This window comes from Mesoplodon bidens (assembly GCF_964165515.1).
Source record: "Mesoplodon bidens genome assembly, chromosome: 12".
NCBI classification, from domain to species: domain Eukaryota; kingdom Metazoa; phylum Chordata; class Mammalia; order Artiodactyla; family Ziphiidae; genus Mesoplodon; species Mesoplodon bidens.
Window position 1 is genome coordinate 7,735,724 of NC_138168.1, and position 288,358 is coordinate 8,024,081.

Sequence of the window (288,358 nt, forward strand, 5' to 3'; positions counted from 1 at the left end):
GACTAGATCCTGTCTCTGCCCCTCCTACCCATCTCATTGTGGCTTCTTCTTTATATCTTTAGTTGTAGAAATCTTTTCTTCTAGTCTTCAAGTTGTTCGCAGAAATGATTGCCCTGTAAGTAGTTGTAATTTTGGCGTGTCTGTGGGAAGAAGAGAGCTCAGGGTCTCTGTAACTCTGCCATCTTTGGGGATTAATTTCTGATTCAACAAATACTAGTTGAGCATCTAATATGTGCAAAGCATGATGCTACATTATATAAAGAGCTAAGAAAAATCTGTAAGTCGTGATTCTTGCCTGTAATTGCTTATAATCTAGCAGAAGAGATATGTATTATAGACAGGATCCAAAGTCTTATACACCATGTGAAAAGTACAGAAGCAATGCTATAGTTCAGAGGGTGGAGAGTACACTTTGTGCTGGGACAATCAGGGAAAGCTTTTTAGAAAAGGTATCATTTCTAGGGACTATGAAGATTTGGTGAAATTTGGACATACAAAGCTAAGGGCAGCAGATATTTCTGTGGAGAAAAATACAACTATGAGAATACTTAAGGTATACTCAGAAGTGGTGAGAAGCTCAATTGGTTGGAGTTGTGGGCTTGGAAAAGGAGATCAGGCTCAGGAGGTGAAATGACACAGTTATCTGGGACTTTGACTGGCTTTAGCTTTTAGAATTCCACACGCATATTTTTGAAGGCTGGCATTACCTCCTGATACGACATGTCTTAGTCTGTTTGGGCTGCTATAGACTGGGTGGTTTATAAACAAAAATTTCTTTCTCACTATTCTGGAGGCTGGGAGTCCCAAAGCAGGTGCTGGTGAGGACTCTCTTCTGATCTGCAGACTGCTGACTTCTCATCGCATCCTCACATCAAGGAAAGAGGAGTGAGCTAACTCCCTGGGTTCTTCTTTTAAGGACAATAATCCCACTCATGAGGGCTCCACCCTAATGACCTAATTATATCCCAAAGACCCCACCTCCAAATACGTTGGGGATTAGATTTCAAGATATGAATCTGGGGGGGAACACAAACATTCAGTCCATAATGGGACACTTTGTTCTTTAAGATTTTGAGACTAAATAGCACAGCTACCAACAAGACAAATGGTAGATACAAATGAGTGTTATAAAGATCAATTAAATCATATGTTATATCAATGTCTCAATGGTTCAAATAGCTATTAGAAGTAAAAGTAGTGCTAAACAAGATGATAGAATGAAGAATTAGCCCAAAGTCCCTTTGGGGTCTCTGGCAGTCCCTAGCTGATGTGGAGATCAAAGAAGTAGATGCACAGCATTATAAGCCCCATAATGTCTCAGCATAAAAACCAGGATTCCCTATTCTGTTCTTTATTTGCACTTTGATACCATTAGCCATACAGATATATCTTTGTTTAAATGCTGGCTAATAGGTTCTGACTAAAGCTAGGGACTGTAAACCTCTAATTAGCAAGCTTAGTGAAAAAGCATTTTCTGGTATAATGCTTATTTGCTCAAATGCTTCATTTTTTTAAGATAAATTTATTTATTTTATTTAAATTTATTTTTGGCTATGTGGTGTCTTCATTGCTGTGTGCGGGCTTTCTCTAGTTAGGGTGAGCGGGGGCTACTCTTCGTCGCTGTGCGTGGGCTTCTCATTGCGGTGGCTTCTCTTATTGCGGAGCACGGGCTCTAGGCGTGTGGGCTTCAGTAGTTGTGGCACGCGGGCTTAGTAGTTGTGGCACACAGGCTTAGTTGCTCCGCGGCATGTGGGATCTTCCTGGACCGGGGCTTGAACCCGTGTCCCGTGCATTGGCAGGCGGATTCTTAACCACTGCTCCACCAGGGAAACACTCAAATGCTTCATTTTTAAGCAGTACAGCAATTAGAATCTCCTGTGATAAAACTGAAGTCTGAGCATATTCTTTAAAACGATTGAAAATAAATCCAGATCCAGTTTTAGGAAAGGAAACTGGTTGTCAGATTTAAATCTGTGCCGTATCTTGTGACTCTCCTGTTGTTTTTCCTGTAACCATAAAAAATGCCTTTCTATATATTATTCCCCAAAACCTCTTGTAACACTCAGACTCCCAAAATATAACACTATCATCTGGATAGGGCTTTTTATCAATATTTAAGCTCTACTCATTAATTTATGTGAAACTGTTCAACCTTGGGTTGGTATCCCAGCTGTAGCTTTTAAACATATATATTTTAAAATCTTTTTATTTGAACGAAGCATTGTCAGAATGCTGGCTTCTCAATCCCTTGGTTAAGAATTTATAAAATCACTGCTTCTAGCAAGATTTTTTTTTTGTCTTAAATTTAGTGTTGTGTTTTTGTTTCTGGATATTCCACGTGCCAACACTCCTTAAGAAGAAAACAGAAGGAGGGCAGTGAGTGTGAGCTGCGGACAGGGCAGCTGGCAGTGTGGGTCTGCCCCCAGCCCCATGCAGAAGCCAACAGGAGCTTTCTCCCTGGGTTATGAGTTCCTCAGTGTGAGTCAACTCTCCTGAGTGCCCTTAGGGACAGACTAGTTATATGCAAGGGGATTTCACACAGAAATCACCTTGTAGGCCAGTAAACAGAGAAACTTAGCGATGGAAGCATTATTTGCCTTTCTCAGCTAGCTATTCAGAAGATAACTTCACAGTTAGGAAGGAAACTTTATTATCAGTTTAAACAAAGTCATCCTTTCCTATTCTGTTCTCTTACACATTCTTCATTTCCCACTACCTCTGAAGAAAGAAAACGCCACAGAGTACAGGAGGAAATAATTTTTTATATTGATAATTTCATTCCAAATACGGAAAAAAAAATTGGACATGAAAACAACACTGCCCATCCTAAAGTACCTACAAGTCCCCTTTGGCAGGTTGCTAGGCCCCTAGGCCCCAGGCTGGGCATCAGGAGAACTGTGAATATTTCTCTTTTGTCAGGTGGTTTAATGTTGAGCTTTGTCTGTAGGGGTGCAGGAGGGGCGCAGGAGGAGAAAGCGTGTCCCTCTTGCCTGGCCTCTGTGGGGCAAAGGGGTTCTCCAGCACCTTGTTCCTGCAGTGTGGGTGGCTTCTCCTGGCCTGGTTCTGAAAGTATGGACGGCGTCTGCAGCATGCAGCTTCTCCAGTGGCTTCTGCAGTACCCGTTGCCAGGCTCCCGTAGTATGTGGCTTCTCTGGTGCCTGGCACTGACGGTGCACCGCTTCTTTGGCACTTGGCTTTTGTAATACCTGTGGATCAGCAGCACCCAGTGGCCAGCAACCTCCCCTGAGTACTCTTTGGGTGTCTTCTCAGTGTAACGCCACCAACAAGACACCTCCCCCATTGCATGACTTCTCCTGGCGCTCTCTTCGGAAGCTTTGCAGAGTTTGAAGGCGTAGCACCTCCCTGTAGATAGTCTTCCCAGGGGGTGGATTTTCAGCAGATTCTGCTTAGTGTTCCTTCTCAGTGACTTCAACATCCCATGAGCCATGCTCACGTTATGTCTTTTCCAACGAGGTCTGAATTTTAGTCCTGGTGCAGGGTAGGGAGGGTGCCTCTTCCTACCTCATCCCTCAGGGTAGGGCCTGCTCTTTATAACTGCTATTCCTGTTTTCTTTAGAGTTATCTTTGCTTCTTACTTGCCAACTCCTTATTACCTCAGTCTCCTGTTATATTCATAATTCCCTGTATGAAACTTTCTGTGATCAAATTGTTGCATGGATTCTGTCTCTTGATGGACTCTGATGCATTTACTAAGATAAATCTTGGAGGTGATCATTTTGTGTTATTTTTTCCAGAGACATGATGTACTTTTTCGGTTTGTAGATTCAAGTCTTATTTTATGTCTGCAGAGCTTTTTGAATGATACTTTAATATTTTCCTATTCCCTTTATTTCCATTCTCTCAGGAATATCAATTATATGTATGTTGAATTTCCTTTGCCTTTCATAGCTCTGATTTTTAATCATTTTCACTTAAGTTTTTTTAAAACGTGTTCTTTCAATCCTACTGTCTGTGTGCCTGCATTTTTTTCATGACTCCTGTGGTCTTAATTTTTGGAAGTGCTTTATTTTTTCTTTCACTTTTTTTTTTTGTTTTTGCAAACTTATCTTTCACTAATTTTGCTGTTTCACTGTATCTTCCTTGATCTTGCATCCTTCTGTTTTGAAGCTCTACTTTATACAGGCATTTGTTTACTAAGTGTTTTATATCTATGGCTTATATTTGGTTATGTTTTTCATCTATTCACTGGCAACATTAATGTGAATATTCTTCATCTGTCATATGTTTTTCATGCTTCCTTCCTCTATTTTTCCATTGTATACTTATATGAATCTCATGCTGATTCTCATTTAATTTTTACACACCTTTAGATGAATTGAATTTTCCCCAGACCAGGACGTTCTACTTAATTTCCTTATAAAACAAGTTTGAGTGTATATGCCTTCTATAAACCTTTATTTTACTTCAGCCAACAGAGCCAAGTAACTTCAGATATGCGCATGATATAGAGTATATGTCTTCTACCCTGCCTTCTCATGAGGCTGCTTTCTATGAGGATGTGGTTCCTCAGTCATCACTCTCTGTTGCTCTTCTCTGAGTGTGCCACTAACTTTGAACTACTAAGATTTTTCAACTGTCTGAAACTTACAGACATAAAAGTATTTTCTTGAAAGCTTTCCACATTCCAATTTACCTTGTGCTGAACTTAGCAGCCATTTCTCATATTGGAGATGGAGATGGAATTTGCATTCTTGGAATGACTTCCATTGGTAAACAGGTCTGTCTTTATGCTGATATGTTAATACTAAAGATTTAATGGGATTTATAAACTAAGAACTTTATGAAGACAATCAAAGTTTGTTGTCTTACATTTAGTCTCTGGAATAAGTAAAAATATTAATTTGAGCTAATTAACATGCATTAATGTAAAAATACAAATATTATTCAGTTGTGTTATCACCTTTCAGTTCATTCTAGATAGATGTGACCCAAGGAACAGTCTCTGTTCTGATCTGTTGTCCACATGTTACTGAACCAAACCTGGGTCCACTTGCCCTCAGGCAGTAAAGCCAATCTACTGAACTGGGTTGTGGTGAAGGAAAGTACAGCATTTATTGTAAGGCACCAGACAAGGAGTCCGGGACAGTTAGTGCTAAAAAAGCCCAAATTCCCCTATAGGTTTCAGCAAAACCTATAGGTTTTTTTAAATTAATTAATTAATTAATTAATTTATTTTATTTTATTTTTATTGGAGTATAGTTGCTTTACAATGATGCATTAGTTTCTGCTGTACAGCAAAGTGAATCAGCTATACATATACATATATCACCTCTATTTTGGGTTTCCTTCCCATTTGGGTCACCACAGAGCACTGAGTAGAGTTCCCTGTGCTATACAGCAGGTTCTCATTAGTTATCTGTTTTATACATAGTAGTGTATATATGTCAATCCCAATCTCCCAATTCATCCCAGCCCCCACCTTCTCCCTTGGTATCCATATGTTTGTTCTCTGCATCTGTGTCTCTATTTCTCCTTTGCAAATAAATTCATCTGTATCATTTTTCTAGATTCCACATATAAGCAACATTATATGATATTTGATTTTCTCTTTCTGATTTACTTCACTCTTGTGACAGTCTCTAGGTCCATCCATGTCTCTGCAAATGGCACAATTTCATTCCTTTTTATGGCTGAGTAATATTCCATTGTATATATGTACCACATCTTCTTTATCCATTCTTCTGTTGATGGACAATTTGGTTGCTTCCATGTCCTGGCTATTGTAAATAGTGCTGCAATGAATGCTGGAGAGGGTGTGGAGGAAAGGGAACCCTTTTACACTGTTGGTGGGAATATAAATTGATACAGCCACTGTGGAGAAGAGCATGGATGTTCCTTAAGAAACTAAAGGTAAAGCAAAGCATGTTTAAAGGCCAGGTGAAGTGCGGGAGTTGCAGGGTATGTGGTCAGCTCATGCACAATTCTCTGATTGGTTGATGGTGAGGTAACAGGGTGGTGTCACATTATCAGTCCTTAGGCTCCAGTAGGTCTGGGGGCTATGAGCTCATGGTCATCAAGTAGTTAACAGCTTCCATTTGGTGGGTGTTTTAGCACCTGTTAAAAAAAACTCAGGAAATGTGTATTGGATACTGTTATGTGGGTACTTCAGAGAGACGCTAAAGCAGAGTATATGGGCAAGGTGTTTTGTCCCAGGAAAGCCCTATAGGGTCCTGCTTGGTTACACACATCTTGTGTTGTCTCAGTTATTCTGATATCCTCTGTGTATTCCATAAAAGTTTGCTCTGTGATGCTTGCACTGGGTTTTTGTTTTCTCATTTTAGACTCCTTACTGTTTGCAGTCATCCCTTAGACTATGATTCTGTCAATGATCAAAATTCATGCTAAAAAAAGGCCTTGCTTCTTTTTGATATGGTCTGAGAATTTCAGGCAGTTAAATTCCCTGTTAGTGTAGAAATAGATTTTACGGCTTGCTTGGCCCTTCAGTTTTCTCTGTAGCCCAAGATTTACTGTAATAGAGAACCAACCTGACTCCATATTGGATCTGTTCCTTTAGCTCTAACCTTTGTGCTGTTGCCTCTGCTTCGTCATGCTGGCTCTGTACCTTTTGTAAAAGAACGTTGACTATAACCTGAAATATACATAATGGCACTTTCTCAAGGCTCTGCCTCCCAGGCTTGACCTTTAATGGTATAACACTTACAACAGAGAATAACATTCGTCTTGCTGGAGGTTTATAGGAGCATCATGATCAGACCTAGTGGACAGCTGCAAGAACAAAGAATTATCACATACCTTCTTGGCTGGCATGAAGAAGTTTGTAATAATCAGTCACACCCCCTCCCCTTTTAGTATAAAAGAAGCCTGAGTTCGAACTCGGGGAAGATGGTTCTTTGTGACACTAGTCCACCATCTTCTTGGTCTGCTGGCTTTCTGAATAAAGTTGCTATTCCATGCCCAGCACCTCTTCTTTTGATTTATTGGCCTGTTGTGTGGCGAGCAGTATAAGCTTGGACTCGGTAACATTATCTTTGTCTTGATCCTTCCTTCTCTCACTAGTGGCTGCATTTTCTGTGTTCTACCACAATCTGCATTGTCTGCTACAATTGGGCCCTGCAGGGGCTGCATCAATGGGAAGATTATTTAAACCCCTCTTGGTGGAAATAGTCACTTCCTGTTGTTATGTGAATTAAGTACGTGATCCCTCAACTTGCAGCAAGAAGATACACCCAGTAACATCATTGACCTCTTCTGATTATCTAAGAGAAACTCAGGGAAGAGTGGAGGAGATCTTACTACTTAACTGTTTCCTGCTCAATATTATATAGATTATGTTGCCTTTTCCAGGTATCAGTTTTGCTTTCACAGTCATTCTGATGATAATTCCTACTACAAAGGTATGACCCTAGAAGTTGGAATTTCAGACTCTTTAGCAGGTTAGTGGTAGAAATATTTTGAGAAGAATGGGAGTTTGTGTGTCATTTCATTATACAGGCAGGTAGTCAGCCACATCCGTTTGTAAGTAGGAGGAACCAAAGTCCAAGGGTTGGATTTTTCTCCCTTATATTGATGGGATGTGAATGGACTGTGGGGGAACGTTACATAAGAGAAGGAAATAAAACAAGTACAAGGAGAAGCTATGGAAAAAATCCCAGTGAGCATATTTGTTGTTGCCTACCAGCAATAATGACGCTTCTAGGAAATTCCCTTCCTTGAGCTTTATAGCCCCAGGAAGAGTGACAAAAATATTACACCAAGAGGTATAGGCATACCTCATTTTATTGTGCTTTGCTTTATTGCACTTCGCAGACACTGTGTTTCTTAAAATTGAAGGTATGCAGCAACCCTGCATTGAGCAACTCTCTGGGCACAATTTTTCCAACAGCACTTGCTCACTTCATGTCTCTGTGTCACATTTTGGTGATTATCGCAGTGTTTCAAACTTTTTCATTATTATTTTATTTGTTATGGCCCTCTGTGATCAGTGACCTTTGATGTTACTATTGTAATTGTTTTGGGGTTCTATGACCCATGCCCATATAAGTTGACGAACTTAATAGATAAATGTGTATGTTCTGACTGCTCCATTGACCAGCTGTTCCCCCATATCTGTCTCTCTTGTTGGGCCTCTCTGTTCCCTGAGACACACAATATTGAAGTTAGGCCAATTTATAAACCTATAATGGCCTCTAAGTGTTCACGTGAAAAGAGGGGTTGCACAACTCTCACTTTAAATCAAAAGCTAGAAGTGATTAAGCCTAGTGAGGAGAACATGTTGAAAGCCAGGGTAGGCTGAAATCTAGGCCTCTTGTCCCAAAGAGTTAGCCAAGCTGTGAATACAAAGGAGAAGTTCTTAAGGGAAATTAAAAGTGCTACTCCAGTGAACACATGAATGATAAGAAAGTGAAATAGCCTTCTTGCTGATATGGAGGAAGTTTTAATGGTCTAGATAGAAGATCAAAACAGCCACAACATTTCCTTAAGCCAAAACCTAATCCAGAGCAAGGCCATAACTCTCTTCAATTCTGTGAAGGCTGAGAGAGGTGAAGAAGCTGCAGAAGAAAAGTTTGAAGCTAACAGAGGTTGGTTCATGAGGTTTAAAGAAAGAAGCCATCTCCTTAACATAAAAGTGCAAGGTGACACAGCAAGTGCTAATGTAGAAGCTGCAGCAAGTTATCCAGAAGATCTAGCTAAGATAATTCATGAATGTGGCTACACTAAACAACATTTTCAATGCAGATGAAACAGGCTTCTACTGGAAGAAGATGTCATATAGAATTTTCGTAGCTATAGAGGAGTTAATGTCTGGCTTCAAAGCTTCAAAGGACAGGCTCTCTTGTTAGGGTCAAATGAAGCTGTTGACTAAGTTGAAGCCAATGCTCTTTTTTCTTTTTCTGTTTGCTTAAAAATTTTTTTAAATTGTTGAAGTATAGTTGATTTACAGTGTTTCAGGTGTACAACAAAGTGATTCATTTATACATATATACATCCATTCTTTTTCAGATTATTTTCCATTATAGGTTATTATAAGATATCAAATATAGTTCCTTGTGCTATATGGTGGAACCTTGTTGTTAATCTATTTTATATATAGTAGTCTGTATCTATTAATAACAAATTCTAAATTTATCCCTCCCCCCTCCCTTTCCCCTTTGGTATCCATAAATTTGTTTTCTATGTCTGTGGGTCTATTTCTGTTTTGTAAATAAGTTCATTTGTATCATCTTTTTTTTAGATTCCACATGTAAGTGATATCATATGATATTTGTCTTTCTCTGTTTGACTTACGTCACTTAGTATGATAATCTCTAGGTCCATCTATGTTGCTGCAAATGGCATTATTTCATTCTTTTTTATGGCTGAGTAATATTCCATTGTGTATATACATATACCACATCTTCTTTATCCATTTATCTGTCGATGGACATTTAGGTTGCTTCCATGTCTTGGCTATTGTAAATAGTGCTACTATGAACATTAGGGTGTATGTATCTTTTTGAGTTAGAGTTTTCTCTGGATATATGCCCAGGAGTGGGATTGCTGGATCATACGGTAACTCTATTTTTAGTTTTTTAAGGAACCTCCATACTCTTCTCCATAATGGCTGCACCAGTTGACATTCCCACCAGTAGAGTAGGAGGGTTCCCTTTTCTCCACACCCTCTCCAGCATTTATTTGTAGACTTTTTGATGATGGCCATTCTGATTGGCATGAAGTGATACACCTCATTGTAGTTTTGATTTGCATTTCTCTAATAATTAATGATGTCGAGCATCTTTTCATGTGCCTGTTGACCATATGGATGTCTCCTTTGGAGAAATGTCTGTTTAGGTCTTCTGCCCTTTTTTGATTGCATTGTTTGTTTTTTTGATATTGAGCTATGTGAGCTGTTTGTATATTTTGGAAATTAATCCCTTGTTGGTCACATCTTTTGCAAATATTTTCTCCAGTTCTGTACGCTGTCTTTTCGTTTTGTTTATGGTTTCCTTTGCTGTGCACATGCTATTAAGTTTAATTAGTTGTTAAGGGCTAATGAAGCTGGTGACTTTAAGTTGGAGTCAGTGCTCATCTACCATTCCACAAATCCTAGGGTCCTTAAGAATTATGCTAAATCTACTCTACCTGTGCTCTATAAGTGGAACAACAAAGCCTGGATGATAGTACACCTGCTTGCAACATAGTTTACTGAATACTTTAAGCCTGATGTTGAGACCTGCTGCTCAGAAAAAAAATATTCCTTTCAAAATATTACTGCTCTTTGACAATGCACCTGTTCACCCAAGAACGCTGAAGGAGATGTACAATGAGATTAATGTTGTTTTCCTGCCTGCTAATAGCCCATGCGTCAGGGTGTAATTCTGACTTTCAAGTCTTATCATTTAAGAAATACATTTTTTGATGCTATAGCTGTCATAGATAGTGATTCCTCTGATGGATCCAGGCAAAGTAAGTTGAAAACTTTCTGGAAAGTATTCACCATTCTACATGCCATTAAGAATATTCATGATTCATGGGAAGGGGTCAAAATACCAACTTTAAAAGGCATTTGAAAGAAGTTGATTTCAACCCTCATGGATGACTTTGAGAGTTTCAGCCTTCAGTGGAGGAAGTAACTGCAGATGTGGTGGAAACAGCAAGAGAACTAGTATTAAAAGTGGAGCCTGAGGATGTGACTGAATTTCTGCAGTCTCATGATAAAACTTGAATGGATGAGGAGCTGCTTCTTATGGGTGAGCAAAGAAAGTGGTCTCTTGAGACAGAATCTGTTCCTGGTGAAGATGCTGTGAAGATTGTTGAAATGACAAAAAAGGATTTAGAATATTATATAAACTTAGTTAATAAAGCAGTGTCAGGGTTTGAGAGAATTGACTCCAATTTTGAAAGAAGTTCTACTGTGGGTAAAATGCTGTCAAGCAGCATTGCATGCTACAGAGAAATTGTTCTCGAAAGAAAGAGTCCATCGATGTGGCAAATGCTGCAGCCATTCCACTTTGGTGACCACCACCGTGCTTAATCAGCAGCCATCAACATCAGGGCAAGACCGTCCACCACAAAAAAGATTTCCGCTCACCGAGGGCTCAGATGATGCTTCACATTTTTTAGCAATAAAGTATTTTTAAATTAAGGTATGTACATTGTTTTTTCAGACATAATGCTATTGCACACTCAATAGACTATCGTGTGGTGTAAACATAACTTTTACATGCACTGGGAAGCCAAAAAATTTATGTGACTCACTTTATTACAGTGGTCTGGAACCAAATGTGCAATATCTCTGAGGTGTGCCTGTAATTTTAAAAGGCTATTTTAGAATGAGGTCATTTTTATGTGTTCTTTTAGATACCTAACACACAATGTAGGTCTAATAAATAGTACATAATTACCTCTAGGGAAAAATTGCATTTTAGACCTCATTTTCTCTGCCACAGAACAGAATGTGAAACTAAAGCAAAAAAGACAAGGATTTATACAGCAGTCCCAGCTGTACACTTAACATGGTGCTGGAGTATTATGGTAAATGTCTTCTGTTTTGGGGGAGATCAAAACAGTCCTTCAGAGATCATTTTCAGACTTTTAGCAGTATTCTATTTCAGCTCTTTTTTTAAGAGTGTACATGCTGTTATATGGATGATTATGGAGAAGCAGAAAAAATGAGTTTTAAAATACCAGAGGATTAGACTTTGGTAGCTTATTAAATCAATAGCACCCAGAAGACTGTACGTAAAATGATTTCCATACATAAAACCTGTTGTTTTGTACAAGATGGAGCACGTCTGATGAGGGGCAGACCTACCTGTTACCTCTGGATGGATGTAGCTACCTAATGTGTGGGGCCTTGTGCAAAATAAAAATGCAGAGCCCTTTGGAAGAGTTACAGCAGAGCATGACACCAAGTCTGGTGTTCTTCTAAGTGCAGGGCTCTGTGTGACTGAGTAGGTCTCATGCCCATGAAGCCAGCCCTTCCTCTGGCTGTGCTTGCCCAGGATGCCAGGGAGGTGTTCTAATCCTCCAGATGTTACTCACCTTTCTCCCTGTTTCACTAATGATGCCCATCATTCTATCTTGTGCACTTATATCCTCTCCCTGGTAAGATACCGTTGCCCCTAAGGTATCAGTCACTATAATCTCCATGGGTATGAGTTTTGTAGATGCTTACAGCTGAGAGCAGGTTTTATATATGGTAAGATGGAGAGAAACTAGGAGTGGGAGAGAGAGAAAGGGTGGGAGGCCACAGGAGGCTGCCAGGGCATGGCCTGGGGATCTTGAGTACATGGGGAAGGAGGTCCCATGTTGAGGGGGATCCGTGAAATGGCCTAGTAGGAATGGAGTGAAGAAAAAATGTTTTCATATTCACTGTTTTACATGGGTTTTATGTTAGGTCCTTTTCAGATTGAGAAGGTGAGTTTGGGTGTCTGTATGCATATGCTAGGGGGTTGTAAACTGCAGGGATTAAAGATGAAAGGAAATCCTCCTTTAGCTACAGATTCTGGGTTCTTTTATGCCTCAACAGAGCCTGTAGCAGTTTGCTCACTCTCATGCTTAGCAACTCCAAAGATGGTTCCTGGGAAAAGCTTTCACCCTGCCTTACAATACACCTACTCAATACTTCAAAGCAGAGGTTGGATGTTTTTAATGTGGGAAAACAGGGAATGACCTCAAATTTTGTAGTGAAGCATCAATTATCCATACACCTGTGGGATGTACAAATCATGTTGATCTTTTCTGTTAACATATAGAAAGGCAGGATATCAGTTACCTGTTATCACTATAATGTTATATAACCAGCAACCAAAAACACCCCAGTATTTTGCAACAATAAGCATTTATTTAATGCACAAATCTGTGATTTCCCTGGCCTGGGCTGGGCTTCGCAGGGCTTGCTCATGTGTCTGTGGCAAGCTACACAGGGCCATTAGTCAACTCTGCCGTTCTTGGTTAGTCTTGCTCCCGTGACGGGGCATCGGCAGACTGCTGGTCGGTATGGATATTCTTATCCCAGCAGCTAACTTGGCTTGATTCCATGTGTCTACTGTCCTCTAGTAGACTAACCTGGATATTTTTTCACGACAATGGCAGTGGACAAGAGGCGGGCAGAGTCATAAAAGTACTTTTTCACGCTTCTGCTTGTGTCACGTCTGTTAACATCCCGTTGGCTCAAGCAAGTTGCAAGACCAGCCTAGATTCAAATGGTAAGGAAATTCATTCTTCCTTTTTAGGGAGCAAAACTGTAAAGGCACATGGCAAAAGATGTGGATAAAGAGAGAGTGAAGAATTGAAACCATTTATACAATCAGTTTACCACAGTTGCTAATTTGGGCACTTACCAGTTAAACTAATAGTCTATCAAAAGTCTTGCCAAGACTATTAATATTTAGAGTAAAAGGACATGCTAAGTTTTCTTTTTCCTTTGTATTTTTTAAGGTTTACCTTCGAATCAAGTTGGATCACTCAGAAATATTATAGCTATATACCAGTTTTAAATACATTGTCTCTTAGGCCCAATCCACCATTCTGTGCCCTGCTTTGTGGAACTGTGGTTGAACCCTATAAACATTTCTCCTTTGACAGCTGCCTTGATGCTAATATGTCAGTACAGGATGCTGGAAGGACCCTATTGAAGTGGTGGTGACAAAAAGACCCTCCCTTTCTAGGCTCCAGTACTCAATCCATTGTATTAATCATGGAACTCAGTGGGTCAGCCTGTAGATGGCCCGTGGGACTGACCTCAGGGGCCCTCGTGGACTGGCTCCTGCCTCCCACCTAATGGCTGTTTCTGTGGCAACTCTGGCCACATCCTCAGGTATCTACCTCCTTACCTGCCTGGGACATTTGTACAGACCAGATCCTCTGGCAGGTTTCCTCCCCTGTGATGTGGTAGGTCTACCCTCTTCAAAGTCCTTAGTTCTTCATTGCCTCCTTGCTTGCATCTCCTCAGCCTAGTAGTTTCTTTTCTGCAAGTGCTATATCTGAATCCCTTAAACCGGAGGTTGGCAAACTCTGATCAGTGAACAAAATAAGGGGATATATATATACTTATCAAATTAGTTAAAAATTCAGAGTTAGGATAATAGCTAATTATGGGAAAGCTGTGGGGAGGCAAGTACTCTAATGCAAGGCTGTCACGAGTGTGCTGACTTTGGGAGGTCAATATGGAATGTATTATATGTAATTATATACGCAATATGTAATGAAGCCCTTACAATGTGCACATACTCCTTAGCTCAGAAATTCATAAAATAATGAGGATGTTTTAAGACTTACATACAGGTCTGTTTATTGCGGTTCTGCAAAAACTGTGAAAGCTTTAAATATCCAACAGTTGGGACTGGCTGAATAAATTGTAGCATATCCATGGATTAGACTACTTATGCTCATGTTTGAGAATTATATTTATTAACATGGAAAAATAGTCATAATGTGTTTTAATTCTTGTGCTTGTAACAAAATATATTTTACAATGTTTAAAAGAAAGAATAATCAGCTGGGATTGGAGAGATTTTGCTGTCTTCCTCCATTTCTTCATGAGTTTTTCAGGTTTAAATATTTTTTAAGCTCCCTGTTATCCAGTATTAAGTGATGTCAATCCCTTTTATCACTAGATCACCCAGTGAAACCCTACCTTTTCTTATTGTTAAGAAAGCTTTTCATCTTCTCCAACTCAATATGTGGTCTTTATTTAATATTTGTTTATATCCATTGTACTGGTCCTGCTCATGGGGTAGAATCCCATATATCTCCTTGGCATTGAGTTATCATTAAAGCCTGGCTTTGGTGTTTTGGGGAAGATGCTAAACATCGCTGGATACCAAGAGCTCACAAGAAGATAGAGGTGATGGTCAAACACAGGCATCTTCAAATTGGGGATGAAGTTTCCTGAATTCTTTCATTTCTTCTGATAAAGATCCCACCCCTGTCATATAATATAAAATACAGAGTTATAGGGGTGGAGGTGGTATGGACAAGACTTGGGAAGATTGGGAAATATTATTCTGTGGGAGGTGGTTTCTTGAGATACATGTATGTCATGGTCAAAAGCCACATCCCTTGAGATTGGCTGGTGGTGTCACTGTCGGCCTTCTGAGGCCTCTTTAGCATCTCCTAGTCTTCATCACCTCAGCGACTACAGAAGCCACACCTACTAAGGGAGAGAGATCCAGTGTGGGTGATGGTGTATACTATCTAAAGAAGGCCGGAAGAGGCCTCTTTAAGTGATAGAATTATGGATTTTTTTCCTTTGTGTTTTAAAATTGTTCTACCATAAATGGGTAGTGTTTGTGTAAGTGTTAATAATAATAAAAGTAATAAAAAGGTATTTGGGGTTAAAAAAAAGCCTCAATTCAAAGGAATATATCTGAGGTAGAATTTCATGCCTTCTGAACTGCCTGTCTTCCTTCCAGAAGTCGCAGTGCTTAACTGACTACCTTTCCCATCTGTGGACAAGGATAGAGTTTATGAGTACGACAGGCAGACCAGTATACAGTCCTGAAAATCTCGTTTATCCTTGAACTGTCAGGGACACTGTAATGCTCAATTCCAGGGGTCACTACTCACATGTCTTTCATGTGAGCAGTGCCCCATTGGGAAATGTAGAGCTGCTATGCTCTCCCGTATATTAATGTACTTCTGAATTATTTATTTAATCTGTCGAGAATAAGAAGAAGACCTAGGGGACATCCTAGATTGCTTCATAGTTTAATGGGTTAAAACAGTTTCTCTAAGAGCTATATTAACTTTGACAATTGACTAACTGTCCAAATAGAGCAATTTAGTTCTCTAAACCATTTTTCAATTCTTGCAGAAGGTCAGAGTCGTCGTTTATTTGATTTCTTACAAACTGGGACTCCTGGTATTAAGTTAGGGGAGGCTCATTAAAATAAATTGATTTAGAATTGTTTAAAGTTTTTGATATGTGTGGTTGGCTCTAGTGTCTTCTAGGTATTAGGTTAAATATTTTAAATTGAAAATTTTGGTTTTAGTCTGTAGGGTATGTAGCTGACATATCTTTGGACAAAGCAAGATTAATTAAAATACTGTTGTTATATTTTTTCAATTCAAATCCTTGGAGTTTTGAGAGTGAAAATGTGTATGACTTCCTTATCAGAAAGCCACAACTTGTTACAAATCTGAGTCTCACTACTTCTAATTTCTTTGGGTCTCATGTTGACATTAATCTGCTCACACAGAGAGAAGGCTGGCTGGCACTGTGGAAGGAACCCTGGCATGGAGCCATAAGACACTAGGTCCAGTCTGGGCTCTGTCACCAGCTAGTGACAGCCTGAATGCTTGACTTCCTGTTTTATTATCTGTAAAATGAGAACAATGATATCTCTTTTTCTGACCCTCATTCTTTTGCTTCCCTCTTTCCCTTTTAAGGACCCTTGTGATTACGCTGGGTCCAATTGGATGGGTAATCCAGGATAATCTTTCTATTTTTACATCAGCTAATTAGTAACTTTACTTCACTCTGCAATCTTAATTCCCCTTTGCCATGTAAATGGACATATTCACAGGTTCTCGGGATTAAGGTGGATGCTTTGGGAGAGCATTATTCTGCCTACTGCATTGCTGTACTCTCTTTACTTGGTAGTTAAAGGAATAAGATATAAAAGTATATTAACATTATGAATTACTGCAATTATGTAATTTAAGATATTGGCTGGATAAAGCATTTTCATGTGTTTCAAGATGAAACAGACCTAAAAGCTCATCCCATCAACATTTGCTATTACCATGTGAACATGAAGGAAGAGATTAGACTAGTTTAGCAGAAGCCAAGGAACACCAAAGATTGCCAACAAACCAGCAGAAGCTAGGAAGCTAGGAAGCTAAAGGCATGGGACATTTTCTCTCTTAACCTTTGACTTTCTAGCCTCTAGAACTAAGACAATAAATTTCTTTAAGCCATCCAGTTTTTAGTACTTTGTTCTGGCAGCTCTAACAAACTGATATATCTCTCCAGTCACTGAAGTGGGAAGCTTGAAGGTGGTAAGAGACTGACAAGAGTTCCAGTCTATCCTTGGGGTTCTAAGCCAGCCTTGCGGGTTCATTTGTCCTTGCTTCTCTTATTTCACATCTGACTTTCAAACTGCTTTATCTACCGATCTCAGGTTCTAGAATCATGTGAAGAGGCAACAGCTTCATAGAGACAGTCTCCCATAATTTCGTGAGGTCAATCAAATTCATATAATAAAATCTTTCTCTCTTTCTCTCTCTCTATACACATAAACACATGCACACGCACATACACATACACATCTCCTAGGGGCTCTGTTTCTTAGATTAAGCCCTGATTGATGTAGAACCCTTTATATATTCTTAATACCAGTCCTTAGTCAGATATGTTTTGGAAACATTTTTTTCCCCCCAGTCTGATTGTCTTTCCATTTTCATAATGAAGTTTTTAGATAACAACAATTTTTTTTATCTTGGTGAAGTAAAGTTTATTGGCCAGTGATGTTTTTGGTCTGGTCTAAGAATCTTTGTTTCAAAGTCATGAAGATATTATCCTGCCTTTTTTCAGCATGGTATAAGCTAGTGGTCAGAGTTTTTTTTTTTTTAATGGATTTTCAGTTGTTCCAATCCCATTTGTTAAAATGACCTTTCTTTCTTCATTGGATTGCTTTAGTATCTTTGTTTGTTTGGGTTTTTTTGGTTTGTCTGTTTTAGCTGCGCCACGTGGCATGAGGAATCTTAGTTCCCCGACCAGGGATTGAACCCGTGCCTCTTGCAGTGCAAGCGTGGAGCCTTAACCACTGGGCCACCAGGGAAGTCCCGCTTTAGTATCTTTGTTGGAATTAATTGACTATATCCACATGGGTTTATGGCTGAACTCTATTCTGTTCCATTGATTTGCTTGTTTACCCTTAGGTCAAGATCACAGTGTAATGACTACTATAACTCTACAGTAAACCTTGAAATCTGGGAATGTAAATCTCATAACTTTGTTTTTTTAGAAACTGTTTAGGCTATTCTAGGTTCTTTGAATTTACATATGAATTTCAGAATGAGTTTGTTAATTTCTTAAAAAAGTCCCCCTGGGATTTTGATTGGGCCTGAATTTGATATGCATATCAATTTAGGGAAGTATTCATTTGTTAAGAATGTTGCTATGCTATAAACATATAAACATATATCTCCATTTATTTGGGGTTTTTCTTAAATATTCTCAGGAAATGGTTTTTAGTTTTCAGTGTAGAGGTTTCACACATCTGTTATTAAATTTATTCTTAAGTATTTTAAAGCTATTGTCAATAGTATTTTAAAATATTTTCTAATTGTTTGCTGCTAGTACATATAAATGCAATTTATTGTTGTATACTGACCTTGAATCCAACAATCTTGTTAAATTCATTTGTTCTAATTTTTAAAAATAGATTCCTGGATAAAATCCAAAACACTGACAACACCAAATACTGGCAAGGATATGGAGCAACAGAGAAACGCATTCATTGCTGGTGAGAATGCAAAATGTACAGCCTCTTTGGAAGACAGTTTGGCAGTTCTTTACAAAGCTAAATATAGGCCTACCATATGATCCAGCAATTGTGCTTCTAAGTATTTACCCTCAAGCCTGCACATGCATGTTTACAGTAGCTTTCTTTAGAGCTGCCAAAAACTGAAAGCAACCAAAATAGACTCCAACAGATTAATGGATGAATGAACTGTGGTACATCCATACAATGGAATATTATTTAGCAATACAAAGAAATGAGCTGTCACCCATGAAAAGACATAGAGGAAATGTAAATTCATATTGCTAAGTGAAAGAAGTCAATCTGAATAGGCTATGTATTCTGTGATTACGACTATGTGACATTCTGGAAAAAAACAAGCTATGGAGACAGTAGAAAGATCAGTGGTTGCCGGAGGTCTGTGAGAGGAAAGGGGCATGTGCCATGCAGACCTCAGCAATGTGATGGCAGTGGGTGGCCGGGGGAAGGGGTGAAGGTGGAATGGTGGCCATGAGGTGGAGGGAGGTGGCCCATTAACCTCTGACCGAAAGTAATAGAGTCTCAGGCCTCGTGGTGTATAGCTGTTGCGGCTTAATTTTGAACTATAGAGGCTGTGGTTTTAGCAGTGTGTTTGGGCCAAGTGGAGCCTTGTCAGATCACAGCAGGCCCCAGAAAGTTTAGGAAGTAGGTGCAGCTGATGCAAAGGAGGAGGTTAGATATTAAGGCCTAGATATTAAGGCCTAGAACAATTATGTGATGCTTCTTCTGTAAAAGTCTACAGGTCAGGACTTAAAACTACAACTAAGTTTCACGAGTGGCTTAGAGCACTGATATGTGTATTTCTAGCAGCCTGAGGTAGGTGGAGAAGAGAGGTGACTTCAAACCTGTTCCTCTTTATGTTGTTTTCAAGTCATTCTGGGCCAAAGGAGGATCATGCGGAGAGACTGACTGCTTGTGTTGTGTGTGCCTTGTTGACAGTCTTGTAGGGGATGTTCTTCCTATCACATGGCCTCAGTTGACTCTGGGTTTGTTAGTTACATAAGCCCTGATCATTACTTTAGAATTTAACACAAATTGTAGCTTCATCCATAAGTGTGGGATTAAGTAATAAAGAAATAAGTAACATAAACGTTTCTGGTTCTTAAGAAGCTGATGAATGAGCCAGGGTGGTTGGCTCCCTCCCCCAAATCAACCTTGGAGAAACTACAAAATCAAGAGGTAAAAATGAATTCAAGGAACTAAAAACAATAAAACCCCATGAAGAAATCCTTGTGAGACTGAAGTCTCTGTTCACTTACTATGTATATAGAAGGTAGATGGCTGAAGCCCAGGGAGGAGGGTGTTAGTAAAAGGATTTGTTGGAGGAACACAGTGGATAAGATAAACAGTAGAAATCTGTGGAGGGTGATTCTACAGCCTAAACAAGTGTGGGGAGATAGATTCCATAGGCCTACCTAGTTTCATACCCTGAGGCAGAGGCTATAGCACCGGACTCAAGGCTCCTGGTCACAAGAGTGTAGTAAACACAGGGCTCAAAGGGGAAATGGAAATGAAGAGGTTTTGAATGTGCAAGAAAGTTACCTCAGGTAAGACCTGGTGACTAAGGCTGACACCACTGTAAATTTCTAAATTTTGCAAGAACACAGTAATATCTCAAATGCCAGTTCTCTGAGAAACAGGTGGATTTTCTCTCCAGGTATAGTAAACATGATGTCATTATTATTATGAGAATTAAATGCAAAGATGCAACTAAAGTGCTTAGCCCAGCGCTAGGAAAACAGGGCTCAACAAATATTAGCTGTCACTTAAAATTATTTTCAAGTTTAATCTGGGGGGTAGCGTACTCTGTAAGTGGCCAACTGAACTCACTTGATAAAACCTCTATTTTGCCAGTCTTTTTCTTCAATATGACTCTCAAAAGAAAAAGTCTTATTATAAGGCAAGAAGAAATATGAAACCTTTGAAAATGATATATTCTTGTAGAAAAATCTATGAACCTACCAGCAGAAGTACCCAGGAAATCCTTTTGGGATTTGGACATAAATGATACTGTTGGAAAGTAGCAGAGACTGCTTGGACAAATGAACGTGTATGATGTATTCTTGAAATAGATCACAGAAATTGCACAGAGGCAAGAGGTAATGAAGGCAGATCTTTTCCTTATCTGGACATCTATTAGTTGGCTTATTTAGTTAAAATCAGACACTACTTAGACAATTCATTTTTAAAGGTATAAAAGTGATAAAGTGAATTGCTTTGCTGGGCCTAATTCTGGCCAAGAAGGAGCTATTGGCTGGTAAAATGGAAGTGATTGAAACCTTAGGATAAAGCAGCTTTTTATTATGACAATTTAAAAAACTACAGAAATGTGAGTGATTAAACAAACATCCATGTACTTATCACCTGGATTTAATAATTATTCATATATTGCCGAGGGATTGGTTCTTTCTCTGGGTTTCTAATACTGCCAAATGCCAATATGGAAAACATTAAGTTAGCAATAATAGTTTGATAAGTCAAACCAAACGTAAGGTAGATAGATAGTGGGAAGCAGCCGCATAGTACAGGGAGATCAGCTCGGTGCTTTGTGACCGCCTGGAGGGGTGGGATAGGGAGGGTGGGAGGGAGGGAGACGCAAGAGGGAAGGGATGTGGGAACAGATGTATATGTATGACCGATTCACTTTGTTATAAAGAAGAAACTAATAAAAAAAAAGGGTAAAAAAATAGTTTGATAAGTCAAAAATAAAGGAATGGAGCTATTTATCAGGATAGTACCTCTTCTTGATATTATGCTACACCTAGTATTCATTTTGCAATTCTTTTGCCCATTATGAGTGAATTCCTTTCTGAGTTTTTCTTTATTTTTTTTTTTTGTGGTACGCGGGCCTCTCACTGTTGTGGCTTCTCCCGCTGCTGAGCACAGGCTCCAGACGCACAGGCTCAGCGGCCATGGCTCACGAGCCTAGCCGCTCCGCGGCATGTGGGATCTTCCCGGACCGGGGCACAAACCCGTGTCCCCTGCATCGGCAGGCGGACTCTCAACCACTGCGCCACCAGGGAAGCCCCTGAGTGTTTCATGAGTAATCTTCATGTCTATAATTTCCCCCTTTGAAAAAAGTGGGTGATCATTCATTCTCAGTGGGATGCACTATTTTTCAATCTAGGGAAAAGATCATTTCAATGAAATACTTTGGATCTGAGAATTCCATACAGAGAAAAGTGAAGCAATTGGTGGTTTGACTTTTATTGATATGGACAGTAATGATTCTGAGAAATATCTGTCTATATACAGTGCAATGGTAGGGTAACTTCTACTTCAAAATAATCTTGAATTTGTAAATAAAATAGTATTTCACCTTTACATGATACTATTCCTTCCAAGAGCTCAAAATTTTTTCAAATTTATTTCTCCATTTATTTTCATCATAGCTCTGTGATGTAGATAAGAAGGGATAGATATGACTTAACGATTAATGTTCTAAAGGGAAAATGTATTTTGGGGATATTTTATTTGAAAGTCAAGAGAATATATCTTATTATTTCTTAGCAAGAATTGTAAAGACCATAAAATATATTGAAACATATAAATATATGTTTATAGTGTAGATATCCTTTTTTTCTTGAAAATTTATATATTGATGCTTGTAACCCATAGGGTAGAAAAATGAAACACATAAAAATACTATATGCTTTGTTTTATGACTGTAGATGATATATGTCACTATACCTCTGAAAGCCAAGCATTTGTTATCATAAACCTGGGAAGCATAAAATCAGCTTAAATATATGCCTTGGTAAGAGCAGTAGGAATGTTAGCAGGCTTGAGGAAGTCCTGTTAGATACTAACAAGAAAGATCATTAAAGCTGTTTCAGACAATACTCTTAATAGTTTCTGACAATTCGAACCCTGTGCATGTAATTCTCATTGAAATGTGTTTGAAATCATATCTTTCATTGAAGGATATACACTAAAGTATTATTAGGTGTAATCTATTCTTATAGGGATTATAGGTAATTTTATTTCCCTATTTATATTTTCTAGTTATTTATTCCTTATTTTTTTTTACAATAACATTAAGAAAGAGAAGAAATACGTGTTTGTTTTTAAAGTTTTTCAGTACAATTTATTCTTCCTACATTTTAATTTGCATTTATTAAGTATCTTCGGAATATTACACTCAAAGTAATAGAGCTCCAGAGAGAGGCCATTAACTAAGAGGGGAACAGTCTCAGTGTGTCAACTTCCTAGTTAGCCTGCTCGCCTCCCCGCTACACATATTTGCCTTCTGGTGGTTATTACTATGTAATTGTCTTCAAGATGCGGCTGAAACTTGAATCTACATCTGGCATCAGGCCAAGTCTGGGAATCCATGAATATAGGCCACCAAATGCATTTAGGGTACAGCCTGCTGAAGGTTCTTTCTTGACAGTGAATGATGATGAATGTGGAAAGACTGGCTATTCTCTTGGGAGAAGAAAGTATTCTCCACCTTAAGCGACAGCTACAGTTTTCTAACAGAAAAAATAATCAGCAAAGGGAGAGGATCAATGATAAGGATAGGGAAAATACTCTGAGAATAGAGTAAGTACAATATATACATAATGGAATAAATAGTGAGGCTGCTCCTGAGTCCAAACTCTTATTTTTAAAAGTCTGATAAAAATTTACTCAATTACATTTATATAGTAATATTTAGTGAGCTTTGTCCAAGAAGGCTGTGTTTTAAGTTTGTTTGTAAAAATAACAAAAGCTTTATCACTCAGTCTCTGGTCAATAAGAAAGGAAGAAAACCTGGCTGGAAATAACAATAAATAATTTCACACAAAAGGCCAGGTGACATAAGAATAGTATATTAATTAATATATTTTCTTTGTATTTACAATAAATCGATTTGCTAATACTGTGATAGAAAAAATAATCAGTCCACATCATGTAGTAGAAACAGGCTTTGAGGATGATCATACCTCTCACAATAAAAACATACAAGGATTCTTCCACAGCTAAAGTACTTTTCAACATGACAGTGTTGGGTGAAGGTAAAACTGACAGAGTACTTTATGTCCTAGAATCAAGGAATCGAGGATATTACCAACCATTAAGCAAGCAGCAAAAAGCTGTTTAGTTTTTCCAGGACTATTTAAATATAGTAGTTACCATATGAGAATTTAATTTTACTTTGAGATATAAAAAGTAAAAACCCTAAATAGGGAAACTGCACTAATCAAAAGCAGCCCCAAACAAAAAAGCCATCAACAGAAATGAAACAAGGTATTCTTACATATCATGCATAAAAAGGATAATTACATAATACATGCTTTAATGACCAGACTAATAAATAAATGAGGTAAATTTTACAGTCATTGGAACAAATAAACTATATTCAACCACTTAAATGTTGTACTGACACTCCTTTTGTTTCAAAATATAAAGGAATATAATTAATCTAACATCTAAAAACTGCATACTTTGAATGTTTGCTTTTTTATCCCCTTTTAAGATAGTAAAGGGGTACTGTGTAACAAAATATTATCTGAATATAAATTATCAACACCAATATGATACAATTATCCTGTAATTGCCATTCTGTATATGCACAGCGGAAATATTTTGAAAGCTAGGAAACAGATGAAAACAGACAGGTCAGAATTTTAAATTTCAGACTAATCCATGATAATCTAGAACAGAAGAAGACAAAAATAAAATTCACTAAATAGATATAACTTGATATCTTTTCCAAATTCAGTAGTCCACTAAGATGCAACTTCTACTAAACAAGTCTATTACCTCAAAGGTAAAAAGGAAGAAAATGTAAATCTCTTTTGAGCTTTAGTTTTTAAGTTTATGCTCTGAAAGAAGGCCAACATTAGTTAGAACAGCAATACTGTATCTTTGCTTTTGAATTTTGTATTTGCTTTTTCTATTATAGTTATAGTATGGAATAGAGAGAAAAATATTAAATTATCAAGTAAAGGGTAAGTATTTCTGGCCAGTTCATGAAATATATTGAGCTAATCAGTTGGGTCAAGAATTTCCTACTATGCTGCTACATTTATTATCTATAGCCTTGGAATAGTAATTTAGGAGATGTCTATCAAAACTACTGATGGCACTTTTCATGGTATACCAATTTCCATTTTTACTTTCTTTCCTTTGCCACTTAAATGCATTATTTTTTAACCACCTGATAGGAAATTTTATTTTACAAATTCCTGTTTCATTTACTGAAGAAGTGATTTTAACACATAAATCTGCCAATCCTGAGAGATGATAATGATGATGATGACAGGAAAACTAAAACCCAGAGGATTATTCACTCAAATTTCTGCTTTAGTTTTTTTTGGAAGATCGCTGGCAGAATAGAAAGAAGAGCCAAAATCATTAGAACAAATACTGAGTTCCAGGAAACAGCTTCCCCTGCTGTTGTAAGCTGGTACAGTGTTGTTCCTGCCTTAATTGCTACAAAAGAGGGGGGTGCAACACCTAGAAAAGTGCCAGTAAAAAGAACTTTCAGTGGCACGTTTATCACAGGAGACATGAATAAACCAATTAGGCAGAAATGGTGTTATTCTCAAAAATATAATGTAGTTAATGAGATGTTCTCTGTGATGTTCAACCTACTGTGACCATTTTACTGCTTTCTCAGTTAGGTATTTATATACAACCAGCCTCCCAACTAAATAGGAGAGCATATAGCAGAATGAGGCACCAAGTCCAGAACACAAACAAACAAGAAATAAGGCTAGTGGAAAGGGATAAAAGAAACCCTGAGAGTATATTGAGAAATACAGAGCCCGGAATAGCAAATGTTTGCAAGAAAATATATGTAGCAAAATAAGCTATAAGTACTTGTACATAAAAGGTGTCCTTATATTTGGATAAAATTTTTCCTAGAGCCTTGGCATCATCCATATCTCTGGGAACCTTCATATTCACTCCTTCTTCACTACGCTGAGGAAAATTTTTATATACCAAAAACATAACAAAAGCTGCAGATAAGAAAATGGACACCAATATAAAGAAGCAACATTTGGATGATAAATCATGGAACTTTCTTGTAATGAGCACAGGATCATTCTTTTTAGAGAAAACACACATACGAAAAAGTAGAGAACAATCAAATGCTAAACTGTCTCACTGAGAGTGCAGAGAATGGAGAGATCAGGTTGGAGCAACCTGAGATTTTATGAAAGAGATGAGATTTGAGCTTGGCTTTGAAGGAAGTGTGATTAAGGAGCCTTGAAAGTCAGGACATAGAGGAACTGACTTTATTCATCATCAGTCTTGACTGGGAAAATTATAGGGGAAATTCTGTCTTAGGAGAATTAGTTTGAATATTCTCCGTTGAATAGGGGGCAAGACTTGGGGAAGAGTAGTAGAGGAGACTGGTTGTCCCTGATTTCTAGTCTCTCTGTCTCTATAGCAGGAGAACCCTGGGATTTTTTTTAGCTGGACACATGGCCATCCATTTCCCAGCTTTCTTTCCACTGAACCATGGCCACGTCATTATGTTCCAGCCTGGAAGTTGTGAGGGAAAATGATATGTGATACTTCTAAAGACATGTCCTTAAGGGAAGGGGCTGTACTGTGTATCCCTCCTTCTATCCTGCTGCTGCTCTATGGGAGAGGGAAATTACCTTCTATCTTTTTAAAGGTATGTTAGCTCAGGTTTGTGTTTCATACAGCTGAACCTATACCCTAACTAATAAAATTTGGTATGTGAAAGTAGAGTACTATATGTAACAGAAACTTAAGTAGGTGCATTTAGTTGATAGTTTCAAGGATACAGACATTGCAGAATGTAAAAGGAGGTCACATTTTTTATGGTGTGGCAAAACAGTGGCAAATGTACCTCTGACACTTGGATGGGCAGATTATGGGCCAAGTGAGCCAATAACTCCAGGGGAAATGGTGGGGAAAAAAATAAATGTCTGTTGGCTGCTTCTGACCTCTTTTATTAAAAGGCCCTGCACCAAAGAGGAGAGCTCAGGCTAGAACTAGCTGGTTTGCAAGTAGAAATGGAGGGAAATACAACTTTGATGAAGGACTTGGTGCCTGAGGCAATCTCCGATGACTGGGGTTCTGGTAATCTGGGGCCTCACAGGGCTGAAGAAGTAAACTGATTCTGTAATACAAATTCAAGCAATTATAAAACTGTCAGTTTTAGCAGGAGATAGGAATAGGGCCACAAACCTTTTCAAGCACCTCTGTTAGACTATGGGAACCAGTCTGGCTGTGAAGATGAGATTAAGGGTGTTGTCTTGTCCCCAAGTCTCAGCTGGCTTCCAGTAGCTGCCACTGCTCTAGGCAGGGTACAGAGGTTGTAAGTAAAATGTCAGTCCTCAAGTCTTGAAGCAATTTTTTGATGAAATCTTTGGCTGAGTTCATCCCTTGAAAACTAAAAGACTAGAATTGTAGTGAGTTTTTGAGGGAATGTTATTACCAAATGATCCACATGTCAGGCCTGCAAAAGCCTGTGATTTTTTTTTTTTTAACCTCTAAAGCAACTTGCAAATCTGCAAACCTGCATTGGTGGGAAGTAGGTTGTGAAAGCTATGCAGCCTCACTTCAGAAGTGTCTAAGGAGGATAACGGACAAGAAAGAAACCCCTGGAGGGCCAAACCAGAGGCCTGCGAGAAAAATGGACAAGCAGACAGAACTGAGGCCTTCTAGATTGGCTAATGGAGACACTTATGAGCTCTGGGAATTTGCACAATATAGGCTCATTTTTTTTTTCAAATTTAAGATTTGTTTTTTAAAGTATACATATCATATAAAAGTTTTATCTCATGAAAATATGCCCCATATTAAATAATTTTTAAGGTACATAATTACTTATGGGTAATGTTTTCAATCTAGTTTATCCATTATCATAGTCCCTGAACCTGCCTTTGTTTCCTCTCCTAAGGCTCAGTGCAGAATATAACTTCCCCCATGAGGAGGGGCAAGAAATCAAGGATACTAGGAAGACCAGTCTCAGTTATCACTGATGATGCCAAGAGGCACTTAACACCATGACCGTGTTATTTAAACGTAAATTAGAAGATAAGCTATATGAGTGAACTTCATGAAGTTTGTCATGTAAAGTGTATTTTATGTCATCAAAGGTATTTGATAATTGGGTAGCTTTTATTGTGATTATCCTGTACCTCCCCTACCACTGAGTATATTGGGTAAGACCACTGCTTTTGTTTGTTTGTTTTTTGGTAAATAACTAGACCACATCTGGACTTGATATAAAGGAGGACATATCACTGAAAAACAAACAAACAAACAACAAAACCAGGATTTTGAGCTGATGCAGTAATTGGACACAGCCTTGAGGTGGTGTCCTTTGAGGTCTAGGTGAGTGTGTTGCATATATTGGAAGAAGTATACGAGGCCACTCAGGTCTCCTTTTAAGAGAGTTTCTCAAGCAAGAGGTGCAGTCAACAGCAGCACCTTTGAGATCCACCAAAGTCTTGGAGGAGAGGACACGCTCTCCCTCACTCTCTGGGTGACTCCAGCCAGTGACTGAGCACGGTGGGGTTCTAGGTGCCGGCCATTGCTGCCCAACAGGAAACTCATGCATAGGGCAATTTTTGCTTTGTAACTTCCTGTGGGGCTGGCTAAGAGTTTTTTGAGTGGTACCATAGTCTGCGCTCTTCCTATCCAAGCCTCCTTCTTTTTTTCTTTCCTTTCACAGGCATCAGACCTATACTGAGCACTGAAAGCTTTTCGTGCCTACTCCTACACCCTCTCCCCTTTGTCTTTCACAGGCTTCTCCACCCAAAACATCTCTTGCCCTTCTAACTCTGCCTTGACCACTGTTTCCCGGAGGGCCAGAGCCAACACAGGCGCACATGCATTTTCGTTCACTGTAGAGACGAGTAACAGCCAGTATTACATGTCCTTGTCTGTGGGATACAGGTTATTACTACTCTGCCACTCAATGGAGAATGTTCTTTGCATCACGTTAAATAGATTTTCCTTTTTACACTTCACCAAGTGCCTTTGTTTTATCCTCAAGTTTTTCCTAACTCCCATCCATGTTATTTATTCTATATATTCTCAAATTTTCCCTGAGTCTTTCCATCCCAACCCTCTGTCTCCTGGCTCCCATCTCTACGAGGACTCTCTAGGACAGGTAGAGTGTGGCCATCACTTCGCTTCACTGCTCTCTTGAGTTGGGAATGACTATTTTGGGGGAGGGGGCATGACCTTCTTTCTTTGTTTTGATGGTATACTTTCCTATTTTCTTAAAATACATTTTCATGCCTAAGAAAGATTGCATTTAAGGTAAACTTCCGAGTCCTCGCATGTTTGAAAACGTCTTTACTCTGACCTCATGAATGATTATTATGTTGGCTATAGAAGTCTGGGATAAAAATCATTTTCCATGGGAATTTTGAAGGCCTTCCTCTATTGCCTTTCCACATCCTGTGTTCTGATGAGATGGCTAATATCTTTGATTTTCACTCCCTTGTCTTTTCTCCTGGGTAGCTTTTTGGATCATTTCTTTATACTCAGAGGTATGGCATTTTACCAGGACATATCTAATCCTGGGTGCAGAATGAGTCCTTTTGGTCTAAAGACTGACTTAATCTTCAAGGAAATTATCAATTAGTGCTTCTGTGATAATTTCTCCCTCATTTTTTTTCTCTTTCTGGAATTCTTATTTGAATGTAAAATGTCTTGAAATAAATCTTTCGAATCTCTCACCTTTTCTCCCATGTTTCAGTCTCCTTGTATTGCAATCGGGGAGAGTTCTTTAGATTTATTGTCTAACTTTTCTATTGAATTTTTATTTGGCAATCAAATTTTAATTTTCAAAAGTTTTCTTGTTATCTGATACTGTCTTGTACATACTGTCTTATAGTTATTTATGAATGCAGTATCTTTTTAAAAAGTTAGTATTTTGGGGGGAAATACATTATACATTCAAGAGTATTATTATGTATTTTAAATATATAACAAAATGAATCCCCATGTACCTGTCACTCCAGGTAAGAAAGGAAACAGCGCACTATAGAAGCCCCTGTGTTCTCTTCTTTAATCATATTCCCCTCCTTCCAGAGGTAGTTCCTACACTGAAGGTTGTGTTAATCATTCCTTTTCTTGTGAAAATAATTTTATCATCTATGGATGTATTTCCTAAACACTGATTATTTAGCTTTGCCTGTTTTTTAACTTTATAAATGGATTTACACTGCATGTTTTTCTTTATGAATTGTTTCTCTTGATTTTGGGATTGCTTATTTAGCAACAGCTTCCATTCTCTGTTCTTTGAAGTTTATATCTATTAAAGAAAGCATTATTATCATTTTAATGAAACTTCAGCAGGGGAAGAAGGTAAATGTGTATGCTTAGTCTGTCATTTTAAACTAGAAGCCTAGATGAGATTTCTTTTTTAATAGCATGTGAATTGTGCTATTTTATTAATTCATACTTGTTCTTATTGGGATGTTAGCATATATACGTTTATTATATGTGATATATATGAAAGTAGCAATTTAAAAATATTTTATCATTAAAAGATGTGAAGTAAATGCTCTTAAGGAGGTAGTGGGATGTAACAGGCCTTGGGTTCAATCAAACCAGAGTTAAAATCCCTATTCCACCACCTTTTAGTTGAGAGATATTGGGCAAATCACTTAGCTTCTAAAACTCCCAATTTCTCCTTTTGCAAATGGGGATAAAAATACCTACTCGGAGATTGAGATTGACATGTATACACTACTATGTATAAAATAGATAACTAATGAGAACCTAGTGTATAGCACAGGAAACTCTACTCAGTCCTCTGTGGTGACCTAAATGGGAAGGAAATCTTAAAAAAGAGGGGCTGTATGTATACATATAACTGATGCACTTTGCTGTACAGCAGAAACTAACACAACATTGTAAAGCAACTATATTTCAATAAAATTTTTAAAAAAAACCTACCCCAAAGTGTTGTTTGATAATTAGATGAGTTAGCATATGTGAAGGATTTAACCTAGTGCTCAAAGTAAATACTCAATAAACAAAGTTCTTGTTGTTCCCTCTCATTAAAGAAAAGTGAAGCTTTTCTGTCCTAAGAAATCTCATAAGCAGGGCTAGTTTTATGTCCTGTGCAGTCACACCAGGCTCTGTGCTCAGAAGGACCCATGTTTGGTTTAATGCTCTACTGTCCCTGTCTTGAAATTATTAATAATTTTATCTTTGAGCTTATGTTATATAAGTGAAGTCTGGGGCAATGGAGCGTGTGTATGAGCAGAAGAGGTAAATTTAATATGTTGTCCACCTTTTCTTACCACTCCACTCACATAAACTGCTCACAATGCTCTCTGAGCACAGAATTCCAGCAAATGCATGATGCATGGTAGTTTAGTGAGACTCAAACAAACATAAAGTAAGTTTTATGTCTATGACTAAGTTGGGGTGACGACAGCCCTGAGAACACACTTTTTTAAAAAAAATTTTTTTGGCTGCGTTGGGTCTTCGTTGCGGCATGCGGGATCTTTTTGTTGTTGCACGTGGGCTCTTCGTTGTGGCGCGTGGGCTTCTCTCTAGTTGTGGCGTGTGGGTTTTCTCTCTCTAGTTGTGGCATGCGGGCTCCAGAGTGGGTGGGCTCTGTTGTTTGCCGCATGCAGGCTCTCTAGTTGAGGCACGCGGGCTCAGTAGTTGTGGTGCACGGGCTTAGTTGCCCCGTGGCATGTGGGATCTCAGTTCCCCCACCAGGAATTGAACCTCTGTCCCCTGCATTGGAAGGCAGATTCTTTACCACTGGACCACCAGGGAAGTCCTGATAACACACCTTTTTTGAACTAGAATTTGCTTTGAATGCCGAAGGAAGGTAATGGTTGGGAATTCCCTGGCGGTTCAGTGGCTAGGACTCTGTGCTTCCACTGCAGGGGGCTGGGTTTGATCCCTGGTTGGGGAAGCAAGATCCCACAAGCCACGTGGTGTGGCCAAAAAAAAAAAAAAGGCAATGGCATTCTAAGAAATACAAATGTCTATGGAAACCTCTATTGGCCCTCTGCTAGCTAAGTCCTTATGCTAGAAGTGATAATATAGAAATGGACAGTTATTTTTCTTTCAGTCCTCCTTTACTTACTAGTAAACCAAAGGTAGAGAGTGTTGGTAGAATGTTCTGGTACCAAGAAATGAAATAAAAACAGTTGAGTTAGTTTTGTTCAGTGTTTCTACTTCTCTGCTAGAATGAATTACATATGCATGTATGAGCTATGAAACATGAATTATGTAATTTCAATGATTCTGCAACCAGTTAAGTCCTCTTGTGTGTAAAAACTGTTATTTCATAATATAAATATGAAGAGTAAAACTCATAATTAAAAAAATAAAATTTAAATAATAATTCAATTTATTAATTTATAATAATAATTTAAAATTTTAATTTTTCTTAACTCAGATGACATTAAGTAGCAAATAAAAAACACTGTAACTAGTCAAAAGAAAGACCATGGAAGAAAGGAAAAAGCTTTACATTTTAGTAACTTCAACAGCAATTTTATCCCCAGTATTTTGAAAAAGGAACTTGTTCTTTCATTTTACACTAGGCCTTACAAATTTTGTCGTCAGCTCTGCTCACAAGAACATTTACTGACTTTCAAAGCCTGCTCTTTTTAAAAATTTTTATTTATTTTTAATTTTTTGGCTGCATCGGGTCTTAGGGGGATCGGGCATGGGGGATCTTTCGTTGCAGTGTGCGGGCTTCTCTCTAGTTGTGGGATGCGGATTTTTCTCTCTCTAGTTGTGGTGCACAGGCTTCAGGGTACGTGGGCTCTGTAGTTGTGGCACGTGGGTTCCAGAGCATGTGGGCTCTGTAATTTTCAGCGCGTGGGCTCTCTAGCTGAGGCACAAGGGCTCAGTATGGTGGTGCGTGGGCTTAGTTGCCCCGTGGCATGTGGGATCTTAGTTCCCCGACTAGGGATTGAACCCGCGTCCCCTGCATTGGAAGGAGGATTCTTTACCACTGGACCACCAGGGAAGTCCCTTAACGCCTGTTCTTTATCAGCACAATCTGGAAAATGATAGCTAGTAGGTTGGGTTTGCAATTTTCTTTTATGGCAGATGGAGACAATATCATAGGGCACAATCTAATCTTGCTTTAAGTAATTAACTGTTTTTGCTGAATTGGTGAGTCCAGAGCCAAATAAGCCTGCTTAAATGGGAAAAGTGGAAAGGGAAGAGACAGTAAATCTTTCATTGGGCTTCAGTGGTTTTAGAAGAAATTAAAAAACAAGATTGTGTGGAGGAGATGCCAAACGTGAATGCTTTTGGGGCTATTTGACTCCCTTATGGAAAGGTTGTGTGTGAATGTGCTTAGAAGGATCTAGAATCCAGCATCACTCCAGGCTTCTGCCACTGTCCTGCTAGGCTGATAGATACTTGGTGGCTGGAGACAAGAAGGGAGAAACAAAATTGAATTGAATGGCTGAGTTGTTTTTCTTTTTCCTTTAAATTCATGAGAAAGAATTCATATGAAGTTCATCATCTAATTAAAGACCAAGGAGTAACTGATGACCTTAGTGTGTCAAATTAAATCCATTTTTGTATTTTTAAAAATAGAGTTGGTTATATTTAAAATAATTTTTACAGATAAGATGCTGTAAAAGAGGAGAGCAGCCAAGATGAAAGCCACTGATAGGAGAAAGACAAGAAAGATTAAGGATCCTGTAAGCAAGGCTAAAGGGAAGTTTCAGGGAAGAGTTTCAGGGAAGTTTTTCTTGTGATTACTTATTTCTCAAGAGACCATAAGGGTGATGGATGGTTTTAGAACTTGAGCCATGATGCCTGATTGTGTGATATTTGTTTCCCTTTAGAAAGGCGTTCAAATGTCACAGCAGTCTGTGTTGTTTGACTACCTTAAAATGGGTAGCTGCCACTAGGTGGCAGTGTTTGCATGTTTGTGCAGTCGAGTTGTTTCCAAGAATGTTATGCTAAGCATCCAAAGAAAAGGATTAAGAAGTCAAAGAAAACCAGTTTTGTTTAAAATATACACATATACAAGCACCTACAAACACTGTTTTATTCAGACATCAGTGCTTTGGATATGGTTGGCATATGGATAAATCCAGAGTCTACAGCAAACATTAAAAGACAAGATCTACATATAAAGCAAGCAAGAAAGTAAAATACTGCCTTTTTTAGGTGCTGCCACTTCCTTTTAATTTTTTCTTCTTATTGACAATTGCCATTTATTACAGTGTAATATTGCTGGCCTGTTCTTAGTCTTCACTTAGAGTATTGAGTCCTTGTAGGGTCTTCGCTCTGTGAACCTCTGGAGGCACTTTCTTGCTAGTCTGATTGTTTTAATAACTTGTATGGTGTAAGTCAGCAAGAAACAAGGTGCTTCAGAGCTAAAGGCTTCAGGCTGCTTAATTGTTTTTTCCCTAATACCTTATTATTTTAAAATATTTATTTATTTATTTTTTGCTGCATTGGGTCTTTGTTGCTGCATGGCTTATTCTAGTTGCGGCGAGCGGGGGGCTACTCTTCGTTGCAGTGCGTGGGCTTTTCACTGTGGTGGCTTCTCTTGTTGCAGAGCATGGGCTCTAGGCATGCGGGCTTCAGTAGTTGTGGCACGCGGGCTCAGTAGTTGTGGCTCATGGGCTCTAGAGTGCAGGCTCAGTAGTTGTGGCACACGGGCTTAGTTGCTCCACAGCATGTGGGATCTTCCTGGACCAGGGCTTGAACCCGTGTCCCCTGAATTGGCGGGTGGATTCTTAACCACTGTGCCACCAGGGAAGCCCTAACTGTTGAATTAATACCTTATCTTCCTACATCTCTTTAAAAAAATCTCTTTAATTATGGAAGTAGTCTTTCTTTTTACTTATTTTCCACAGATAAAAACTGAAACTTCAAAAAAAGAAAGACAGGCAAGTTTGGTACATTTTTTGAATTGGCAGTTGTATAAGATAAAAGAAAGGTGACTCACTCTGAACACATTTTGGCTCCTGGTGATCATCACTTTCTTTTCCCCTGAATGCTCATGGGTAGTCTTTTTTATTATTTGACGGTAGTAGTAATAACAATAATAACAAACACAATTTATGGTGCTTACTATGTGTCAGGCTCTAGGGGCTTTACACGTAGGAATCCATATAATCCTTGCAACTACCCTATAAAGTATTTACTATTGTTCTCATTTTACACTCAAATAAAACGAAGCACAGAGATGTTAAGAAATATGCAGAGGCCACACATCTAGTACATGGTGGGTGCAGGGTTAGAACTCAAATTGTCTGGTACCACTATGCTGTGGTAGTTGCTTTCTCAACTTTTGGCTATAATTTTATAATTTATATATCAATTTATATTGATAAATTTTTAAAATAAAATGAAGTATTGTCATATGATGTTATAACATTTGATTTTAGTCTTTGTGTTCTGGTTATAGTGCATTTTTGAAGGTTAGAATAAGAGTAAAAATAATTTGTTTAAATATTTGTGAAGATATGGAGAATTTATTACATGCTACCTAGGTTCTGAGGAAATTAAGGTCTCTTTATTAGTTTCTATACTAGAAATGAATTGGTAAGTACTGCTGTGGTGGTGCTGAATTTGACTGCGTTAAAGTGCCAGGCAGGAAGATTTTGCCTGTTGCATCTCTATAGAGTAGGAGTTTACATAAGTTTGTGTAATTGATACCAGTCAGCAGTAGGAGAGTCTGAAGACAGCTCTTACAGACATACTAGAGCCCAACAATACTTTTGAGAGAAGATTGCCTGTCGGCAACCTGCCAAAAATGCAGAATAATACAGGAATCAAGGATGGAAAGATGGAGCGTCTTAATAAATATCTGTTGATTTGATGTTACTTGGTTATAAGTTATTTAAAGATTATCATTCTTGTGCCACTTTAGTTATCTCTTCCTGTGCCCTTCTTCTCATAATTAGCCAGTCTCCTCTGCTTCCTTCATGCATTTGTGCAATGTATTTATGCATGTTAGTGGTGCATTCTTAGGAAGAGAAGATAATGAGATGGTACTGAATAAATGGCCTTTTAGTTGCAGTTACATAGCATATGTAGTCAAACATAAATAATCAGAAATCTCCAAATCATGGCAGCGTTTTATTTATTATATTATCAGATCCATAGGAAATTTTCCAGTATGGTTAGCAAAAGAGTTTTGCAGCTAATTAACAATTAAATTATTAAGCAAATTTTCCCAGCAACCAAAAGTGCAAGTAAAAAAGATCCATTTTTATCTATCAAGTTGGCAATAAAAATGAATTTTATTCAGTGATAGACGGTGTAGGGAAATGGGCATTCTCATATTCTCTTGGAGGGAAGTCAACTGATAAGTTTTCTAGAAGGCAATTTAGCTATATATATGTATCAGAAACCTTTAGGTATTTGTACTCTTTGACACAGCAATCCCACTTACAGGAATTTATATTTAGACAATTCATAAATGTATATAAAGATAATTATCTAAATACTGTTTACAATGATCCCAAATTGAGAAACAACCTACTATCTAATAATGATAATTTATTAAATTTTGATAACTGTCCAAAACAAAAAAAATATGCAGGGGAAAAATATTCAATGACATAGAAAGATGTTTTATATCTTTTAATAATACATTTTGTATATTTTAACTATATGTCTATATATTATTAGATATAAATATAAAAGATAATATATCTTTTAACAATATATTTTAAGTTAGAAGGTTACAAAACGGTATATACTATAATCATATTGGGGGGAAAAATACTGTGGAGTAAAAACAACAGAAGAATATATATCAAATGTCTAGCAGGATTTATCTCTGGTGGTAAGCTTACAGGTGATTTTATTTTCTTCTTTATGCTTTTTTAACTTTCAAAGTTCTATATAAACCTATATTGTATTTGTATATGTGAAATATATTAACAGGTATATTTTTTCCCAGAAAAAAGTAAACTAACACTTCATTGTTACTCTAAAAACTAGATAATCAATTATTGTATCAATACACCTTGAAAGAGTCCTTTTACAAATAAATAGGCCAACTTCCTCTTCCAGATAAGAAAGTAGAATGTATCAGACCTACTTTCGCATTGAGACCAACTAGAAATGCTGGATAAATCCCAAACATTTTGGGGGAAAATGTTTGTTTGAAGATATTGGAGAGCTACAAAACAACAAGGCTTGATGCCAGTATCTCCAAAAGAAATATAAATGCATTGAGATTAGTCCAGTATTCTGCAATGCTTCTCCTTTGAGTGATTTACTAATTTGGAAGCAGCAGTTGAGAGGTTGAGAAACTGAGCAAAAATTATTATTGAAAGACTAAAAATCTAAGTAGCGCTTTCAGTTATTTCTATTCACGGGGGAGAAAAAAATTCAAATTTAATGCCCACTAAAGAGCAAGAGCCTTGATAAATCATGAAGGATTTTATTTGGGAATCCTGAAGGACTATATTCTAAGAATAATGGCAAACTGGAAAAGAAACCATCGTAATGACTGAAACTGCTTTGAAATATTGATAGATCAATCATGATTGAATTAAGGTAATCAGCCTCTATTCTTTCCGACAGAAGCATAAGTAAATACTCTGTGGAAGCAGATAACATCTAAAGCCTCAGTTTATTCCTGCAACTGTTCCTTCAAAATGCTTGTATTGAATAAAAACCTTACTAAGCATACCAAAGATCAGGCTCAAAAAATGAAAAACCAAGAGAAAAAATAGACAAAAACAAATAAACTGTTAGGCAATCCAGGTACTGGATGAATCAGACATGGACTTAAAAATGACTGTGATTAATATTTTCAAAATATAAATGATGAGATAGGGAATTTGAGCAAAAAAAATAGAAAAAATACTGAAAAATTTAAAAAAAACCCTAAAAACTCATGGTTGAATTTAACACCAAGTTAAAAACAGCTGAAAAATAAGTGAATTGGAGGATGAGTCAGCAGAAAATATTCAGACTGAAGCATGGAAAAGAAAAACACAGAAACAACACCAGAGATATATAAGACACTGTTAAAACATCTAATGTATGTGTAATTGGAGTCCCAGAAGGAGAAAGGTGAGAGAATAGAGCAGATACAGTAGTTGATGAGAAATTGAGTATTTTTCATGCAAACTAGAAGACGTCAATCTATAGATACAAGAAGCATCACAAACCCCAAGCAGTATGAATACAAAGAAAACCACACCTAGGTGCATTATAATAAAACTGCTGATAAACAAAGACTGAAAAAAAAAAAAAGGAATTAAAAAACACCTAAAAGCAGTCAGGGACAAAAAACTCAAATTTACTGTCAAAGGAGCAATGACAAGTCTGACAACTAACATCTCAAGAGAAATGATCAAAGCCAGAAAGCAGTGAAAAAGTAAAAAGTGTTCTAAAAGAAAATATCTTCCAACCTAGCTAGCATTCTTTACCCAGTAAAAATATCCTTCAAATATTTTGAAGGATAAAATAAAGGTGTTTGAAGTCAAACAATCAAACAAACAAACAAAAACAAAAAAAACAGGAAAAAAAACTTGTTTCTAGCAGATCTGTGCTAAAAGAAATACTAAATAGTAAAAAGAAAAAAATCCAATACAGAAACATGGTAATTCAGGTAGAAATGAAAAGCAATGGAAAGGGGCAGAAAACTTGTTTGAAGAAAAATGGCTGAAAGCTTCTCAGACCTGGGGAATGAAACAGACATCCAGGTCCAGGAAACACAGAGAGTTCCAAATAAGATGACCCCAGAGAGATTCATACCAAGACATATTATAATTAAAATGTCAAAAGTTAAAGATAAAGAGAATATCTTAAAGACACCGGGGGAAAAACAACTTGTTATGTACAAGGGAACTGCCATAAGACTATCCCCTGATTTTTTCAGCAGAAAATTTGCAGACCAGTAGGGAGTGGCACAATATATTCTAAGTATTGAAAGGAAAAAACTTCCAATTAAGAATATTCTACCCACAAGGTTATCATTCAGAAGTGAAAGAGGTAAAGAGCTTTCCAGACAAGCAAAAGCTAAAGAGGTTCATCACCACTAAACTGACCTTATGAGAAATGTGAAAGGGACTTCTTTAAGCTGAAAAAAAAGGCACTAACTAGCAACAAGGAAATGTATGAAAGTAAAAATATCACTGGTAAAGGCACATATACAATAAAGGTAGTGGATTAACCACTTATAAAGTTAATATGAAGGCTGCAAGTCAAAAGGACTAAAATTAACTATAACTACAATTTTTAGTTAAGGGTTACACAAAGTAAAAAGATGTAAAATATGATATCAAAAACATAAAACAAAGAGAGAGGGAGTAAAAATGTAGTTTTTAGAATGTGTTCAAACTTAATTGCTATCAACCTAAAATAGACTGTTATTTATATAGGTTGTTGTTATATGTGAACCTCATAGTAACAATAGGCCAAAAAACATAGTAGATATACAAAAGACAATGAGAATGGAATCCAAACATAACACTAAAGAAAGTCATCAAACCACAAGGCTAGGGACAAAGAGAAAAATAAAGAAACAGAGAACTACAAAGACAACCAGAAAACAACCAACAAAATGGCAATAAGTACATATCTATCAATAATTACTTTTAATGTAAGTGGACTAAATGCACTGATCAAATTACACAGAATGGCTGAATGGATAAAAAAGGGAGATTCATTCATATGTTGCCTACAAGAGACCTATTTCAAATATAAGGACACACACAGACTGAAAGTGAAGGGATGGAAAAAGAGTCCATGCAAACAGAAACAAAAAGAAAGATGGTGTGCCTATACTTATATAAGACAAAAATAGACTTTAAAACAAAGACTGTAATAAAAGAAAAGAAGGGCATTACATAGTGATAAAGGGGCCAATCCAAAAAGAGAATATAACATTTGTAAATATATATGCATCCAACATAGGAGCACCTAGAGGTGTAAAGCAAATATTAACATAACTAAAGGGAGAAATTGACAACAATAGGATAATAGTAGGGGACTTTACTACCCTACTTCCATTAATGGATACATTATCCAGACAGAAACTCAATAAGAAAAGCATCAATGTTAAATGACATATTAGACCAGATAGGCTTAATACATATGTATAGAACATTCCATCCAAAAGCAGCAGAATATATATTCTTCTCAAGTGCACATGGAACATTCTCCAGGATAGGGCACATATTAGGCCACAAAACAAGTCTCAATAAATTAAGCAGACAGAAATCATATCAAGCATGTTTCTAACCAAAATAGTATGAAATTAGAAACCAGTTACAGGAATAAAACTGGAAAAAGCACAAATATATGGATATTAAACAACTAATTGGTCAACAAAGAAAGGGGAAATCTATAAATACATTGAGACAAATGAAATTGGAAATACAACATTCCAAAATCTGTGGGATGCGTTAAAAGCAGTTCTAAGAAGGAAGTTCATAGCAATACAGGCCTACCTCAAGAAACAAGAAAAATCTCAAATCCTTTACACCCAAAGGAAAGAGAAAAAGAAGAACAAATGAAGCCCAAAGTTATTAGATGCAAGACAAGAATAAAGATCTGAGTGAAAATAAATGATAGAGACTAAAAAACAACAGAAAAATCAATGAAACTAAGAGATGGTTCTTTGAAAAGATAAACAAAGTGGACAAACCTTTAGCTAGACTCACCAAGATAAAAAGAGATAGTTTCTGAATAAACTCAGAAATGAAAGAAGTTACAACTAATGCCACAGAAACACAAAACATCATAAGAGACTACTAAAAACAGTTATACACCAACAATTGAATAAACCAGAAGAAATGGATAAATTAGTAGAAACATAGTCTTTCAAGATTGAGTCATGATAAAACAAAAAATCTGAATATAGCAATTACTAGTAAGGAGATTGAATCAGTAATAAAAAACCTCCCAACAAATAAAAGCCTATGACCAAATGGCGTCACTGGTGTATTGTACCAAAAATTCAAAGAAAATTTAATATCTGACCTTCTCAAACTCTTCCAAAAAATTGAAGAGGAAGGAACACTTCCAAACTCATTTTACAAAGCCAGCATTACCATGATACCAAAACTAGATAAAGATACCACAAAAAAGGAGATTATAGGCCAATATCCCTGATGAATATAGATTCAAAAATTCTCAACAAAATATTAGTAAAGTTAAGTCAATATTATACAAAAAGGATACGCCATAATCAAGATGGATCATACACCATAATCAAGTGGGATTTATTTCAGGGATGCAAGAATGATTCAACATCTGCAATTCAACCAATGTGATACACCACATTAATAAAATGAATAAACAGAATCATATAATCGTATCAATAGATGTCAAAACAGCATTTGACAATATTGAACATCCATTAATAATAAAAACTATTGACAAAGTGGGTATAGAGGGAATGCACCTCCACATAATAAAGGCCATATATGACAAACCCATGGCTAACATCATACTCAACCGTGAAAACCTTTTCCTCTAACAACTGGAACAAGACAAGGATGCCCACTTTCACCACTTTTATTCAACAAAGTATTGGACATCCCAGCCCCAGCAGTTAGGCAAGAAAAAGAAATCCAAGGTGGAAAGGAAAAAGTAAAATTGTCCCTATTTACAGATGACATGGCTATATATAGAAAACCCTTTAGGCTATACCAAAAACTGTTAGAACTAATAAATGAATTCAGTAAAGTTGCAGGGTACAAAATTAATATAGAGAAATCTATTCCATTTTTATACACTGATAATGAACTATCAGAGAAGTTAAGAAATCAATCCCATTTACAATTACATCAAAACAATAAAATACCAAGGAATAAATTTAACCAAAGAGGTGAAAGGCCTGTATACTGAAAACTATAAGACACTGATAAAAGAAATTGAAGAAGATACAAATAAATGGGAATATATTCTATGCTCATGGATTGGAAGAACTAATATTATTAAAATGTCTATACTACCCAAAGCAATCTACAGATTCAGTTTTAGCTCTGTCAAAATTCCAATGGCTTATTCCATAGAACTAGAACAAACAATTCTAAAATTTGTGTGTAACCACAAAAGACCCTGAATAGCCAAAGCAATCTTGAGAGAGAACAAAGCTGAAGGTATCATGCTCCCTGATTTTAAACTATACTATAAAAGCTATAGTAATCAAAACAGCATGGTATTGGCATAAAAATAGACACACAGATTAATGGAACAGAATAGAGAGACCAGAAGTGAACTCACACATACATGGTCAATCATTTAGGACAAAGAAACCAAGAATATACAATGGGAAAAGGACAGTCTCTTCAATAAATGGTGTATTTTTCTTGAATAAATGCTCTCTGGGTTACTGCAGCTTTTGGTTAAGTTCTGGAGTTCTAAAAAATTTGATACTGACAGTTTTTTCCATCACTTTTATGGAGGGGCAGAATTTTGGAGTTCCTTACTCCACGATTTTCACTAATATCCTCAAGCTTATAACTTATAGTCAAAGAATATATTGCAATAAAGTTATAAAATTACTGTAGTATATAAAAAATATTGTCTACATAAGAGTGATAATACAGTATATCAAATTTGTGAAGTGTAGGTAAATCTGAGCTTAGATAATCTTACTTTCATATATTAGAAAAAAAGAGGCAGAAAAACACTGAGCTATATATTTAACTTAAGAAGTTAGAAAATTAAACGCAAATAAGATTGAAGGAAGGAAAGGATAAAGGGAAGAAATTTATCAAATATAAAAAAATTGAATAATAAAGAAATAATAATAAAGAAAATTCAAATGTTTGTTCCTTGTAAAGATGAATGTAATTGATAAGCTATTTTCAAAGTTTATAAATAATATAAAAAGAATTTAAAAATAATCAATATCAGGGATGAAAATGACAATGTCTACTAAGGTTAAATGTAAGCATATCCAAAGACCCTGCAATTCTACTCTTAGGTATATACCCAGTGGACACACATAACATATGTACACCTAAAGACATGCACAATAATTTTTATGGTGGCACTATGAACAAATTCATAAGTGGAAAAAATCCGAGTGTCTATCAACAGTATAATGGATAATTATATTGTGGTAAATGTATACTATGGGATTCTACATGGCAATGCCAATGAATGAGTCATAATTATACCACAGCATGGAGGAATCTTAGAAACAGAAAGCAGAAAATTTATTGAAAGAGTTAAAAGAATATTTCTGTATAATTCCATTTGTTTGAAGTTCAAAGACTTATCTATGGTAATAGAAGTCAGGATAATGGCTAACTCGGGAAAGGAGGAGGTGTACTGATATCGAAGCCCTGGGGGAGAGGAACAGTGCTTCAGAGTGCTCATGATGTCCTGTTACTTGAACTGGGTGATGGTTACATGGGTGGGTATATTTTGCCAAAATTCATTATGCTGCCCATGTGATTCTCTATATGTATACTTCAACCAAATTGTTTATTAAAAAGTACATAAATTCCCTGAAAACAATGAAACATTTAGATTTATATATTGACAGTGGCAGTGGGAAGACAGGTTTTGGGCAGGAGACCCTTAGTTTTGCCTCTCAAATCATGTCATTCATGTCCCTCCTCTTAGAGCTATCTTCTCACGTTCCTGATATAGGCTCCATTATTCTCATACTTCCACTTTTAATTTTACTTCCCTTGCAGGATTGCTTTAGGGCATCTCATGGTTAACCTGTTGCCAATTACAAGGATGTTAAATACTACGTATTCTGTAATATATTAAAAACATGAAACATAATTGTTTGCAAAGAAGAACAACAAAATAATTTAAAACCATAAGAAGGATAGGAGTATATTAAAAACTTGTCTTACAGGCAGGTGGCAAAAGTTTTTAAGTATAGATTTTTGCTAGTATATGAACCTCACGTTGACAACTTATATGTCATTTCATGTTATTCAAGACCTGTGTTTAGACTTAGAGAATTCCTGTCTACAGCTTCATGTACTTACTTTTCTTTTATACAAGTGCACTTCTGTGAAAACCAAGAAGTTAATAGAGGAGGCAGAACTCATTTACATTTCATAGGTCTAGTGGAAAAAGTCTTTTATGTTATGGATCAGTGGTGAATGCCAAAGACTTGCTGTAGCTAGACTTAGGTGCATTATACTTCTCAGGAGAAAAGAGGGAGACTGGTAATAACATTTATTACATGTAAAGTATAGTACTTGTGTGTGTGTGTGTGTGTGTGTGTGTGTGTGTGATTAGCTTATTTAATCCTCCTAGACAGCCTACAAAGTAGATATTACTACTTCTAATTCACAGACAAAAACATTTTGAGGGTCAGATGATCTAAGTAACTTCCTACGATTACATAGCTAGTCAATGGATATGCGATTTCATCCCTGTATGCTTGGCTCCGAGCTCATGTTTTCACTGTGATGCCACATAGTTCCTTTGAAATTATATGCCATTGAATTGTTTCATTTTATTCTCACCATCTATCCATTCATCCATCCATCTGCCCATCTATCAAATAGTCATATGTTGAATAAAGAGTGAGTGACAGATACTAATTTAATACAAAAATCTGACAAGCCATTCAGATTATTTACACAAACTAGACTATTTACAAAGGCCTTAAGTCACGTATGAGGCATGTGGTTCTCTCTCATCACCAATGCACACATATTTCTTCCTTCATCACGTACCTCACGAATTACTGGAATTGTACTTATTTTCTTTGCTTTTTTTGTGTCTGTATGAATCTCCATTTAGATTGCTGTTGAATTTAGAGGTGATTCAGTGAAGATATAGGTGATTTCTACACCTAGGGATGTATTAAAAATTGTGTCACATTTTCCTGAAGCTATTTCAGAAAAATGTGTTTTTAATCATGAAATATCAATATAATGATCGTTTCGGGCTTTGTGGTAAATCCTTGCACTTGTGTGACTGGAGAAATAAAATGTGTATGTTTATGTTGTTGGGATTTTGATTTTAGATGGACTGTTTTTCTCATTTATCCTATTTTAAAACATCTACAAGCAGTCAGTATGTTCACAAAAGGCAGAATAATCACAAGAGTAATTATACTTACTTGAGTAAAAACCTTAAAAGTCCTTGCATCAGTGGGCACTAGATTAATTGTATGTTCTATTACTTTACTAGCATTTGATTTTAATGCTGTGGTCTTAACTGTCTCCTGGCATGGATGTCAGCATGTTAAACCTCTATTTTTTTACAGTTGAAAGAGATTACTCAGGTATCTCTTACCAGGAAAACAAGTTCTTCCTTAGTCATTGAGATAAAAAAGAAACAAAAATGGGCTTCCCTGGTGGCACAGTGGTTGAGAGTCCGCCTGCCGATGCAGGGGACACAGGTTCATGCCCCGGTCCGGGAAGATCCCACATGCCGCGGAGCGGCTGGGCCTGTGAGCCATGGCTGCTGAGCCTGTGAGTCTGGAGCCTGTGCCCCGCAACGGGAGAGGCCACAACAGTGAGAGGCCCACGTACTGCCGAAAAAAAAAAAGAAAAGAAAAAAACCCCCCAAAACCCACTAGTATAAAAATATAACTGTAAAAGAGAGTCAAATCATTATTCAAAATTTTACAGTAGCTTAAAAAATTTTTTGAGATGCCTTTTATTTCCCTGAAATTTCTCTCAAAGCCAGTTAATCAATTCACACAAGGATTAATTTCAATGTATCTTGTTTTCAACTTACTAAACTGTACTTCTGAAGAGTCTAAATTCAATAAATTCTAGAGGAGGGCTGAGAATTGGTATTAAAAATAAATCTTCCCAGGTCGTTTTGATGAACAGCCAAGTTTGGGATCCACTGGTATATTCAGTATGGTATTGAGGATGATGCTTAATTAGGAATGTTAATTTTGCCAGTGAGCCCTTGTTGTTTCTGTAATAGACCCTGCTTACCTGCTTCTGTCTCCTCTAAGCATCATGATAGTTGCAGTAGTTAGGCTGGGTACACTTGAGGCCAGGAAATGGGGACTCAGTGGGAGTTTTAATGGCCTTATTAGGTCTTTTTGACCTGGGAGCACTTTCTTGGGTCACAAGACTTTACACCCTAGCAAAGACCCCAGAAGCTGGGGCAAACTTGCTATTGAGGTGGCTAATGGAAACATGGAAAGATGACCACTTCTCAATAAAACAGAAGCGCCCAGGTTGCCCTGGCAGGCTGTATAGGTGGGAAGACAGAGGCTGAGGGAAGTGAACGCCCTGGAACGGATATATTATGTGAAGCACTGAGGCTGCTCTTCCCCAGGGCTACTTGGAGTCAGTGACTGAGTATGGCAGGAACACTTAGTTCTATGTAGGATAAAGAAGTCCTCTGACAGTCAGCTTTGGCTTGAGGACTCCCTGATGTCCTTGCTTAGATAGCACAGAGTTCCAGGATGCTTCCCTTCAAACTTCCCTCAGATTTGCATAGAGATTGACAGCTCTCTGAGCCTTCCTTGACTCCTCCCACCCCCATTTTCACTTCTACAAGCATTTCTTCTAATAATACACCAGTTTTTAGTAGTTACAAATCAATTGAAAATCTGTCCTTGGGAGTTTAGAGACAAGTACCCTACACTTGCTTAGCTATCTGATTAGTCAGCTCTTGGCACATTGAAGTTAATGTGGAGAACAAGGTCTCTGTCGATAAGGTGTCTCAGTTACTGCCATAGCTACCCTGCAGAGAGGTAACTGGGGTTTATGATGATTTCCTCATGCCCAAATTACAGTTACAATAAAAGTATTCAATTATGTCTCATGCGGTTTTATATTTAGTTATACTTTATTATGTTCTAGTTATTATCATAAATACAGTGATTCTCTCTTTAATAGACAGATTACCTAACCAAAGTACCTTGACCTATATCTAAATACCATACAGAACAAAACCAGTAACTATCACGTTTAAAGATTATGACGTGTGGGATAAAGAAAAGATGATTTGGAGAAAACACATCCATTGTTTTAGTTAAAATATGAATAAGTGACATTTAAAAAATCTCAAAGTATTTCCTATATGGGTGGATACATTGCATGTGTGATGTGTGTCACCACACATTTGCCCAAACCCATAGAAAGTACAACACCCAGTGAACTCTAATGTAAATTATGGCCTTTTGGTGATAATGAGGTATCAAAGTAGGTTCATCGTTTGTAACAAATGTACCACTCTGGTGAAGAAGTTGGTAATGAGTGGAGGTAAAAAGTATACGGGAAATCTTTGTCCCTTCCTCTCAATATTGCTGTGAACCTAAAGTTGTTCTAAAAAATGCAGTCTATTTAAAAAAGAAAGAAAAAAACTCAAAATATTTAACTTTCACTAGCTTTTAATTTGCTGGAGAAAAAAACCTGAGCTGGGATGGAATTTGTCTGTTAATTGTGTTTCCAAATGGGGTAGTTTTCTAGGCAGATTCTCATTTTCCTTAGTGTAACCCTAATCTGAGAAGTTATTTAAAGGACTAGTTGTATCCATGAAAACCAAGGTGTTAGCTTTCATTCCGTGTGACTGTATGGATTTCATACATATGATACCCTTTAAAGGAGGTGCTGCAGCCCAATCTTGAGATCTGTTACACTTCCAAATGCTTGGGACAGCAAATGCTCCACTCTATAACACCTATGTAAAATAAAACCTTCACTTTTTTCTCTCCAGAATGAAGAGGGAAATTCAGTCTTTCAAAAGTTATCTTCTTTTATGTGCCTATATTGGTGAAATATACAATTTCACTTATCATTTACTTCTACTTTCACTGATTTTTGAAAATTCTATTTTAAACATTAATTTCCCCCCTTCATCAGCTGCCGTTAAAATATTTTCTCTTAGCTCTCTTACAATATCACTATGTATTTGCAATGTACAAAAGAATATGTTCTGGAAAAATATATATATACACGTGTATATCTCACTTTCTGGAGATTATATCACTGAAAGTATTACTTCAATAAAGGAGAAAATAGGAGAAAATAGGCCTAAGTTATCTAAGATGTAAATGAGTCATTGTTTAATCCTGCCTCTATTTTCTAACAATGAAGAACACAATAATTTTGTGATTTCCAAATACTGTCTGACATTTTAACCCCCCAAACTCACCTCACAGAACTCTCCTTTCTGATCTATGTATTTATATGTGTACTGTCTGTCCAGTTTTCATATATGTAGCCCGCTTCTTATTTATATTGACAATTTTCACATGCCAGTCACACTTTGAATTTTCCCAGCTTGGAACCTGTATTTCATGAGAAACTGCTGGCAAAGCCCCTGTCAGGTGAAGGGACACCTCTCATTCAGTGCCCTCTTGACTCTAGCTCATAATCTCCAGTCATCTCATTTTACAGGAGGAAGTATGGATACCTACGATAGCATTTCAGTAGAAAGTTTGATGGAAAGCTGCAAAACAGCCTTGTTATTGAACTGCCATTTTCTGGGAAGTCCTTTCTCAATTGTCTTCAACGACTTTACACAAGATTGACCACAGACTAAATCACTTGCTTTGTTTTCTCTAACTACTAATTTAGTCACTTTCACAGGACTGTATGAATGGCTGTGACCTTGTACTGAAAAGTCCCTATGTTTTGGCGTTTATTTTCTGAGTTGCGTGAAAGATTCTTTACTGCCAGTGAGGGTGGGCAGTAGGGCACAGTGGTAGTGGGGGTCAGGGTTAGTAATTATTAGCTTGTGACCTTGAGAAGGTTATATAATCTCTGATGTTTAATTTCAGAACATGAGCATAATAATACCCACTCTCCAGGACTGTTGTGAGAGTTAAATGAAATCATGTCTGTGAAGTATTTAGCCAGTGCCAGTCTCCTCCTCTCTCTTTGCTCCCTGTCAGTAGACCTCCTCCGTTGCATGTGTGTTCTGTACAAGTGAATCTGCAGCATGATTTAGTACATTCAGTGCTCACGTGGCTCCTGCTCTGACTGAGTGATACATTCTAATGCATTTCACTTTGATTGTATTCCCTTCTCTACTTCACACCAACAACTGCCCCCTCCCCACTCACCACCTGCCTAGAATTGGCCAGGTTGTATGCTGACTTGTGATTATGGACTTCGTAATATCACTGCTTTCTCTATTCATTTGCCTCTCATCCTTCCAGCTCCTTTTCACTTGCCTGTCATGGGAAGAAACTAGAGATGGATTTACTGTTAATCTAATACAGCTTAAGTTTCACAACCCCTCACTGGCAAGGGCATCTTTGAAAGCTCTGGGAGGGAATCTAGTAATGCTTTTATATGGCTATATATTTTTGTAAAATTTGCAAAGTAAGACACTTTAAGCACAATCAGTTAAAACTTTTCTCTTTTTTCCATCACGTTTCCCCCCCATCCCATTTCTTGTCTTGTCAGGTGGATTCGGAATTATTGTAGATATTTTTGGGATCTGGCTAAGGGGAAAATGAGATGGATCATCATTTAGTCTGGATTTAGTAGGCTATAGATGACTCTCAGTCACTTCTATATATAGTTAAGCTATTGTTAGGCCATCTGGTGTAGGAATGGCTTCCAGGAAAGGTCCTTCTTCATCCAGATTCACGACCAAAGTGAATGTGAATGTGTTCTCTGGTGCTTATTGTTGTGAAGCTAGAAAAAATATTTGTAAATCTGTTAACAAAATAAATTTCCATCAACTTTTGTAGAAGAAAGACTGAATTATCATTTTACCCTCTCTAGAAAATAGTAGTACACAATTATCATAAAAGTGGATCAAAGAATATGAAGCAAAAATGTAGAAAATATATAGTATTGTACAGTTAATTAATAAGAATACTGTTATTTTTCTAGATTTTATAATTTTTATGTTGCATATCAATTTTTAAAATTTTAAAGGTGATTTATTTTCTCATTTTCAATAAAGATTAACTTGTGTATCTAATTTTATATTTTTAATATGATATTACTTTTCATGAAGTTTTATATATAAATTTATATATACTGTGAGGCCCACAGAACCTGAATCTGCTCCTGTAGTAACAAGTAACAAGGCAAGAAGTGACTGGGTGGGAAGGTGGGGTGGGGATGGATGTTACTGCTTGAATCTTGTACTGAGTGAGAAATTTTCTAGAATGTTGCCAATGATAACATCTCCTACAAAGAGTCAATGTTAATTAACTAGGATGGGAATGTGGACTGAAGATTGTGGCTTATTATTACAGTAAATAAGTATTTTTGCCTCACAGATATATAGCATTTTATATAATCTAACCTAGTAGTCTTTTTCTTTTTTTATTTTATATTTTTATTGCAGTATAATTGCATTACAATGTTGTGTTAGTTTCTGCTGTGCAACAAAGTGAATCAGCTATATGTATACATATATCCCCATATCCCCTCCCTCTTGAGCCTCCCTCCCACCCTCCCTATCCCACCCATCTATAACCTAGTAGTCTTTTTCTTTATGACTTCTCGGTTTGGGGTCTTACCTAGTCCACCAGAAGACTATAAAAAATATTCTATATTTTCTTCTAGCACTTTTATGTTTTTACCCCTACATTTAGCTCTTTAGTTTATCTGAAATTTATTGTATATTTGGTGTGAGATGCAGATATTTACTGTATTTTCCCCTCAAATATGGCAAGTCTCTTTACTGAATAGTATGTCTTTTTCCCCAGTAGTGAGGAACCTTTAAATGAATTTATTATTCCATCTAAATATTTGATAAATTGGTTTATAACAAATTCTGTTGAAGATTTGTTACCAAATCTTCACTTGACTATACATTTCTAGAATATTTTGAATTGAAAAAATCTATTGGAAATTTGGAGTAAGTGGTGATTTAAGAGAAGTTGATATGAATTTAATGAGAAGAAAATACTCCAGTTTTCTGTAAGCACCTCAAATATTGAAAGCTTACTCTTCTTATTGAAAAGCCATTGAGTTGCTTTTGGTCAAACTTTGCTCCCTTTTCCCTTTTCTTTTCTTCTTCTTCTTCTTCTTCTTTTTTTTTTTTTTTCCTTTAGATCATGGTAAATAGACAAAGGGGAATTTCTGTCCTTCCTTTTAGATTTTTTTTTTTCTTTTGATGACTTTCTTCTTCTTTTGGGTTCTCTTTCTAGTCCAGCTTTCTTTCTTTTTTTTTTCTTAAATGAACACTATGATACTGTATTCTTTGATAAAATACCTAATAAGCTTTTTTCTTTAAATATAAGAAATCATTGACTGAATTTCAGATCTTGTTAGCTTGTTTGTACATTTCTCATGTTTGTTTTGAATCTGTTGACCCATTAAGAAAGTTTCAAGAATTTTTTGGTCTTGTACGCATCTTTTGTTTTCAGTGTTTAAAAAATAGTTTTGATCATTAGGAAGTGTAGCCCATTCTGTTTTTAACAAATATTAACTTCCTTGAAGTTATTCAGAAAAGGGAAGCTTGGGTCACCTGCAGGGTTAGTGAGTTTCTTTTATCACAACATTGTCTGCTACACTTAGTGTGTTAGTCAAGGTTGTCTAGAGAAACAGAACCAATAGGATATATCTATATCTATATCCTATAAAATATATAATAAGGAATTGGCTCAGGTGATTATGGAGGCTGAGAAGTCCACAAATCTGTAATCAGCAAGCTAGAGACCCAGGAGAACCAATGTGTAGGTCCAGTGTAGAAGCCAGCAGACTTGAAACTCAAGAAGAGCTGATGTTTTAGTCTAAGAAAAAGGATAGAGACCAATGTTTGAGATCTGGCAGGCAGGAGAAATTCCCTCTTATTGGAGGGAGGATCAGTTTTTTTGTTCTATTGAGACCTTCAACTGACTGAACAAGGTCCACCCACATTAGGGAGGGTCATCTGCTTTACTCAGTCTACCAATTCAAATGTTAATCTCATCTAGAAATGCCTCACAGGCACACTGAGAATAATGTTTGAATCAAGCATCTGGGTACCTAGTGGTCCAGTTATGTTGACAAAAAAATTTCACTTGTTACAGGAAATGATGACTAGAACTATAACTTAGTAGATCACTGATTATTATCCTAGCTCTTGGCTCAATATACAATGTAAAATTTCTCACCTTTTGAGATTATTTAAAGATTTCTATTACTTAAAAATGAATATCTAAAATATGCTAGGTTGAGTTCTCTTTTGGTATTCATTTATCTTGTAATATTTCTTATATCATTCTGAGTTGGGCATTTTAAAGTTGTCTAAATTGTTCAATGAACATATTTATAGAGTTAAATAGTTATGATATAAAATTAATATTTATAAGCTTCTATTATTCTTAAAATTATCTTTCCAAGGGGAGATGGATGAAATATTGTACATACAAAGATGCAATATTATAGACTTTTAGTATATTTAGTATATTTAGTATTTTAATAGTAAAAATACTATTTTTAGTATTTTTTAAAAAAGAATCCTTGATATATGCATTTTTATTTGATCTTAGTTATTAAAACTTTAATTTTACATATTTTACAAAAATATGTGATTACATTAGACTAGAAACTTCCCTAAATTTTACATGGTGATAAAAAGGTATATTTAACCTCATTTATTTTTCAGCAAAGCTCAAAATCTTTTACAAATGTTGGTTCTTACTGTACTTCAGTGACAAAAATTTTATCAAAAATTTCCGTTTTGCAAATATTTATTAGCACCAGAGGGAATTCAGGGTGTAAATCCAATGTACTGATCACAGCTAGTGTTAGGCTTAGTCACATGTAGTCAGCTCTGAAGTATATTTTGAAGATTGCTGACAAAAAGTCCCTCTAGTCTGAAATGCCTGCTGTTAGGAGAGTGAAGGGAGAGTTGTCTATCCATTGGTGATTGATCTTGGTTAACAAGAGTGTTTATGGGGGAAAAATTTCCTTTGAGAAGTTTAAGCATATTACTTCCTGTTTAATACCAAATTAATCAAAATAATGTTACCTTAGTACCTGGGACATTGGTTTAATAATTAGGAGGAAGGAGGAAAAGCAGGGGAATAAGCAGACTTTAAATTCCTTTTACTAAGAACAAGTTGTCACTGAACAAGGAACACTGGGACATCCTATCTAAATCCTGGTTGTCTACTCTTAAATGAAACATGTCCTCTTATGTAACTGTGTAAGTTTCAATTAAGCTTTGATGAATCTCGTGTTGGAACAAGTATACGAAAGAACAGATATCTAGGTACAGCTGAACATTTCCTTTGTGCGTACAGCACTGATTTCCCCTGATGTTCTCACATCTTACTTACAATTCCCTTTGAAGCTACTTTGGAGATTCAGCCTTACAAACATCCTACCAGTGTTTTCTCTGACATCTCTTTAATGGGTCTGCAGAGAAGATGTTAAATAAATCTCTGGTGTTTAACATAATTAGCTGTGGGCGATCACACACAGAGCCAAGGAAACAAAGTTCCCTTTTGGTTGGCATTTTCATGCGACTCCCGTATCTTTTTGTTCCCCAAGAGCCCATGCTGTGTTCCCAGCCTTGTTGTTCGGGCACCTTGTCTCCCTTCCTTTAGTACTGGGCATCTCTGGTAGTGTAATACAGTCACATACACGCTTGCCTTCAGACTTCAAGGATCAGTCTTTGCTGTTACAAGCCAAGGGACAGCAGGCCTAAAGCTGTGTTTTCGCTAGGAGATTAGAAGCCCTGTATTCCCTCAGTTTGACGCTTGCTGCTCACTCCCTGAAATGCCCCCTCTCCTACTTGCCAATCTTCAGTTATGTACTTCTTTTGTCCCAACATGACTCCAAGAGATATGCTGCCTTTTTGATGCTTCCTTTTGTTCTTAAACAAACAAAAATGTTGCGGAGCAATGAGGCCAAAACAAGTGATCAAATGGGTGTAGTAAAAAAATGAGTCTAACCTCTTTTTCTCAAACATTGAGATTATTGCCTAGTTTTTCATTTTCAAAACTGTGGGCACAGCTGTGTCACTCCTATCTTGGAGATGTCAAAAGAAATCTGATGTCTCAGCTGAGCATCAAGTGTTTGTGTGTAGTCAAATCATCCCTCAGATCATTCAGATCTGGTTAGGGTTGAAATGAGACTAAGAATATTTTCTTAGGTTTTATGGTTTCCTGTTTCTAGTGTGAATAGGAACACTTTGAACAGCTTTTGCTTCTGTGTCTCTGGTTCTTTTGTTTTCTGTTTATTGTATTTCCGGGAATGAACCAAGGACAAAGTTAAGAAACTGACAAGGTGGGGGGAGCTTCAAGATGGCGGACGAGTAAGACATAGAGATCACCTTCCTCCCCACAAATACATCAGAAATACATCTAAGTGTGGAACAACTCCTACAGAACACACACTGAATGCTGGCAGAAGGCCTCAGACCTCCCAAAAGGCAAGAAACTCCCCACGTACGTGGGTAGGGCAAAAGAAATAAGAAACAATGGAGACAAAAGAATAGGGACGGGACCCGCACCAGTGGGAGGGAGCCATGAAGGAAGAAAGGTTTCCATACACTAGAAGCCTCTTCGCAGGCGCAGACTGCGGGTGGGGGAGGGGGAAAGCTTTGAAGCCACGGAGGAGAGCGCAGCCACAGGGGTGCGGAGGGCAAAGCGGAGAGATTCCCGCACAGAGGATCGGGGCCGACAGGGACTCACCAGCCCGAGAGGCTTGTCTGCTCACCCGCCGGGGCGGGCGGGGGCTGGGAGGTGAGGCTCGGGCTTCGGTTGGAGGGCAGGGAGAGAACTGGGGTTGGCGGCGTGAACACAGCCTGAAGGGGCTAGTGCGCCACGGCTGGCCGGGAGGGAGTCCAGGAAAAGGTCTGGAGCTTCCGAAGAGGCAAGAGACTTTTTCTTCCCTCTTTGTTTCCTGGTGCGCGAGGAGAGGGGATTAAGAGCGCTGCTTAAAGGAGTTCCAGAGACGGGCGTGAGCCACGGGTATCAGCGCGGACCCCAGAGACGGGCATGGGACGCTAAGGCTGCTGCTGCAACCACCAAGTAGCCTGTGTGCAAGCACAGGTCACTGTCCACACCTCCCCTCCCGGAGCCTGTGCAGCCTGCCACTGCCAGGGTCCCGGGATCCAGGGACAACTTCCCCGGGAGAACACACGGTGCGCCTCAGGCTGGTGCAACGTCACGCCGGCCTCTGCCTCTGCAGTCTCGACCCGCATCCGTACCCCTCCCTCCCCCCGGCCTGAGTGAGCCAGAGCCCCCGCATCAGCGGCTCCTTTAACCCTGTACTGTCTGAGCGAAGAACAGACGCCCTCCGGCGACTTACATGCAGAGGCTGGTCCCAAACCAAAGCTGAGCCCTGGAAGCTGTGCGAACAAAGAAGAGAAAGGGAAATCTCTCCCAGCAGTCTCAGAAGCAGCGTATTCAATCTCCACAATCAACTTGATGTACTCTGCATCTGTGGAATACCTGAATAGACAACGAATCATCCCAAATTGAGGAGGTGCACTTTGGGAACAACGATATATATATATATATATATATATATATGTGTATATATATATATATATATTTTCCCTTTTTCTCTTTTTGTGAGTGTGTATGTGTATGCTTCTGTGTGTGATTTTCTCTGTATAGATTTGCTTTTACCATTTGTCCTAGAGTTCTGTTTGCCTGTTTTTTTTTTTCTTTCTCTTTTTAGTATAGTTTTTAGCGCTTGTTATCATTGGTGGATTTGTTTTTTGGTTTGGTTGCTCTCTCTTTCCGTCTTTCTTTTTATATTACTTTTAAAATATTTTTAAAATAATTTTTTATTTTTTATTTTAATAAATTTATTTTATTTTATCCCTTTCCTTCCATCCTTCTTTCCTTCCTTCCATCCTTGCTTCCTTCCTTCCTTCTCCCTTTTTTTTCGGAGCCATGTGGATGACAGGCTCTTGGTGCTCCAGCCAGGCATCAGGGCTGTGCCTCTGAGGTGGGAGAGCCAAGTTCAGGACTTTGGTCCACCAGAGACCTCCCAGCTCCTTGTAATATCAGATGACGAAAATCTCCCAGAGATCTCCATCTCAGCACCAAGACCCAGCTCCCACTCAACGACCAGCAAGCTACAGTGTGTGACACCCTATGCCAAACAACTAGCAAGACAGGAATACAACACCACCCATTAGCAGAGAGGCTGCCTAAAATCATAATAAGGTCACAGACACCCCAAAACACACCACCAGACATGGACCTGGCCACCAGAAAGACAAGATCCAGCCTCATCCACCAGAACACAGGCACTAGTCCCCTCCACCAGGACACCTACACAACCCACTGAACCAACCTTAGCCACTGGGGGCAGACACCAAAAACAATGGGAACTACGAACCTGCAGCCTGCGAAAAGGAGACCCCACACACAGTAAGTTAAGCAAAATGAAAAGACAGAGAAACACACAGCAGATGAAGGAGCAAGGTAAAAATCCACCAGACCTAATAAATGAAGAGGAAATAGGCAGCTACCTGAAAAAGAATTCAGAATAATGATAGTAAAGATGATCCAAAATCTTGGAAATAGAATGGAGAAAATTCAAGAAACGTTTAACAAGGACCTAGGAGAACTAAAGAGCAAACAAACAATGATGAAAAACACAACAAACGAAATTAAAAAGTCTCTAGAAGGAATCAATAGCAGACTAACTGAGGCAGAAGGACGGATAAGTGACCTGGAAGATAAAAGAGTGGAAATAACTACTGCAGAGCAGAATAAAGAAAAAAGAATGAAAAGAATTGAGGACAGTCTCAGAGACCTCTGGGACAACATGAAATGCACCAACATTCGAATTATAGGGGTCCCAGAAGAAGAGAAAAAGACAGGGACTGAGAAAATATTTGATGAGATTATAGTTGAAAACGTCACTAGTATGGGAAAGGAAATAGTTAATCAAGTCCAGGGAGCACACAAAGTCCCATACAGGATAAATCCAAGGAGAAGCACGCCAAGGCACATATTAATCAAACTACCAAAAATTAAGTAAAAAGAAAACATTTTAAAGGCAACAAGGGAAAAACAACAAATAACATACAAGGGAATTCCCATAAGGTTAACAACTGATCTTTCAGCAGAAACCCTACAAGCCAGAAGGGAGTGACAGGACATATTTAAAGTGATGAAGGAGAAAAACATACAACCAAGGTTACTCTACACAGCAAGGATCTCATTCAGATTCAACGGAGAAATTAAAACCTTTACAGACAAGCAAAAGCTAAGAGAATTCAAAACCACCAAACCAGCTTTACAACAAATGCTAAAGGAACTTCTCTAGGCATGAAACACAAGGAAAAGACCTACAATAACAAACCCAAAACAATTAAGGAAGTGGTTATAGGAGCATACATATCGATAATTACCTTAAATGTAAATGGATTAAATGCTCCAACCAAAAGACATAGCCTGGCTGAATGGATACAAAAACAAGATCCATATATATGCTGTCTACAAGAGACCCACTTCAGACTTAGGGACACATACAGAGTGAAAGTGAGGGAATGGAAAAAGATATTCCATGCAAATGGAAATCAGAAGAAGACTGGAGAATTCTCATATCAGAGAAAATAGACTTTAAAATAAAGACTGTTACAAGACACAAAATAGGACACTGCATAATGATCACGGGATCAATTTAAGAAGATAAAACAATTGTAAATATTTATGCACCCAATACAGAAGCACCTCAATACATAAGGCAAATGCTAACAGCCATAAAAGGGGAAATCGACAGTAACACAATCATAGTAGGGGACTTCAACACCCCACTTTCATCAATGGACAGATCATCCAAAATGAAAATAAATCAGGAAGCACAAGCTTTAAATGATACATTAAACAAGATAGACTCAATTGATATTTTAGGACATTTCATCCAAAAAAAAAAAAACCAGAATACACTTTCTTCCCAAGTGCTCATGGAACATTCTCCAGGATAGATCATATCTTGGGTCACAAATCAAGCCTTGGTAAATTTAAGAAAATTGAAATCGTATCAAGTATCTTTTCTGACCGCAATGCTATGAGACTAGATATCAATTACAGGAAATAATCTGTAAAAAAATACAAACACATGGAGGCTAAACAATACACAACTTAATAACCAAGATAACACTGAAGAAATCAAAGAGGAAATCAAAAAATACCTAGAAACGTATGACAATGAAAACACGACGACCCAAAACCTATGGGATGCAGCAAAAGCAGTTCTAAGAGGGAAGTTTATAGCAATACAATCCTACCTTAAGAAGCAAGAAGCATCTCAGATAAACAAGCTAACCTTACACCTAAAGCAATAAGAAAAGAAGAACAAAAAACCCCCAAAGTTAGCAGAAGGAAAGAAATCATAAGGATCAGATGAGAAATAAATGAAAAAGAAATGAAGGACACGATAGCAAAGATCAATAAAACTTAAAGCTAGTTCTTTGAGAAGATAAACAAAATTGATAAACAGCGAGACTCATCAAGAAAAAAAGGGAGAAGACTCAAATCAATAGAATTAGAGATGAAAAAGGAGAAGTAACAACTGACACTGCAGAAATACAAAGGAGCATGAGAGATTACTACAAGCAACTATATGCCAATAAAATGGACAACATGGAAGAAATGGACAAATTCCTAGAAACGCACAACCTTCCAAGACTGAACCAGGAAGAAATAGAAAATATGAACAGACCAATCACAAGCACTGAAAGTGAAACTGTCATTAAAAATCTTCCAACAAACAAAAACCCAGGACCAGATGGCTTCACAGGCGAATTCTATCAAACATTTAGAGAAGAGCTAAAACCTATGATTCTCAAACTCTTCCAAAACATAGCAGAGGGAGGAACACTCCCAAACTGATTCTACAAGGCCACCGTCACCCTGATACCAAAACCAGACAAAGATGTCACAAAGAAAGAAAACTACAGGCCAAATATCACTGATGAACATAGATGCAATAATCCTGAACAAAACACTAGCAAACAGAATCCAACACCACATTAAAAGGATCATACAGCATGATCAAATGGGGTTTATTCCAGGAATGCAAGGATTCTTCAATATATGCAAATCAATCAGTGTGATACAGCATATTAACAAATTGAAGGAGAAAAACCATATGATCATCTCAATTGATGCAGAGAAAGCTTTCAGCAAAATTCACCACACATTTATGATAAAAACCCTCCAGAAAGTAGGCATAGAGGGAACTTATCTCAACATAATAAAGGCCATATATAACAATCCCACAGCCAGCATCATCCTCAGTGGTGAAAAACTGAAACCATTTCCTCTAAGATCAGGAAAAAGATAAGGTTGTCTACTCTCACCACTATTATTCAACATAATTTTGGAAGTTTTAGCCACAGCAATCAGAGAAGAAGAGGAAATAAAAGGAATCCAAATCGGAATAGAAGAAGTAAAGCTGTCACTGTTTGCAAATGACATGATACTATGCATAGATAATCCAAAAGATGTTACCAGAAAACTACTAGAGGTAATCAATGAATTTGGTCAAGTAGCAGGATACAAAATTAATGCACAGAAATCTCTTGCATTCCTGTACACTACTGATGAAAAATCTGAAAGTGAAATTAAGAAAACACTCCCATTTACCATTGCAACAAAAAGAATAAAATATCTCAGAATAAACCTACCTAAGGAGACAAAAGACCTGTATGCAGAAAATTGTAAGACACTGGTGAAAGAAATTAAAGATGATACAAATAGATGGAGAGATATACCATGTTCTTGGATTGGAAGAATCAACATTGTGAAAATGACTATACTACCCAAAGCAATCTATAGATTCAATGCAATCCCTATCAAACTACCACTGGCATTTTTCTCAGAACGAGAACAAAAAATTTCACAATTTGTATGGAAACACAAAGGACCCTGAATAGCCAAAGCAATCTTGAGGAGGAAAAACGGAGCTGGAGGAATCAGGCATCCTGACTTCAGACTATATTACAAAGCTACAGTAATGAAGATAGTATGGTCCTGGCACAAAAACAGTAATATAGATCAATGGAACAGGATAGAAAGCCCAGAGATAAACCCACACACATATGGTCACCTTATCTTTGATAAAGGAGGCAACAATATACAATGGAGAAAAGACAGGCTCTTTAATTAGTGGTGCTGGGAAAACTGGACAGCTACACATAAAAGTATGAAATTAGAACACTCCCTAACACCATACACAAAAATAAAGTGGATTAAAGACCTAACTGTAAGGCCATACACTATCAAACTCTTAGAGGAAAACATAGGCAGAACACTCTATGACATAAATCACAGCAAGATCCTTTTTGACCCACCTCCTAGAGAAATGGAAATAAAAACAAAAATGAATGGGACCTAATGAAACTTGAAAGGTTTTGCACAGCAAAGGAAACCATAAACAGGACGAAAAGTCAACCCTCAGAATGAGAGAAAATATTTGCAAGTGAACAATTGACAAAGGAGACAAAGGATTAATCTCCAAAATTTACAAGCAATTCATGCAGCTCAATATTAAAAAACAAACAACCCAGTCCAGAAATGCACAGAACACCTAAATAGACATTTCTCTAAAGAAGATATACAGATTGCCAACAAACACATGAAAGAATGCTCAACATCATTAATCATTAGAGAAATGGAAATCAAAACCAAAATGAGATATCATCTCACATCGGTCAGAATGGCCATCATCAAAAAATCTACAAACAATAAATGCTGGGGAAGGTGTGGAAAAAAGGGAACCCTCTTGCACTGTTGGTGGGAATGTAAATTGATACAGCCACTATGGAGAACAGTATGGATGTTCCTTCAAAAACTAAAAATAGAACTACCATACGACCCAGGAATCCCACTACTAGGCATATACCCTGAGAAAACCATAATTCAAAAAGAGTCATTTACCACAATGTTCATTGCAGCTCTATTTACAATAGCCAAGACATGGAAGCAACCTAAATGTCCATCGACAGATGAATGGATAAAGATGTGGTACATATATACAATGGAATATTACTCAGCCATAAAAAAGAAACGAAATTGAGTTATTTGTAGTGAGGTGGATGGACCTAGAGTCTGTCATATAGAGTGAAGTAAGTCAGAAAGAGAAGAACAAATTCCATATGCTAACACATATGTATGGAATGTTAAAAAAAAAAAAGTCCAGAAGAACCTAGGGGCAAGACAGGAATAGAGACGCAGACCTACTAGATAATGGAATTGAGGATACAGGGAGGGGGAAGGGTATGCTCGGACAAAGTGAGAGAGCGGCATGGACATATATACACTACCAAATGTAAAACTTTAGGTAGTGGAAGCAGCCGCATAGCACAGGGAGATCACCTCAGTGCTTTGTGACCACCTAGAGGGGTGGGATAGGGAGGGTGGGAGGCAGGGAGAGGCAAGAGGGAGGGGTTATGGGGATGTATGTATACATATAGCTGGTTGATTTTGTTATACAGCAGAAACTAACACACCATTGTAAAGCAATTATACTCCAATAAATGTGTTAAAAAAAGAAAAAAAGAAACTGACAAGGTAATATTTTGAAACCCCACCCCTACCCCATGCCTCTAACTTGGAACCCTCACAGCTGAAATTTTTGCTTCCTTGTTAAGAAGAGTTTCTGGCTACAAAAGTGAAAGCATAGTTTGTGTTCGGCGTAATCTCCAATACAAAGCAGCATGGGTATCATAATTATTCATTAAAAAATATCCAGTTGACATCTATTGAATGCACACTATGTGTTGCGACAGACTCTCTATTTTGCCACTGGAATAACAGCAACTACTTCTGTATCCTTAGTGCTGAAGCCACATTTAACAACTTTAATAGAGTTGGTATACAATAACAAAGAGAGTTATAGCTCTTGGGAGTAGAGGGCCTCTCATAGATAAATGGTGTTTGAACTTGTTTAGTGCTATCTAGATAGTCAGCTAACAAGCAAAAGTACCAAAATCAGGAATTGATGTCTAGAATCTATAACTATAATGACCCCTATGAGATTTATTGACTATATAATTTAGAGCCTGTTATTCCAAAGCGGAAGATAACAGGGCATCAGAATCGATCAAGAAATAATGACTTCATTCCTTACCCTTCATTATAGAATATGCCACTAGCATGAACTCATTTTGAAGAACAACTTGAAGATTAAAAGAATTCCACTCACAGTTAGCAGAGTGGCATTTTAAAATTATTCTTATTGAAAGAGGTCAAAGAGAGAATTCTTGTAGAAACCATGATCTAAGTTGTACTTGTAATTTGTAGATAATATTCAAAAGATAAGACCTAGCATACAGTATTTGCTTTTCTTTTTCAGAGTAGCATCGACATATATACACTACCAAATGTAAAATAGTTGGCTGGTGGGAAGGAGCCGCATAACACAGGGAGATTGGCTCAGTGCTTTGTGACCACCTAGAGGGGTGGGATAAGGAGGGAAGGAGGGAGACGCAAGAGGGAGGGGATATGGGGACATGTGTATGCATATGGCTGATTTGCTTTGTTGTGCAACAGAAACTAACACGGTATTGTGAAGCAATTATACTCCAATAAAGATCTATTAAAAAAAAAAGATAAGACTTATTGCTCTGATTGAAAATAGAGGAAAATGTAGTAGTACCATATGAAATCCTGGCTGCTTAGCTTCTGAGCTCTGTGACCTTGGGGAGTTCTTATCTATAAAATACATTTTTATTTATGAAGATGATGATGATCCAGTCAGGTTCTATTGTTGTTACTAGCCCTTTGAACTTCACAAATTGACATATTCCGTCTGCTTTAGTGTTTGTGTTTTTCTGGCTCATAGTTAAGTACTCACAAAATTTAACTATTAGGTTGTGCTCTTTAATATATTGGACTCGACACAGAATGATGGTTGGCATCTGTTGGGTGTGTACTTCCTGTCATATTCTAGAATTGTTGCTGCTTTAATCAGGGTTTCTTTGTTGCTAAAAAAAAAAAAAACCACTCCAGCTAGTCTTTCAAAAACGTTTATTAAGTTACATTGGTTTATGAAGTGATATGAGCTGCAGTCACATTGCTAGATTGTTCCAGGATAATCCTCTTGGCCATGTTGCAGGGTACAGGTTCCAATCCATACTGCCAACACTGGGCGTGCCCACTAGGAGGGGCAGGTGACTGGTAAGGAAGTCTAGGTCACATGTCTGCACTCTAGATGTAAGGACAGCTGAGGTTCTTGGCTTCTAGTTTCAGGAGAAGGGGCCATAAGGCTGGAAATATCCGAAACTTTAGAAAGGTGTTGAGAAAGTGCTGGATAATCAGAAAATATAATAATAAACACTATAAGCCCTTTACATAAATTATCTATTTTAATCTTCACAACTAGCTGGTAAAATGTCATCATTATTGCCCTTTTCTGGACAATGCAGGGTCTGAAATATAGTAGGAGCTTTTCAAAGCTCTCAGCTAGTAAATAGCAGATCTGGGATATACGCCAAGCTCTCTGTCTCCAAACCTCAGACTATTTCTTTGACATCGTTTTGCCTCTTCAGAGTGGATGAAGATGGTACATTCTACCCTGGCATCCTTAGCCAGTAACCAAACAAAGTAAATTAAAATACGAACTTTTAAACAGATAGGATCAATATGTAATATGAGTTTCCTTCAGAAAACCAGTGTCAGTATACTCCAACCCAAGTAAATTCTTATTTCTTAGTTATTGCTTGATCTGAAATGATCTCAGACCTTAATATTATTAATTGGACCAGTTGATCCTTCAGGCATAGTTGTAATGTATTTTGGATGATGGAATTTTTGATATAGTAAAACCACCTGCCCTACCTACAGGCTCTGGGTGAGGGTGTGAGAGTGATTACTGACTGCATGTGGTAGATTTAAAAGCTATATAGTCTTTCATATTTCTTTGTGCTCCTAGAAGCACTTTTTAAATACTTAAAGGACCTGCTCATTAATTCCCTTTTCTGAGAACTCAATAAACACAGAGAACAAGGAACTGACTCAAGGCTCCTTCAGTAAATGACCTAAGATGCTCCAAAAGCATCTGTTGATTTGGTCACTACTGTTTGTCTCAATGTTTCCAAAAAATTTACTTAGAGGATTAGTGAATCTGTTATTATCGTTGGTAATCATTGTATTTTGGAGGAAGCTTGGAATATTTCAAAGGGCATCAGTAAGGGAGGGTGGGAGGGAGATGCAAGAGGGAGGAGATATGGGGACATATGTTTATGTATAACTGATTCACTTTGTTATACAGCAGAAACTAACACACCATTGTAAAACAATTATACTCCAATAAAGATGTTTAAAAAACAAACCCAAAAAACAAAAGGCATCAGTAATAGAGACAGAAAGCCTCAGTTCTCCAACCACTAACAGTGTGAGCATGGATGAAAACTTGTCCTCCAGAGGCCTCAAGTTCCTTATCTAGGAAAAGATATGTGATAGTTTATTTTTCTTTTTCACAGGGATTGTTGTGGATATTTAAAAAAATGAGATCTTGCATAATTAAGTGCTTTTAAAATGCCAAACTACTGTGCAAATCAGAATTAATATGAGACCTGAATGTTGAATCACCATGAGTGGCATTTAGAAAAGAGGAAATATTCTCTTGTTTTAGTGTTTCCTTTCACCCAGTTTCTAACTTGCTGCTGCTATTGTAACCCAGAGGTGACCAAATCCAGGGTATTGTAATCCAAGATATACGGACTGAATGTTTCACTTTTTTGTTGACTTAAAGAAAAACTGTGCCCCGCCAAAAAAAGAGGTACATTCTTTGATAATTTGTCCTTTTATTAGTCTTTGTTGTTGAGGGAAGCCAAATTTGACTTTTAGCATTTCCTTCAAGGGCAAGTCCAAACTGGGACTGAGAGTGTAAAGACTAAGTTCTGAAAGGAAGGTGCCAAGAATGAAATCACTAAAATAATGGGAGAAAAGTATTTTCCTGCTAATAATAAGTAAACAACAGTTTGAAAACTTTACTATGTGCTGGGTATTCCCTTAAGACCTTATCTGATTTTTACAACATTCTTCTAAGGAAGGTATTATCCCCACCTACAGATGAGGAAACTGGGGCTAATAAACGTTAAGTAGTTTGCCCAAGGTCACATAGTTCGTAAGTGGTGGAGATGTGATACAAATTCAGGCAGCTTGAATCCAGAGCTTGCTCTTTCAACCACCTGCTAGCCTCCAGTAAACACATAACCACCACCTGCCAAGCTAGGAAAAGATGGTTATGCAATGTCTTGCCAAAAGCTTAAGATTTTGCTTGGCAGTTTTGGTAGCTGTTACTAGTTATTCCTGGATATCCTATTTGCAGATCTATATCAGAGTTTTGCTACCAAATAAGACTTAATAAAAATGATACAGACAGCAATAGGCTTTTTGGGTATCCAGTGAAACATGCTCTTAGAAGAAGAAGCCATCTTTGCAGATTTGTTCTTTGACAGTGCAGTTTTATTTTAGCAATTACTTATTACTTGAGCATTTGCTATGCCAGGGATTGCAAAAATGTATTTATTTTTCAGTAATATTTAGTGGCTTGGCTGTGTCTTCTAAGAAAGAAAGGCTGTGTCATATCTGCATGATTGCATGTAGTTTCTCCAGCCTTTTGGAGACCAAGGAAAAAGGGTTAGTCCAGAGAGCTGGAAAACAAAGAGTAATCTCACTTGGACACGCTACTTAAGACTTAAGTACCCGGCAGGTAACCCATGCAGCCTCGGCTCTCTGAACTCACTGCCTGAGCTGAAGATGAGCTTAACAGCAGGTGAAATACTACAGGCCCCTGCAGTAACCTGAGAGACTTTGGCTTTAAACCTGGGTAAGAAACACTGGATCATTTGAACTATGCCATGACAGACAGCAGAAGGGTCTTTATCTGAAAAAGCTCTACAACTCTGGAGAATCACCGCAATAAATGAGAAGCCCTTATGCTGTAAACGTTCCCTTAACATTCTCAAGGGATAGAGTACTACAGCTCAGAGGAAAGGAAAACCACACGAATGGAGTTTTCTTGTTCACCTCTGAGGTCAGCATCACTCCGATATAGTCATCTTACTTTTGAACCATTAATTTCCTCTAGGGAATCACTGTATGTTTGCTTCTCTTTACTTTTGCCTCACATACACATTTTTTTTTCCTTTAAGAAACTAAGAAGGAATATAAGCTTTTAGGAAAAGACCATTTCCATAGTGTTCAACTGTCTATGAAGTATTTTACCAGATGATTGTTATTAAGAATGAACATTTGATGGTAATTTATATGTTTAAAATATTTAGAAGAGAATCAGATGCCTGGCTGCTCTGTCTGTGATCTGGAGTCCAGGAAAATCTCCATTCCATATAACTTTTCTTGCCAGTGATGTCCACTTGAACTCCCACTCTATTTTCTCTGGTCTTGAGCAGAAGAGTTAGAAAAAGTAGCCTTCACAAGCTCTCTCGTTTCTTCATTTCCCATTCTATTCTTAGGTCCCGGTGTCAACTTCTACTACTATATAGAAATTTCCCTCTAGAAGTTTGAATTGTTAAACAACTTTTTCTTTGGCGTCTCCCTTTCCCATCACCCTGTACTATTTCACAGTGTTGACGACCTCTTCCACCTTGGGTTACCTCTTGCCTCTGTTGCCCTACATTCTCATTTCTCCTACCCCATTACTTCTTCTCCTTCTTTCTGGAGGAGCACCTCCAGATTACGGGAGAAGGGTTGGTTCCTTTTAAACCAGTGACTCTTCAAGGAAGGATGGGAGGATGGGAACCTAAAGATGTCCTGGTGCTTTCTGGGACCCTTCAGAGTCTTGGAGAAGTCCCATAGAGTTCAAGGAGACTGCCCAAAGACTGCTATCCTGTTCAGCCTTTGGGGCTACTGCCTAGATTAGCTTGTATCCCCCTGAGTGCTGCTGGGATTTCTAAGAACTTTCTCTAGTCTGGAGGCAGCAGGAACAACTCATCTTTAGTTCTGAAAAGCCTTAGGATCAGCTTAGCTTCTGATAGCACCATTGCTATGGTCTGCATGCCACACAGGTATGGTCTAATCTCCATCTTGGAGTTGTCCTTTCATATAAGGTTATTGAAGAGAGTGTTAGTAAAAGCAACCTCTCTTACTTTGCTAAGACCTGAAAGGGAGTTTTAGTTACTTGTTCGCCTGCATGTTTCTGAGGGAATTATCAATATCAGTAAAACTGAAATTATATAATCAGTCAGAATGCAGGAAATGCTATACATAGCCCAGACTGTATTGACAACGTAACCGTGAAGGCATTGATTATAGGGAAGGACAAAAATCTGTAAAATTATATTTTTAGCAGGCAGGGAATTTTGTAGAAATATCACATACAGCTTTCTGTTACTTCAATGTACGGCTGGCTGTATAATTACATATGTATGGCAGACACTAAGCAACAACAATTTCTTCCCTTCTTATATAATCCCGAATTTGTTGTGAAGCAGCATGCCATTGTCTAAGCCAATCATGACAGTAATGTTCTTTGCCACAGACTCAATCTCCCAGGCTCCTTTTTTGTTAGGAGGGTTATCTGACCGAGTTCTACCCAGTGCCACACAAAGGGAATTCACTGTGCTGTCAGAGAAAGTTAAAAAAGGAGAGAGTAGCCAGGCTACCAATTTCCTCCTGCTTCTGAGCGTGGTCATGATACCTGAAATCATGTAAAAATGCTAACATGCTGATGATGGTTGATAAGATGGATGGAAAATGTGTGTGTCTTGATGATATTGTTGAACTGTCAGACCAACCCTTGTCTCTATATATGAACTTATTAAGTAAAGATAATGCTCTACTTGTTTTTCCTACTGTCAGTTGTTTATTCATTTATTGTAAGATACATTTCTCAGTAATATGAGGTAGTCCTGTCTTAGTCATGATCACCAATACCTTCTTATAAAAAGCATTCATTTGGATTTCTTTGAATAGCTTGTTCTCTGCAATCATCTTTTAATATGCTCTCCTAAATTCTTAGTCAATTTTCTTTAATATTTTGTATCAATTTAGTTGTTGACAAACTTATATGAGAAAGATAATGATCTCACACGTACATAGCAAATGTTAGGGTTATGTCATGTGGAGAATATATTCACTTACTAATAAACTTAGTATTATAGCTTGAAAAATTTGTTCCAAATTACTCTGATATAGTAGTAGTATATCAATTTTTTTTTTTTTTGTCTAGCTATTAAGTAAAATTTTCCCTTTTGGAAGAAGAAAGTAAATGTGGGATATTTCAAATGGCTTATTTAATTAAAAAATCAAAGCAATGCATTTTCATGTCTTTCTACATTACTCCATTTCACCCTCCTTGACTTTTATTTATTTATTTAATAAATTTATTTACTTATTTTTGGCTGTGTTGGGTCTTCATTGCTGTGCGTGGGTTTTCCCTAGTTGTTGCGGTGAGCGGGGGCTACTCTTCATTGCGGTATGCAGGCTTCTCATTGTGGTGGCTTCTCTTGTTGTGGAGCACAGGCTCTGGGCATGTGGTCTTCAGAGTTATAGCACATGGACTCAGTGGTTGTGGCTCATGGGCTCTAGAGCACAGGCTCAGTAGTTGTGGTGCACGGGCTTAGGTGCTCCGCAGTATGTGGGATCTTCCCAGACCAAGGCCCAAACCCGTTTCCCCTGTATTGGCAGGCAGATTCCCAACCACTGTGCCACCAGGGAAGTCCCCTCCTTGACTTTTAAAACTACATATTAGTTGGAATAGATCCTTCAGAACTTGACTGTGAGAGAATATTCTTAAAGTTAAGTAACAATTATGCATATTTATTCACTTTACCAGTAGGAGTGAACTGGGGTTTTGATGGTCAATAGGTTCCTAGGATAAGGTATCGTGAGATCGTCTGAAAATATATGGAGTGAAGAGAAATAGATTACAACATGTAAAAATGTGTTCTAAAATATGAGAAGCACCATACAAGTGTAAAATGTTTTATTGCTGAAATGAGGATATGAAGCACTGTTGGGTGCTTTGTGATCCAAAAGGTCCATGGTGAGTAGAAAGCCTTAGAGAGGCTTGTTTATTGTTTCAATGTGAAATAAATGTAGTTATTGAATAACTTTTTAGAATTAAGTACCAAGCGAATGTTACTTGGGGATATTATTATGTTTTAAAAGGTGTAGAAACTAAGGTTGATTTTCTAATATACGTTTAAAAACTAAGATTTTAAAGTGTAACCATCCAAATTGAACCTTGTAAAACTTACAGGGCAAACCTTGTTTTCTTGTTTTATAATGGTGTATATAATATAACATATATAATATGCTATAATAGTCTGAAACCATGACACATTTTGAATATTCTTCCTGTTAGTATATACTTATTTTGATAATCACAGAAAAATATAAAGAAGAAAATATAAATAATGTATAATTTTGCCTCACATAGACAACCATCAGTATTTTGTTGTACTTTTACCCAGTTTTTATTCTTTGAATTATGTACATACACATATATATTTTTTAACTTTTATTTTATATTGGAGTATAGTTGATTAACAAAGTTGTGTTAGTTTCAGGTGTATAGCAAAGTGATTCAGTTATACATACACACATATCCTTTTTCAAATTCTCCCATTTAGGTTGTTGGGAACTTTGCTCAATGTAATATTTTTATAATTATAAAATTGGGCCCATGAAAGAGGTTTCTCAGGTTTGACTTTAAAACATTTTCTTCCACAGTATTAAAATTCTTTGAACCCATATTAAAAATATTTATATGTTCTTTAATTTACATACAGTAAAATGCACTTTTTTTTTTTACTGTGCTGTTCCATGAATTTTGACAAATGCATGGAGTCTGTCTTTTCCATTAAAGCCTTTAACATATTATAATTATTTCATAATCTTAATCTGGTAGTTACAACATCTGTGTCTAGTTATCTTAGTCTAGTTATATTGATTGCTTTGTCTCTTGATGGTGTGCTTTTTTTTGTTTGTTTGTTTTTCTCTTGGTTTTTGTGTGTTCTTAATTTACTGATGAAAGACATGCATCTTGTGTGGAATAGTAGAGATTGAATTGAGTAGTTTTTATGCCTGTATATGGGCACTCCTGTCCTTCCACCAGGACTTTAGTGTGGGGTTTTGAGTCAGTCTCGTCAGGGACTGAGCTGGGTTTGGGATTTGTTGTTCCTTCATTACTCTCAGTGATCTGTGGGTTTCAGTTTCCTTCAGTATTACCTTCTGTTTGCTGGGGGCTCTCTTTCCAGGGGATTGTTCTAAATGCCTGCTCCATGTTTATCTTTAGGTTTTCCCTTTGCATTGTGCCTCAGAGAGGGCCATTTTTCATGATCTTGCCCTTCTCCTAGCAATATATATCTGTTACTAGTTATTTTATGTTCATTAGCCTGGTCATGGGGTGTGACGCCATGATTTTTACTCATGTTATTCTATTGTTGGAAGTGTTGATTGTTTTTTATTCTGTTGTTACTTTAATATTTTAATACATTGATGTTATGAAGAACCTTTATCCTATTTTAAAATTGTGATTATTTGAGCCAATTTGTATTTGGAGGTGCTTCTATTTTGCCAGATTTGAGTTTGTCATTTCATTTTGAAAAAATATTCTTTGAGTTCTCCTTGTCAGAGCCTGGATATTATTTCTTTGTGTTTTTAAGTTGGTAACGTTGTGTGCTTTTTATTGATTCAGAATGCATTTATTAACTGGTGTGGTGGCTCTTGCCAGTATTCAATCTTTTAGTGCCCCTTAGTTTTAGAAGAGCTGCCACTTTTAGAGTAACTATGACCACACTCTACCCCAGATTTTGTGCTAATAATATTCTCTCCACCATCTGCAATACTAGTTTTTAGGTTTGTATCAACCATAAAATGCTGACTCAAGTGGAGTAATAAAAAAGACTCATCACATTAAAGAGTTAGGATAATTCACATTGTCTAAAGTTCTTATAAAGTGATGTAGATTGTTTTCATTGTTACTATATTGAGAAGACATTGATGAAGATAAACAGAAGCATGAGCAAACTTGTTGCCTGCGTATTGGAAAAAATGCTCTGTCACTGCAGTTCTCTTGAGAAGTTGCTACCACCCTGGGATCCCTTCACCTCAAACTCCCACACTGCAAAGTCCCCTGTCATTTCCTCTTTTAACTTTTCCCTTATACATCGTGGGTTTGATAGTGGAATTCAAAATAGGTCAGGCCATTTCTCATCCCATCTTCTATTTCTCTGCAAATTGTCCCTGAAACACAAATATGGAATTCTGAAGGGATATATTTTTTTCATTGTTTCAGTAACAGTATCAGGACAAGCATCGAGACTAAAGATTTGTCTTATCCACAATCCCTATTCCATAACATTTTTGCTGTGAAGAGTACATGATATGCATCTTAAGAGTGAGGCTCTGTAGTGAGGATGACTGTGCTGAGTTTTAAATGACTGCTGGAGAGGGGCATGAACACAGGTGAGGTTCCCTTAAAGGTCTGGGGGATAAGAGAAAGGGTGGCAGATGTTTGTCCTGGGTGGATTCTTATGTTATTATGTAAAAGTGAAAGCAGCTCTGATTATTGGTGGCCCATTCTTAAGACAGTGTTTCCTCTTGCATTGTGTATTTCCATAACATGCCTCCTAGTATCCAGCCTTACCTGTCGATTCTTGGTACTTACTTGAAGAGAAGTGTGCTCTCTGCCTGTTTGTTCTTCATTTTCATACAGATGAGAGGCTCCCCTTGCTAGAGTGATTTCACATTTCACATATATTTGAAAAGAGCTCAGTGTCTCTTCTCCCTCAGGCTCTTCTCAAAGATAGAATCTACATTACTTCTAGGTAACGATCTAGATTACTTATGTGCTAACTTGTTTGCTCCACACATGAAACAGAAGGGTGTATGTTAAATTTCAAAATTTTTTTGTTGTAACACAGCAATTGCATTGTGTTCAGCACATTATTTGGAGCTTCTTTTGAATTTTAAAAATAGTTTCTGATACCCTGATGTCCTCAAGTTGTAGCTCTATATTATTCACTGAAACAATGCTATATTTCTTATTGTATTGATAACATGCCTACTATTTAACAATAGGCATGGTTACCTTTGAGTTCGTATTCTTATTATGTTTAAGGTTTGAGAAGAAGGTTTGCATATTTCTTAAGCAGTTCATCACAGGTGAGTTCAAATTAGAGTGGGTTCTTGTTAGAGAAATTTGTATTGGAGGTAAGTAGTTGTATTGATCACTCTAGCTAAGCAGTGTATCGCAAACGTTTTGACCATAAAATATGGAAGAAATGCATTTAACCCTGTGATCTGGTGTACCTCTGAATTCACACACACACACACACACATGTACACAGCTGAAACAAAGATTTTATGTAATAATATTATTATATGTGATACCTCCCAATATGTTCTTATATTATTTTCTATAGACACAGATAGGATTTCTTTAAAATAAGCTGGTCAGACTGATTAGATTGCTTTTACCCACAGTGGATTGTGATGTACAGTTTGGAAAATACTGGTTTAGACTCTCGTAGTTCACATCCTGGAGTTCTTGGGGCCATAAAATTTGTGGATTTGTTTTTCTAGGGATAGGATCCTTAGGTTTTATCAGATTCTCAAAAGGTCTATGGCCTCTGATGTAAGGCTACATAAAAGACAAGTTCATAGGTCTGTCCTCTCTAATTTCTCTCCCAGCTTTTACTCTGATCACTTTCCCTCTTATTTTCCTTCTCCTACTCCCCAGCTTCACTAAGATCAGATCCACCCAAGAGTTCCTTATGCATAAGGAAGTCATATATACTATATTTTTTTATCAGAATATAATAGAAATAATAAAATACCCATGCATTTTAAATCTGTTCTTTGTTAAGGACCGTATTGGGAGCTTTAGGTATTTTACCTTGAATTCCCATGGTAAATGCTGTAGGGTGGCTCTTCTTATCCCCATCTTTTTGTACATAAAAGCTGAGACTGAGGTAGGGTGAGCAGTTTGCCCGAAGTCTCACAGGGTAGAGAAGGATCCTAAAACAGAGTCATGAAACTCTAAGCAAACATATGCTGACTGCCATGTGCCTGGCTTGCTGGGAGACTTATCTATATAGGTTGTAGTTTTTAGTTGAATCAGGGATTGAGGTTGTGGACGAGATAACTTAGACATGCCTGGGTTAGTATACTGGGTGGGTGCATGAGGCTTAGTCTAGGGAATGTGCCTGTCATTGCTGAGGTACCCGAGGGAATTGCTCACTTCTATAGGCTCAGGCTCCAGACTTCTGACTCTGGGAAATTTCTGAAACTGGCCCTTTTGAATCAAGAGCTCTTGAATCCATAGCCTCATAGAGCTGGTTTCTCAGTTCTCTGAAAAGAGCTGTTGTCAGACGAAGGGGAACAAGAGCCTTCCAGAGTGTCTCTGGAACCTGCTCTTACTCTATAACTGATTTTTTCCATCAAAACATTATAGAGGAGTGATTCTGTGCAGTAATTAATATCAGAAAGAGATTCATAAAAATGAAGTTGTAGGAACTGTGGTAAGACAGCTTAATTTATTGCCCTCTGAACATGTGATTTTCAGAGCAATCAGTGATGCTTTTGAGCGCTTTCTTTGTGCCAAGGACTCTCCTAAGGTGAATTAGGTGCTTTAATCAGCATCATTTCCATGTACAAATGGGGACACGAAGGCAATGGGACATTAAGAAACTTGTCCGGCTGATAAGGGGTAGAGCTAGGATCCCCAAGCCTGTACTCTAACCTCTAGCACACAGCCTCTTAGTAGTGTCTCCTGGGAGAGAAGATTGTAAGAAATCTTCAGCTGGCATGGATATAGGTTTGGTGCCAAGATGCATCAAATTCAAGCTGACTATTTAGTCATGAAAGATACAGCAGCTTATAATCAGTCCACTGGGGCACCTACTTCTTGAAATAGGCCAAGAATCAACGTCAGAAATATCTCCAGCAAAGAAAGTAGATTTGCTGTTGCCTTTTTGAGACCTCTTACACTGAGAAATGCCTGCTGACAGATTTTTTTGTTTGTTCAGTGAAAAAAAAAACTAGTTCAGTGTAAGTGAGCCTCCACAAGCAAAAAGCACCTAGAAAAAAAGGCTTTATTTTTATTAACTGATGGAGAGAAGGCTACACAAGGCTTTTTTACTTTTCAAATCTTCCATGTCTCATAGAATTTCCAACTCTACTTTCAAATCAGAAGGGAAAAAAACAAGCCGGGAGTGAGGGAGAAATAATTCAAAATAAAAAAGAGAACAGAGCAACATGTTTTTCAGAACTTAAGATAAAATTTTTGTTTGAGGGAAAATTTTCAGAGAGAAATAGGAGGAAAAAAGTCTTTTGAGAACAAAACAAGAAGTAGTTTAAAAATGCAATTTCAAAGGACTATCAAAAATTTAAAAGTAACACTGAAATGAATTTTCAATTCCATTTTGAAATTAGCCAGGTATCCACTTTTATATGAGGTTATATTTTTCGGAGACTAAGAAGGTCCTCAATGCTGTTTAAGCCAATCTCTTATTATTTTTCTTAAATTGTTCAGATACAAAGAGATTGCTAATGTGATGATGTGTTATCACAACCAGAGAGACTCCTCTCTAACTAGAGGATGGGAGGCTATGAGAGTTATGGGTTATAATTGTGGAAACTGGTGTTTTCTTCCTCAAGCAGAACTCATATTCCTCCCTTAGTGTGGGAAACCCATTTTTTTGCTCAGTATATCCCTTAATCCCAAACAGTGATGCTGGCATTTTGATTGCTCTGTAGAAAGATTATATATGCTGATTACCCAATATTACCAGCATGCATTCTTTTTTTCTTCTGTAGGGTTACTAGGTTGTGTCAGTTTTTTCTTGTTCTTTTACTTGTGTCACCTGCGGCTGACTGCAGTAAAAATAGCAACCTAGTGTCTGGAAGGGACCACAGCTACCTTGCACCAGGAGATGAAATGAATAAACTGCCTCTTCTGACATTCCTCTAACCATCTCTTTGTGGTGCCACGAGAAGTGCTTTGGAATCAGAGTGCACAGGGCAGTCGTTCAGAAAGGTATGGACTGGCTGCTTACCCAAGACAGGGTGAGGCAGGAGTGAAGAGGCTTAAACTAAGGTTTGGGTTGGTTCTAATCCCATTAATTACATGTCCTAGTGATAAAAAAAAATATTTTTTTGGAGGTGGAGAATAGAGTAGCAGTGTAGGTAGTATTAAATGCAAATAGTTTCACAGGCTTTGTAGTCCATCATGTTAAAATCTGGGTAAAATTTCCATAATAAGATATACTTTATAAAACCACTAGCTATTATGCAAACCATGTCACATAACCCTGCAGCATGCCTCTTAGGCTTATGGAGTCATGTTTATTGGTGGGAAACTCAGAGAGACAGGAGAAATGATTATGTTCTGAGTCAGTGCACAGAGATGTGGCAGGACTAAATGTCAGGTTCCAGGGTTGGGATTCTAACCCTTGAACAGGGGAGCCTATAAATTGTATGGATAAGGAAGCACTGGTTGCCTTCTGCTTGATCAAGATCAACAGTCTTTCACTGTGGCAAAATCTTGGCTCCCACCTTAATCTGCCAGATTAGAATTCATGGTTAGGGGAGCCCCCGATGTACCTCTGATGTAATATGGGATTTGGGGTCAAGCCTTGCAATTGTGCCTGTGACATATGAGCTAGTCGCAAAATTCATTACCTCAGTTTTTACTCTGGTGTGATCAGGACACTGTGCCCCTAGCCTTGAAGTTGACCAGCACTGATTTCCATAGCACGGTTCGTGGCTGAATTTCAAGGAGTTTTGTAGGAGGGTAGCACTTTTTTGGGGGGCCAACCTGCAGGGGATTCGTCTTCCATGGATTAATTCTTACTTCTCATAGAGCTTCAAAGATAGAGGAAGAAATGTAGGATGTTTGAGCAAAAAGATTGTTACCTAAAAGGGGTAAAATGTTGGGGTGGCTTCAGGTTTCTTTTGGAGACATTCAAGGTTGGGATCAATGAAGCCTCTTACTCCCCACAAGCCCCACCATTTGCACAAGTCCTGAGATGAGTTTTAACATTCACAGGCCATAGGATTGGGGGGAAGAAGGTACAAACCAAGATTTGTGTTATACCATGTCATCTTCTGCTCAGTGCATACTTCTTTCTTGCTCTCTTTCCCGTCTGTCTTCCTCTGCCAGTTTTTTTGCTGTCTCTCTTTCCCTTCTGTCTTCCTCTGCTAATTTTTTATTCTCCCTGGCTCTGTCTTTTTCTCATTTATGTTCTTTTTGTTTTCTCTCTGCTTCTTCCAGTTTCTGTATGCTTATTGCTCATTTTCATGCTGGTCACACAGAGTAATGAAATGAAATTACTTTTCTTTGTAAAGCTGAAAGGCTCTTCTACTTGCAGAGTGTGCTGTCATTGAGATTGTTTTGGTAACTTATCAGTATTGAAATTTTGGAGACTGATGTATACCTTCTCATCATTGTCCCCCCTTCTTTTTTAGTAAGTACTTTTATATTCTGTTAGGTAGTGCTAACTCATTCAGAATTTTAAAAAAATTTATCTCTTACCTTGCCTTATGCTTTTCTAACAACTGGAGTGGGCTACCTATTAGGTTAAGTTAATTTAGAGAGAAAACAAATGACTTGGATTTGTTGTTGGTAATTAATGAGACAACCAGTGAACATAAGCAATGGCTCTAGTTTCCCTTTGTAAATGGTGAGTAATGGTGAGCATTTCAAGTCCTGTCATGGTCATAGGTGCTTATATCAGCAAGAAGATGCTATACTTACAGGACTAGGAAACACTGAAACTGTCCAACTGAGTCTATCCAACCAGAAGGTGTCTAGTCATTGAAGCCATTGAATCCTATTAGAAGAAATTGCTGATTGCATCTGAGCTGTTCCACTTTGATGTTTACTGAGATGTGATGATGAAATAGTGACAGATTTTTTCTTTTTTATTAGTTATCTGTCACAATTCCTTGTGCCTGGAATCCAAGAAAAATGTAATAATATTGATTGTGTGAGAGCTTAGACTAAGCTCACTCTGAGGAAGTACATTTCCCTCTCTTCATCTGATGCCCTTCAGATAAATGACAGTGGGAATATCTCATGCATGTTAAAAGCTGATATCTGCCAGGAGAATTAGTCAGCAAGTTCTAGATTTATTTCCAGTCTCCTATGAATGTAAAATGAGAGAAGCCTTTGCACAATCACTCACTTTAGTGCTGGGGTGGCTGAGGTCTTTATTCTGCCCAAAGAAGGAATGAATGGACTGGAAGAAGGCCCATGTCACTGAGAGCAATCGTTCAGGGCTCTGATTTAGCTAAATTATCTTCCACCTCGTAGTTAACTTCAAATAAGGCATCATTATAACTCACTTAATTAAAATGTCTTCCCTGAGATTTCCCAGTGCTCTAAAAATTCTTCTTCAGAAAATGAATATGACAGATGGAGCACATGAAAGTAGCCATATTTGCCTCTGAACCTTACATAATGTATGATTTTTAACAGAATTATCAGCACAAAGAACGTTAAACTATTTTCTTTGATTTAAAAATGTAATGGATGGGCTTCCCTGGTGGCGCAGTGGTTGAGAGTCCGCCTGCCGATGCAGGGGACATGGGTTCGTGCCCCGGTCTGGGAAGATCCCACATGCCGCAGAGCGGCTAGGCCCGTGAGCCATGGCCGCTGAGCCTGTGCGTCCGGAGCCTGTGCTCCGCAAGGGGAGAGGCCACAACAGTGAGAGGCCCACGTAACAAAAAAAAAAAAAAAAAAAAAAAAATGTAATGGAGTTCTTTAATTCCTTTATTCACTCAGAAATCTTTGTTGCATGCCTACTAAACACTGGGCAACTGGGGTTCCATGATGGTGGATCTTTCTTGTGATAGGCCATCTGTAATATCATTTCATACTCCAAAGAGCACCCTGGGACACAAAATGAGTCAGGGATGTTTTATAATGGAGAGAGGGAGGATGGCTAAAGGTGGTTTCAGATTTTGTCTCCTGAGAGTAAGCAGTTTTCTAGCAGTAGCACACATAGTCACCAAAAGGTGAAGCTGAGGGTCTGAAGTGATTGTTAACTGAAGAGGATAATGGAACGTGATGGAACCAGTTAGACACAGAAAAATCTATGCTATCCAGGAGTTAGCCTGACTTGATAAGCAGCTGGACAATGGATTTCCCAGTCACTGAAGGTGAGACCCAAGACACAAGTGAGGGCGAGGTAAACAGAGGGGCATGGTATTGATTGAGCACCTTTCTTAGTGTGTCATCTTATTTAATCTGCCTAAGAAACCTGTGAGATATGGGATATCCTCAATTTCTTTATCTGTCAAATAATATCATACTATTACCTAATTCTTAAAAATGATAATTTCTGAGGGTTCATATGAGCATTAAATAATAGATAACATGAAAAACACTTAGAGCAATTCCTGGCACAAAGCAAGAACTCAGTGTAGGAAATAGATTATTATATAAAACTGCCTGTTTGGGGTAGGGCAATAGTAACAGGAAAGTGAAGAGAGAAAAGAAGAGAGAAGACAAAGTTGCTCTGTGGGGCTGGAGAGAGAGTTAGGGGCAGAACTCTGACTCTCACTACCCAGGACCATCCCTAGGAAAAAACGGTGAAAAGGGCAAAAATTGTCTAAGGCTTTCTTTTTCTCATTTGTCTGCCCCTCTTCAACTGCGTCTCAAGGTCTGACTTTCCACATGTCATGATCTATCCCCTTGTTCTCAGCTATCCTCAGTTCATGTTTTTAAGGCTACGGACCCTAACCCCTGAAATACTCTTGTTCCTGTTCCATTAGTCAACTCATGTCTTTGCTAGTCGGAGACAAGGACTTACAAGTTCTTCTATCAGTGGATTTTATTGTGTATTCTGTTTCAAGGAATTCATTTATATTTCATTAGGTGGTTTACGGAGACCAAACCTTAAATCAAAGAAATGCCACTGTGAATGAGTGTTTTAGCTTCTATGCCAGGATGGTTTTAGAGGCAAATTGGGTGAAGTTAGTCTTTCCTGCTGTCATCCAGATCACAATCCATTATATCTCCTGCTTTCTGGGACCCCTCCCCCTCAACACCTTTAAATACATTAAATTTCAAGTACATTTTTTTTTTTTTTTTTTTGCGGTATGTGGGCCTCTCACTGTTGTGGCCTCTCCCGTTGCGGAGCACAGGCTCCGGACGCACAGGCTCAGCGGCCATGGCTCACAGGCCCAGCCGCTCCGTGGCATGTGGGATCTTCCCGGACTGGGGCACGAACCCGTGTCCCCTGCATCGGCAGGCGGACTCTCAACCACTGCGCCACCAGGGAAGCCCTCAAGTACATCTTAAAGACAGTCTGGTTAAGTTTGGAGGTGGTCCAGCTTTGATGTTTGAGAGGGGAAAACCAGAGAAATGCTAGTCCTTAATATTCATTCTTTTATTTCTTCACATTTTGAAAGCTCTTCATTTTTCATAGATTGTGCTATGCCTCCAGTTGTTCAATAGCCTTCTTATGCAAGGAACAGAATTAGCAAACTGTCACAGCTTCAGGGGGGATGAATTTATAATATATTGTATTTTGGTGAACCTTAATAACTGGATGAATTATTTTTCATTCCCAAGAGGCTCTCTTTATTAAATGGCTATTAGACACATCCATAATGCTAATACACTTTTGAATTAGTCCTTTTGAGTGAGTGCTTTCCCTGTGGCTCAGGGCTTTGCCTCTGTCTCCCAGTGTTCAGCTAAAGGAGAAACTCTGGATTAAGTTTTTGTAGTGCTTTGGTTTTCCATTAGAGTATTCAAGTCATATTTCTAGCTGGGGTTTAGAGAGTTACACTAAAGAAATTGAAATTTTGTCCACAGTTAAACACCTTCTGATTTATATGGCCTCATGCTTTGAAGTTTCCCAACATTCTTATCAGCTTACTTTGTGAAGAAAAATATTGGTCTGGCCTAAAATATGCTTCTTTATTGTATCACTTGGAAAAACGGAAAGAAGTTTTACTCCTTTGCACATCTTTTGTTCCTGCCCACTGTACAGCTGTTTAAAAGTTACCCCCTCATCTACTCTCTCCAGAATTAAAACTGAGAATATCACTTGGTTTTATCCACAAAATATGTGACTAACTAAAATTATATCCTTGCAGTCATTAAAAGATTTTTGACTAACCCATTAGGAATTTATAAATAAGGTGTCAATTTTTATCAAATGTACTTTCTTGGAAGCAACAGCAGCTCCTTGTACTTGATAGGGAACTACCTAGTAAGAACACTCTTTAAGACAGAATTTAGGATTTCTAGAGGGTCTCTTCTAAACCTCATGGAGCAGCAAGCACTCCAGGAAATGTTGCTGGGGAATATTTTGGTTTATTTTGAGATTTTCTAAGAATTTGTATGCAAATCTGGCATAGGGAAACTCTTCCAAGATTTGGAATAGTTAATATCAGCTTCTAGAAACAAAATCATTTTGATAACGATGGACGACAGTGGAATTTTCCTGAGGGCTGAAATGATATATCTAAAATAAGGACAATACTTGTGAATTCTTCATACTGTTTTGCATAGTTAGATGAATTTTCTTCTCCTTACATTGACTGAGAAGGCTTTTCTTAGGCAGTTTTCAAATTAAGATTTTATTATGCCTCCCTTAAAAGAGAACTAGTTCAACTTTCCCATTCTCCTTCCAGCACCTCTATAATTGGGTAAAATTGCACTTCTAACCCCACAAGCACAGTATGAATAGGGCTTGAGGATAAAAGGCATGGAAGGAATGGTGCAAGCTACCTCCCAACTTTCTTAGGCCACTAATGCTGACCAGAGCTTAGAGAACTATCTTCAGAATCTATTAAAGGAAACCAATCAGAATTCTGTTTTTTGATATTAAAATCAGAAAAAGGGAAAGAGTTGAACCTCTGCAACAGAAGCAATGATTAGTACCCATACATGTTTTATTTAGATGACAGACACATTTTTCAACCTTTAATGAGGTTGTTGAACTGACCAGAATACAATTCAAACTGCCTTTTTACCTTTTGCATCCCTTCAGTTAACTCCTGGTGGATGGAACTTAGGTCCCCCCAAGGCCTGCTGGCAAGGATTTTAAGGTAGCCATCAGCAAGAGCATTTATGGGCTCCCTGCTTTGGTAGACATTCCAAATGTTAAGTAATATCAAGGAAAGGAATAGTTACATCCTGTCCCTCCCAGAAACAGCAGCTCTAAGAGCATGGCTGACATACACACTGTTCTTCACATCTGCACGGCATGGAAATCATTTTTCTCTGGAGTTTATTAGCCATGAAATCTTTGTTTTCTGTTCACAGCACCCTAGGTTATCTCTCGGTGCAATTTCCAGATCTGCCTTAGAATTTTACATGGTAAAAAGTCAACAAATGTATGAACACCTAGAATAGTCTTACATTTCACGGATGTATTATAGTAAATATAATAGTTTGAATTAGCCAATTATCCCTCCATAAGTACCTGTATGAGTCTGAAATTCTGCTAAGCCTTTTACATATTTAACTTCACAATACCTGTGACCCTAGACAAGCATTCTCTTTTTACATGCATGGAACTGGAACATTCAGAGATGGTAACTTGCCTACCTGAGATCACACAGCAGGTAAACTAGTAAAGCTGTATTTTCCTGATTGTAAAGTCCATGCTCTAACTCAGTGTATTCCAACATCCTTCACATCAGGGCTCCAGCTGCCCCAGCAACAATCCATACCCCCAATTGCTCTCCCTGAGGGTGAGACCTGAGGGCTTTAGTATTGGTAGCACATTGATTGGGAAGCTTAGCTGTAACCCAATATGTATATCTTCTTCCCTAGGCAGTGCCATTGTACTTGCTTCTTATACCCAATATATTCCTGCCTTAGCACTCTTGTAAGACTGATGCCATTGTCAAGATTGGAGAAAGAACCTAGGATTTCTGAATTTCTCATTGCCCTCTGGCTACTTCCCCTGTGACAATTCTTTCTGCTTTACCCTTCTCTCCAAAATTTTTATCCATTCTTCTCCATCTATCAGAACTACCACATTTATAGTATATTTATTCCAACACGGAGTTAGGAGGGAGCTGCTTTAACAAATTGATTCTAAGTTGTAAATGCCTGGTACCTCCTGTCTACCAGGGACAATTGCTTATTAAACAAAATTAATTTCTGCATGTTGTGATTTCAGCCAAAACGGGGGTGATAATTTGTGACTGAACACTCAGAAGTCTACGTGTATGGGCTCTAGGGACAGGCAAGGGGAAAAAAACCTGGGTAGCCCTGGATATTTCCTTCTAGCTGTCAGCTGGGCAGAGTGTGACACTCACAAGATGAAGAATTGATGAGATCAGATGCCTCAATCCAGGTAGGTCTTTAGAAGGGAGTCAGAGCAGCTTTATTCCTGTTTCATTTTCCTCTTTCCTTCCAATAATTAACCCCTTAGGTACTTGGTGAGAGTGTGTGAAAATATTAATAATTTCCAGTCATTAAAGTCACTTGCTCATAAATCATGCCCGATTATGTTGCAGCACAAAACCATCATACTCATTTTAAAGAATCGGTTTAATTTACCTACCTGGAAGACCTCTTTGATGGCAGCCCCACACCGTCTCCCAGGATGCTCAGGCCTTGTGTCCTGTAGTGTAATCAAATGGCTATCTGCTTGGAATCTTGAGTCAGAGAGGAAATAACATTCCAAGGTCAGAATTAAATCATGCTTAGCTACTGGGAAATCATAGAAGCATCATGGTAGAGTATACGAGCAGTCAGAACTGGGTTTAATCCCAATTTTGCCATTATTATGCGATCTTGAACACATTTCTTAATCTTGGTTTCCTCTCCTATAAGCAAGCGAAAATAATGTATTACTTTCAGGAATATGTGTGAGAGTTTAAATAGCACAATTAGTGTTAATTTCCTTATAGGCTATTAGTATTCAGGGCTGTGGAGCTGCTCAGAACTGGCTTTTGCATACACAGGAACAGCTTATACATACATTCATTCATTCTTTCGTTCATTTAAAAAATGTTTTGAGCACTGAGTTCCAGGTAGAGCCTTACTTAAGAGCCTTAATGGAATCTAGGGCTAATTGTATCTTAGTATTGCTTCTGATTTGCTGGCATTTTCTCTGTGCTTATCCTTATCTGGCAGATAACTAGCTGGCACTGAGCTTGAATGTTCTTTGTAAGAGAAAGTTTCTCTTTTCTGTGGATAACAAATCCCATCTTCAGGCCTATTGATGAGATAATAAACAAGAGAGGCCTTTCCTTAACTGAGAAAGAAATGTCTTGCATGTGTTCTCTTCCTGACCAGAATATTCAGAGCAGGATTTTCCTGTCTTACAAGCACTTGATAACTACTCTTTTAATTTAGTTTTATGAATGTATTTTGAGGTGAGGCAGGAGACTCTGGCAGTGAAGAGCCCAAGTTCTGATTCACTGCTCTGTTCTTCCACAATCCTGGGTTGATTTCCTAGTTGTAGAGAGCCATATTCTTTTTCTTTTTTTTTTTTTTGCGGTATGCGGGCCTCTCACTGTTGTGGCCTCTCCCGTTGCGGAGTACAGGCTCCAGACGCGCAGGCTCAGCGGCCATGGCTCACAGGCCCAGCCGCTCCGCGGCACGTGGGATCTTCCCGGACCGGGGCACGAACCCGTGTCCCCTGCATCGGCAGGCAGACTCTCAACCACTGCGCCACCAGGGAAGCCGAGAGCCATATTCTTAATGGAATAAACTGAGGCTCTGAGAAGTTATCTGGCTTTAAGTGTGAAACTGCAGGGTCAAGGCAGAATCAGATTAGCAGTGTCTATTCGACTCAAATTTGGGAAATGCTCCTTGTGTTTAAGCATAATTAGGTCAGAACTATTTTGGTAATTACTTCCAGGATGCATGCATATTTGTATGGAAGATCAGAAATGAATATCTATGAAACCCTAAAATATGCTTCACTAGGAAACATACTTCATTCCCCATCCTACACTATCCCTTGAAAAACATACAGCCCAGACCTGTGGATAAAGACATCATTTACATTAAAAAAGTAACTGCTGACAGTTTATCATCTAGGCTGATTACACAACTGGATAGCACAATCAGTAATTGAAAGGGCCAGGGGGATTAAGTAAAAAAAAAAAAAAAAAGGTATCCATAATTACTTAGGGAAAAAAGTAGCTCACTGTAATGTGGGCTGCCTACAGGTGGTGCAAGGTATCCACATGCCTGTGGCTAAAGTTACAACAATTAATCAAAGTTTATCTTTGAAAGAAGAGGCTACAACAAACCAAGGAAGATTTGAGATTCTGGAGGTTCGTTCACCTCAGCAGTTATTTGTTGGGCACATAATTTTCTGCAGTCAGTACTAAGTCCTGGCAGTACAAAAATAATTGGATACAAATCCTGTCCTAGAAGCATTCACAGTGGTAGGTTAGAAAGGAGGTCAACATAGATAAGCACTGAATTAGGACAAGTACTCTAAGTGAGTTACATGGAAGGTACTGGGGAAACAGAGCAGGCTCCATTGGCAGAGAAGATCTCAGTGAAGGTGTCATTTGAGTTAAATCAAAAAGCTGAGTTGGGGTTCTCCAAGGGTAAAAGTGAGGAAGGATATTCCAGTCAGAGGGAAGAGCATGCTTAGAGAGTTGTGGGAGACCATGCGCAGTAAACAGCAAGTAGTTGAGCCTGGGTGGAGCTCACGGGTACTTGGGGGTGTATAACTGAGAAGACCCTAGGGGTCCTTCCCAGGACAAACCCCTCCCCCCATATCCTATGCCTGACTCTTGTTTGTAGAAAACCTTTTGCCTCCCAGGCCTCCCCTGAGTCACAAAAGCCTGACGCAAGAATTAATGATTAAAAGGATGTGAACATGTAGTGACAAAAGTGGCATTTGGGCCAGGAAAACTGGTAAAAATTTAAACAGTAAATCAGCTGTATGGCAGTCACAGAATCTTTAGTTCCTTTCAGAAGTACCTAGATAACAGTATCTGATGCACATTTCCTGAGTTGTTTTACAGATGCTAAAATCACCACCAAATGGAAGAAGTTAACTACTTGATGACCATAAACCTATAGTCTCCAAACCTACTGGAGCCTGAGGATTGATAATTTTAACTCCTGTGACACCATCCTGTTACCTCACAGTCAACCAATCAGATAATTGTTCACAGGCTGATCACATACCCTGCAACTCCCCTCCCTTACCTTGCCTTTAAAAATACTTCCCTGAAACATATCAGAGAGTTCGTGTTTTTTGAGCATTAGCTGCCCTGGACTCCTTGTCAGGTGCCTTACAGTAAACATTGCACTTTCCTTCAGCACAACCCGGTCTCAGTAGATGGGCTTTACTGCAACTGCACACAGGTGAGAAGACCCAATTTTGGTTCGGTAACAGGTGAATGGAGGGTGAGGCTGGAGGATGAGGCTGCAGGAGAGAGTAGGGACCTTATCATTGTCCCTAAGTGAGCAAATACAGAATGTTCATTAACAAACAACTTGTGATTTCAGATTTGTTCCCTAAGCAAAATAATTTGAAAGTACAGATATTATACTAAATTGTGTTTAGTTAGAAGAGATCTTTTCCTGCCCATTTAAAATTCATTTTAGAGGAGGACCTTCAAGATGGCAGAGGAGTAAGATGTGGAGATCACCTTCCTCGCCACAAACACATCAAAAATACATCTACATGTGGAACAACTCCTACAGAACACCTACTGAACACTGGCAAAAGACCTCAGACTTCCCAAAAGGCAAGAAACTCCCCACATACTGGGTAGGGCAAAAAAAAAAAAGAAAAAAACAGAGACAAAAGAATAGGGACAGGACATGCACCTCTGGCAGGGAGGTGTGAAGGTGGAAAAGTTTCCATGCACTAGGAAGCTCCTTCACTAGCAGAGACAGGGGGATGGGGTGGGTGGAGGAGCTTCAGAGCCACGGAGGAGAGCGCAGCAACAGGGGTGCAGAGGGCAAAGCGGAGAGATTCCCACACAGTGGATTGGTTCTGACCAGCACTCACCAGCCTGAGACACTTGTAGGTCCACCCGCTGGGGTGGGTGGGTGCTGGGAGCTGAGGCTCGGGCTTCGGAGGTCAGATCCCAGGGAGAGGACTGGGGTTGGCTGCATGAACACAGCCTGAAGGGGGCTAGTGCACCACAGCTAGCCGGGAGGGAGTCTGGGAAAAAGTCTGGAACTGCTTAAAAGTCAGGAGACCATTGTTTCGGGGTGCTTGAGGAGAGGAGATTCAGAGCACTGCCTAAATGAGCTCCAGAGATGGGTGCGAACCATGGCTATCAGCACAGACGCCAGAGACGGGCATGAAATGCTAAGGCTGTTGCTACAGCCACCAAGAAGCCTGTGTGTAAGCACAGGTCACTATCCACACCTCCCTTCCCGGGAGCCTGTGCAACCCGCCACTGCCAGCTTCCCATGATCCAGGGACAACTTCCCCGGGAGAAAACACAGTGCACCCCAGGCTGCTGCAATGTCACGCTGGCCTCTGCCGCTGCAGGCCTGCCCCGCATTCCATCCCCCTCCGTCCCCTCGGCCTCAGTGAGCCAGAGCCCCCTAATCAGCTGCTCCTTTAATCCCCTCCTGTCTGGGTGAAGGACAGACCCCAGAGGGTGACCTACATACAGAGGCGGGGCCAAATCCAAAGCTGAACCCCAGGAGCTGTGCAAACAAAGAAGAGAAGGGAAATTTCTCCGTGTAGCCTAGGGAGCAGCAGATTAAATCTCTCAACAATCAACTTGATGTACCCTGAATCTGTAGAATACCTGAATAGACAATGAATCATTCCAAAACAGAGGCAGTGGACTTTGGGAGCAACTGTAGACTTGGGATTTGCTGTATGTAACAGACTAGTTACTGATTTTTATGTTTATCTTAGTATAGTTTTTAGCACTTGTTATCATTGGTGGATTTGTTTATTGGTTTGGACGCTCTCTTCTTTTATTACTTAAAAAATGTTTTTAACAATTTATTTTAATAACTTATTTTATTTTATTTTATTTTATTTTATTTCTCCCTTCTCTTCTGAACCGTGCGGCTGACAGAGTTTTGGTGCTGTGGCTAGGTGTCAGGCCTGAGCCTCTGCGGTGGGAGGGCCGAGTTCGGGACATTGCGCCACCAGAGAACTCCGAGTCACACGTAATAACAATCGGTGAGAGCTCTCCCAGAGATCTCCATCTCAAGGCTGAGACCTAGTTCCACTCAATGACCAGCAAGGTCCAGTGCTGGACACCCCATGCCAAACAACTAGCAAGACAGGAACACAGCCCCACGCATTAGCAGAGAGGCGGCCTACAATCATAAGAAGGTCACAGACATGCGAAAACACACCACCAGACGTGGTCCTGCCCACCAGAAACACAAGATCTAGCCTCATCCACCAGAACACAGTCAACAGTCCCCTCAACCAGGAAGCCTACACAACCCACTGAACCAACCTTAGCCACTGGGGGGAGACACCAAAAACAACAGGAACTACGAACTTGCAGCCTGCAAAAAGGAGACTGCAAACACCTTAAGTTAAACAAAATGAGAAGACAAAGAAATACACAGCAGATGAAGAAGCAAGGTAAAAACCCACCACACCTAACAAATGAAGAGGAAATAGGCAGTCTACATGAAAAAGACTTCCGAGAAATGATAGTAAAGATGATCCAAAATTTTGGAAACAGAATGGAGAAAATACAAGAAACGTTTAACAAGGACCTGGAAGCAGTAAACAGCAAACAAACAGTGATGAACAACACAATAAATGAAATTAAAAATTCTCTAGAAGGAATCAATACCAGAATAACTGAGGAAGAAGAACTGATAAGTGACCTGGAAGATAAAATTGTGGAAATAACTAATGCAGAGCAGAATAAAGATAAAAGAATTAAAAGAATTGAGGACAGTCTCAGAGACCTCTGGGACGACATTAAGTGCACCAACATTCGAATTATAGGGGTCCCAGAAGAAGAAGAGTAAAAGAAAGGGATGGAGAAAATATTTGAAGAGATTATAGTTGAAAACGTCCCTAATATGGGAAAGGAAATAGTAATGCAAGTCCAGGAAGCGCAGAGAGTCCCACACAGGATAAATCCAAGGAGAACCACTCCAAGACACTATAAATCAAACTATCAAAAATTAAATACAAGGAAAAAATATTGAAAGCAGCAAGGGAAAAACAACAAATAACACACAAGGGAATCCCCATAAGGTTAACAGCTGAACGTTCAGCAGAAACTCTGCAAGCCAGAAGGGAGTGGCAGGACATACTTAAAGTGAGGAAAGGGAAAAACCTACAAGCAAGATTACTCTACCCAGCAAGGATCTCATTCAGATTTGATGGAGAAATTAAAACCTTTAAAGACAAGTGAAAGCTAAGAGAATTCAGCACCACCAAAACAGCTTTACAACAAAAGATAAAGGAACATCTCTAGGCAGGAAACACAAGAGAAGGAAAATTCCTACAATAACAAACCCAAAATAATTAAGAAAATGGTAATAGGAACATACATATTGATAATTACCTTAAATATAAATGGATTAGATGCTCCAACCAAAAGACATAGACTGACTGACTGGATACAAAAACAAGACCCTTATATATATTGCTGTGTACAAGAGACCCACTTCAGACGTAGCGGCATAGACTGAAAACTGAGGGGTTTGAAAATGATATTCCATGCAAATGGAAATCAAAAGAAAGCTGGAGTAGCAATTCTCATATCAGACAAAATAGACTTTAAAATAAAAACTATTACAAGAGACAAAGAAGGGCACTACAGAATGAACAAGGGATCAATCCAAAAAGATATAACAGTTGTAAATATTTATGCACTCGACATAGGAGCACCTCAATACATAAGGCAAATGCTAACAGCCATAAAAGGGGAAATCAGCAGTAACACAATCATACTAGGGGACTTTAACACCCCACTTTCACCAATGGACAGATCATCCAAAATAAAATAAATAAGGAAACACAATCTTTATATAATACATTAAACAAGTTGGACTTAATTGATATTTATAGGACATTCTATCCAAAAACAGCAGAATACACTTTCTTCTCAAGTGCTCATGGAACATTCTCCAGGATAGATCATATCTTGGGTCACAAATCAAGCCTTGGTAAATTTAAGAAAATTGAAATTGTATCCACTATCTTTTCCAAGCACAATGCTATGAGACTAGATATCAATTACAGGAAAAAAATCTATAAAAATTACAAACACCTGGAGGCAAAACCACACACTACTAAATAACCAAGAGATCACTGAAGAAATCAAAAATGAAATCAAAAATTACCTAGAAACAAGTGACAATGAAAATAAAACAACACAAAACATATGGGATGCACCAAAAGCTGTTCTAAGAGGGAGGTTTATAGCAATACAGTCCTACATAGAGAAACAAGAAAAATCTAAAATAAACAACCTAACCTTACGCCTACAGCAATTAGAGAAAGAAGAACAAAAGACCCCAAACTTAGCAGAAGGAAAGAAATCATAAAGATCAGATCAGAATTAAAAGAAAAAGAAATGAAGGAAATGATAGCAAAGATCAATAAAACTAAAAGCTAATGCCGTGAGAAGATGAAAAAAATTGATAAACCATTTGCCAGACTCATCAAGAAAAAAAAGGGAAAAGACTCAAATCAAGAAAATTAGAAATGAAAAAAGAGAAGTAACAACTGACACTGCAGAAATACAAAGGATCCAGAGAGATTACTACAAGCAACTATATACCAATAAAATGGACAACCTGGAAGAAATGGACAAATTCTTAGAAAAGCACAACCTTCCAAGACTGAACCAGGAAGGAATAGAAAATATAAACAGACCAATCACAAGCACTAAAATTGAAACTGTGATTAAAAATCTTCCAACAAACAAAAGCCCAGGACCAGATGGCTTCACAAGTGAATTCTATCAAACATTTAGAGACGAACTAACACCTATCCTTCTCAAACTCTTCCATAATACAGCAGAGGGAGGAACACTCCCAAACTGATTCTATGAGGCCACCATCACCCTGATACTAAAACCAGACAAAGATGTCACAAAAAAAGAAAACTAGAGGTCACTATCACTGATGAACATAGATGCAAAACCCCTAAACAAAATGCCAGCAAACGGAATCCAACAGCACATTAAAAGGATCATACACCACGATCAAGTGGGGTTTATCCCAGGAATGAAAGGATTCTTCAATACATGCAAATCAATCAACGTGATACACCATATTAACAAATTGAAGGAGAAAACCTATATGACCATCTCAATAGATGAAGAAAAAGCTTTTAACAAAACTCAACACCCATTTATGATAAAAACCCTGCAGAAAGTAGGCATAAGGTAACTTACCTCATCATAACAAAGGCCATATATGACAAACCCACAGCCAACATCATCCTCAATGATGAAAAACTGAAACCATTTCCACTAAGATCAGGAACAAGACAAGGTTGCCCACTCTCACATTATTATTCAACACAGTTGTGGAAGATTTAGCCTCAGCAATCAGAGAAGAAAAAGAAATAAAAGGAATCCAATTTGGAAAAGAATAAGTAAAGTTGTCACTGTTTGCAGATGACATGATACTATATATAGAGAATGCTAAAGATGCTACCAGAAAACTACTAGAGCTAATCAATGAATTGGTAAAGTAGTAGGATATAAAATTAATGCACAGAAATATCTTGCATTCCTATACACTAATGATGAAAAATCTGAAAGTGAAATTAAGAAACACTCCCATTTACCATTGCAACAAAAAGAATAAAATACCTAGGAATAAAACGATCTAAGGAGACAAAAGACCTGTATGCAGAAAAGTATAAGACATTGATGAAAGAAACTAAAGATAATACAAACAGATGGAGAGATAAACCATGTTCTTGGATTGGAAGATTTAACATTGTGAAAATGACTATACTACCCAAAGCAATCTATAGATTCAATGAAATCCCTATCAAACTACCACTGGCATTTTTCTCAGAACGAGAACAAAAAATTTCACAATTTGTATGGAAACACAAAAGACCGCAAGTAGTCAAAGCAATCTTGGGAAAGAAAAATGGAGCTGGAGGAATCAGGCTCCCTGGCTTCAGACTATATTACAGAGGTACAGTAATCAAGACCGTATGGTACTGGCACAAAAACAGAAATATAGATCAATGGAACAGGATAGAAAGCCCAGAGATAAACCCGTGCACATATGGTCACCTTATCTTTAATAAAGGAGGCAAGAATATAAAATGGAGAAAAGACAGCCTCTTCAATAAGTGGTGCTGGGGAAACTCGACAGCTATATGTAAAAGAATGAAATTAGAACACTCCTTAATACCATATACAAAAATAAACTCAAAATGGATTAAAGACCAAAATACAAAGCCAGACACTATAAAACACTTAGAGTAAATCATAGGCAGAACACTGTATGACATAAATCACGGTAAGATCCTTTTTACCCACCTCTTAGAGAAATGGAAATAAAAACAAAAATAAGCAAATAGGACCTAATGAAACTTAACAGCTTTTGCACAATAAAGGAAACCATAAACAAGACGAAAAGACAACCCTCAGAATGGGAGAAAATATTTGCAAAGGAAGCAACTGACAAAGGGTTAATCTTCAGTATATACAAGCAGCTAATGCAGCTCAATATCAAAAAAACAAACAACCCAATCCAAAAATGGGCAGAAGACCTAAATAGATATTTCTCCAAAGAAGATATACAGCTTGCCAACAAACACATGAAAGGATGCTCAACATCACTAATCATTTGAGAAATGCAAATCAAAACTACAATGAGGTATCACCTCACACCAGTCAAAATGGCCATCATCAAAAAACCTACAAACAATAAATGCTGGAGAGGGTGTGGAGAAAAGGGAACCCTCTTGCACTGTTGGTGGGAATGTAACTTGATACAGCCACTGTGGAGGACAGTGTGGAGGTTCCTTAAAAAACTACAAATAGAACTACCAAACGACCCAGCAATCCCACTACTGGGCATATACCCTGAGAAAACCATAATTCAAAAAGAGTCATGAATCACAATATTCATTGTAGCACTATTTACAATAGCCAGGACATGGAAGCAACCTAAGTGTCCATCGACAGATGAATAGATAAAGAAGATGTGGCACACATATACAATGGAATATTACTCAGCCATAAAAAGCAATGAAATTGTGTTATTTGTAGTGAGGTGCTTGGACCTTGAGTCTGTCATACAGAGTGAAGTAATTCAGAAAGAGAAAAACAAATGCTGTATGCTAACATATATATATATATATTATATATTTATATATATTATATATATATAATATTTATTATATATATTTATATATATAATATACATATATATGGAATCTAAGAAAAAGAAAAGTTTCTGATGAACCTAGGGGCAGGACAGGAATAAAGATGCAGACGTAGAGAATGAACTTGAGGACACGGGGAGGGGGAAGGGTAAGCTGGGCCGAAGTGAGAGAGTGGCCTGGACATATATACACTACCAAATGTAAAATAGATAGCTAGTGGGAAGCAGCCCCATAGCACAGGGAGATCAGCTCCGTGTTTTGTGAACACCTAGATGGGTCTGATAAGGGAGGGTGGGAGGGAGACGCACGAGGGAGTGGATGTGGATATATGCATATGTATAGCCGATTCACTTTGTTATACAGCAGAAACTAACACAACATTTTAAAGGAATTATACTCTAATAAAGATGTTAAAAAAATTCATTGTAATTGAATCCAAATATAATTTTTGGGGCAAGTGCAATGAATTTTGAAAAAACCTCTAACTAAGAAAGCAAAACTAAAAGTCAGGGAACGTTTCTGCTGCCCTGTACTTGATAATCTAGAGGAGCTGGCAAATATAAACTCTACTCCAAGGAAGGCTTTGAGAGGCGCTAATTTTGATGCTAGTAGTTCCCAGAGCAGAAGGCAGAACTATATTGCCACACAAGTGGGGATGAATTGTGGTTACAGTGCTGTTGGAGGACATGGGGTAAGAGTTGAGTTTTGAAACATTTGGAGTATTTCATGAGGCATATGGGTGATTAAGTAGGAGAAAATCATCTGAGCTGAGTGATACTCATGAGCAAGGCATGCATGAATGTGGAGAAATGCAGGGTAGATTCAGGAATGTGGAGTAGTATGGTTGGGTGAACAGTAGGTGATGTGGTTTTGGGGATTATGTTAGACACCTTGAAGAGCCATATATTCTTCTGTACAGTTCATACATCCAAGTCATTCATTGCTTTACAAATACTTACTGAGCTCCCAGGTTGTTTGGCACATGCCAAGCTTAGATGCAAAGAAGACAAGATATGGTCCCTACCCTCAAGAAGCCATAACGGTGGGAGGACACAGAAGGTTTCTGAGCAGGAAGGGGACACCATATAATCCCTCCAGCTACTCCTCCTAGATAGAGTCATCCACAGTTTTCTCTCCAATGATCCTGGTCATCTTTCTTGTCTACTGCAATATCCATACAGATGTTCCTTCCAACAGGGAAGTCCCTTGGCTTCCTCATGGCACAAACTAGCCATTCAGAATAAAACGTAGGACTGATCCTTCAGTTCTTTATTTCATATGCCACATCCATATTGTCTGCAAATTCTGTAAGCTTTATATTATTATATCCTGAATTCAGTGTTTTCATACCCTCTGGCTCTACCATCCTAATCTCTTGCCTAGATCACTCTACCTGGGGTCCCTGCTTCAACTTATGTCTTCCAGCCTTTTCTCAATTCACAGGCAAAGGAATTCTTATAAAATATTAAGTCAAACGACCTCACTCCCTGCTAACGACCCTCTCAAGACTTCTGATCACATGTAGAACAAGATACAAAGTCCTTACCAAGGCCTTTCTGCACTAGCAACTTGAGATAACATCCTCAGGTCAGAACTACATCCTCACCTCCTCTGGGAGTCTTCTTTGAACCACCCAGGCTAGGTTCGGGTCCTTCTCATGCTTTCACCAGCTCATGCTGTGTCTGTGTCTTCTCTCCCATGTTGTGTTGAAATGATCAGTCGATGTACCTGTCTCCTTCATTTGTCCACAGCATCTCCCCGGCCCAGTGCTGTGTCACATTTGTCTTTATAGCCTGACCACCTGGCTTGGACCCTGGCATAGAGTAAGTGTTCATTAAATAGTTGTTGACTGGAAACAGTACCAAGGTGAATAAGACACAGACTTTACCATCCGGTTGCCCACTGGCTCTTTGATGAGACCGGAGTATGAATTAATAATTATGTGACAATGTGGCAAGAGCTAGAGCAGTTATATTAAAAAGTGCAGCTCCAGTTCAGTGGCCGGCATAGCCAGTGCTAATGAAGCAATGGAGTGGTCATTGTGCTTTTTCCCTGATGAATTTGAGCAGAATTTGTATTCATTTAGGAAAGGAAGAATACTGACTACAGAGATGTTAGATTGTTTGTAAAGTTATAAAGCTCTTAGAAACCCTCAGAAGGGAAAAGTTGCTATATAATAGTAAAATATTAACCTCAGAACAGCAGCTGGCAAGCAGGGTTTTCATGTACCTGAAGGCACGTCACTGAATCTGTTGACACCAATAAAGTTTTCTCCTTGTGAAAAAAAGCGTTTTACAAAGGTTGGCTTCTTTAATGTTCCTTTTGCATTATCCTGCAAAGGGTATTTTTCTAAGTAGTAAAGGTCAGAATGATAGCTGATGGGTCTAATAACAGTTAAAATGAATAAACTCTTTATCTTTACTCCATGGTGGTTAGGTATGTTAATTGTTGTGTATTCTCTTTGTTGAAATTACTGCAATTGTTATAAATGCTTCAAAATAACTTAAGCTGATTTGTTTTCACACTGGGCATATTGATTTATTGGAACTGACACAATTAGTGGTGGGAAGTGTTCACTGAATATATTGTGAAGGCATCGTGGTTTGATGAAAGCACGTGAATTTGGAGGGTGGATCTACCTGTGTTAGAAAGTCATCTTTGCCTCAAATAAGCTGGGTAGTCCTGTGAAAATGTCAGAAAGTCTCAAGTTTGTTTACTTTCCTGTGGAGTCATGATACTTGCAACCTATGCAGGGTTGATATGAGAATAAAAGGAGATAACATGTGAGTGGCTAACACAATGTCTGGAAAATAATATGTGTTTAATAAATGTATGTTTTGCTTTTCTTTTCTTATAGCTAAGACTTTTCTACTTAGAATTCTCCTTGGTAAATATTTCAAGCTTCTTTTAGATTTTACAGTCGAGAATCTATTGACTTTAAGCTCAACATCACATGTATCTATATGATAATACTATAAAGCTAATATTTAATGGGTACATGTCATTTCAGACATATTCCCAATACATGATTAACTTCAACAGTCTTATTTCTTTTTTATTTATTTCAGTCCATTTCACAGATAAAGAAAATGAGATATAGAGAGGTTAAGTAATTTTTTTTTCTCCTTTACATTCTTTTTTTCTTTAACATCGTTATTGGAGTATAATTGCATTACAATGTTGTGTTAGTTTCTGCTGTATAACAAAGTGAATAAGCTATACGTATACATATATCCCCATATCTTCTCCCTGTTGCATCTCCCTCCCACCCTCCCTATCCCACCGCTCTAGGTGGACACAAAGAACCGAGCTGATCTCCCTGTGCTATGTGGCTGCTTCCCACTAGCTATCTATTTTACATTTGATAGTGTATATATGTCCATGCCACTCTCTCACTTCGTCCCAGCTTACCTTTCCCATCCTTGTGTCCTCAAGTGCATTCTCTATATCTGCGTCTTTTTTTTTTTTCCTATATTTATTTTTTCTGTGTTGGGTCTTCGTTTCTGTGCGAGGGCTTTCTCTAGTTGTGGCAAGCGGGGGCCACTGTTCATCGCAGTGCGCAGGCCTCTCACTATCGTGGCCTCTCTTGTCGCGGAGCACAGGCTCCAGATGCGCAGGCTCAGCAGTTGTGGCTCACGGGCCTAGTTGCTCTGTGGCATGTGGGATCCTCCCAGACCAGGGCTCGAACCCGTGTCCCCTGCATTAGCAGGCAGATTCTCAACCACTGTGCCACCAGGGAAGCCCTATATCTGCATCTTTATTCCTGTCCTGCCCCTAGGTTCTTCAGAACCATTTTCTTTTTTTTGGATTCCATATATATGTGTTAGCATACAGTATTAGTTTTTCTCTTTCTGAGTTACTTCACTCTGTATGACAGACTCTAGGTCCATCCACCTCACTACAGATAACTCAATTTCATTTCTTTTTATGGCTGAGTAATATTCTATTGTATATATGTGCCACATCTTCTTTATCCATTCATCTGTCGATAGACACTTTGGTTGTTTCCATGCCCTGGCTATTGTAAATAGAACTGCAGTGAACGTTGTGGTACATGACTCTTTTTGAATTATGGTTTTCTCAGGGTATATGCCCAGTAGTGGGATTGCTGGGTCATATGGTAGTTCTATTTTTAGTTTTTTAAGGAACCTCCATACTGGTCTCCATAGTGGCTGTATAAATTTACATTCCCACTAACAGTGCAAGAGGGTTCCCTTTTCTCCACACCCTCTCCACCATTTATTTTTTGTAGATTTTTTTGATGATGACCATTCTGACTGGTGTGAGGTGATACCTCATTGTAGTTTTGATTTGCATTTCTCTACTGATTAGTGATGTTGAGCATCCTTTCATGTGTTTGTTGGCAAGCTGTATATCTTCTTTGGAGAAATATCTATTTAGGTCTTCTGCCCATTTTTGGATTGGGTTGTTTGCTTTTTTTGATATTGAACTACATGAGCTGCTTGTAAATTTTGGAGATTAACCCTTTGTCAGTTGCTTTATTTGCAAATATTTTCTCCTATTCTGAGGGTTGTCTCTTTGTCTTTTTTATGATATCCTTTCCTGTGCAAAAGCTTTTAATTTTCATTAGGTCCCATTTAATCCATATACATTTAAGGTAGTTATCGATATGTATATTCCTATTACCATTTTCTTAATTGTTTTCAGTTTGTTTTGTTAGATCTTTTCCTTCTCTTGTGTTTCTTGACTAGAGAAGTCCCTTTAGCATTTGTTGTAAAGCTGGTTTGGTGGTGCTGAATTCTGTTAGCTTTTGCTTGTCTCTAAAGGTTTTAATTTCTCTGTCAAATCTGAATGAGATCCTTGCTGGGTAGAGTAATCCTGTTTGTAGGTTTTTCCCTTTCATCACTTTAAATATGGCCTGCCACTTGCTTCTTGCTTACAGAGTTTCTGCTGAAAGATCAACTGTTAACCTTATGGGGAGTCCCTTGTATGTTATTTGCTGCTTTTCCCTTGCTGCTTTCAATATTTTTTCTTTGTATTTAATTTTTGATAGTTTGATTAGTATGTGTCTTGGAGTGGTTCTCCTTGGATTTATCCTGTATGGGACTCTCTGTGCTTCCTGGACTTGCATTACTATTTCCTTTCCCATATAAGGGACGTTTTCAGCTATGATCTCTTCAAATATTTTCTCAGTCCCTTTTTATATCTCTTCTTATACAGGGATCCCTATGATTCGAATGTTGGTGAATTTAATGTTGTCCCAGAGGTGTCTGAGACTGTCCTCAGTTCTTCTCATTCTTTTTTCTTTATTCTGCTCTGCGGTAGTTATTTCCACTATTTTATCTTCCAGGTCACTTATCCGTTCTTCTGCCTCAGTTATTCTGCTATTGATTCCTTCTAGAGAACTTTTAATTTCATTTATTTTGTTGTTCATCATTGTTTGTTTGCTCTTTAGTTCTTCTAGGTCCTTGTTAAACGTTTCTTGTATTTTCTCCATTCTGTTTCCAAGATTTTAGATCATCTTTACTGTAATTACTCTGAATTCTTTTTCAGGTAGACTGCGTATTTCCTCTTCATTTGTTTGGTCTGGTGGGTTTTTACCTTCCTCCTTCATCTGCTGTGTGTTTTTCTGTCTTCTCATTTTGCTTAACTTACTGTGTTTGCAGTCTCCTTTTCACAGCCTGCAGGTTCATAGTTCCCGTTGTTTTTGGTGTCTTCCCTCAGTGGCTAAGGTTGGTTCAGTAGGTTGTGTAGGCTTCCTGGTGGAGGGGACTGGTGCCTGTGTTCTGGTGGGTGAGGCTGGATCTTGTCTTTCTGGTGGGCAGGACTGTGTCCAGTGGTGTGTTTGGGGTGTCTGTGAACTTAGTATGATTTTTAACAGTCTCTCTGCTAATGGGTGGGACTGTGTTCCTGTCTTGCTAGTTTTTGGCATAGAGTGTCCAGCACTGTAGCTTGCTGGTTGTTGAGTGGAGCTGGATCTTAGCGTTGAAATGGAGATCTCTGGGAGAGCTTTTGTCATTTGATATTACATGGGGCCAGGAGTTCTCTTGTAGACCAATGTCCTGAACTCGGCTCTCCCACCTCAGAGGCACAGGCCTGACACCCGGCCAGAGCACCAAGCCCCTGTCAGGCTCAGAAGAGAAAGGAGAAAAAGAAAGAAAGAAAGAAAGAAAAATAAATAAATAAGTAATTACAGCTTTAAAGTCAAAAAATATTATTAAAAATAAAAAAGCAATATAAAAAAAAGAAAGAAAGAAGAGAGCAACCAAACCAAAAAACAAATCCACCAATGATAACAAGCACTAAAAACTATACAAAAAAATAAAAACAAAAACAAAAATGGACAGACACAATCCTAGGACAAATAGTAAAAGCAAAGCTATAGGGCTTCCCTGGTGGCGCAGTGGTTGAGAGTCCGCCTGCCGATGTAGGGGACACGGGTTCGTGTCCTGGTCTGGGAAGATCCCACATGCCGCGGAGCGGCTGGGCCCGTGAGCCATGGCTGCTGAGCCTGCGCGTCCGGAACCTGTGCTCTGCAATGGGAGAGGCCACAACAGTGAGAGGCCCGCGTACCGCAAAAAAAAAAAAAAAAAAAAAACAAAGCTATACAGGCAAAATCACACAAAGAAGCATACACATACACAGTCACAAAAAGAGAAAAAGGAAAAAATATGTATAAAAAAAAGGAAGAGAGCAACTAAATCAATAAACAAATCTACCAATGATAAGCTCTAAATACTAAACTAAGATAAACATAAAACCAGAAACAAATTAGATGCTGAAAGCAAACTCCAAGTCTACAGTTGCTCCCAAAGTCCACCACCTCAATTTTGGGATGACTCATTGTCTATTCACCTATTCCAGAGATGCAGGTATATCAAGTTGATTGTGGAGATTTAATGTGCTGCTCCTGAGGCTGCTGGGAGAGATTTCCCTTTCTCTTCTTTGTTTGCACAGTTCCCGGGGCTCAGCTTTGGATTTGGCCCCGCCTCTGCGTGTAGGTCGCCTGAGGGCGTCTGTTCCCGCTCAGACAGGACGGGGTTAAAGGAGCAGCTGATTCGGGGGCTCTGGCTCACTCAGGCCGGGGGGAGGGAGGGGCACGGAGGGCGGGGCGGGCCTGCAGCGGCAGAGGCCGGCGTGACGTTGCACCAGCCTGAGGCGTGCCGTGCGTTCTCCTGGGGAAGTTGTCCCTGGATCCCGGGAACCTGGCGGTGGCGGGCTGCACAGGCTCCCAGGAGGGGAGGTGTGGATAGTGACCTGCACTTGCACAATGGCTTCTTGGTGTCTGCAGGAGCAGACTTAGCGTTTCATGCCCATCTCTGGAGCTCATTTAGGTGGTGCTGTGAATCCCCTCTCCTCGTGCACCCTGCAACAATGGTCTCTTGCCTCTTTGGTGGGTCCAGATTTTTTTCTGGACTCCCTCCTGGCTGGCCGTGGCTCAGTAGCCTCCTTCTGGCTGTGTTTACACAGCCAACCCCAGTCCTCTCCCTGGGATATGACCTTCGAAGCCCAAGCCTCAGCTCGCAGCCCACACCCGCCCCGGCAGCCGAGCAGACAAGCCTCTCGGGCTGGTGAGTGCCGGTCGGCCCCGATCTTCTGTGCGGGAGTCTCTCCGCTTTGCCCTCCGCACCCCTGTGGCTGCGCTCTCCTCTGCGGCTCCGAAGCTTCCCCCCTCTGCCACCCGCAGTCTCCGCCCACAAAGGGGCTCCTAGTGTGTGGAAATCTTTCCTCCTTCACGGCTCCCTCCCACTGGTGCAGGTCCCGTCCCTATTCTTTTGTCTCTGTGTTGTTTTTTTTTTTCTTTTGCCCTACCCAGGTACGTGGGGAGTTTCTTGCCTTTGGGGAGGTCTGAGGTCTTCTGCCCGCGTTCAGTAGGTGTTCCGTAGGAGTTGTTCCACGTGTAGATGAATTTTTAATGTGTTTGTTGGGAGGAAGGTGATCTGCACCTTTTAGTCCTCTGCCATCCTGAAGGTTCCCCCTCATGATTTTTAAGAAAGAGTTTCATTGAAATGGTGTAGATAGAAACCAGACTAGAAGTTAAGGTGAAATTGAACAATAGAAGGAGGAGAAATTGAGGAAGAGTTACTTCTGTGGGTGTTCATAGGCATGAAAAGAAAAACGTGGAAAGGTAGAGGGGAGGAGCAACTTATTTAGAATCAGAAAACCTTTATCATGTTTGTAGATGAGGAAAGAAGCCAATGGGGAAGGTAAGGGTAATGGTGATGATGAAAGAGCAAAGTTATGAGGAAAGTTCTGGGAGTCAAATGGGATCAAACGTGATAGATTGAAAGGTCAGCCATGGAAAGGGCCAAGGACATTTTATCTCTTAAGGCAGAAGAGGAAGAAGACAAAATTGATAGAGATATAAAGACGTCTATAGGTAAAAAGAGATGAAGGTTGAGGTGTCGTAGCTGAGAGCCTTTGTCACCTCCGTGCAGTCACTGTTACAGATCCATAACACTGAGAAGAGGAAACGAACTTGGAAAAATCAAGGAGTGGATGTTGTAGAGCAGGGTCTTCAACCCCCGGGCCTGTTAGGAACCGGGCCGCACAGCAGGAGGTGAGTGGCAGGTGAGCGAGGGAAGCTTTATCTGCCGCTCCCCACTGCTCTCATTACCGCCTGAGCCATCCCCCTCCAACCCCCATTCTGAGGAAAAATTGTCTTCCACGAAACCAGTCCCTGGTGCCAGAAAGTTTGGGGACTGCTGCTTTAGAGTTAGTTAGAGATAGGTAGGAAAGTTACCAGGAGAAAAATCAGTGGAATAGGAGCGGAAACATATTTTGAAAATTAAGGCATAATCAGAAAATTATGAACATAAAGTATACTTTTAATGTTTCTAGATCTTTCCCGTAGCAGCCTTTACTAGAATCCTTTTCATCATCACGAAATATAAAACGCTTAGTGCACTAATAACCAGCTGTTTATCAGGAGTCAGCTGGCCTTTAGCTTATCTGTGATTTCCAAAGCATCTTTTTTATGTTATTTTTTGTCCATCTCTAGCTGTGTACCATGCCAGTCTCTGTGCCAGGCGTTTTGTTGGTTGAGCTTCCAAATGTATTCAGGCTTATGCTGTGGAAATTTGTAGTTTGTCAGGCAGATTGGGAATACCTCTCCTCCGTGAAATCTATGTTCTTTTTCTAAAGTCAAAATTCCTTCTCTTCCTGTCAAGTACCCATGTTTTCAACTCACTTCTCCATTCATTATCCAAAAGAGAAATTGAAAATTGCCACACGTAGGAAATTACATTCCTACAATGTAAATTATCTCTTAAAACTTTCTCAGTTCTCTTTGAATTTTATGTTACATTTTATTCTATGTTTCAGACTCTCACTCTTTTTGGGAAATGGAATCATTGCTGTTTTGCTTTCCTCATTTTGTATGATGCTAACAGAGATGGTATATAATCCCTGTCTAATTTGGCCGATTATCCTGTTTCTCATAGGTTTTTCAAATATGACTCAAGTTCAGGAATATGAATTTGCCTACTTCTTCAACCATATATCTCCTTGACAAATTCCTTGTAGTTTCCAAAAACAGAATTCTATTTTATAGAGATGTTGGTCTCTCTGCTTGAGATGATATTCTCTACAGTTTCTGCATGGAAAACTTCTATACATCTTTCAAAGCATGGTTCAAGTATTTTCTCCTCTGTACCTGTTTTTCTCATTTCCATACTCTACCCACCCTAATAAAAGTTGATTTTTCTTTCCCTGATCATTTTATATGCCCTGGTTTAGCACTTCCTGAACTGCACTGCAATTATTTGTTTTATATTTGAATCCCCAGTAGGCAGTGAGGTCTTTCAGGGCAAACATCTTTGAATCTCTAATGTTTAAAAGGTAGTGCACTGGTACTGTATTAGGGTGTTATTTATTTCTAATAAAAAATTATACTGAAGTGTAGTTGATGTAGTTAGTTTCAGGTGAACGATACAATGATTTGACATTTGCATATATTATGAAATGATCACCATGATAAGTTTAGTAACCATCTGTCCTCATTCAAAGTTATTACAGTATTATTGACCATATTCCTTATGCTGAATATTCCATCCCCATGACTTATTTATTATATAAATAATATTTATTAAGAGGTTTGTACCTCTTAATCCCGTACATCTGTTTGTCGCTCCTCCCAAATCCTGCCCTCTGGCAACTACGTGTTTGTTGTCTGCATCTGTGAATCAAATTTCATTTTGTTTTGTTCATTTGTTTTATTTTCTAGATTCCGTGTATAGGGGAGATCATTCAATATTTGTCTTTCTTTGTCTGACTTATTTCACTTAGCATAGTACCCTCTAGAACCATCTATTTGTCACAATTGGCAAGATTTCATTTTTTTAATAGCTGAGTAACATTCCGTGTGTGTGTGTATGTGTGTGTATGTGCATATAACATCTTCTTAATCCATTCATCTATCAATCAGCACTTAGGTTGCTTCCATATCTTGGCTATTGTAAATAATGCTGCAATGAAAATTGCATATATATTTCAAATTAGTGATTATTTCTTTGGATAAATGCCCTGAAGTGGAATTGCTGGGTCATATGGTAGTTCTACTTTTAATTATTTTTGGAAACTCCATACTGTTTTCCATAGTAGCTCCACCAACTTACAGTCCCAAAAACAATGCATGAAGCTTCACTTTTCTCTACATTCTCACCAACACTTGTTATTTGTTGTCTTTTTGGTGATAGTCATTCTGACATGTGTGAAGTGGTAGCTCACTGTGATTTTGATTTACATTTTAGTGATGTTGAGCATCTTTTCATATATGTTTTCCATCTGTATATCTTCTTTGGAAAAATGTCTGTTCAGGTTATCTGACCATTTTTTAATTGGGTTGTTCTTTTGATGTTGAATTGCATGAGTTATTTGCATATTTTGGATATTGACTTCTTATCAGATATATTGTTTGCAAATATCTTCTCCCACTCAGTAGGCCACCTGTTTGTTTTGTTGACAGTTTCCTTCACTGTGCAAAAGCTTTGTAGTTTGATGTAGTGCTATTTGTGTATTTTATGCTTTTGTTGCCCTTGCCTGAGGAGTCAGTTCCAAAAAAACAGTATTGTTAAGACAGATGTCAAAGAGCATACTGTCTGTGTTTTCTTCTAGGAGTTTTATGGTTCAGGTTGTACATTTAAGTCTTTGATAGATTTTGAGTTTATTTTTGTGTATGGTGTAAGAAAGAAAAAAAAATTATTTTGCATATAGCTGTCCAGTTTCTCCAATACCTTTTATTGAAGAGGCTGTCTTTTCCTCATTGTATATTCTTGCCTTTTTTGTCATAGATTAATTGACCATGTATGTGTGGATCTATTTCTGGACTCTCTATTCTGTTCCATTGATCAGTGTCTGTTTTTGTGCCAGTGCTATGTTGTTTTGAATATTTATAGTATAGTATAGTTTGGAACCAAGGAGCATAATACCTCTAGTTTTGTTCTTCTTTCTCAAGATTTCTTTGACTATTTGGGGTCTTTTGTGATTACATACAAATTTTAGAATTCATTCTTCTAGTTATGTGAAAAATGCCATTGTAATTTTGATAAGAATAGCACCTAGTCTGTAGATTTCCTTCGTTGGGTAGTATGGTCATTTTAACAATATTAATTCTTCTAATCCATGAGCATAGTAAAACTTTCCATTTGTTTGTGTCACGTTTAGTTTCTTTCATCAAGGTCCTATAGGTTTCTGAGTACAAGTGTTTTACCTCTTTGCTTAAATTTATTCCTAAATATTTTATTCTTTTTGATGCAGTTGTAAATGGGATTGCTTTCTTAAATTCTCTTTCTGATAGTTCATTATTAGTGTTAGAAATGCATCAGATTTCTGTATATTAATTTGGTAGCCTGCAACTTTACTGAATTTATTACTAGTTCTGGTAGATTTTTGGTGGTGTCTTTAGCACTTGGTATGTATAGTATCATGCCACCTGCAAACAGTTTGATTTCTTCCCTTTTAATTTGGATTACTTTTATTTCTTTTTCTTCTCTGATTGCTGTGGCTAGGATTTTCAGTACCATGTTGAATACAAGTGGTGAGAGTGAGCATCCTTTTCTTTTTCCTGAATGCTTTCAGCTTTTCACTGTTGAGTATGATATTGGGTATATTTATTATATACAGCCTTTATTATGTTGAGGTATATTCTGTCTGTATCCACTCTGTTGAGAGTTTTTATCATAAATGGATGTTGAATTTTGATAGATGCAGAAATCTCAATAGATGTAGAAAAAGATTGCATCCCTGAGCTACATCTCACTTGATCATGATGTATAATCCTTTTAATGTATTGTTGAATTTGTCAATATTTAGTTGGAGATTTTTGCATTTAAGTTCATCAATGATATTGGCCTGTAATTTTCTTTTTTTGTGTCGTCATTATGTGGTTTTGCCATCAGGGTTATGCTAGCCTCATATAACGGATTTGGAGTGTTCCTTCTTCTCTAAGTTTTTGGAACAGTTTGAGAAGGATAATCGATTTCTTCATATTTTCTATTCCTGATTTAGTCTTGGGTGATTGTACATTTCTAGAAATTTATCTATTTCTTCTAGGTCATACATTTCATTGGCATATAATTGTTTGTAGTAATTTCTTACGATCCTTTGTATGTCTGTGGTGTCAGGTTTAAATTCTCCTTTTCATTTTCATTTCTGATTTTATTTATTTGGGCTCTCTCTATTTTTTTCCCTGATCATCTAGATAAAGGTTTATCAATTTTGTTTATCTTTTCAAAGAACCAGCTCTTAGTTTCATTGATCTTTTCTATTTCTTTTTTTTAAGGCCCTACTTCATTTATTTCTGCTCTGATCTTTATGATTTTCTTCCTTCTATTAGCTTTGGGTTTTATTTCTTCTTCTTTTTCTAATCCCTTTAGGTGTATGGTTAGATTGTTTGAGATTTTTCTCATTTCCTGAGGTAGGCTTATAACAGTATAAACTTCCCTCTTAGAACTGCTTTTACTGCTTCCAATAGATTTTGTATGATTGTGTTTTAATTTTCATTTGTCTCAAGGTATTTTTGATTTTCTCTTTGCTTTCTTTATTGATTTATTGGTTGTTCAGTGGCATGTTGTTTAGTTTTCACACATTTGTATTTTCTCAGTTGTCTTCCTGTAATTGATTCCTAGTCTCAACTGTTGAGCATAGCCTTCAGTCTTGCCCCTCTGAGAAACCTGGGCAGGATGCCTGGCAGCTGTGGAGCACATCCCTGGGCAGGGAGCCAAGTCAGAAGCCCTGTCCAAATGATAAGCATAGCCTCTGGCTGCATGTAACCAGGGAAACTGAACAGTGACCCTGAGCAACCTTAGAGCCCAGCATATAGTCCTGCCATCATGGAACCCAGCCTACCACTCCACCCTGCAGCAGAGCGTAGCCTAAGGCCCTGCCTGATTGCTGAACACAGCCTATGGCCTGGCCCAGGAAGGGAGCCCAATGAGTGATCACACCCAATTGTGGAGCATAGCCTGCAGCCCCACCTGACCAGGGATCCCAGGTAGCATCCCAACCCAACCAAGACCACAGTCTTCAGCCCCACCCAACTGCATGGTATAGCAGGAAGTGCTGCTGACCAGAGATCCTGGCCAGTGACCTCTCCCAACAGTAGAGCCCAACCAACAGCCTACACAATTGCAAAGCCCAGCCTGTGGCCTTGCCCAACTTCAGAACACAGCATGCAGCTCCACCTGAACATGAAGTCCAGCAAATGGCACCATCTGGTCAGGAAGCATAAACCTGAGAGCTCACTTGACCAGGAATGATTGCAGAGTACAATCTGCAGCCCTGCCCACATACACATATGAATGTATAAAGTTCACCAATAAAGGTAAATTCATAGTCAAATTCAAATTCTCCAATACTGTAATGGTTGTGCATAATCGCTTACAATTCTAGTTTAAAAGTTAAAAACTAAATGTATGGAATAACTATAACTACAGTAATTTTTTATTGGAAGCACAATACAAAAATGTAAATTGTAACATCAGTAACCTAAAGTGGGTGGGGGGAGTAAAAGTATAAATGAAATTATAGACAAAGAAGACATTGCAGCTGATATCAAAGAAATACAAAAGAGCATAAGAAACTACAATGCACAGTTATATGCCAACAAATTGGACAAACTAGAAGAAAATGAATAAATTCCTAGAAATATAAGAATACCAATACTGAATCACAAAGAAATATAAAATCTGAACAGACCAATAATGACTAAGGAAATTGAATCAATAATCAAAAACCTTCCAACAAAGAAAAGTCCAGGTCCTTATAACTTTACTGGTGAATTCTACCAAACACTTATAGAAGAATTAATCCCAATCCAACTGAAAGTCTTCAAAAATAGGAGAGGATGGGACACTCCCAAGCTCATTTTATGAGGCCAGCTTTACACCGATACCAAGGCCAGACAAGGAAACTACAAGAAAATAAAACTACAGATCAGTATCCCTGAGGAGAAAAGGTACAAAATACTAGCAAACTGAATTCAACAGAATATTACAAGGATCATACACCATGATCAAGTGAGATTCATCCCTGGCATGCCAGGATGGTTCAACACATGCAAACAATAAATATGATACATCACATAAATAGAATGAAAGATAGAACTATATTATCTCAATAGATGCAGAAAAAGCTTTTGACAAAGCTCAACATCCATTTATAATTAAAAATATCAACAAAGTGGGTATAGAGGGAATATACCTCAACATAATGAAAAGACCATATATGACAGGGGCTTCCCTGGTGGTGCAGTGGTTGAGAGTCCGCCTGCCGATGCAGGGGACACGGGTTCATGTCCTGGTCCAGGAAGATCCCACATGCCACGGAGCAGCTGGGCCTGTGAGCCATGGCCACTGAGCCTGCGCGTCCAGAGCCTGTGCTCCGCAACAGGAGAGGCCACAACAGTGAGAGGCCTGCATACCACAAAAAAACAAAACAACAAAAAAAGACCATATATGACAAACCCACAGTCAACATTATACACAATGGTGAAAGTTTGAAAGCTCTTCCTTTAGGAATAGGAACAAGACAAGTATACCCACTCTCACCACTTTTATTCAACATAGTATTGGAAGTCCTAGCCAATCAGACAAGAAAAAAAAAAAGGCGTCCAAATTGGAAAGGAAGAAGTGAAACTGTCACTGTAGATGACATGATACTATTCATAGAAAACTCTAAAGACACCACCAAAAAACTATTAGAACTATTAAACAAATTCAGTAAATTTGCAGGATACAAAATCAACATACAAAATTCAATTGCATTTCTATACACTAACAACAAACTATATATAAGAAAAATAAAGAAGAACAATCTATTGACAATATTATCAAGAAAAATACAATACTTAGGAATAAATTTAACCAAGGAAATGAGAGATCTGTGTGCTGAAAACTAGAAGACACTGATGAAAGACACTGAAGAAGACACAAAGAAATGGAAAGATATATCATGTTCACATATCAGAGGAATTAATATTGTTAAAATGTCCATACTACCCAAAGCCATCTATAGAATCAGTACAATCCCTATCAAAATTCCAATGGCAATTTTACAGAGAAAAAATCCTAAAATTTGTAGGGAATCACAAATGTCACTGAGTAGCCAAAGCAATCTTGAGAAAGAAGAATACAACTGGAAGCGTTATACTTTCTGATCTCAAACTATAATACAAAGCTATAATAAACAAAAGAGTATGGTGCTAGAATAAAAACAGACACACAGACTAATGGAACAGAATTGAGAGCTCTGAAATAAACCCCTGCATTAAATGGTCAACCAGTATTTTACAAGGGAGCCAGAACTCTATGGGGAAAGGATATCTATTATTCAATAAATGGTTTTGGGAAAATTGGATAACAATGTATAGAAAAATGAATTTGGACCCCTGTCTTACAGTATGCACAAAAATGAACTTGAACTGTATAAAGACTTAAACATAAGTCCTGAAACTAAAACTCCTAGGAGAAAACATAGGTAAAAAACTCCTTGACATCAGTCTTGAGATAGACTTTTTGGATATGAAACAAAAAGCACAAACAAAGTAAAAAAAACCATTAGGTGGGGCTATATCAAATTAAAAGGCTTATGCACAGCAAAAAGAAAAAAAATCAACAAAATGAAAAGGTAACCTATGGAATGGGAGAAAATATTTGCAAATCATATATCTGATAAAGGGTTAATATAAAAATATATAAGGAACTCATATAACTCAATAACAAAAACACAAATAATCTGATTGAAAAATGGGCAAAGGACCTGAATAGACATTTTTTCCAAAGAAGATATACAAATGATCCATAGGTATATGAAAAAATACTCAAAATCACTAGTCATCAGGGAAATGTGAATCAAAACTACAATGAGATATCATTTCACACCTGTTAGAATGACTATTATAAAAACAGACAAAAGATAACAAGGATGTGAAGAAAAGGGAAACTTTTTACACTGTTGGTGTTGTAAATTGGTGCAGCACTATGGAAAACAGTATGGAGATTCTCCAAAAAAATTAAAAATAAAACTACCATATGATCCAGCAATCCCACATCTGGGGATGTTTCTGAAGGAAATGAAATCACTATCTCAAAGAAATGTCTCATTGCCATGTTTATTGTAGCATTATTTACAGTAGTCAAGACATGGAAACATCCTAAGTGTCCATTGATGGATGACTGGATAAAGAAAATATGAAATACATATGTATATAAAAATATTATTCAGTCATACAAAAGCCGTTTGTGACAACATGGATTGAAACTTGAGAACATTATGCTAAGTAAAATAAGTCAGACAGAGAATGACAAATACTTATTTGTGGAATCTAAAAGCCAGACTCATAGAAACGGAGTAGACTGGTGGTTGCCAGGGGCAGGAGCATGGGGGAAATGGGTGAAGGTGGTCAAAGGGTACAAACTTCCAGTTACAAGATAAATAAGTCCTGGGGGATCTAGGGTTACTGTAGTTAACAATACTGTAGTGTATGCTTGAAAGTTGCTAGGAGAGTAGGTATTACAAGTTCTCACCACACAAAAAAAGATAACTGTGAGCAATGGATGTGCTAACTAAGTTTATTGTGGTAATCATTCTCAATGTATATACGTATATCAACTCATTACATTGTACACATTAAACTCACATGATATGCCAATCTCAATAAAGTTGGAAAAAAGAAACCTTCTACCTGTCTCACCCCCACAGAAGAATTCCTCTCATGGGGCATATGTTTTGGGCTCCCATTCTGTACTGAGGCCTTCCTATTCATGAAACTAGTGAACTTCCAAATTGCCACAAAGAAAAAAAGTGAAATAGAAAAGTAAAGAACCAGACAACATTAAATACAAACCAAAATATGAAACACTGAAAAATTTTCTGGCTTCAATATCCCACACCAGAGATGTTTTGGAAACTTGGACTGGAAACTCCAAGAGGCCAGGATGTAGTATAGTATTTTAACCAAATAGTCAAGGAGAAAAAGTCTGAAGGTTTGGAAAAATATAATTTTGAACTGAGATAAATTTAGCATACAGAAATAGAACAAGATATGGCCACCTAGCTCCAAAGTAGTGGAAAGGATAGTTTTTATGTCAGGTAGCAATATCTTGAAATAAAATTCAGGTACAACTAAGAAAGAAAACGAAAGTGGATATTGGAAAATATCTAGCAGACTCTTCCATACCTTCAAAAATAACTTGATTTACTGCAAATTTTTAGATGTAGGATAAAAATGTTAATATAATGATGATTCCCAACTAGAGATACTACCGGCCATAATAATCAGTTATTGGGTGTTCAAATACACTTCATGGGAGTAATGAAATGCATGGTATATGCATTTTGAAGTCTATTTTGATTGTCTTTATTGTATTTTCAGTTTGTGATGAAGAGGAGCTATAAGACAAAAAAAGTCTCTTAAGTTGGTCTCTTGCACAGAAGACAACAGATTTTTCCCCTATCAATTTTGTTTAATAGAGAAAAAAATCCAATAATCTTAGCTCATAAACATTTATTTCTTGTTTTCCTCACTGTGTCTTGTATTTGTTCCCCAAACTTGGACTTTTTGAGTACTTGTTTTAACATTAGTGAATGATACTTAATATGCAAATGTCTACCAGAAGAATATTACCCCTCTGTGGAACCAAGAAAAATCTCACCTGAAGCAAAACTCTTAGAAAATATACCATTTTCTACCTTAGTCTCATCTTACAGAGACTAAAAATAGAGGCTTCAAAGCATAAGAAATGAAAATTTACCTCAATGTAAATATTTTATATGCATTTATTTACAAATATTTAAACTTCTCACTTACTTAATAGAACAAGGCTTTGGAAAGCAAAACCCCCTGGCTCTCCATTTTCCTTTAAATGTATTCTGATTTTAATAGAAATCAGTTGTAGAGTATGATATTTCTCATATAACAGTATATTAATTCATGAGAAATAGATAAAAATGGAATTTGGATTTGCATTTTATCATTAATTCTTCCGGTTTTTATTTCCTTCCTACTATATGAGAAGCACTGTGCTGAGGCTGATGGAGAAATAATGATGATATAGATGCAGAGCCTGCCGTTCACACTGACCACAGTGCAGCTGGGAATTGGCACAGGTGGAGCGGGGGTGGGAGAGCAAAATCCAGTTTCAGTCTACACTGTAAATACATACAGCCTCATTCGACAAACTGGTGAGTGTGCTCTAAGCCTATTTTAATAGGGACTGTGGGGCTTTTTGGAAGCGAATTCATTTTATGTGGAAGACAACCTAACCTAGTAATGAGGCCTTTGTTATTCAGTGGGAGGAGAGATTTCAATGTGTCAGCTTAGTTTCTGGCTCAGACCACCATGTACTTATGTCCATAGATAAGCCATATGGGGACACGACATGTGGTGCTTTTTAGGTAAGATTTTGGGGCCTCAGAACTAATTTGGTGGCCCTGTGTTTGAGTGTGATACGAAAGGGGCTTGAATTCTCTCTCAGTTGGAGGTGGACTATTGGGCAGCAGGTACTTCAAGGGTCCCAAAGTGGATTCAGGTGATAATTAGTGGAAGGCAGAATAGAAGCAGTGGTACAAAGGAGGAACAGTTTACATTAGGGCCAGCAAGGAGGTGTGATGTGCTAGGTGGCTAGATTTTTATTCCAGGATACTCGGAAACAGTTAGTGCTGGTGGTGGTGGTCATATACAAAACTCTTTTGGCGGCAAGTGCATGCTCGCAGGAAATTGTAGATATTCTAAAAAAGGCATGTATAGAGTGCTATGGAAGTTCCAGTGAATCGACAAAGTACTGCCTAGGAGGGGCAATGAAAACCTCATGAAAGTGACATTAGAATATGTCCTGAGTGACATGTAGACCTTGGATATTCAGAGATGGAAGTGCTTTAGGTACACAGAGGCAAAATGCCATTTGGTTTTGGTATGAAGGGAGAGAGGCAAGAGAAAACACTACAGAGTTTATTTGGGGAGAGGTTTATAAAAAGAAAGAATTGTTAATGTGATCAAGTGTTCCAGAAAGAAGATGAAAAGGACGAAAAAGAGAGTATTAGATTTATTATCAATAAGAGAAAAGAGGACTGGCAAAAGCACTGAGGATTGAAGATTGATTAGTGAAAAAGTATAGACAATGGATTTTTGAATAAAAGTCTAATGGATTTTACTTACTGTCAATCTGAATAGTTACTTCTTGAATTTCAGGGCAGGAATGTACTCAGGATGGCTCAATGACGACTATAGATCAGGGCAAGGACTAAAGCCTCCACAGCAATGTTCTTCCCTCCAGATAACACTATTTCTTTAAATGGGGTGGTGTATTAGATTCTTGTCGTTCAATAATTCTTGTCCCACTGTATCCAAATAGACCTTTTTGGTGTTCACCATTTGGAGTAAAGATGACCTTGTAAATTTAATTTAATGCTATTTTAAAGGCAGCCACTAGAGGGCATCACTTTTTTTAAAGTAACGGGAGTGATAACTTGAAAATGCTGTCCTGTTAACTTGAAATAATGCTTTCCAAAGAGGACCTAATCTAGTATAAAGGGAACTTGGTTACACTTACAAGATTCAAACTCTAATTTTTCTAATCCCAGTTCTTTCACCATCTCACCTGCCTTTGAGTTTAGTTTTTCAGTCACTGATCCCTCTTCTATGAAATATATGCTACTCCCCACTCCATAAGATATGAATTCCATAGAATGGTATAGATTTTTAATTTTTATGGATTATCTCTTTTGTTCCCCCAAAACCCCAATTTATCTTCCCTCCTTCTCTTCCAACATACACATGCGTGTGTGTGTGTGTGTGTGTGTGTGTGTGTGTATACTCACTTTGGGAGGAAAAGATGAGGTGCTTATAAATGCAATACAATGTAGTATCTTATTAACATGGAACTTTAATCTTGCATATAAATGATTGATTTAACTTTCTTTAAAACTTATAACACTTCATGCTTTCATTCTACTAATTACAATATTCCATTTCTCACCAAAAATATGCAACCAACTCTACTATGCAGTTGACCAATGACAAATGAGCATGAGGAATATGAATCTAAAAATCTAAAGACAACTTTTTCATGCTTCTAGAGATAAAAGCTTCTCTATTAATTTTTGACTCTGAAAGTTAAATATTACACTATTAATTTAGGTGGAGCCCAGAGAGAATGGAAAGCTTGGTCATATATTTCTAAATCTTTCCAGTTCTACTGTTGACTTTTGCCTGTCATTGGACTTTTCCAGTGAGGGAGAATAAGCCCAGGTGTTAGCAAGATCAAGTACAACAAAGACCTCTGACATGGGCTGGAGTAGGAAAATGCTCTAATGATAACCAAGGTCCTGCAGTCACCTTTCTTGGATAATGTGATCTTTTGTAGTCTGCTGAACTATTCCTCAGGCCATAGTAAGGAACTCTCAGGCCTCCTTCGTATACAGGATTCTGTCATGTGTTTACATTTAATATATGTGATGATATACCGCTTAGGCCCCCAGCTGCAGATGGAAAGCAGTGATTCAACCTTCCAGATTTGAAAAAGAGAGAGTAGCATTCAGATTGCTAAACCCAACTTTGTTTCCTTTCAGGCAATTTTGAAATAAATTAGTTATTTGAACATACCTAACTTATTCAAATGGAAAAGTCGTATAGTTTTAGTGATTTTGACTATTGAACTTCTGTTTTCATTCATTTCCTTCTACAATAACCTTGTTGTTAAAAATACATACCATTTTATATTGAAAGCTACATTTTTATGTTTTAATCTGAGGCTATTACTCATCAACCAGGTTAGCTGAAAAGCAAATAGGTTGGTTTTAATTTTCTGTATTCCAAAATGTTTTATTCATCAGCCACATTTCAATTCTAGTAAATGCCATTTTCTAAACAAGGTTGTATGTGGGCATAGGCTTTATTGGAGGGCATACTGGGGTTTCGTCAAACCAATACATGTGTTATCTTTACTTGACGATGATGATTTTAAAAGTTTCTCTCAAAACTCTGGTCAACTCTTTCTAACATCAACATCAATTAAACTTTCCAGTTTGTTTCACATTTAGTTCAATTGTGAATTCCATTAATATCTTGCTTGAGTCTGAATAATAAAGCAGAAATATTTAATAATGATCCTTTTATGTTTTGTCTAAAATGTCTTAGATTCTTTCATGATTGTCTATCACACACCCAGTCTGATGCTAGGAACATTTTTGGATCAGATCAATGTAGATGTCGTTCTAAGTTTAGTCGTGTAGAGATGTTAATTCACAGGCACGTTGTCATTTTAACCTTGAGTATATGATCATTCTTGTCATGGTTTCATTGCTATTTGCAGTTTTTCGTTCGACTCGGGCATTATTTTAAAATGTTTGATGTTTTTTAAAATACTTAAAATTTTTTTATACAGACACTTTGTAAAATGAATGTTCTCATCTAGCATGTAATTATGCCATATAACTGTCAAATAGTGCAACATTTAAGTGGCGGCTGTTTTAATAACACAGTAGCAGTATACTGGTACGTACTTCTTGATTATCTGGCAGAATGTAACTATTTATGTTTAAGGTGAAGAGCAGCACTTACTTTCATGTATGAACAGCTCCATAATGGAGCACAGAAGAACAGGTATTCCACTGTCACAGTCTTAGTCAGTGTGTGTCTCCTTTTAAACCTATAACCCAATTCACAGATCAATTTGCCATTTAGACTTCAAAGAAAATGAAGAGTTGGTCTGATTTCTCGGTTTCCTGTTGTCTTAACTAACTTTTAGGGATCCATCAATATTAGCATAGTCTAAAAGCATTTGCAAATATTATCTCTTTTTTCTTTCTCTCTGTCTCTCTATAATCTATCTGATTATCTAATTTTCTACTACTATTGTGTATTCAACTTTAACAAAAGGTACACATACCTGAAAGAGAAAGTAAATTATTTTCATTGGGGTCAGCTAGCATGTACTAACCAAATAAATAAGAAATTTTAATGGAACATCAATTATTTCCTGACTCAAACAAACTCCGCCAGATATTCTGCCTATAAAGTCAAGACTTGGAAGACAGTAATAGGTCACAGACTTCTCTTCCCTTTAACTCTCATGTACTTTATTTTTAATCGTGTGTTGACTACATACATTGTAATCTGTGAATGGACTCAGAGAAGAATGAAAGGCTTTGCAGATGCATTCCCATGCCCTTTTCTCTAATTCTAGCTACCATTGACCACCCACTAAGATAGGTCCTGGGTTACTGACAGCAGGGAGAGGGATAAGGAAATTACAAATGCTTCAGTGTCTATGGGTGTGTGTGTCCCTGCCTGCCTTGAGCTGGCTGGAACTGTAAGTAGTGAGTTATTAATCATTCTGATATTCAATCATAATCTGAACGACTATATTCCAGAGGTTCTTTAGAAATGATTTCTCCATTGCATGTGATGTTGATTTTCTCATTTGATTTCATAACAATGTGAGGAAGGTCTCTTGAGTAGGGATTATAATTTTTTTCTATCTATGAGGATCAGGCATGTTACGTGACATGCTCAAGGCCAGTAGTAGGTAAAGAAAATGACACTGAGATCCTGATCTTTTGACTACTGTTGCCACTACTTCTCTCAGCTGCTGTGTATCCTGTGTTTTCCTTGTGTCAGGATATGTGCTTTAGAAATGTAATCTCATTGAATCCGCTCAGCAGCCCTTTTAGGGAGGTACTGCTTCATTTTACAGAATCCTGTGCTCTCTCCAACAGTTTCCTTCTGAAGCTAAAAGTTGATAAAGTGACAGTTACAAATGTTGTCTTAGATTATCATTGCTTTTGCATTGCTTTTAAGATGCTGGGTTGACAACTCTTAACTTCCTTTTTCTACTTTGAGATAAATTCAATGTCTTATTTAAAAAAATTACAGGCTTTTATGTTCATTTCTCTTCCCTTTATAATAACGTTGTTAAAATTCACATTGCATACACCTCTTATTTTGCTCTAAATCAGTTGGAGGAACGACCGATAGAAAATTCTCTGCACCACAAAATGTCATATAGATAAATTATAGACCCCAGAAGGCACTGGTAACATGTTGTCCTCTCAACAAAGACAGAAGTTACTGGAGTTAGAGACAGAAAAGAAATATATTGGTTATGTGCCAAAGGATATATTTACAATATAATGGTTTGTAGGTCTCTGTGAAAGACTTAAAAGAAAAAAAAGACATGAAAAATTTACTTTCTTGTTTGCTTCTACTGTAGTTGGTAAGTGACAAAATACTTCCCAATGGCACAATGGCTGATTTTCTCTTCGTGGGTGAAGGACCTATACATTCAACTGCAGTTCCATAAGAGACTGACTCATGCAATTTTGAGCCAAACTGCAGGCCCCCTGCCCCACCACCAAAAAAAAGATCCAGAAAATACAATCCAAAACATGGGGTCTACATTTGACATGATAACATAACATTTAGATCCTGAGTTACAGTAACAGATAAGATTGAATTTGCTCTTTGATCTCAAACAAGTAACCTAGGTTCTTAAAATTCTGAAGCTGTTTTACGGTTGGATGTGCTGTGATGATTCATTGTGTGGTAATAATGCTTAAAGTCTTCCCTGCTCTTCTTGTCACTGTATGATTTTCATTTTTGAAATGAATAAAATTGTCCCTGTTAATCACAGTCAAGAAACATATGTTTTGAATAAAGACCAAATTCTCTAAAATTAGTGAATTAATCATTATCTGTCTGTTTCTAACTTTCTGATTCTAGAAAATTGTATTTTTAGTTCCATCAAATAAACTTTATGCCTTGATCGGAGGAGGTTAAACATGAAAAGATTTACTGAACTTGGCTTTCTGGCTGTGAATTGAAGAATGAGCAATATGCAAGCACACTAGAAGATGTCAGATCTATCAAGAACCATTACTAGTGTGTCGTGGTTGAGTGTCCTCACCGGATGTGGTTGCAGGTGACTCTGTCTCCTTCCCCCTTGGCTCTCAAGGCCCTGTCCATTGCCACTTCTACCAGATGTCCCTGAGCCTGTAACTAAAGTGATTCCAACCTGGGCTCTGAGTCCCTTCCCCTCCAAACACCTTAGGAACCTCCCCCCACTGTCATCACTTTTCATTCTTTCTTCAGCTTCTTCCTCATTAAGCTGTTTTCATAGAGCATTTAAATTTAATCTTTCTTATATTAAAACAACAGCAGCAACAAAACAAATTAAGAAAGAACTCTTTTACCCTACTTCTTCTGGCTACTGCTCTACCTGACTTCTCCTTCCCAGCAAACTTTCTTCAGCCAGTGGACTGGTTTGATGGCTGCCTTGTGCTCTGCAGCTACCTCTCCACTGCATGCAGGGTGGCCTCAGGGGAGGCCAGGAAACTATCTAGGAAAGTTAAAGGCACGATATTTCCCTAAATGCAACATGGCAGATGATATCTTTTTTTTTTTTAATATCTTTATTGGAGTATAATTGCTTTACAGTGGTGTGTTAGTTTCTGCTGTATAACAAAGTGAATCCGTTATACATATACATATGTCCCCATATCTCTTCCCTCTTGCATCTCCCTCCCTCCCAGCAGGTGATATCTTAAACGTGATTTTTAAGTCTTGTTTAGCTTCCTGTAGTGCTTTCCCCTACCTGGAGAGAGAACTCAGGTATCACAGAGTTCTAAATAATTCTTTTGAAGTTTGAATTAGCCATAGTTACATAACATGGGGGACTAATAAAATGGTTAAAATTGTAAGATAAGTAACTATGGAGGCAACATTTTAAAATGTATAATTTAGGGCTTCCCTGGTGGCGCAGTGGTTGAGAGTCCGCCTGCCGATGCAGGGGACACGGGTTCGTGCCCCGGTCTGGGAAGATCCCACATGCTGCGGAGTGGCTGGGCCCATGAGCCCTGGCCGCTGAGCCTGCGCGTCCGGAGCCTGTGCTCCGCAACGGGAGAGGCCACAGCAGTGAGAGGCCCGCGTACTGCAAAAAAAAAAACCCCAAAAAGTATAATTTATTCATTCCTCAAATATTTATTGAGTGTCTGTTATATGCCAGGTATAGTCCTAGGCTTAGGGGAGACCATGGTGAACAAGATGCTGTTTCTATCCACACAGGCTTCATTCTTCCGGGGAGACAGGGAAACTCCATGGGGTACACGGGAGCAGCATCTAGAGAAATCCCCAGGCAGGAGGGGAGCTGTTTGATGAGGTCAGGGGCAGGAAAACTAAAGAGGCTCAGACGAGGTCTACCAGAAGTAGACTTGACTTTACATCCTGTCTGCATACTAACTACATAACCTCTCGATGCCTCACTTTTCTCATCTGTGAAATGGGTTCCTTACTCATTGCATTGTCAGGATTAAGTGAGCTAATCTCTGTAGTGTTTACAGCATAATATGCAGTCACTAAATATTAGCTGGTATTATTACTATTATAATTATTGTCATTAGAACTGAGGCTGAGCACAAGGAAAGGTAAGACTGCCTCTCAAAGAGGAGCATGTTTATGTTACTCCCAAATTCCTAATTTATCGCTTCCCCCCCAGCTTTCCCCTTCGGAAACCATAAGTTTGTTTTCCTACTGTGTAGCACAGGGAAGTATACTCAATATTTTGTAATAACCTATATGGGAAAAGAATCTGAAAAAGGATATATATATATATATATGTATATATATGTATATAACTGGATCACTGTGCTGTACACTTGAAACTAACACAACATTGTAAATAAACTATCTCATAAAAAATAAATTAATTAATTAAAAAAAAAGAGGAGCATGTTATTCTAAACTGCTCCCACCCACCCAAATGATTCAGCTAAATGAGCACTCATAGCATTCACTGAGACAGGCCCCATTTGGGCATAGAAGAGTCCCTATGGCATTATACGTCATTCCTGTCTCTGGTTGCCCATATACCACATAGGGGATTCTCAGTCCCTGTGTCTAGAGATGGAGTTGATGGTGGCAACTCCTGCTGAGCCTTGGCATGTCTGTTCCCCAGTTTCTATCTCAGTTGATTTTTCTAGGGGGCCAAGGAATAGAGTCGGTATTCAGAGCTTCCTCTGAGTACCTCAACATCACTGGCTCGAAGCTCAGGCTTTTAGTGTTGCTTTCCCAGAACCCTGCCTCTGAGACCTGGGAAATGCTCTCACTGGTTCACTTCCTCCAAGTTGGATGGCTCAGAAGCAAACTTGATTTTCACAGGAGTGTGGCTTCTAAGTCCATTTAAAGAAATACAAAATAAGGCAACAGTAGAAATAAACTCACATTTTTACTATTTAGAAAATCAGTCTTGATTGACATATATATACTAATATGTATAAAATAGATAACTAATAAGAACCTGCTGTATAAAAAAATAAAATGCAAAAAAAAAAAGAAAATCAGTCTTATTTTAAAATAAATTCACTACTCTGTTCTCTTATTTTTCCAAGACAAGATTGTCACAGCCAAACTTTTAAAGGCAGAATGAAAGGACACTCTATCACTTCTATGACTGACAGGATCCTCCACTCGTGTCAGGGAAACAAAACCCATACTAGGGATTTTGACAGAGACAAGTTAAGGTAGGAAATTCGTTAAGTGTCGGAGAGCTAAAAAAGCAAAGAGAGGAGTAGAGGGAATGGAGATAATAACTGAAAGCAGCAGCTCCCACCCCTTGGGCTGGGGGAACAAAGGGAAGGGCTTGGGTTGTCAGAATCTAGAAGCTAAGAGGTAGGGCCCCATGGTCCTGGGACTCAGACCTCTGAGGAGGGTCACTATCCTGCGGCTGCTGGTACCTTGCAAGGGCACAGTGAGATTGAGAAGATGGGAAAAAAGCTGGAGATGGGAATTAACTGCCCCTACCAGGGCAAAGGGTCATTGCTGAAGCAGTTTGTGACAAATGAGAGGCAAAGCAAGAGGGGAGCAGGTCTGTTTTTTCTCCTCCAGCCTTCCGTCTCCTCTAGCCCTTAGCACAGCCTAGCAGGAGCCTACTGCCCAGTGTGCAGGAGTGGGTCTGTTGCTGAGAGAAAATTGTTTCTCAACCAGAACAAGTCATTTGCCTGCTTCGGGGATAGGCCCTTAGATGTGCCCAGATCTCTGCAAATGCGGGGCTGCTCCTCATGGGGACTGGCTGCCTGTGTAATTGCTGAGCTGGGCACGGCTGCGTTTTTGCTACTGGGGGACACCTTCATGAAATTAGCTCCCTGGAGATGCTGCATATACGTAACATAATTTTCACCACATTCAAATGGCACAGCCACTAAAGCCTGCAGACAAGCCTTTCACGTCTCTTAGAACAGAGAGCCTTTTTCTCTTCAGTAAGTTGACATAAACTCCTGGTCATCATTTTAGCTCCTCCTCTTTTTTTCTCCAATCCTCACATCTAATCCAATTACATTAATCTTAAATCTATCTCTCTATATATTGTAAGGGCAAATACAATTTAAAAATAAGAGGTTTTTGTTTGTTTGTTTGAATTTTATTTATTTTTTTATACAGCAGGTTCTTATTAGTTATCCATTTTATACATATTCGTGTATACATGTCAATCCCAATCTCCCAATTCATCCCACCACCACCACCCCCCGCTGCTTTCCCCCCTTGGTGTCTCTACATCTGTGTCTCTATTTCTGGCCTGCAAACAGGTTCATCTGTACCACTTTTCTAGGTTCTGCATATAAAAATAAGAGGTTTAATTCTCTCTTCTGAAAATAAAGGAAGAGGCTGGCCCCCTTCCTCTCTTTTCCTAGAACATTTACTTTAGAAAACTGTGCCTCTTTGAAATGTATATAAATCTTTTTAAAAGCTAAATATTCTCTTCACAGCTTTATGACCCAAGAATGCCTTTCTCTAAGACTTGAGAGCCATCTCTTTGAAATATAAATATCTAGGGAGGGAGATAGCACCCCTGTCTCCCAGTCTCTGTGTGAGGGTAGGAGTCTGACTTCGCGGGTGCCTCATTGCAACTTGTAAAACTATCTCCTTAAAGATATGAGAAGTTTATTCTTTTTTTTTTTTTTTTTGTATAAAGCCAATTAGCAAACACAGATGGCTACCCCAGTTACCAGGTGAATCTAGGGTGAACTGTGTGTGACAAATGAAGTTGTCAAGTCTTCTTGCCTGAGTCTAGTCACTATTTATCTTGAGAACATGTCTGGAATGGGGTGTATCTTCATGGCAGTATAAAGGGTGGGGTTTCTTTCTGTCTTGGCATCTCTTAGCAGATTGCCTGTGATGCATATCACATTCTGGTTTCATGTTTATTCAGTAATAAAAGTGTTTTCTCTCTCCACTACCTTTGTGGAGCGGATCTCTGGGTTGGGAGATTTTGCTTTTAATTACATTTCTTTATCTGTCTCCATATCTACCTCTCTCTCTCTCTCCATTTCTGTCCTACCACATCACTTGCCATATTTACTGCCTTCAGTATTCATCTCCTTGCTTCTGTTCCTGCTTCCTCTGCACAGTCAGCCTGTGGCCTTTTAAAAATGCAGCTCAGCTTATGTCATTCCTCTTCCTAAAATCCTGCAACGGCTCCCCTTGCGGCTCAAATGAAACCCCAAGCCCTACAAGCCCTGGCTGGTCTGTCCCCTTTCCATCCCCCAGAATTAGCTCCTGCCTCTCTCCTACCTGCGCATTTTGTTCCGGCCCTGCTGGCCTGTTGTTTCAATTCCCTGAAGTATCAACCTCGTTTCCTCCGGGGCTTTCCCAAGTGCCACTTGGCACTGGCATGCTCTTTCCCTCACTCTCTGTGGTTTATTACTCAGCCAGTTTCAACCTAATTATCCCCTCCACAGAGGGCCGCCCTTCACCCCATCTGAGTTAGGTTGGCCTCATTCCTTACAACATTATGCGCTTTCCTATCAGCAGAGAGTTTATCGGCATTCATAAATATGTGTTTACTTTTCATTGCTTGTTTTTTTTTATAGGTACAACATATTCATTCATTTATTCTTCTTTTTTTAACATCTTTATTGGATGTTCATTGCTTGTTTGTTGCACAAAGACAGGGACCATGCATACCCACACCCACATCACTGTAAATCCAGTGCCACCATGGCACCTGAAACATGGTACATCCTCAGCAGCTATTTGCTAAATACGTGGGTCTCCAACGAAGTTCATTTTAAAGGGAAATGTCTCTAAATATTTGTCTCCTTTTTCCTGTTTGTGCTCTTTCCCCTTGGAGGGCTGGACTGACCCTGAAGGGATGCCTCTAGAACACTGAACTTCCCAGAGAATAGAACAATTCCAGTGCTTCAAAGCCTATGAACCCCAGTTGAGAACTTCCTGGTTCTCTTGACTAGTTCTCTGTTAAATGACAGGTCTGAGGGCCAAGGCCTGCAGCGTGGCCATGCTTGGTGGCACGCCGGGGAGACTAGGTTTGCTCCTCAGGAGAGAAAAGAGCTCTCCTCCATCTGTTAGCCCATCGAAATGCTTTTCAACGTGCACTGGAAGTCAGCACTTTACCAGACAGATCGCAGGTGTGGCAGGGCTCCCACTTGAGTAAAATGGACGGTGCTCCTGGGTTTGCTGTGGGTCTAGTTGAAGAAAGTGCTGGGCCACAACCGGTCACTGGGGGTGAGGCTGGCCACTGATGAGCGTTTTACTGCAGAAGTTCAAGAAAGAGTGATTTTAATGAAACAGAGGCTTAGCTTGTGAAGCATGTAACTGGCCAAACAAGATTGCTTGTAGGTAAATAGTTGGCAAACTCTTTTGGTGTTTCTTCCACTTGGTTTTATTTGTTTATTTTTCACTCTGGTAACTTCACAACATTGGTTACTAGTTTTATTTTTCAAATGCCCTCAACAAACACGTTGATGAACCCGAATAGCATTAGTGATGACGGTGGAGAGCTCACAGCTGACGTTATTAATGAAGCACAGGATGCTGTGAATAACGTGATTTGAAAAGAGACGGCATCCACCTCCTCCCTTTCCCCCAAGGACTGAGTAGGAAGGATTCTGGGAGCAAACAGGTTTGTCCTCACGCACAGACCACGAGGTTGGCCCCCATTTGTGATCTGATACTTAGTTTTGATTAAGTAGAAGGCAGAACTTGGGCTCACCTGCAGGCGGTTGGGTTTTGCTCGCTCCACATTGGCTGTGGACGTCACTTGCCTTGGCCTGTGGCTGGCCTGCTGTCGCCCTGCCTTTTCAGAAGCCACCAGGCCTGCTGCCCTTTGATCCGGAGCAGCCAGGCCCCAGGCCGATAACGCAAGGTGAGCCTATGGTGCCCCTATGGCATTGCTTTCCCACTGGCTTTTTCTGTCTCTGAAAGTGCTGCTGCAGCGGTTGTGGTCATTGACCCACAGAGTGAAAACTATCCAGTGCTCTCAGGGACTGCCTGACTCCCTGCTCAGCTCCTCTCTACAGACAAAAGGGGATTCACGCCAAGTTCAACAGAGAAGCCTGTGATTTCCCAAGAGCTTCTTCAGAAAGCTGAATCTCATCCCAAGGCTGAGTCCTTGGGCTTGAGCCAAAATTTAAACACTTGACTCTCTTAACACACTATTACTATAAATCTTCTATTTGACCTCTGTCTGCCTCAGATTGGAAGCACTCTTCTACTTATAAAACCCCTTTACACCACACTTAAATCATAATTGTCAGGATTTCTGTAAGTGTGCTGCATAGAATTATCTGGAGGCTTTGGGGATGCTTCCTGGCCTAACCCTTTCTACCAAGTCAGATTCCCAGGGGTTGGGTCTAGGAATCTTCATTTTTAACAAGCTCTCACAAATATTCTCATACTTCCGAGTGAACGTTTAAAATTCACTGAGGTGCATGGCACAGAGTAGATGTCCCTAAAGTAGTAACTGTTAATGTTAACCTACTGATAGGAAAATTCATAGGAAATGAGTTCTAAACAAAAAGTCCATTATCTTTTTGTTTTGTTTTTTGCGGTACGCAGGCCTCTCACTGTTGTGGCCTCTCCCATTGCGGAGCACAGGCTCCGGACGCGCAGGCTCAGTGGCCATGGCTCACGGGCCCAGCCGCTCCGTGGCACGTGGGATTTTCCCGGACCGGGGCACGAACCCGTGTCCCCTGCATCAGCAGGCAGACTCTCAACCACTGCGCTACCAGGGAAGCCCTCCATTATCTTTTGTAATGGATCCTGCAGAGTATTTCTACTTGAAAGTGTGCTGTCTCTAAACAAGACAGCTAACTTACTGTCCCCCAATGAATTATTTGATAATAAGGGCAAGCAACAGAATCATCATTAGAGCTTTGCTGATTTTTTTAGATACTGAAGATATACATAAGTTCATGGTTAATGTTACCACAGTAATGATATAATGTATAGTAGAAATTATTGGGTGGCAGAATTTATTTTAAAAGTTTTATATATCATACTAGTTTTCTTTGTATAGAATCATTAAGGATTTGAGTCACTTAAATTGTTCAGTTATAATTTACTATCTTCAAAGGGGAAATTATATGTTGTAAAAGCTATTCACACTTGGATTTGGGGACCGTAAAATGTCTTGAAAGATATTTATTATAATATGTATGGAGGACTTTAACAGCTTCTTTTTGGTCACTTTCCATAAGAATGAATCAACCTATCTGAATAAAGTAGAAACTTATAAGAACTGACTTTTTTTAACCCTTGGGGTGGATAATAATAAACACTGTGATGCTTATAGTGGTAGAAGACAGAGAGTTGTGACATTGTGGAATGTAATCTTGGGGTTCCTGAAGTTTAACACACAGTACCTTAAGTCATTTCTGAGGGGATTTTCCATCATTTGACATTTGCTGTAATTGCTGAGATCTTCAAACTGGCTCTTCATGGGGACAAGCTTGTTACCTGACTTGTTTTCAGAGTTATTAGCATGCTCCATTTCGAGAGAAACTTCTCACCTTGTGAGCCATCTCTTATTGGATTCTGGAGGATAAATCCAGAAGGATCATAAGCAGTTTGTGAATCAGTCAATGTAGCTGGCCTAAGAGACCTCTTACCGTGAAGGCTTCTCTTGTACTAGTTAATCAGAAGCTCTGTGCCCAGTGGTTGGTACAGTGTTATTTTGTGCTCTGAATACCAGCAGCACAGAGCTGGAGAGGGTTTGTAGAGACCAGTCAGTCTAATTATTTATCCTCTGTTTGTCCCCTGGATAGAACTGACTGCCCTCTTTCCTAGTCACTCTCATATTCTTATACGTTGTTAGAATTACACAGGACAGACTCCATGACAGCAGATCTTAGTTACAGAACCATACTGTACAAGTTAAAGAAAAATTGCATGATCCAAGAAAGTGACAAGAGCAGAACTTTGTTTTCTTGGTGGTTTAGGATTGTGCTTTTTGCTTTGTCAGTGCAAAGTAGTGTGTACCTAAAAATGAGTGGAGGGTTTGTGCCACAAAAAAAAAAAAAAAAAAAAAAAAGAAAGAGAAAAAAACCCAGAAATTTTAGAGTCACTTTCTGTTTCTCCCCAAGTACAACAAATAGAAGAGACCCTTGCCTCATACCTAAGGAAGACTTAGCATTTCTTTTTGAAAATAACACAAAGTTAAACCTTTCTTTCCGTGGCTCTCTTAGTCATTGAATTTAGTCTCTGAGGATTGTTCGTGGATGAAAAGCAGAAAGCATGCATCACAGGAAAAGGGGAGAGTTATGGCAGAATCACTGAGTTTTGTATTTAAAGAGAAAAAAGGTAGAGAATGGATGTATTTTGCTTTAGTCCAATGAGCCTGAGCTGCATTGTAGAAACTTCTTTTATAGATATTTCTATTTTTAACTCATTGCTTTAAATCCTGCTAAGAGAGGTCAACATGACCACGATTCATTTTATAGTGGAGGATGTTTTGGGAATTTTAGAGTTTAGTGAGTTACTCATCCCAGGGAAATGGGTACAGTAGAAACAATTTTGATTACGTCACCTGGGCTATCAGATCAATTAAAAATTGTGCCGCCTACTCAAATTTCACTTGGATCCAGTTTGCCTCACACTTGTGTTTTTCTCGTTCTGTACAACCTCCCTGGGATCTCATGCACTCACACAACTGCAGCTACCAACAATGACCTTATGGATCCCAAGGGCTAGATTTTATTGAGACCATTCCCATGGGAGTATTTAATATTGTCCAGTAGAAGCTAACAGGTAGTGTTTTATTTTGTAAGAACCATTGGCACATGGGGATTTAAAGGAAGAAATATCTGTTTGATTTATCATGATATGATCTAACCAAAACTCTGCTGATTTCCTTAATTACTCAAGGTTATGATTCTTATTACAAAAACCATTATTGTTAGTTTTACATTTAATCAAGGACAAACACTTTAGATGCTGTGCAAAATGTACCCAAGTAGATTCCAGTAACTGTGAGGATCTATAATCCTTCAAGTGATCAAAAATCATGTTTTTTTTTTCCTTTAGTATCTTTACCTTTGAAAAATACAAGTTTGATACAAAGAATTTTTTCTTCTTTTTCCTTTCTTCTTTTTTCTACAAAGATACTCATCTTAAACATATGGATTCATTCAAAGCATTTTTGCTCATGTCACATGGGTTCATTAGATCAATACAAAACAAAATGGTGTCACCTATAACTATCTACTTTATCTATCTATTTAACTAATTGGCAGGGGCTGGCCTATTAGTAATAAGGGTTTGGTAATTGGTGAGAATATGTAACCAATGGCTGATTAATGGACTGTCACCCATGAGGGAATGAGTCCATCTCATAACCTGCTGCGCATAAACCTTTTATAAACTACCCATAGTCAAGCGTTGACTATGGCTTTATTTTAATGGTGATTTTGAGTTATCACTTGACTACTACTCATTACTACATCTCTTTATCTTACTTATTTTGTTTGCTAAATCTCTCAGTATGATGTCATTCTGCCAATATTCAATAAATATTTATGATGAATAACTGATACTAGATGGTCCAGACTTTTTTCCACTGAAAGATGAGAGAAGGACCTCTACAATGGGGTGTCTGAAAATCTGTAAATTAATACCAAATCCCTCCTCTTCTAAATTAAAATATTTTTTTTCTAGAAGAGCAAGAAAATCTCCAAGATCCTCTTTTTTGGGGAGTAACTTCTTTTTGGATTATGTATACACCTCTTTGCCTTGTCATGTTCATCAATGATTGACAGACTTTTTTTTTTATTGCTTATTGACTCCACAAGACTCTGTAAAGCCTCTTAAGTTGGAAGACAATAAATAAATACAATTGAAATAGGACTGATCAAACTTGCTTTTTGGAACAGACACTCTGAAAGTTTAAAGTAATATATGCTTTTGGGAGAAATGCCTTGCATGGAAAGGTATTTATATTATCATAAACCAGCTTAATTACTGAATTCTTTACTACCCTGAAGGGTACAATCTCAATCAGTCACATCTGTATCAGATCACCACTACTGTTGGGGGGGAAGTTACAGCTATCTTGCTGAAAACCTTTCCTTAGGCAGAGTCGAGGAAGGGATCTGAGAGGAGCTGGAGTGGGCTGGGCTGAATTAGGATAGTTACATAGGATAAATTCTACCGGATGTGGAAGGGGCACTAAGGGACAGCTCCAACTTCAGGGAAAATTCAGAAGCAACTTTGTGCTATCTTCCCTCTCTTAGACTATAGGGTTTTCCTTCTGATCTTTGGCTTTCTACCAATTTCCCTTCTCCCATCTCAAACAACTCTAACGTGGAACTCTACCCAGATCTGCTCCTTTGGGAAAAGCTCAAATTTGTTCTTACTTGTTTTGCCCCCTCTTTTTGGCCCTTCTTTTCTCTGCTTGGGAAAAGCTCAAATTAGTTCTTACTTGTTTTGCCCCCTCTTTTTGGCCCTTCTTTTCTCTGCTTCTGCCTTTCTCCAACCTCCTAAATAAAACTTTCAGCAAGATATATAGAGAAAATATTGCAAACTTGGAATTCAGACAGACCCTAAGTTCAAATCTTGACTTCTCCCCTTTTATTAGCTGTTGTGGGCAAGTAACACCCTGACCCAGAGTTAACATGTGTGAAATTGTGCTGATTATATATATTGGCAATAGCTGGAAAAAGTTACCGACTCAGTCTATTCCTAGAATAGACCCGATCTTGTGTGCAGCTACTTAGAAATACATGGAGAGTCCAGAACAGTGCAAACAATTCTTATGTGTCCCCTCAGGGTCACTTCTTAGAGCCAGTTTCACTTCTTGTGGGCACTGGAAGCCCTCCTGTCTCTCACCTTTTCTTCCTTTTCTTTGCCTCTGCCCACCTAAGTTCTATCCCCTTGGAGCCAAAGCCCGCTTACTTCTAAGTTACCCAGAATCTTTAAATTTCCTCGGAGTGCGAGATGCATAACATAAACCCATTCTTCTCTTACTAATATTGATTTCTCTCCCAGCGTAGTTTTGATGCATTCTTATACATGAAGACCTATCTTCCAGGAGCAAGGGTGGGGGGAGACTGAAAGGATGAAGGGGACAGAGAACAGTAGACTGAGTGCTCCCCTGGGCTGGAGGAGGATGGGGCAGACAACGCATGAAAGGGCACAGAACCTGGTTCAGTTACATGCATTAAGCACCCACACTCAAGAGATAGTCTAAAACAAACAGAAAACCTCACCTCATACCCATTTTTTCATTAATATCATGCATCAGCAAAGTAATCTGACTAAACTGAATTTCTACTAAAGGATTAAAATACGTATGGTGGGGAATGGAAGGCACAGGGCTGTTTGCTGTGGTTCAGTGCAGTCACATGAGTACCAAATGCCGGGCATGCTGGTGATCGAAACCTGTGGTTCCCTGCCTTTTTTGGAGGCTACAATCCGGAAGACTCAAGTAGTCTTTAATCTGTATAGTTTGAGGCGATTGGGAGATATATTTAGGTATATTGAGTCCTACAACAGCTGGATCTTTTTGATATTCATATAGGAAATCTCTATATTTTATTATTAATTCTCAATTACCAGAAGAAATAGGTATCATTAATTTTATTCTGTTTTATTTAATTAGAACATTAGCTTTATATATGCTTAGACTTTAGAGTTTATAGCTAATTTAGTACATTTTCCTTTACAGGACTCAGAGGGCCAATTTTCCTAGGCAATATTTGTTAAGTAAATAAAGCCTAGCGTAATAAAATAGAAGGCCCCTTTTATAAATTACTTATTTGTAGTCTGGACCCTTTTTTTTTTGGTGAAGTGTTTCCATTTACTCTTCAAATTTTTTCTTTTAAAAAAAGATATTCAGTAGCATGCCTTCCTTCAATTAAGGAAATTATTCTTTTATAGTCAGGGGAAGTAACAAAACATATAGACTTTACTGTGTGATCAAAATTACCCAAGGAACATAAGAAAAGACATCCAAGAAATGCTATGAAGTGTTCCATCCACAGCTCATCACCATAGTTCCCTTTTTTTTTTTTTTTTTTTGGTGGTACGCGGGCCTCTCACTGTTGTGGCCTCTCCCGTTGCAGAGCACAGGCTCCGGACGCGCAGGCTCAGCGGCCATGGCTCACAGGCCCAGCCGCTCCGCGGCATGTGGGATCTTCCCGGACTGGGGCATGAACCCGCATCCCCTGCATCGGCAGGCAGACTCTCAACCACTGCACCACCAGGGAAACCCCCACCATAGTTCCCAAAGACTGCTGGCAGGCCTTCGTCTCTCTCCTCCTCATCCCACTTCTTCTTTTTTCCTTTTTTATTGAGATATAAGTGAATATAACATTGGATTCGTTTAAGGTGTGCAACATAATAATATTGATATATGTATATATTATGAAATAGTTACCACAATATGTTTAGTTTAACATTCATCACTTCACCTACAGCTTTTTTCTTGTGATGAGAACTTTGAAGATTGAATCTCAGCAACTTTCAAATATACAGTACGGTACTGTTAACTACAGTCACCCTGCTGTATATTAGAGCCCCCGAAATTATTTATCATATAACTAGAAATGTGTCTCTCTCCTCTTGAGCACATATACCCTGCTTGCCCCAACCCGCCCTGCCTCATTCCATCGAGACTAAGAGTTCCAAAAGAGGCATTCTTGACTAAGCATTACATTTTACAACGATTGAGACTTTACAGGGAATTTGTGCATATTCCTTTACCTGGTACAGGAAATGTGGCTTAAACTCCAAACAATTTCTGCAATAACTGCTTGAGAATTCTGAATATTTCCGTAATGAGATGGGGAAACAAAATTTCTAGGTGAGAGATTGTAAAATTGACAGGATCATAAAAGTATAGATAATTGTCACTCTCTGGGGTTCTTAATAAAGAATAATGAAAACATAAGTCTTCGAGGTTGTTATAGTGGTGTTGATTTAGGTACTCAATGAGCATCAACTATGTGCCAAGCACCATGCTATATGCTACATATAAAAAGACGAGAAAGTTTTTCCCATCTAGGAGAGCTCCCAATCAAGCTAAAAAGACAGGTAATAAAAAGAAGCAAACGAATAATTAGATTAAAATGTGGTACCTGTTTTAGAGTGACATGGGTAAAATGATGAAAGAATAGGTTCTAAAAGTGCTAACTTATAGTCAAGTGGTAGCTTAGACAATGAGGATGTCTGGATCAACGCATATCTGTTTTAAAAGAGGGCACATCAAACAGTATTATGAGGCCCTTAAAAGGAATTCTGCATAGAAAATGACAGAGGAAGGTCAAAGATGTTAGTGTACTGGCTCATGCAGGATCATTTATCAGACCATCCAATTATAAACATGTTGGGCAGGGTGTGAAATGTTAATGAATGATGTGAACTCTAAAGACGTTTCCGGTGAGACAGAATCTGACAAATGGACAGGAGTTCACCAGCATATGTCCTTTAAGGAAACACTGGAGTGGGAAATGCCACTGATGTTTCTTGCAGCAACAGTGGAAACTTCCTTCAGATCGCAGGCACACTCAGCTGGACGTGGATCCCAGCTCTGCTGCTTATATTCTCTGCAAATGTTCAACTTCTCTGACCCTTAGTTTCCTTGCCTCCCTACACTACTCTCATGGAGCTTTGAGGGGAATTTATTCATTCACACATCTACTGGGCACCATGTTAAATGCTTTTCTTATTTTATCTAATGCAGTCTTCAGTAACCTCAATATATTATCTTCATTTGACAGGAGGGGGAATGAAAGTAATTAACCCAAGAACACATGGCTAGCAAGTTGTTGAGCCTGGAGTGAAATCCTAATCTCTCACTCCAAAATCCAAGCTTATATAAACTATGTCGTCATTTGACAAACTGAATACATGGAGGCACTCAAAAATGTTAGTTCTGTTTAGTGATCAATCAATAATTATTTAGCACCTACTGTATTCTAGGCATTCCATCCAAAGCCAAAGATTAAGAAGAACATATCAATAGAGATTTCAGTGAGGTAAAAAAATGATGTAATCTTCTATTTGTCGAGATAGGGAATGATAAAATAAAAGATCAGACCTCATTTCCCATGGAAGTAATTCTTTTTTTCAAAACAAACAAAATTTCATTGAAGTAGTATGGTTGATTTACAATGTTAGTTTCAGGTGTATAGCAAAGTGACTCAGTTATTCTTATATATATGTGTGTGTGTGTGTGTGTGTGTGTGTGTATGTATATATATATATATATATATATATGTATATATATTCTTTTGCAGATTCTTTTCCATTATAGGTTATTACAAGATATTGAATATAGTTCTCTGTGCCATACAGTGATTTCATTGATGGTTGTAACCATCAATAAATAACCTTAACAAAGAATTTTCAGACATAAAATCTGTTTATCTTGATACATATCTATCTATCTCTCAAGACAATATCAGAATTATGCAGGAAAAATAGTGATAACCTGATAATTTCTGAGTTTAACAACATCTCATTAAGGAGGACTTTTGAGGTTATAGTTGAAGGATAAATAGAAGTGGGTCAGCTGATTAACGATTGAAAGGGCGGTTTAGCCAGCAAGTGCTGTACAAAAGCATGGAAATGTGAAATTAGCACAAGATGTGCAGGTAATTACAATTTGTTATCACTAGAATATGAAGAACAAGGTAGTGGTTGTTTGGAAGTCAGCTGGAGAGGCAGAGAGGCTATGGTGATTTTATTGGAGGAAATTTGCGCTTCTCGAATTTTCTTCATTGTATAGATCTTTGCAGTAGCAAAAAGGGACAAAAATAGACAGCAGCATAGCTATAGAAGCATTAGCATTGATGTCAGGAATATACTGGAACAGTATAGACCAAAATGGGATGGATAGAGAAAAAGAGATCAGAAGATAATAATAAAAAAAAAAGACAAAAGAAGAGGGTCCAGATCAGCATTAGATTAGTCTCAGAAACTCCTGGTTAAGATATTTGCTCTCTATTGAGGAGGAACTGATGATTAACACACAGTTATGAGTCTATACATTTTAAATTATATAAAGAAAGAGGAGACATTATTCAAGTAACTAATTAATGTGTTGAGCATCGACTGTATTTGAGGCACTGTATTAGGAACTTGGTTTACAAAGATGGATGAAACACGGATCCTGGCACTTTAAGCACAGGTGAGGAGCAGTGAATGAACCAGGTGAACCCAAATGACGTTTGTAATTGCCTTTATGGTTCCTAGAGCAAGTGGTCTTACTCCTTACCTTTCTAGATCCTCCCATCCTGACTCATGGCTTATCTTGTTTGGTACTGGTAATTCACAGCTGCAGGAGAGAGAAGCATTTCCCCACCAGCCCACCTCTACAGGACCATGCCGGGAAGGTGGTCCCCTGGTCTTCCATTTAAGGAAAGAAGATCAGACAAATAGTCTTGCTTTAAACTTATTTAACACTCCCAAATAATAAGGACATGTGGTTTTGAGAAAAATCCATTTAGCATGAATTCCCTAAGCTCTAACCTTCACATAAATTATACTGCATTTTCTAGGGTATATAATTATGTGGAATCTGTTTGTACTCAAAGTTAGTACTCAAATCCTAGACTAAATAAATCTAGGAAAAAGATGAAGGCATTTTTCACTTCTACTAATAATTAGCAACATAGCTAATGTGGATCAATTTTAATTAGAGAATTGAAATAATAAACCAGTTACAAACTCAGCTGTTTAAGAATCAGACATATTAGGTTTTTCTGCCTCTAGCCTCTAGCACCATTGATTTTTTTTCTATTTTTTCTTATTTAAAATTTTTTTAACTTTTTTTTTTTTTTTTTTTTGTGGTACACGGGCCTCGGCGGCCATGGCTTATGGGCCAAGCCGCTCCACAGAATGTGGGATCCTCTCGGACCAGGGCACGAACCCGTGTCCCCTGCATCGCATCGGCAGGCGGACTCTCAACCACTGCACCACCAGGGAAGCCCTTTTTAACATCTTTATTGGAGTATAATTGCTTTACATTGGTGTGTTAGTTTCTGCTTTATAACAAAGTGCATCTGCTATACGTATACATATATCCCCATATCTCCTCCCTTTTGCATCTCCCTCCCACCCTCCCCATCCCACCCCTCTAGGTGGTCAAAAAGCACCAAGCTGATCTCCCCGTGCTATGGGGCTGCTTCCCACTAGCTATCTATTTTACATTTGGTAGTGTATATATGTCCATGCCACTCTCTCACTTCATCCCAGTTTACCTTTCCCATCCTTGTGTCCTCAAGTGCATTCCCTATATCTGCGTCTTTATTCCTGTCCTGCCCCTAGGTTCTTCAGAACTATTTTCTTTTTTTTTTTTTTGGATTCCATATATATGTGTTAGCATACAGTATTAGTTTTTCTCTTTCTGAGTTACTTCACTCTGTATGACAGACTCTAGGTCCATCCACCTCACTACAAATAACTCAATTTCATTTCTTTTTATGGCTGAGTAATATTCCATTGTACATATGTGCCACATCTTCTTTATCCATTCATCTGTCGATGGACACTTAGGTTGTTTCCATGTCCTGGCTATTGTAAATAGAACTGCAGTGAACATTGTGGTACATGACTCTTTTTGAATTATGGTTTTCTCAGGGTATATGCCCAGTAGTGGGATTGCTGAGTCGTATGGTAGTTCTATTTATAGCTTTTTAAGGAACCTCCATACTGGTGTCCATAGTGACTGTATAAATTTACATTCCCACCAACAGTGCACAAGGGTTCCCTTTTCTCCACAACCTCTCCAGCATTTATTGTTTGTAGATTTTTTGATGATGGCTATTCTGAATGGTGTGAGGTGATACCTCATTGTAGTTTTGATTTTCATTTTTCTAATGATTAGTGATGTTGAGCATTTATTGCATTTCTCTAATGATTAGTGATGTTGAGCATTTATTGCATTTGATTTGCATTTATCTCTAATGATTATTTCATGTGTTGGTTGGAAATTTGTATATCTTCTTCGTAGAAATGTCTATTTAGGTCTTCTGCCCATTTTTGGATTGGGTTGTTTGTTTTTTTGTTATTGACCTGCATGAGCTGCTTATAAATTTTGGAGATTAATCCTTTGTCAGTTGCTTCATTTGCAAATATTTTCTCCCATTCTGAGGGTTGTCCTTTCATCTTGTTTATGGTTTCCTTTGCTGTGCAAAAGCTTTTTAGTTTCATTAGGTCCCATGTGTTTATTTTTGTTTTTATTTCCATTTCTCTAGGAGGTGGTTCAAAAAGGATCTTGCTGTTATTTATGTCATGCAGTGTTCTGCCTGTGTTTTCCTCTAAGAGTTTTACAGCGTCTGGCCTTACATTTAGGTCTTTAATCCATTTTGAGTTTATTTTTGTGTATGGTGTTAGGGAGTGTTCTAATTTCATTCTTTTACATGTAGCTGTCCAGTTTTCCCAGCACCAATAATTGAAGAGGCTGTCTTTTCTCCATTGTATATTCTTGCCTCCTTTATCAAAGATAAGGTGACCATATGTGCGTGGGTTTATCTCTGGGCTTTCTATCCTGTTCCATTGATCTATATTTCTGTTTTTGTGTCAGTACCATACTGTCCTGATTACTGTAGCTTTGTAGTAGAGTCTGAAGTCAGGGAGCCTGAATCCTCCAGCTCCGTTTTTCTTTCTCAAGATTGCTTTGGCTATTCGGGGTCTTTTGTGTTTCCATACAAATTGTGAAATATTTTGTTCTAGTTCTGTGAAAAATGCCATTAGTAGTTTGATAGGGATTGCATTGAATCTGTAGATTGCTGTGGATAGTATAGTCATTTTCACAATGTTGATTCTTCCAATCCAAGAACATGGTATATCTCGCCATCTCTTTGTATCATCTTTAATTTCTTTCATCAGTGTATTACAGTTTTCTGCATACAGGTCTCTTGTCTCCTCAGGTAAGTTTATTCCTAGGTATTTTACTCTTTTTGTTGCAGTGGTGAATGGGAGTGTTTCTTAATTTCTTTTTCAGATTTTTCATCATTAGTGTATAGGAATGCAAAATATTTCTGTGCATTAATATTATATCCTACTACTTTACCAATTCATTGATTAGCTCTAGTAGTTTTCTGGTAGCATCTTTAGGATTCTCTATGTATAGTATCATGTCATCTGCAAACAGTGACAGCTTTACTTCTTCTTTTCCAATTTGGATTCCTTTTACTTCCTTTTCCTCCCTGATTGCTGTCGCTAAAACTTCCAAAACTCTGTTGAATAAGAGTGGTGAGAGTGGGCAACCTTGTCTTGTTCCTGATCTTAGTGGAAAGGGTTTCAGTTTTTCACCATTGAGGACGATGTTGCCTGTGGGTTTCTCATATATGGCCTTTATTATGTTGAGGAAAGTTCCCTCTATGCCTACTTTCTGCAGGGTTTTTATCATAAATGGGTGTTGAAAGCTTTTTCTGCATCTATTGAGATGATCATATCGTGTTTCTCCCTCAATTTGTTAATATGGTGTATCATGTTGATTGATTTGCATATATTGAAGAATCCTTGCATTCCTGGGATAAACCCCACTTGATCATGCTGTATGATCCATTTAATGTGCTGTTGAATTCTGTTTGCTTGTATTTTGTTAAGGATTTTTTCATCTATGATCATCAGTGATATTGGTCTGTAGTTTTCTTTCTTTGTGACATCTTTGTCTGGTTTTGGTATCAGGGTGATGGTGGCCTTGTAGAATGAGTTTGGGAGTGTTCCTCCTTCTGCTGTATTTTGGAAGAGTTTGAGAAGCATAGGCATTAGCTCTTCTCTAAATATTTGATAGAATTCACCTGTGAAGCCATCTGGTCCTCGGCTTTTATTGGTTGGAAGAATTTTAATTACAGTCTCAATTACAGAGCTTGTGATTTGTCTGTTCATATTTTCTACTTCTTCCTGGTTCAGTCTAGGAAGGTTGTGCTTTTGTAAGAATTTGTCCATTTCTCCCAGGTTGTCCAATTTATGGGCATATAGTTGCTTGTAGTAATCTCTCATGATACTTTTATTTCTGCGGTGTCAGTTGTTACTTTTCCTTTTTCATTTCTAATTCTATTGATTTGAGTCTTCTCCCATTTTTTCTTGATGAGTGTGGCTAATGTTTTATCAATTTTGTTTATGGTCTCAACAAATCAGCTTTTAGTTTTATTGATCTTGCTATTGTTTCCTTCATTTCTTTTTCATTTATTTCTGATCTGATCTTTTTGATTTCTTTCCTTCTTTCAACTTTGGAGCTCTTTTGTTCTTCTTTCTCTAATTGCTTTAGGTGTAACTTGAGCTTGTTTATTTGAGATGTTTCTTGAGGTAGGATTGTATTGCTATAAACTTCCCTCTTAGAATTGCTTTTGCTGCATCCCGTAGGTTTGGAGTCATCATGTTTTCATTGTCCTTTGTTTCTAGGTATTTTTTGATTTCCTCTTTGATTTCTTCAGTGATCTCTTGGTTATTTAGTAGTGTATTGTTTAGCCTCCATGTGTTTGTGTTTTCTCAGATTTTTTTCCTGTAATTGATATCTTGTGTCACAGCATCATGGTTGGAAAAGATGCTTGATATGATTTCAGTTTTCTTAAATTTACCAACATTTGATTTGTGACCCAAGCTATGGTCTATCCTGGAGAGTGTTCCATGAGCATTTGAGAAGAAAGTGTATTCTGTTGTTTTTGGATGGAATGTCCTATAATTATCAATTAAGTCCATCTTGTTTAATGTATCATTTAAAGCTTGTTTTTCCTTATTTATTTTCATTTTGGATGATCTGTCCATTGGTGAAAGTGGGGTATTAAAGTCCCCTACTATGATTGTGTTACTGTCTATTTCCGCTTTTATCGCTGTTATCATTTGCCTTATGTATTGAGGTGCTCCTATGTTAGGTTCATAAGTGTTTACAATTGTTATATCTTCTTCTTGGATTGATCCCTTTATCATTATGTAGTGTTGTTCTTTCTCTCTTGTAATAGTCTTTATTTGAAAGTCTATTTTGTCTGATATGAGAATTGCTACTCCAGTTTTCTTTTGATACCTTTTGCATGGCATACCTTTTTCCAACCCCTCACTTTCAGTCTGTATGTGTCCCTAGGTCTGAAGTGGGTCTCTTGTAGACAGCATATGTATGGGTCTTGTTTTTGTATCCATTCAGCCAGTCTATGTCTTTTGGTTCTAGCATTTAATCCATTTACATTTATGGTAGTTATCGATATGTATGTTCCTATTGCCATTTTCCTAATTGTTTTGGGTTTGTTTTTGTAGATCTTTTGCTTCTCTTGTGTTTCCTGCCTAGAAAAGTTCCCTTAGTATTTGTTGTAAAGCCATTTTGGTGGTGCTGAATTCTCTTAGATTTGCTTGTTTGTAAAGGTTTTAATTTCTCTGTCGATTCTGGATGAGATCCTTGGTGGGTAGAGTAATCTTGGTTGTAGCTTTTTCTTTTTCTCACTTTAAATATGTCGTGTCCCTCCCTTCTGGCTTGCACAGTTTCTGCTGAAAGATTAGCTGTTAACCTTATGGGGATTCTCTGTGTATTATTTGTTGTTTTTCCCTTGCTGCTTTTAATATGTTTTCTTTGTATTTAATTTTTGATAGTTTGATTAATATGTGTCTTGGCATGTTTCTCCTTGGATTTATCCTGTATGGGAATCTCTGTGCTTCCTAGACTTGGTTGACTATTTCCTTTCCCATATTAGGGACATTTTCAACTATAATCTCTTCAAATATTTTCTCAGTCCCTTTCTTTTTCTCTTCTTCTTCTCAGACCCATATAATTCGCATGTTGGTGTGTTTAATGTTGTCCCGGAGGTGTCTGAGAATGTCCTCAATTCTTTTCATTCTTTTTTCTTTATTCTGCTCTTTTGTAGTTATTTCCACTGTTTTTTTTCTTCCACGTCACTTATCTGTTCTTCTGCCTCAGTTATTCTGTTATTTATTCCTTCTAGAGAATTCTTAATTTCATTTCTTGTGTTGTTCATCATTGTTTGTTTGCTCTTTAGTTCTTCTAGGTCCTTTTTAAATGTTTCTCGTATTTTCTCCATTCTGTTTGCAAGATTTTGGATCATCTTTTCTATCATTACTCTGAATTCTTTTTCAGGTAGCTGCCTATTTCCACTTCATTTGTTAGGTCTGGTGGATTTTTGCCTTGCTCCTTCATCTGCTGTATGTTTCTCTGTCTTCTCATTTAGCTTAACTTACTGTGTTTGGGTTCTCCTTATCGCAGGCTGCAGGTTCATAGTTCCCGTTGTTTTTGGTGTCTGCATCCAGTGGCTAAGGTCGGTTTAGTGGGTTGTTTAGGTTCCTGGTGGAGGGGACTAGTGCCTGTGTTCTGGTGGATGAGGCTGGATCGTGTCTTTGTGGTGTGCAGAACCATGTCTGGTGGTGTGTTTTGGGGTGTCTGTGACCTTATTTTGATTTTAGGCTGCCTGTCTGCTAATAGGTGTTGTTGTGTTCCTGTCTTGTAGTTGTTTGGCATAGGGTGTCGAGCACTGTAGCTTGCTGGTCGTTGAGTGGAGCTGGGTCTTAGGGTTGAGATGGAGATCTCTGGGAGAGCTTTTGCTGTTTGATATTATGTGGAGCTGGGAGGTCTCTGGTGGACCAGTGTCCTGAACTCTGCTTTCCCACCTCAGAGGCACAGGCCTGACACCCATCCGGAGCACCAAGAACCCGTCAGCGCACGGCTCAGAAGAAAAGGTAAAAAAAAGAAAGAAAGAAAGAAAAAATAAACAAAATAAAGCTATTAAAAAATTAAAAAATTAGTAAAAATTAAAAAAATTAAAAAGTAATAAAAAAATAGAAAGAAAGAAAGAAGAGAGCAACCCAACCAAAAAACAAATCCATCATTGATAAGAAGCACTAAAAACTATACCAAAAATAAAACAAAAAACGGACAGGGCCCTAGGACTAATTGTTAAAGCAAAGCTATACAGACAAAATCACGCAAAGAAGCATACATATACATATACATATACATAGTCACAAAATAACAAAATAACAAAAAGGCAAAAACAAAATCTATATATAAAAAAAAAGGAAGAGAGCAACCACATCAATAAACAAATCTACCAATGATAATAAACTCTGAACACTAAACTAAGATAAACATAAAACCAGAAACAAATTAGATGCAGAAAGCAAACCCCAACTCTACAGTTGCTCCCAGAGTCCACCGCCTCAAGTTTGGGATGATTTGTTGTCTATTCAGGTATTCCAAGATGCAGGGTACGTCAAGTTGATTGTAGATATTTAATCCACTGCTCCTGAGCCTGCTGGGAGAGATTTCCCTTTCTCTTCTTTGTTCTCACAGCTCCTGGGATTCATCTTTGGATTTGGCCCCGCCTCTGCGTGTAGGTCATCGGAGGGCGTCTGTTCTTCGCTCTGACACGACATGGTTAAAGGAGCAGCTGCTTCGGGGGCTCTGGCTCACTCAGGCAGGGGGGAGGTGGGGTACGGATGCGGGGCGAGCCTGCGGCAGCAGAGGCCGGTGTGACGTTGCACCAGCCTCAGGCGCGCCATGCGTTCTCCTGGGGAAATTGTGTCTGGGTCACAGGACCCTGGCAGTGGCGGGCTGCACAGGCTTCCAGGAGGGAACATGTGGATAGTGATCTGCGCTTGCACACAGGCTTCTTGGTGGTGGCAGCAGTGGCCTTAGCATCTCACACTGGTCTCTGGGATCTGCGCTGATAGCCGCGACTCGCGCGCATCTCTGGAGCTCATTTAGGTGGTGTTGTGAGTCCCCTCCCCTGACGCACCCCACAACAATGATCTCTTGCCTCTTCGGCAGGTCCAGACTTTTCCGCGGACTCCCTCCCAGCTAGCTGTGGAGCACTAGCCCCTTCAGGCTGTGTTCACACAACCAACCCCAGTCCCCTCCCTGGGGTGTGACCTCTGAAGCCCGAGCCTCAACTCCCAGCCCCGCCCACCCTGGCGGGTGAGCAGACAAGCCTCTCGGGCTGGTGAGTGCTGGTCGGCCCCGATCCTCTGTGTGGGAATCTCTCCGCTTTGCCCTCTGCACCCCTGTTGCTGTGCTCTCCCCCGTGGCTCTGAAGCTGACCCCCTGCCCACCCCCATCTCTGCCAGTGAAGGGGCTTCCTAGTGTGTGGAAACTTTTCCTCCTTCACAGCTCCCTCCCGTCCGTATTCTTTTGTCTCTGTTTTTTCTTTTTTTCTTTTGCCCTACCCAGGTACGTGGGGAGTTTCTTGCCTTTTGGGAGGTCTGAGGTCTTCTGCCACCATTCAGTAGGTATTCCGTACGAGTTGTTCCACATGTAGATTGTTTCTGATGTGTTTGTGGGGAGGAAGGTGATCTCCATGTCTTACTCCTCCTCCATCTTCAAGGTCTTCTCAAGGAAGTCTACTCAAAGAAGATTTTCAAATTAGCCCTAAGAAAAAAATCCAGCTCTCTGTGTTATACAAATGACACACTTAAAGTGATTCAGAAAGGCTAAAATAATAATAGTAATAATGACAATAATAGTAATGCAGTTAGGCAAAAGTCTATCAGGCAAATAGAAAGAAACAGAAAAGCAGGATTGCCATTGTTTCTTGAAGTATTGGAAGTTTCTATGACTATATTTAAAATTATGTTTTTTTTAAAACAAGACAAACTCCCATATTCAGTTAAAATAATCTAAAAATCTGTGACATGATTTGATTATTTAAACAGAAAATTGATAATTTAGTGTTTTAGATTTTTGCTCATAATGTTAAGAAATACTATGTATATACTGAAAATGTTTCTTAGTTTGAAATCAAAGTAAGGCCCTTTCAGAAGAAAATAGTGTTACATAATATGATTAGAGAAAGCATTCTCTGATACAGGTTGTATTTTTCTTATTCACGGAAAAAACCATTAACACACTTCATCCCAAAGCACAGGAGACAACTTGATTTTTTTATATTGTGATAAAAAACACACACATGAAATCCACCCTCAACCAACTTTTAAGTGTACAGTACCTATGACCACCGAAAGTAGAATATGGTGGATCTATTCTAAAACCTTGCTGCAGAATTATATCACTTAATATGGTACACTTCCTCATGACAAAGCCTGATTGATCTATCCTTCTAAAAATATTCTACTTTATTTCAGAAAATATTCCAGATGAGCTTCATTCTCAAATTCTTCCAAATCAATTACGTTTTCATTAGTGATTAATCCCTCCACAAAAAGCTATTTTTTATTTCAACCAAAATAGTAGTATTTTATTTGAAATTTCTCCATAATAACTTAGCAACTTGTCACAGCTAATTCTAAATATTTTTAAACTTTTAATTAAGTACACAAAAAGATGGCCATCATTACAATGGCATATGTCACAGGAAGCAAAGTGGATTCATCTTGTTCAGCTAGGCTGTGTACCAATTGCAGATGGTATTTTTTAAAACTATAATTAGTTTCCAGATTAACCATGCAAAAATCCTAGTTCTCTGTGCCATTTCTCCACTGAAAATTATGCAAAGACTCTCCTCTGATTATTGGACATATCCAGATTCCTTTAATGTGGCATTCAAGCCTTTCTGAAACCTAGTTCCAACTTAGCTTTCCTGCCAAGCCTCACTACCTAGGGACAAAACAAAAATGTTTGCTTGTAGTCACACATCACAGAAGTCAGTGATTGGAGAGAGTTGTGACATGGATCAGGATTCACACAGCAGGCCAGGAGAGAGGTGGGAGACACAGCCTGCACTAAGGGATTGCTCTGGCGGTGGGGTCGCCAGTCATCCTCAGGAGATGCCCAGCACCAGACCACATGAGGTGAGACATGAGAACTGGTTCACATTAGTAGTTTGTGAACAATAGCAGGTTCTAGTCTACAGACGACATAGTGGAGAAGTAGCTGGTCAGAGTAAGAAGAGGCAAGTCATGCTCCCAAAGGAAGTAAAGGGCAGACCAGGTGCTGGGTTCCATCTGAAGGGCGGCTCCAGAATCTGGTGGAGACAGAGCAGCAGTAACGTAGGATTCCAGTGCTCATGAAAAGTCATTGGAGTTTTAGGTCTGTTTTTGAGGATGACTTAACTTTAAGTTACATCAAGTAGCAGGGCTGGGATTGTTGATGTACCTCTTGCCTTAGTCAGGACTGGCTCAGTAGAGCCACTCAGGAAAGAAACATCAGAAAACTTCGGTGTGGGCAACCAAGACCATTAAAGGAGGAGGAAATGATCAGAAGTTGACTTCTCCAACCTTGCCTCTCACTCCTCCAAACTGCCACCTGCCTTCCTGAGTTAGCCTTCTCTGCACATGATCTTCTTCCCCCCATTCTTCCAGCCATTGTGCATGGTGTACTGTGCTAAAGTGAAATGTCTTTCCCTGTGACTAGCAACTGAATTTAGTTCCACAAATGTTTATTAAACAAATGCAGCATGACAAGCACTCTGCTATAGAGATAAAAAGATCCAGTATCTGTTCTCAAGATGCTGTCTAAATCCCATATTTTCCCAATTTTCCTCCTGAACTTTCACTGTTTCCTCTTTCTCTGCTAATTTCTTAAACCATATGACTCCAGATACTTTACATTTTTAGGTCAATGGTAATATTGTCATTCACCAACCATTACAATTGGATTGCAAATTAATATAGGTATTATGTATTAAAACATCTTTCCTCCTAGCATTGTAGGCAGAGTAAGACCTTAGTAAGTACTAGTTGATTTATTGGCTCCTTTAGTATTAAAGTTTGGTAGTCATAGATTTTGCTTGCCACTAAACCTTTCGCATTTGCACATCTATGCAATTTTGTCAGATATTTTAAAATCTATTAAATACTTTAAAATTTTAGAGAAAAGGTTTGAACTATGAAAACAGAAGCTCTGTGACAAATGGTTCAACCTTCAAGATGATATTTATTTATATCATTAGAACTTATGTAGGGGATGTCTCAATTTTATGGTCTAATTGGCACAAGTTTGCTTTCAGGCCTAACAAAGCCCATGGCCCTGCAAAGCTGAGGAGAATTACCTAAAGTCTTTGGATGTATAATTGAATAGCTCAATCTTAAGACAATGTTAACTTGATCTTTTTTCTTGTCTTGTTTTATTGCCTGTAACATTATTTATTGCCTGTAATGTTGAATTCATACTTATGAGTTAGATTATATTAAAATTTTAAACAATTATCTTAATTAGATATTATGCAGTCACTAATGAATCATAACAGAATTTGAGAATGAGAGACTCAGATAAACTCCTTGGTCAGTTATGGAGAAAATTATAATTGGGGAAATGTAATCCAAATATAAGCTGGCTGTAAGAGACTCAATACATAATGCAAGAAGCAATTATACTGGCCTTCCAAAAAATTATAGCACTCTGGTTTTTCCCTTCAAATTTAGAATTTTTCCTTAATAATTAATCAGCTTGGTATTTGAGGCTAGACATTTTCCAGTACTATTGAATTTAGATAGGGTACTCTCCTTGATAACCAAGTATGACTAGATTCTCAGGTGGAATGTAATTCTTTTTTTTTTTTTTTTTTGCGGTACGCGGGCCTCTCAGTGTTGTGGCCTCTCCTGTTGCGGAGTACAGGCTCCGGACGCGCAGGCTTAGTGGCCATGGCTCACGGGCCCAGCCGCATCCCCGCGGCATGTGGGATCTTCTCGGACCGGGGCACGAACCCGTGTCCCCTGCATCGGCAGGCGGACTCTCAACCACTGCGCCACCAGGGAAGCCCGGAATGTAATTCTTGAATAGATTTTTCATAGTGTTAAAGCATTATTGAAAAACATAGTTTGTATTATACAAGTTACTCTTATTTGTTGTTTTTATCTGTAGAATATTGGGTAAAACATAAGATCTTTAGTGAAATGATGTTTTTTCAATCCCTTGTACAACAGCTGTGTATATTGCATTTACTACACTTCTCTGCAAACCCCACTAAGGGTCTAGGCATAGACTGAAGGTAATTCATTGCATCTGCTTTGCACAAGGGCTTAATAAGAATGTCTCCATTTTTTTTTTTTTTGACGAATCCTACCTAGACCAACACATACATAGCTATATTTCCCTTTTCACATGAGGTCTCATTTAAAAGGAAAAATACTCCTGTGTTTCTCCTATACTGCTTACACAGAACACTTCTGTGACCACATGTGTCGCAGGAAGCTATTTTCTGACACCACATGGGTGTCCTACCACTCATTTCAATTCTAACACTAACCAGAGTTAGTGCAGACCGACAGGTTAAGGGCTCAGTCCTACAAGACTGTCCCTCACTTCAGTGATTCAGATGCCAGTGGCAAGTTCAGGTTATTACCTGGGCTTCTGATCAATAGGCTATGAATCAGGGTTCCCATAATCCCCTCCTCAGATTCAATAATTTGCTAGGATGGCTCACAGAACTCAGGAAGACACCTAAGTTAACTGGTTTATTATGAAGGATATAATAAAGGATACGGATAAACAGTCAGATGAAGAGGTACATAGGGCAAGGTCTGGAAGGTCCTGGGTGCGGGAGCTTCTGTTCCTGTGGAGTTAGGTGCACCACGCTCTGGGCCTGTGGATGTGTTCACCAACCCAGAAGCTCTCCAAACCCTTTTGGGATTTTTATGGAGGCTTCATTACGTAGGGGCATGATTGATCATTATCACGAAATCGTGACTCTCCAGCCCCTCTCTCTTTCCTGGAGGCAGCTCTTGGTCTTATGACCTGCCCCATCCTAAAGCCACCCAGGAGCCCATCAAGAGTTGCCTCATTAGAACAAAAGACACTCCTATCACCCGTGAAATTTCAAGGGGTTTAGGAACTCTGTGTCAGAGACTGAGGTCCAAGACCAAATATTAGAACAAAGAATGCTCCTAATGCCCTTATTACTTAAGAAACTACAAGGGTTTAAAAAAAAAAGAAAAAAGAAAGAAACTACAAGGGTTTTAGGAGCTCTGTGCCAGGTACCAGGGGTAGAAACCAATATATAGATTTTCTATTATTTCACAGACTTCCTTCCACAAAGAACTGCCTCAGTTTGCGTTATTTTCTCATGCAGATCAGTACAGCTGCATATAGGTTATAATAATTAGTCTCTTTTTAAAATAAAATTGTTTTTTTCCAGATTCCTCTTCTGTTTCTTTCCCCTTTTTTTCTATCTGTTAACCTGGTAGGTGAGTAGAAGGGACATACTCTTACTCTTCCAATTGGGAGAGGATTTTGCACTTATTGAGTACCTTATGTATTGTGGATCACAGGGGTGAGTGACTGCCCTACTTTCTGGTAGAAGCAGCAGCACAAACACCTGAAGCACCTCAAGAGGAGGAAGTACTACAACGTGTCACCATGATTTTAAGTCCCCTGAGTGACACCCTCCTCTGCAGTGACTGGTGAGAGACACAGCACTCCTTAGGGAAGAGTTAGGGCTGAAGAAACAGGACCCAGGTGAAGCTCTAATAATAATAGCAATAACATGGCAGGTAGTAATTTTTAAGTGCCTATTTTGTGCCAGACCTTATCCAAAACACTTTCCATATATTATTTCATTCAATCTTTAGAACAATTCATTGTTAAGTCATCTTATTATACCCATGCTCTTTCTCATGATAAAAGCCAACCATATTATTAGAGTTAGGTCCTTTTCTAATTTTATTGGTGGAGATTATTTTGTTTGGCTTTCTTTCTGAAAACCTCTAATGAAATGACCATAGATCCGGAATTGAACCTATAGCTATAAAAGTCAGATGCTTTTGAAAATGCTGACAAGACTATTTTCTTCTTTCGAGTACTTTTCCAGGTCCCAAAGGGAGGTGCAACTTCACCGAGAAGTCTTGAGTATGATGCTTCTTGTTTTATACCAACTTCTTCTTCCAACTGAGATTGGCTCAAGCTCTCCATTTTTCATTGAACTGTCAGATAAACTTTCCAATGATTTTTCTGAGACTTCTGCCTCAGAAGTCTATTTTGCTTGCCATCTATTTTTTTCACAGAACCATCTGAGAAACTTTTCTTAAACTCAATCCTGTATATGGTGCCCTTCTTTCAGAGAACTTCATGCACTGCTTACAGAATGAAAAAGAAGATCCTTAGGGTGACATTCAAGGCCCCCATCCTCTAGCCCCATCTACCTTTTTAGCATTTTCACCCTTTCATTCATTCTACAGTCCACCACCCTGGCTATTTTTCAATCCTAAAGAAATCTTATGTTTGCTACTGAGAGGGGTAAAGGGTGCAGACTTTCTAGCCAGATGCCCAAGGTTCACATCCTGGTTCGGCTTATTCCCAGCTGTGTGACTTTAAGCAGGTTACTTAACCTCTTTGTGCCTCAGTTTCTTCTTTATAATAGGGGTAATTATAGTAGCTATCTCCTAGGGTTATTCTGAGGACTAAATGATTGAGCTGGTAGATGTAAAGCACTTAGGACATTGGTTGGCATAAGGAGAGTGTTATATAAAAGTCATTTATTATGTTTTACCTCTGCTATTTCATACTGTCAGACTGACCTGGAATATCTCCCATTTCTACCTCTCACAATTGGTCCTTCAGGAGGCTACTCAGATGCTCTCTTCACTGTTAAGTCTTTCTAGAGTCACCCCCTCCGCCTCAGTAGTTTCTTTTTCTACCCCCTCCCCATCTATGCCTATATCGTATTAGATTTGCACTTATGCCACCTGTCACATTGTGTTTGCACATAGTATTTTCTTTCCCCCAGGCTTTGCTCTTGTTCCTTGAGGGCAAAGACAATATGCTCAGTGTGTGGCATAACAGACAGACCAATATTTGGATTCCCAGAAAGCTTGGTTCAAATTAATTGAAGCATGTTGAAGGCCCGATTACCTAATGCCTGCAAGCCTTAGTTTACTCATCTTTAAAGTGGATAAATAATAGCAACTTCATATGATTATTTCATTTTTAATAATTGTCGTGATATTAACTCTAGCCCCCTTGATATTTTGACAAGTTTTATAGCCATTTTCTTCACTGTCCTTATATATTACTATCTAGGCAAGCATGGAAGTTTAGGAAGATTTTATAAAAAAATGGTAAGGATTTTATCAATAACTAGAAATATTAACATCACGATATACTGCCCCCCCACTCCCAAACACTTGAAATCATACAACTTCCTGGAGAACATTTTGTGCTTTTCTTTGTTTCTATGACATGGCCTTGCACTTTCCTTAGTAATACCATCAATTATAATCTGAGCATCTTTTACCCCACGTCCTCTCAAAGCAAAACTCTTCATGAACCAACGTTACAGACAAACAACCGTTGATTATCTTAAATCCTATAAGTTGTTTTTTTTTTCTGCGGTACGTGGGCCTCTCACTGTTGTGGCCTCTCCCGTTGCGGAGCACAGGCTCCGGATGCGCAGGCTCAGCGGCCATGGCTCACGGGCCCAGCTGCTCCGTGGCACGTGGGATCTTCCCAGACCGGGGCACGAACCTGTGTCCCCTGCATCGGCAGGCAGACTCTCAACCGCTGCGCCACCAGGGAAGCCCAATCCTAGAAATTCTGAAGTTTCATGGCTTAACAATATTGGAGGACTTCTTTCTAGAGTTAATTTACTTAAAGCCTACTCAATATAATATTTCCCTTTATGCCACTTTCTGTATAGGCTGTTCTCAGAAAATCAATTAACATTTCTGTTCAGTGCAAAATATCTTTGAACAGAGCTCAAATGTTCTCTGTACTTTCATCAAGTATCATTCATCTGGGGCAAGACACGGTAGCTTGTATTATTGCTTGCAACTTTCAGATAAAAAAATTAAAGATGAAGAAATTTAAGATTAGATTGAGGAAAGAAATACATAGCAACTTCGTATCTGTACCTCTTTGTGTCTACTCATTAGGTTCAAGGTTTTTTCTCAGCATGTATTTTTTCCCTCAAATATTCTTCTCTACCTCCATATATTTTGCAGATAATTCATTGGGAAAATACAAATAAAAAATATTTGGGGGTTATATTTTTCTATTTCAGCCATTGTTTTCCACTAAAAAAACTTTGACAGCTTTGACAACTTTCCTTTAGAAATAACAAAATGGAAGAGTAGCATAAATAAATATGTTTATTGCTGTTGTATTAGTAAAGTTCTCCAGAGAAATAGAACCAATTGGAGATCCATATCTATATCTATCTATATCTATCTATCTTTTGGGGGAGATTTATTATAAAAATTGGCTCACGTGATCATGGAGACCGAGAAGTCCCAGTCTGCCATCTGCAAGCTGGAGAACTAAGAAAGCTGGTGATATAATTTAAGCTGAGTCCAAAGGCCTAAGAACCAGGGGAGCTGATGTCTAAGGGCAGGCGAAGATGGATGTCCTAGCCAAAGCAAAGAGCAACTTCATCCTTCCTTTGCCTTTTTGTTCTATCCAGGCCCTCAGCAGACTGAATGGATGCATGCCACACTCGTGGGGACAATCTTCTTCACTCAGTCTACTGATGCAAATGTTAATCTCTTCTGGAAACACCCTCACAGACACATCCAGAAATAATGTTTTACCAGCTCTCTGGGCATCCCTTAGTCCAGTTGAATTGACATAAAATTAAGCATCACAACTGTGTAATCTATAATAAAATTGATGAACAAAACTGAAAACTGCATGAATGTTTAGGGTTGGGGAAATGATACTTTTTTAAAGTCACACAATCCTAGGAGTGTCTAGTTCCCCCTCCGTCCCTGTTGTATAATTTTGTAATTTTTTGTAATTTGTAGGACTTGATCAGAGAGAGGATTATGATTAGTGGTGAGAAGGGTGTTTGAGACATTTTTATTGATATAACTTAGAGTTACTGAAGATGTAGCATACCAAGACAGAAAACATCCTTGATAAAGTAACATTCTCAGAGTTGAGTCTAACTCTTTGATTCTGAGTATTACTTTGCTGCAAGTTTCCAAACATTCAACACATCTATGCTTCTGAAAGTTTTAAAATTTTGAATAAAACCTGTCAAATATAGCAGACATACATACATATACACACAGGTGCACGTGCACATACACACATACACACACACACACCTGCCAAGAAATACTCAGAATTGAGAGTTATTAATAGGTTATTTTATTTGACTCAAATCTTATTGTAAACATCACACAAAAAGTTGTCTCCTTATGTACTCAACCTTTATGGAGACAACAAAAAACTAATTTAGGCTAATTGAAAATAAATTCTGAACTGACAAATACATATAATCTATGGTAACATATAGCATAGTTATTAACACTTCACTCCAGATGATACACAGTTAAGTTTTGTTATTAATTCCAAGTTAATCTAAATTGAAATTATTGAAAACTTCTGGTCAAATGTTTGGTTTTTTCCTTTCTTTTAAAATTACAAGTCTTTACTTCCATGATTTTTTAGAGATCAATTTAAAAACATTTATTATCATATATATTGTGTAGTTTAAGTTGGCTGTACCACAGTGACTAAGAGAATACCCCCAAATAATAGCTTAAACAAGAAAGAAGATTCTTCCTCATGTAAAAGAAGTCTGGAAGCAGGCAATTCACCATTATCTGATGCCTCTTCCTTTTCACCAGAAATACAAGTTCCTTGTCATGGTCTTCAGCTTCAGCTTCTGGCTTTCATGCTTCAGGTTACCTCGTGGTCTGAGATAGCTTTGGGGGCTATAACCCTCACATCTGCATCTCAAGCAGCAGGCAATTAAAAAAAAGAACATTGGGCTTCCCTGGTGGCGCAGTGGTTGAGCGTCTGCCTGCCGATGCAGGGGACACGGGTTCGTGCCCCGGCCCGGGAGGATCCCACATGCCGCGGAGCAGCTGGGCCCGTGAGCCATGGCCGCTGAGCCTGCGCGTCCGGAGCCTGTGCTCCGCAACGGGAGAGGCCACAACAGTGAGAGGCCTGCGTACCGCAAAAAAAAAAAAAAAAAAAAAAAGAGAACATTGCCACTCTGAGTTAAACGTGGGTTTTATAATTAAGGGGGAATGAAGTAATGTATGTTGAGTGGGAACCAACAGGCTTTGTATTCCTCCACATAATCTGCAAAGTGCAGGCTGCTAATCAGTTATTATAACCAAAAGCTCACTTCTTTATTTGTATCATGCTGTGACTCCGAGCAGTGTTTGTGTGTTTTTCACTCAGCTGCCTTTGTGTTTTGCCTCTGAAATGTAAGGATTTTTAACTGATTTGCTTTCTGGTGGAAGAGTAACCTCCTAATTAAATTGGTATTGAAAAGAATACTTCATTATGCAGATATGTGGATACTGTAATACTTCCTACTTAAAACAATTAAATATCTTCCTTGGCAGGCCTATTATTGTAAGTCATCTCATATGTGATAATTTTAAAGACTATACAGTAGCGATATTCAGAAAACAAACACAGACACAGGATAGCTATGTCATATTTTTATTTATTTGACATCATATACCACTATTTGTCAGGTACTCATTTTAAGTCTTTTGCAAATATGAGTTCATCTGCCTTTTTCCCTGTCATTCTCTTGAGAGAACATATAGAGGAGTTTCCCAGAGGCCACACAATTTGTGATGACATCAACTCTCTGATGGCTAATGCAATGTGTGCTTGTGATTCTTGCACTTAAAACATTTCTCAGTTTTAATTTCTTATACCATAGATATCAATAGATATAATTTACATAAACCGTAGCTCTTTAGGGTCCTCAAAAATATTTGAAACTGAAAAAGAGTCCTGAAACAAAAAACAATCACTGCTAGAACATTTGACTAGATTAAAAATTTGATTAACACAGTTCTCTGTAATCCATCTATCAATCAACATTTTAAAAACCTGTTAACTACGTTCAGAGTATAGAGTGCTAAGGTGGAAACTAAGAAGTATGAGATAATAGTTCTGTCGAGATAGCCAAATAAGTGTGTGTGTGTGTGTGTGTGTGAATCAATGAGCTACTAGAATGATGATACTAAGTAATAAACCACACCAAAGCTAGTGGTGTGAAGAAACATGCACTTATTACTCAATATTACACACTAATATATATAGATTGACTGGCAGGTTCCGCTGATCTTGGCTGGACTCACTCATGTATCTGTAGGCAGCCATGGAATAACTGAGGGCTGGGACTGGGAATGCGTCAGATAGGATGAAGGAAGATGCAACTCTTCTTCCCACATCTCATTCTCGAAGAGGGTAGACCAGATAGGTTCTCATGGTTATGAGAACAAGGGTGCAAGGATGGAGATGCTAGGACAGGCAAGGGGAAGTGTGCAAGGGTTTTCCAAGCCTCTGACTGGTATCATGTCTGCTAATAGTCCATTAGCCAAAGCAAATCACATAACCATGCTCAGAGTCAACACTTCACCCACCATGAGAGAGAAAGAATTGGGCTGGCAGTGCGATCAGTGTACCACAGAGTATATATATGAGAAAATATAATTCAAAATTACGTTTGAGATGCATTTATCTGTAAAGAAAAATGTGACACTGTAACAATAGGAAGTGTGTAGTACATGGCATCATGTTCTTGATTTCTTTGTTCCACAAATTCATAAATCAGTCACCTCTAAAGTGAGAAATGGGCATGTCTAGCTTAAGAAACTTATGATGGCATTTTATTTTTATAATTTTTATTTTCTTCATGTTTAAAATTACCTTCTCTTTAAAAAGGTCAATTTTTAAAAAAGGAAATGTAATATCTATTTTCACTATGGTGGGATTTGAAGAAGAATTATTAATGTGGTAGCATTACCAAAAATAATTTACAGAATCTCATGACTCAATATTGAGAGACAAGTTTGCTGTATAATAAATGTAAACAAAGCAGTGCAGTACTAGATGGGAAATCCAACAGGTATCCCTCTTTACTGAAGGTTGGTCTCTTCATTAAACTCTACCCTCTTTCTAATCTCAAGTCCTTTGCTCCTTTGCCCCATGGTGTCTAGACCCAGCCTTTTTCTGGGGACTTTCACCTGAACTCACCTTCAACATCTTTGCTCACCCGTGAGAACCCTTAAAGCCATGTCAAATTTTCATTCCAAACTCACATCTTCTACTTTGTCTTTGTTGCTTCTTGCTAAGTTTATAGTTTTTTTACTCTGTGCTTCCTAATTTTAACACCTTCTTTGAAAAATTGTGTCTCTTACACACAGTGATTTTATTAAGATGTTGGGGGAAGCCATGCCAGATTCTAAAACGGCATTTTTCTTCATTTCTCCCATAGTCATTTTTTAGTATTCCATATGCTCTTTTGAAACCATGCTACCCTAAATCCCTCTTTCTGCTTGGAAGATGGGATTGGTTTAAGGACCCCACACTATAGTGTTAGTGGCTGGAACTTTTCATTTAATAAAAGACAGATGGAAAGGGTGAAGAATTAATACCTTATGGTAGAATATTAAATTATTTGGAACCCACGTATGAGTTTTCTTCTTGTTCATAATAAAAACAGACATTTACTTAATGCTTTCTATTTACCACGTACCATACTACATTATCTCATTTAATTTTTACATCAATATTTAGTTGTTATCTGTATTTCCCACTTACAGACCTTGAGGCCATGGTCAAACAGCCTAAGGTCATAATGCTAATAAGAGGCAGAATTTCAGGCTTTAGAGATTGCAAGGATATTTCAAAGTTCCTCCCTTAAGGAGGGCCTTTCCTGTAACCCTCAAGAGCACACCAGGCAAACTGAGTATTGGACTTTCAGAAAGAGATGCTCTCCTTGATCTTTCATATCAGAGTGTTTCTTTTTATCCTTATGTCTGATTCTCTGCCCTTCTATGAAGTGTAGAAGCTTCACCCTCTTGCTCTTCCTGCGCTGACTGCTCTTGCCCTTAGATTCATGTTCTTCTTTTCCTTCGTGACTTTCTCTGCCTTTCTCCTCACTTTTGCCTTCTCCTTTCCCTCTGTTCCTCTCTTCATCTCCTCACTTTAACTCTACTCTAGAGAATTTTTGTTTGCATTCACACTATCCTGTCACAAAGCAGTTCCTTTTTATTTATATCTAGACCTAAATATTTAAAACTTAATCATGGTTTTGATGCATTGGGCAAAGTCATGATGTGAAAGAATCTAGTGGAACCCTTTTATGCAGAGTAAATAATGCTTTTGTATTGTGAGAAATCACCTTCTAGTTTTTGGGTCTCAAAACATTGAGATTTCCTTTAGTCGTCTACTTGATAGGAATTAAAAATGGCCTTAAATGTAAGTTTTGTTTTTTGTTTTACATCACTGGTTATTTGCTACTTCATACTCAGCATGCCTCAATCCAAATTCATTACCTTTTTTTTTCAAGGTCCTTCCCTCATCCTGTGCGGATGGTATTACTAGCTTCATATTTGCCTAGATTAAAATCATCAGTCATTGTCACTTTCTCCTTGGTCCTCTTGCTCACATTTAAGGCTCTCTTTCTCAAACTTTTCTCTCATTTTCTTTCTCCCTCCCATTACTACTGCCTTGTCTTGGTTCAGCATTTTTATTTTTTATTATTGTTGTCTTCTAACTGGCTGCCCTGTCTTAAATGCTTTTTTTTTTTTTTTTTTTTCAAAATACCCTCCATGGATACTCATTTGAAAATGCCTGGCTGAAGCATATTACTCTCTTGGAATACTTTCAGTAGCTCACCATTGCCTACAGAACAGTTGAAGTCTATTCTTGAGGGTGACTTGCCAGGCCTTTCTAACCACGCCCCAGCCTCAGCTTTCTTTTTACCCTTCATACACCATATGCTCTGACTCATATTTATGATTTCTGCAATCCCAGCAAGCACATTAATCTCTTCCACTCCCCATTCATCACCCAGCCCCCTGTAACACCCCAGGACACTCACAAGCACAGAAAAGTTTAGAAAACTAATGAGCTCAGAAGCGAGAAGCTCCATAGGGGGACCCTGACCTGGAACAGTGGTCACCAGCACCCTCATTACATAATCGTTTGTGAATTAAATAAACAACTTCCAGTAGTGGACTAGGCCTAAGAGTGCTTACTCTGTATAACATCCCACGTGTTTGAGTCTGATAAATTTGCCATTCCTGGCCAACTATTTCTCTCCATGGGCTGAGCTCCACTTTTGTACCCATAGCCAGTCCGCATCGTGGTTACTTCCACCATGGCTGCCACCTGAAGTCCTGCTGTAAACCCTAGGTCAGTTCCCCTCTCGCCACTCCACTTTCTCCTCGCCTTGCTGCTGGGCCTCACCCTCCAGTCAGAACTTGTGGGTGTCTCTACTCACCAAGATGGAGCTCAAGTTCTCTTAGCTTGCAAAGGACATTTGGTTTAAAAGGATACTTAAATCAACTTCCTGTAACTTGAAAGTTTTCTTTATTGTTAAAAGTTATCCTTCACTATACCTTTAATGCTAACTCATCTCTTCTTCCACCACCCCTGCTTGAAACTAGGGCCCTGTCTCTGGCAAAGTAATTGCAGGAACAGAATAGAGCAGTGAAATATCTCCTTCCCTCCCCAGCAGCTTTTCTGTCTAGATAGTTGCAGGAGAACTTGCTGAATGATGCAGATGAAATTGTGTATACGACCCTATTGCAACAATAGCGCTTCAGATGCTTGTCAAACCTGGGCAAGTTCTTCTTATTCCTTTTCGCTGACTTCTGCTTTTATATATATTTGGTAATTTCAATGGAAGTTTGTTTAGGGATGTTTACAGTCCCTGAATGTCAGCTGTTTCCTTGTTCATGGGCATGGCACAATTCAAAATGCCATTGCTATTTTCTTTACACCTGCAAAAGAAACCAATTATCTCATCTTAACTTTTTTTTTTTTTTTTGAAAAGTGAGAACATGCTATTTTCAGTCACAGGGAGGAATGCAAAAGTCTATGTTAGTGAATATTCTAGTTCAAGCCTTGCTTTCAATCTTTGAAGATTTTGTTCACTGTCAAGGTGTTTATTCCTTTCTTGCTTTGCACCTCTAAAGTGGTTTTCACATCATGCTTTAATGGCACTTTTTATATTTTATTATAATCGTATACTCTTCTGGATATGGGGTTTTAAGGGCAGGGGTCATGGTAGCAAACTTTGCTCTACAGTCTAGTGCATTATCAGATAGAGCTAATGCAGCAAACAACGGCTAACTCATTTATCTTTATACCCGTGGAGCTGAGCACAGAGCTCCTGACAGATGGTGGGCTTTAGGAATTGTGGACGGAATCGGTAAATCAAAGGCCTTTAAATAAAAGTTCTTTGGGGGCTTAGGAGATAATGAATGCCATGGAACTATACTGGCAGTCAGTACCATCTTTTGAGACCTAGGCAACATACTTTACATACAATCTGACTTTAATTCAAATCTCATCCTAATACTATTCATCAAGTATGATGGTCTTTTTCTTTTTTTCTTTTTAATTATTTGGCTGCGTTGCGCAGCATGTGGGATCTTAGTTCCCTGATCAGGGATTGAGCCCACATCCCCAGCAGTGAAAAGGCAGAGTCTTAACCATTGGACCTCCAGGGAAGTCCTGATGGTCTTTCATTTACATTGGAAAACAGAGGCTTAGAAGAGTTAAATAATTTATCCCAAGTCATCAACTATCAGAAAATAGAATAGACCCTCATCCTAACACTACATGAACTCAAAGCTCATATTCTTTGTTCAAGGGTTACGTTGCTTCTCAATATATTTTATGAATGAAAAATTCCAATTTAAGTTTAAAAAAATAGCCTGAGATATTGATGTGGTATGGATATTTAAATGACAGCTTTAACTCAGGAGTGCTCTTTCTTGACACAGAGATGCACTTTCCTCAATCTCTATTCCTACCTTAATAATCTAGGCTTAAGTAAATAGTCTTTTCTTTCCGAAGTTATAACAAGACGGTGTAGTATCTATTCAAGATTCTACATTTCCTGAGCTATGTCTGTGTATTACACTTTTAGTGTGTTTTCATGGATAGGGAAAGCAATGCTTGTTTCTCAAAGATTCAAAGACATATTTATAGGTTCTCTAATTGTCCACCATAGAGATAATCGTAGCTTATTCACCATTTTTCTATTCACTCTATTGTTGGGATATTTGGATAATTCCAGTGTTATAAATCAATGTTGAAAATAAAATCCTTACATATAATTTTTGCATCTGATTATCATTATTATTTTTTTGGCCACGCCTCGGCTTGTGGGATCTTAGTTCCCTAATCAGGGATTGAACCCGGGCCACGGCACTGAAAGCGCCGAGTCCTAATCACTGGACCACCAGGGAATTCCCTGCACCTAATTATTTTCTTAGAAGTAGAATTATTTAGAGAATACAGGCTCTTTTTATTAGCCTTCTATAGATATTTCCAAATTGATTTCAACAAAGGGTGTACATATTTACATTCACATCAGCGGTAAGAGCATGGGTTTTAGTGGTTCTTTTTTTCATAATTTTAAAAATTTGCTACTTTGATAGGCAACAAATGACACTTAGATTACTTTATTCCTATAAAGGCAGAACAATTCTTCATATGTTTAATGCCCACATATATTTCTTTTCCTTTAAGCTGTCTGTGCATGTCTTTGTCACATTTTCCATAGAGATTTAATGGTTTTTATGTTTATCTACAAGAGTTCTTTATATTTTAAAATGTATCCCTTTGCTGTATCTGGTATATCCTCCAGTTTCTCCTTCCTCACGTCTTTAGGCAGTTAGGATGGGAACCATTTCTGCTATCTGGAACTCATTTCCCCTCCAGTTTTCCTCATTTCCTGTACCTTAGATTCTTCTTCCATTAATTTGATTTCCTGCCTTCCCACAGTCTACACCTTCAGCATGTTTATTTCATCTGTTTATAACATAGACAAACATATTGTTTTTGCTTTTATGCAAACATGAACTCAATTTTTGTCAATAACCTTTTATGCAAGACAATACTTCATTAATTGAGATTATACTTCTTGTGGATTTATGTTTTTTCAGTGATTGGACAGGATAGTGGAAGAACTCACATATATGTTCTACTATAACACCAAGAGTTATGCTTTGTTTAACCTTATTTCACAAAAATATAATGAATTAGGCATCACTGTTCCCCCTTTTTCAGATGTAAACACTGAGGCTCAGAATGTTAATATTTTACAGAAACCCACAGGCCTCCCAAGGCAGGTATCTGTTGTCTTTATTATGTTGCTTCTTTGCACTATATGTGTATAAAATGCCAACTTTCTAAATTAATAGTGTAGAAAAAGATGTTCAAGGTATATTTAAATTAATTTAGACATACAGTTTTCTTTTTTTTCATAGAATTATGTTAATACAAACATTTTATTGAATAAATCAAGTTATCCAAGAAATTTGAAAATAGCTTAGTTTCAGGCCTTTGCTATATTAGAATATATTAAGGTTAGTTTGCTTGAAAATACTGCAAATTCCACCTACCCCAACTGAGAGTAGCTAACCTCCCCTTGTCTTAATTTGGGAGCTCTCCCTCTGCCCATGATTGAGTGGGAAGCTCTCTCAAAGCAGTGGTTGAAATATAAGGAAGCCAAGTGTGTTTTGGGGAGAGGATTAAATTCAAATCCCATCTCTCAAGCTGATACAAAATAATTGTAAATTCTGGGGAAAAACACTTAGTGGAATATGTCCCATGACCTTTGAGCTGTATTCAGTTTTTCCTAAACTAGAAGGCCTGGAATCTATACTCCCTGGTAAATGTGTAGATGTTTCCTTGGGCTTTTCTCCACTTTTATTTTTCGATTCACTGAGAGTACAGCCTACAGGGATATAATTTTTCTCCATCTCTGAACCCATCCTCTGTGAAAAGGACACTGAAAATAATCTATGGTATTCCCTTAAACTCATTTGAGCCTTTTGAAACTATGTTCAATCAGCTTAAGCAGGGAACAATTGTATAAACTTAAAGAACATTGCTATATCAATAATAATATATCATTATAGTCCTATTTAGAAATAATCCTCTTTACTAAAATTTATTTCAGCATCCCTAAGGATAAAATAGAATTTAAGGTAAGATAAGATTAGTTTTAGTTAAGTTACTTGGAGTTTTAATACTGCTTAGTCCTAGGCACACAGACACACAAGCATGTTCTAATTTTCTGTAAGGAAGCTTGTTTATATCTAGCTGTTTTTTTCTATTGTTCTTAAAGGCTGTTATGCTTCCTTAGAAAACTAATAAAAAGAATTGATTAGATCCTGGTTTTAGAAATACATTTGATTTTTATTGGGTTATTCTATAACATATGTTTGCTTATTCCATATGTCTTAATACTTATTTTTTCCTTTAATACTGAAATGCAATTGTCATATGAAAATATTTAAATGGTTCACAATATTTCTCTTTTCTCCTTAATACATGCAAATAATGCTGTATCTTAGTAGCCATATAAATAATGCTTATAACTTACAAAATATTTTACAATTAAAATCTCTTCAAGAACAAAGTAAAACACCCTATTAGATTTTATGGAAACTTAAATTAGAGCTAATAAAGCCCTCAGATTGGGTCTGGATAAATGCTCATAAAACTGTGGCAGTTAATTATGGTTCAAATGCTTGTGTTCCTGGTGGCAACCTTACCTCATTCTAATCTTAACTTCTTTTCTTTTTTTTTTTTTTTTTTTGCGATACGCGGGCCTCTCACTGCTGTGGCCTCTCCCGTTGCGGAGCACAGGCTCCGGGCGCGCAAGCTCAGCGGCCATGGCTCACGGGCCCAGCCACTCTGCGGCATGTGGGATCTTCCCCGACCGGGGCATGAACCCATGTCCCCTGAATCAGCAGGCGGACTCTCAACCACTTCGCCACCAGGGAAGCCCTTAACTTCTTTTCTTAATCAACACATGTATCACACGTCAGGAACATTTTGACCCTCAGCATAACTAGCACCTATGAGAATTTAGAGCTTTGGGTTATACCTGAAAAGTTCTATCAAATTGCTCACCTGGCAACTTTGTGCATTCATTTTTGTTCCCAGAGTCTATTTCCTACCCAGACATAGAATGAACTTGGAAAATATAAATCAGAACAAATCCCCACCCTGCTCAAAATTCCTCTAAGTGATTGTAGTTAGAATAAAATGAAAACTCCTTGCCATGGACTGTTGGGCCACATATGATCTGGTTCCTTCTCATAGCCCACGCTTCTTTCCCAACCACTCCTTTTGATTCATTCTTCTCCAGACACTCTGACCTTCTGGCTCTTCTGCCAAATAGACTGAACTTTAGTCAGTTCCTGGCCCTTCACATTGATGGACTTGCCTTTCTGATCTACAGACAGCTCACTCTAGAAGTCTGTGCTCCAGTATTACCCGCTTTGGGACGCTTATCCTGACCACCCATTGGAAACAACCTTTGCTTCTCCATTATACCTTCCCCCTTATGATTTATTTTCCTTCCTAACATTAGTTACTGCCTGAATCTATAATATTATTTATTTGTTTTCTTGCTTATTATTAGCTTCCCTCACTGGAATGTAAGCACCTTGAGGGCAGGATCTTGGTAACCACTGCATGTGCAGAGCCTAGAACAGAGTATGCTGCAGAGTGGACACTCAGGAAGTATCTGGTGAATCACTCAATTTGAAGTAAAATGAGCAATGTTTTACTCGCCTGAATCATAAGCTGGTATTCTGAACCCTGTTTCTTATCACTTTAGAGTGCTCCCTCTCCCAAGTTAGATCTTCTATGTGCTCTTTTTCAATATCTACCTCTTTATTATAAACTTCTTTTTAAACGTCAGATAGCCTCAATTAGAATTCTATTTCCAGAACTTAATTTTTAAGGAATTTCTTTCTAAAACTCTTGTTTTCTCAACTTTATAGTAGAGATAGTAGTAATAATTACCTCAGGGCCATTGTGAAAATTTATTGTGGATATTTCTTTATTCTTATATTACTCAACCACTCAACAGCATTTGGTATACTACATCCCCCTTGAAACACTTTCTTCCCTTAACTTTGACAATAAGCTACAGTAAGTCCCCTAAATATGAATGAGTTCCATTCTGAGAGTGCATTCATACTCCAATTTGTTCGTAAGTCCAACAAAATTAGCCTAGGTACCTAACTAACACAATTGGCTATATAGAACTGTACTGTAATAGGTTTCTAATACTTTTCACACAAATAATACACAAAAAGCAAACAAACACAAAAAATAAAGAGGAAAATTTAATATTATAGTACAGTACCTTGAAAAGTACAGTAGTACAGTACAGCAGCTGCTGCTTCTTAGCAGTACCAGCTACATCACCTCTACTTTTACACTTGCTTCCAGATATCCTGGGCTTGAAATAAAGATACTATACTACTATACTCCATACAGTACTGTGCAGTAAAGTACACAAAAGCACAACCCCTTGTAGAGGATGCACACACGTGACAATGTATGCCAGGCATGTGAACTAGCTTACGTGATTGAACATGCGAACGTACGTTCATGTCTTTGAAAGTTCACAACTCGAAAGTTCATATGTAGGGGACTTACTGTACTCACCTGATTTTCTTTCCATTTATCCAGCTTCTGCCTCTTTATTTCTGTCTGTATCCTGAAGCTAAGGTGGGCCCTCTTCTGTTTCCTTCTCCTCCCCTTTCCCCTTCTCATCTCTCCCTTCCTTTCCCCCCTTTCCCCTTTCTCCTCTTCTCTCTAATAGGTCAATCTTTGGTAATCTAAACCATTTTCATTCTTTACATAACATCTATTTCCTGGTATGCTCCAAATGTTTATCTCTTGCTTTGACTCCAGATTAATAAATCTGGCTGCTGACTTGATATATACACTTAGATGTATGTCACTTTACTTGTTCAAAGTTAGATATATATCTTGCTTTACTTGCTCAAAACAGTTGTCTTGATTCTTCACCTCCACCTCCCTCCATCCAGTTACTTCCTTCTATTTTCTATTCGTAAATGGTACCATCATGTTTTCAGTTGCTCAAACCAAAAACCAAGTTTTATGCTTGCTGTCTGCTTTTCATTACCCACATCCAACTGACCAGTGAGATTTTCATGTTCTACCTCCAAAGTATGTGTTCAGTCATGCATCTACTTTTCTTTATCTTTTTCCACATCACTGGGGAGAGAGTCTTCCAACTGGTCCAACTATGTTCATTATTGAACCACCCTCCAAATCTATTTTCCATCATGCAGCCAGAGAATGTTCTTTCAGTCATGCTACTCTCTTGCTTAAAAACATTTCAGTGGTTTCGCATTGCAAGTTCAGTAATACCAACTTCTGTACAGGTCTACTAGGCCCTCCACAGCCTGGCCTTCCTTACCTTTCCTAATCCATGTCTTACTCGTCTCTCTTTTCATCCAGATTTTAGCCTAAATGTCATCTTCTCAAAGAGGGCTTTCAGCCTCCCCTGTGCTTCCTGCCTCCAAGTTCTGTTATATCTCCCAACTTATTTCCTTTATTACAGTTGCACAATCTGAATTTTGTTTATTTATTTACTGGTTACCTTGTTCACTGTCCATATTTCCTACAACCCTCATATCCATGAGGGCAGAGAACATATCTGTTTTGTTCACTGTCGTGTTCCTGATGCTTAGAACATTTCCTGGACCATTCATTCAGCAGATGTTTGTCAAATGAATAAAATGAGATAATGGATATAATATACTTAGTATTGTGTTGGCAAATGGAAAGTACTCAATAAATGTTAACTCTTATTATTTAAAGAACTGTTTCTCTTTTACACTATGACTTCAATGTTGTATCCTGTAGTGGTGGTGAGGGAGGATTGATTATAGTTTCAATTCAGTGCTTAGTTCTAAGTCTAAGCACTTAGTCTGTTAGATTTCCTTCTCCCTTTGAATTAAGCAGCACTCTCAGCTGGGGAACTACTGGGTCATATTATGGCCTTCAGCCCTGGTAAACACAGTTTGAGAGACAAGTAGTCATGCATTAATTCATTCGTTTATTCAATTTTTGTTGAGTACCTATTATGGTCTCATGTCTACTTTAGCTTTGTGTAAAGTAAAAATGATTCAATTCATCCCAAACGTCTAAGGTCATATTAAAGGGACTAAATAAATCACAAACTGCAGAGCAACAATACATGAATAATGCAGACAAAGAGTGCAGGGAGGAAAAATGTGTTTCCCATGAATAGCGTCTGGCATGAGCCTTGAAGCATAGGTAAAGGGGAAGGTTCCCGTGATGACCATTCCAGATACTTCAGTGGGCCTTTTATGGGAAACTTTTTTCCAAATATTCTTTTTTGTTTGTTTGTTTCCTATACTCCCCTTTCTGGGACAATCATGGAACTCATCATTCAATTGAGAAATAACATATTTACCCCCAGACAATGACCAGACTGGGTTGACTGTGTCCATTCATTAATTCCCTTTCTTTATATTTCTGTTGTTACTGACTTTTTTCCCCTGGCCCTTGCTCCTCCAGTCCACCTTCCATTTTACTGTCACAGTAAGTTTTTAGAAAGCAGAGACCTGTTATGTCACTGTGCTCCTTAGAATTCTTCAACAACCATTGATTTCTTTTTGGTTTGTGTGTATGTATCTGACTTGGTTAGATTCTGGCTTTGTATTCTTGTGACACTACATCCTGTGACACTACTTCCTGTGACAGTGGGTCTTTTGGCACAGTCTTTCCCATTGCTCTCTTCCTGTGGAATCTTGGTCTTTCATGCCTGTGTTTTCAGTCCCTAGCACAGTCCATGATGTGCACCAGGCCTCCTCCTTAAGAGAAACCTTCACTCTTCACTCTAACGAATGGCCCTCCTTACCCCAACCTCTCCCTCACAATTTGATGTTTTGTGATCTTCATAGATACTAGCATCTTGGGAACTATCTTTTATTAATGTTTAATTAAATGAGCTGTTTAATTAAATCCTCGAACACTGTAGGCTCTTCCTGCCCTGTCCCAGGAGATTCCTCAGACAAATCTCATAGATTTTCCCATCTCACTTAGGTATTAGAACTGTCTCATATTTTGTTGTTAAAAATCTTAAATTTCTTTTTCTTATCCAATTTAAAAAATTCTCCCCATTTCCTCAGTTCAGAACTGCACTTGGCTCAGAAAGGTACACTTTGAGGGGATAGGGTTAGGATGAGGGTCTGCTCTTTGGCTTTGCTCTTACACTTTTCTTCCCTTCTCAGTGCATGGCGCTGGATGTGTTAGGGCTGAAGCTGGGACCCTTGTCATTCTCTCTTGCCTGTCTTGGTAGATGTCCTAATCCTGACTTTCCCTGAGGTATATGTTCTACACTAGTTCCCAGAGTTACCCCATAGAACAAAACATCAGTTGCCTGCAGTTGTAGCTGGCTGACCCACACTTTGGTGACTGCCTTCTTTTCCCTGTCATTTTTCCTTACTTCTCTACCAATGTTTCCTGCACTTTGCAAATAAACTACTTATTAAAATATTTGTCTTAGGATCTTCCTCTAGGGCAAAGATTGGTTAACCTTTTCTGTAAAGGACCAAATAGTAAATATTTTAGACTTATTGACCACATCAGCTCTGTCTCAACCACTCAACTCTGCCACTGTAAGCCCCAGAGCCATAGGTAATCTGTGAACAAGTAAGTATGCCTGTGTTAAAAATTGTCAGAGAGGGGCTTCCCTGGTGGTGCAGTGGTTGAGAGTCCGCCTGCCGATGCAGGGGACACGGGTTCGTGCCCCGGTCTGGGAGGATCCCACATGCTGCGGAGCGGCTGGGCCCGTGAGCCATGGCCGCTGAGCCTGCACATCTGGAGCCTGTGCTCCGCAACAGGAGAGGCCACAACAGTGAGAGGCCCGCGTACCGCAAAAAAAAAAAAAATTGTCAGAGAAGTGATAGAACCACTCACTATAATGGTGAATTTGCCCTTTTCTTTCTGTATGTTTATCCATTTTTGCTTTATATATTTTATTGGACCAGTAGAAGCTTAGAGCTGTAATATCTTCCTGTTGAACTGGACCTCTCGTCATAATGTCCCTATCAATTCCTAATGATGCTTTCTGTGTCAACATCTATATTAGCTGACATTTAAATAGTGACCACAGCTTTATTGTACCCAGTACTGTCCTGATATATAGAAGAAAATCTTCGATCCTTTTATATTCAGCTTTTCCATATCCTTATGTATTGTGGGTGTGTTATGGACTAAATGTTTGGGTTTCCCCAAAATCCATTTGTGGAAGGTTTAACCCCCAATGTGTTGGTTTTTGGAGATGAGCCTTTGAAAGGTAATTAGGTTTAAATGAGGTCATGAGGGTGGGGCTCACATGATGGAGTTAGTGTTCTCCATTCTCATGAGAAGAGGAATTGAGACTAGAGCCCTCTCTCTCTCTCTCTCTCTCTCTCTGCCATGTGAGGATAGTGAGCAGGTGGCCATCTACAAGCCAGGAAGAGAGCCCTCACCAGGAATTGATTCTGCCAGTGCCTTAATCTTAGACTTAGCCTCCAGAACTATGAGATTTAAATGTCTGTTGTTTAAACCAGCCAGTCTATGGTATTCTGTTATAGCACCCTGAGCTGACTGAGACAGTGTGCCTCTTGTACACTGCATATAACTAAATTAAAAAATGTTTGAAATCTCTGTATTTTACTTGGCAAGGTTTTTTTCCATTTATTTTGATTACTGACATATTTGTACATGTCTATCATATTCCTTTTGAAAATTTTCCATTTTATTCCACTTCTTTCTTTCTTTTTTCTCTATTCTTGCCTTTTTAATCTTTTGATAGGCTATCTTTGCTCTCTTATTTCATCCTCCTTCTTCTGTTTCATAAGTGTACATATTTATCTTTCCAGTTATTCTTGAAATATTATAATATATATCTGAGTCTGAATATTATATCAAAATTCTTCTCCAAAGAAACATGAACCATAGAATATATAGACTCTAATCACCTTCTCCTGACTTATGTTATTACTGTCCATTGTTATTTTATTAATCCCACAAGTTAGATATTTTCCTTTTTTTTCTTAATTCAGATGATGTTTATTGAGAATTATCTACATATTTGCCAATTATTTTGCTCATCATTTCCTCTTGCATCTCATAATATTTTTTTCTGTCATTTTCCTTCTACTTGGAGTACAGCTTCGTAGGTCTTTATGTAGATCTGTTGATAGCAAATACTCTTAGTTTTTGACCATCTTATTCCAAAAACTAGTTTGGCAGGTTCACGATTTTAGGTCAGCTGATTCTCTTGGCATTCCAATAACATCATTCAACTGTCTTCTGATCCTGAGTAAATTCTTTAATCTCTCTAATACTTTATTTCTGCAGTTCAATGAACAAAATAATCCAAGTGTAACTATGCACTGTCACTCTGGGTCATCTGGACAAAGAGCTTGCTGAGACCCAGGTCTTCATTCTGTCAGTGGGAGCAGCTACTCCTGGGACTGTGTCAGTTTCTATGATACAAGAGGCTGGGATATCCCCTGGGCTTCATGGTTTCTGGGATCTGGGAGCTGGCTTTCCAGACAACTTCTATAAACTGCTGGCAACCAAAACCAGACTGTACCCAAATATAGTCTGATTATTTCCCTCTGACACAACTGCTCTATTCTACATACCCTGTTAAAGGTAAAGAATATGGAATCCCAGTGAGAGTTCAGCCGAGTATCCTGCCCAGCATGTGTCACTATGAGGTAAAGAGCAGGTGGGAACCCATGCCTTCTGGATGCTGACTCTGACCTTTGACTTCTTCCCCTTTCCCCAATAAAGCCTGTTGCTTAGCCAGTGCTGTGTGATTTTTCAGAACTCATCTTGTACTTGAGACAAGAGATTCCTCATCTATATCATGGTAGTACCAACACCATTTAGTTGATATAAAGGTTAAATGGCATCATACACGTTAAGTACCTGGTACATAGAAGGAGCTCAGTAGTTGTTGGATGCTATTTATGTTGCTAAAAGTATGAAGGGGACTTTACATTTATTGACTGCTTTTTTAAATGTTTCACCTTTAATAGTATATTGGAGTTCTATCCAAGATAGATTTCCCCCCATATATTCATATGTTGCCTAGTAACAGTCACTGGCTTTTTAGAGCAAAAAATATAATCAACAATAGTTTCTAGCCAACAGACTCTTTGCCAACACTTGGATGAAAACACTTGCTTATAAATTAATCCCATCTCGGTTATTAATTATGAAGTGCTTTAACAAACACAAAATGGGTAATGATTGTTTATTGTTTTTCATTTGAGAGAGTACACCCACATCACAGAAGCAGAAAGAATCTGAAATTAATTAGCAGTTGATCATGATAGCGTGTCATCCTATGCAACTTATACAGCACCTGCCCTGATTATTTTTGAATCCATGAAGGAGAACAAGCATAGCAAACTGGCCTTTGACAAACAAGCAACCAAATTAAAAGGCTATCAGGGACAGCAAATGGAACAGAAACAAATCAGAAAAAATACTGTTTGCTAAAGTCGACAGATTATTACTACAAATCAAAAACACTGGTGCATAAAATAAATTAATCTTTCAAACATATATTATAGGTACAGCTTTTTGTGGAGGGCCCAGTTCAGCAAATTTTACCTACTCTTTTTAGTTGCTTTTGGGTACATATGGAAGACCAGATGCCATTGCTGTCTCTAATAGCTTACAGGTTATTGGGAAGGCAAGACAGGATACTAAACAGTTAACTTTAAGAAAGACATTATAGAAATGACAGGTTTGTTCAACAAAACTTTAACTATTGATGGGCCTTAAGTTGCTTTTTAAAAGTATAGGACAGAGATGAATAGAAAGTCGATGGTGATTTCATATCAGAGTCACTGCATTTTGTAATAGATGTTGTTGTCTGATATTTATGTGTGCGTGTGTGTGTGTGTGTGTGTGTGTGTATGGGGTTGCAGAGAAAACCAGAATATTATTAGGCATTTCAAAGCTTTCTGGATTTAAAAATTTTTACTGTTGATAAAGCTCTTTATTCGAATTCTTTGCCCCAGGGCTTCTAATGAATTTCTGGTAAAGTAGTGCAAAACTTTAACTTTATATACTATAGTAGGTGAAGACAAAGCCAGTTTTTCAGTGTATCTGTGCATTTCTGGAAGTTTACATTTGTTTAGTTTCTTAGGCCACTTGTTCCTTATTTTGAACAATGTTCCAAGCTCAGGGTTCAACCATGTTCATGTCTCCCAAAACATCTTGGGTCAAACATGACCTTGACTGGAGTTCAGAAACTGAGGCTCAGAAAAATTGGGAAGAACGCCAAAAGAGACTCAAGTTTCTTATTATTGACAGTAGAGCAAACAGAAAAAGAATAGATGGGCTACTTCATGTCAATGGTAAAATTTTGATTAATAATAAAGAAACTAGATGTCTGTCTTTTCTATCGAAGTGAATTATTTTCTGAAAGAGAATTCTTAATAACATATCTAGCCTATGTTTGAGCAAGTCTACTGATGGCAAGATCACCCCTCTTGAAGTGGTACATTCATCTTAGTGAAAAAAAATATTGAAGAAAGTGGCTATAAATGAGGCTGAATATGTATGAAAATGTAAACAACAGTAGGAGTTGCTAGAGGAGAGGAACATTTTTCTAAAAACATGAAAATGTCAAGTTCATAACTCTAGACTTGGGAGTTTGGTGTTAATCTTGAAATTCTAGAAAATATTATTTACAGAGATTTACTGGTATGAAATTAAATGTAAGATTCTAAACTTGAATCCACTACAAACTTCATGAATAAATAAAGGAGGGGATTTAGCAGCATCACATATGAAGGGGAAATTTTTCTAGTTGAAATTGAAAGTTCAGTATGAGTTAATAATAGGGTTGTCCAGCCATTTTCTCTTTTAAAATTTTCTTTCAGGAGATAGTTTTCCTTGTTAGAGAAGACAGAAGCATAACAGAATCCATTTTCTTTTATTATTCATCAGAATTATAGCACCGACACCCAGAAGTCACTCTATCCCTTCTCCGTTTGCTTTATTGCTAAACACAGCCATTTTAGGCTACATTAAAAGAAATGTAGTGTCTAGAATGGTGACATGATATTCCCTCTGCTATCTGTTCTAACAGTATTATGTTCAGACCACACTTGGAGCATGGCATTCAATTTTGGAAACCAGATTATAAAAGCTGCATGAACAAACTGTAAATATTTCAGAGAATAGCCAAGAGGATGGAAGGCTGCTTGATGCATGAGTTGCATTGCTTGTTCTCTGTGTCTACAGACAAGCAAACCAGAGGAAATGACTCAATTTAAATTTTGCCTAGACACAAGGAAAGCCTCTGTACATCAAAGTGATAAGGTCACTTGTTCATTTATTCATTCAGTCAGTCAACAATATTTATGAGCATTCAAAATGTGCCAGGAAGTGTTCTAAGAATAGGGGATGCAGAAGTGAACACAGCTGTCAAAATCCCTGAGGGTCCCAAGGCTGGTGTGTGTGTGTGTGTAGGCAACAAAAAAATGCATAGCTAAACAAGAGCAATAATCAGAGAATAATAAGAACTGTGCAGAAAAATAACATCAGGCAACGTCACAGAGAATGACCCAGTGGCTACTGTTGACTAGCTGAGAAAGGCCTCTTTGGAATTGGCATTTATTCTGAGATCTGCATGACAAGGAGATAGCTCTGCAAAGATGGGGGTTGGGGGAGGGTGTAAGGGGACCTCAGTGCAGGGACTCTACCCAGAGAGAACAAGCTTGTTGAGTTTGGGAAACCTAGGGTGTGGGTGCTGGTAAAGTATGAGGATGGTAAATGAGTCACAGAGGAGGGAAAGGGCCAGCTCTTGCTGGGCTTGGCAAGCCAGAGTGTGCGGTCAGGAACTGATTCCAGGTGCTATGGGGAACCTCTGGAGGCTTTAAGGCAGGACTCTGAAAGATTGTGATTCGCGGTCTGCTCATCTCTAAGATGGGGTAATAATATATCTTATCTCAATATACAGTTTCTTTTTGTGAAAAATAACAACTTATACTAAATGCTCAATAAATGTTTATTAATGCTAATCACTATTTTTCATAATAGTAGTATACCATAGAAGCTTGTAAAGCAGATATCTTTGAGATTTAGAGAAGAGTAAAAGTGCCAACTACTTTTTGTTGCATGCCAACTGTATGTTTATATTATCTAATTTAATCTGCACTCCAACTTTCTGTAGAAGAAACTAACTTTTAAAGAAGTTAAGAAATTTGCTCAAGGTCACAAAGCTAATAAGGATAGAGCCAGAATTTCAATTTCACTTTGATCTTTCTGACTCTGAAGTTAATACTCTTTTTCCGTGCCAGGCAGCCACATGGAGAATGTGTGCCTTGCATTCTCTTGACGGCCTGTGGTTGTAGCAGATGATCCCTTCTCAAAGGCCTCTGGCTTTTATTCAGCCTGGATTTCATGAGCAGTTTGACACATAAATCACTACACAGTCTGCAGTAATTTATTCTGGGCATCATCATATTTGACTAAATGATCCTATAAAGTAATATTTATAATTCAAGGATTCTGTCCTCTACATCTCTCCATTTTATATGTAAGCATCAGGAGGAAAACCATCAAAGAAATAGTAATCGACTGAGAGAAAGCAGTGGTAAAGGCACTGTTTAAATTCTAGATATTATTATAATTGTTATTTAATGCCTTATTGGGAGATGAATGCAGTGATAAAAAGAACATTTCTTCAGCTAACTAAACTGGTGCATTCTGCATGAAAGGCAGTTGTTTCAAGGCACTAATACATGAAAGAGGACTGAATGAAGGGCTGCTCAGTGGGAATTGAAACAAGCCTGGGACAGGGAGGCTGGTACTTAGGTTTCATGGGTTGGAGAAGCCAACAGAGACGGGATGGTCCTGCTGGGTTCCTTCAGGTGCAGGTGACCTGAACTCCTTCCCCTTTTCCCTCCCCCATTGTCTCTTTGTGGACCCTGATGGTACTGGCCTTTGCTTTGTCAGCATTTGGTAGGTTATTGAAATTCTCTTGTCTTCAGAGATGGAGAAATGCTGACAAACAATAAGGCAGACATCTGTAGTTAATACACAGAAAATAAAAGGTCTGCTCTCATCTGCCTTTGCTCTTCTATCATTAAATCAATTATAATAAAGGGCTTTGCTGCAAACATTGCTATTTCTTCTGTTTGAATTCTAAACATCTTTCCACTGAAAGAACTGACATTAGTTAATAGGACTATTTCTAGTAAAGCTTATTCTAAAGCCCTGATGACTCTGAATCATCCAGCAGGTGTCATGCAGAATGCAGACATTTAATCTATATGCACAAATGTCTCTCTTTTTTTCCTTTTCTTATTCATATTACTTTCTTACTTCCCATGAGACTAGAATCAGGGGTTTGGATATAGAAGATTTTACATGGTTTAGGGTTTTTTCTTTTTTTTTCTATATACCAAACACTATTCTAAGTTTTTCAGTAAACAACCAGAAAAAAGATCCCTGCCCCTGTTGGGTGGAGGCCCTTCTAGCATGGTGATAAGCAACAAAGTATAAACATAAGAAACCCCTAAATTAGATAGTCTGTTATGATGATGTTAGAAGATGCTACTGGAAAAAGAGAAAGGAGAGTGAACACTCGGAGGAAGTGAGGATGAGCCGTTGGGTATATTTAGACACATCTCTTTTTTTTTGTTTTTCGGTACGTGGGCCTCTCACGGTTGTGGGCTCTCCCGTTGAGGAACACAGGCTCCGTACGCGCAGGCTCAGCGGCCATGGCTCACGGGCCCAGCTGCTCCGTGGCATGTGGGATCTTCCCGGACCGGGGCACGAACCCGTGTCCCCTGCATCGGCAGGCGGACTCCCAACCACTGCGCCACCAGGGAAGCCCCTAGACATATCTTTTTTGTTCAAAAGGATCAAACACCAGTGTTCAGGGTAAAAAGGAAAAGTTAATTATGTCTATGTCATAGAAAATATATGAACTCATATGCCTGTTTGTGCAGAAATGTCTAAAACAGATTTTGCTGGAAGTCGTTTTCCCCTCGGTTAACCACATGCCTCATTTTAATTACCATCATCAATGTCTCAGAAGGGGCACCATCTCCTCCACTGCTAGATGAGCATGTTGTATTGACATCCCCCCTTTTGTTCTGAGGAGTGTGCATTCAATCTGATTAAAACAAACATTAACTAAAACAAAAAAATCCCCCATACTTGGATGAGAGAAACCAGAACCTGGAATCAAGTCTCCTTAGAGCACAATGAGTCCTTAGAGATTATTCAGTCACACCCATTATGTGACACCTGGGTATTTTGGCTCCAACCCAGTGGGTAATGGGACTGTCATGGTCTGAACGTGGGTTGGAAGAGGATTTCCAGACACAAGGCAGAATGTAAAGAATTTGGGATTTATTACAGGGAATGGTCATTGCCAGAACAGCAGGCCAACTTCCTATTAGTCTGGGAGAGTCGTTTTCTGATTGGCTGAGGCACATATACCTTCATTCTGTAGGGTGGGATTGGGACAGGACAGAGGCCTTTCCTTATGTGGGACGAGAGAGGAACAGGTCCCATGGCCCTTGTGGGCCCAGGAGTTTTGTAACCATTGCAACATGGCAGGGAGGGCGATGAGAGTCCGGTAGGGTGTGTAACACTGAAACTTTTTTAGGCGGGGTTGACCTTTGTCCTTGAAGCACCATTGTCCTTGGAACACCAGAGGGACCACTGGAGCTGATTTAACACCTCTGACCTCTAAAAGAGTGGCAGGATCCCTCAGGAATCTAATGTCTGGAAGACACGCCCTAAAGAGCTCTTGAGTCTTAAGTGGGCAGGACACTCAGAAAAATCTTCAGGAAAGCCAAACATTTTATATTCCAGCACACAGCTTCTTGAAGGAATGATAATAATTTACCCACTCTCTAGAGACCAAACCTGGGCAAACTCTTTCAACGTTTAGAGAGGTCCAAAGAGATATAGCAAAATAATAAATGAACTTGTACCTCTTCTAAAATATCTCAGATTGAGGTCACCCACTGTCTGAACCCTTTCTCTCTGAGGTCTAGACCTCGTTCCACAAAGTATGATCCTCAGAGCAGCAACAGTGGCATCACCTGGGAGCTTGTTGAAATATACAATTTTGCCCCCCCCCCCGGGAATCTGTATTCTAGCAAGTTCCCCAGATAAGACAGGTGGAGAGTAAGGCTGAGATTCACTGGACTAGAAAACTTCTCCTGACCAGGGCAGAGCAGCCCCTACTTTGAACTTGACCTTTGAATCCTGAATAAATGCCTGTCAACAGCCAGCCCCATCCTCATTCTGTAGAAACTTAACTAATTCTGCCTAATAAATATTAGACCAGTTTGATTAATTACTGTGTCTGGTGCCCAGTTTTGGTAGGGCTCTTCAGCAGATTCCTGAATGCATTTCCCTTATAGGGAAGGGTGGAATGAGGATTCAAATGGGGCAAAGGAAGATGATGCCAGTTTATCTAGACATCTTGGTCTGTGACCAACACTTCCCTTTGCCCTCTCCCCTGTGGGAAGCCATAATGTCTCAATGTTTTTCCCTCCCCTAGAGAGCCTGGCTCTTCTTAAGACAGCATTCAACTATTCCTCCTGTCATACATTTCACATAATTGGATAGATGAGGGGAAATCGTATGCTGGAGGGAGCTTGGATTGGGGACAAAAATAGGGAAAATTCTCCTATTTGCTCTGCTGAACAATGATTAGTATTTAGGCTGCAAGGAACAAGGTGCTTTATCTGGGGTCTAGGGAGTTGCAATTTGGTAGACAGAGATTCGGGTAAAACCGAAAAAAGTGATCCAGGGAAGAGAGTCAGGGGCTTGTAAAGGCAAAAGCCACAAGGTTGTTAAAATTGTCTTCCAAGAATTGTAATTGCTCTGATGCAAATATTTATTTGCCCTTAAGAGAGGCTCTCACCAGTTACTTAGGGTAAGGGGCCGATAAGTATCTTGAGATTCTGCAACACTGTGCAGATGTTCTGGATGCCTGTGTTAAGATAGTAAGTGGTCAAAAGTTCTGATTCCATCCAGGCTGAGACGTGTATAAGTCCCACTTCCTTAATGGCCTACCAGCTCCATTTTAGAGCGCCCTCTTAGCAGCCAACTCTATTTTGATTTTCCTTTCCCAGCTCCAATGTGTTAATTCTTTTTCCTTCCGTATTCTGTTCCTCTCTGAGCTATGTCAACTGACTTCCCAGCCATTCCTGTGTCTGCCTTTCGGAGATCCAAGGCTTGGCCTTGTGCACCTGACCATTAATTCTGTGGCCTTGCCAAAGAGCACCCTTGTCTGCCTCATGTTACCTGACTTCACTTATCAGGCATTATTCTTGTGGCTTCAGACTCTCACCACACAGGTCTGCACTCTCTGCCTCATTTGCTAGACAATAATCCCATGAGATACGCATCACGATTATCTCCATTCTACAGACTAAAACACCAAAACTCAAGAAAAAATTAAAGTGTTTCCTCAAGGTGACACACTTTGAGCTTACTGCTGAGGGAGACATATCAGATGATAGATGACTTCAAGAGAGTGAGGCCGAGGGCAGTCATCAGTTAGATCCCTTAAACCATAACTTGCTTAATAAATAATATTCTGTAACCTTCCTTCACCAATCAAGCTCACCTTAATTGTGCTTGCAAATTGCACAGCCTCCCAGCTTCATGTAGCTTAGACAATATATCACAGTACTCCTTCAACCACCCCGTAGAGATAACACTTCTGATTTATAGATGCTATAGGAATGGTTGCTTAAATTGTTTTTCGGAAACGTGGAGCTAGTCTTGCCCAGATCAAACCGGTCAGACCACCAACCATTCAACTGGGCCTGTGCAAGTGTCTAGTGGATGACCTTTTGATGTCAGAGATGCAAAAACTCCACCCTCAGCTCACGCTAACACTGCCGTTTTCTGAACATGCATCCAATGGAGAAGCGTGTAACTCAGATACAGCTGCACAGAATGCTGATTACTTCACCTTTTTCTTGCTTCCAATCATCTTTCCCCATGCCTCAGACCACCCTGCTTTTTTATTTCATAAATATCCTTGGGGAGGTGGATCTGAGACTTGGTCTCCCATCTCCTCACACTGGCTGCCTTGTGAATAAACTCTTTGCTACAATCCTCGGCATCTCAGCCTTTAGCTTGTTTTGCATCAGGCAAACATACCTGGTTCAGTAACAAGAGTAAAAATTCAGTTTAACCTCATTTTGAATTTTTAATGTGTATCATTTTAGACAGATTGTTTCATGAAATCATAGCTAACATTATAGAACCCAAACCTACACCAGTGATTGGTCTAACGCTTTACATATATTAACTCATTCTGCACAACAGTCTTCTTATAGAAGCACTATTATGTGACCATTTTACGGATAAGCAAACTGAGGCACAGAAAGGTATCTAGAAATTACCAGAGTTGGGATTTGAGCCCAGGCCATCTGTCTCCACTCCAATATACCACCTTGTAATACTAAAAAATATGTAGGAGGTACTTAGGAAGAAATAATTATGGGTGTTTTCAGTTATTCCTAAAGCCCTAAAGGAGGTGAAAGTTATGTAAAGGGCAGGAAGCTCAGTTTTAGAAGGGTCAGATGCAGTAATGCCTTATGTTTGTACAGAGCTTTCTTCCAAATAGATCAGTAATTTCCTTCATATCCCTGCCTACCTTCTGACCTGAGGCCTTTTTTGTTAATACGGAAAAGGTTAAAGGAGTCAAGAGGAAAAATGCATTCCTCTATTTAAATGAACAAATGAAGTGGTGATTACTTCTGAATACTCAGCTAAAACCCTTAGCAGTTAGATGTGAAACAGCCAGAGATTAGGAGGGTTTAAAACTCTCAAACAAATCTGTGAGAGATGGATCAAGGTCCATTCTGCCTCAGAGCTGATTGTAGGTGGATGTTTAATGAGCAGATGATATGTCTCCCTGAAACAGATAAAAACACCTTTGAAGTGGAAATTGGCATTTACGTACCTCTTCAAGGCTCAGCCTTTATATGTGGTTGTGTGCTTCCTACTCCTGTGCCAGGAAGAGGAAAAGAGTCTGGTGGTAACAGGAAGGTCGCAGGGCTGTGTGAGATGAGCTGACGTCTTGAGCTGCAGTGGAACTGACCCAAACCCGACAGCTCAGCTCACCCCATTCACTTAGACATGCACTGGGAGAGGGCTTCTGGAAAACGCACTGCAACCTGGTGCCCTGCTTCAGGTTGGTACTTACTGAACCACCTTGAGGTGCTTAAAAGTAAGCCGAGGAGGAAGAGTTCTGGTATGTTCCCCAGTAAGGATGGAAAGGCACCTCAGAACCCACCTCCTCCACCCCAGTCAGTCAGAGACCTGGAAGGGCCCCCAGTCCTGCTGATGTTTTGCTGCAACATCAGTAGATGGATGCATTCTGGGGACTGGGGTACCACCCCCCATGGGAAATCCCCCTTATTATGCTTTGAGGGTTTTACGCTTTGCTCAGGGTTTGGGAGTGGAGGAAGGAATTGGTGCAAGTCATCTCAGGATGACCCGCGTCACTCTGAGCTCCACGCTGAGGGACGTGTGTTAGTTATGATACAAGTACACAGGGCTTGTTCCTGTTCAGTGGAGCTCAGCGTGGTCCTGACTTTCAGTAATCTCTCTGAAGCTGAATGGAAGCTGAGAGGGAAGAAAGCGAGTAGACACAGAGCACGTGAGCTCACGGGCCAATCTTCCTGGTAGCTTCTGGGGTCCTCTGGTTCTGCTCATCCTCTCCAGACCTGGCGCTCCAGGATGCCCCTGGGGCATGCTCAGTGCTACCAGAGCTGTTTGAGGCAAGGCATTGGCAGGAAGAGGGCTTCTCCCTTCATTTATTGGAAAACGAATGACTACCTGGAATCCTGCTTCTTGTTTGCGCCATTATTCTGGTGGATGTATTTACAGAACACTTTTTGATATTAAAGAAATTGGGAGTGAAAGCTGGGCTATGGGCACTTTAGCTGTAAGAGGTACCAACTAAAACATCTCTTAGTCATTCTTAATGTACTATTACCTTTTTTCCTTTTTTGGGTCCTATTATTCATCTTCTGATTCCTTATGAATGGGATAAAACAATCAACAATGCTTTATTTAACAAGTTCTAAGATTTCTCCATGTGAGCCGCCATGGAAGGCAAGTACAAAGTTCTTGCTCTTAGGATCTTGATGGGAGTACAGGATATATACATATATAAACAAAAAGGAGCAATTATACTCCAATAAAGATGTTAAAAAAAAAGGAAAAGGCATCCTGTTCTCATTTGATATAAATATGTAAAATATAGCGAGACAGCATATACACAAAAATATCACCTTCCTAAATACCACCTTCTCAATTTTTCTAAATAAAGTAAAATTTCTGTCAGAAATATAAGATAAAATAAAACTGGATTGTCCACATGGAAGCACATATCCATTTTAAGCCACTGGCTTAAAAATAATGTTAGTCCCCAAAGGTTCCTTGATGACCGATAAAGGGCTACCTACATAGTTATTTTCATTTATTCTACGCTTTAAGATATCTCAGAGTGACCCCTCGTATTTAGGAAGCAGTTGCCAGTAAGAAAACAACTGGAAGGGGCATGCCTAACATTTAAAAAAATTTTTATGTTATACTGGAGTATAGTTGATTAACAATGTTGTGTTAGTTTCAGATGTACAGCAAAGTAATTCAGTTATACATATACATGTATCTATTCTTTTTCAAATTCTTTTCCCATTAAGGTTATTACAGAATATTGAGTAGAGTTCCTTGTGCTATACAGTAGGTCCTTGTTGGTTATCTAGTTTAAATATAGTAGTGTGTGTATGTCATTAGCAGTCTTTTTTTTTTAAAAAAATTGAAGTATAGTTGATTTACAATGTTGTGTTAATTTCTGCTATACAGCAAAGTGATTCAGTTATACATATATGTATACATATCTATCTATCTATCTATCATCTATATTCTTTTTTATATTCTTTTCCATAATGGTTTATCACAGGATATTGAATATAGTTCCCTGTGCTATACAGTAGGACCTTGTTGTTTATCAGTTCTGTATATAATAGTTTGCATCTGTTAACCCCAAACCCCCAATCCATCCCTCCCTCTCCCACCCTCCCCCTCAGCAACAAGTCTGTTCTGTATGTCTGTGTGTCTGTTTTGTAGATAACTTCATTTGTGTCGTATTTTAGATTCTGCATATAAGTGATATCATATGATATTTGTCTTTCCCTTCTGACTTACTTCACTTAGCATGCACACTGTTTTATATCACAAATATAAAACATGTTTCTTTAAGGTACTAGCAGTAGCAATCTAAGAGTCTAAACTCAGGATGCCTTCCATTCTAACAAGGGGCATTTTGGTGTAAACCTTAAGGACCTGGATTGCACCACTTTGTAGCTGTAGGAGCTACAAAGTTCCTAAGTTCTAGGATAAGTCATTAATAATTGCTAAACTGTCTCATCTCCTAGAAATGAGGAAAGAATGGATTCTAGGATTATTGTCAGCATATAAAGTATACAGAGTATATAAAGTGCTTAGCTCAGGGCCTGGCTCATGATAAAAACTCAATAAAGTGTGCTATCATTGCCATTATCATTGATATATGTGAAGAATCTGAAAAGTTGGAGACTTTTCACTTTAATTTGTGCCATTTTGGTCCAGAACAGTTAAGACTGCATATTTCACACAGGTGTTAATGAATACAATTTAGTTTAGTATCACTACAAATTGGAATACATTTATTTCCTCCTATAAATGTTGCCCACTGAATAGGCATGTGTGAAGAGCTATCTTATTTGAGTCTTCTTATAGTAGGTCAGAAGAAGACATGATTCTCAGGAAATGGACATTTACTGGTTCTAGTCATAAGTCATGTGATAGATAATTAGAAGTCAATGAGGGCAGTTGCCTTTTGTCAGTTTATTAAAAAGAGCCTGGAGTTTGAATAAGAAAGATGAACATACCTGTAGATTAAGCCTCTAAATAGCATTCTTTCCCAACTACATCACTGGAGTTTGAATTGCACTTATGGCATAACTAATCAAAATATATGTTCTTCTCATCTAGTGCTTCATTAATTGTTACTCGTTGCAGGTATTTGCACAAGGTGCGGGCTTCCTTGGGGCTGTAAGAAAATGGAGGGTCTGACAGCTGCTTAGTAAATTAACAGCTGAAAATACAAAATTTACAAACTGAGAATATAACTTAACTTTCATCATGTTTATTTATTAACTTTCACCAAGTTTTCCATACCTTCCCTGGGCAGTAAAAAGCAATTCATCAAATCTCTTTTCAAGAGGAATTCAAATCTTCCTCCACAAACCATGCTTGGCTAATCTAAGTGAAAATTGTTTTAAAATAAATACATTTAGAAATGCACTAAGGGGATACTTGAGGAAGATTGGTATAATCAGGATTAGTTCAGAAAATTCAAGATGGGAGCCTACTTTTTATTAACTAATTATTTTCTTTCAATATGCTATTCACTCTTGGGGGAGAAATACTTCACTTATACTCTAATATTTTCAAAATTTTATTGGAGTTCTTAGGTTATGTCATAGAAGAATATTTAATAGGTTTTATGACTCTGGCCTTCTGGATCCTCCCATAGTCCCAGAGTCACAAAGCAACCCAAAAGGTTTTACTTCTCTTGGGGAAAGACAGATAGATATATAAACTCTAGAGGTGGGTTATCTTAAAAAAATAAACATTGACGTCTCATATTTTCCTCTTCTATGTTTAAAGTTTTAAAGCAATCTTTCAATGGTCAGGAATTGTTACTTTCAGGAAAGCCAATGACTGTACATCAAAGATTAAATAGATTTCCTGAAGAATCTGTTTCTAAGATCTAGAGATGAGCAGAATTTCTAGAAGTGAAAATGTTTGGATTCTTTCCCTTATTATAATTTTAGATATGTGGAAACTCACTGGAGAGTTTTCAAATACTTAATGGATTATAATGCTTTTTGCCATTGGAGGTATGCATACTTCCCACATGCCTTACAACCAAAGGATTCTGTGATCCAAGGGTCACAACAAAGAGAGGTGGTCTTTTCACTGCAGCAAGTAGTTTGGGATGATATGTGTGAGACTTTCATTGTTGAGGAATACCATCAAGTTATTGAAATACTGTGTAATTATAGATAATAAAGCAAAAAATAATGTTTTCTTGACAATTTCAGGGTGGACATAGAGTCAGATTCATGGGAATGGAGATGAATTGATTTTCTATGATAACTGTAATCATTACACTTGGAAAGCTCTTGTTGCTATTTAGGACAAGTGGTTGTTCTACGGATCTGTCTGAATATATTTCAGGAGAAATATGTTCCCAAATCTAATTTGGTTGTAAGTTTCACCTTGCCCCCATTTTGAGAGTTCACTTGAGGCAGCCTCTGGGGAGATGCCTCCTCAGAGAGGGAGCTCTATGGGGTTGCACTGTGTCCAAATTGAGAACTATGTTCGTACATGTTCGTACATGTCAATGGGCCCGTGCACAGAAACAAGCAACAGTGTTATTTTTTGAGATAATGACCTGCGCCATTATTCATTTATTGCGTTTCTGCTCCAAATTCAACCTTCTTTATGTGCCCTGTGATAAGGTGTCTCTTCTTCACAGTGAGTGTGATGTTCACTTTTCTCTGTAAAGGGCTCTGGTGGGACACTGCAGAGAAGGGGCTCTCCTGCTGTTTCCTGCTGCAGCAGATGGAGGGGGGTGGGTGGTGTCAGTGGTGTCAGAGTACAAACGTTTGGTGGAGCTGTGCCCCAGCCATGGGCCTGGAGTCCTCAGCCTCCCTGCAGCCTCCACTTGCTGATAGCCTTTCTACACCCCTCTTGAAATGAGAGCTGGTGTCCCAACAGCTTCCTTCCTGTACCTGTGTCCAAAGGCCTCCCAACTGCACTGGCTCCCAGATTCCTCTGCGGCCTCGAGGGCCCCCACCCCTTCGGCATGCCCACACCCCTGGTGCTCATCAACTGTTCTTCATCTCCATTCTGGAGGGTTATATCCTGCTCATCCATGAGCCTGTGGACCAACTTCAGGCTGGACAAACCAGCAAACTTTTCTCCCTTCCTTTGGGCTGAAATATACCTTCTCTAATGGGGTCTGATCCCCAGCCTTGGCAAGGGGACCCCCCTCCCAAGTTTGTTCTTCTTTGAGTACTCTCCCTCTGCCCTAGGCTACTATATAGAGTTTCCTTATATTTTATCTTTTATCATGGTTTATTCTTTATATTAATCTTCCTCTGTTTAACCCATTATGTGACTTCTATTTCCCGATTGAACCCAGGCTGCTACACATCAAACCTCAATTGTTCACATGGGCATACAAAAGTGACTTCTAGATAGCATCCTGATTGAAATGGGAGACACTTTTATGGAAGCCAGCATAGTATGCTGAGTGCGATGTTTATTTTGGGTCAGCAGATGTCTCATGTTGAGACGATGCTAGTGGTGATCTGTAGATGGGTGCTTCCTGGGACCATCCTGCAGGGTTGATGCCTCCCTGGGTGTGGCCTGTAGAGAAGCCAATGAAGTTTCAAAGGCACTACCTGGGACTATGTGGCAAGTGTGAGTAATAAAGAAGAAGACAGTTATTCATCCAATAAGTTTTTACACAGTGCCTAGTATGTGCCGGGTACTGTCCTAGGTAGTGAAGATCCAGGAGGGTAAAAGCTACATAAAACAAAAATCCTTGCATTTGATTTTACTCAGATATTCCCTTCACATTATCTTTTTGCCCACCTAACACTTCAAGTGTGTTTCACATTGTACTGGTTATTCTTACAATCAACAGAATAAATCATTTCACATAAAGTGATTATAGAGGTGCTAGAAGTGTGTGTGGGGGCAGTTTGCAGTCATGGGTTTTGTGCCAATAGCCATTTTGAAGGTAAACTTATGTAAAAATTCTCACTTCTGGACAAACATATCAAAGAGATTTTACTGCCTTCAAATGAATGGCAACAGGTGAATGGAAAACTAAACCTAGATGGTGTGTGGAATTGGCTTTGAATTTCTCATTAATTAAGAGTGCTCAGGGACCTGGCTGTTCTAATTACATTTGTTGGGAAACTTGATCATTTGTGAAATGAAACATGAAGCTATACCACTTCCTTAAGAAACCCAAATGAGACTTGGCATGGTCCATGGAAGAATCAATATGAAGATTACCTCTTGCCAATAGGAGGCTCAGTGGGGTAGGTCCTCACTTCTTGGATTCTTGTAGGATTTTCTTTCAGGTGTATTTATTGCACCCATTTGAACTCTGCTTTGTTAGTTATGAGAGGAACTAAATCTGTCATCAGTGGTTTGATGACAGGACATTTTAACAGGGCACCTCAGGATGGCTAATTGTTGATTTTACTTCCAATTAACAGTAACTTTGACTTGTTGTAGGAATTCACATGTGTTCACTGAAGATAATCAGTGCTTTTTTTAAGAGGAAGGAACTGATGAGAGAATATTTTTAGATTCTCTTGTTTTTAGTCCAAGTGACCTGAGGTTGGAGGGAAACTGATGTTTTAACCTTTTCATTTCTGTGTTTTCACCTCCCCTGTGTATTCACATTCTCTGGGCAGGTGTGGGCCCACAAGTACACTTTTGTAGTCTATCTCTTTCTCTTCTCTTTCCTTAAAGTAGGAAGGAAGAGGGTGGCCAGTGGAGGAGGAAAACTTCTCAGGATATATGATGTGATAGGAAAAAAGATGCAAATTTCTTTTTTTTACTCAGGTAATTTAGTTTTTCTGTAGATACAACTTAGCTAAAAAAATTACTACCTCTTTCTGAAGTTTAAAGCTACCTGATGTTTGGGGGAAATATTTACAACTCTTTACACAAGGTAATAATATTTAAAATTGTGTTAAGATTTCATGTTATACACAATACAAATAGCTATTTCCTTGAACTGATATTTTCATGTTTAAATTCCATGATTAGAATTTAATTCAAAATCCCTATTTAAGTGATACTACAGAGCTGGCAAATTAAAACGTGTATAGCATTTAAATGAGTGACAGTATTTCAATAAAGTGCTTATAAGGGTCTTGAACTCTGGAATCATTTTATATTAAGAATTTGATTAATCAGCCTAATATATTTTAATTTACTGTAAATATAATTTTTAAAAAATCTTAGAATATTTCCAAAAATAATTTTATTAAGCCTTTAATGTATGCTTGTTAGAACCATCATAACCTGTAGTAATATTATCTTCCACTTAGATCTTCCTTTTATTGGTCTCTGAGCTCAGACCTTGATATAGTATGTAGACTCAGTAAAGGGGAAGCTGCTATTATCTCCATTTTCAAATGACAGTCTTGGTATGGAGAATCAGGAAGGGTACCATGCATGCAATGTTGTTATTCAGAGAACAGAATAGGATAACTGCCTTTAGAATAGAAGGATTAAAAGATCAGTGTTAGAAGAAGTCCTATTTTATTGAGGCAAGATAGCATGGAGAAAAGAAAACTTACCCTAGAGATCTTGATTCTAGTTTCCACTTTGCTACTAACCTACTGTGTGAACCCGAGAAAGTCAGTTAACCTCTCTGAGCCTTGGTTTCATCAGCTATAAAGTGAAGGGATTGAATTAGATCCCCTCTAAGATGCTTCCAGTGATCACATATCATTACACCATTTGGGAGGATTTAGTTTTCATGTCTGTGAGATTATTAATAGCCAAGTGCAAACCAAGGAAAGCATGTGTTTAAGTGATTTGCTATCCTCAGATTTAGTAGTCAAATTAGTAGTGTTCCAGGCTCTGCAATTTTTATATATCCATATAGAAGAACTGACTTCACAGTTCTGACATTCAGAGCAGCAGGAAAATAGCATAATCTATTTCTCCAGGAATCAGGAAGGGAAATCTGGTGATTTGGGCAGTTCATCTTGGCTTCTGGTAAAAAGCAATTGTATCCAGGAACTTTGAAAAATCTGCCCTTAATAGCTTTAAGCAGAAAGGAGATTTAGTGGAAACAGCAATGAGAAGATGTTTTCTCCAGTCCAGTTCAATATACACATATTGAGCTTCTATTAAAGGTCTACAACCTTTTATTTATAAATCTGAAATTCAGAAAACTCTAAAAAGCCTGAATTCATTTAGTGGCAAAACCTAACCCAAATGGATATGAGGCTACGTGCATTTTTTATTTTTCTCACTTTGTGTGAATACTCATTTCTCTCAAGGAAGAAACTGCACTGTATTCGGTTTGGGAGTGTCACCTGAGAACCTGCCAGGAATGTTCTATAAGATGTGGTACATGGTCTGTAATAATATTCCAAGCTTGGGAGATTTTGAGTTCCAAAGCTCATCTGGTTCTAAGGGTTTGAGAAAAGGGTTTTGGACATGTACGTGATTAGGGTGAAGGTGGGTAGAGGATGGCTGGAGAGGAACTGGGTGAAATGCAAAGGTACCCAGGATCAGGTCACTGTTCTCAGAGTTCCCAGACATAGTCACCAATGCAATATGGCACATTTTATAGGAGAGATAGGTACAAAATTTAAGGGCACTCACAGAGCAAGTATTGATATTTCTGCTGGGATTTCAGGGTGTCTCACAGAGGAGGGGAGATTTGAATTAGGTCCTGAAGGATGAGTGGGTGTTTCTCATAGGGAAAGGTATTCTAAGCAGGAAGAAGAGAGGCATGCCCATTCATGGTGCCTTGGGGGCCCCTTGGCTCCTCTGGGGTTGAATTAGAGAAGCCGTGGAGAGGATGTAATGGGGCTGAGTGTTTGAAAATGAAATTAGGAATATGATCCAGTACCTTGTATATCATTCTCATAACCATTCGTTGACCCCTCTTAGGTTGGGTTGCCCAGAGGCAGGCCCCGAGAGTGGTGTTACTATGTAAAGGCTTTGTTATAGAAGCATACCCAGGAGACCTCCTGGGGGTAGGGCAGCAACACAGGGAAAGGTGATATGTTAAGTAGGGAAGTATTCTTCTTGGGCAAGTTCCAGAGGTGGCTTTAGCTTGATCCTGAAGGAGGCAAGATAGTGAAATACTCCTGCACCCATCAATCAGTCACGGGGTGAGGGCCATTGGACTGCAGTGGGTTGGTGATGTACATTTTCAGGCACTTCATCTATCTTGGCCTGGGTTCTCCCCAAAGCAAGAGTACATGCTGATGAAGGGGAGGTGGTGGGTGGCATGGACTAAAATGGTGAATGGAGATTCTAGGAGAGGGGGCAGACTGCCAACATTTTCTGCCGTAATACTGTTTGGTGACCCCTTATTGCAACTTATTGCACTGAGTACTTCAATCATCTCATTCACTTCTCATAACAATTCAGCAAGATAGGTAATATTTTCCATTTTATGGATGAGAATTCTGAAGCTTGGAAGGTCTAGTTAGTGGAGTTGTGTGCTTAGAACCCAGCTCTTTCTGGCCTCCAACTCCCTGTGGGCTGCAGGATTCCCTAGGTCACCATGGCTTCCCCCCACTTTCCATCCAAGCAACTCTAATAATCTGTTTTGCACACTGTTTCTCTGCAAACCCTTTTCTCTGAAGGAACTGTTCTGAACTTTAAAAAGTTTCTAAACTGCCACAAATAATGGATAGCCAACAAGTAGATATATATGCACCCAATATAAGAGCATCTCAATATATAAGGCAAATGTTAACAGACATAAAAGGAGAAATAGGCAGTAACACAATAATTGTGGGGGACTTTAACACCCCACTTACATCATGGACAAATCATCCAGACAGAAAATCAATAAGGAAACACAGGCTTTAAATGATACATTAGATCAGATGGACTTAATTGATATTTATAGAGCATTCCATCCAAAAGCAGCAGAATACACATTCTTTTCAAGTGCACATGGAACATTCTCCAGGATAGATCACATGCTGGGCTACAAAGCAAGCCTTGGTAAATTTCAGAAAATTGAAATCGTATCAAGCATCCTTTCTGACCACAACGTTGTGAGAATAGAAATCAACTACAAGAAAAGTTTTTAAGAGAAATGTGATGAAACACTGCTAGAAAAATACCCTCTCTTTCATTCTGTTTGAACTTTAGTTCTACTTAATGTATTCAAGGGCTCCTGAATCAAGTTTTATGCTACAATAAAGCAGAATAATTTCCTTATTTAAGTTTGTCCCAATTGAGAATGTTATCACATCTGTTCTGATGCTTATCTTGTTGTTATTAATTTTGTTTTTCATTTGGAATTTCTTCAAAACTTTTTAGGAACCAAGTTAAGTTTTCAAAAGTCAATAAATACAAAAAAATTAGTTGATACATTCAGTTTCTAAAAGTTCTGTATTGTGTCCAGTCCATCAAGAATTAGAGAAATTCTAATTCTGGTAGTTGGGTAGTTGGGTAGAGGGGAGTAAATTATTATGATTATATCTCCTTGCTGTTACTGCAAACAAAGCAAACAAAACAAATCCTAAGCTGTGGTATTTGAGAGTCTGAAAAAAGATGTTTCTTTAGAAATTAGTCATTTAATATTACATTTTTAGCTGCAAAGCAAGTAAATCTCCTGAGAATTGAACTCAACAAATATTTATGTAGCATCTAGTATATGCCAAGCACTATGAGTGAGCACTGTTAAAATGAGTGACAGTGATTTCTTTGCTGACTACAGTGAGAATGGCAAACTAAATCCCTGTGAAAAATATTTTCATGTGAATGATGAACTATTAAAATGTCACTAACTGCCAAAATGGAATTCATAGATGAGTCTTCAAAATAGAACAAGTATACATAGACACCATAAGCAGCATAATTAAGAATTTTTTTTTTACATTATTACAGAATGGCCTTTTTTTTTTCTTACTTAAAAACACTTGGAGAAGAGCATTGACTTTTAGTGACTTCTTTATTCCTGTTAGAGTTATTTCAGAAATATTATTTTATTGTCCACAGGAAACAACAGTACTGCAAGAGTTTTCACTTTAAATGCTTTCAACCGTTTACTCAGCTTCATTTCATCCCATCTCTTCTGGCTTTTCTGTCCTTTCTGGTTGTATTTTATCAGTTGTATCAACATTGATGAGCCAAGAGAAAATAAACATTTCTGAAAAATAAATCTGTTCCTGTATGTTTCTCCCAGACTGCCTCCCAGATTCGCTGCCAGCATCAGCACACGGGGTGGGAGAGTCACGCAGCCCAGCCAAGCCAGCTGCAATAGCTCTACCAGGACCCTGAGGAAGAGCTGGGATTTCAAACCTGTGAACGGTTGGTATAAAGTATTTTCACTATGCATGTTCACCAGGAAAGAATACAGGCTTGAAATATAGTCATAGAGCCTATGTCATCTTGTCCTCCCTTTCCAAGAAGGAGAAGATCTTTCATCTCGACTGCACTGCCAGTCTCTTCCTGTCCCATCCACCTCGGGCTCCCCTGCCCATGCCACTGTGCTATGTTGGGCTAATTCTGGCTCCTTCTGCAATTAGGCAATGCCAACACAGGTGTTGAATTTATATCCCCTTCACATATTTTAAACCAACCCCTTCTCAAAGGGACAAGTAAAATTTTATCTCTTCTACTGAACTTTTCCTGCCAATTCCAGGACACACAGATCTCTAATATCCACGAATAGTTTTAGAGCCAGAATCAGTGTTAACATTTTCTCCAAACCTTTTCATGTGTATTAGTTTAATTCTTCGAATTATTCAAAGGCAGAAGCTATTTTTATTCTTTGGGTTTTTGTCTAACTACCTAGTTCACAGTTGGGTGCAAACAATGCTACAAAACATAAATCAGCTCCTGCTCACCAGGATTCTACAGTCTAGACAAGGAAAGAGGAGTGCAGATATGTGTAACAAGACTTGTGTTAGAGATGCATTATTCATTCATGGTTTCATTACTGAGCACTTCTCAGGTGGTGAGCAACATTATCACAGCCCGTGCAGGAGCTTGTTTCCTGTGGAGCTGGGAGGGGTGGGTGTCCGGAGGACTGCAGAGGACCGAGGTGACAGAAAGGCAGTCTCTCTCTCTCTCTCTCCCTCTGAATGACAAGAAAAGCAAGAAAGGAGGAAAATAAGATGATGAGATGATGAGTAACTATGAAAGAGATTGAGTTCTAATTTCTCCAGCAAAATCTGAGAGGCTTTGGCTGTGGAAATGTCTTTTTTCTGTAGGCAGATAGAATATCTTGTTTGCTGCCTCCTGTAAGGTGGAATGTACAGAACTTATAGTCCAGGTAACTGGAGGTGTGGAGAGTAAAAGTGGAAACAGAAAGACCACAACCACAACCACAACCACAACCAAGTGTCTTTACACTTTGCTTCTGCATTGGAGACCCTGGAGTATTGGGTGCTGAACTCAGAAGCAACAAAGCCCCACGTCCTCACTCACCAGCAGGAGAAAAGTCATCTTCATTCTTTCACTCTCCATGTACTCTATTCCCAATGCACATTGGTTTCTGCCTCCATCATTTTACAGAAATTGTTCTTTAAAAAGTCAGAAGTTGCTCTTCAGAAAGTCAGCGGTTGCCAAATGGGTGTTTTCTGTACACACACTATCTGGCTTCTCTGTTGAACTGGATTCTGCTGATCTCTGCTGTTCTCCTCAAAGTATCACTTTCAAAACTTGAATTCTGGGATACTACAGAGTGCTCCTTTTCTCCTCTGGACTCTCAGTCCTTTTTGTGTCTGTCCTCCAAGTCTCCGTTTTCTGCCCTCAGCCAGTATTTCTCATCCATCTACATACTCTCCTAGGCTGATCTCATCAGGCCTCATGGTTTTAAGTACAACCCATATGCTTGCTCCTGACAAATCTTTCTTCTGTCCAGATTCTACACCAAGCATCTTCAGCTGTGTGTCTTATATGCCCCTCAAACTCAGCACAGCCTAAATAGAACTCTTCATTTCCCCCTGTAAAGTATTTCTTTTTCTAGTCTTTATTTCAACTGATGAACTGATGATAACACTACCCATTTAGTTCTTCTAACCAAAAACTGTTTTTGAGACTTCTTTCTCTCTCACCAGCCACATCCCATCAATCCCTAAGTGTTCTAAAATTATGTCCGCACCTGTCTGTCTCTATTACCTGTGTTCTCATTCGCTTAAACTCTTGCTGGCTTCCTAGAGGGTCTCTGGGCATTCAATCTTTCTTTCCCTTCAACTCCATTTTCTACACAGCTAGCAGACTAAACTCTTCAAACACAGGTCGATGTTCACTACCCTTCCTAAAGCCTTCAGTATGATTTAATTGTCTACAACATCAGTTTTCTTACTGTGGAATAAGAGGCCCTCCATCGGCCCCCACCTGCTTCCAGTCCCATCATCTCTCCAGCCCGAACTGCTGTGTGGCATGTGGCTGACCATGTGGTTCCATGCCTCTGTCTTTGTGTGAAACGCTGTCACCCCTTCACCTCCTCGACTAGCTGATTCCTGCTTGTTATGGCTACTAGGAAGTGTCTCCAAGTGTTTCATGGTTGTGACCCTTTGGGGATCTGGAGCAACTTGAAAGAATATGAAAGAATTCAGAGGGCATTTTTTGGCAGATTCTGTGAGATTATTAGTAGCCACATGTTATTCTACATGACATGGCCTACATGTCAGCAAAGTCTGGATTTAAGCCTGGTGTAGACAGAGAAGCATTCACAAAAGTTTCATCAGAATGCTTCCTCAGTTTTACCCCAAAGGCTGCCCCTTCCCACATTATCATGAAAATTCATTTAGTGAAAACTGGTAGAAGGAGAGGATTTTGTTCCTATCTTTTCCAAGATACTGTTTGTCCCTTTCTATTCCAAATAGGGCATGGCAACATTTTATGGTGCCCCCGTGCCAGACATTTGAGTGATAATTGCTTAAATTTTATGTACTGGAAATGTATATATACTCTTGCTTTTCCACCCTCCATGTTGGTCATAAGGAACTAAGATTAAATAAATGCCTTCAACCTCCAAAAGATCAATTAGTTAAAAATGGAGGAAACATGAAGTCCTCCATTTATGCTTATTCTCCTGTAAGATCCCTGGGAAGAGACTAGGGATAGGTAAAATGCTTCTACCCAATTCTTAGAGTTCTTTATGATTAACCACATGCCTCAATATGATTCTTTATGTTATACCACTATTCATTCTTGAAGATTCAGTTTATGAATGAAGGTGTCTGGGAAAACGGTCATGGATTTCCAGACTAGGTTTTGTTCACTTATCCTCATCCCTCCCACTATTTTGTGAATACCTCTATCTTTGCACTTAAAACATCTAATTGCATGTCTTTCTTTAATATCTCTACTTCTTCTATTACCATGCATTACTTGAGGGCAGGAACCATGTCATATTTACTTTTATTGCTCCCAAATTTAGAACAGTGTCTAGTAGGTACTTAATAAAATGCTTATTGAATGAGTATACACATTGTTTTTGGCTGCAATGAAGTTTAGGTTTTAAAGAATCTAGTAATTCTCAGTTCCTGTAGATGTCTATAATAATCAATAAGCTCCCTCTCTATTTCAATATTTTTTTTTTCTGATAATAAATTTCTTACTGTCACACTGAGGCAAGAGTTTCTGTATTTCCAAGAGGTACTAGGTATAGGGAAATAAATCACCTGGCAGTGTTCCATGGAGCAAAGAGCCTAGAAGAATCTGTGTGGGAAGATTGATTAAAGATTGCACTGGCTGGGATATCGCACAGGCTGGGATGTATAAGTGACAGTGAGCTGACTTGCAAGCCTGGATAGAGTTGCCCTCAGAAAGTAAAACTGGAAATCAACACCCATTGAACTGGAACAAAAATATACAAGTCAGCTAAGGAGATGGCCGACCTACTCCCGAGGAAGAGGAGCACATGACTGAAACCTACTGAAGATGTTATACCTGAAAGAAGGCGATCAAGCAACTGAGGGGCTGGACTGGAAAGGAAATGTGAAAGCGGTGGGTACTGTCCCACGTCGCTCTGGTGCTCTTCTAACCTCTTCACGGCAAGAGAACTGAGCAACAGGGGTATCCCTTCTGTGGAGACAGCTGTTTCAGGTTGCCTTTGCCAGGGTGGTGGTGTAGATCGTTCCCATAGAGGAAATGGCCTGGGCAACAGGAAGTCCAGCCTGGCAGGAACATAGCAGTGATGAGGAGGGGGCTGGCGCAAGTGGCCAGGGGATAGACTAGTGTGTGGGGGGAATGATAGTGTCCCATTGATTGTAACTTTTTAGGTTATAGGGGCCACTGAAGGTAACTAAAGCAGAGACTAGTGTTAAGATATAAGACCAGACTTCAGTTTTTTTTTTAATACAGAATAAAATGAGTAATGAATGATTAGGGGAAACTATTAGAGGTTTTTGCAATACAGAACAGGTGGGAAATGATTAAGGCCTAAAGTAAGCTGTGGACATGGGAGAGTGTGGAGTATGATCTATGTGGCAAAGTAAACACCAGACAAAAAACATAAAGCACTTCTAACATCGACGACTAACAACCAATCTTTCTCATCACTCAGCTACCTCAACTTCACTTTGCATAAGTAGAACACCTGTGAATGATGCTGTCTAAAACTATGAAGCACTCTTTTTTAAAATTAGTTTTCACTGTGGTAAATATGCATAACATGAAGTTTACCATCTTAATCCTTTTTAACTGTACAGTACAGTTGCACTGAATACATTCACAATGTTGTGTAACTATCACCCCTATCCATTTCCAGGACTTTTTCTGTCACCCCAAACTGAAACTCTGTACCCAGTCAGCGATCGATAACTCCCTGGTCTTTTCTCCCCACAATGTGATGCCTGGCAACCTCTATTCTACTTTCTGTCTCTATAAATTTGCCTATTCTAAATACCTCGCATAAGTGGAATCATACAATCTTTGTCCTCTCGTATCTGCTTATTTCACTTAGCATAATACTTTTAAGATCCATCTATGCTGTAGCCCGTGTCGGAACTTTATTCCTTTTTGTGGCTGAATAATATTCCATTGTATGCCTGTACCTCAATTTGTTTATCCATTCATCCATCGATGGACATTTGGGTTGTTTCTGCCTTTTGGCTACTGTGAATAATGCTGCTATAAACACTGGCACACAAGCAAGTTTAAGTCCCTGTTCTCAATTATTTTGGATATATACCTGGAAGTTTTAAAGCCTTCCTTCACTGGGATAGTGTGTAGGAAGGAAGTGCCGGATGTGTGGACCATGCCATCGAGAGCTCTGAGTCCCCATTGCTGTTCTCACTGCTCAGAAGAGAGTCAGATCATCAGCTCATTCATTCTGGGACGTGACAATGCCTTGCATTGCAAGGAAATGACATTTCTGTCTCTCCAAGTTCAGGACAGCAACTGCGTGTAACGTTTTTCCTCACTCAGCAGGCTACGCATCCAACAGAGTCCTTCACACAAACACCTGGGCTTTTCTCCAGCAGGACACAAGCATGCAAATATGTAAAAGGTTCTGGGCTGTGGAGGCTGACTCCCTGCTGTGAGAGCCTGGAAAGCATAGAGACTAAACATCTGTTTTTCAAATTGAATTGCTTTGTCTGTTAATCTAGCATAATCAGCTCCTGGTGCTGTGGCAGGTCTATAGATAGATGGAATTAATCAGAGCTCTACCTAACAATCAGAACCTCAGCTGCACACTCCATTTCAGAAACCATGTAACCAGCAACCCCTTTGGGCATGTAGAATTTGCCAAAAGGAAGCCCAGAGTGAGGTTGAAGTGAAACTAGCCCCTGGTAGGTCCAGGAGTTTTTTTTTTAAGAAAACTTCAAATCTGTATAAGTTTTGAAGCTAAGATGCAGGAAGAAATGTTGAAGGTAAGAAAATGTATCAGAAGTAGTTTCTCCATTATAGAGTCCCTGAGGATAAAAACAGAAAGAAGATTTTTAATCCTGCATGTTTATAAGTCATTAGCAGAAAGATAATTTTGGTAACTCCCTTACCTGTTTCATGTATGTCTTCCATCTCCTCAATGATGGTCACAGCCATTTACATCATTTTTGGAGATAAAGTTTAACCCCCAAATCCCTAGGAGAAGTTGCACAGTGACTTGAGTTCATATGAAGATATAAACGAGTGGGTTTGGATGGGGGAGTGTGGGCAGTGGGCAGAGGAAGAGACAAGTGTTACTGAGTCCACTTAGGGAGAGCTGTGTTGGGAACGCTGGGAAAGGGGAGACTTAGGACAATGGGAATAAAAACAGCTGACTTTAAAACTGCTCAGAGCTAACTCTGCATGCACATTATTATTAATTTTCTTTGACATTAATGATTTTTAAAGTAAGCCTTGGGGACTTAGACATAGTGGAAACAATTGAGAAGAGCACTTTTTCTCATCTGAGCCTCTTCTTGCAGTGTGTGTGTGTGTGTGTGTGCGTGCGTGCGTGTGCGTGTGTGTGTGTGCGCGCGCACGTGCTGTTTGGACACTGTTGTCAGGCAAGGAGACAGAAGCACAGATTCAATATCTGTTTTTGCAAATTTGTCCTTAATGGTTTTGAGGCTTCATTCAGGCAGAATTTCGTATTGAGTTTTTCCTGTCTTCACTTAGGAAACACTGGACCTTGGGACTTAAAATTGCTCCATTTGCTGAAGCTCTCCATCCCTCACTTCCCCTTAGGAAACAGAATCACTTACTGTCACAGGGGGTTGCTGGTTTGGCGACTCCCTTTCCTGTCACTGTGTCATTCTCTTATTGTACCAATTTGGTATGAAGAAGAAAATGTGGACCCTAAAAATTGTTCTTGGTTTGGCATGGCTTTAAGACCCAAAGGTTTTGTGGGCCCTCCTTAACCTTACCTGACAGTAATACTCTAAGAGGAGTGAAAAGGGAATAGGTTTGTTCAGACTTTCAGAGGGAATGATATTTTCCTTTATAATGTTTTTCATTGTAAATTATAATATAATACTTTAGTGCGTTTGAATTTGTCCCGTGGATCCAACAAGGTACTGCTCTGCTTATTGGGGTTTGAAAACTACATATATTCATTGTCAAGCCAAAACAGGAGCTCTTCATACAAAAGCTCTGAGTCTCTCATTTGTTTCTTTGTTTTGTAAATGAAGGATCAGTTTGGAGGCAACTCTCCATTTGTCTGAGTTTGTTACAAGGAAAATAGAACATATAGACAGAGAAATTTGGAGCCTCCATGAAGAAATTAAACTTTTTGCATCTTTACTAGGTTATTATTGATAAAATGTAGTTCTCTGTAAACTTGAAAAAATATTTCCTGAATTTTTGGGGAGGTGGGAAAAACAAAATTGAGAGTATATTCAGAAGATAATTCAGAACATTCTAATATTAAAGGTAATTTGAACTTGTATCCAGGAGGCTCTTAGAAAAAGAAAATTTGAGCTACAGCATAAAGTATTAGCTTAACTTAGAGAACAGATCATCACTTGGTCCTGATAGAAGAGCTGGATGACCCAGAGCCGATTCCATAAAAGAAATGCATCATTTTGATGCAAACTCTTGGAATGTGTATGAAGTGAAGCAAGAAAATGAAAATAGGACTGGTCATTCACGTGTATATTTCTTTCAAAGCTGGAAAAACACGTTTGAAAGTTTCATAACTAACCCCACTTCTGGCCTAAATTTAATGTGAACAGAATAGGTGGTATGTCTGTATCTCTTGGCTGAAAATTCTGCTATTTACTTGGATTAGATACCCAATTTAGAAATTATGATCATTCCAGTGTGCATTTATTCTGGAAAATCTTTAGCCAATTACAAATGAGCTTCCAAGGTTTTAGAACTATTAACGTAATAAGTTCGCTAACCCATGTATCTCCAGTCTAGAACTATGCTTAACTTCTATCTGCTATTCAGCAAATATTTGTTGAATGAAAGAACTAAGTTGACAGAGAGAAGCAACTCCATCTCTACAGTGTATACATTTAATCTCCCTGATAATCAGAATGGGAACTTTACTTGGGGTGTAGGGGAAATTCTGGGCATCTAGGAATTCATATGAGGACGTTTGAGGAAAGGAGAAACCCATGGAAAGACTGGTAGGTTTGAAGGTTGGAGAGAGCCTCAAAGGCAGTTTACCCTAGATTTAGGTTTTTCTTTAAATTCTGTCCAGTCACAGTTGCACAGAGACTAGGTTAGAGCAGACGTTCCTAAACTTTCTTCACTCCCAGTGCCCTTAGTGTCTTGGTGAGCTTTTCTTATGATACTCCCAGACCAATAGAAAAAACACACAGTTCCATTTATGAAGTAGGTAGGAATAAACAACTTAAAATAAGTCCTAACAACTTAATAGCCGTTTGAATACATAATGCACATACATTAAAAGAAATTTTTTTTTTATTTCACTCCAAAATAGCCATAACTACTTACTAATGGGACCTGTATGCCTGTTGAGTGCTGCACCACTTCTCGAATTTTGATATCACCGTCAGCCTCATTTTTCTTTTCACACTACCATGTAGTACTTGATTTTTATCACAGCAACCATTGTAAATCCAGTTTCATAAAGATATGATGTCTCAAAAGGAACATAACAATCATGTTAAAATTGCCCATACGGTGTCTGATGGATGTCAGGGATTGCAGTGTTTTCCTCAAAAATTCACATGTCCCACTGCACCATGTGAGTTCACTTCAGTGTCTCAGAGCCCCTTGGGCAATATTTGGAAAACACATGATTATAGAGATGAAAGATATACAAGATAATAATAATAATAATAATAATAATAATAATAATAATAATAATAATAATAATGTTAACTGCTGACTCACCAAAAAGAGCACCATCATAAAGCTAAACTACATTTATTCTTAACCCAGTAAGGAAGATCAGTGTCTTGTTGAAATCTTATGAATATTTCTGAGGGGGCAGGTGAGGGCCAGGATATTTGTGAAGTTTCTGGAGTCAATGTAAGGTCTTTTCATGCAGTAAACTGATGGGGATTTGACAAAGTTCATGACGTAATAGTTTAGAATCTGTGGCCACAGTGAAGCAAGGATTTCTGAGGGAGTGTGGAAGCATAAGTAATCGTTTGACAAGTCCGATTGCGTGGTCTGCTATCCTGAGAAGGGAGGTAATTAGGGCTTGCTGAAAGTTCTGGATATATGGATTTGGAGGAAGTTCCTGAAGTTAAAAATAGTCATTTGTACTTTCATCCTCTTGGGCAAGAGTTTTTTGGAAGAGTCAAGTTAATGTAGACATCGGGCTGTGTGGTTTTGGTTCTTAATAAAAATAACAATAGTTATTGAGCCTTTTTCTTGCTACCCATGGTTCTCAGCACTTTACATGCATTCTATTTTAAACTGTTCTCAACAATTTCATGAGGTAGGAATTGCTATCCCTATCTTTACAGAACAAGGATATGAAAGGAAGGCACTTGCCTATGGTCAGGGAATGAGGACAAGAAGAGCATGTGTCTGTTTTTGTTTTTGTAAACAGTGAAAAGACAAGGGCAAGTATGATAAGAGTAATTCAGGGGTTTGTGTATTTATTTTCAAAGTGTTATTTCAGTTTCATATTACTCCTGCTATGGCCTTAAAATGGCCCATGGGCCACCCTACACAGTGACAGAGGGGCTCCTCTGTTTTGACCGGACTGTGGATACTGCTTGTTGTAGCTTTCTTGTTTGCTAATCCTGGTTGCCAGTGACCAACTACCCAGAGCTGACCTCATGCCTCACACTGCTACTGACTCTGGGAGAACTCCTAAAGAGCAGCAAAGCCTTTGGACATGGAGAACAGGCCTTCATCTGGGCAGCACAGAAGGTAGTGCACAGTCTCCTTCTTTATGGTGTGTTGATTGCTTAGTTATTGAGCCGTATTACAGATTGTTACTTCATTCTGAAAAGAGAAATGCAGCGTTAAAGTGATTTGCATCCTTGCTAGCTTAAATTTTTTTTTTTAACTTTAGATGGCAATAGCATGTAGTAAAAGAACAACAAATTTTGATATAAGAATTTTGGGGTTGAATTCAGGCTCTTCCATTTCCAAACTGTGTTATTAACACAGTAGAGTATTATACATATATTAATTATTATTATTGTTGTTGTTATTACATGATTCTGTGAAAGTATGTTACATACACTCAGTTATCAGATAGTCCTGTAATTCTATTTCATGTTCCTTTGTGCTAATATGCTTATTCCTTGTGGCACAGGAGTTCATATAAATCATTCTGTAATTCTGGGCATGTTGTAATATAACACCCTGGTGGCTCATTTACAATAGACTAAACATTTCTCAGCATAAATGAACACTGGATTGATAATTATTTCTTCAAGATATATTTTAACTTGGTAATTTAATTTTCATGCAGGCTCTTAACTGCAGGATTTATATGTGGCAGGTTAAATACATGCCCACTGACACACACCATGACATCATTGTCCACACTCATAAATTCACCTTTAGAAAGCTTCCTCACTCTAAGGGCAAAACTCAAAGGAACTTTCAGCAGGACCATATGTTCTCTGAGGGAAAGTTGTACTCTTTGATTTTCTTTTAGTCCTTTGAGAGGTACAGCTCTCATTTACATCAAAATAAATTCAGGAAGTGAAGGAGGATATGAAGAATTACAACACTAATTGTAACATTTATTTGGCAGTTGTCAGGTGTGTCTTGGCATCAATAAAGTAGTAATCATGCCTTTGCACATAGTGATTTATTTTGTTTTTATAGAAAAAGGGCTTAAGTAGGAGGGTACAGGATTTTTCCATGGATCCAAGGATAGGAAGGTAGTGGGGGCATCATGACAGGAACTTGAACTGATATTCACCAGGATCCAGGACAGATTTTCTTAGCATGTGCTGGTAATACATGGGACCATTTCAAGGCATCTCTCATTGTCCTTTTCTTCTCAAAGAATGTTTTTTTTTTTACTCTGTTTGCATAGTTCTCTATCACAGGTTCCTCAGAGTGGGATCTTTCGACCTAGGAGCCTACATCTGTGACAAAGAAACAGCCACCATTGACTGACTTTTCTGCTCTTTGATCCTATTCCAAATTGCTGAAGAGAAACGCTCAGTAGTTCAGCCCAGTCTTTTCATTACTAGTCCTTACGTAAACTGCCCAGTGGGTTATAGCCATGGATTGCAGACCAGAAGTACAAACATGACTCCAGGGGCAGGTGGTGGCAGCTCTCAGAGAAGGGAACTTGGGCAGGATAATCACTGCCAAATCTCAAGAACATAAAATATTTGAATCATAGAAACTCTTTACTATTATCACAGAAATATTAGCACGCAAAAACTCAGGTTTACAGAAATTTGGATTTAGTTTACATCCTTAGTTTTATGTAATGACCACGTTTGTGAACATTGTTTTAGCCAATCCTATATAGTGCTTGGAATAGTTATTTAAAGGAATTCTACAGGTGAATCCTTTTAAAAACATCCAATCAATCAACATGTCTTCATGGAACATCCATTTTTAAGCACACTATATTACATATATGATTTCCTATGGTCAACAAAGAATTGATTTACCTTATGTTATTTGAATAGATATGTTATAAAGTTTTATGGTTCCTTAGACGATGGGGTTCTATTTGGTCATAAGTTTGGGGGTTGCTCCTTTAGTCTGTACCTGCTGTATACAGTCTATATACAGAAGTATTGTCTTAATTCTAAAATAAGCATTTGAAAGAAGATGAATGTGACTGGGGTCTAGTGAGCAAGGGGAGAGTGACACACTGCACAAACACCACGAAAGAATCAAGGCAGATGTCAAGAAAGATCTTTGTGAGTGCTGTGATTTTTATTTCCAGTATGTGAATTTGCTCGTTATAGCAGACCTCACTGAAGACCAGTGCAGCTCGCAAAACTCACTCTCAAGTTGTTCCCTGACTCATTAAGTTAGTAGTGGTTCTTGGAGTGGAGAAAAATCTGTACCAGGTGCAGTTAGACCCTTAGGTCTCCTGGATACTAGGTTTCTCTCTCCCAAGTAGGAGACTCGCCATTAATGTTCAGAGGAAACAGAACCTGTGAAGCTCTGAACTTCTGTACACAAGTCACAGCAACTTATGTGTGTGACAAATTTTTTTAAAGGAAAACCAGAAGAAACAAAGACAATGCAGGGAGAAATAGGAAACACTTAAACAAAAGCAGTGGTTGTAATTGAAATCCTCAGAAAGACAAGAAATAGTGCATCCACTACCAACAAAAAAATAAAAGCAAAAATATGATGCTTATATAAATAAACAGACTCAGCAAGTGTTCTCGGAAATTAAAATAAAATCATTTAGAAAAACCAAATAGATGTTGAGAGAATCCCTGGGAAAATAGAATCAAAAGATAAAGAAATGGAAAATAGAAGAAAAGAGGTAAGAAATTAAATGATCAATCTAGGAGTTCCAGCATTCATCTCATAGATATTGCATAAAGAGAGAGGAAAGAAAACAGACATTAGGAAATTGCTCAAGAGATAGAAGACAAAAAATATTTCCAGAACTGACATACAAGGGTCTCCAAGTTAGAAGAACCCAGCAGGAGCCCAACAAAAAAGGATTCACATCAAAGCACATTTTAATGAATTTTCAGAAGTTCTAGAAAAAGTAGAGGCTCCCAAAACTTTCCAAAGAGAGAATTAAAACAAAAAAAGAAAAAAGATGCACATTTACCTCCAAAGACTCTAGAACCAAAATAACATTAGAATTGTCGAAAGCAACATTGGGGTAAGAATATTATGGAGAGATAGCTTAAAATTCAAAAGGAACATAGTTTTCAACTTACAATTATATACCCAGACAAACTATTCTACAAATATTTTTGTAGAATAAATATATTTCAAGAATGAAAACAATCATTATTGATTCTTGTGCTCTTTTTTCTCCAACTTTATAGAGCTATGATTGACAAATAAAAGTTATACATATTTAGGTTGTACAGTGTGATTTTTTAAAGATGTACAATGTGATGATTTATATACATATACATTAGTTACTGCAGAATGAGCTATAGCAAAATGAGAGAAAACATGAAGATAAACGACAACATGGAACCCAGGAAAAGGAGGTCCAGTTCTTGAAAGGAATCCTTTCTTCCTGCCTGCCTGTGTGCCTTATTTCTTTTTCTTCTTTCCTTTCTCATTTTCCTTTTTGCTTTTAATTGGAGTATAGTTGCTTTACCATGTTGTGTTAGTTTCTCTTGTACAACGAAGTGAATCAGCTATATGTATACATATATACCCTCCCTCTTGGACCTCCCTCCCATCCCCCCAATCCTACACATCTAGGTCATCGAAGAGCACCAAGCTGAGCTCCCTGTGCTACACAGCAGGTTCCCGCTAGCTACCTGTTTTACACATGGTAGTGTATATATGTCAATCCTAATCTCCCACTTAGTCCCACCATCCCCTTACCCTGCTGTGTCCACATGTCTGTTCTCTATGTCTGAGTCTCTATTCCTGCCCTGCAAATAGGTTAATCTGTGCCATTTTTCTAGATTGCACATATATGTGTTAATATACGATATTTCTTTTTCTCCTTCTGACTTACTTCACTCTGTATGACAGTCTCTAGATCCATCCACATCTCTACAAATGACCCAGTTTCATTCCTTTAATGGCCAAGTAATATTCAATTGTATATATGTACCACATCTTTATCCATTCATCTGTCGACGGACACTTAGGTTGTTTCCATGTCCTGGCTATTGTAAATAGTGCTGCAGTGAATATTGGGGTACATGACTCTTTTTGAATTATGGTTTTCTCAGGGTATATGCCCAGTAGTGGGATTGCTGGGTCATATGGTAGTTCTGTTTTTTAGGGGACCTCCGTACTGTTCTCCATAGTGGCTGTAACAAGTTACATTCCCACAAACAGTGTGTGAGGGTTCCCTTTTCTCCACACCCTCTCCAGCATTTATTTTTTGTAGATTTTTTGATAATGGCCATTAAGACTGGCGTGAAGTGATACGTCATCGTAGTTTTGATTTGCACTTCTCTAATAATGACTGATTTGAGCATCTTTTCATGTGTTTGTTGGCCATCTGTATGTCTTCTTTGGAGAAATGTCTATTTATGAGCTGTTTGTATATTTTGGGGATTAATCCTTTGTCAGTTGCTTCATTTGTAAATATTTTCTCCCATTCTGAGGGTTGTCTTTTTGTCTTGTTTATGGTTTCCTTTGCTGTGCAAAAGCTTTTATCATTTTCCTATTTTTAACTTGAAAAATGGTACCAAAATTTAAATTCTATCACCTAGAATCTGTAGATATTTACAACTCTTAATGCCACGTCCATTCCCTTTGTCCAAAATAACTTTTGGCATCCTCTTTCTTTAATGAGTCCTGTGGTTATTGACAGAGTGGTGAAGAGATGATCACAAAAGTGGAGTGGCTAGGGTGAGAAACATGGTGGAGAACACTGAACTAATGAAGAATATGAGGAAAGCCAACTGAGAACTTCAGGAAGCAGAATGAAAATCAGAATAATATGTTTTCCTCTGGACAGATAGAAATGGAATTAAAGCTTGGTGGGAAAGTTTGAAGACTTAGCTTGTAAAAGAACCTCAGAGCTATCAGAATATTTCATGCTTTCGTTAGAATTTCTGCATCATCTCTTTAGAACCATGAGTACAAATTATTTACTACAAATATACTGAGAAGCAGTTGAGGGAGATTTGTTGTAACAAACAACTTTACTGCATACCAGAGAAATAATTTTAGAAGGAAACTGGCAATTAATTATTTTGTCAAATATTGCACTCAGATCTATGGTTAGTCTGTTTTTATATCTGTGAATTGTTCTGTAGTTCATACTGAATGAAGAATAAAGTAAATCAGTTCTTTAGCACATTGTACCTGATACTATGTTTTGGTCAATAAGCTTTCCCCTGGGGAAACATCACTTAAATGAAACTATTTATTCCATTTCACTGTATATTTATACCAAAACTTTAATGAAAAGGAAATAGAAGAAATTGGTTTGTACTATAAGAAACTGAAAGCAGTGGGTCTGTGACCTGAGTAACCGTTTTCCCTACGATAATATTATGATATATATTATCTGTCTCTATAGATATAATTGAGTAGATGAGCATTAACTGTTAGTGATATATTTCTTAAATACACTTAGAAAGTTAGGTGTTTGGGAGACATGATACTTGTGTCAGACCTTGCCAGCACTACCCACAGTGCCTCAGAAGGGTCAGAGCTGTGTTTGGTTCCTTGGCATCATCTGAGTGGGTTGGAAGAATTCTGAAATCTTTTTATTCTCTTCCTTCCGCATCTGTCCTGATATCCTTGTCTTCCTTTTCCTCTCTTCTCTCTTTTTTCCCCTCAAGTTTAACACCTAGAGTATGTCTAGGTGTCTGTGGTGTCTGTTCACCATATTTAATACTCAGCTAAAATTTTCCTTCACCAAAAACTGCAAGGAAATTGACACTTGCAAGATTGTTGGTTTTGAGCCAGATTACACAGTTCCACTTCTTAAAGAAACAAAGCCTGAGAGGTTTATGTGAGTAAATCTCTCTGAGCCAATAGCTAAACAGTTATTTGGAGCGCTCTGAAAAATCTTGCTTCTTTTTTTGTTCAAGGAACAGGCTATTAAAGAGATTAATAAACAGTGATGAATGTTAGCCTATTCAGAAGATTTATGCAATTATACTCCATTTTTCTTCTCTTTCCACCTGGCTGAGCTGGCAGTTTTTGTATTTATTTTTCTGAGCGTAAGTGTGCAGTGCACAAGAAGGCATAAGCCAGTAGAGGAAGAGATGAGAAATATCTAAAGGGTATTTATGAATATGGACACAAAGTTAAAACTGACTTAATAGTTTTGAGTGTTGAAAATTCTGTAATTTTTGTCTGTGACTGTATTTTTAGAAGAAATGTCATGTGTTTTTTCTTTCATAGGTTGGGTTTGTAAATGGCTTATTTATGTATGATGTGAGGTGTGGTATGGGCCTGGATGTTGTGTCTCTACCTATGAATAAAGAGATGGGCCCACTTGAATGTTAACTCTCCCATTGGCTATGTACTATCTCAAATGTTTTTACCTTCAAGCACAGATGGTTCAGGTCTTCTATTTTTCTCTGCTTCTCAAATTCCTCAAAGTTGGTATGTCTCAGAAGTTCTTTCTCGAAAAATTTTCCTATTTTGTTCATTGTTTTTGTTACTAGTGTAGATAGTGTCATATTTCCATTGCTAACACTTGTCTACAAGGGGTCAAATTTAGAGTTGGTTTAGATTGCTAAATATTTAAAATGTAATTGGTATATTATGAGAGAAAGAGGTAATGAATTTCAACTTTAAAGATTTACTAAAATAATACACAGTAATTTCTATGACATTATAATCATAGACTCAGTGAACGAAACTATTCTAAGGAAAAAGTGAATATATAAGAAGAGATTATAAGGAAAACCTGGTGACAAAGATAGGTGAGCTCAACAGGATTGGTTTTGATTAAAGAATAGAAACAAACCATACTTTTATAGAGGAGGCAGCTATGAAAGAACAGTTGGAGTTTGAAAGAAAACTTAAAGTGTGGAGGAACTGAATTGAAGAAGATTATATTTGTGACTGTTATATTTATGTTATCTATTCATAATCATCCCTTCTCCTCCCCACAACCATCATTCTTACTTTATCAGTCTGATTATTTTCATCATAACATTTACTACTGCCTAAAATTATTTTGATCTAAGCATTTCTTTAGTTATTTAATATCCACCAGCAGCTCTAGAATGTAGAATCCATGAGATTAGGACACTTGTCTGTCTTGTTCATATTGCATACCTACCATGTGTCTGTGCTCAATAAATATTTAAATGAATGGACATTGTCAGTAAATCTTCATATAAGGACAAAGGAGGAGTACATTAGGATGCTAAAAATCTCTAGAACATATACTGTTAAATAATTTACCTAATATTCATGGTATTAATTACAACACCAATTTATAGAGTACCTATTATGTGTTATGAACCAGGCAAAGCAATTTGTATATACAAAGTCCAATATTCACAATAACCTACAGAAAACTATTACTGTGCTCAGCTTAGTATGAGTAAACTGGAGCTTAGAAATATGTTTGAAGTAAGGAAGTTGATAATTAACTTGGCCATTTATTCAGCTAGAGATAAGTAAACAGATTTTGAGCCATATTTTTGACCCAGTTTTGTTAAAAACATAAAGGTTTAAAGGAATCATTTGCATGGTAAAATAGTTTTCTCCATTTATTTCAGACAGTCTAGCAGCTGGAGTGGAGAAAAAAATCTTCCCAGAGTTTCAGATAAGCAAGGGCAAAATTTGGAGAGGTGCTGTGGGGATCAGGTGAGTGGGTCAAAGTCTCAAGGATGACTGTAAATAGTTAAACTGACTGGACCTTGGGTCCAGATCAAGTAGGAAGACAGGCAAACCTTGGAATGACCAATAGACTGGTGCTATTTGAGAATATTTCACTGGGAAGGAGTGATCAAGTGAGGTTGACTTATTGTTTTCTCACATTTCTTCAACTTTCTAGCTTGACTTCATTCCTTACTACCCTACTGAAACAGTACTTTCCATTGTTTCAGTTAGGACATTATGGGAACATTTCCTCATCATTTGCTTCTTTTCCATCATCTTTGTATGGAATCTCTCTACAGCATTAAATCTTGTTGGTTGTAAACTTCTAGAAAGCCTTGCCTTAATTTTTGTAATGCTGCATTCTGTTGACTTGGTTCCTATTTCGGTCTACTCTCTTCACCTAGCCTCTCTTTCTTTATCTACCCTTAAGGTGTAAGCATCATGAGAGATGGTAATTTCTTCTGATTCTGTGCTCATTTTCTGGGATTTATCTATGCTCAAGATATCACCATGTGAGACATAATCCCTCAAATGTCCAAGTGCCACTAAACATCTCTTTATGGATATCCTGCTAATAATTCAAACTCAATACATCCAAACCCAAATCCATTTTTCTCTTGACATTCATGTTCCCATCTCCCAAGCCAGCTCCTACTACCTACCCTCAGCTGATGATTCTCTTGATCATGTAGGACAGAAAGCTCAGAGTAACTCTTGACATGCTCATCAACAAAAGTCTAATTTTCATCTGTCACCATACCCTCTTTGGGTAACCTTTTTCACCCATTTCACCCTCCTCCACCCTCCTTCCCCTCTAGTAACCACCAACCTGCTCTCTGTATCTATGTGTTTGTTTTTGTTTTGTTTTCTTTCTTCATTTTAAAAAGTACATTACATATATGAGTGAAATATTATGGTATTTCTCTTTCTCCATCTGACTCATTTCACTTAGCATAATACTCTCAAGGTCAATCCATGTACTCAAAAATGGCAAGATTTCATCTTCTTAAGTGACTAATATTTCACTGTATAAATAAATATATATATATATTTATATAAAACACATCTTCTTTATCCATTCATTCTTTTTTGGGCACTTAGGTTGTTTCCATATCTTGGCTTTTGTAAATAATGCTGCAGTGAAAATAAGGGTACACTTAGTTTTTTGAATTAGTGTTTTCCCTTCTTTGGTTAAATACCCAGAAGTGAAATAGCTGTATCACATGGTAGTCTATTCCTAATTTTTTGAGTAATCTCTATAATGTTTTCCATAGTGGCTGCACCAATTTACACTCCCACCAACCATGTGTGAGGGTTCCCTTTTCTCCACATCCTCTCCAACACATGTTATTTCTTTTCTTTTTGATAATACCATTCTAGTGGGTGTGAGGTGATATCTTACTGTGGTTTTTATTTGCATTTTCCTAATAATTAGTGATGTTGAACATCTTTTCTTGTGTCTGTTGGCCATCTGCATGTCTTCTTTGGAAAAATGTATCTTCATCTCCTCTGTCCATCTTTGTCGGGAAAGCCTTTATTTCTTCTTCTATCTGAAGGATAACTTTGCTGGATAAAATATTCTTGTCTGAAAATTTTTATCTTTCAATATTTTGAACATGTCATTCCACTCTCTCCTGGCCTGTAGAGTTTCTGCTGGGAAACACGCTTATAACCTAATGGGGGCTCCCTTGTATGTTACTGTCTTTTTTTGCCTGGCTGCCTTTAAAACTCTTTATCAATGAATTTTGATAGTTTTAATATGTGTCTTGAAGAAGGCCTTTTTGCATTGAGATAATTAGGTGTTCTCTTAACCTCATGGACTTCTATGTCCAGTTCCTTCCCCAGGTTTGGGACGTTCTCAGCTATTATTTCTTTAGATAAACCCTGTTTCCTTCTCCCTCTCTTCTCTTTCTGGGATCCCATTATCCTTATGTTGCCTTTCCTAATGGAGTCAGTTAGTTCTCATATAATTTCTTCATTTTTAAAAATCTTCATCTCTCTTGTCTTATACCTGAATTATTTCTGTTTTCAGGCTCACTAATTCTCTCTTCCGTATGGTCTGCTCTCTTTCTGCTTCTTTCCTTTGCGTTCTTCATCTCATTTACTGAGTTCTTCAGCTCCCAAATTTCTGTTTGGTTCTTTTTTAGAGTTTCAATCTCTTCAGTAAAGTATTTCTTCTCTTCATTAATTTTATTCCAGAGATCATTGAACTGCCTTTCTAAGTTTTCTTGTAGCTTGTTAAGTTTCTTCATGACAGCTATTTTGATTTCTTTATCAGTTAGGTTGCAACCTTCTTTAAGTTTGACTTTAAGTTTTGACTTTAAGTTTGGTTCCCGGAGAACTGTCATTTTCCTTTGGTGATATAATGTTCCCTTGGTTTTTCATGGTGCTTGATGAGTTGTTCCTCTGCTGGTGCATTTGAAGTGGTGAACACCTTTCTTATTTAGGTAAAGCTTTTTTTTATTTTGATTCTAACAATTCAGCAGGTTGGTAATAAGAGGACTTTCTTTTGTTTTTCGGTAGGTGGCACTCTAACTCAAGTTTTTGGTTTCTCTTAACCTGTACTGCCTCTGGCTGTATTTGAGACTTGGCACTTTCCGCCCTCCACTGCTGTGGCCCAAGGCGTTGCCAGTGACCTCTTCATCACTGCTTGTGCTTCCAGGGTCTCTGGTGCCTTGGTGCTGACAGTGTTGCTGCTGTCCCTGGCATCGTTGCCAGGGGCACTGGGATGGCAGGTACCTCTGTTGTGTCTGGGGTGATGTGGGTGGCTGGCCCTGCCACTGTGGCAGGGGCTAGGGGAGAGTGGGGGGACACGTGGTTACCTCCACCTATAGGGTTGTCAGGTTTGCTGGTGCTGCCATCACGGGTGCTGGTGGGGGGGCAGAATCATGGGCACCCCCTTGGAACTGGGGTTATGACCTGCCCCTGCTGCTGCCCTGTTCTCTGTGGCCATAGGCCCCTCTGTGGCTGGGGGGCCTTTGCTGTGTGTGCCACCTCCCCTGCTGCTGCTGGGTTCTCTGGGTTCTGCTGGGTTCTCTGTGGGTTCAGGCACCATGGCTGGGAGGCCTGGAATTGTGGCCATCACCTCTTTTCCCCTAGGTCCACCTCTTCTATATGTTCTAACAGTTACTTTTAGATCTACATACATGTGGATCTCTCTGGCATCCTGATGTGTTGGGCAGAGAAACCTTTGTTGAGTTATGGATGTTTTACCAGTTGCACATTGAAGAGGAGAGACAAAAGGAGAGTCTCATGCCACCATGATGTTGACATCACCCTATGTGACATTTTAATCCATGATGTTGACATCATGGATAACTAGCAAAATGAGGTGTAGTCTATTATCAGAAGCTAAGGGGTGGTGGGGTTACTGGTTCAGAAACATGCTTGATTTCAAGGATAAAACACCTAGGGATTAGGAATTTACATTTGCTAAATACAACTACCCCCCTCTCCATCCAAAAGAATTTATAGATGTAAGTGTGTGAAAGCTTTTTCTTCACTTAGATTAAAAACTATGCTACAAAGATGCTACAAAGTAGCTTTCCCTTAAGGTACAGAATTTTGGATGTTTGTATGCTTTCTTTTGACACATCCAAAATGGCAAAAAAACAAACATAAACCTTTGGGGGATGAGTCTGGCATGAATGAATAGTAAAATGGACTTGAAATAAACGCAAGCATGCTGTGGCAATTATCTTGCACTTATGCTCCTATTACAACAATGAGTGTGATAACAATTATTAAAATGTTACTAGAATTTATATAACCTAGGACAGAGGCAAAAAAGCATACTTTCTTCTGTATCATTGTGGGTTTCTCTACTTTTTAAATATTTTATTGAAAAAAATTCCTGCTCTCTTTTGGAGATATCTATTAAAACTATGAATACGTTTTTCTAAAATAGAGATTTATAATATAGACATCAAATTTACTTTCCTTGGTGATAACCCAAAATACATTAATGTGACATTAATGCCTATCATCTTAACTTCCACTAAGACAGTGTAATCTGTAAAAATTCATAACAAAATGAAAACTTGTTTCTTTAATTATATGCTCCTAGATCGTCTTTTTGACATCTTATCCCAGTCATTAGATTTGTAGATATTTGAGTTGTACCATTGTCCATATTCTTTTTTATACAGTTTGTGACTCTATCAAAAGTCTCATTCATGAGATGATTGGTAATCCAAATATGTTTTCAATATTTTATCTATTATTATTAAAATTAATTGCTTATCAGTGGTGATGCTTTATAAATGTACAGTCAGATATCAATGAAAAAGTGTAATACTCATGAATTATAAATAAAAGTCAATCTTTTACTGTGAATTAATAAGGTGTAAGAAATAAATTTTCATATATTTTGCTATTTCATTACCCACATTAATGCCTTAAATGAAAAGCTATTCTATGTTCCCTAAGATCTGGCTGAATCATTTGTCAAAACAGGTCATAAAAAAATCTCTTGAGATCTTCACTAGTCTTGTTTTAATATAATTTTGTCCAGATACCACTTTTATTGTTTTTTCTTTCCTATATTTGAGATCTAGCTTAATAATTCAATGTCTTTTGAGCAATAGGCAATTCAGCTTATATCTGGATGATTTTTTTTCTTGTTTTTATTGAAGGTGGTACTTGGGGGCAGCTGTGAAGTACCCCTAAGAGCTTATAAATAGGGATAATGAGATTGTCCTTTGAGAGTTAACTTATAAAATCAATAGATAGTGGATCAGAGCAGAGATACATAGTCAAAAGAAAAAATAAAAAAACAGATTTACTGGCAGGGTCAGAGTAAGACTTGACTGAATACCTAAATACATATAAAGGAAAAATGATAGTCAATGGAGGCATTATTCAGCATAAAGTTAGGAAAAGTTGACCCAGAGAAGCAGACAGAGACTGTGTCAATTCTAAACACAGAAAGAACATATTGGCTACTGGATTTATTGTGGAGATTCATGCTTCAGGCCATTACTTAAATTATATAACTCACTTTTATTGGGATTCTGTTCTCACCAAGGACTCTTCCCATTAAGGTTTGACTTTCCTTGAGAATCTGCCTTTGGGAGAGAGAGCTGCTTTTGCTGATGTGTTTAAGGAGGTTGGACAACACTATTTCTATTTTTAAATTGGAATTCTAATTTTATACATTATTCTTTATTAGGTTGGTGAAGTCTACCCCCTGAAAGATGGATTGACTTAATATGCTGACATTTAATATTTTTCCCAGCTTTATTGAGGTATAATTGACATATGACATTGTGTAAATTTTATGTGTACAATATGATGATTTGATATGCATATATATTACAAAATGATTACCTTGATAAAGTTAGTTAACACAGTTATTACCTCACATAGTTACCATTTTTTGGTGTGTATGTTGTGAGAACTTTTAAGATTTTCTCTCTCAGCAACTTTGAAGTGAACAATGTAGTATTGTTAACCATAGTCACCATGCTATACATTAAATCCTCAAAACTTATTCATCTTATAACTGGAAGCTTGTACTATTTGACAACCTTGACCCATGTTCCACACCCCTACTCCCTGCCCCTAGGAACCACAAATCTACTCTATCTTGCTATGGGTTGTTTGTTTGTTTTTAGATTACACATATAAGTGAGATCATGTATATATTGTATATATATACCACATTTTCTTCATTCATTTATGATGGGCACTTAGGTTGTTTCCATTTCTTGGTTATTGTGAATAATGCTGCAATGAACATGGGGGTGCAGATATCTCTTCAAGATCATGATTTCATTTCCTTTGGATGTGTAGCTAGAAGTGGAATTGCTAGATCATATGGTAGTTCTTTTTTTAATTTTCAGGGAACCTCTATACTGTTTTCCATAGAGGCTGCACCAACTTACATTTCAAGCAACAGTGCGAAAGTGTTCCCTTTTCTCCACATCCTTGCTAGGACTTATCTCTTATCTATTTGATAATAGTTATCCTAACAGGTGTGAGGTGACATCTCATTGTAGTTTTGATTTGCATTTCTCTGATGATTAGTGAGCATTTTTTCATGTGTGTTTTCACCATTTGTGTGTCTTCTTTGGAAAAATGTCTATTTCTGGTCCTTTGCCCACGTTTAAATTAGGTTTTTTGTTTTTTGCTATTGAGTTGTATGATTCCCTTTTTATCAGATGTATTTATCAGATGTATGATTAGAAAATTTTTTCTTTCTTTTCATAGGTTGCCTTTTCATTTTCTTGATGGTTTATTTTGCTTTGCAGAAGCTTTGTTTAATGTAGTCCCTTAGTACATTTTTGCTTTTGTTGTTCATGCGTTTGGCGTCATATCTAACAATTCATTGCCAATACTGTCAAGGAGATTTTCCTATGTTTTCTTCTAGGAGTTTTATGGTTTCAGGTCTTACTCTTAAGTCTCTAATCAATTTTGAATTAATTTTTGTGAGTGGTTTAAGATACATTTCATTTTCTGTAGTTTCATTTTTTTGCATATGACTGTCAAGTTATCTCAACACCATTGTTTGAAGAGACTGTCTTTTCCCCATTGAATGTTGTTGGTTCCTTTGTCAAATATTAGTTGACTGTATCTTTGTGGGTTTATTTCTGGGTTTTTCATTCTATTTCATTGGTATATGTGTCTTTTTATGCCATACTGGTTTTTGCCATACTGTCTTGATTATTATAGCTTTTCAGTATAGTTTGAAATCAGGAAGTGTGATGACTCCGACTTTTTGCTTTGTAAGATTGCTTTGGCTATGCAGGGTCTTTTGTGGCTCCATTCAAATTTTAGGATTTTTTTTTCTTTCTGTAAATAATGCCATTGGATTTTGATAGGGATTGCATGGCTTTTGAGAGTATGGTCATTTAAGAAAAATTTACTCATCCGATCCATGAACATAAGATATCTTTCTGCTTATTTGTGTCTTCTTCAATTTATTTCAATAATATTTTGTAGTTTTCAGTGTATAGATCTCTCACCTTCTTGGTTAAACTTATTCCTAAGTATTTTATTCTGTTTGATGCTATTGTAAATGAAAATGTTTCTTTATTTGTTTTTCAGATAGTTTGTTGTTAGTGTGTATACATGCAGCTGATTTTTGTATGTTGATTTTGTGACCTGCATCCTTACTGAATTTGTTTATTATTTCGAATAGATTTTTGATAGAGCTTTTAGGGTTTTCTATGTATAAGATAATGTTATCTGCAAACAGCCAATTTTACTTCTTCCTTTTCAATTTGGGAGAGTTTGTTTCTTTTCCTTGCCTGATTGCTCTGGCTAGGATTTCCAATACTATGTTAAAATAGAAGTGGTAAGAGTGGGCACCCTTTCTTGTTTCTGCTCTTAGAGGAAAAGCTTTCAATCTTTAATCATTTAAAGACATTTCTGTTTTTAGCTTGCATGACTGATGGCCAGACCCATTTCTGGATGATTCTATCGCCGTAAATTCAATTCTCAGACCTCTGGGAGGAAGGAAAGAGAGAGGGATAGGGAAAGAGAGTGCACTTTTTGGTGAGGCTCAATTTCACTATTTCCTTTGAAAATTCTTTACATAAAATGTAAAAGCACTGTGGAACTTCTTGGTCTTGCTTGAGAAACAGTGCTGAAAATTTATGCTTTTGCTGTAATCGATTCTTTTAGCTAGATCAGTGGTGTACTCAATGATGTTATAATGAGATGGGCTATAACAGAGTGCTATAATGGTTTTCATTTTCACCTACAAGTATTTTTTTTATATATGTGTTGAGAGGCAATCAATAAAAATGAAAAGCCTCCATATGTAAAAACTGTTAGAATGACATCCTTTTACTTTTGGTTTGTATTTTAGAGTTTGTAAAGTAATTTCACTTTAATTCTCTCTTGATCCTTTTAAGAACTGTGTAAAGCATGTGGGAAAAGTATTATTACTTTGAATTTGTAGATTAGGAAATTATAACTCAGAGAATTTAATTGACTAGCCAAGATCACATGACTACTTGACTAAGAAATGACAGCCAGGGCTTCCCTGGTGGCGCAGTGGTTGAGAGTCCGCCTGCCGATGCAGGGGACACGGGTTCGTGCCCCGGTCTGGGAAGATCCCACATGCCGCGGAGCGGCTGGGCCCATGAGCCATGGCTGCTGGGCCTGTGCGTCCGGAGCCTGTGCTCCGCAACGGGAGAGGCCACAACAGTGAGAGGCCCACATACCGCAAAAAAAAAAAAAAAAAAAGAAATGACAGCCAGCACAGGCAGATATGTCTCCAAACACTAATCCAGTACTCTTCCAATTTTTTTACTTCCTTGTGTATAGAATTAAACAAAAATTTAAAAAGATGCCAAAAGCTAAATGTTGAGTAAAATTTGTTTTTATGAACTGTCCCTAAATTTGACTAAACTGTGACAAGAAGGAAAAGATGATTTATAATTAACCCATGCATGAAATTTTTATCATGCACCTGCCATGTGTCAGGTAACTATTAGAAGTTCAATAGGGTACAAGGCAGGTAGGGTTTCTGGTATCATAAGAACAACGGTTTAGTGAGGAAAACAGTCATTAGGCACATAATCAAACAACTGGCTAAGTGTGATTGTGATTAAGTGACATTTAAGCTGAGAACTGTTGAAAAGAAAGTTAGCCAGACACAGGACATGGATGAGGAGGGATTTTAAAATCTAGAAACCATACCAAGTTTAACTTAATTACCTTAAATAAAAACAGAGAAAACTGACTTCTTCATACCACAACTTTTCATCAATATCCAGATTCTGACATGAGAGAGATAGAGGATGGGAGGAAGAAGGAAAGAGACCATGCTTTATTTATTTATTATTTTTAATAGTTATCAATTTTATACATATTAGTATATATATGTCAATCCAAATCTCCCAATTCATCCCACCCGCAGCCCCCTGCTTTCCCGTCTTGTGTCCATATATTTGTTCTCTACATCTGTGTCTCAATTTCTGCCTTGCAAACTGGTTCATGTGTACCATTTTTCTAGATTCCATATATATGCATTGATAAACGATATTTGTTTTTCTCTTTCTAACTTACTTCACTCTGTATGACACTCTCTAGGTCCATCCATATCTCTACAAATGACCCAATTTCGTTCCCTTTTATGGCTGAGTAATATTCCATTATATATATGTACCACATCTTCTTTATCCATTTGTCTGTCAATGGGCATTTAGTTTGCTTCCATGACCTAGCTATTGTAAATAGCACTGCAATGAACACTGGAGTGCATGTGTCTTTTTGAATTATGGTTTTCTCTGGGTATATGCCCAGTAGTGGGATTGCTGGGTCATATGGTAATTCTATTTTTAGTTTTTTAAGAAACATCCGTACTGTTTTCCATAGTGGCTGTATCAATTTACATTCCCACCAACAGTGCATGAAGGTTCCGTTTTTTCCACACCCTCTCCAACATTTATTGTTTGTAGCTTTTTTGATGATGGCCATTCTGAGTGGTATGAGATTTCTATAAAGGAATGTTTAAAATATATTTCAATATTTATATTTAAAAAGTATGAATGTTTAAAATGTATTTATATGTGTTATAAAATTGCGTGTTCATATGCCTCATTTTTTATGACAATTTGTACAAAATTTATGTTCATTTGTTTTCATGCCTAACAATATTGAATACAAGTGCACATTTCACTACATGTTATAAACATTGAAAATTACTCATTAAATTGTTTCCGGTAATGCTGGCAGACTGAGCTAATATGTTTGCATTCTTCCTAACCTAAAATCCTTAAACTTTCAGAAAATTTATTTTAAAAATTAACCTGTAGCAGCACTGATGTTAAAATAAGCAAACCATTAGCAGACAAGTGTTTGGTAGAATTTCCTGAAAATAAAAAAGCAGATGCTCTGGGATCTCAGAGAAACAAGAGAAGAGAAAAACAGCTCAAAACAATTGAGAAAACTATTGCAGAAAGAGGAAACAATGCCAAGGATATTTCAAGCTTAGAGTCAACACATACAAATGATGAGTGTGGAGGAGTTATCAACCGAATCACTGCTTGTGAGTTTGCACTTCCATCCCTTAGATTTCTCTCTAAATGAACTAATGTGTCTGGAGTGAGCACCTAGAATGAATGCTTTGGTGTGAGAGAGAAGTAGAAAGAAAGTACATCTTCTCAGCAGGGAAACAGTTTAAAGGTGAGCATGCCCACCCTGAGTTAAAGACCCTTTTATTTTAGGACTCAGGATGCTGGTCTATAGCCCATCTATAGGCATGCTCAGTGTAAATACACAGAGACAGCATTCATCCTTCCTGTTGTACAGGGGAAGGAGGCCTGTTGTACAGCCAGAAAGTTACAAGGGCCAAAGACAAGGTACACATACCTGTTAACCATGCAAATTGACATGGTCCTTCTTTCATAAATGTGCACCACCAACCAAAGTTCATCAGACATTTGAAGAAAACTAATAGCATTTTCCTTTCAACATTGAATTGCCTTGGCATCTTTGTAGAAAATCAGTTGACTTTATTTCTCAACTCTCTGTTATGTTCCATTGATCGTTATACATCTACCCTTTCACCAATACCAAACTATCCTGATAACTGTGAGTTGAAATCATGTAGATTAGGTGCTCCAACTTTGTTCTGCTTTAAAAATATCCTTTGGCTAGGAATTATGCATTTCCGTACAAATTTTAAAAATCAGCTTGTTAATTTCTGTAAAATGTCTGCTGGAATATTTTATTGGGAATGCATTGAATCTATAGATCACTTTGGGAAGAATGGACATATATTGAGTCTTTCAATCCATGAACATGCTGTATCTCTTCATTTCTTTAGATCTTTTAAATTTTTCTCAATAATGTTCTATAGTTTTCACTGTAGAAGTTTTGGGCTCCTTTGGTTAAATTTATTCCTAGATATTTTATGATTTAGATGTTATCATAAATCAAGCTGATTGCCTTTTTACTTTTTACTGCTAGTGTAGAAAAATACAATTGATTAACAAAATACAGTTAACATCTTACACGTTTGCATATCTAATGTATTAATTTGAGTAATTGTTTTTGTATTTTTTTCCATGTACAATCATAGGGATATAGAGACAATGTTATTTTTTCCTTCTGTTCTTTGTGTTTTTACTTTCATTTTCATTTCATGTGGAGGAATGGCAGATATGGAGAGTTCACTATAAGTTATACGCAGATTAATTGCCACATTGTTCAAGAGTCAACTGTATTTATTTTGGATATAGCTTTATTGCAATTTCTAGGACATTAATTACAATTTGACAAGAAATGGTGCATGTAGGTGTCTTTAGCTTTCTCCTATACAAGGCGTTTGGTACTGTTGAGTACTACATTAGTTGTAGATGTTTTATATGCCCTCTATCAGAATGAGAAAGTTTCCTGCTACTCTTAGTTTGTTGAGGGTTTTTGTATGATTAGGTATTATTTTTTTAAAATTTTATTCAATTGAAATGGTTATATTATCTTCCTTATTTTGTTATTATGGTGAATTGCATTGAATAATTTTTGAATTTTAAGCCAATCTTACACTCATGGTGTAAACCCTACTTGGTTATGTTGTATATATTTGCATATACACTCCATTGATCAACTGGGTTTGCTAATATTTACTTCAGGATTTTTGCATCTAGGTTTAGAAGAGATACTGGTCTATACATTTTTTGTGTGAAGTCTTCAGCAGGTTTGATATAGAGTTTTGCGTGCCATATAAAATGAGTTGGGCAGCATTCTCTATTTTTTTTAAATAAAAAGCTTTATCTCTATTTTTAGCAGTTTAGCTAAAGATTGATCAATTTTGTTGATCTTTGCAAAGAAATATTTTTGGCTTTCTTAATTTTCTCTATTGTATGTTTTCTATTTTAGTAATTTCTACTTTTATCATTATTATTTCCTTCCCTCTACAGTTGACCCTTGAACAATGTGGAATTGAACTGTACAGATCCATTTATACTCGGATATTTTTCAATAGTAAATACTACAGAACTACACCACCGGTGGTTGGTTGAAACCTGGGGTGTGGAGGAATGGCAGATATGGAGAGTTCACTATAAGTTATATGCAGATTAATCGCCACATTGTTCAAGGGTCAACTGTATTTATTTTGGATATATTTTACCCTTCTTTTCATAGATTCTTAAGGTGAAAGCATAGGGCATTGTCTTAGACACTTCTTTTTTTTTTTCTAAGATAAGCATTTTACACAGTGCTTTAGCTGCATCCCACAAATTGACATGCTAAATTTTCGTTACTATTCAATTAAGAATATGTTCTTATTTGTCTTGTGATTTCTTCATTGATGCTCAGTGAGCATCTTTATGACTGTTATTTTGAACTCTCTTTTGCTTAAATCCCTTATCTCTATTTCATTAAGATGGATTCCTGGAGATTAATCTTGTTCTTTTGTTTGGGATATATTCCCTTATTTCTTCATGTCCATTGACTCTGTTGGTTTCTGTGCATTAGATAAAATAGCCACCTCTCTCCATCTTGACAGACTGGTCTCTTGGACATGAACCTCGTCAATCAGCCCAGCTTGAGCTCCAGGTTGCTTCTCAAACCTTTGTGATTGTCAAAGTCATCGTCTTTGTTTTTAGTGACTCCCATTATCTGAAGTTGTGCCAGAGGGATGATCCAAAGGGATGATCACAGACAGCAGCTAGATGCAGTCTGATTGGAAGCTGGACCCTCAGGCAGCAACTAAGAAAGTGTGCAGTCAAATCCCTTCCAGGGAGAAACGGGGAGATGAGTGTTTGCCTGCTTCCTCTGCATTAAGCCTAGGCTTATAGCCATGGGGAGTGTGCCTGTGCGCATTTGAAAACTGCTTCTTCTCTTGCTATAGTCTTGTGGGACTCATGAATTCAAGTCTTGTTGCATGTCAGAGCTAGGAGATTTGGGGGTCCGTCCCTTGGAAAGCAGCCATGAAAATTGAGGTGCTAGATGTGTGGACAGGTTCCTTCCAGGGAGATGCTGATGACTTGGTTTTGTTGTTGGAACATGACAGAAGTGCCCACTGGCTCTTTCAGGCTCTGGGAAGGCTTGCAGTCAGTACCCAGAGGCTACTAAATAGAAGCAGGAGCCCCAGGCAGTAGCCTGTGAAGTCTGCAGTCAGACTCCATCCAGGCAAGAACTGGGAGATGGTTGTGTTTGTTGGCTCCCTCTGTGCTTAGCCTTGCTGGGAAAGCCTGCTCACTCACTTCACCTGTTAGCTACTGCTTCTTCACTTGCTGTAGTCTTGTGCATTCATGAACACAGCCCCACTGGCTTTCAGAAGTAGGTGATTTAGGGGCCTCTCTCCCCTGTGGCAGCCTTAAGAGTTGGGGCACTAGATGTGTGGTCTAAACCCTATGGTACTTAGGAGAACCTGGGAATAAGGGTCCTCTCCTGGTTGTGGGCCACTGTGCCAGGTGTGGGGTGTTTGTGAGAGTGTGTCTCAGCCCTTCCTGCCAGTTTTGATGTGGGTATTTTCTGAGTCACCCGATGTATGGGAGTCATTCATTAATTTCTGGATTTCTCTCAAAGGAAGTTGCTCCATGTGTAGCTGTATATTTGGTGTACCTGTGAGAAGAAGGAAATTCAGGAGACTCTTAGGTTGCCATCTTGGTCCAGAGTCTCCTTTTCCACTTCTTGTAATGCAGGTCTTTGGGAGACAGGTTTTTTTTTTTTTTTCTGAAAATGTCTGTATTTTGTTTACGTGATGGACAAATATGTCACTACTTTTTCCCCCTAACTTAATTGCCTGCACTATCCCTCCCACCTCAGGGCAAAGCCACAAAGAAAGGGGGGAGGAAAATTCTGGTTGCTTCTCCAATTTTGCCTACCTTCCACAGTATACCTGCTTTTGTCTATCCTTTAGAATCCTTAGTTGTTTTTTGTATTTGCCCAGAGTTTATGTTTGTTATCAGCATAAACCAGAGGGTGGGTCTGAATAGGGGTTATATCACTATACCAGAAACAAAATTATTTTCTTTAGTTTTTGTATCTACAATAGTAGCATAATAATTTTTGCATGCTTGCTACTTTTTAACATGTTTTAAATGAAATGTATTGGAAAAGATGATTAATTGAAATGTAAGCCATATAAAAGAGTGATACAGAGTTATATATTGAACTGTAATTATGTCTAAAAATATTGAGTAACATAAGCAAGTATAATTTGTTTTAAAACAGAAACAAAATAGAAAAATGTATATTTGAGCATTTACATCAATTTTTAAATTTTGGAATAATTTTAATACCATGTAAGACAAATATCTTCTCATTATTCTTCTCTTTATCATTTTTTTCTTGAAGATGTTATAATATATAAAGAAGCTGAAAAGAGTTCTGTTTCACTGTTTAGGTAACAGGACATAAATGAGGTTTTATCCCCCAAGTCCTACAATGATATAATTCTTTGACGTTTGGTTGCTTAAACAATGTTATTATTAGCATGAAAGTCTGTTTTTGCCTGTTGCCAGTCATGAACTTCATGATAAGAATCTGGGACAATTATAGAATTTACAACTTTGACTAAAACATATGTGGTCTCAAATTGAAGAGGAGAGTTAAAGCCAAAGAAAAATGACAGATGTCTTTCAAGCTGTTGCCTTATGCTCAAATAATGATAGATTCAAAGCCAACTCAGCATTTCCTAAAACCTGATATTTCATCACGGCTCTGTCAACACAGCTTGATCAATGTCTTCAAGGGAAATGTGGAGACAAACGGATGATTAACTTCAAGTATTTGTCACTGAGACCAAGCTTGGAGCAGTTCTGGGCAGTGCGATGGATGTCACAGAGAAGCCTCTTTGTATCTTCCAGTCAAATGGAGTAACTGTGAAAGTATTTAATAGTATAGGAGAATCCTCATTGCTCATCTTCAACTTCTCTGAATTTTCCTGGGCAATGTTAATATTCTGCTGTGCCAAATGTATAGCCAAAAAAAGGAGACTTAGGGACACAGAGGAAAAAGGAAAGACACACTCAGTTCAACTTACCTCTATGTTTGGATTTTCCAGAGACCATTTTCTCTTCCTGCATAATTTTACAAGATAAAACACGTACGTGTATATAATTGGATAACATGCATATGGTGGAACAAACTTAGGATTTGGATTCAGAAGACCTGGGTTTGGTCCCAGTTCTGCCACTCACTAGATGTAAGACCTTAAGCAATTTACCTATCTACATGTTCCAAGATTCATTATTCTCATCAATAAAATTGGAATAATAAAGCCTGATTCATAGGATTTTATAAGGCTTACATGCAAGTACCTGGCACATAGCAGGAAAGGCCTTATAAAGGTTTAAAAGAAAAAACACAGATAAATGTATATTTGTACATGTATACATTTATGTGGAAGGAAAGCCTGTCTAATGTAAGTCAAGCCAAGAAGAGGCTATTTGCAGTACTAGTTTTACTAATAGAATTCAAATAGTAAAGAATCACAATTTTATTATATATATATATATATATATATATATATATATATATATATATATATATATATATATATATAAGGTTTTTTTGGTGGAGTGTTTCTTTACTGTTAGGCAAATGCCACGTTAATTAGTGCTCTAGCAGAAAGAGTGTCAAAGCTAATGGTTTTTGTTCTATTTAGAAAGCATGCTGCTTTCTGGCTAGACTTTTCCATCCTTCAGGAGTAATCAGTTGACTTTTTAAATAGTACAATATGATAATGACATTTATAAACCATAATTCTTTTAATAAATAACCTTCAACTATGTTCAGTGATTAACAAATATTACTTGATATGTACTTGATAAGATGACTAGTTTTTTGGGTTTTTTTGATAACACAGCCTGAGTGGCACCTGGTGTCCACATTTCATTTAGCTCTTTTCCTCATGGCTTGTGGGCTGCAGCTCTGCTGAGAGAGCTTTATCCTGGGACACATATTTGATCTAGAGCTGGGTGAAGGACAAAGATCAGAGCTGTTCAACCACATTCATGGAAGAGAAAATTCCCTGCATTTTAAATAATCATCTTTTATAGCCCAAACTCCCATTCATTGATTAAATCTTAAAGTCAATGATCTTAAATAGCTTAGTGCTTAGTGTAAAACTCCAATATGTTTTCTAAATATATGATCTTTCTTAATTTCATCCACATGCTGAGATTCCTGATTTTCTGGCAAGGTTGGCTTGAATATTTTGTGAGATGCAGACTGAGGAAAATTCAGTTCTGAAAGTAGGGGTTGGGGAATCAGAGCTTTCAGCTCCTGGTTCAATTTCACATAAACTTTCTAAGTGGCAGTGTTTGGGCATCACCCACATCTGCTGCCTTCAGTGGTGCTTTTGTACTTCTTTGTCTCCCTGGAAGAGTTTGAAAATATGAAAATCTGTAACTGCATTCTTTTTTTTTTATTTTTTTTTTATTTTTTTATTTTTTTATTTTTTTTTTTGCGGTAGGCGGGCCTCTCACTGTTGTGGCCTCTCCCCTTGCGGAGCACAGGCTCCGGACGCACAGGCTCAGCGGCCATGGCTCACGGGCCTAGCCGCTCTGCGGCATGTGGGATCTTCCCAGACCGGGGCACGAACCCGTGTCCCCTGCATCGGCAGGCGGACTCTCAACCACTGCGCCACCAGGGAAGCCCTGTAACTGCATTCTTGGGAAAATATTTTTACTATAAAGGTCAAGCCAAGTCCCTTCAAATCATTTATGTTTATATTTTTATAAAAAACTTTGTTTAATAAACTACTTAAGCCTCTATTTCTTCTGTAACACCATTCTTACTCTAAAAACAATTAGGAAACCTCCTTGAATGTATTATAATGTATATATGCATATATACAAATATACATACATGTATAAATATGTCTATAAATTTCATACATATTTTATGCATACATGTATATATGTGTATGTATAAAGCTCTCTGTATGACTTAACATGCATGTGTGTAGAAGAAGATGTTAAAACAGGGCTTTTCCTTTCCTGTCTGCTGAAGCCCCAGTGCAAAATGTTGAATTCCAAGCACAAACTCTGTATTAACACTTGTCAATTGTCCCAGTAGATTTGTACTAGCAGAAAGACAAATACACTTGTTGGGTCAATCAAATAAGATTTCCTTTTCCAAATAATATGGAGGGAAGTTGGTACAGTCAGCAGTGGTCCTCAGGACATTTATGGAGGTGTTAGCTTCCAGATGTCAGCAGGGTTGACAGTAGTGGAGGGCAATGTCTGAGTCAGCGAGAGCCCTTCAGAATCTCAGGAGGCACAACGGCCAACCCCATTCCCCAAGTCAGCATTCTACATGTCGTATGTTTGAGGCTGGGGCATGTCTACAAACTCTACCTAAGTCATCTGGATGTGTGTTGAGAGGACCGCCTCTTCTGAGTTAGCTGTAGTTATCTCATAAATCTCAGGCTTATACAATACGTAAGGTGATTGCTGAGAAAAGCAGAGAGCAGAATACTCGGGCATGAATACATCTCTCATTTATTACCCTTGTCCTTTCCTGGCTGAATAAGTCCTGTCCAGGCAAGCTCCTGAACTTGAGGCTATAGAACAGGAAACAGGGCTGGTTTCCCAGAGCTCTGGAAGCTGTGTTAACAGAATCATAGACCGGCCATGGGGGTTATTCTTCAACCACCAACAAGGCTATACTGAGTTGTTCTACTCTTTCCCTAACTTGATGGCTTATTCTAGAGTTTCACTAATTATCTTCTTCAGGTTTCTGGACATTGTTTGTGGGAATAATTCAGAGTCCTGTGCCCTAGTAGGACGGGGAAATATCTAACACCTTCCTCTGTTTCTCCATTCCCTCACAGTCCAGGGAAGTTTATCCAGTTAGGACAAGGAGTTTACAGTCTTGTCAGCATTCTCAGAGTTCAAGTGAAGTGAAGAGGCACAACACAGATAATTTTTAAAATAAAATAGTTGACAACCATCCCAGTAGTCTTCAAATTTTAACCTTAATTCTTCGTTTGGCTATTGTTGGCAGTTAAGGGATTGACTATTTAAAATAGATAATGAGAGTAGAAATGCCTTCCTGTATCAGATGGATAACTTCTTCAGAAAATATTGAAGAAATAAAAGTACTTTGGGATAAATCTGAGACCTAAACTTTTAACAAAAATTCAAAATGGTGTAGAATCAAATAACTATGTAACTCTGTACAACCTCGATATTTTTACAGTTTTAGACGTAGCTGGTGGTCTGTGTTCCTCAGTACAGCTCTCAGTGGGGCAATACCAGCCCTGATTTGCAGGGCAGCTCCCTGGCTCGAGCGCTGCCTTGCCTTCTGAATATTACTCCTCTTTCTATGCATTCTCACTTGCTGATGTGCTTCTTGGACTCTTCTTCCTTCCAAGTAACTTCCTTTCACATTTCAACCTCTGAGTATCTCACACCGGTTGGTTGTTCATTATCCATACCAAATAGTTCAGTGAATATTTGTCGTCTTCCACTGGAGTGAATCAAGCTACAAGACATATGAAGAAAGGGAAAGGGAAAAAATGAGACAAGTTGGCATGGACACTCTGCCTTTGTATGCATTTTCTTTTAGACACTCAACATGGGTCTAAACACTAAATGGGCCGAAGACTGTTAATTTTTCAAAAGATTCCCAGCTTTTTCAATATCTTCTACTTTTCTTATATTATAAAAAGCAACTGAAGGGCAATGGTTCACATGATTTTCCCTCTCTTCTTTTGCAATGACAACTTTTTTTCAGGGCTGGTTAAAGGTAGAGTGAAAAAAAGAGGAAGGTTTCTTTATTAGGCTTCTGGGCTTTGCCAGTGCCTTCCTACTGTGTGATTTTGATCAGCTGTATAAAATCTCATCTATAAAATGCGATATTGCTGCACCTCAGGATTACAGAGTCAATGAGTCGTTTGTGATCTTCTACTTTGTGCTGTATCCCGGGGTTGGAGCAATGAACAAAAGAGATAAAGGCCCCGGCCTCAAGGTGCTTACATTTCAGTGAGAAGAGCAGGATATAAATAAATAAGTAAAATATATAATTCATCAGACGGTGATAAGCCCTTGAGAGAAAAATTAATTGAGAAGTGGGGAAAGAAGTAGGAGGTTTGTGTGATGACAAATACCCATATCAGAGATGCCTCCTCTGAAATTATGATCGGGGGATATTTGAGCAGAGACCAAGGGAAGTAAAGAAGCAAAGGGATTCTTTCCCCCTCTATTGATAAACTCATGTTATGTCACTAGAATGTGGCTCCCCTAAGTCAGAAGTTTTTGTCTGTTTTGTTTATTGCTGTATTTCCAGCACCTAGAATAGTATCTGATATTCAGAGAAAGTATCAATACCTAAAGAGTTGGTAAATAAATGAATAAATGGACAAGCCAGTAAACTGGGAATAAGTAACCAGGGAGTTAGGAGGAGAACAGAGCAATTGTCCTGGAGCCCACATGAAGAAAGTGCTTGAAGGAGGCTGTGATAAACTGTGTCAAATGCTGCTCATAGGTTGGATAAGACGAGTGGCGACAGTAGAACCCTTGTGGTAGAATTCCTGAGCTTGTACACTTCTCTCAATCCTGCAACACACCAGGCTGAGTGCTGACAGCTTCCCTTTTGCTTTCCCCAGGGCAGTGCTACAGCTCAAGTTTGTCGTCTCTCCCTAGCCTGCAGATTTGGGCTGGCTTTCTTTGCTTGCTCACTGGCCTTCTGCCAAAGTTCCCTCTAGCCGCCACTGAGAGCCTGCACAGGGAGCAGGGAGGAGAGGTGGGTGGGTGAATCACATGAGGTATTGGGGTGCCCATGGCCAGTTGGGAGGATTCACAGGAGAGGTGCCCCAGAGACTTGTGGGAAGACTTTTTGTTGGAGTCCATGACCTGGTTAGTAGGACTCATGTGCCTTTCATGCCCTCAGAGAATCTTATCTGCCACTCTCCCAGCCTCTCCCTGCCCCCTTATCATACAGCTCAAGGCTCAGCACCCTGGATGGGGTCAGAGGGAAAAGGCAGAGTCCTGCACAGCTGGGAGAGACAGGTGCTCACTCTGACAAGCTCACTGTCCCCTGCGTGAGACAGGATTATTGGGGGTGAAGAGGACAAGGAATTAAGAGGCCAAGATTTGGGAAGTGTCAGCGAAATATCTTAGCATCCATGGATATTGTAATAATAAGTATTAAAGCATAGTGTCAGTGGGTAAGATGTTAAGCCAGGTGTTACAGTCTTCTAGGAATGAGCTGAGACTTGGTGACCTGGATGGCTGTAGATGACTGCATCCACGTGGGGTATATTAGTTTCCTATTGCTGCTGTAAAGGAGTACCACAAACTTGTGATTCTGGAAGTCAGAATTCCAGTACCACTGGGCTAATGTCCAAGTGTCCGCAGGGCTGGTTCCTTCTGGAGGCTCTGAATGAAGGATCTACTTCTGGGTCTTTTTCAGCTTTCAGTGGCTTCCTGTATTCCTTGCCTTGTGTCTCCTTCCATCTTCAAAACATGTCATTCAAATCTCTGCTTCTATTGTCACACTACCTTCTCCTCTTCTTTTCTCAGATCTCCCTGTCTCCCTCTTATAAGGATATTTGTTATTGCATTTAAGGTGTACCTGACATGGATAATCCAGGATACCCTCCCCATATAAGATCTTTAACTTACTCACATCTGCGAAGACTTTACCATGTAAGATAATATTCACAGGTTCCAGGGATTAGGACCTGGATATTTTGGGGGTCCAATATCCAGCCCACCACGCGATGGTTTAGACTGATGCAGTGGGCTTCAAAGGAGCCTGGAGAGCAGTTTAATGGTCTGGAAGCAGCTATATGGATTAAGGAAGATACCCATTCCTACATGTTGAAAGGCAAGGAGAGGACACAGGCTCCACTTGAGAGGGATCGAGGAGAAGCAGTGGCATCAGGGAATCATCAGGTTTCCACTGGAGCAAGAAAGTGGAGGGAATTTCCAGAAAAGAGGTTCAAAATAGATTTTGCTGATAATCTACCTTGAACTCTGAACATAAGGGAAGTGTTTGAGGAGAGGGAGTGTGTGAGACTGGGTCAGATTTGGAGACAGGCTCTACTTGCTGTGGTTATAAAATGTTATTGAAAAATCTGGGGCCAATCTAACATTTTTTTTTCCATATCGGTGATTTAGTGCATTTGTCTGAATGTCCTCAATTCCCTCCCTCCCCCTCCATATCATTAAAGTCCAGTGGTAGCTTTACTAAATATAGGTTGGTGTTGACTACACTGGGCCATATTTTGCCAGTGCTCAGTGTACCTATTCAATATGTAGATATAAGAAAAAAAATTTTTATTGTACTTAAAATTTTGTTTTGTTCAGTTGTTTTATTTGCCTTCTTTAGGTGTTTCAGTTATACCCAAATGAGCTTTGCTCGTGTATTCTCTTTACCTTCTGCTTTTAAAAAATTTCTTCTTATCTTTATTACTTTTTCATAAGAGTAACTTCTCTTTCTTCTCTCCTCTATTTCTCTTACTTTGCTATATATATTCTTGTGTTTCTTCGAATTTAGTCTTCATTTCCAATTTTTCATTTTCTTCTCTTTTATTCATGAGTTCTATTAGCTTTCTTTCTTTTTTTTTTTTTCAATATTTATTTATTTATTTTGCCTGCACCGGGCCTTAGTTGTGGCACATGAGATCTTTAGTTAGGGCTTGCGGGCTTCTTAGTTGTAGCATTCATGTGGGATCTAGTTCCCCGACCAGGGCTTGAACCCAGGCCCCCTGCATTAGGAGTGCAGAGTCTTAACCACTGGACCACCAGAGAAGTCCCAAGTTCTGTTAGCTTTCGAAAAAAATTATAGCCTTCTGTTGTCCAGTCTTGTCATCTGAGATGTTCTCATCTCGACTTATGCTGTCATTTCAGAGCTTTGATACGTTTCTTAATTTCTTTATCCCTATCTGAAATAATATGCTACTTCCATTTGCTTTGTAGTCATGGTTTGTTAGTCGTTTTCATTATCTGTTGTGAGATAATTTGGATTTTTTTCATCTTTAACTTTATGTCTTTATATGGGTTTTGATTGTAATCTTATTTTTTATTTATTTCACATGTTTACATGAGATTGCGTTTCCTGGATTTTAGGGAAGATGTTTCTGTACAGGAGGCATGGATGTGTGGAAGTAGCTTTTCCCCCTCAGAGTTCAGGAGCTTTTCTTTTTCCCTCCCTCCCTTCCTTCCTTCCTCTTTCTCCCTCCTTTAGTTCTATCTCCCTATCTATCTATCTATCTATCATCTATCTCTCCATCTATCCATCCATCTAATGTTTTAGCCACTTATACATCTCCCAGGGCTTAGCCTGATCTGACTCATCTAAGCTTCCTGCCTCTGTAGCTGTATTGTCCAGAACTCTACCAGCCTTGCTCTTTGAGCTGCTGATCTCACTGTTTCACATTCTAGGTTGCTGTCACAGTACTCTGTGCTCTCTTGGTTTCTTCTGCCACACAATATCTGAACCTTATTTCTCCTTGTGATCCCCAGTGTTCTCCCTTTTCCCAGTGTGACTTCTGCTTCTGCAGTTTTACTTTAGTGTGAATCTTTCCTTTTAAAAGGGAAGACTGGGCTTCCCTGGTGGCGCAGTGGTTGAGAGTCCGCCTGCCGATGCAGGGGACACGGGTTCGTGCCCCGGTCTGGGAAGATCCCACATGCCGCAGAGCGGCTGGGCCCGTGAGCCATGGCCGCTGAGCCTGCGCGTCCGGAGCCTGTGCTCTGCAACGGGAGAGGCCACAACAGTGAGAGGCCCGCGTACCACGAAAAAAAAAAAAAAAAAAGGCAAGACTTATTGTATATTTTTGCATTCCACTGGTGATTCAGCCTCTTTTGCATTATTTGAATTTCTTACGTTCCTCTTAGTGGTGTCCTGGAGTTTTTGTGCACTAACCTCTTATTTGGAGCCTAAGAGGACTTCTGCAAAGTTCGTTGACTGTTCTCAGGTTGACTCACATAGGGTTCCGTTCATTGTTTCTGTGTTCCTCTCCTTATGGGGGTGAGTATTTAATTGGTGATTACTCTGTTCTGTGGCTTATAACATCTTTCCCTATTTTTCCTCCTCACCGTTAACACTGGATAACTGTTGGAGAGCTATGCTGTTGTTGGTATTTTAGCCCCACCTGAATGGTTCCTTATTGTCTCATTTTATTGAAGGTGTCATTGGCTGTTATATTATTTTCTTGAAGTGTCTTAATTGTTCTTTTAATAATATTTTTTGAATGAAGGGATTTGAGGAGATGATAAAAAGTTTACTACACTCCTTTCACTGCCTCCAGAAGCCTGTCTTTGCATATTCTTTTCTGGATGTTTGAAGGATCTTCTCTTTGCTTCTAGTGTTATGAAATTTCACTGTGGTACTTTGTGGACTCTCTCAGACGGGACACTCAGGTCCTTCTGCACCTTGAAAATGTCTTGAATGATGTTATTGGTTTCTTCTCTCTATTTTCTCAGCTTTTTATTTCTGGAACATCTATTATTTGGATATTGAATCTACTGAAGGTTTTCTACTATTTTTCACTTATTCTCCTATTTTCCATTTTCTTATCTTTTTGGCATACTTTCTAGAAAATTTCCCTCTTCTAAACTATCCACTGAGTTTTTCATGTCTACTTTTTTTGTAAACTCTGAAAGCTATTACTTTTTGTTTTCTGAATATTTCTTTATATAGCATCCTATCTATACGATGTGGGTTCATGGATGCAATAACTTATTTCTCTCAGAATGTTAATGATAGTTAAGATTTATTATCTTTTCAAAGTCTTCTCCTCCCTACATAATTCTTATTTGTTTTTCTTTTAGCCCAAATTACTTTTTTCCTGTTTTGGCTGGTTTTTGCCTTTGATTTTATAGGCTTTTAAAAATGTGTAGTAATCCTTGGCTGAGAGCTCATATTTAAAATTAAAACATTGAAAAGTTGATTGGAAGCTCTGAGTGTATGGGCGGAGCTTATCAATTTCGAACTTTATTGTGGGATATTTGTTTGAGGAATGTTTGCTGTCCGTATCGTAGACACTTACTCCTGAGCTATTCAGAGTGCCTGAGGATTCTTTTCCGTTCACCTGCCTGGATGATGTGCGTGTAGCTGCCAGAGTTTGGGGAGCAGAGTGAGAGAACAGGGTGAAGCTTTCCATATTCAATACACAGTTTTGTACTTAATTCCTCTGTATGTGTGCAATCTCACAGGGTGGGAGAATTTTGATACTATCTCAAAACATATATATCCTCTAAGGTGCAAATACAAATCACAATGACATACCCATGAGGATGACTAAATGAACAAGACAGACAATAGCAAGTTTTTGTGAGGATGTGAAGTTGGAGATATCATGCATTGCTGGTGTTTCACTCCTAGGTATATACCGAAGGCAAATAAAACAATGTTTGCACAAAAGCATGTACACAAATATTCACAGCAGCTTTGTTCATAATAGCCCCAAAGTGGAAACAACTCAAATATCCATCAGTGGAAAAGTGGGTAAACAAAATGTGGTATATACGGACAATGGAATGCTATTCTGCAATACAAAGGAACAAAGTACTGCTACATACTGCAACATGGATGAGCTAAAAGTGTTATGCTAAGTGAAGGAAGCTTCATAAAAGGGATATATTGGATTAATTAATGTATATTAAATGTCTAGATTAGGTAAATACATAAGGACAGAAAGCTTAATTAATCTTAATTAATTTAAAATTGAATAAATTTTAATTAATTTGATTAATGATTTCTTAGAGCTGGGAGGAATGGGGGAATTGGGTAGTAGTTAGTGAGTCTGGGGCTTCTTTTGGGGTAATTAAAATGTTCTAAAATTGATGGTAATGACAGTTACACAATTCTATGAGTATACTATAAACTATTGAATCATATACTTTAAATGGGTAAATTGTATGATATGTGAATTATATCACAATAAAGCTGTCACAAAATATAACCGTAGTTCTCTGTCAGTGAAAGAGAGAAACAGTAACCTCAAGCCTTTGAATAGAGAAGATCTGGGTCTTAATGCTTTTAAAGCAAGTTTTCAACCAATTCTTATGCTTTTAGTGTTCATTTAATTCATTTCCAAAAATATATTCTTCTGCCAGTTATTCAGGTGTTTAGGGATCTGTGTTTAAATGAGGCTGCTTCTTAAACTTTTCATACCAGCGGTTTCAGATTCAGCTTTCTCAATGTGCTAAATTAGTTACCATTTTTCCATCTGCCTTCCAACTTCTAAAATAGTTGCTCTGTTTTCTTCTCATACTCTGTTTGTTGTAATAGGTCTATACCTTAAAAGACTCTTCGCTGAAGTTTTAATCAAATTTTAGGAGGAAGTAAAAATGCTACATGTGTTTACTCAACAAACTTTATCTGGTGGTCAATAGGCTACATTTGTTTGATTTTAAAAATTCCTATTAGAAGGAAGTTTGAATTCTTAACATTTATCTGCTTTCATATCTGGGAATATTCTGATATATGTTCAACTGTCATGAGTGGCATTGGTAGTTTATAAGCAGTCAGGCAATGGCTTAGTGGCATGTTTAAAGTTCTTTGTTCCCTCTTTTTACTGATACCTGCATGGCTCAACAATTTTACCAGAACGGAGTACAATTGGATATATTCCCACAAGTTGTTGTTTGAGGGTTAATATAAAAATATATAAATTATTAACTAATTTACTGAATTACTTACTAATTTACTAAAATGACTAGCTAACTTAAGTAAAAATACTTAAAATTGCCTTTTTAAGTAACTGAAAAATCCTAGCAAGCTACATTAATGCACATATTCATACATTTATATACTGAGTAATTAGCTTTTGATTTCAAGTGCTCTCTTCCTCTGATTAGTACTAAAATTCTTCTTTCTTAACTATCTGTGGTAATGATTTCTATTCTGACATGCACTATATTGTGTACAAAACCTCCTGTTTAAATTTTAAAAGACTGTGGATGTAACTTTTAAGGCTTTCTTTTTACGTTCTCAAGTTTGAGAGTTTTCCTTGCCTCTATTTGTGAGGTACACACTGGAGAGAAGACGAAGATAAGTATCCAAATCATGTTTCTATACTGTGTGCTTCTATTTTTGTGACTATTTCATCTCAAAGTATTTTTTCCCTGGTTTGTTAATACAATCTTCTCAATTCTTGGTATTTATAGATACTTGTGTATTGCTACCTATGTATTTTTTATCAGTCATAATTCATATATTTAATTTCAGAATTGCCTCACTTTAGAATCAAAAATCCAACAGAACCTTTGTTAAAAGCTAAATTCTCAATTTCCTTCCTCAAAATCTATTAGATAATGAGAAGAAAGAAATTTAAATAGTTATACAAAAATTGAATTTGAGGGAACCATGTCGAGTAGCAAAATTCATGCAAACTTTGGTAGTTGCTTTTAGAAAGAATCACGGAGTAGTTTTTATTAAGTTTAGGAAAGATTATTATTGAAATGTCTTTAAGATAAAATGGTAAAGTTCAGGATAAGTGATTATTTGTATGTAAGGGTCATAGAGGGATGACAACGATTCTTTTTATCTGTATTATAATACAGGAACAAAGTCTCTCTCTAGAACGGCTTTTACAAACTTAGAACAAATAATGAAAATTACTTTGTAACGCAAAATTCATATTTGGAATTCACTACTGTTTCGTTGTAATTGAGACAGATTCCTCATTTGAGTTTTTAAAAAGTTGACCAATATTTGTTCAGCAATCACCTTTTGCAGTTATACATTGTTGTTCCTATAGCTCTCTAGATGTACACAATCCTGTCATGCAGAAATAATTATTCTGAACAAATGAAACCCATGCCCTGAAGAGCCTAAAGTGTAGTTTTATGCATATTAGGATAAGAACAATCAAATTTCATGGTTCAGGGATAACCTAATTTCTGCATAGTCGAGAAAGAGACTGCTTCTCCAAGGACAGCTTCAAACATTTAATGGTCAGGTGCTTTGTGGAGCTTGTCTTCCTGAACTATATGGATTAGGCTGCCTGGTGGAACTGTTGTCTCACTTTCTGTAATAAATATACTTTCATAAACAAGTAGTTTAAGTCCTAAACTTGTATAAAACCTTCGTGGTGGTTATAGCTACTATGTGAAAAGATGTGTATTTACAACACAGTGTCCAAAATGCCTATTTATTGAACTCTCATTAAAAATCAGAACTCCTTTTTATTTATTTATTTATTTTATTATTATTGTTATTTTTTTTGCGGTACGCGGGCCTCTCACTGTTGTGGCCTCTCCCGTTGCGGAGCACAAGCTCCAGACGCGCAGGCTCAGCGGCCATGGCTCACGGGCCCAGCCGCTCCGCGGCATGTGGGATCTTCCCGGACCGGCGCACGAACACGTGTCCCCTGCATCGGCAGGTGGACTCTCAACCACTGCGCCACCAGGGAAGCCCAGAACTCCTTTTTTAAACATTTATTACTCCCATTAAGGACTTCCCTGGTGGCCCAGTGGTTGAGGCTCCACGCTCCCAATGTTGGGGCCCCAGGTTTCATCCCTGGTCAGGGAACTAGATCACGCATGCCGCAAATAAAGATCCCGCGTGCCATCCCTCGTGCTGCAACTAAGACCGGCACAGCCAAATAAATAAATATTAAAAAAAAGAAAAAATTCAGAGAAGAAAGATTAACATGTGAGGGAAAAGGTAGAGAAAGATCCAAAGGAAGGCTGGGAATTGGGGTATCTAGCACAGGAATAGGTGGAAGATTAAATAAAAGGTGTTTCAGGTAGAGAGAAGAAATGGAGGAAAGGGAGTGTCAGAAATTGAGCATGGTGGGTACAGGGCACATAATTCTCAGACACCAGGACAAAGAAAATGTGATGAAAATAAAATTGTTAATCCTGTGTTTAACCAGGGCACACCAGATCACACAGAGCAACCATGCCATGGATGTTCAGACACTGCTAATGCCTTGCCATTGCCATTGGTCCCTCCTTTTGGGGCCTAATGACGCCTCACTATGCTTTCATCATATAGAAACTGGCTCCCTGACTTTGGTGTTTGTTACTGCCATTGTCTCTGGAGATGTTTCCTGATGATTCCTACGAATGGCCATGTTGTGCTTGGGGCATTTAGCCTTTGGTAGCTGAACAATTGCCCCCAAAGATATGCACATTTTAACCCTTGGAAACTGAATGTTACTTCCTATGACAAGATTGACTTTATAGATTTGATTAAGTTAAGCATCTTGAGAAAGGGAACTTATACTTGATTGTCTAGGTGAACATACATGTAATCACGAGTGTAGTGACAAGAAGGAGGCAGAAGCAGATGGGATGACGGAAGAGGAGAAGGCAAAATGATGAATGAAAGTAGCAGCTGGAGTTGTGTGGCTATAGCCACCACCAGAAGCTGGAAGAGGCAAGGAATGGATTCTTTTCTGGAACCCCCAGAAGGAATCAAGGTGTTGACACCTTGATTTTAGACTTAACGAGGCCAGTTCAGACTTCTGGCCTCCAGAACTGCAAGAGAATAAACTTCCATTGTTTGCACTAAGTTTGTAGTCATTTGTCACAGCAGCCACAGAAAATGAACGCAGAGTTGAAGCTTCCCAACTTGGCCAAAGTATTTTAAAATAGAGGAATAGTACAAGTAATTGCTGACTTAAGTAAACAAGACTGTTATCTGCGACTGGAGACAGTGAAGGAGCCTGAGGAATTAGTGATATGGCTGTTGAAATCGCTTTGATGAAGGCAGAGAATTTGCAAAGATGCCTATGAGCTGGGTACTAAACTTAGCTGAGAAGGTGGTGATAGATCTGTATAAAATGATGAACAGAGATTAGGAGACTAGCAGACGACAAATTAATGGTCTGTAGTAATAGTATTTGTCTACTAAATGGAGAGCAATGGAAGAAAGTAACGATCATGTGAGAGGGCTGTCGGGGTCATGGATCATCAGGTCCTAAGTTCAGTGATTTTAAAGAAATAAAGAGAAATTAAAACCCTTTAGAAAAAAAGAAGCATTTACCAAAAGAGGTAAAGGGGTACCATCCAGAACACTGAGGAGGGAAGCTGTTGGTAGGGATGATAGGGAGAAAATTATGGAGAAAACTGGGCAAGGGGTGATGAGTGAGAAAATTCAGGCTGAGTTACAAGTGGTAAGATGTTGGTCAGACAGAGAAAGAGAAATATCATACGATGTCCCTTATATGCAGAATTTTTAAAAAATGATATAAATGCACTTATTTAGAAAACAGAAACAGACTCACAGACTTAGAGAACAAACTTATGGTTACCGGGGGGAATTGTCGAGGGGAGGGATAGTTAGGGAGTTTGGGATGGACATGTACACACTGCTATATTTAAAACAGATAACCAACAAGGACCTACTGTACAGCACAGGGAACTCTGCTCAATATTATGTAACAACCTAGATGGGAAAATAATTTGAAAAAGAAGAGATACATGTATATGTATGACTGAATCACTTTGCTGCACACCTGAAACTAACACAACATTGTAAATCAACTATACTCCAATAATAAATAAAAAGTTAAAAAAAAAAGATTTCTTCCATTGAAGGCAAAAGAAAGAAAAAAAGGTGTTGGTGTTTACAGGAGAAAATGGGAGAATAGGAGTGTTACAGTGCAAGGGAATGATGATGAAATGACAGGAAGATGATTCTTTGTGGACTAAGACCACAAGAATTGAGAGCCAAGGTGCCATGTCCTGAGAGGTAGTGTGAAGTCTGTGTGTAGGCGCATGAGTAGTAAGACTTTTATGGGTGCACGGCCACACACTTATGGGGTCTTTGACAGCGTCCTCGCTTCTGGTGGCCATGTGGAGGTGTAGGTCTGTGTTCACAAGTCAATGGCATTCCATGACATCCAGTGAGTGGGTGTGCTCTGGAAATGGAAATAGCCTCTAGTATACTTCTTCTAGAAAACCTGTTCACTTATGTTTATGAAATTATGCTTAAAAACAAACAAAATCACAGCATCATTTGTTGTTTTCTCCGTAAGCCTTCCTGTTATGATTTTGTTTATGATTGGAAAATGTAAACTGTCTTTTTAATAATACATGCCTTATTGATTCAGTCACTATTTATTTGTTGCTGAAATTGAAGTGTCCTGGTCAGTGGAAAAATATTAGTTCTAACTTTCTCTCTGCTGCAACTGTGACTCTAAATCCCAATCGTATATTGGACCCTCAGGATGGAAATGCATAATGACTTTATTTTATTTTATATTTTTATAGTAAGGATTTACTATGTTTGCTTATAAGAACAGCAGTTCTGGTGCACGAATATGCCATGCTGTGATGTAATTCCATAGTCATATTAAATCCAGGTGCAGTAAAGTGTCATAAGGCTTTCCCAGCCACCTTATCAAAAGCAGAAATCACATACATTCACAGTCCTGACTCTTTAACATTCCATCAGAATGTAGGTGTAAATGCCCATACCTCTCCCGCCTCGCATTAGTTACCTCTGCTTGGATGCATAATTTCAACAACGCATAATTGTTAGTAACTTGATTCCCAAATCACATGTAATTTCCAAGAATTAAAAACTACACAATAAAATAAGCAAATGCTCCCATTTTAATTTTTATTCCTTTTCTCCTCTGAGGTCAGCAAGCCTATAGATCTAAAAGCAAAAAGAGAAAAATGCGATATGATATGATATAAATATATGAATACAATTCAATGTCTAGTAAATGTCTTTAGTAAAACATTTGGCAAATATGTTACCAAAAATGAGAAAAATGTCCAGGACATGTTTTATGAATTGTTTGGGAAATATGTTATTGGCCCAGTACCCAATGAATCTGTACGAAATTATTCAGTTGCTAAGGTAAGCAGTTTTACGTTTATCCTTCTTTTTCAGTTCTCTTTGGCAACTCTGCTGAAAAGCGATACTCATTTTGTTTTATGAGATTTTTCTACTATAAATTACTGTATCAATCTTTTTGTTAAATTAGCTAAATGTCTGTTTTAAATCCTCAGATATTGATAAATTATGATTCTATCCAGGCGTCTCATACTTTAAAACACATTAGGTTTCTATATATTACTTCTCTACCAACCTACATGAGAAGGCTAATTATTTAAAAGTTTAGGATGATTATTTCACCTGGTATAGTAATTCACAGAAGTGGAGGATCATCTTTTATTTTTTCTATTATTTTACTAGCTGCTGTAGGTACCCAGCCTCCTACTCAACACGTAGACAGTCATCTTACTCTAATCAGTCAATAAGTTCATCACAGAAGATTACTATTTGATAGATTTTGACTATGAATTGAGTATAGAGAATTTTACATGGACTTAGCTAAGTTAATAGAATATTTCCCACAAAGCTTTTGGATTCCAGCTCTGAATTTGTAGTTGGGGTGATGGGATAGTCTATTGACCTACTGGTCTGTGGTCTTAGTTTTGTCCCCTCCCAAATTCATATTCTGAAGCCCCAGTTCCCAATGTGATTGTAGTTGGAGATACTGCTGTTAGGAGAGAATTAGATTAAATGAGGTCACAAGGTGGCGTCCTAACCCGATACAATTGAAGGCCTTATAAGAGGAAGAAAGAGCTCTCTCCTCTCTCCCTCTCTCCACTTGCTCAGAGAAAAGGCTGTGTGGAGGACTGCAGGGAGAAGGCAGCTCTCTGCAAGCCAGGAGGAGAGCTCAGCAGAAACCAGATTCTGCCAGACCTTGATCTGGAACTTCAACCTCCAGAACTGTGAGAAAAAAATTCCTGTTGTTTATGCCACCTAGCCTGTGGTTTTTGTTATGGTAGTCTGACACATGACCCATGCTCATTAGTCCCAAGATTTTGTAGGTATATTTGGTGATGGTATGATCTGGTTGACACAGATTGAAATAAAATTGACAGTGAAAGTGGTCTTTCCATTGTGAAATCTCCCAGCAATTTAAATTATTGATCTTACTACAAATTTTTATGTCTAATTTATATCAAAGTGATACTATAATTAAAATAAACTTACAGTTTAATTCTGAGCTATTCACATATTGCTTTACTCTAATGGGAGTCAGGATTTTGTGGGAACTGAGGTGAGACTCTGCTTTGGCAGGATTTTGGAGCCACACTCGAAGTGGAATCAGCAACCTTGGCTCAGATCCATTTACTCTTATGCATTACAAGTGACTCAATTTAATTGAAAATCACCACCAGACATTGTTATTAGATAAAGTTATGAAATGATTTGCTGTAGCAGCAGGGACTTACAGGTCTTGTGTGCAATTTAAAATTTTAATGAAAAGGGCATTTAAAGATTACTGTTATAGTACATCATGTAGTCCATGATTAAAACATTAAATTATTTTTACATAATGAACCAAGATAAATGCAAGGTCTGGGATTTTAAAATGACAACCAAAGAAAGCAAATGAGCTTAAATTTTACTAACAACATATTGTGACATAAAATAAACAAATATGTCTGGTAATGACTATGTAGTGCACGCCACTGGAGAACTAACTTTTTTGTCTGACAAGCCAAAAATAAGGCAGATATTGAGAAATAGGGCATGATTTCTCCCTGCTATAGACCCTGAGATGCTTGAAGATTTGGTATCTATAAGAGATCCCCAAAATATATGAGGTGTATTGGGTCTGCACGGGTCAGTCTCCAATCATCGTCATCTCTTTCTTCTGACCAGTGATTTGTTTAGTTGTAGGAGCAGCTTGGCTCCACTAGAATGTAAGCTGTATGAAGGCAGGATTTTTTACTGTTTTGTGCACTGATGTATCCCTAAAGCTTAGGACAGTGACAGGCCTATGGCAGATACTCAATAAATGATTGCTGCTGAAAGAATGAGGGGCACAGAAAGAGAGGAAAAAAGAAAGAGAAAAAGGAAAAAGGAAGGAAAGAAAGGAGAGGGGGAAGGAGGGAAAGAAAAAGGAAGGAAAGAAGGAGAGACAGAATAGATGCAGGAAGGAAGAAAAGGAGGAAAGGAAAGGAAGGACAGAGTGTGGCTCAAGAGGAGAGGATTGCTTGGGGTTCCTGGAATCAGTCCATTGCTTTCTCTTTATTACTGTCTCCCTACTTGACTTGAGCAAGGACCATTGCTGTCTTGCTTTTGGTAGCCATTCTAGGTTTATAAAGACAAGCAGCCATAGAAAGGAATTGACATCATGTATGGTGGAATAAAGAAACAGAAAAAAAACCTGAGTTCTTTTTTCTCTTTTTCAGTTTTACTGGGATATAATTGCCACATATCACCAAATAAGTTTAAGGCGAACAGCATAATGGTTTGAATTGCATATATATTGTGAAATAATTACTGCAGTAAACTTAGTTAGCATCCATAATCTCATACAGATACAATGAAAAATCAAAAAAATTTTTTTTCTTGTGATGAGATCTTTCAGGATTTATTCTGTTAAATTTCATACATGTCATACAGTATTAACTATAGTCACCATGTTGTACGTTACATCTCTAGTACTTATTTATCTTGTAACTAGAAGTTTGTACCTTTTGACCATCTTCCTTCAATTCTGTCTCTCCCCACACTATCTTTGGTAATCACAAATCTGATCTCTTTTCTTGTGAGGTTTTGTTTGTTTGTTTGGTTGGGTTTTTTAGACACCACATATAAAAGAGATCATACAGTATTTGTCTCTCCCTGTCTGACTTATTTCACTTAACATAATGCCCTCAAGGTCCATCCATGTTGTTGTAAATGACAGGATTTCCTCATTTTTTATGGCTGAATAATATTCCATTGTGTACATGTACCACAACTTCTTTATCCATTCATCCATTGATGGACACTTAGGATATTTTCATACTTTGGCTATTGTAAATAATGCTGCTATGAACATGGGGGTTGCAGATATCTTTTCGAGATATTCTTTCCCAAATTCTTTCCTTTGAATATATTCCCAGAAGTGGAATTTCTGGGTCATATGGTTAGATTTATTTGTAATTTTCTGAGGATCCTCCATACAGTTTTCCATATTGGCTGTACCAATTTACAGTCTCATCAAGAGTATACAAGGGTCTCCTTTTCTCCACATCCTCACCAGCATTTGTCATTTTGATGATGGCTATTCTAACAGATCTGAAGTGATATCTCATTGTGGTTTTGATTTACATTTCCCTAATGACTGGTGATGTTGAGCATCTTCTCATGTACCTGTTGGCCATTTGTATATCTTCTTTGGAAAAATGTCTATTCAGGCCTTTTGCCCATTTTTAATGGGATTATTTGCTTTTTGCTATTGAGTTGTATGAGTTCCTTATATTTTTTTTAGATATTAACCCCTTGTCAGATATATGGTTTGCAAATATTTTTTCCCATTCTGTAGGTTATGTTTTCACTTTGTGATTTGTTTCTTTTGTTGTGCAGAAGCCTTTTAGCTTGATGTCATCCCACTTGTTTATTTTTTATTTTGTTGCCTGTGCTTTAGGTATAAAATCTGTAAAAATTAAACAGAAACTCCAATTTATTAAATAGAGTTGAGAGAGTAGTAGGGGGAGCTCTCATACTCTGCAATGATAGAGCCCAATGGGAAGAAGAAAGACTCCTTATTTTTCCTGGTAAGGACTCAGCTAAGGAAAAACCATGGACTCTTTGTTTCCTACGGCCCTCCCAACTTCCTTTTCCCCTCTATAAAAGTGTTCTTCCCTTGCTGTGCAGGGACTTGCAGGTGGCTCGCCATGGGTGCAGGCTCTGAATTGTAATTCTCTGCAAATGCTGAGAATAAACCCAACTTTACTAGGGAAATATCTGGCAGTCTATTTGTTTTAAGTGAACATTTTGGTGGCCTACAAGGGGACCAGTGAAAATGCCAGATATCTCTGGGGCTGGTGAGGAAACAGGTGCGGTACCCACGTTGAGCCCAGTGTCACTCACTGCTCTCTCACTCGCCCTGAAGTTTGAAGTTACATCTTTCTCCTGGATCCGAGCTCATGCCCTCTGTGTTTGAAGCTCACCAGGTTTTATTCAGGATCTATTTTAATGTTTTATCTTTCCTGCTAAGGCCTTGTTCTGTATGCAAGTACTCCTTTGGCACTTCTGTCTGATTTTGAGATCAGACTGTTTCACTGAAGCTGGTTAGCCTTCAGCCCATTCCCTTTGGAACAGGGGTTGTTTCTTTGAAACTGTGCCTGATTTTCAGCCTTCAGTCTATTTCTTTGGAAAGGGCTGTCCTCTGGAGACTGTCCTCCTCTGGGACCAAGCTTTCTCCATAGGACTGGCTGGGATTAGCTTGCAAGCTGTTTGAACTGAGCTGTTTGTGCTGAGAGCTGTTTAAGCTGTAGGAAAATTGTTCTTTACTCTAGAGAAAAACCTATGAGAAATGGGATCCCAGTTATCTAAGTATTTTGAGGGTGCACCTCCTGCAAGGACTCCAGCTGATTTTATATTTAAAACCCATGGTTTTTCCTTTTGCACATTTCTAATGAAATGGACTGATCTGATGAAAGGCAATTTAGAATATCAGTGGCCATTATGAGGAACTTCTAAAATCCCCAAACTTTAGTTTCTTAAAACTAAATTGGATAACAATAGCTCAAAAATGTCCAGAATTGAGTGGAATGCTTAAGTTGCTTCCCAATATTATTAAGAGTCTGAAATTGCCTCTCTGCAAAATAAGATTTTAAGATTAACTGAGGCAAACAAATGATTAAAGAAAGGTAGAAGGGCCCCAAAGCCTCAGGTTCCTCTTCCTTGACTTCCTTATCTCAGGCTCCACCTCTGGCACAATCATGTTTCTCTCCCTCAGCTCCCATGATCAGATTTCACCTCCTGTACCAACTTCCTCCTTCCCTTCTACGCTGCCTATGCCTCCTCTGTGCCCTCAATCCCCCTGTGCTAATTCTCTTGCCAAACTTCTCCTTTTCTCTGAAACTCTTCCCACTCCCTTTTCCTCTGATCTTATCAGAACCTGTCCCTTTAAAACCAAACCATCTGAAGATACAGAGGCTAAACACTTAATTTCTTATATTCCTTGGACTAAAGCTGAACGTCAAGCCATAGTCAAAGATTTTCCCAAAGTAACTGAAGACCCTCAGAAATTTTCTGAGGCGTTTAATATAGTTATTCAAACTTACCAACCTGGATTCTCTGGCTTATATCAGCTAGTTCATATGCTTGTTGGTGAGTGCCAGGCCCAGCATTGGATAAAAATTGCTAATTAGGAAAATTCTAAAAGATCTCTAGAATTACAACTGGGAGGCCAGTCTGCTAACTTATTACATGATCAGGCTCAAGCAATTGCTAGGCTACTTCATCGAGCAATTCCTAAGGCTTTTCCAGAGCCTGTTGACTGGAACAAAATTCAGGATTGCACACAAAAATCTGATGAACCTGTTTATGATTATTACAATCGACTTCAGATTGATTTTGAAGAAAATTCTGGTGTTCTTTAAGATGTTGATTTCACCCAGGTAGCTTTAACTCTATGTTTATTATTGGACTGAACCAGGACAAAAAGTACCAGAATGAAATGGGAAGCTAGGTCCATTCCAAGTTTAGTTTAGCTGGCAAACCATCTCTCTCACGTTCTAGATGAGTCACCTCAAAGGAAGGCCACCAAAATTCTTAATCTTCAACTTCAACAAATGGAGACTCCTAAATGAAACCAAACCCTCCTAGTTTCTGCTATTATTGCAAAAAGCCAGAACATTGAAAAAGAGATTGTTACATATTTAAGCACTTTAGTGCTTTCAGCCCTCTCATATCCTTCCAATTCTCAATAATGGGGCTCCGAAGAGCTACAGGAGCTCTTTCTGATCCTCTTTCTTAATCGGCTTGGAGAACATTTCTCCAGATTGTAGATGAATCTCTTCCAGCCCTAAATGGCACTGGAGCTACACTCTTGGTGCTCAGCCCCACTACTGTAAAGCAGCTCCTGCCTCAGAATACTAAAATAGTTTAAACAGTGGGGTCTTTAATGAACCTCAAGAGGATCCTGTCTCTGAACCTATTCCTTTTTGTTTAGGCCCTTTGAGAGATACAAACCCTTTTCTTCTTAGTTCCTCCACCCCTATCAATTTATTAGGCTGCGAATTCTAAAAGGAGTATCATGCCAGAGTTTCTTTCTCTCAAAAGGGGGAAATAATTCTAGAATTTGACAGTAGTCATCAAAGTAACTACCAGGTGAATTAAATGACTCTTAGATATATTTTATTTGTTCTGTCTCTGATGATGGTACTAGAACAAATTCTGAAAACACTGATCATTTGTCCCTATTGAATTGGCTGCCACTTTCCTTAGGGGCAAAATAGTCAACTGATTTTGGCAAAATTCACAGCACACCTCCTATTAAGATTCAAATAGTTCCCTCAAAACCTCTTCTCAGAATTAATCAATACCCATAAGTAAAGAAGCAATTCAAGGAATAAAGCCCATAATAGAAGTTTACAAGGCTTATTGCCTCATTATCCGTGTACTAGCTTCTGTAATACTCCCCTTTAACCAGTGAGAAAACCTAAGGGCTGAGGGTGGAGGTCCAGGATATCTGAGCAACAAACAGCATTTTTATCTCTCGATACCCTGTTGTTCCTAACCCTTATACATTACCAACATCCATTCCCACCAAAAGTAAATTCTTCTCTGTAAGTGACTTAATGCAGTGCATTTTTCAGTATTCCAGTTGTTGAGGCTAGCTAATACTTTTTTACCTCACTTAGGAATAAAAATAATTTACCTGAACAGTAATGCCTCAGGGTTTTACTGAGGGTCCTTATTTCTCACAAATCCTAAAAGTTGATCCGGATGATATAAACTTCCCTAGAGGTTCTACCTTGTTGCAATACGTGGATGATTTGCTTGTTTTCTCTCCATCTCAACCCTCCTCTGCTAAAACTTTTAGCCTTAAAGGGATGTAAGGTTGGCAAAGAAAAATTACAGTTTGCCCAATCCCAAGTTTGATATTTAGGACATCTGATATTATAAGAAGGGCTACACCTAAATCCAGATAGACTTTATGGTGTCCTAAGTTTTTCAAAACCCCAAACTAAGAACCAGCTCTGAGGTTTTCTCAGTCTAGTTGGTTATTGCCGAAATTGAATTCCAAATTTCTCTCTTATGGTCAAACCTTTATATATATTTGGAAAAGACACCTTCAGAAGGACTCTCTTCAACCTCGCTGGAAAGGGCCCCATCAGGTACTGCTAACCAGACCTGTGCTCCCAAACTCCTAGGAATAGATTCTTGGATTCATGTGACAGAGCTAAAGAAAGTACCAGACCCTGACTGAACCTGAAAATTATTTGGCAACTTGAAAGTAAAGATTTTCTGGAATTGAAACAGATGACATCTGATGAGACAGCTTTCCCGAGATATCTGTATCAGGCTTGTTGGAAGTTTGTTGCCAAACCTTTGATGATGGCATAACACTTCAGATGATCTCCAGTGTCTATGATCTTGATAACATATGGATTTTACATAAAAAGTGCCAGACAGTTCTCCCTCCTACCCCTCTTTGTTACTTTAGTGTGACCTGAACAGTTTTCCAATCTGTGCACTTTCCCTTTTATGTGAGACACTACACCAAGGAAAGGTCTTTCCTGACATTGAGGGACAAAAAGCCACTAAAACTAGAAAACCTGACTCTTACTCAGTGATGCTTTCAGAGAAAGATCTTGATCAAAAGGGGAAATGTAAAAATTAATAAATAGAAACCTCAATTAAGTAGAGTTAGGAGACCAGAATGGGAAACTTTCACACCCTGCAATGATAGTAGAGTCCAACAGGAAGAAGAAAAACTCCTCTTCTTTTCTGACAAGGACTCAGCCGATGAAAAGCCATGACCTCTTTGTTTACTATAGCCCTCCCATCTTCCTATTCCTCTCTATAAAAGCCTCCTTTCCTTGCTGTTCAGGGATCGCAGGGGGCTCACCATGGGTGCAGACCCTGAATTGCAATTCTCTGCTGATCCCTCATAAGCTCATCTTTGCTGGAGAAATATCTGGCACCTATTTGTTTTAAGTCAACATATCAAAAAAATAATTGCCAAGACATGTCAAGGAGATTTTCTTCCTATGTTTTCTTGCAGGAGTTTCATGGTTTCAGGTCTTACATTTAAGTCTTTAATCTATTTTGAGTTAATTTTTGTGAGTTATATACTATATGGGTCTAGTTTCATTATTTTACATGTGAATATTTAATTTTCCAGCATTGTATCTTGAAGATATTGTCTTTTCTTTATTGAATATTTTTGGCTCCCTTGTCAAATATTAGTTGATTTTTTAGGATTTGGTTTATTTCTGTGCTCTTGGTTCTTTTCCATTCATCTATTTGTCTGTTTTTATGACAGTGCCATGCTGTTTTAATTACTGTAGCTTTACGTGTAGCATGAAATCAGGAAGTGTGATGCCTCTTGCTTTGTTCTTCTTTCTTAGAATTGCTTTGGCTATTCAGGCCCTTCTGTGGTTCCCTATAAATTTTAGGATTGTTTTCTGTATTGATGTAAAAAAATGCCATTAGAAATTGATAGCAATTGCATTGAATCTATAGATTGCTTTTGGTAGTATTGACATTTTAACAGTATTGATTTTTCTAATTCATGAACATGGGCCATCTTTTCATTTATTAATATTTCCTTCAACTTTTTTCATTAATGTCTTGTAGTTTTCAAAGTAGAGGTCTTTCACCTCCTTGGTTAAGTTTATTCCTAAGAGTTTATTGCTTTTGTTACTTTTGCAAATGGTTTCATTTTCATTATTTCTTTTTCAGATAATTCATTATTTATGTATAGAAACACTACTGATTTCTGTATGTTAATTTTGTATCTTGCAAGGTTACTGAATTCATTGATTAGATCTAATATTTTTTTTGTGGAATCTTTTGTATTTTCTATATGCAAAATTTTGTCATCTGCAAATAGAGAAAATTTTACTTCTTCCTTTCCAATTCTGATACTTTTCATTTCTTTTTTCTTGTCTGATTGCTCTGGCTAGGACTTCCAGTATTATGTTGGTTGAATAAGTGTGGTGAGAGTGGGCACCCTTGTTTTGTTCTGAATATTAGAGGAAAAGCTTTCAATCTTTCATCATAGAGTATGATGTTAGCTGTGAACTTGTCATATATGGCCTTTAATTTTTGAGGTGCCTTTCTTCTATAACTAATCTATTGAATTTTTATTATGAATAGATGATGAATTTTGTCAAATTCTTTTTTCTATGTATTTTCTTAGAAACATGCAGCCTACCAAGACTGAATCAGGAAGAAATATATAGTCTAAGTAGAACAATTACTACTAAGGAGATTGAATCAGTGATCAAAAATATCCCAATTAAGAAAAATCCAGGACCAGATGGCTTCACCAGTGAATTTTACCAAATATTTAAAGAAGAATTAATACCAATCCTTTTCAAATTGTTTCAGAAAATTAAAGGGGAGTGATCACTCCCAAACTCATTTTATGAGGCCAACATTACCCTGTTATTAAAGCCAGAAAAGGAGACTACCAGAAAAGAAAACTACAGGCCAATATCCTTGACGAATAGAGATGCAAAAATTCTCCCTAAAATACTAGCAAACTTAATTCAACAATACATTAAAAGGATTATGCAATGGATATGATGAAATGGGATTCATACGAATGCAAAGATAGTTCAACATATGCACATCAATCAATGTGATATATCACTTTACTAGAATGAAAGAAAAAGATCATATAGTCCTCTCAATAGAATTTTAGTTCTTGACAAAGTTGAACATCTTAATTAACCAAGCTTGAAGGCAGTCTTACCTCTGAATTTAATTATGATATAGCACAATACATTTTATCTTATTTAACCTGAGTTGAGTCAAAAGTTCCATTTGTTGCAGCTGAGCACTTCTTAACAGATAAAGTCTGGATTCCAGAGTTTTGGGACAGGATGCTTATGTTTAGAACCAGTAATTTCACCAGTCAGAACCTGGCATGGCAACTGTAATGAGGTTCTCTGTAATGAGTAATAACATAGCAATAACAGTATTATTTCCTGACACTATGTTTAATCCCTGTGCTAATGTTTTACATACACTGGATCCCTATTATAACCTTACTAAATGAGTATTATTATTGCCTGCTTGCAGATTCAGAAATTGAGGATTCAAGAATTCAAAGAAATTTTACAGTATACATATTGATTCAGGGGGTTGATCTAGGATATTAATCCATGTCAATTGGATTCTGGAGCTCAAGCTTTGTATCCCTATACTGCACTCTCACAAACCTCCTTTTGATCTGACATTTAGAGATCTCCCTTTTAAAATTCACATGTTATACCTAGAAAAAAAATAAAAATTAAGCTCAGCTTCTCTTCAAATAATCCTTAATTCCCAACTTTTCCTGGCAATGCAAGTATATGCTTAATTACTAAAAATTTCTAGTTTTGTCACTGCCCATAGGTATTTAAATTAGGGGGAAAATGGTGCTTCAACATATATCTATATATCATAGATTTGGAAAGTTTGTGTATGGAAAACATCAGAAGTATAGATGAAGGAAATCTCAAAACCAAACACAATGATATAGTGGTCACCTAGAAGATAAATTGTTTTAAGTTTCCAAATTTCTTCTTTATTTACTTTTATTTTTAAAAAATTTTTTATTGAAATATAGTTGAATTGAAGTATTAGTTTCAGGTGTACAGCAAAGTGACTCTGATATATATATACATATGTATATTCTTTTTTTTACATTCTCTTCCATTATAGGTTATTATAAGATATTGAATATAGTTCCCTGTTCTATACAGTAGGTCCTTGTTGGTTATCTACTTTATATATAGTAGTGTGTATATTTTAATCCCAAACTCCTAATTTATCCCTCCCCCCACACTTTTCCCCTTTGGTAATCATAAGTTTGTTTTCTATGTTTGTGAGTCTGTTTCTGTTTTGTAAATAAGCTCATATATATCATCTTTTTATATTCCACATATAAGCCATATCATACAATATTTGTTTTTCTCTATCTGACTTAGTTCACCTAGTATGATAATCTCTAGATTCATCCATGTTGCTGCAAATGGCATTATTTCACTCTTTTCTATAACTGAGTAATATTCTATAGTATATATATATCACATCTACTTTATTCATTCATCTGTCAGTGGACACTTAGGTTGCCTCCATGTCTTGGCCATTGTAAATAGTGTGGCAATGACTATTGGGGTGCATGTATCTTTTTCCCTTTTGATATTTTTGACCTTTAATATATTTTAAAAACTTTTTTATTTTATATTGGAATATTGTTGATTTACAATGTTGTGTTAGTTTCAGGTGTACGGCAAAATGATTCAGTTATACATATATCTATTCTTTTTCAGATTATTTTCCCATTTAGCTTGTTACAGAATACTGAGCAGAGTTCCCTGTGCTATACAGTGGGTACTTGTTGATTATCTAGTTTAGATATAGTAGGGTGTATTTGTCAAGTCCCAAATCCTAATTTATCCCTGCCCCCCAACCTTTCCACTTTGGTAACCATAAGTTTGTTTTCTAAGTCTGTGACTCTTTTTCTGTTTTTTAAATAAGTTCATTTGTATCACTTTTTAAAATTCCATATATAAGTGATGTCATATGATATTTGTCTTTGTCTGATTTACTTCACTTAGTATCATAATCTCTAGGCCCATCCATGTTACTGCAAATGGCATTATTTCATTCTTTTTATGGCTGAGTAATATACCTTTGTATATATGTACCACAACTTCTTTATCCAGTCATCTGTCGATGACATTTAGGTTGCTTCCATGTGTTGGCTATTGTATATAGTGCTGCAGTAAACATTAGTATGCATGTATCTTTTTGAGTTATGATTTTCTCTGGATATATGCCCAGGACTGGGAATGCTGGCTCATATGGTAGCTCTATTTTTAGTTTTTTAAGGAACTTCCATGCCGTTCTCCACAGTTGCTGTACCAATTTACATTCCAACCAACAGGGTAGGAGGGTTCCTTTTCTCCACACAGTCCCTCTCTCTCCAGCATTTATTTGTAGACTTTTTGATGTTGCCATTCAGACTGGTATGAAGTGATACTTCATTGCAGTTTTGATTTGCATTTCTCTAATAATTAGCGATGTTGATCATCTTTTCATGTGCCTTTTGCCCATCTGTGTTTCTTCTTTGGATACATGTCTTTTTAGGTCTTCTGCCATTTTTTTATTTCATTATTTATTTATTTGTTTTGATATTGAGCTGTGTGAGCTGCTTGTGTATTTTGGATATTAATCCCTTGTCAGTTGCATCATTTGCAAATATTTTCTCTCATTCTGTAGGTTGTCTTTTTCTTTTGTTTATGCCTCCCTTTGCTGTTCAAAAGCTTTTAAGTTTAATTAGGTCCCATTTGTTTATTTTTGTTTTTAATTCCATTACTCTCTGAGGTGGATCAAAAAGGATATTGCTGCAATTTAAGTCAAAGTATATTCTGCCTATGTTTTCCTCTAGGAGTTTTGTAGTGTCTGGTCTTACATTTAGGTCTTTAATCCATTTTGAGTTTATTTTTTTGTATGAGTTAGAAAATGTCCTAATTTCATTCTTTTACATGTAGCTGTCCAGTTTTCCCAGCACCACTTATTGAAGAGACTGTCTTTTCAAATTAATTGACCATAGGTATGTAGGTTTATTTCTGGGCTTTCTATGCTGTTCCATTGATCTATATATCTGTTTTTATGCCAGTATGTTTGATGACTGTAGCTCTGTAATATAGTCTGAAGTCAGGGAGCCTGATTCCTCCAGCTCCATTTTTCTTTCTCAGGATTGCCTTGGTTATTCAGAGTCTTTTGTGTTTGCACACAAATTTTAAAATTTTTGTTCAAGTTCTGTGAAAAATGCCATTGATAATTTGATAGGAGTTGCACTGAATTTGTAGATTGCTTGGGTAATATAGTCATTTTTAACAATATTGATTCTTCCAATACAAGAACATGATATATCTTTCCATCTGTTTGTGTCATCTGCAATTTCTTTCATTATATAGTTTTTGGAATACAGATCTTTTGCCTCCTTATGTGGGTTTATTCCTAGGTATTTTATTCTTTTTGATGCAATGGCAAATGGGATTGTTTCCTTGATTTCTTTTTCTGACCTTTCATTGTTAGTGTATAAAAATGAAGCAGATTTGTGTTAATTTTGTATCCTGAAACTTTACTAAATTCATTGATGAGCTCTAGTAGTTTTCTGGTAGCACCTTTAGGATTTTCTATGTATAGTATCATGTCTTCTGCAAACAGTGACAGTTTTACATCTTCTTTTCCAATTTGGATTCCTTTTACTTCTTTTTCTTCTCTGATTGCTGTAGCTAGGACTTGCACAACTGTGTTGAATAAAAGTGGCAAGAATAGACATTCTTGTCTTGTTCCTGATCTTAGAGGAAATGCTTTCAGCTTTTCACCATTGAGTATGATGTTTGTGGTGGGTTTGTCATATATGGCCTTTATTATGTTGAGGTATGTTCCCTCTATGTCCACTTTCTGGAGAATTTTTATCATAACTCGTTGTTGAATTTCATCAAAATCTTTTTCTGCATCTATTGAGATGATCATATGGTTTTTATTCTTCAATTTGTTAATGTGGTGTATTATACTGGTTGATTTGCAGGTATTGAAAAGTCCTTTCATCCCTGGGATAAATCCCTCTTGATCATGTTGTATGATCCTTTTTTAAAAAATAAATTTATTAATTTATTATTTATTTTTGGCTGTATTGGGTCTTTGTTTCTTCACTCCTTGGAGGGAGGGGCGGCTGGGGGGGCTACTTTACATTGTGGTTGTGCGGACTTCTCATTGTGGTGGCTTCTCTTGTTGCAGAGCACGGGCTCTAGGTGCGCAAACTTCAGTAGTTGTGTCTCTCAGGCTCTAGAGTGCAGTCTTAGTAGTTGTGGCACACGGGCTTAGTTGCTTTGCTACATGTGGGATCTTCCCCGACCAGGGTTTGAACCTGTGTCCCCTGCACTGGCAGGCAGATTCTTAACCACTGCGCCACCAGGGAAGCCCTGTATGATCCTTTTAATGTATTGTTGAATTATGTTTGCTAGTATTTTCTTGAGGATTTTTGCATGTTTGTTCATCAGTGATATTTGCTTATAATTTTCTTTTTTTGTGAGACCTTTGTCTGGTTTTGGTATCAGGGTGATGGTGGCCTTATAGGATGAGTTTGGAAGTGTTCCTTCTTCTGCATTTTTGGGGAATAGTTTCAGATGGGTAGGTGTTAACTTTTCTCTAAATATTTGGTAGAATTCACCTGTGGAGCCATCTGGTCCTGGACATTTGTTTCTTGGGAGTTTTCAAATCACAGATTCAATTTCAGTACTTGTAATTTGTCTGTTCATGTATTCTGTTTCTTCATGGTTCAGTCTTGGGAGATTGTACCTTTCTAAGAATTTGTTCATTTCTTCTAGGATGTCTATTTTATTGGCATATAGTTGCTTTTAGTAGTTTCTTATGGTTGTTTGTATTTCTGTGGTGTCAGTTGTAACTTGTCCTTTTTCATTTCTAATTTTATTGATTTGAGCCCTCTCTCTTTTTTCTTGATGAGTTTGACTAAAGAGCTTATCAATTTTGTTTATCTTTTCCAAGAGCCAGTTTTTAGTTTCATCAGGCTTTTCCATTTTTTTTTAGTCTCTCTTTTATTTATTTATGCTCTGATCTTTAAGATTTCTTTCCTTCTACTAACTTTGGGTTTTGTTTGTTCTTCTTTCTTTAGTTGCTTTATGTGTAAGATTAGGTTGTTTATTTCAGATTTTTCTTGTTTCCTGAGGTAAGCTTGTATCACTATAAACTTCCCTCGTAGAACTGCTTTGGCTGCATCCCATAGGTTTTGGCTTGTCATGTTTCTGTTTTTGTTTTCATTTGTCTCTAGGTATTTTTTGACTTCCTCTTTGACTCCTTCGGTGATCATTGATTGTTTAGTAGCAGATTGTTTAGCTTCCACATGTATGTGTTTTTTGCATTTTTTTCTTTAGTTGATTTCTAATGTCATAGCATTGTGGTCGGAAAATATGCTTGATAAAATTTCAGTTTTCTTAAATTTACTGAGGGCTGCTTTGTGGCCCAGCATGTGATCTATCCTGGAGAATGTTCCATGTGCACTTGAAAAGAATGTGTATTCTACTCCTTTCAGATGGAATGCTCTATAAATATCAATTAAGTCCATCTGGTCTAATGTGTCATTTAAAGCCTATGTTTCATTACTGATATTTTGTCTGGATGATCTGTCCATTGATGTAAGTGGGGTGTTAAAGTTCCCCTCTATTATTTTGTTACTGTCAATTTCTCCTTATATGTCTGTTAACATTTGCCTTACATATTGAGGTGCTCCTATGTTGGGTGCATATATATTTACAATTGTTATATCTTTTTCTTGGATTGATCATTTTGTAGCATCCTTCTTCGTTTCTTATAACAGTCTTTATTTGAAAGTCTATTTTGTCTGACATGATTGTTGCTACTCCAGCTTTCTTTTGATTTTCAGTTGAATGGAATACTTTTTCCTTTCCATGACTTTCATTCTGTATGTGTCTCTAGATCAGAAGTGGGTCTCTTTTAGACATCATATATATGGGTCTCATTTTTGTATCCAAGGTTCCTATTTCTATCCACTACTCAGAAACAAACAAACAAAAAAATACAGAGATTAAAAATTATCTTCCAAAGCAAAGTATGTCCATCTAATTTTCCTTCAGATTTAATCAGTGGATTCTGATGTAAGTCAGAGTTCCAGATAGCTCCTGATCCACCACTTCCACAAATGCCAGCAATGGGAGCCCCCTATACAGTTCGGATGCAATACTGGTTCTGAGCTGGCTGCATCCCCTTAAGTGTGCACTCTCCTTGGCCACAGCAGTCTTTGCCCTAGTGGGGAACTGAATTGGAACTATAGAGACCAGAGCTGGTGCTTGCCAGGGGTTGAATTTCACAATGGGGCAGTCATGGGAAATTGGCTGGAGCCCCAGGCAGTTTCATTGTTTCCTCCACCTTGTTCCAGGGAGTAAGCAAGCATGTGCATGCTCTGCAGGAGTGTAGTCTTGCTTTCTTACAGTCCTCCTATAAGTCTCACTGGTTTTCAAACCAGCTAAGGAGACTCATATTCCATGCATTGGACCCAGGTTGAGATGCTCAGTATGTGGTGTGAACCCCTCACTCCCCAGGGAGAATCCCCATGCCCATGATATCCCCCTCTTCTTCTGTGTTCTCTCCTAAAAACGTGGGTCCCAACAGGATTACCTCTCCCTCTCTACCCGAGTCCATGTGGATCTTTCTTTATAGCCTTGATTGTAGAAGAATCTTTCTTCCAGTCTCCATTTTGTTTTCAGTGAGGATTGCTCTGTGTGTAGTTGTATTTTTGATGTGTTCATGGGGGAAATTGAGCTCAGTATCCTCCTTCTCCACCATCTTGATCTCTTCCTCAAGAATATCATTTTTAAACAATTTATAATTTTAACATAAGTTTACATGTTTAATATTGGTCCCAACATGATTAGAATTCATTTCAAAGCAATTCAACTTGTGAGACCAATTTTGAAAACAAAACCTCTCTCAGTAATTCAAAAAGGAAATTGATTACAGAATAGTTAGAAGGTCTAAAAGAGCAATAGGAAAAAGAGAGTGACTTGGCATGTAAGAAGAATAGGGAGGAGAAGGAGGAACCAGAAGAGAGTGAGAGGAAGAATGAAGGGGGAAGGATAAGGAGGAGGAGAAATGTTCAGAGATTAGAAGCTGCCAGTGAGGGACTTCCCTGGAGGTCCAGTGGTAAAGAATCCACCTTCCAATGCAGGGGACGTGGTTTGATCCCTAGTCAGAGAACTAAGATCCCACATGCTGCCGGGCAACTAAGCCCACACGCCACAACTACTGAGCTTGTGTGCCTCACTGAGAGAGCCTGCATTCTGCAAACTACAGAGCCCATGCACTCTGGAACCCATGTGCCACAACTACAGAGTGCACGCACTCTGAAGCCCACACACCACAGCTAGAGAGAGAAAAGCTGCACACCATACTAGAGAGAAGCCTGCAAGCCACAACTAGAGAGAAGCCTGCGCACCTCAACGAAGATCCAGCATGCCACAACTAAGACCTGATGCAGATAAAATAAATAAATAAATAAATAAATTTAAAAATAAATAAATAAATAGAAACTGCCAATGAATGTCTTTTCATATATTCGTATACCATTTTGGATTTTCTTTTTGTGAATGTAAAATGCCATCCAAATAATTTGTCCATTTTTCTATTGGGATTCTGTCTTTTCATATTGATTTACAGGAGTAGAGAAGTACTTTATTTTTCATGCCTACTTTTTTTCAGTTATGTGTTGCAGGTCTCTTTTCTTACTCTGCCTTTTAGCTCCTTTTTGGTAGCTTGATAAATAGAAGTTCTGAATTAATTGAAGTAGAATTTAACAGTCTTTTCCTTTATGGTTAAGGCTCTTTTTGTCTTGTTTGAAAAATTCTTCCCTCCCTGAGGTTATAAAATATTATTCTATATTATATTCTAAGAGTGTTATAGGTTTGACTTTCAGATTTTGAAAATTAATCCACCTATGGTTACTTTTTATTTTGGTTGTAGAATATTGTGTCAGGGTTCATCCTGGAAAATAGAAATCACTCCAGGTACTTAAACAGAGCATTACTTAGAGAATCTATTAGAAAAATTTTGGAGGGTCTGAAGGAGCAAAAGGCAGGAGGAGGAGGTGTCTAAAGAAGCAAAAGTGAGGAGTTGTTACCCAAAGATCAGGAAGCTGCCTAATACCCTTACGGCTCAAGCTTACAGTCTATTACCACTGAAAAAACTGAAGGTTATGCTGCCAACAACTGCTGTTGGAATAGAGCAAGACACTAGGAGCTTACCCTCCTCTGATGCTGCTGAGACCTGCAGCAGCTGCAAATCACCTTGTTTCCTGCCATTGCATTTATGTCATTGTTACAGGAGATGCAGAAGAGAAAAATAAAGTTTCTCACTTCCATCAGTGCTTCTCATTGGGAGAACCTCACAGAAGGAAAATTGACAAGAGAGTTTAATACACAGAGAGTGTAGGTGAGAGACAATGTACACTACCTCATACTCAGATGGATGCCCAGGCTCCATTACCATTTATTGAAGAGACTATCCCTTACCCACTGTTCTCCTGTGTCACCATTCTCCCACATCATGTTCATATATGGGTGGGTCTGTTTTGGGGTTCTCTATTGGGTTCCATTTGTACTTTTTTCCTATTTCTGCTTAATCATTATGGCTTTAAAATACATTATGATACTTGCTTGATTAAGGCCCCCTATCTTGTTTTACTTCCGTAGTGTTTTGGATCTTAGTTCTTTACATTTTTATATAAATTTTAGAACCAACTCCCCACTCCTCAAGAAGAGATGTTGGAATTTTGATAGAGATTTCCTTGACTCTGTACGTTAATTTGGATAGAATTGACATCTACTTTTAAGTCTTTCAAATGATGAACATAATGTCTCTATATTTATTTGTTTTATTTTCTATTTCTCTGTAGAGTTTTGTCATTTTTCCTTGTAGTGGAGTTACACATATTTTCTTAAGTTTACTTGGATATACTTTAAATTTTTGATGCAACTTAAAATATCTCTTTTTAATATTTTTCATTTGTTACTTTTATATAGAGATATAATGGACTTTAATGTTTATATTGGATCCAGTAAACTTGCTATATACTCCAATTAATTCTAGTAGTTTACTGAACTTTTAGGTTCTTCAAATAAAAATTTAAAAAGTTATAAAAAGCTGTTCAATTAATTCAAATTGTTTACCTAACTTTTCAGCTTTTTAATACTATTGATGTGAGTTAAAATATGAAAACAGCTTAACTACCTTTTGTTGTTGTGGTTTGTATTGGTCAAATTGATTTGAGTGACCTAGTCTGCCTTTACTGGAAATGACATTTCTGATATTTTATTTAAGTAACTTTTTATGAATTGTAAATGCTTGATGACTTATAGTCTTAATCAGAAATCCCATTTTCCATTCTATTTGGAGGATTATAGAAACATCATCACTCTATTATTGGTTCAAGTTCTATTTTTTTATTGAGTAGAGTAAAACATAATTTTAACAGAGTATTATGCCATCTTATTTTACTAAACTTTAATTTATTCTGTTTTATTGTCTGCTTCCATCTGTATCTTCCTAATCTCTCAATTTCCATGGTATCAATCTATGGTCCTAATCTTAGGATATATATTGTATTTGAGACATACCAATAATTGAGACAGTTGTAAAGATATTATATTCTGAACTACCACTGAACCTAATAAAAGTCACAGATGCGTCCTTATCCATTGGTAGAAAAAGGCCAATTGAATTTTATATTGCTTCCATACCAACCTTTTTATTCTCCTGTTTCAATTACATTTAATACTGATACATTTTTGTCCTGATATATTTTTGACATTTTCTACCTTTAGTTTATCTCCTAAAATATATCAGCAATCCCTCAATGTCATTTTATCATACACCTGAGATCTTTGCATTATCTCAAGAAATTGAGATCTTTAGAAAGAGAAATGCATTATCAAGAAATACCTAAGAAAATTTCATTTTGATTAAAGTTTATACTAAAATATGGTGTGTTCCTTCATGAAGTACTAAAATAATGCAAATACAACTAGCTTACTGTTAACATTTAGCTACCCACAGTTTGCTTTAAAAACACCTGTCAAAGCCACCCATTAGTTGTCACATTATGACAATCTAGAAAGTAATTCTTAAGTTAGCAAGAGTTCTTCTGACATATCCTCTCTTCAGCTTGTTATTAATCCATTCTCACAACAGACTTGACATTGACATTATGAGGGATGATGGACTAGCTGTGATCATTTACTGAAGCTTCTGAATTAAAAGTAATAACACCCTGTAGAGAGGAGAGAACACGTTTCATCTAAAGATTAAGATGCACTGATGGACTGTAAATGGATTTTTTTTACTGTAGGTTACAGTAAAAAAGTTTGAAATATTTGTCATAAAAAAATAAATAAAGATTAAGATGAATTATTAAAAAAAAGTACCCTCTAAATACCTTTAATTCTTCTGAGAAGAGTTTATCTTGTTTGAAAGATTGTTAGATTGAATCATCTCCTAGGAGAAATAGTTTTGTGTAGAATATCACAAGTGTGCAATATTGGATATCACTACCCACTACCATCAATTGTTTGTTATGTTTCTTTCAGCCTCTCATTTCTATTGCTTAATGTAATTAACATAATCTGTACTTTAATAAAAGGCTTCCTTTCTTAGACTTTCTGGTGCAATTTCAGTACTTAAAGTTCTGTTTTACTTATTAGGCAAAGTAAAATAATTTTATTAATTTATTTACTGCACACTTAAATACCAAATTATAGCACAACTTGCTTGTTTATGATTGAAATTTCATCAGCTTTAGCTGAATTTTCAACATTAATAAACTGCAACTGATTTGTTCCTATTGACACTTGCACTCCAAATTAACTGCAATGTAAAGAAAGGTTAGCTGGAATCACAAATGGATTGGCTTGGCTATATTTTCTTCCTAAATTTCCTCAAAGTATATATTCATTGTAGACAGGTGTCTTCTTGAAAACACAATTGGATCCTTCATCCTGTCCATCTACAGGAATTGTGAGAAAAGGGGAGTAGCAATTTCCTACAGTGGTGACATGGCACCAAGGACTATCTCAAGTTGTCAAAGAAGCATCAAAATATTTTTCCCAAATTCTGAGATTAGAATGAATTTCAATAAGCTTTAATAGATAAACATATGAAATTAAAGTTTTGGTTAAGTTTAATTTACTAAACTATTTTGTCTGGGTGTTCTATGATGATTTTAGAAAATTTTACCTTATTTTGGCTATTTATTATACTTTCTCAAATTCATGGTGTGTTTCAATTTCTTATATGACAAATATATGGATCAATAAAAGAACATGTCTTCTCTGAGTGAGACTAATGGTGCATGTAACCACTGTTAAATATATTTCAAAAGCGCCCACTTCACAATAGCACAATATTTTAATTCTTCTCCATCAATGGAGGAGAACTGGATAGCCATTTCTGTTCTCTCTCTAGGCCAGTGGTTCTCAAACACAGGTGATTTTACACCACCCAGGGGACAGTTTAAAATATCTGAAGACATTTTTGGCTGTCACAAGTAGAGATGAGGTGCTAATTAGAGATCAGAGACAAGGAATGCTGCTAAATATTCTATAAGGCACAGGACAGTCCCCCAATACATGCTATTAATGTCAAGGTTGGAAAATCCCACTCTGGGTTCTTCAGCATTATGCTGAGCAGATTGAAGACCACTGAACTACTGGAGGCTGTTTATAAATTATCACTAAGAAACCATTCAATAGGCGCATACTTTAATGAGTTCTCAGTGTAGTATATGAGAGGGGCAGGAAGTATGTTTTCATCATCTGTGTCACAGCAGATGGTCCCCTCTTACTAGCCAAATATACACAGGAGATTTCTGGGTAGAGAAAAACATTCAAAGTGGCAGAACAAAAATCGAAATCTAAGTTTGTGTAGATCTAAGTCCATGTACTTTGAAAATTCTTGTTGCTATAGTCTATTCTTTGGGTGTGTTCATTTAAGGGTCTTCCCTGCATATAAGTGACGGAACAATTTTCTAGGTCCTTATTTTCTTCTCTCAGTTTAAAACTATGATTCATGATTAACAGTTTTTCTATTAAACAAGTTCAGTACCAAATCTTATGTTGCACATACTTGGAAAAGGACATAGAGAAAGTATCGTAATAGGAGTAAATATAACAATACTTTTTAAAGATAAAAGTAGGGTTTTCCTGGTGGCGCAGTGGTTGAGAGTCCGCCTGCCGATGCAGGGGACGTGGGTTCGGGCCCCGGTCTGGGGGGATCCCACATGCTGCGGAGTGGCTGGGCCCGTGAGCCATGGCCGCTGAGCCTGCACGTCCGGAGCCTGTGCTCTGCAGCAGGAGAGGCCACAGCAGTGAGAGGCCCGCATACTGCAAAAAAAAAAAAAAAAAAAGTATTAAAAGTAGTTTCAAACAAGGAAATGAGAATCAGATCATGTTATTTCTGCTTCCTTTTCTGGTAACAGTTGTGCTATAAATGGGGAAGGTATCAGAAGCTTCCAGCTACTAACTCAGAATCAAGTCTGTCTTTCTGCTGGCAGCTGTGTTGGCTCATACTCTATATTTGGCAACTGGGTTGCCTGTCTCTCAAATATAATTTTCCCACTGGGAGAATACTTGATCCCTAAGCTCAATCTTTCTAATGCCTGAATTCTGCTTGTTTGTGTTTATTGATTATCGGCTCCTGGATTTACATGCTAAAATCTTAGACACTGCTTTGATCTCTGCTCATTTGTTTCTATCTTTTTCTATCCTTTTCAGCTGATTTTTCTGTCACATACCCAATTTTTATAATTACATCCTTAGTGGCCTTTTCTCTAAACAGCAGTCTTCTACACTTACTTTTATGCTGTATACACATTTAGTATCTTGTGCACAAACACACACTTTTCTTATCCATAATCTGTATTGGATCTTTTGCCAATAGAATATTTGCTAAAATTATCAAGTACTGTGTCACAAGAAAATCATAATAAATTCCAAAAAGTAGGACTTTTGCAAGCCATAGTCTCTGGTCACAATAATTCAATTAATTTAAAAATGAACAAGTTAGAAAAGATTAACCCCTTTAAAATTAAATTCCTGGATCAAAAATTAACTAAGCATTGAATTTCAAATTATATTGAAATTACTTAATCATATTGAAAAATATGAATAATTTGATGAATACCAATGTGACACAGTTAAAGCTTGTACTTGGACTAAAATGTCTGACTTTAAAAGCCTTAATTAAAAAATAAAGATTGAAAACAAGCCAGTGATCACCTTAAAAAACTAGAAAGTACTAGAAGTAACACACTAAAAAAATTTTGGAGAACACAATCAGTAAAGATAAATGCTGAGATTAATTAAATATAAAGTGAAAGAGTAAATATTATTGGCTAAACTATAAAAATAATAATTCTCTCAAGAAAGACAAAGAATACTAACAGGCAATTTATAAAAGAATGTATTATAAATGTAAATGTAAATCTCATCACTGCTCAGGGAAATACGAATACAAATAGTGAAGTGTTGTTTTTCAACCATTAGTTCAGCAAAATATTAAGAAAAAGCATCATTTTTTATGAGGTTCAAAGGCAGAGGCTGTCATACATTTTCAGTTTAATATAAATAGCTAGCAATACTTGATGCATCAGATAGGATTTTCTTTCCAGATAAAAAACGATCATAGTGTTTTATCCATCAATTCTACTTCTAGGGATCCATCTTACAGAAATGAATGCATGACTATGCAATCAGTACTGTCCTTATATGCAGGTCACAGTGGGGCACTCTCCTGGCCCTGTTCTTTAGAGAGCTCAGGCCTGCCTGCCTTTTCCTATGGGGTGGAAAAAGTCATGGCGTCCTGCAGCCTATTATCCCTGGCCCCCAACCTGGATCACATTCCATATTCTGTATCCTCATGGCTCAGAATTCTCTGCCGAATGACCCAAGTCAGCTCCCAAGTTCTGAATGGGCTTTCCCCCCAGTTTGTCTTCTCTCAGCATCTCTAAGCTCAAGGAGTAGCCAACTGGAGGCTATTTGCAGGAGGAGAATCTGTAAGAAGAGTGCAGGTGGGGTGAAATGTTAGGACTGGAGTGGAGTGTCCACAGGGAAGAGTACTAGGCCTTGTGTTTTAGGACTGTCCTCAGAGTGGACTGAGAGATGGAGCAGGTGGAAGGCAAATGGCCAGGGACCAAAACATCTGAGAATTGGAAATTTCAAGCTGGACTTCCAGGTCATTGTAAGTGTATATTTGTCAAAGTAGGAAGATAGAACTTATATAACAGCTTTTTAGCCTGATTAATAACTTTAAATATTTAGACAGATGGTATGTGACCCTCTACTTGTACTCTTTCCTCAGGCCAATAAATGTCAGGGGAGGACCTGTATGCAATGATATAGATTTGATAATATTTTTTTCAGCATTGTTTTAATTAATAATCTAATTTGCCATTAAAGGAGCAGTGGTAAAATAAAGTGTGGAAGGCATATACTATGGGATACTATGCAATCACTGTAAATAATTTTAACTTTATGAATATCAGCTTGGAAACTCACATAGTTATTGACAAAAATGTAGAGCCAATGATTAGTGTGCTTGCATTACTGTCGGAACAAAAATAAAAACAAATGACTGAAAGTAGTGTATGCTTGGATACACATAAAACATAGTGTGAATGGTTTCATGCTTACCTGATAATATTGGCTTCTCAGGAAAATGACCTTGGAGTAAGGTAAAAATATTGATTTTTTTATTACCCGAACTTCTATATTTATTGAAATGTTACAACAACTATGAATTCTTTTATAAATAATTTTAATAATATGTAAATTTCTTCTTAAAAATCAAGTAAGAATGACATTATATGCATGCAATTTAAAGACATGTTGAAAGAGAGTTAATCTCTTAAAGTTTCCTTGCAAATGGGGGAGACAGGGCAGCAGCACAGTTCCATTCTCACTATGGTCCTTTAAGGTAAATACTGACTCTAACCAAGGGACTAAGAATTATGGATATCCTGTTTCTTCCCTGGTTCTTCCTGTAGGCTTATAGAAATACTCCCTGCACTCCTTAATTGATTTTGAACAAATATCATTTACTTCATACTGGATTTTCCATTTTTACTATTTAGACCTATTTCTTTTTTCTTTCAAAACAGCAAGGGTGGGGCTCAGGGATAGTTTATTTAATGCTTGGTTTCTTTTTTTTTTAAGAAGATGTTGGGGGTAGGAGTTTATTAATTAATTAATTTATTTTTGGCTGTGTTGGGTCTTCGTTTCTGTGCGAGGGCTTTCTCTAGTTGCGGCGAGTGGGGGCCACTCTTCATCGCGGTGCGCAGGCCTCTCACTATCGCGGCCTCTCGTTGCGGAGCACAGGCTCCAGACGCGCAGTCTCAGTAGTTGTGGCTCACGGGCCCAGTTGCTCCGCGGCATGTGGGATCTTCCCAGACCAGGGCTCGAACCCGTGTCCCCTGAATTGGCAGGCAGATTCTCAACCACTGTGCCACCAGGGAAGCCCTCTTTTTTTTTTTGAAAGACCAATCTTTATTGGTTTTCAGCGTGATTTTACAACCTTTCTTTGATCCTCATACTCTCTCTCACTTTCCCCAACCTCGGGAGGTGACTATTACATTGTCGTTAAGAAAGCAGAACCTACCCGATGGGACCTCAAAAGCCATTCTAACAGCAAACCCACAAACGTAATGGTGCCTCCAGTTTCTTCTCCTCCCCTAACTACAGGGAAGGCCTTCCTCCTACCCACAACCAGTCCTTACATTTATGCCCTGGATCAATCTGATCCATTCGTGCCTTCAGAAAGGCTTTCCTCTTTCATCTATTTCCTCTCACTTTTGCATTGTCGTATTTTCTCTATTTTCATTATACATGTATGATCAATACCTACCATTGTAAAACAGGATCTCAGCCTCTACATCCTCCTCCAGCTCTTTTCTCCATCTCTCCACTTTATTTCTCCAGTAAGTTTCACAGTCAAGCTTCTTGAAAGTATTGTCTACACATCTATTTCTACTTTGCCAACCTGCATTCACTTCTCAGCTCACCTCCTTCTGGCTTCTGTTACCATGGTTCCTCTAAAACTGCTCTGTCATGGTTAAAGACTAAAGAACACCTTTATGTCCTTATCTTTCTTTTCCTTTTAAATAAAGTTATTTATTTATTTATTGTTGAAGTAAAATTGATATGCACTATATATGCTTCAGGGGTATGACACTGTTTGACATCTGTGTTTATTACAAAGTGATCATCATCAAAAGTCTAGTCACCACCCATCACCATACACTTGACCCTTTTTATCCATTTTGCATACCTCCAACCCCCTTCATTTGTCTGTGAGTTTGTTTTATTGGTTTATTTGGTTCCGGTTTTTTTGTTTGTTTTGTTTTTTAGATTCCACATATGAGTGAAGTCATACTGTTCTCACTTTTCTTGACTGTTTTTTGATAGAGCTCACCACTCCATTCTCCCTGAAACACTTACTTTTTCTTTTGGTTTTCTTTTTCTCTCTCTGAAAATTCCTTTTTCATTTCTTTTGCCAGTTTATCTTCTCTTATCTGATATTTAAGTGTTAAAGTGCCATGTTGCTTAGTTCCTCAGTTCTCAGTTTTTTGAGCTGCTATTTATTCTATATATACTCTCCCTGGTCAGTCTCATCTGTCTCCATTTCTTTTGAGTGATATTCATATGCTAATATGTCCTAAATTTGGAACTCCCATACAGAACCCTATCATTGAGGTCACCTTAACATTGGACAGCTTCATTTGATGTCAAAGCCACTTCACACATAAGTACCTAAGATTAAACTCTGATCTTTCCACCCTTCTCCCAAACATCTACTCCAGAATTACATATCCTAGGAATCAGCACACTCATCCACTGTGTTATTCAAGTGAGAAGCCAGAGAGTCTTCCTTGATTATACCTCAGTACTAGTAATTTTTCTCTATCTCTGCCACCACACAAGACTAAGTAACCATCTATTCTCATAAGGAACATTCAAGAGTCTCCCAGTGGGTTTCCTACTTTTCTTTAACTCTCTCCAATCTATTCTCAAAATAGTAGCTTAAGTGCTCTTTTGAAGATGAAATCAGATCATATTACCCACTGCTTAAAAGTCTTCTTTGGCTTCCCATTGGACTGAGCACAATATCCAACCTTTAGGGTGACCTAAAGACCCTGGGCAATAGCTCCCTGACAGTCTCCTCAACTTAATCTCCCTTGTCCACTTTGCTCACTGTGTACAAGCTTCATTGGCCTCATTGCAGTTAATCACACATGTCCTTTCCTATTTTAGAAGCACACACTCTTCCTTTTGCCAGGAATGCTCTCCCCACAAATCCTCACATGGCTTCTCAGCACTCCAGTCTCACTTTAAATAGTACATCCTCAAAGTAGCCCCTGTCTGTTCTCCCTTACTAATTTTATATTTAGCATTCTTCTTAGTTTGTACTCACATTATTATTTACATGCTTAAGTGCTTATTAACTCTTTCATTCACTAGACTTAAGATTCATGTCTGTATCATATATCACTATCTACATAGTGTCAAACATAGTGTCTCACCCAAAACAGGTGGCCAGAAGTGTTCACTGACTGATGAATGTAAGATGAGACAGCGGTATTCAGGAGAAGTATCACACATGTTTAAAAGATTTCCACAGTTTTGCATAAATAATGCCTCATTAGAATAGTTATTAATGCCTTTTATAAACACTGCAGTTCAATAGACAAAATATAATCACTTGGAAAGCATAGCAGAAAAAATCAAAACAAACAATTTCAGACCCCATTAATAGCAGCTCAGTGAATTTTTTCCAGAGTTACTCTATTCTTCTAGCTACCTGTCTTAGATGATAAATGAGCAAGGACTACTCTGGACTGAAGACTACCTCCCGTGGCCTCTGGAAATGGGGACAGAATTGTTAGGGCACGTGTAAGGGTAATCCTTCCTTAACTCCCTCCTCCCTCCCACTCTCTTATTTTTCTTCTCTTCTCAAATCTAAGTGTGTCAAAGCAACACTCTTTCCATTGTTTATAACAATAGAGCATGTTCATAGGTCAGAAACCCAAATAGAGTCCATATTTGAGCAAATGCCTATCTAAGGGTCATTATTGCCTATCAAGAATGAAAACAGGATGTCTACATTTACAAGACGTTTCTGATGTGTGATTTAGAACAAGAAGGCTTTCAGTAATAGAGGAGAAGAAATGACAAACACATTTGACTATTGTTTCAAAGAGACTTGGAGACTCATTAGGTATAAAAAATAAAGGTGAGAGAACTGTTAATGATGATTCTAAGTCTTCAAACTTGAGCCACTAGGAGAATGTCAGAGAGGTTGAAACGCAGGGCTATAGGAACCTAGTGCTGAACACCTAATGCACGCTTAATATAGACCATTTGATTGCATGTTCTTTAGTTTTACTAAAGTGATATTGCACTCTCTCTCTAGTTGTTATATGAAGAAAGAAAGTCAGGGACATAAACGGTGATGCCCAAAATGAACTCTTAATGTAGGAAGCAAAAATGAGCCTGACTGTCAGGACGGAGAAAAAATTTCCTACTTTAGACACGACACCAAAATTACATTCATGGGGACAAGGAATAAGAGGAAGCTCCACTTGCTGTGTATCTTTAATAAATGCAATGATATCATGTGGCTTATCTTGATGAAAATTAAATTTCACTAAATATGCACTTTATTTTAGGGGAAAAACTTAAAAACAAAACCATTTAACAAAATGTGAACTGCCTTTCTTTTAGGAGTGTTATAATCTAGTTTTTAAATTTAGCTTAATGTCATAAGATAACTGAAAAACGGTCTGTTGATATTACAGCATCAGCAGCAATGGCAGGAAGCTTAAGTCATGAGAAATGAGTTCCTCTCATTACTTCAGCTTTAGAAATTAACACAGACATATCCATTTTTCTATATTACTTCAACATCTGGCTTACAGGAAGCATTATGATTTGTCTGTTTTGCCAGTAGACACAGCCCATCAGTAATTTAAAACTAATGAAGGAGAAATTTTGAAATATCACAATAGTCTTCCACTTTCAATAATCCCTCTCATAACTTCTAAAAGCAAATTTTCACTTACATTTTATTGCATGAAACATATGAATTTATGTGAGATATGCTTATACGGTTATAAATGTATTTTTGTTATGTATAATCTATGGTTGAATTCATAGATTAATTCATGTCTCAAAGATGTCTGTGTCTCAAGTGACTTGGATTCCATTCTTGGAATTTATTACATTTCTCCCAGTTTAAGCCCTAAACTTTGGGCAATTGTATGCTTCCATTTTGCAAGTATTTGAAGACCAAACCACTAAGGAAGTTTTAATGCCCAAGATTATATTAAACTCAGTGTAAGTCCTTGACAATGATGACAGTGGGTTATTCTCTGTATTCCCTACTCACCAACTTGGTTTTTGTTGCTGGAATCATTGGTGTGGCCTTAGAATTCATTTAGAACTAGGGTGACCATACATTTCCAGTATGTCCTAGAAGTTTCTGTTTATATATCCTGTCTGGGATCCTGTTTAGTTAGTGCTTCTTTTTATTCTCAGAAGTCCCTACTTTGGTGATAAGATATATATGGTCACCCTATTGGTAGCCGAGTCATAGAAGATAGAACAAGACAGAACACTTTCTGAGTTCTCTTCTTCCCAATGTATGTCCCTCATATTGCCTTCCCTCAAATGTATTGTTTTTTAAATCTCTGAGCTGTCCCTTCCCTTTGTCAGAGGCTGGGAGCCAGATACTCTGAAGTTGGGGTTTCTTTGGTCTGAGAGTTGAATTGGAAAGTTCTCAGCCAAGGCAGTCAGTGAAGTGAAAAATGAAGAAATGAGAGCTAAAACTGTACAGGAAAGCTAAGATACAAAAAGCCAACAGAGGAGCCTTTAAGACATAAAAAAATGAACTCTAAATGAAATTAAAGTCAATAGTCCAGAATTTGGTCCCAGAGATGAGAACAAATGCAAAACAGGTGGCGTTTTCCATGGTTTTTGGCTAGAAGGAATGCTGCATTTGAGGTCTCTTTTAAAATGACCCTGACGATGTGTCACTCAGGGCTTCATTTTTATTTAAAAGGCAGGGAGTGTTTGTGTGATGTTTGTCTTAAATGCATCATCTCCCTGGTAACTCCAAGTCTTCTTTAAAGGCCCACAAATTTTTTTCTTGTAAAACTTCCTTAGTGGGCCTCATTTTCCAAAGTATTCTGCTATATGTTTATTCAAGTTATAATTTATCACCTTTGTTACATTGTTTAGTTATCCTTGGCCAAAAAAAAAGCAGAGTTGTCAGAACTAGGAATGAAGGGATTCTACATTATAGAGCTCCCTCTCATTTTGATGTTAATTGTACGCTGATGAAGATGATCATTTATCTAAATCTAGTGTCCTATGCCTGCCTTCAACCCTCCATGTCCTATTTCTAATACCACTTGTTCTTAGCACATGTAATCAAAGTCCCAGGACTTGTACATAGAGAAGGATATGAGGAACTCTTTCTGAATGCCAGCCCTTGGCTGTTCCCTTGGTATGTTCCTTGGTATGTTCCTTTGTTTTCATAGTTACTCCCCCAAACTTCAGTTTCCTTCCTTTCTTCTTTCTTTCTTTCTTCTTTTTTTAATTTTAAGCTTCTGGATTGAATATTTTTCAACCTTATATTGGTTAGGGCAGCTAGAATTAAAAATTTTCTCCTATGACTACAAAACAGGGTCAGAGTTTGTATCCAGTTGTCACACTTTCTTTGTGCTTCTTTGCCCTCACTATTAGCTTGCTTTTTCTGGGACACTCATTTAGGTTTTCTCCATTTTGGTTCCTTCACAATCATCCAGTACAAAAAGAATACTCCTTGAAGTGTAGGATATGACATATTCAATGGGTACAGTTTTTTTTTTTTTTAATTTCTTTTATTTTTTAATTAAAAAATTTTATTGAAGTATAGTGGATTTATGTATTTTATTTGTTTCAGGTGTATAGCATAGTGACTCAGTATTTCTACAGATTATACTCCATTAAAAGTTATTACAAGATAATGGCTATATTTCCCTGTGCTATACAATACATCCTTGTTGCTTAGTTCGTGTTTCTTAATCCTATAGGCTTAACTTGCCTCTCTCCCTTCCCTTTCCCTTTTGGAAACCACTAGTTTTCTATATCTGTAAGTCTGTTTGTGCTTTGCTATATACAGTCATTTGTATTTTTTTTGGGGGGAGGGGCCACACTGCACGGCATGTGGGATCTTGCTTTCCCCATCAGGGATTGAGCCCAAATGGGTACAGACTTTTGATGGCCACTTTTATTTCTAACTCCTCCCATAAATAATATGAATGCTGGAGCTTTTATTTACATACAGCTCTCAACCTCTACCCAACAAACAGGTAAATCCTCCTTTCCAAGACAATAGAATTTTTATATGAGTTTTGAGATAATGCCAGCTATAACTGAATTTTGGAGTTAATCTTTGAAAGCATGGTTTTATCTGAAGCATAAATGCAAAGTTGTGCCTAGAATATAAAAATAATACAGCAGCAAGAATGAGAAAAATCTTTACGTAAATATCCTATTGGCTTAAAATATGTAAACTTTCTAGCTCAAGTTCTAAACCTTCATTCCACCAAATTTCAATGATAATATGTTTCAACAGAGTGTGTTGAGCTCACTAACTCTGTCTAAGATGTATTACCAATAGAATTTATGAAATTTAGATTTTCTATTTCCATATGACATTTCTGTAACCAATATTTCATATAAATTTGCTTGTATAAGGATTAATTGAATATAAAAATATAATTTCTCAGTAAATGGGAGTAAACACAAGGAAATACAAATTTAGACTAACTGATATTGTTGATAATCAAAGGTTGGTTAAAGTGTCAGAGAAAATTGTGGAATATTTGTCTTGTACATATAGTATGGTTTTAAATCAGTTTGAGGACAAACAAGAGTAGAAAATATTATATTTTTGTCACCCTGGAAACTGGGTATGGTGGCTTGATAGCTTGAAAATTTACGAGGCCAGTTTCATGAATGTTACCTAAATCTACCCTGAAGACAAAGACCTTATTTTGCTACTTATTAAACAAATAAATTAATCTCTTATTATTTATCTTTTAATTCTTCATATTTACTAGTTAGTACAACAAGTAGGGAATAAAGAAAAAAACTAGATTTCTATATACCTGCTTTGCAGTGTATTGTCAAATGCCAATTTAGTTGCCCTGGCAAAAGGAGAAATTTTATCTGGTGTCCACATAACATACACCAAAATTTTATTTGGTGAAAGATCTGGTCAAGGGTTAATGGTCAAGGAAATATTAACTCAAAATGGAGTAAAGACTTAAACATAAGACCGGAAACCATAAAACCTAGAAGAAAACAGGGAAAACTTCTTTTTTAAAAAATATATAATACACCTATTTTTTTATTAGTTTCTGTTTTATAACAAAGTGAATCAGTCATACATACACATCTGTTCCCATATCCCCTCCCTCTTGCATCTCCCTCCCTCCCAGCCTCCCTATCCCACCCCTCCAGGCGGTCACAAAGCACCGAGCTGATCTCCCTGTGCTATGCGGCTGCTTCCCACTATCTATCTACCTTACGTTTGGTAGTGTATATATGTCCATGCCTCTCTCTCGCTTTGTCACAGCTTACCCTTCCCCCTCCCCATATCCTCAAGTCCATTCTCAAGTAGGTCTGTGTCTTTCTTCCTGTTTTACCCCTAGGTTCTTCATGACATTTTTTTTCTTAAATTCCATATATATGTGTTAGCATACGGTATTTGTCTTTCTCTTTCTGACTTACTTCACTCTGTATGACAAACTCTAGGTCTATCCACCTCATTACAAATAGCTCAGTTTCGTTTCTTTTTATGGCTGAGTAATATTCCATTGTATATATGTGCCACATCTTCTTTATCCATTCATCCGATGATGGACACTTAGGTTGTTTATATCTCCGGGCTATTATGAATAGAGCTGCAATGAACATTTTGGTACATGTCTCTTTTTGAATTATGGTTTTCTCAGGGTATATGCCTAGTAATGGGATTGTTGGGTCATATGGTAGTTCTATTTGTAGCTTTTAAAGGAGCCCCCATACTGTTCTCCATAGAGGCTGTACCAATTCACATTCCCACCAATAGTGCAAGAGTGTTCCCTTTTCTCCACACCCTCTCCAGCATTTATTGTTTCTAGATTTCTTGATGATGGCCATTCTGAGTGGTGTGAGATGATATCTCATTGTAGTTTTGATTTGCATTTCTCTAATGATGAATGACGTTGAGCATGCTTTCATGTGTTTGTTGGCAGTCTGTATATCTTCTTTGGAGAAATGTCTATTTAGGTCTTCTGCCCATTTTTGAATTGGGTTGTTTGTTTTTTTGCTATTGAGCTGCATGAGCTGCTTATAAATTTTGGAGATTAATCCTTTGTCAGTTGCTTCATTTGCAAATATTTTCTCCCATTCTGAGGGTTGTCTTTTGGTCTTGTTTATGGTTTCCTTTGCTGTACAAAAGCTTTGAAGTTTCATTAGGTCCCATTTGTTTATTTTTGTCTTTATTTCCATTTCTCTAGGAGGTGAGTCCAAAAGGATCTTGCTGTGATTTATGTCATAGAGTGTTCTGCCTATGTTTTCCTCTAAGAGCTTGATAGTTTCTGGCCTTACATTTAGGTCTTTAATCCATTTTGAGCTTATTTTTGTGTATGGTGTTAGGGAGTGATCTAATCTCATACTTTTAAATGTCCCTGTCCAGTTTTCCCAGCACCACTTATTGAAGAGACTGTCCTTTCTCCACTGTACATTCCTGCCTACTTTATCAGAGATAAGTTGACCGTGTGTGCGTGGGTTTATCTCTGGGCTTTCTATCCTGTTCCATTGATCTATCTTTTTATTTTGTGCCAGTACCACACTGTCTTGATTACTGTAACTTTGTAGTATAGTCTGAAGTCAGGGAGCCTGATTCCTCCAGCTCCGTTTTTCATTCTCAAGATTGCTTTGGCTCTTCGGGGTCTTTTGTTTTTCCAAACAAATTTTGAAATTTTTTGTTCTAGTTCTGTGAAAAATGCCAGTGGTAGTTTGATAGGGATTGCATTGAATCCATAGATTGCTTTGGGTAGTAGAGTCATTTTCACAATATTGATTATTCCAATCCAGGAGCATGGTATATCTCTCCATCTATTTGTATCATCTTTAATTTCTTTCATCAGTGTCTTATAATTTTCTGCATACAGCTCCTTAGGTAGATTTATCCCTAGATGCTTTATTCTTTTTGTTGCAGTGGTAAATGGGAGTGTTTTCTTGATTTCACTTTCATATTTTTCATCATTAGTGTATAGGAATGCCAGAGAGTTCTGTGCATTAATTTTGTATCCTGCTACTTTACCAAATTCATTGATTAGCTCTCGTAGTTTTCTGGTAGCATCTTTAGGATTCTCTATGTATAGTATCATGTCATCTGCAAACAGTGACAGCTTTAGTTCTTCTTTTCCAGTTTGGATTCCTTTTATTTCCTTTTCTTCTCTGTTTGCTGTGGCTAAAACTTCCAAAACTATGTTGAATAAGAGTGGTGAGAGTGGGCAACCTTGTCTTGTTCCTGATCTTAGTGGAAATGCTTTTAGTTTTTCACCATTGAGGATGATGTTGGCTGTGGGTTTGTCATATATAGCCTTTATTATGTTGAGGAAAGTTCCCTCTATGCCTACTTTCTGCAGGGTTTTTATCATAAATGGGTGTTGAATTTTGTCGAAAGCTTTCTCTGCATCTATTGAGATGATCATATGGTTTTTCTCCTTCAATTTGTTAATATGGTATATCACATTGATTGATTTGCGTATGTTGAAGAATCCTTGCCTTCCTGGAAAAAACCCCACTTAATCATGGTGTATGATCCTTTTAATGTGCTGTTGGATTCTGTTTGCTAGTATTTTGTTGAGGATTTTTGTATGTATGTTCATCAGTGATATTGGCCTGTAGTTTTCTTTTTTTGTGACATCCTTGTCTGGTTTTGGTATCAGGGTGATGGTGTCCTCGTAGAATGAGTTTGGGAGTGTTCCTCCCTCTGCTATATTTTGGAAGAGTTTGAGAAGGATAGGTGTTAGCTCTTCTCTAAATGTTGGATAGAATTCGCCTGTGAAGCCATCTGGTCCTGGGCTTTTGTTTGATGGAAGATTTTTAATCACAGTTTCACTTTCAGTGCTTGTGATTGGTCTGTTCATATTTTCTATTTCTTTCTGATTCAGTCTTGGCAGGTTGTGCTTTTCTAAGAATTTGTCCATTTCTTCCAGGTTGTCCATTTTATTGGCATAGAGTTGCTTGTAGTAATCTCTCATGTTCTTTTGTATTTCTGCAGTGTCAGTTGTTACTTCTCCTTTTTCATTTCTAATTCTATTGATTTGAGTCTTCTCCCTTTTTTTCTTGATGAATCTGGCTAATGGTTTATCAATTTTGTTTATCTTCTCAAAGAGCCAGCTTTTAGTTTTATTGATCTTTTCTATCATTTCCTTCATTTCTTTTTCATTTATTTCTGATCTGATTTTTATGATTTCTTTCCTTCTGCTTACTTTGAGGATTTTTTGTTCTTCTTTCTCTACTTTCTTTAGGTGCAAGGTGAGGTTGTTTATTCGAGATGTTTCCTGTTTCTTAAGGTGGGATTGTATTGCTATAAACTTCCCTCTTAGAACTGCTTTTGCTGCATCCCATAGGTTTTGGTTCTTCGTGTCTCCATTGTCATTTGTTTCTAGGTATTTTTTGATTTCCTCTTTGATTTCTTCAGTGATCACTTCGTTATTGAGTAGTGTATTGTTTAGCCTCCATGTGTTTGTATTTTTTACAGCTCTTTTCGTGTAATTGATATCTAGTCTCATAGCGTTGTGGTCAGAAAAGGTACTTGATACAATTTCAATTTTCTTAAATTTACCAAGGCTTGATTTGTGACCCAAGATATGATCTATCCTGGAGAATGTTCCATGAGCACTTGAGAAAAATGTGTATTCTGTTGTTTTTGGATGGAATGTCCTATAAATGTCAATTAAGTCCATCTTGTTTAATGTATCATTTAAAGCTTGTGTTTCCTTATTTATTTTCCTTTTGGATGATCTGTCCATTGGTGAAAGTGGGGTATTAAAGTCCCCTACTATGAATGTGTTACTGTCGATTTCCCCTTTTATGACTGTTAGTATTTGCCTTATGTATTGAGGTGCTACTATGTTGGGTGCATAAATATTTACAATTGTTATATCTTTTTCTTGGATCGGTCCCTTGATCATTATGTAGTGTCCTTCTGTGTCTCTTTTTATACCCTTTATTTTAAAGTCTATTTTGTCTGATATGAGAATTGCTACTCCAGCTTTCTTTTGGTTTCCTTTTGCATGGAATATCTTTTCCATCTCCTCACTTTCAGTCTGTTTGTGTCTCTGGGTATGAAGTGGGTCTCTTGTAGACAGCATATATATGGGTCTTGTTTTTGTATCCATTCAGCCAGTCTGTGCCTTTTGATGGGAGCGTTTAATCCTTTTACAATTAAGGTAATTATCGATATGTATGTTCCTATTCCCATTTTCTTAATTGTTTTGCAGTTGTTATTGTAGGTCTTTTCCTTGTCTTGTGTTTCTTGCCTAGAGAAGGTCCTTTAGCATTTGTTGTAAAACTGGTTTGGTGGTGCTGAACTCTCTCAGCTTTTGCTTGTCTGTAAATGTTTTAATGTCTCCATCAAATCTGAATGAGATCCTTGCTGGGTAGAGTAATCTTGGTTGCAGGTTTTTGTCCTTCATCACTTTAAATATGTCCTGCCAGTCCCTTCCGGCTTGCAGAATTTCTGCTGAACGATCAGCTGTTAACCGTATGGGGATTCCCTTGTGTGTTGTTTGTCTTTTTTCCCTTGCTGCTTTTAATATGTTTTCTTGGTGTTTAATTTTTGATAGTTTTATTAATATATGTCTTGGCGTGTTTCTTCTTGGATTTATCCTGTATGGGACTCTCTGTGCTTCCTGGACTTGATTAACTATTTCCTTTCCCATATTAGGGAAGTTTTCAACTATAATCTCTTCAAATATTTTCTCAGTCCCTTTCTTTTTCTCTTCTTCTTCTGGAACCCCTATAATTCGAATGTTGGTGCATTTAATATTGTCCCAGAGGTCTCTGAGACTGTCCTCAGTTCTTTTCATTCTTTTTTCTTTATTCTGCTCTGCAGCATTTATTTCCACTATTTTATCTTGCAGGTCACTTATCCGTTCTTCTGCCTCAGTTATTCTGCTAATGATCCCATCTAGAGTATTTTTAATTTCATTTATTGTGTTGTTCATCATTCCTTGTTTCATTTTTAATTTTTCTAGGTCCTTGTTAAATGCTTCTTGCATTTTCTCTATTCTATTTCCAAGATTTTGGATCATCTTTACTATCATTATTCTGAATTTTTTTTCCAGGTAGACTGCCTATTTCCTCTTCATTTGTTAGGTCTCCTGAGTTTGTATCTTGCTCCTTCATCTGCTGTGTGATTTTTTGTCTTCTCATTTTGCTTATCTTACTGTGTTTGGGGTCTCCTTTTTGCAGGCTGCAGGTTTGTAGTTCCCGTTGTTTTTGGTGTCTGTCCCCAGTGGTTAAATTTGGTTCAGTGGGTTGTGTAAGCTTCCTGGTGGAGGGGACTAGTGCCTGTGTTCTGGTGGATGAGGCTGGATCTTGTCTCTCTGGTGGGCAGGTCCATGTCTGGTGGTGTGTTTTGGGGTGTCTGTGGACTTATTATGATTTTAGGCAGCCTCTCTGCTAATGGATGGGGTTGTGTTCCTGTCTTGCTAGTTGTTTGTCATAGTGTGTCCAGCACTGTAGCTTGCTGGTCGTTGAGTCTAGCTGGGTGCTGGTGTTTAGATGGAGATCTCTGGGAGATTTTTGCCATTTGATATTACGGGGACCTGGGAGGTCTCTTGTGGACCAGTGTCCTGAAGTTGGCTCTCCCACCTCAGAGGCACAGAGCTGACTCCTGGCTGCAGCACCAAGAGCCTTTCATCCACATGGCTCAGAATAAAAGGGAGAAAAAGTAGAAGAAAGAAAGAAGGAAATAAAGAAAGAAAGAAAGAAAGAAAGAAAGAAAGAGAGAAAGAGAGAAAGAAAGAGAGAGAGAGTGAGAGAGAAAGAAAGAAAGAAGGAAGGAAAGAAAGGAAGGAAGGAAGAAAGGAGAGAGAGAGGGAGGGAGGAAGGAAGGAAGAAAGATAAAAGAAAGAAAAGAAAGGAAGATGAAAAAAGAAAGAGGAAAGAGGATAAAATAAAATAAAGTAAGATAAAATAAAGTTATTAAATTAAAAAATAATTATTAGGAAAAAAATATTTTTCTATAAAGGAAAAAAAAAAAAAAGTATGGATAGAACCGTAGGACAAATGGTGGAAGCAAAGCTATACAGACAAAATCTCACACAGAAGCATACACATACACACTCACAAAAAGAGGAAAAGGGGAAAAAAATCATAAATCTTGCTCTCAAAGTCCACCTTCCCAATTTGGGATGATTCGTTGTCTATTCAGGTATTCCACAGATGCAGGGTACATCAAGTTCATTGTGGAGCTTTAATCCGCCGCTCCTGAGGCTGCTGGGAGAAATTTCCCTTTCTCTTCTTTGTTCTCACAGCTCCCGGGTCTCAGCTTTGGATTTGGCCCCGCCTCTGCGTGTAGGTCGCCAGAGGGCGTCTGTTCTTCACTCAGACGGGACGGGGTTAAAGGAGCCGCTGATTCGGGGGCTCTGGCTCACTCAGGCCGGGGGGAGGGAGGGGTACGGAGGTGGGGCACGCCTGCGGCGGCAGAGGCTGCGTGACATTGCACCAGCCTGAGGCGCGCCGTGCGTTCTCCCGGGTAAGTTGTCCCTGGATCCCGGTTTCCTGGCAGTGGCGGGCTGCACAGGCTCCCGGGAGGGAGGTGTGGAGAGTTACCTGTGCTCACACACAGGCCTCTTGGCGGCTGCAGCAGCGGCCTTAGCATCTCAGGCCCATCTCTGGTGTCCGCGCTGTTAGCCGCGGCTCGCGCCCATCTCTGGAGCTCCTTTAAGCGGTGCTCTTAATCCCCTCTCCTCGCGCACCCTGAAACAATGGTCTCTTGCCTCTTCGGCAGGTCCAGACTTTTTCCCGGACTCCCTCCCGGCCAGCCATGGTGCACTAACCCCTTCAGGCTGTGTTCACGCCTCCAACCCCAATCCTCTCTGCGCTCCGACCGAAGCCCAAGCCTCAGCTCCCAGCCCCGCCCGCCCCGGCGGGTGAGCAGACGAGCCTCTCGGGCTGGTGAGTGCCGGTCGGCCCGATCCTCTGTGCGGGAATCTCTCCGCTTTGCCCTCCGTACGCACCCCTGTGGCTGCACTCTCCTCCGCGACTCCCTATAGGTAAGTTTAAATGCTCAAAGTATAGTTTCAATGAGCTATTAAATGATATAGCATTATCTGTCTTTTACATGAGACTATAGGTAAAAATTATTGGAAGATTATTTAAAAGTGGAAGAAAATCTTCAAAGGTTTTGTAGAATCTTTTGGACTTTCACTCTCCATTGAAGCAGAAAAATATGCACTATCTTAAACTCTCCCCTGGAGAGGAGGTTTTCTCTCTGCCAGAAACTCATGCCATTAATGAAAAGTATTCTTGTCTAACCTCCTGCTCTTTCTTTTTCAGGATTTTAATATAGAGTGTATTGACAAATTTTCAGAATAGTGTTCATTTTGTTAATTATATGTGCAGAACAGTGTTTAAGACAAATTTTTCAGGAAGAACTTAATAAAAGGAAGTGTTGAATTTAGTTTTCAGTTACATCCATTTGCTGAATACAACTAAGGGAGTAATTTTAACTGGTCATTAGTTTGAATTGCTCAAGGGCTGCTTTTCATTGAAATAATGAATCTTCAAAATTAATCCTTTGTCCTCTCCACCCCCCACCCATGCTCATATAGTCCTTTTTATAGAGGCTGGATAGGGGTGTCTTGTTATGAATACTAATTACCATATTAAGTTGTCAAATAGTCACTTCACGTAGAAAGATTTTATTATTGTCATTATGTGCTTAATCCTAATTTAAAGATGTTTCTTCATCTTTTGATAAAAACCAGATGATTAAGTTACAGTTCATTGACTAACTCAAAAATTAAAAAAATAATACTATTACACAATAGTATTAGCCTCTCAGAAAATAAATAGGTCTAAAGCCTTGAAGGAAAAAAAAAGAGATCCTAGTATTTTTAAACTAAATATAGTACTTACTGAAATATAGTCATTAGATCATATGAGAAGGTGGATTCTTTTCATCATGTTGAATATAATTTATCTTTATTTTAATTTGATAATTATTAAATATGGAACACAATCATCAAAATCAAGTTTTAGGTACAGTGCCATTCATACCTCTTCAATGAATATTTACAACATGAAAATTGTTGTCTGTCTGCTAAGTGAGATTTTCACATATGTTCATTTTGTGTTATATATATTTGCTAGAAAAATGGGGGAGCATATCAGCCTGAATTTATATATCCTGCTTCTGAAGATTTATCACATGAATTGTTAACAAAATGAAGCTGATATCTGAACTTTATAAGATAATGATTCTGGCAAAATCACAGGCTGCTAATTAGAATTTGCAGTCTGGATTTTAGAGTATCACTTTGGATTATGTGGTTTTAAAAATATTTTTCATCCCTATTAGATTACTAGCCTAAGTAACTTTAATTTAATAACATATAAATCACATCAGGAGTGCCACACATAAGTTTAATGCTCTTGTATAAATTCATGCTAACAAGCTTTATTAATTGAATCATTTTGGTTTTTTGGCAAGTCACGTAAGTAAGTGCTTGGTCAAGTATAGAGAACACATTTAAAGACAGGAAGCAAACAGTTGGGATAAGAAGAATTTTAAAAAATGTTTGCAGTGAGATACTTCAGGGATGGGAATGATGCTTTATAATACATTGTTATGAAAAGATCCAAAAGAGAAAGCACACAATGAAAACCTGAATTTGTAAATAACTGTTCAAGACGATTGGGGCATACTTCAGGGTGCATGTAAGATAAGCATTTGACAGACAAAATTTTATGCCAATAAGTGAAAATGCATATGTTCAGAGAACAATCCAATCCAAACACATGAGGAATTCATTGGTGTCTGTGCTTACCATTTGTATTAGTTTTGCAAGGCTGTCATAGTAAAGTATCACAAGCTGCCTGGCTTAAAAGAACAGAAATTAATTTTTTGAAAGCCAGAAGTCCAAGATCAAGATGTCAGCAGAGTTGGCTCCTTCTGAGGACTCTGAGGGAGAATTGGTTCCATGCCTTTCTCCTAGATTTCGTGAGGGCTGGCAATCTTTGGCGTTCTTTGGCTTATAGATGCATCGCTACAATCTCAGCCTCTGTCTCCAACTGGTGTTCTCTGTTTCTTCACACAAACAGCTCAACATGATGGGGAAAAACACATACATATGGATTCCTAAATTCATGGCTAAATATAAAGAGATCCTTAGTGCTGCCCAGAAATCCTACCACTTTTTCCTAATCAAATCACTTTTCCACTTTTCTTGACAATGAGTTCACACTTTCTCCTCTTTCCTTAAATCTCCAACTCCACTTCCACCTCCTGACTCTCAGTTAATAACTTTATTTCACTGAGAAAACAAAAGCAGGAAAAAGAGAAAGTTCCATCTCCTATCACTACATGCAGTTACATACTTTTTTATTGTTTCACTTTTTACAGGTTTTTATCTTTATTTTTATTAGTAACATTGTATGTGCAAGTTGAAAGACTATTTGGGTAAGAGGAAAAAATGATTATTTATGATCTCATAATTCCAACCTAACATTATTTCTGGCATTTATATAATTTCTTTCCAGTATGTTTCCTCTGTACTCATCTCTCTCCATCCAGTTATAATTACATAGTTGGTAATATTTGGTAGTCCCCTCCACTTAATATTAAAGAAGAGGATTTCTCTTTATTACATATTTTCCATAGCTGTCCATGCCTTATCATTACACTGTGACCATACCATAACTTAATCATTCCATATTTTTGAAATTTAGACTGTTTCATCTTTTTTATGCTATTTTCATGTACCACTGCTATGAACCTCTTTAAGCATAAATATTTTTGATTATTTAAAATTATTTCTTTAGATTAGATCAAAAGGATGTATTCATTTAAAGATGTTGATATATGCTATTGAACTATAATATTTTTAAATGGTATTACCAACCTATACTGAATACATGATACTTATTTGCCATATTTCATCAGTGTTATGAACCATTATTAATTTTTTTGGTAATTTACAGGTAAAAAATGGTGACCTGTTTTTTTTGTTTTTGAAGTATAGTTTACTTACAATATTATATTAGCTTCAGATATACAGCATAGTGATTCAGTATTTTTACAGCTTATACTCCATTAAAAGTTATTACAAGATAATGGCTATAATTCCATATGTTATATAAATATCCTTGTTGCTTGTCTATTTTATCCATAGTAGTTTGCACCTCTTAATCCATTACTCCTAACATGACCCTCCCCCCTTCCCTCTTCCCACTGGTAAGCACTCGTTTGTTTTCTATATGTCAGTCTGTTTCTGTTTAGCTATATACATTTGTTTGTATTATTTTTTTAGATTCCACATATTAGTGATATCATATGGCATTTGTCTTTCTCTGACTTATTTCACTAAGTATAATATACTCTAGGTCCATCCACATTGCTGTAAATGGCAGAATTCCATTCTTTTTTTATTAATACTCCATTGTGTGTGGGGGTGGTATATATGTATACCCCCATCTCCTTTTTCCTTTCCTCTGTTGATGGACACTTGGCTTGCTTCCATATCTCGGCTATTGTAAATAATGCTGTTATGAACATTGGGGTGCATGTATCTTTTCGAATTAGCGTTTTCATTTCTTCCGGATATATACCAAGAATGGAGTTGCTGAGTACTATGGTCGTATGGTAGTTCTAGTTTTAGTTTTTTGAGGAAACTCCATACTGTTTTCCAGAGTGGCTGCACCAATTTACATTTCTACCAGCAGTGTACAGGGTTCTCTTTTCTCTACATCCTCACCAATATTTGTTATTTGTAGACTTTTTGACGATAGCCAGTCTGACAAGTGTGAGATGATATCTCATTGTTGACTTGATTTGCACTCCTTTAATAATTAGTGATATTGAGCATCTTTTCATGTGTCTTTTATTCATCTGTATGTCTTCTTTAGAAAAATTTTTATTCATGTTTTCTGCACATTTTTTCATTAGTTGTTTGTTTTTTGATATTGAGTTGTATGAGCTGTATATATATTTTTCATATTAACCCCTTATTGGTCATATCATTTACAAATATTTTTCCCATTCCATACATTGTGTTTTTGTTTTGTCAGTGGTTTCCTTTAAACTGCAAAAGCTTTTAAGTTCAATTAGGTCCCATTTGTTTATTTTTCCTTTTATTATTTTGCCTTAGGTGACAGATAAAAATATATTACTGTATTTTATGTCACAGAGTTTTCTGCTAATGTCCTCTTCTAGGAATTTTTTTATCGTGTCATACCTTACACTTAGGTCTTTAACCATTTTGAGTTCATTTTTGCACATGGTTTGAGGAAATGTTTTAATCTCATTCTTTTCCATGAGGCTGTCCAGTTTTCCCAGAACCACTTATTGAAGAAACTGTTTTCTCTCCATTGTATTTCTTACTTCCTTAGTTGTAGATTAATTGACCATAGGTGTGTGGGTTTATTTCTGGGATGTCTGTTCTGTTCCATTGATCTATGTGTCTGTTTTTGTGCAGTAACATGCTGTTTTGATTACTGTAGCTTTATAGTATAGTATAAAAGTCTGCGAGGGTGATACCTTCAGTTTTGCTCTTTTTTTTCTCAAGATTGGTTTGACATTTCAGGGCCTTTTGTGGTTCAGTATAAATTTTAGTATTATTTGCTGTAGTTGTGAAAAATAATCATGGATATTTGATAGTGATTGCATTAAATCTCTAGATTGATTTTGGTAGTAAGGACATTTTAACAATGTTATTTCTTCCAATTCAAGGACATGGATTCATTCAAGAACATGGATTTCATTTGCTAGTATCACTTTCAAATTCCTTCATCCATGTTTTATAGTTTTCAGATTATAAATCTTTCACCTCTTCGGTTAATTTTATTTCTATGTATTGTATTCTTTTTGATGTGATTTTAAATGGTATTTTTTCTTGCTTTCTCTTTCTGATAGTTCATTATTAGTTTATAGAAAAGCAACAGATTTCTGTTATTAATGCTGTATCTGGCATATTTGCTAAATTCATTTATTAGTTCTAGTAATTTTTTCATGGAGACTTTAAGGTTTTCTATATATAGTATCATATTATCTGCAAATAGTGACAGTTTTACTTCTTCCCATCCAAGTTGGATGCCTTTTATTTCTTTTTCTAGTTTGACTGCTGTGGCTATGACTTCCACATTCTGTCAAGTAGAAGTGGCAAGTGTGGGTGTTCTTGTCTTGTTCCAGATTCCAGAAGAAAAGTTTTCAACTTTTCACCATTGAATATGTGATAGCAGTGGGTTTGTCATAAATGGCCTTTACTATGTTGAGATATGTTCTCTCTATACCAACTTTGATGAGAGTTTTTATTATGAATGGATGTTGAATTTTTTCAAATGCTTTTTCTGCATCTATTGAGATAATCATGTGATTTTTATTCTTCCTTTTGTTACTGTGGTGTATCACATTGATTCATTTGCAGGTATTGAACCATCCTTTCATCCCTGGGATAAATCCCACTTGATCATGGGGTATGATCCTTTTTATATATTGTTGAATTTGGCTTGCTAACATTTTGTTGAGGGTTTTTTTGCATCTATATTCTTCAGAGATATTGGCCAGTAATTTTCTTTTTTTGTTGTATATTTGTATGGTTTTGGTATCAGGATAGTGGTGATCACATAGAATGAATTTGGGAGTGTTCCCTCCTCTTCAGTTTTTTGGAATATTTTGATAAAGCTAGGTATTAGTTCTTTATATGTTTGGTAGAATTCCCTGTGAAGCTCTCTGATCCTGTAGTTTTGTTTGCTGAGAGTTTTTTTTTTTTTTTAAATTACAAATTCAATTTCACTACTAGTGATTGGTTTTCTCAGATTGAATCAGGAATAAATAGACAATCTTGGCAGGTTGTATATTTCTAGAAATTTGTCCATTTTTTCTGTATTGTCCAATTTGTTGGTATGTAACTGTTTATCATATTTTCTTATGATTTTTTGTATTTCTGGCATCAGTTTTTATTTTTCCTCTTTCATTTCTTATTTTGTTTATTTGGGTCCCCTCTCTTTTCTTCTTGGTGAGCCTAGCTAAACACTTATCAATTTTGTTTATCCTTTTAAAAAATCAGCTCTTGGTTTCAATGATCTTTTCTATTGTTTTTTTTAATCTCTATTTTATTTGTGTCCTCTCTGATATTTATTTTCCCCTTTCTTCTGCTGACTGTGCACTAGTGCACATCTGGTTTAACCTATGTTGTTCCTACTGCTCTCCTTGCTTTTCTCTCTTTCTTAATTTTCCTACCCTATCAGTTCATTCCCAATGACATATTTACAGACTACTAACAATCACCTAGAAAACCACATATGCTCTTTGATCTCGTCTCACACCATCTACTTGTTTCATTTCTCAGATCCCATTTAAACTGAAACATCTGAAGAGCTGCCTATTCTTGTTGCTTCCATTATTTCCTATCTTATTCTCCTTTGAACCTACTCCACTCAAGATTTCATCTCAACCATTCCATTGAAACTGCCCTTGTCAAGCTGATCAGTAACCTCCAAATTACCAAATCCAGTAACCCCTTCTCAGTATTTATCTTAGATTACCTATCAGCAGCATTAGATTACCTATCAGCAGCATTTGAGGAAGAAGTTGATCACATCTTCCTCTTAGAAACTGTTTCTTCATTGGATTCCGGGACACACACTCTCCCTGTTTGTCTCCTACCTCTCTGGCTACTTTTTCCTCATCTTTCTGGCCTCTTAATGTTACAGTGCTTTAAATGCCAATGATATGCTGATGACTCTAGTATATTTATCTCTAATCCTGATCTCTTCCTTGAATATCAGTCAGGCTCATGAAATGCCTGTTTGTCAATTCTTTGTGAACATTTAACAGCCTCTCCTCAATCTTAATTTGATGAATAATACTTCTGATTCCATCCCTACCCTCCTCTAATACACACACATCAGCTCTTCCTATAGTCTTTCAATGTCACCAAATGGCAACTATGTCTACCAGTTGTTCTGGCCAGAAATCTTAGTGTCATCTTTGACTCCTCTATGTGTCACCCTGGCAGATCCTTTCTGCTCTACCTTCTAAATGTATCTGGAATCTATCCTAGTCCATGCCACCATTACCATTTGCCTGGATTATTCCAATAGCTTCCAATGGTCTCCTTGTTACTACTCTTGCAAAAAGAAGACATTTTCTAAAACCCATACTGAATAAAAATTTTCCATCTGCTTTCTTATTCACTTAAAACCTGAAGTCTTTACTATGAGCTGAAAGACCTACATGGTCTGGCCCACTAAAAACTCTCTTAACCTCATTTCCACTCCTACCATGCTGTACCAAGAAAAAATCAATCATGTCTCATCTCAGGGTTTATGGATTTTCTCATTTTCTGTCTGTAATGTTCTTACCCTGGATGTCTGTGTGATTAGTTCCTTTACATCCTTTGTATATTTACTTCCATGTCTCTTTATCAAGAAACATTTATTTCAACCCCTCAATCCCTTTTACCTGGTTTATTTCTCTTTATAGGATTTGATACTAACATATTCTGTATTAAGTTTTTTGTTCCTTTGTTGTTTATTGTATAACTTCCCATTCTAGAAGGTAAGCTCCTGGAAATAGGACCTTTGCCTATTTTGTTCACTGATATGTCCCCAGAAGCCTAGAATAGTGCTTGGCCATAGCAAATGTTCAATAAGTGTGTGTCAAATTAATGAAAGTTGGTTCCTGGGTTGTCCCTTAAACCTGAGACACAGAACCTCTTATGGTGGTGTCAGGGGTCTGCATTGTTAACAAGGCCTTCTAGTGCGACAGTTACTGTTCTGGATTTTAAAAACAGTTGTAATGTGAGGTAGAATCAAAGTGGTATATGGGGTAACAGAACTTTAAAAAAGAGGAAATTTTAAATGTATTCAGCAGCAGTGGCATGTATATTGATTAGATAGTTGAGGTTAATGAGGAAGCACATTCTTAATTATTATCGAGTTTAACTTCATAAGAAATATTTTCCACTCTCTTGTAGTCCACGCAAAATGCCAAAGAAATTTGAGTTATATCTTGCGTGAAGAAATCAGAATTCGCTGCTTTTAGACCAAGTGTCTTTGTTTTCTATGAGTTTGCTTTTACTGTAGGGAAAATATTAAATAAATCCACTGATAAAATATTTTAAAAGAAAATATTAAAATTTAATAATTAAAATTTAAAAAATGAATTCTAAATTTTATATATGTTAGAGGAATATGGTGTCTGTGTATTCTCTGACATATCTTAAATTTTTCTGTGATTCTGCAGTATGATTCTGACAAAGTGGTAACAGTACTATATTTAAATATCTCTAAATTCTTTATAATATTCAAAATGGATAAGTTGTCCTTATTTTGATCCATAGATAAATTATGGGAACAAAATAGAGGCATTATTCTAAATTAAGCAACATGAAACAGACAATATATCAGGAGACCACTGTGAATCTAATGATCTGTCCCAGCAAATAGTATGTTTTTCAGATTTTTCTGTTCCTAATGGCTCATCAGGCAGTATTTTAAAAAACGAGTTGAGTTGTAGTATATAAACAATAGAGCTTCCTATCAGTCATAAAGACACTCTTCAGAGAGAAATGAGATGTGCAGTTCTATCTCTTCTCAGTGATAACAGATGACACATACATCTTGGTTCACATTTTCCAGCCATAATCTCCAAAGCAAGAAACTTTATTGAGAATATGCGAGTTCCATGATCTTAAAATAACCTTTGGCCTCAAATCTGCAAATGACATTAAAGTCATTACTTTTCTTGGGGCTGTGCTTACAAGGAGAGTGGTTAAAATATAGACCTGTAATTATCATAATTTTGGTAATTGGCAAATCTAGGCAAGAGGATACTAAGCCATAAAGGAGGACCAGAGAAATCTCAGACATTGCTTTCATTTTCATCCTTGATGTAATTTGAATCATTTTTTTAAAAACAAATTTTATAATCGTGTCTTTTCCTCTAACACATCCCTGTGCATGGTGATGTTGGTTCATAGTTGTTTGAGAGTCAAGGCTTGGGAATCAGAGACCTAGGTTTAGTTTCTGCTCTACCAATTAGCCCAGTTAGATGAAGTGACCTGCAGAAAGTCTACTAATTTCTCACATTCAGTTAACACATCAAAATGTTAGGGTACTAACAGAATTTACTAGGGTAGTGATGTCAAAAAATGGCCCCAGAGCCTCTCTTCCCCCAGGGAGACATGGATTCAACAACAATACACAGACCAATTCCTTTTGTGAGAAATCCAGATACTAGTTAATAGAATCCTGCAGTTGCACCCCATATGAGTGCAAAACCAGCCACATCAAAGCCAATAGGAAAATTCGTGGCAATCACTTGCCATAGTACCTCTCTCCTCCCAACTCAGAGCAGTGTGATCATGAGAAGACTCTCAGCTTCTGGCATCTCCCTGTGTAGGGAAAGAGAAGACTGAAATATACATCGAACTTGCAAACTTTTCAGAGGGCTTCCAGAGGGACTGATTTTAATCTTGCCTGAATCTAAATGCTGACGGGAAAGGGCAACAAATTTGGGGTCACTGAAAACAGAGGCACACACTCATTTGCCATAGTCACTTCCCCCGGCTCATCATGGAATAAGTAGAAGAAACCCCCCAACTCCCAGCTTCTCCTGGGGGAGAGAAAGAGTTGGATCATTTGTCCAACATTCTGGCTTTTTGAGGAGCTACCCCAAAGGGACTGGTTTCTGTCTCACCTGTGTTGGAATCTTGTTGAGTGTTGGTATAATCTCAGTGCTTAGGAGCCCCTGAGAACAAAAGATAGCTGAGCATTTTGCTGCTACTCCAGAGAATACACAGTACAGCAGACAGAGGATGATAGAGCTTGGCAGTCTTCCTCTCAGGGGGGAAGAGAAGAGTGGGGCCAACATTAAACATTCCACCTTTTCACTTTATACCATAGACTTTCTTCACCTACAAACACATCCTTATTCTGAACCAGCGTTCCTAAAGCTAACTCTGATTATATCTTTGCCTTGTTTAAAGATTTCTTTTATATTCATGTTGCCAAAGATAAAGTATGCATTTCTTAACATTGCCTCTAAAGTTTGTTCTGTTCATCTGGCTAAATTTCCAATCTCCCTCCTCTCCATCTCTGCTACCCTGTGCTCCAAAGAAAGTAGCTTCTTATTCACTACATCTGCCTGCGTTTTTGAAAACTACTTCTTTGTACACATTCTTAAAAAATTTGCTTCCTGCCTTCTTTACCTGGAAGAAGCTGCCAATTTGTTAAGCTCAGACATTCCCTTTTCTTTGAATCTTTCTCAAGTAGCCAGAATCAGTCACTAAATATATGTTTCCAGATTTCTCTGCTCTTGTCTATATTATAGCACTTATTGCATTGCATTGTAATTGTTAGTTTTTGTATTCTGACTGGTCTTTGAATTTAGGGCAGACTGTATCTTATGTTTAAAAGAGACCTAGTACCTAGCACCATGCTTGACACATAGGAAACATTAACTAAATGTAGCCTGGATTAATGAACATCATAAATTGGTGTGAACAAAAGATCATGTAATGATTTTCTGAAAACAAAAACAAAACAAAACACTCAAAGTGTCTTTACATAAAACTAGGGGAAGCTGTTGTTAATGAAAAAATGTTGCTGGCCACATCATTAAAAAAACAAAAGATGTTGCAGCCATCAAGCCATCACATTTCAGCCACCCTAATGGTGAGCCTTGAGGGAACTCAGGGTAGAAACAGGATGTCCACCATCAAGCCATCAGTCACTACAGCCATCCCCCCAACAGTCCACCCAGGATGAGAAAGCACAGGATACTGGCCCCAGAGAGCTGAGGTTCATATCAAAGGAATGATTTCAGTGAGCCCAGACTCTTGCATTTTCACATACATAGAAAAGCATTAAACTCCTTAACTTGAGATATCTGGTTTTCTTTAACAGTAATCTTTTGATGTTTCAACTACCTGGTGTTCATTGCAAAGACTCCTATATATCCTGCCTTCTCCCATACCTCTTTGGAGTGGTCCCTCAGAGAGATCTTAGAGTCCTGTCTCCCGGGCTTGAAGTCCTCAAATAATCCACCAAATAAAACAAAACTCTCAACTTTTAGATTGTGCATTTTTTTCAGTCAACACTGTGAGAGAAATGATTATTAAAGGAAGCATATTTGAGTTGATGTGGCAGTGAAAACAACAGTTCAAAGATTTGATGTTCCTTGTAGGAAGGTCCTTTACCTCTCCTTAGGTGGCACACACAGATGAATAGAATGGCATCCGTGTTCTCAAGACATTACAATCTGTAAGGAAAAACAGTTATGTGAACAGTTTGGTGGAATAAGGGAGTACAAAAGCTATGACAGGTGTGTATACTGGATATGTATAAAATGGGTGTGGTGAGTTCTTTATGAGGTTAGATAAGGCCTCCTAGAGGAAGTAATTAAATTAAATTAAAGGTAACATTTTTGAGAAAAAAAGGAGAATATTAATACCAGAATTTGTCAAATGGGTAATGAATGAAGTAGAGCCTTGGTTTTTGCATTCCTCTTGTAAGCCAGTTGGACATGTTATATTCATGTGCATTTATGTATATTCAAAAGCTGTGTTCTAACTGAAAATTTTATTTATTACTAATTGATACGTATTGTTGATTTTATTAAGCAACCATACTGAATTTACACAAGAGGAGAAATTGAAATATTTCATTACAAACACTAATCTAATTATGTTGCAAAGAGATCAAAGCATGGAGTCAGGTGAAGTGATAGAGCTCCTGTTGGGCCTGGCATCCTTTTACAGAAAGTTCAGGCTTTGTTCTTATTCCCATGTTCTTTAGGCATGTGATCAAAGGCATTTAGATCTCTCAGGCCACACAGTTTGAAATTGACAGTCACTTCAGAGAACAGACTCTGAAACGTCTATGGGGACATCATCAGAATAACACCAGTCAATTATTTTTCTAAGTTAAACAAATATCTCTGATAACAATCATTAAAATTCAAACAGATAATTAATAATTATACTCTGTAGCTTAGTTCCATTGAGAGAAAATTAATTTACATGCTAACAGTATTTTTAATAGTTATTTGTTGCAATTTTGATACACAGTGAGGCTAAGATGTCCATATGCATTTGATATTGAATTTTTTCCCCAAAGGATATATTTGCTTAAGGAGAAAAGTAATCATTATACATATTGAAAATCAGATGGTTTTGAACTTTACTAATGTCTGGATAAGACAAGTTCCCAAAACTTATTTGTCTTCTCTGTTAGGAGTGTCTTAGCTATTACTAGGATTTTGTACATTCATATTAACTCTGTAATCAGCTGTTGAAGTTTCTTTAAAACTTTGTAAGATTTTTATTGAAGTTGCAATTAGTCTATACATTAAAGAGAACTGAAATTTTTTGTCAGTTGATGAACATTGTATACATCTCTGTCTGTTATTTGTCTCAATAAGGTTTTAAATTTTCCTACAGAAAGGTCTTATAAAATTCTTGTTAAATTTATTCCTAGGTATCTATATGTATTGTTGTTATTATTACTGTAAGTAGTGTCTTGACCTACTTCATTCTCACTGTGGAAAAACCTACCCAAGATTTTTTTAGCATCATTACTTTTAATTACAATAAGAACTGGAATTAAGTGTTGACCAGAGAAAGCATAAATAATGCTGTATCCATATGATGGGATATTGTAGATAGTTTAAATTGAGTGAAAAACAGTATGTACAAGAATACAAGTGAATCTTAGAAATAAAGTGCTTTTTGGAAAAAAAAGAATTTCAGAGGACTACATATACACTCAAAAAGAAGCAAATTGAATACATAATGCCATAGCAATATTCATATATATGATAAAAGTGTTTTAACAAACAGAATGATAAGCTCAAAATTGATATCAATTACCTTTGGGAACACTAAAATAGAGGATAGGTAGGATTAGGGAGGAACAAACAGTAGCTTCAAAGGGGGAGATAATATTTTAGTCTTAGATTTGGATGGTGGTTCGTATATGTTCACTTTGTTATTATACTTCATTAGTTTCATATATCTTAGCTTCATTATTTTGTATGCATTAAATGTTAGATATTGTTTTTTAGGCAATAGGAATAGCTCAGGCTTTTCAAAATGGTTAGGAATTCACAAATAAATAACAGATCACTAAAAATTACTGTAAATCCTTTTAGTATTAACTTGTAATCCTCTTATACAAGGCCTGTGAACACAAAATCCTTAGAAAGGCTTTTATGAGCTTCATATGTAGCCTAAGAGATAACAAGAAATATGTTTTCTTAATATATTAAATTGATTCTGTGATTGAAAATATTATACTCTTGAAATAAAATATGGCAGCATGTTATTAGAATATTAATATTGTAATATTACTTCAAATCTTTACAAAACTATCATTTTATTCAATGAGGCCTACTCTGACTACCCTATTTATTACTGTAAACTTCTCTCCCAGTCCCCTAACCCTGATCTTCTTTTTCTTTCTTATTCATAATACTTAACATCTTTGATCATATTGTTTAGCTTACTTATGATATTTATTGTTTAATATCTATTTCTTCTCACTAGAAGGCAGTATGGAAGCTAGCTTCTGAAATGGTCCTCTATGCATTACCCCTTTCCTGATATTTGTGTCTTGGTGTAGTACTTACTCACTTTGAATCATGGATGGCCTTTGTGACAAATAGAATACTCTAGAAGTGGTTTTGTATGATTCCTAGTACTAGGTCATAAAAACATTTCAGTTTTTAACTTGTCCTCTCTCGGATCATTTACTGTGGTGAAATCCATCTGTCATATCATGGGGACATTCAAGTAGCCCTGTGGAAAGAGTTACCAAGGGATGAACTGAGGCTTCTTGCCAGCAAACAGAAAAAACTTGCCAGCCATTTGAGTGATCCACTTTGAAAGTAGATTTTTCCAACCCCAATTATGCCTTCAGATGACAGCATCTGGCCCCCATTTTGACCACAACCTTAAGAGAGACAATTAAGCAGAATCACCCAGGTCACCCATAAATACTTGACCCACAGAAACTATCAGAGATAATAAATGGTTATTTTTTAAGCCAGGAAATTATGATTTAAAGATAAAGTCATAAATGTGATTATAAAATCCTCTGTTAAAACCTCAGAAAGATATGAGGTGGTAACTCAAAGAACCATTCAGTTAAACAGTTGGGCTTTGTTCTTACAGCCTCAGCTTAACCCGAAGGTAGAAAATATGCTATCTCGAAGATGCTTATGGGTGTAGCTTTGTCAGACGAAATGAACCCCAATATAATTCACAAGGGACCAAAGAAATTTGGTGAGAGTTATACAGACAGAAACACTGCCAGCTTGATCTGCAAGGGGCAGAGATAGTACAGAATAAAAAGAGAAATTTGGATCCTCAATCATTTTACCTACAGGAAGCAAACTGATAAAATTACTTAGCTGTAAACACATGCCACATTTCCTGACAAAGAAGAATGATGGGAAAGGCAGAACTAAGGGCCCAGAGTATGGAGCAAAGAACCTGGCCTTCAGTCCTAATGAAGGAACTGACAACACGTGCCTTGTGGGATTTCAGAATTGCTGTGGACCAGTGAATTTTATATGCCTCCCATCGTTTTAATTTTTCAGTGAGAACGTTTAGAGTGGTTATCCTTTGCCTTTCTCAAAAATTTTTTGTTGGGACTCTGGTGGATAGATACCTTGTCTGTTTAGTTCACAGGTCTTCATATTGAGAACTCAGAACTGGATCCACGGAGCTTCATTTGCACCTGGCTTGATTTAGATGGTAAGTTGCTACCTCCCCAAGACAGCTGTTTGTCTCCTCACTGAACGTAAAAGTACTTTAAAATTCTTTTACTGCCATCAGAGTCAAGGTTAATGGCTAAAATTCACCATTGACTGTTGCTGTAAGGGACTGAGACCTTCGAGGGGCTTGGGGGGAAATGACCACTTTGTATATGGGAGGAATATGAATCATTGCAAGCCAGGGAGCACACTGAGATACCTAGTCTACAAATTTGCTCACACTACTCTTCATGTTCTGGTCATCATGCCTTGTGGAATCCCACCCACACTGAATCATGGCTGGCCTATGTAACCAATAGAGTATTATTAAAACAACAGATGGTGTGTGACTTCTAATGTAGGCAAGTAATGTCGTTTTGTTTGCCAATTTTAATCTCAGGTGCCTAGAAGAGTTCCTGGTACATAGCAGACGTTCAATAGATATTTACTGTAAATAAAGGATAAATACTGATGACATATATTTTGGTCATTATAATAAATTATTTTGAAATAATTTGTATTTTGTTACTCTTTGTTCATGCTACTGTGAATTTTAGCCATTACGCTTGACTTTGATGGCAGTAAGAGAACTTTCAAGTTCTTTTACATTCAGTGAGGAGACAAACAGCTCTCTCGGGGAGGTAGCAATCTACCTCTGTATCATCAGCACAACTTACTTTCTAATATACAATCATCTCTTCTGTTATCAGCTACCACTTGTGTATATCTAACTCCTATCACTTACTGCAACACTGAAGCCTTCTGTCTTCTTGAATTATCTTACTTGACTATGTGGTATTGAGATACAGACTTTTTTATATACAACTGCAATGTGGTTCAGCTGCTATTCCTGGCAGCCAACCATTGAGCATTTACCATGTGTCATATGTTGTCACATTTAATCCTTACAATTCTGTGAGTCAGTGCTATTAACTCCATACTAAGAAATGGAGGAAAATGAGGAAAATGGGACATAAAGAAGTTTAAGAGGTTGACAATAAGAGACAGAATTTGAACTAAGGCAGTTAGACTTGAAAGATGATGTTCAGTCAACATCAGTTCACTGTGCTGTCCTACCTTAGATTTCAAGTCTAACACCTGATTTCAGATGAAAGGCCTTTAAATGCAATGAAAACAAAAAGGGTCCCCGAGGCATACTTGTTGACTTCTGTACTCAAAATGTAATTGTCTTTCATATCTGTTAGCATGTTCTGAAGAAGAAACTTTGACTTAAATAGAATACCTGCTAATATTTTACAAAAATGCATATTTATTTTAATACTACATATAGTCAATGAAAAAATTAATCTTAATGGGCCAATTAACTGAATAAATTTCTCATTTTTTACTCATAAATATATACCAAAAGAGCTTAGCTTTTATAGAGATACGAACTTGCCTGGATAGTAGTTAGTTTTGATAATGTTGCCATGATCAGAATCAAGGGCCAAACCAAGCCTTTGCTATATAGCTACAGAGCCCTGTAAGAGAGAATTTATAAAATCTTTTACTAACAAAAGCTTTTACTAATCCCAGTCAACAAACTGTGATTTAGTACGCAGATTAAATAAGAAAACAAACAACAAAACCAATCTTGTCTTCCAGATGGTTGGTCATTGAATATTGTGAGCAACTTGGTTAAGTTTAGTTTATACGTCTAGACTTAAGAGGCAGTGTGATTTATTGAGAAAAACTATTGAGCAAAATCATCAGATTTCATCTACTACTTTTCTATAGATCACAGTTATATTTACTAAGTTAGGCCTTAATAACTGCCACATTAGAAAAACAAAACATGACAAAACAAAATTTCAGTGACTTTAAAAAGGATTATTTCTTCTGTGAGTTTCATGTCCCACATAGGGAGTTATGCAGAGCTCTGAATGACAAAATCTCTCAGTGACCCAGGTTGATAGAGACTTCATCTCCTGTGGATGCAACATATGGACACATGATTCAGGAGCTATCATAGAAAGGAAGAGGGATTCAGAT

At 37.9% G+C, this 288,358-nt stretch overlaps 1 pseudogene across 1 annotated transcript; it reads right to left on the bottom strand.

Annotated features, from left to right (window-relative positions):
• Positions 1-24,612: 24,612 nt before the first annotated feature.
• Positions 24,613-123,628, bottom strand: LOC308626231 (transmembrane protein 41B-like; annotated as a pseudogene). Its single transcript has 3 exons — positions 123,501-123,628; positions 121,850-121,961; positions 24,613-25,508 (listed from the first exon to the last, which is right to left on the bottom strand). The product of its transcript is annotated as a transmembrane protein 41B-like (transcript).
• Between the last annotated feature and the right edge of the window lie 164,730 nt (positions 123,629-288,358).